The sequence below is a fragment of the Nomascus leucogenys genome, chromosome 16 (genome assembly GCF_006542625.1).
Source record: "Nomascus leucogenys isolate Asia chromosome 16, Asia_NLE_v1, whole genome shotgun sequence".
Lineage (NCBI taxonomy): Eukaryota > Metazoa > Chordata > Mammalia > Primates > Hylobatidae > Nomascus > Nomascus leucogenys.
In genome coordinates, this window is record NC_044396.1 from 75984914 (window position 1) to 76273271 (window position 288358).

General features: G+C 42.0%; 3 protein-coding genes and 2 pseudogenes across 3 annotated transcripts; 4 read left to right on the forward strand and 1 right to left on the reverse strand.

The window, feature by feature from the left end:
- The first annotated feature begins 32750 nt into the window (after nucleotides 1–32750).
- Nucleotides 32751–195648, forward strand: FER1L6 (fer-1 like family member 6). Its single transcript, XM_030795069.1, has 40 exons — nucleotides 32751–32827; nucleotides 40208–40328; nucleotides 42969–43023; nucleotides 43121–43252; nucleotides 46992–47054; nucleotides 50365–50443; nucleotides 52059–52215; nucleotides 52803–52989; nucleotides 54319–54511; nucleotides 57343–57689; nucleotides 62955–63063; nucleotides 80764–80944; nucleotides 87102–87222; nucleotides 90286–90386; nucleotides 94777–94867; nucleotides 98678–98797; nucleotides 100571–100723; nucleotides 112403–112580; nucleotides 115818–115942; nucleotides 121775–121909; nucleotides 125559–125708; nucleotides 136276–136386; nucleotides 136641–136802; nucleotides 137961–138141; nucleotides 140461–140687; nucleotides 142553–142675; nucleotides 143899–143938; nucleotides 145537–145652; nucleotides 146628–146759; nucleotides 147668–147793; nucleotides 152318–152445; nucleotides 158384–158554; nucleotides 167488–167648; nucleotides 170942–171084; nucleotides 173312–173400; nucleotides 173825–173923; nucleotides 177098–177339; nucleotides 179158–179321; nucleotides 194427–194527; nucleotides 195196–195648. The coding sequence occupies exons 1-40, from the start codon at nucleotides 32752–32754 to the stop codon at nucleotides 195377–195379; spliced, it is 5574 nt and encodes a 1857-aa protein (XP_030650929.1). The 5' UTR covers nucleotide 32751; the 3' UTR covers nucleotides 195380–195648.
- Nucleotides 90486–92867, reverse strand: LOC101178978 (putative uncharacterized protein FER1L6-AS1). Its single transcript, XM_004090804.2, is given in 3 exon segments — nucleotides 90486–90560; nucleotides 91132–91323; nucleotides 92718–92867. Coding segments are annotated over 3 exon segments (417 nt in total).
- A 22301-nt stretch (nucleotides 195649–217949) lies between the features above and the next one.
- On the forward strand, nucleotides 217950–219087 carry LOC115830646 (annotated as a pseudogene).
- Nucleotides 219088–219196: 109 nt separating this feature from the next.
- LOC100606171 (neuropilin and tolloid-like protein 2) lies at nucleotides 219197–219562 on the forward strand. The gene has a single exon (XM_030795304.1). The coding sequence runs from the start codon at nucleotides 219197–219199 to the stop codon at nucleotides 219560–219562; it is 366 nt and encodes a 121-aa protein (XP_030651164.1).
- An 8457-nt stretch (nucleotides 219563–228019) lies between these two features.
- Nucleotides 228020–228850, forward strand: LOC100581982 (annotated as a pseudogene).
- The last annotated feature ends 59508 nt before the right edge of the window (nucleotides 228851–288358 follow it).

The window sequence follows — 288358 nt, forward strand, 5'->3', positions numbered from 1 at the left end:
AGGATTTGGACTCAAAGTATGTAATCCAAAGCCCCACTTTCCTCCCTCCCACTAAATCTCATTGCCTGGCCCTGGCTTTGGAGAACTCAATAGCTGAGATTTATACAGCCCCCCACACCCCCATTCTGTCTTGCCTCCTCTGCTCTCAGTCTAGCCACATCTTTCCCTGTACTATGGAGGGGCTGTTGCTCACCGCATTTCTGCCGAATGAGCTGCTATGCAGCGTGGTGATAATGACAGAGGAAAAGTTATCTGAGCCAGAGACCCAAGCAGGTGTTTTGGACCAACCCCCTCCAAGGGTTCCAAAGGTGGAGAGAAAATGTCTGAATCGGACAGCAAGTTGCTGATTCACAGCTGTGATCCTGTAGGGAAAGGAAACAAACTCCATTTTCTAGGTGATGGGACAGAGGCACAGAGAGGTGAATGAAGCAACTTCGTCAATGTCACCTACAGAATGAGATACAATGCACGGCCATTGGCTTTGATGCCCTTGCTTTTTCCACGTATTCTGTTGAACTATATGAAATTACCATCTGAATGGGTCAAAAACAGTTGACTGTAAGCAACTTCATATGTTTCAACTCAATGTCATGCTGCTTCCCCAGGGCACTGCAAAATTCTGCAAGTACTCCCGAGTTCTCAGAAAAAGTTATGCATAAGAGTAGCCAATTTATTTTAGGTTATTTTTAAAATCAGTAATTTAAGCATAGTGATGATGATGGTGATGATGTTGATGACAATATCAATAATAGCAGCTAACTGTTAAGGAACCCTTAACATATGCTGGCCCTGTGCTAAGCCCATGCATTATTTCATTTAATCCTCCCAACTGCCTGTAAGGCAGAGTCTATCATCACCTCATTTTTACAGATGAGGAAGCTAACTAACCCCATCTGTACTAAAAATACAAAAATTAGCTGGGCATGGTGGCACGTGGCTTTAATCCCAGCTACTCGGGAGGCCAAGGCAGGAGAATTGCTTGAACTGGGACCCGGGAGGCGGCTGCAGTGAGCCGAGATCATGCCCCTTGCACTCCAGCCTGGGCTACAGATGGAGACTCCATCTAAGACAAAAAAAAAAAAAAAAAAAAAGTGAAAATCTGGCTGGGCATGGTGGCTCAAGCTTGTAATCCCAGCACTTTGGGGAGGCCAAGGCAGGTGGATCGTCAGAAGTTCAAGACCAGCCTGACCAACATGGTGAACCCCATCTCTACTAAATATGTAGGTGGGTGCCTGTAGTCCCAGCTACTCCAGAGGCTGAGGCAGGAGAATTGCTTGAACCTGGGAGGCAGAGGTTGCAGTGAACTGAGATCGAGCCACTGCACTCCAGCCTGGGTGACAGGAGACTCCGTCTCAAAAAAAAAAAAGTATATGGCCAGGTGCGGTGGCTCACGCCTGTAATCCCAGCCCTCTGAGAGGCTGAGGTGGATCATCCGAGGTCAGGAGTTCAAGAACAACCTGGCCGACATGGTAAAAGCCAGTCTCTACTAAAAATATAAAAGATTAGCTGGGCATGGTGGCAGATGCCTGTAATCCCAGCTACTTGGGAGGCTGAGGCAGGAGAATCGCTTGAACCTGGGAGGCAGAGGCTGCAGTGAGCCGAGATCATACTTCAGCCTGGGTAACGAGACTGAAACTCCATCTCAAAAAAAAAAAAAAGAATGTGAAAATAGTGAATTGGAATATTCAGTTAATCAGGGCACACTCTGTCTCAACCAGGCTTCCATGAGAGGATTAAGCCCTGGCACTCAGAGGCATCCATTGTATGTAATACATTTTCTCTGCTATGTATTTAGAATGCTACTAGTTATGTGCTATTCCTGGGAGAATTGAGAAAAAAACCCACACAAATCATTTTCTGTGGTTTTAATGAGGTGCACTGAACAAGAAAGGCTGCTAGATGGTGCAAGCAGCCACACTTTCCTCTTCACTTGGTTGCGTCCTGTTCACCTCCCTGTTCTCTCTTGGTCACTGTCAAAACCAAGAGGACAGTGTAATGTTAATAGAATGCTTCCCTGGTTGTTCGTGTTTGCTCACTTATTTGTTTATCTAAGATAAACTTGTGACCTTGATCCAGATGTATTTCAAATTCAATGGGCTATCTAAAATTCAATTTCCTAGAAGTGAAATCTCTAAATTTTTGATTGTCCATCTGATTACAATATTTGTTATTAATAAATTGTATTCTTGTATTAAGGTACTGACAAATTAGAATGTTGATTTATCGATATGTAATGGGCACTGAAAACAGTGGCTTCAATAGATAGAAATGGACTTCTCTCTCACGGAATAGTTAGGAGGGAGAGAGTCTAGGGTCCAAGTGGCAGCTCTGCTCTATGAGGGAACCCAGGGACCCAGCCTCTGCCTCCCTGTAGCTCTGAAATCCTGACAGTGTTTCACTCATCTGTGAGGCCCAGGATGGTTTGCTGAATTATCCACATTCCAAGTAGCAGGATAGAAGAAAATTTTCGCAGAATGCAACATGACACCTGTCTTTGAGGACAGAGCTGGAAGTTACAGCATCATATTGACCAACATCCTATCAGTTAAAAATGATCACACGGCCATATCAGCTATAAGGCACCAGGCTGCAATGGATGCTAGGAAAGGTAATTTTGTAATTTTGGTGGCTGTGTGCTCAGCTGAAAATTGGCAATTCTGTGAAACTGGCATTACCATGAAATGGAAGGAAGAAAGCATAGCAGGAGGCAACATTCAAAAACAGAGATAAACAATGAGATAAAGTGTACATAAATAGAAGTTTCAATATTTCCTTCCTGCACTGCCATGGACGGTCTTGCCCAGACCCCAGAGTGTGCCTACCCTTCGTTGGAGACCATTGCCCTCTGGGGTTGTTTGGACTTTTCCAGACACATTTGAATGGTCCTTCTGAAAATAACAGAATGCTTTGCTTACAAACATCAGCTCCGTGTACAGCTACATTATTTGCAGGGCCCAGTCCAAAAGAAAACATGGGACTCCTTGTTTGACAACGATTATGAATTTCAAGATGATAAGAGCAGAGCAATAAAGCAAGCATGGGGCTTGTCTATGCATGGAGCCCAGTGCACAAGTGGCACATCTGTGAAACCGGCCCTGCTCACTTCTTATTGGAAGATGGCAGAAAAGGCGTTAAAGTTCTCACTGACTTCTTATAATGGCTATATAAATTATGGCAGTCAACATTTATAAAACAATGCAGGGTAAATTAACACTCAGAATGGGACTGGATATTCGAATTTGGTGACGTGGTGGCAGCTGTCCCCTAGTGCATGCTTTAGGAGTGCTTCTCAGACTTGGGATGCTGGGCATACATTCCTGGAAGTTCAAGACAATCTGTGTTGTGATGTCATATTGAGTGTTCTTTGCATGACCGCCTTCTGAGGGTAGGTTAGTATTATGTTTAAGAATCCTGGTGGCTTACTTTCCTCTGGATTCTGGGATAAAGACTATGTCCACGTGGCCTGGAAATAGGTGGCCCATGCAGTTTCCCCGGGCCGGATTATCTGGCTCCCGTGCACAAGGACCTGAGTGTGCACAGGGAAAAGGTTGGCCTGGGGCCAGCTCTGGGAGTTCATCACCGGGAAGGCTAGAGTGGGCAGCATGTAAGTTCAGGTTATGGTGGGGGAGGCAAACCTTGTCTAACATTAGGCCAAGGTTGTATACAACAAATACAGGGATCAATCAGAAACTCAGGAGACCTGGAAGACTTTAGGGGGTAGAATATATAATAAGGCAATGGCACAAAATATAAACTATGAATAGCCACAGCTCAGGCCCACAGTCTCTTATTCACAATTCCAAAATCCACACAGCTCTGAAAACGGAAAGTTTTCTCTCAGTGTGGCACAAACTCTTTTGTTGTACTACCTGATGTGAAGCTATTTATTGTCTAAGTAATATATATTCTAAGTAATATATCTATTTGCTATAGAAATATTGCATTTTACTATGAAATATTATCTTAGACTCTAATGGAAGATTACTTAATACTCTCTCTCTCCTAAAATCAGAAAGATTGTAAATTTCATAACATATTGGGCTCCCAAAGATTTGGGGTAAAAGAGGTGGTCTTGTAATACATATGATTTATTGCACATTTATTATGTGCCAGGCACTATTCTAAGCACTTTACAAGTATCAATTTAGTTAATACTCATGATACTCTATGAGATAGAGTTGGCTGAACATTGGCCCTAGTAAGAACACTGGAGCCCAGAGAAATTTTGTAATTTGCCCAGGGTCATAGATAGTCAGCAGGCAGGAAAAAAAAAAAAAAAAAAAGCAAGTCTCTTGGGAGCCTAGTTTTATGGCCTAGAAGTGAGTCAGATAGCTCAACAAGAATCAATGACCAATCTCATTTTGGGAAGAAAACTATTCAAACTCATGATTTGGCTGAAGTGATTCAGCAAGTCAGTAATAATAGCAAATGCAGTTGCTAGGTAAGGCAAGAGGCTTCATGAAAGAAATTTTCTTTCTACTATCCAGGTTTCTAATGAAGCTGCTCAACAACAGCAGAATCTGTGCTGACCCTTTGGGAAAACCGTGGGACATTTGAGTGGCCAGGATACATTGATAGAATTCACAATTTTGTATTTAAATATCCAAGGAGCAGCTCAGTTTTTATTTGTTAAATTGGATTTTTGGCTTGTCAAATTTTGTAACAATTATCCTAAGTTTTGAAAACCTTTACATTGGTTTTTTGTAGGAGCACTATTTGTTTTAGTAGAAATCTCACTTTAATGTTTTTCTTAGAAGTTGTACTTCTAGTTAATAGCTGGGTGGGCAGGCTGGTATTATCTTACTTTATTGACGTTCACATTATGTAAGACAGAATGCCAAACCCTGACTAAATAAAAATAGATCACATTTATTGCTTCTTCTTAATGTTCTAAACTTATCTTGGTTAGAGAGCTGAATTGGTTTAGTTTGACAAGATTTGTTCTTTATGAAGCTTTACTGAATCCCTTCTTGCAACTTTATGTTATCACAGTGTTTATTGTCTGGTGATTTCTTTTCATGGTTTTTTCTTCTTTCCAGAAATGGATGCAATGTGCATATCATGAATAATGGATGATTTTGTTTATATAATTGTTATAAATGATTGTAAGAGTTAGGAATGTTAATTTCTTTATCAGCAGGAATATAAGAAGGTTTCATTGATTTGTAAATTATCTTTGAATGGCATTTGGAAAAAAATCTTCTCATATTTTCCTTACAAAATCTTAATAAATGCTTACCTTTGCATACAAAAGTAACAGATGAATATTCTAATATGTTAAACTTTTTTGGAGCAAAAATGATACTTACATGAACTAATATTACTGTAGTCTGATGGCGAATTATTGAAGTTTTTTATTGGTAGAATGGACCATTGTTTTTCTTTTTGGCTGCTCTGCACCTTTAAATTTCCTTTCCAGTTTGTAGATTCTTCCCAAGGTAAAAGCCATAAACTTGCTCCTAGCTTCCCTTGCAGCTAGAATGCAGGCATGTGACACAGGCTCCACCAACCAGATGGCTTACATTTGAGATTTTGAATGTAAAGCTAGTGGCACAAATAAACAGAGTATAACCATTCTGCTGTGGGGAAGGGCAAATAGGCTTGTTTTCTTAGGGGAGTAGCAGAGGCTCTGCAGCATCCTCCAGTTCCCAGTGGGGTGGATGAGTAGTGTCTGTGTCCAGAGGTGGGGTTTCCCCAGGGCTATCTGTGGTGAGGTGAGCACTGCTCCTGGCTTTATAATCTTCAAGCCTGGTTCTCTGTGCCTCCTTGAAAATCTGAAAATGGTTTCATAGCCTTTAACACATTCTTTTTCTATTTAATCAAGCCAGAGAGGGTTTCTGTGGTTTGCAATTAAGAAATCCAATGGATACAACTGGAATCTGAGCATAATTACAAGGAAATAGGATTCTTTCATACGTATCTCCTTTCACTGTTGGAAGTTATCAGTAGAACAGGGTTATTTGCCAGGTCATTCTTAACGGAGTCATCATTTACTTAAACTGATATACTGTTGAGAATAGCCTTCTAGAGAAAGTGAGGCACACCCAGGTAAGGTGTTTTTAAGGGAAATGGGGGTGACCTAATTATCAGTGAAATAGGTGTTACTATGAGCTTGGAACTCACCAATGTGAACTGGTGAGTTTGGAACTCACCAATGGCCTTGGGAATGAGGTCTCCTGAGGATTAAAAGATGAGCTATAAAGAAGTCCTGACTAGAGGTCCTCTAGAATGTTCCAGGTTCTTGGCTTGAGAGGTATTAAGGGATGGTTGGAATGAAGAATACGGTCTTACTTGAGGCCCGTTATGTGATTCTTTGATTCATTCATTTAACACATGTTTTATTGAGTGGCTACTCTGCCCCATGCACATGCATGAGACGCAGCAGTGAACTGGGCAGGGCTTGTCTTTGATGCTCTGCAGTTTCAAAGTGTTTTCACATTTAGGTGGGGAAAGGAGAACAGCCTTTATAACTGTTTGTAGACATTAAAAATTGGAGAGGTTCAATAATTTATCCACAGAGACATAGACAGTAAGTAGTAGAATTGAGAATTAACTTCAGCTCTTTTGGTTCCAGAATCCTATTTTCTTTCCAGGACACTAGCACCTCTTAGCTGCTAGAGCTCACGCTTAATGTTTCTTCCTTTTTCTAGGGAGAAAGTCTGCATCAAGGAAGAATTAACTTGGTCAATACAGAGGCGGGTCTCCTCTTTCTGGGGCTGGTGGTCTTTCTGTTGCCCTCCAATTCTACTACTCTATGCTGACTCTGTCATTTATATCCTGATTGGAGACACAGTATTGAGGGCTGCCCTTGATGGGTAACACACAAGGAAGGGAAGACATCAGGGTACATCTTTGGCATGAGGGGTCAGTACTACCAAATAAAGTCAAGTGTGAGAACTGGGGAGAGAGGAAGCACATGAAAGCACATGAAAATTTATTTCATTTTTTTCCCCTAGGGCTGTAGCATTCTAAGAGACATGTGTTCCACCCTTAGTGATACCACAATCTAGTGGGCAAGATAAGTATGTACATGACTGAGTCATTCCTAGCCTCAGGTCTGCGGCTCTTGTACATTTTCCTGCTAGATGGCACTGGTTTTTTTTTTTTTTAGAATTGAAATTTTTATTGAGATAATTGTAAATTATTGAGAAATGTAGATAACATGCAGTTGTAAAAAACAATACAGACAGGTCCCATGTACCTTTTAACCAGTTTTCCCCAAAGGTAACATAGAAAAATATCACAACTAGGATATTGACATTGATAGAATCCACTGATCTTATTCAGATTTCCCCAGTTTGACCTGTACTCATGGATGTGTGTGGATGTGAATGTGTGTATTTAGTTCTATGTAATTTTATCACATTAGTTTGTGTATCCATCACCACAATCAAGATACAGAATAGCTTCATTGCCACAAGGATCCCACATGTTGTCCATCTCTATTTTTTATAACCACACCTTCCTCCCTCCCTGACATTTTTTTTGTCTCATGTGTTATTGGTGCCTATAAAGATACTTAATAAATTTGTGTTATATGAATAAATGAATTAACAGTGCCATAAGATATACACACAAACACATGCATAGTGGATTTGGAGGGCAGGGGACGGAGCCATTCATTTGAGCTGGGCCTTAGAAGGAGAAGAGGCAGGACTTAATGGTGAGCACTATGGACACTCATGACTTGGACGGGCGAGCACAGTGACTAATCTCCTGTGCTCAGGGAGGGAGTGCCTGGGTTCAAATTCCATTTCTACCACGTTTTGTATGAGTGGCCCCAGAAAAGTGGCTTAACTTGCTCAGGTTCCTCATCTTTAAAATAGGGATGACCCTAGTACCTGCTTCAGGGATTGCTGTGGGATGGAATGGGCTGGTGCATGTACAACACTGAGCAGAGTACCTGGCACGTGGTAGGACTTAAAAAGCAGATGTTGCTGTTCATGGTCTTGGTCTTTGTAGTTTGGGGAGGGCCTCTGATGACTTCAGATGGAGATCACGTCTACACCTCCCTTTGTGAGGAGGCATGGGTTGAATGTCTTCCTGGAGACTCCCATGGCTGACTCCCACCTCCACCCCACTGGAGTTCTACTATTCTTGACAGGTCCTTTCTGCTATGGTTTTGAATATGGTGTTTACAGGATCCATTAATGACTTTGGAAACATCCTTTAGTGATAGGCTTTAGAGTTGTCAAGAGACCCCAAAGCCATGAGGGTAAGAACAGCAAACCTACACCCTTTGAGGCTCTGGAAGCCCTGCCTGCATTTTCCACGGTATCTCTTATTGTATCTCATGAGGAAAATGACATGTTAATGGGAAGTTGTAAATCTGCCCAATAACCAGGGCAGGGTCTTGTGTACCAACAGATGCACTAAAACTGCATGGTCACTGGATGAGTTTTACCCCAGCCTGAGCTTCTTCCACGGAGGCTGGTAGAAGACTGGAAGAATGAGCTCTCTTTCTCTTTCACTTCCTCTTTGTGGGATCAAGGGAGGGGTGTTTACTAGGAATCTCATCTGGGGTTAGTGTATCTGGACCTCTCTTGGTTCCATTGAAATTCACTTGCTATGTACACATTTGTTGTGAGAAAAACAAATCATCTTGGTTTACAAAGACAAAGGGCAGTTAGTAAGTACAGCAGGATATGGGTTAAGAAACCCTCAAAACCGTCTGCCCAGTATCCAGCCCACTGCAGTTGGCCAGTGCAGGAAAGACCTGTTAGTAACTGAACTGCAAAGACAATGTTTTTTTGTTTGTTTTCTCTTTTTCAAGGATGAGATTGAACAGAGCCTGAGCAGTTTTCTTCCATCCCCAATTTCTCTACAAGTGACATCATCAACAAATCGTTATGTGCTATCAAATATTGTTGTCTCTGTTTCTTTTTGTTGCAAATATTAAAATCTCAGCAGTCAAGGCACTTAACACAAAAATATAGGCAGAGAACTCTTTCCCAATTACGGGACACATCCTGCTGGGGGTATAAGCAATAATTTTAGGGAGTACAGTGACATGGAACTAAATATTGAAGTACAAAAGAAAGTTATTTTAAAAATTATCTTCAGTTCTGCTTTTGCAAAAGAAATCTTATCTCTAACAGCTCTAGCTCTCTAAAACTTGCCAATTCTTTTTTGAATAAGGAGAGAATAGGCCTTTTACTCAGAACCATCTCAGTCAACAGCTTCTATTAGAGCTGCAGTTTATTTAACAGTGTCTTTCTTCCCCTACCATATTTATTTTATTTTATTATTATCATTTTTGAGATGGAGTCTCTCTCTGTAGCCCAGGCTGGAGTGCAGTGGCGTGATCTTGACTCACTACAACCTCTCCCTCCTGAGTTCATGTGATTCTCCTGCCTCAGCCTCCCAAGTAGCTGGGATTACAGGCGCACACCACCACACCCAGCTAATTTTTGTGTTTTTAGTAGAGACAGGGTTTAATTATGTTGGCCAGGCTGGTCTCAAACTCCTGACCTCAGGTGATCCACCTGCCTCAGCCTCCCAAAATGCTGGGATTACAGGTGTGAGCCACCATGCCAGGCCCCATATTTATTCTTAAAGTTACTTTCTTTTAAGGCATGTGTTACTCATTTTCTGTTTAAAATAGAACATAAGTTTTAATGTAAATTCATTTGAAAAATAACTGATGAGCTAATTTTAAAAATTAACAACGGTGAAGGAGGGGTTTGGATCTGGTAGTTTCCTGAAGGTGGCATTCAAATTAGCCAAAGCAGGAATGCATTGGTGTAATGGTGCGGGGAGGACTGGGCAAAAGAAGAACTAGTTTCTAGAATTAGATCCTTCGGCAAGTACAATAGGAACCTGGGCAACTTACAGCTTCTCTGGGCTTCTTTTCCTTTATCTGTAATTAGGGTGTTGGAGTATTAAGCACATTCATTGAGCATCTGCATTTGCAAAATATTGTGCTTATGTGTATGAGGCTACTTGTGATGAAAATAGTATAAATTCTACCCTTCAGAAGTTTACAGACAAAAACAATCAGGCCAACCAAACAAGCTATTGCTGTGCTAGTAGAGGAGACAGTCAGGGAAATGGGTCAACTATCAAAGAACAGGATGTGGCTGGGTTCTGGCCCTGGTTCTGCCATTAATGACCTGGTTTTATACCAGCCATTCAACCTCTGTGAGCCCCAGGTTTTTCTTGATTAAATCAGTGCCTTCCACTGACCCACATCTGGTGTGTCCGAGGGTTACTTTTTCTGAGGAAGAGGAGCATCTTTCAGCAAAGGATGTAGGTCTGGCTGTTCCCACCCCATGGCTGGAGGGCTCTGGACAGCTCTAAAGCTCATCACTAAAGGATGTCCCCAAAGTCATTAATGGATCCTGTAAATGCAGTGTTCCAAACCAGAGCAGAAAGTAACATGTCCTGTTGCCCAGATCCTCCTCATCCTTCAAAGCCATGGTTATTTGACATGCCCTTGGAGAATTCTGCTCCCCACCCACTTCCCCCTATAGTCTGATCTTTCTATCATAGCATGTGTGTGTGTGTGTGTGTGTGTGTGTGTGTAGCCTCACACTGGCCTATAAGCTGCCAGATACAGGGATCAGGTTTTCACTTTCCCCCTAGTGCATAACTCAGTGTCTGGCACATAGCAAGCAGCACCCAGCTCCTATGCATATGTGTGCACACACGTGAGTGCATGTGCACACATGCACAGGTCTGAGTGTGTTGGTGATGAAACAAAATGTGGAAAATAATTGAATAAGGCAAGATTTTAGAAAATCAGTTTCTTATTGAGCAACATGAGGAAAAGTATATGAAACAAAAATGGACAGCTCGATAAATGATCAAAGTGAAGTCACGTAACTATCACTCAGATCTAGAACCAAGGCACTGTGGTCATTTCTAGCCTCCCTTTCTCCAAATCCTATCCAGTTTCACCACTTTCCTCGCTTTGCTTTCCAGCTTTTTCTCATGAAGTTTTGTGTTAAAAATTTTCTATTTATTTTGAGAATCTGCAGAAGCATTTCAAGATCGAGTAATAAACACCTGTAGGCATTTTACCTTGATATGGTAGTTAACATTTCACCATCTGCTTTCTGTTTTCTCTATATCCTTGCTTTTTTCTGAACCATTTAGTCATAGACATCATAATGCATAATCACCAAATAATTCATTATTCATCATTTCCTAAGAACAAGGGGATCCTCTTGGCCACCATACTCACTACACTCCACTCAGGAAATTGGTGTAATACTATACTATTGATACTTTTTTTTTGAGACCAAATCTCGCTCTCTCACCCAGGCTGGACTGCAGTGGCGCCATCTCGATCTCAGTTCACTGCAGCCTCCGCCTCCAGGGTTAACTGTTGATACTGTTGATGCAGTACCACTATCTAATATGGTACATGTTCTGATTTCTCCATTTGTTCCAACAGTGTCCTTTATAGGTAAGGGAATTTATGTCTTTGGTCCAGGATCCAAACAAGGATCATGTGTCGCATTTAGTCACAATGTTTCTAGTCTCCTTTAATACAGGGCAGTTCTCCCAGGTTTTTGCTTTTGTCTTCATTAATTTGACATTTTTAGAGTCAGCATTGACATTTTAGAGATTTTAGCAGACTTTTTTTCTCAATTTATATTTGCTTGATTATTCCTTTATAAGTAGATTCAGGTTGAACTTTTTTTTTTCCTAGAGAAGCACTTGGATGGTACATTCTCAATGGATGGCTGGAGGAGGCATGTGATATCAATTGGCTCATTATTGTGGATCAGTGTGATCATTTGATTAAGTGGTACCACCAGACTGCTCCCAACAGCCTTTCATCCAATGGTGTTAGCCTCTGATATGGTTTGGCTCTGCATCGCCACCCAAATCTCATCTCGAATTATAATCCCCACGTGTTGGAGGAGGGGGCCCGGTGGGAGGTGGTTGGATCATGGAGGTGGATTTCCCCCTTGATGTTCTATGATATTGAGTTCTCATGAGATCTGATGGTTTACAAGTGTGTGGCACTTAACCCCTTGCGCTCTCTCTTCCCTGCTCCACCATGGTAAGACGTGCTTGCTTCCCCTTCTACCATGACTGTAAGTTTCCTGAGGCCTTCCAGTCGTGCTTCCTGTTAAGCCTGTAGAACTGTGAGTCAATTAAATCTCTTTTCTTTATAAATTATGCAGTCTCAGGTAGTTCTTTATAGAAAGGACTAATACGGCCTTCACTGGTGATTCTTAGCTAACTAATGATCACTATAAGGATTGTAAAATGGTGACTTAATTTTTTTCTTTTATTTCCTCTATGTAAAAAAGATATTTCTCCTCACCTTTCCTTTCCAACCCCCTTTCCCTTTTTATTATCAGTACGAGCTTATGGATTATCTATTTAACATGTTATAATCCACTCTTACTATTTATCTTGATACTCAAATTGCCTCATATTTTGCCACAGGGAGCCCCTTCTGTTTGTCTATGTTCTTTTGACATTTCTCCATCAGTTTTGGAGCACTTCCTTGGGATAATAAGATATTCCAAGTTTCTGGGATAAGGTATTCCACGTTCATTTTAAGAGAGGAAATTGAACTAAGTGTCTTAAGCTCTGCTGATTAAAATGTTTACAAAAATAGGAATGAGAATCAAAGTGCAAATTCAACACTGGCAAATACCTCTCTGAACTTTGGCAAAAACAGCAGGTTTTTGACTAGCCTTATCCACCACTGAAGTGCCTAGAAATGTATCATAGGATAATCACTGCTGTCTCTGAGGGGCATCTGGGTGCAGACCCTGCTGGTGATCAGGAGATGCATGGGTTCAGGGAAGTGCAAGCTCCTGAACACCTGCTCACCACAGCTCCTGGCAGTATCCATGGTGATGGAAGACAGAAAGCATATGGTAATTAAAACCACAAGTTAAATGATTTTATCCAGTGATTTTTACTCCGCTTCATGAGCAATATGATGAGAGCGATAGACCAACTATAAGATTATGTTTGCCTTGCACTAATTTTAATTTTTGGTGCTGTCATGTCTGTAGAGATGGGAATGCACAGTAAAGGGGACCAACAGAAGGAAAATAGAGAAAGTGATGAGTTTAAAATCCTGCGAACTGGCTAATCCAAAAAAAAAATCAAATCTGAAAATGTTTTTCCAAACCATTTCCCAGGGTTGGGAACTTCTAGATAGTTTGCATTTCACTTGTTTCTCAAACAGCTGTGCAATGTCAGCTGAGGGTGTGGAAAGGAGTGAATAAGCCTGCATATTAGGATGGGAAGAAAAATAACCTCTCGGTCGGATGCATGTCCCCTGGGATCTGATGGTTACTGCAGGAGGAATGCCAACAGCCTAAGTGAACGATCCATACGCTTTTAAAGTGCTCTGAACCCCCCAACCCATTGTTTCAAGCATAGAACCAGAAGATAGACCACATTGCTCAGGGGACAAGTTCAACGAGAAGGCTAAATCCTGGGGATGGTATGCAGAGCAGCTGATTACTCCCTGACAGTGTGGTGTCCTACTTTTTTACCGGATTTTCAGAGTCCTTTATATTATCTGCTGAGTTAATTAAGACGTTGCTCTCAGAGTTTAGAAAGTACATTGACATTTTTAGATAAAAGATAATTGCAGCCTTTTTTTTTGTAAACAGTGCTGAATTTTCTAAGGCAAATTAAGGGTACAGCAACATTTCATTTACTTGGACACAATCACCTGGCATTTTCTGGTCCTCCGGTTGTTAAGAGGGTAACTATTAATACAACAAGCAGATATGTAGCATTCAAGCTGTCAAAAGTCACACTCCAGGGGATATTCGGTAGTTGAGTCAGCAAATACACACACCACTGTTCTTTTTTATCTTGCCCATAGCAGATACAAATCATCTATCCCAGCTTCAAAACTTTCTGAACCAGTTCTCGAGGGAGCCACTGACAATTGATAAAAGCTTATATTTGTTAGATACCTAGGTTAGAGATCAGACGCAATCTATTCTCTCACTCCTTTTACCTGACCATTGTTGGTTAAAATGGTTATCCTCATACAAGGGTCTTAACTGTTAAAGAACATTGTTTCTTTTTTTTCTGATACGGAGTCTCGCATTTGTTGCCCAGACTAGAGTGCAAAGGCATGATGTTGGCCTACTGCAACCTCCGCCTCCTGGGTTCAAGTGATTCTCCTGCCTCAGCCTCCTGAGTAGCTGGGATTACAGGTGCCCACCACCATGCCTGGCTAATTTTTGTATTTTTAGTAGAGACGGAGTTTCACCATGTTGGCCAGGCTGGTCTCGAACTCCAGACGTTAAGGTGGTCAGCCCACCTTGCCCTCCCAGAGTGCTGGGATTACAGGTGTGAGCCGCCATGCCCAGCCTGTTAAAGAACATTTAATAATGCTCACTCTATCCTAATTCACTGAACGAGGGATACAGATGAAGTCAATTAAGAAATAAAAAACCTTTCCATTCATCAAGAAAGGCCTTGTACTAAAATACTTAAATTATTTTATCTAGCTAGATATTATCATAACTTTTATGAAAGGTCACCTCTAAGACTGCTAGTTGGCTTGTGGACCAATTAGCTGGGCCAATGGGTGAGGTCACATAGTACGAGAATGGCCTGATCCCTGAGAAAAGGCCTTTGAAAGTCTAGTCCTACAGGTTTAGGGATGAGCTGAGACCACCTAATAATCTTAACCCTTGATACCCAGGTTGAAAAGAAGATAGGAAGCAGTAACAATCTGTGAGAATTAATTTTTTCATATAAAATTGCTTTTGTTTTCTCATCTAGAATATTAACAACTTTAGAAAAGGAACTTCTTTCTGATTCTTTTGTGTGTACTCATGGCCTAATATAGATAATTGGTCACTAATACAAGATTTATAATATGCTTTTCAACAAATATTTAAATAATAAACTTGCTTCACTTTTTCTATTTTAGCAAAATATATTCTTTTCTGATGTCAAAGTAACTGAGGGACCTTGTTCAAATGTTGCCATATACAGAGATATATAGGAAAGAAAAAAACCCCAAGAGGTGACAGCATAAAACATAGTACTAAGAGATGTTAAGAAACGTCAGTCGTAATCTCTGATCTTGTGCCAGTAACTTTATTGCTCTAGGCCTTATTTCTCCATCTAAAAAGAAATGGGGTAATAGTTCTACTTACCGCCAAGATTATGAAGTCTAATGGCACCTGATCAGTGAAGTGTTTGCTTATTACATTGTAGGTAATCAACAGCAATGAGTTCCTCCATCCTATCATACCAAGAACACTTCCTTTTCATTACTGTGCTTTTCAAGGAGAGAGAAGAAGGAAAACCTGTGGAGGCTCACTTTAAGTCTCTTGACCCTAAGGTGACCCTTGTTTGCTCTTTCAGATAACTCTCACCTAACTATGTTTACACAGGGAATACCTCCTTGGTACATGGGAATGCATATTCCCATTAAGCTTCACACATTTCGAGCTTTTGCATCTGCAGAAAATTTACAGAAAAGCTAAGTCATGACTTGCATCACTGGATTTACTCCCTTTTCATTCAGATGTTGAATCATGAATGGGAGTTGAGGTCTGGTCACTGACTTCTGACATTTGGTGGAACCATTTTTAACATGATCTACTGGGTAATGCCCACAATAATAAGTCCAGTGTTAAAACTTATAGATAACTTAGAATCCATTGCTTGTTTAAAAGCTTATACAGTTTACCTGAGTTTTTTTTTTTTTTTGATGCGTCCTCATTCTGTTACCCAGGCTCGAGTGCAGTGATGCGATCTTGGCTCACTGCAACCTCAGCCTCCCGGGTTTATGCAATTCTTGTGCCTCAGCCTCCTGAGTAGCTGGGACTACAGGTGCCCACTACCACACCCAGCTAATTTTTTGTGTTTTTAGTAAAGATGGGGTTTCGCCCTGTTGCCCAGGCTGGCCTCAAACTCCTGAGCTCAAGCTATCCACCTGCCTTGACCTCCCAAAGTGCTGGGATTACAGGTATAAGCCATGGCGCCCAGCCTTTACCTGTCTCTTGAGATGACACCTATTTCAAATATCAAAAGTATCACATTTTCTAAAAATAGGAACAAAGCTTTAATGTAAAGGATAATTACTTTTCTATTCTTCAAGGGAAGAGTACACTGTTTGAGGGTTGCCTGGGTCACTTGCTTTTTCTGCCTGCTTTTCAGCAATTGTATTGCACATTCATCTGAGCATAGCAAGGGAAGAAAATATCAAACCCTTAGTTTTGAGGCTCTTTAGTAATGCCAAGAGAAGCATAGGTTTGTACTTGCTGGAAGGTGGGGCTTGGCAGCATTTCTCAAATTGTGACCTGTGAAAAACCAACGTTCCAGTCTCCATTGGGGTGAGCTAAATAATACATCTTGTCCATTCAGTTTGGGAACCATGACATTCTGTGGTACTTTTGTATTTTTGATGAATTTTATTACATATTGTTGAGTCTAAGAAGTCCTAGGAAACCAGGTTTACCCCAGTGTTTTCAAAATGCAATTCAAAATGGAGCCTACTTATTAGTGGAAGGTCTATTTGTGAATCCCAAGATCTGGATTAGAGTGCTGTTAGGTCCTCCAAAAAGCACGTTCCAAGATGACATTACTGGAGTGCTGGACATTTATTTGGGGAGCATAAAGGGGAAGGAGCAGGACAAGCAAGAAGGGACTTTAGGCTTTGTGCGTCTGACACCTGTGACAGGGGAGGGAAGGAAAATTGCATAGGAAGAATCTTCTAAGAAAGTTTCCTCCAGGTCGTTGGGGAGTCTTGTGTCCTAAGTCACCCATTAGAGGAGTCCCATGTCTTGCAGGAAGGGGCTTGAGTTTGTTTGCTATGCTTAGCCCATCGGATGCATAGCCTCAATGTGATGCAGTGATTGGCAGGAAGGCTCAGCAGCTGGGGTTGTCAGTCAGTGTGTGCTCCCTGTAGCTGGAGATTGAGTGGCATATTTTCATGACCACCCTTATTTCCAGTTGTACCCCTTGTTAGAATAAGGCACTCAAGGCTTCTGGAACCTAAACAGTTACTGTATCAAATGGGGGACTTGTCCTTTCTTCTTCGCATAGCTACAAATGAAAGCTCTTTGCAATTTATAAAGCATTCCAGAAACACAGAGGACTATTATGATGAGGTGGCTGAAGGCTTTTCAAGTGTATCGGCTGCTAGCATGGCACTGTGCTCTTGACCTCAAGGCATCGTTTTATTCATCATTGCCCTAGATTTCCCACAGGCCAACCACAGTGCTGGGCATCTAATAAGCACTCATCAAATGTTTGTTAAATTATTATAACAACTGTTGTGAGTTCTCCAAGGAAACACCCTGTGACTAAGGCTGTATGTGGCATAACAATTGTAGACACTGAAATGCATTCCCTCTGGCAGGAGGCAGAGCATGGGGGAGGGTAGCGGGGGCTTTGTGTTGATATAATCTGCCCTTGTATCTGGATCATGTGTAGCAGTACATGGTAAGGGTATTATTCCTGGCAGAGGGAAGAGGACTAGGGGAAGAGTTTCACAACTTTTTTTTTTTTTTTTTTTTTTGAGATGGAGTCTTGCTCTGTCACCCAGGTTGGAGTGCAGTGGCGCGATCTCAGCTTACTGCAACCTCCTCCTCCCAGGTTCAAACAGTTTTCCTGCTTCAGCCTTCTGAGTAACTGGGACTACGGGCATGTGCCACCACGCCTGGCTAATTTTTGTATTTTTAGTAGAGACGGGGTTTTGCCGTGTTAGCCAGGCTGGTCTTGAACTCCTGGCCTCAAGCGAACCGCCTACCTCAGCCTCCCAAAGTGCTGGGATTACAGGCGTGAGCCACTGCGCCCAGTCAGAGTTTCACATCTTTTTGCTTTGCAATATTTCTCTTTTGCATCTCTAAAATAATTCTGATGTTAATTGAATTGTAAAGAAAATTCCCAAACTTTATCTTAGATAATTGTAGGGCATCATCCCCTACTCCTGAAGCTTATTTCCCAGAGCTGTTTGCATTGACTGCTTTGAGTTTTACCAACTCATCCTTTCCCTGCTTTGGGAACATCCTAGTCAGGGCTAAATGTTTAAGGAACAAGCACAGGGAAAGGGGGAAAGGAAAGGCATGGAGGAGATTTGTAATGGGGTAATTTCTCACAGGGTTGACTGTAGCTTTTCTGTTTGGCTCTAATCTCCTGATGGGTGGCAGTTTTGTCTGTTTCTTTTTGTACATTTATTTGTACCAGCTCGGTATTTTGTTCAATAAACGTTTGTGGAGTGAACCTAGGAATGAGTTACACATGTCTACTACATGCTGGGTGCTGGGGTGATAAGGGTAAACCAACTCAAGCCCTAATGAAACTTTTTGTCTAATAATGAAAGTGAACAGTAATGGAAAAAAATCACATAAATAAAATTACAAACTATGATGAGTGATGAAAGGAAAAAGCTCCGGGAACCTGGGGAGCTTAGATAGAACCAGGGTACCTGGTTAGTCTGGTGGGGAAAGCACAGAGGTCAGGAAAGACTTTTCTGAGAATGTGATGTTAAGTGGCCCATGAAGGATGGGACAGTGTTAACCAGAGAAAGAGGAATGTGAGGGGCATTTGCATTCCAGCAGAGAGGAGCATGTGCAGAGATCTGGAGGGAAGGAGCATGTTCCAGTCAAGTCACTGAAGGAAGGTGGTGTGGCCAGAGCAAACCACAGGGATACAGTAGGAGAGGAAGCAGAGAGATTTGGGTACAGGGTGGTCCATTTGGTATTTTCCTGTGCTGTGCCATCAATAATCCTTATTACTGGATGTCTACTGTGTAGCCAGATGACTTCTGTTGATATGTGTACTGTATCTGGATCACACACAGCAGCATCATGGTAAGGATATAATTCTGCAGAAAAATAAAAGGAGAAATAAACTTAAGTTCTGGGAAGAGGGGTTTGAACTTTAGAAAGCTTTGGACCCCATGGTGTTATTGAGCTCTGATAAGAGTTGCCATGGGATCTTGTTTTTGTGAAGAATTTAAAGAACAGAGCAGACGAGGGAAGGAGGCTTGGCTACCTTGAAAGGGTACAGCTCTTGCAGTGCCATGATCAGCTGTGTACCCTCAGACCGCCTCATCTTTTAAATAATCACTTCCCGCAGTGGTAACATGTGAGGTTGGAATTCAACGACTCTGACCATCTTTGATTCTGAGTGGAATCAACTCTATCACGATGGAAAATTGGGGGAGGGATGCACTAGGGACCCACTCTGTCTGTGAACCCCTGAGCCCAGGCGCCTTCCTTTGCATGTCTTTTTATGATATGTATGGAGTGGAGGATTGCAGCTCAGTTGGGGATGTTTATGAGGCTGCCTTGGGAGCTACTATTTAACTGCTTAGTCTGCACCTGCAGAACCTTCTCCCCCAACCCCTCCCCACACTTCATGCTGCCTCCCTCCTCAGTGCTCTGCACTTTAGAGGCTCCTACACCATTGCCAGCCCACAGGGGTGGCCTCTCAGCCCTCACTGCCAGGTCCTCTTCTTGTCCCAGCACCATACCTAAAACACAAAGGTGCACGATGGAGAAGGCCCAGCATTTCCTTTTCCATGACGCCATAAAGACGTGCTAGAGGAATGGACAAGGGGCAGTGTATTCCTTTCCTGGGACTGCCTTGGCCATGTGCCACAAACAAGGCTGCTTCAAACAGCATCATCCTCTCACAGTTCTGGAGGCCAGAAGTCTGAAGTCAAAAGTTGGCAGGATCATGAAGATGATGGGGGAGAATCCTTCCTTGGCTCTTCCAGCTTCTGGTGGCTCCTTTGTTCCTTGTCTTGTGGCTGCATCACTCCAATCTCTGCCTCCATCTTCACAGTGTCTTCCTCTCTGCATCTTCTCCTTTTATTATCTTAAAAGGTCACCTGTCATTGGATTTAGGGTCCACTGGGTAATCCAGGAGAGTGTCTTCTCAAGATCCTTAATTACATCTGCAAAGATTCTTTTTGCAAATATGGGCACACTCACAGGTTTCAACATGTGGATATATCTTTAGGGGAACCACCATTCAATTCACTACAGGTGATTTCAGAGGTATTTGACCCATCCAAATGACTTATTTTATTCATTTTTCTCCCTGATAAACGTGACCTTTTTGAAATAGCCTCAGAATACAGGTCCCAAAGTTATGCCATAGAGTGGAGGCAGCAGGCTGGAGGGCTGGAGAGCACAGGCTTCTGGGCCAGGTGGCCTCAGTTCAAATCCCAGCACTTACCGATCTCTCTGTGGCTCAGTTTTGCCATCTGTACATTGAGTACAATAACAATACTGCCTTTGAAGGCTGTTGTGGAGCTTGTATAGGATAACACTTGTAAAGGTAGCTAGAACTTAGCGGAAGTAAAGTGCTCAATAAATGTTAACCATGATAGTGAAATAAACAGTAAAAACATGAGCAGGGGGTGGTGAATATGATTAAAAAACCAAGTATGTCTGGATAGTGGCTGGACCCAGGGCATTGACGCTGCCTGGAGCTAGGGCTCCTCTGAGTCTTGATCAACCTACAATTACCTGCACCTGACTTGAAATAAAACATATTGGCGGCCCCTCCTCTCAAGATTTGCTCTGAGCTTCTGTGTTTGCTGATCAGAGTCGGGCTCTGGCAGCCAACCCGAACAGAGGGCACTCAATTTCAAACAAAGATAGGGAGCTGCCAGGTGCACACACACAGAAAGGACATTCCTGGGAGGTAGCCTGCTGTGCTCCACCGAGCCACTGAATTCCCAAGGGGAGCTTTCCTTCTTCCAAGACAGTGGTGGCTGCTGCCCTTCCTGCTGGGCCGACCTCCTGGGGTCCAGGAAGCTGGTGAGTATGAGTGCTTCTGGGCACAGTCAGGAGCCTTGCTGGTCGAGGTGAGGTCTGTTGCTCTGCTTCTCATTACCGAACTCTGTCCATACCCTTTGCTGCAGCCTGGGCTTCTGGAAGCCCTTGGAAATGCCACTCTTCTGCTTGCCCTTAGAAACCTGGGCCATCAGGAGTTGAGGATGCAGACAGAGGACAAAGGGGCTGGGCTTGGGTGTCAGACTGCTGTGTGGCTCTAGGCAAGTTCCCTAACCTGTCTGAGGTGAGGTGTTCTGCATTTGGTAACTGGGGATTGGATGGTACCCTACTCTGACTAGGTGCTTGGAAAATGGTGGCTGTGATTAATATCTGGGAGGTAATATAGAGTAGAAATCTGATGGTTCAGGGTTTTACTGAAGCCTTGAGACCTTAGGCAGTTTACTTAACCCTTAGACTATAATTTTCTTATCTGAAAAAGAGATTAAATACCCCATTCAGATGGCTGATGGAAGGATTAAGTGGAAAAAAGGGTATATAGAGCCTTTAGCCCAATGCATGGCTCATTCTACATGCTCAATGAATGGTAGCTATGATGACTGTCCCAGAGCAATCTGAATAATGATAATAAAATTAATGAATATATTTGTTAGATATATTTAACAAATATATTCATCTTATTATATATATTATATATTTAATATATATTTAATACATAAATTCATCCCTTTTATTATCGAATATATAATGAACAACTGTATATTGGCTCAATCCCAGTGTGGTGTAGAAGGAGAAGCATTCAGTCAATAACAAGAAGACCCAGCTCTGCCCTCAGCTTGGCCAGTTCATAGCTGGGTGACTGAGCAAGTTGTCTAACCTCTCAGAGCCTCAGTTTTCTTGTCTTCAAATAAGAATAGTAACTATTTTCTTTTATATGCCAGGAGGTAAGTTATATATATATAAATAAATACACACACAAACACGTACACACACTCTCAATCCTTAGCACTCTATGAGGTAGGTACTATTTGATACCCATCTTACAGATGAGGAAGTACAAGCATAGAGAAGTTATGCATTTTGCTCTAGGTCACACATACTATATGAGGTAGAGGGTAACAAGACCTGGGGCTGTGTCTCACCCAGTATGCTGTGAAAATACTGCCAGCCTCCTTTCCCTCATAGGGCTTCTGCTAGGGTTCCATATGTGGCAAAGTGGTTGGAGGAGTGTAAAGCGTTGTATGAATAAGACCTGTAGGAACAATTTATCTACTCAGGGTCTTGGCTCCAACCTTCTCCTGGTTTTACATGTGTGACACATGTCTCTGTAAGTTGAGCTTTTAAGCAGGTACAGGGAGTGTTGCGTCATGTTTATGTGTAAGTTCAATATATGGATTTCTCCATTTCTGACTTTGCTACCATCATACATTGCAGATCAGTGAAGCTTTCCTCATTGTGCAGTTGGTGAGTTTATCATCTTCAGTAGCAAATCTTTATTGTGTTCCCTGAGTTCAAGGCCTGAGACCAGGCATAACTTTAGACCCCCTTTCGTGTTTCCAAGTTGAGACTGAGAGGAGTGGACTGGGAAATCCCTGTATATTTGGGACTCAATACATCTTGACCCTGAGCTGAGGCTGAAATCCCAAGGATAGTGACTCCTGGAGAAGTTGACAGGACTGAACTCCTCCTCCTGTTCAAGAGGCTCAACTTCAGCTTCTGCAAAAGTAATTTATGAAGAACCTGAACAGAGCCTGTGCAGTGAGGGAGAGAAGGTCTGATGGGATTCTGTTGTTTCTGGGGCCCTGTAAATCTCACACAAAAGGCTCACTGAAGATAAGTTGTTTTATAAAGCCTCTCCAAAATGCCTTCAAAGTTATGTTTGATTGCATGGGTTGACAGATGAGCCTTCAGGTTTATTTTTTTCTATGCAGGACATCAATGAAAGCTGAAGAAATAAATTTCTGGCAGAGACTTTTTTTTAAAGTCATGTCTGAGGTATGGATGATTGGAAGCTGTTTGTGAGCAATTGCATTGAGTTGCCTCATCATATTGCAAGTTTTAACTGATTAAAAGAGCTTCATTTGACTGTGCTAATTAAGGCTTTTATTCTTGGAACTAATCAGCTTGAGTGAAGTAAATTTTTCCTCCTCTTGGTTATAGAAGGTATTAAAGAACTGAAACATGCAAAGAAAGATCCTTTGCGGGTCATATTTGAAATAACGTAGTCATTCATTTTCAACATTGAACTGCTTTTGCTTTTAACAGATATGAACTTCCTTTCATATGTCTTTAGTATATACAGAAAAATAATTAGGCTATCACTTTTAACCCCTTGGAACATTTTATGTAATATATAGGAGTTCTGAAGTAAAACTCTGTTGGGAAGAAAAGTCAATTTTTGACTGAATGGGATTCAAAGCGTATCTGTTATCAGAGGTCACCTGGCCTAGGTTTAGAGAGGAAGCGTTGTAGGGGGTTGATGCTTGCTAAGGTCTTAGCATTCCTAGTGGCTAAACACAGGATAAATGAACATCCAGAGGTACTAGCTCTTCCAATGAACAGATTTATGACCTTGAACTGGTTCTTTCTTTTCTCTGGACTGGACCTCAATTTTGCTATCTGTTTAATGAACAGGTTGGTTTTTTGTTTGTTTGTTTTGTTTGTTTTTGAGATGGAGTCTCACTTTGTCGCACAAGCTGGAATGCAGTGGGGCGATCTTGGCTCACTGCAACCTCTGCCTCCTGGGTTCAAGTGATTCTCCTGCCTCAGCCTCCTGAGTAGCTGGGATTATAGGCATACACCACCACACCCAGCTAATTTTTTTGTATTTTTAGTAAAGACAGGGTTTTGCCATGTTGGCCAGGCTGGTCTCAAACTCCTGACCTCAAGCGATCTGCCTGCCTTGGCCTCCCAAAGTGCTGGGATTACAGGTGTGAGCCACGGTGCCCAGGCTGAACAGGTTGGTTTTGATTAGTGGTTTTCAAACTTTAAAACTTAAGTTTATTCACATATTATTCAAACTCCTTAATATGTAAAACATAAAAATGGATCCCCTCAGGTACAAGAGGAGGAGTGGTGGCCACACTGGGCCACCCGGTTACATACTCAATCTTCCCTCTCTTCCTCCCACATCTGAACCCTTGTTGCAGACACCTGGGCTTGATTATGATACTCTCTCCCAATTCAAACAACTGAAACTTTTCCAACTCCTACTTGAGCTCAACCTTTTTTCTCTAGTCATTCTGCACAAAGACAGACAAGGAAATGACTTTATTATTTCATCTCTTCTTGATCAAAATGGCAGAGTGTACCAGGGCCTAATGCAGTGCTTGGAACACAACAAGGCTCTGTGTACTTTTTTTTGAATGACTATAAGGGACTGGTGGTAGAGAAATAGCCAACCAATAAACGGTATTTAGGGGCCAGGTGCTGTAATCCCAGCACTTTGGGAGGCCGAGGCGGGCAGATCACCAGGTCAGGAGATAGAGACCATCCTGGCTAACATGTTGAAACCCCGTCTCTACTAAAAATACAAAAAATTAGCCAGGTGTGGTGGCACGTGCCCGTAGTCCTAGCTGTTTGGGAGGCTGAGGCAGGAGAATCACTTGAACCTGGGAGGTGGAGGGCAACAGAGCAAGACTCAGTCTCAAAAAAAAAAAAAAAAAAAAAAAAGGTAGGTATGATGTAGAGAAAGAAAAAAGAGGATGCATTAGAAAAGGAAGTGATTTTAAGAAATGGATGGAGACTGAGGCTGGGTGACAGCCAGAGCTGCTGCTCTATTAACAGAGTACAAATTGTTTTTCAGGCTCCAGAGTAAACAATTTCCTTTTTCTCCCCAGCTCTGAGATGAATATTAGGATTATTCTCTTTTGCCTGTGTTCTCAGTCTTGGAATGATTTTTTAACTCTTTTCTTGTTGTATGATACATTTTTAAATAGGACCAAAGAACTTCTATTGAATTCTTGTGGAGCTTTCTATCTGTAGACTCCATCTGTCCATTCATCTATCCATAATTCAACGTTCATTGAGTCCTGCTATGTGCCAGGCACGGTGCTAGATACTGAGGGTGCATACATAAACTAGACATGATTGTTGCCTTCAAAAGCTCAGCATCTAATAAAGGAGAAGGATGTTTTTTCAAGTAACTGTAATGATCTATGTGATAAGCATGTAATAGAGATAAGAACAAAGTGCTAGTAGAGTCCAGAGGAATGAGTGACTTGTTGCTCCATTGCAAAACTGGAGAACACATCACATCAAAGGAGGCAGTTGAGCTGGGCCTAGGAGAAAGATTTGGGTGTAGGTAGAGATCGGAGAAGTCCCCTTCAATGGAAGGCCTATGGTGAGCAATGGTTCATGGACAAGAGAGTGTGATGATTTTAGGAGGAGCTGTCCATCAGGCTGGAGTACATGGTTTGAGGATCAAGTGCTGTGTTGGTGAACTGTGGCTATAGTGTGGAGAACCCTAAGAGACATTCATAATAGGTTGAGCTGGTTTTCAAATTTAATTAACGTGTAGGATATAACACTTCAGTGTTTGCAAACAGTATGTTGTCTCTATTATTTCATTTGATATCCATGATTGTCCTGTAAGACAGACATAACTTATCCTCCATTTTACAAATGAAGAAACCGAGGCACAGTGAGGTTAAGGATTTACTCAAGGTTGCATAATTAGCATGTGGCTGAGCTGACTCTCAAAGCCAGGGCTTTCAGTCTGAAAATCTATGCTTTTTAAAAATTAAATCTTGAAGCATAACATATAAACATAAAAAGCCATACCCACAAATCCTAAGTGTATGAATTAAAAATTTTTGCAAAGCAAATATAGTAAATAATCTCCAAATCAAATTGGGGAAGTTTGACCTCTTTCTAATGTTGCACTTTCCAATCTACAAGCATGGAATATTCATTCATTCATCTTATTTTGTAATTTCCAGAGTATAGGTCTTATTTATATTTCTTAGACTTATTCCTGAGTTTTTGAATTTTTGATGCTATTATAAAATCTTTTATTTCTAATTTTAATTTGTGATTATTTGTTTTTGTATAAAGAGGTACAACTGACTTTTATATATTGCCTTTGTGTCTAGGTATCCTGCTAAATTCAGTTAGTAATTCAACTAGACAGACACTATTGAATTGGTCAAGGCCTTCAGTGCAGTGTTAAATAGAAGGGAAATAGCGGGCATCCTGTCTTTTTTTTTTTTTAAATATCAGAGGACATCTTACATGGTGATATGATATGATATGATATGATATTGGTATGATACTGACTCAAGGACTTTTGCAAATATTGTTTGTCAGATTCAGAAAATTCTCTGTTCCTCTGATTTGCAAAGATGGCTGTGGAATAGAGTTTAGGTTTCAGGAGGGAGAAAACAGAAGCATAAAGTCCAGTGAAGTCTGCACTAGCACCGGAAGCCATGTGGACACAGAGGAGGGAATGCATGGGAGAGATGTCCTGGGTTACTCTGTTTCCCCAGTCGCTCTTACTTGATCATTGCTCATCTCAGGAAAGCTTCAAAAGAAAAAGGAACACTAAAAGTTGCCAGGATTCTCCTTCTCTGAAGTCCCAAGTTGTGTTCTTGAAGATATTAACAGATATTCAATGATAAAGGTGTGGTGGTCAAATCCATTTGGAAAAGTCTGAATACAACAGCACCCTCTTGGAGAGTCACAATGCACAAGGCTCTGACAATCCTGCAGCGAAGGTAGTAATTTAATTTAGTTTAACATAGCACCCATTCTCCTATTTCCAATGTCCACAGCATCAAAAAAAATAAATGAGGTTCAGAGGAATTTCATAGATCCTCTCTTAGTAAGTTTAGGAAGTTTAATGATTCCCATTTGTAATAAAATCTGTTATGAGTCAGTGTATTGGTGTTCCTGAGGTTATAACCATACCCTTCTCTCTACCCTAGACATTCAAAACCATTGAGAAAGAAACCTAGACATCAAATAGGGATCAAAATATTACCTCAGTTGCTGGTGAAGCTCAATTGGAGGAAGCTGTTTGGACTAGGGTCCAGATTGATTTTCAAATACTTCCCTCTGAATCATATGGACTTGCCCACTCAGCTGCAGGGAGGAGAAGCTCTGCTCAGTGGTTACTTCCATTTGCACAGCAGAGCAGAAAGAATACAAATGTTCTGTGGGCAGGTAGACCCAAAGGAAGAAAGACCACATGGGAATAAGAGCTTTGGACCTTAGCCCTTCCCAAGTGAGGAATGTAAACCTAATGCCATACTCTAATAATTCCACCAAAAGATAATCAAGCAATATATGGGAGGAAGAAGGTTTGAGGAGTGAAGAAAAAGCAGAAAGCCTAAAAGAGATGGGAGCTTGAAGATTCATTTATGCTGGGACAAAGGGAGAAAGAGCTGCTTGTTTCAAGTGCTGAGAAGTGGTCTGTAGTCTATTTTTGGCTTAAAGGTTGATTTCTTGATGTTTAGGAGAGTGGAGAGCAGGGCTTTAATTAGCCTGGATATAAAGAAGATGGAATAGGAAAGATGAACCATTTTCTTCGGGGCCCAGGCAAGAGGAAGTCTTAGGCTGCGATGGGGGCATCTAGTAGTCCTATCTGTACTGCATGGATGACTTGACTTGCCAATATTTGTTTCTCTATTTTCCTTGCACTCAGCCCAGTCATGGGTGATGTGCTGATGCTTAGCTGTAGAAGGCAAGGAGCAGGAGAAGATGGAGGCCAGTGACCCCAGGCTGAAAAAGATTCCCCAACCCTTGGAAGATTGTTTCTATCGTGGGCACCGTTGGCATGCTCCAGGGTGGGCAGAAAGCATGCAAGAAAAATGCCTCCATTTTCCTGGGGCAGTCCTACAGCCTTGCCCTCTGCCATTTTGCCCTTGAACACTTAGCAAATTTCTCTGAAGGGCTATGAGAGGCTGGCTTAACAGGGATGGGCTTTACACAGTGGGGCTCTGAATTATTCCTGAGTCATTCTTGGTTCAGAGAAGCCACAGGAAGAGAAATTAATTAGCATCCTTGGAGGTGTATTTCCTAGACTCGGCTGACTCTTGCAGGTGAAATATTAAGATTCTCAATCATTGTTTGTTGAGTTGTGATATTTGAATCTCATTATAATGGTTGAGGGACTATAATGTACAAAATGAGGGGCTAACACGGAAACATCCACCTACTATCACAATGAGATAAAGGATTCCAAAACACAGTATGCAAGAATGAACTGCTTCCTGTGAGACCGGGAGCCACGGCCCATCCATTCAGGCCGTTAGCCTTGCTTGAGACATTTTTGATCTGGAAGAGGATTGTTCTTTTTCTCCTGAACCTGAGCATTCTCTTCCTCCAAGGCTGAGCTAATCCTGTGCATAAGTAGAGAAGGTAGCCAATTTTGTGGGCTAACTGTAGGGGTTCAGGTTGAGTGGAAAGGAAGTAGAGGTGGATTATAAAGTGCAGCCTATGCAAATGTATCTACTAAAGGCTCTGAATTTAATACATTTAATCATTCCTTTTGGTTAAGAATTATTTTAAATTTCCTTTAGATCTCTTTTGGTTAAGAATTATTTTAAATTTCCTTTAGATTTCTCTTTGAGAGGATAGCTCATTGGTACTGTCTACTTAACCACAAGGGTTTGTAAACCTGTTGCACATTAGAATCACCAGGGGAGCTTAAAAACCACTGAGCCTTTGTCCCATCACTGACCAATGACATCACACTCTCGGGGATGGGATCTGGTCAAGTGTGGGGCACAGTTTTAGAAAGCTACCCCCATATGGATTAGATGTGTAGCCGAAGTTGGGGCATCATTGCCTTAAGGAAATAAAACATTGAACAGGTAAGTTTTGATGAGAAGATCATGGAGAGAGAGAACTTACAGAGGCATGGCAAGGCAGAGTGTCACATGGGTTTATATTTTAACAATTTCTATTGAATTCTGCAACACAACTGCTTCTATGTGTAGTGGTTTGCCGTTAATGAATATATCCCAGTCTTAGAAAGATGAGGACCCAGATAGGACATCCTAAAGAAGGTATTTCCCAGCAGGCTACTGGGAATTTACCCAAAGGCTTTATAGATAACCTTTGAATGGTGGAAAAATTTTGTGATTTTGTTTTGTTTTTAAGCTAGACCTCATTACATACAAATTTATTCTAAATTAGCAACGTGTGGAGCTTTTAATAGTTCAGCGTGAGGGATCAATAAGGTCATCTGTGTAACATCCTAGTGAGAAAAAGCAGAAGTAACCTTATGGCCACTTCCTGAACAAGAGGAACAGAAGAGGAGCCTGGAGCTCGGAGAAGTCCCAGGGCCAGCTCGAGTGACATAGTTAGAAAGTAGCCTACTTGAGACCCATACTCAAGCAGTCCAGCCCCTCTTTCTTGTGCCAGGCTGGCTGCCTCCCTGCAGTGCGGGCCTTGTGGTTAAACACTGAGTGATGCCACCTGAACAGATGTGCTGAGCAAATCTAACACGTGCCTCATTTAATGCTCTTATTGTTTGGATACAGATATCGGAGTCGCAGTAGCTTTCACCCTGAGGAGACCAGGTTGGTATGAGGGTTCCTGTGTACCTCTTGCCTTATCTTGGGGATGACCCTGGGAGGATATTATGATCCTAAACCAGAAAGCCCCATACTTTTTGTGAAGTGGGAGGGTTCTCATGCTGGAATTCTCTGCAGAGTAGAGGTGGTTGGGGACGTGGTGGCAGCTGCCTTAGTGACTTACCAGGTAAGTCTTCCTGATTTGATGGTTGATCCCGATACATTGTCTGGAAACCCCTGAAATCCCCTTATTTGTCAGCAAGCATAATATCATCTTCCTCATGGTATGCTGTGGGGATCCTAAAAGACAATGTGTGTAAAATGATGTTCCTGGCACATAGTGAGTGAGTGCTTTATACAGGTGTAAAAAAAATTGTAAACTCACATTTCCTTGTTATCAATATTGTGACACTTTGTAGCATGCTTTACACTTGAAAAACATTGTTTTCTATTTTAATATCACCCTTTGAATTGGGTAAGAAATGTCCTTGTGTCACATGGGAAGAAATATGCATCTGAGTTAAGTATCCAACCCCAAATTCTAGAGCTAACAATGAATTCAGGCAGGTGCCCGAGCTGAGCCCTGTGTCACGGGTTCATTCTCTACTGCCCAATCTGCCAGTGGCACCATCGTTCTGGGCTGGTGAGCCATGCCTCCTCTTACTGCTCCATGTCACAAGGCTGTGGAGAAGAAATCAATTTTCATCAAGAAACCTTTTCATGCTGGGAGTCATGCTGGGTGTGCCCTTGATGACTGACTCACAGTTTCAGGCAAACAACCTTGTATGTTTGTGATACTAACATCAGCGCACCCAAGAGGGCCGCGCTGGTTGTAAATCCTTCGGGCATTGCTGGAAGTTTATTTGGTTTACCCTTCACGAGGCCTGAGCTGTGCCTAGACCACTGCTTCTCAACACTGGGTCTGCCCTAGAGTAATTAAAGATCTCTGAAGGTGGTTCGAGACATCAGTATTTTTATAAACTTCCTTAGGTGACTCCAATGGGCAGCAGGGTCCAGAGCTCTTGGCTTCAGAAGGGCAGGGGTGCCTGTCTCTACGAGGTGGGGCATCTCGTCCTCTTCCCTGGTCTGTGACAGCATCTTCAGCCATGCCCAATGCCTCAGGCGCTGGCTTCCCCTACGGGAGAACTCAGAACCCTGAGGCCACCCATTACGAGGATGCCAGCTCCCGAAAGGAACCTTATGTCTCCCTCGGCAGATACTGTCTTTTATTATTAGCAACTCCCTATTTATGGATGGAAGTCATTTAGCTGCTTCAAGCAGTCTCCAGAGCCCAATGGCCACATTCCCAGGAACATCAGATTCTGCCTCTTTGAACTGCTCATGGCAGGGGGCACCTGGGGACCACAAATGCCAATTCGGGGTTGGGAAGGTACTAGCTTTAGGTCCCCGGTTTGGGAACGACCCTTTGAAAACAGAATAGTGAAAACTATTATTGGAAGTCCTCCTTGTGTATGTTCTTCAGAGATTCCTGGGAGACTTAGGATGATGTTCTCATCAGAGGATGATGGCAAATCAAAGGCGGACAATGCTACCTCCAAGAAGGGCACTTATTTAGCACTTTCTATATCCCAGACACCGTCTTAGGTGCTTTGCTCTGTTAAATCATTTTATTCTCACAATAATCCTGTAGAGTAGTTATTTCCATTATACACAGGAGGAAACTGAGGCTCAGGGAGGTACTGGACTTGCCCAAGGAGTTAGGGGTCCTGTCCACATCTGGGTGCTTTCAGAGTCCATTCTTTCCATTCTAACGTATCTCAGGGTCTCAAAGGACCCCTGAATTCCCCTAGGCCAGTCCCCCCTTCTGATGCTTGTCTTCTCTACAACATCCTTTAACAGTGATGCTCAGGCCTCTGCTTGCACGTCTCCAGGAACGGGAACTTCATTTCCTCGCAAAGTAGTTCACTCCACTGTTCAAACAGCACTGATGTGGGGGCTCCTTAATTCCTTATCTGAATTAAAAAAAGCAGGACATACATAGAATAAGTGAACAAATAAGTGAATAGAATAAGTGAATGAGTCAAGTGAACATCTATCTCCTAGAGCCTTCCACTCACTGGTCTTAATCCTACCCTTAGGACAATAAGAATAATTAAGGTTTATTGAGCAAATAGTATGTTCCAGGTACTGTGCTAAATACTTTCTGTTTATTATCTCATTTCACACATGAGGACCCTGAAGTTTAGAGAGACTAAGTGACCTGTTCAAAGTTGCAGAGATAGTGCTGGGATTAGAATTGAGGCAGTCCGACTGTGGAGGCTGATCTTAACCACTGCACTCCACACATCCTAAGTCCTAAACATATAAGCTAAATGGGAGACTGATTGTTCCAGTGCTTTTCATGTTCCAGGCCCACAGATGTTCACTGAATGGGGTTTGAATCTTTGCTGCCATCTCCTCCCTTCACCTCCAAATGTTCACTTCCCCTCCTCTCTCCAAGGCTGGCCAGCCTGCCTGCGTCAAGGCCAGGACTTTCCTCCAGCCCAGTTTCATCCATCTGTGCCCCAGAGCCCTGTTCTCAGCAGTTCCCCAGCTCAGAAAGGGGTTCTGTAGGAGTCTGGCAGAGCATTAGGAATGCTCTTGTCTGTCAGAGACCACGGACTGGGGAGATTCCTGTGATGAGATGGAGGCTTACGGGCGTGGTGGCGGGCCCCTGTAATCCCAGCTACTTGGGAGGCTGAGGCAGGAGGATTGCTTGAACCTGGGAGGTGGAGGTGGCAGTGAGCTGAGATCGTGCCACTGTGCTCCAGCCTGGGGAACAGAGCAAGACTCCATCTGGGGGTTGCAGGGGGTGGGGAGAGAAGGAGGCTTGGAAAATGGCTTCCTGCTCATGGCTGACAATAACAGCAGTGGACCTTTTGGGCATGTGCCATGTGCCAGCTGAGCTGTGCGCTTATGGAAGGACCTCAGTAAGTTCCAGGCCTTCTTGACCTTGGTCTCGAGAGCCCAGGTCTGGTGATGGTGTTCACTCTGCTGAAGGGAACGGACAGGCTCTGGCTGCCCAGTGGTTAGACCCTGGGCTTTGAAATCAGGCAAGCCTGGGACCCAGTGGTAGCTCTGAGATGTTCAGAACTGTGTGACCTTAGAAACAATTGCCCGGCCTCTCTGGGCCTTGGCTCCTCATCTGTAAGATGAGCAGGAGAGGGTTGCTGTGGTGATTAAATGATGTGACTGCTTTTTTATGCCTAGCAGAGTGCCTGGTGAGCCAGGAGAAATAGAAATTTCAGCTAGTGTTGTTAGTATTTAGTTTGCCTCACCTACATGCAATTCCAGGTGGACCTCATGATTCCAATTCGGGTGGGAGTTTTGTGGTTCTGCAAAAGCAGAGCTCCCTGGAGAGCTTGCTGGGTGCCCCAACACTTGTCTTTTGCCCCCATTCTGGGTGGATGAGGAGGCTGATGGGCTTCATGAAGCTTCGTGTGTTTATGTGTCTACCTTCTCCTAACACATCTGAATGACTCAAAGTTTTTATTATTCTTTTTTTTCTTCTTTTCAGAAAGGGGATGTTTGGGCTGAAGCTTAAGAAGAAGAAAAATAAGGCAGAGAAGGGGTTAATCCTAGCCAACAAGGCTGCAAAAGGTGAGGCTAGGGGTGGGGTGCTGACAACTGGGGCCTGAGAGTCTCGCAGAGTGGACCCCTCCTTGGCTGAAAATGCAGTTCCCTCTCAATGGGAGTGAGGGGGAGTGTGTGTGCTGCCCCCTGACCCTTTAGGTCCTGCCAGTCACAGGTGTAGGCCCAAGACAACCCCCAAGGCCCTTGGTCATCTGGGCCAAAGAGGTGAGTGGGCATGGAAGGGGTCCCCGTGAGAAAGCAGCAGCAGGGTTCAAACTCTGTTTCTGTTCTTATTTGTCCTGTGACATGAGTGGCTCTGAGTCTCAGCTTCTCCTTCATCTAATGTTATGATGTGGGTTGCTGGGCTGATCTCACACAGCTGTGGGGAAGATCGAGCAAGATTTTGAAAATAAGAGGATCACAGTTACTGTGGGGGAGGCTTCACACACAGCATCTCATTGAATCCCTCCGCCATCTTCCCAGTAGCTATTGTCACCCTAGTTTTACAAGTGAGTTTACAGAGATGCAGAGAGAGTAAATAAAGTGTGGAAGAGACGCTGCAGAATTTGCAAGGCCCAGTGAAAAATAAAAATGCACAGCAGTTGTTAAGAAGTTATTAAAAGTGTCAAGATGGTGACCGCAGAGCTTAAGCCAAGTGCAGTGAGGTTCTTCTGAGCTTAGGGTCCTGTATAGCTGCACAGACTGCATATCCATGAAGCTGGCTGGCCCTGAGCATGGGAGGTACGCAGCCAGGAAGCAACAGCATTGGGATGTAAATCCAGGCTGCTCACTTTCTGCTGTTAGAATGGGATACTTCCTTCTCCAAAAGGGTGAAGTCTTGAGTTACGGGGTGAACTGCATCAGCAGAGGCCAGGACTGGGTAGATCCTCAGTGTTTATTGAATCCAATTGGATCAATGGTTTCCAAGTGGACAGATGGGGTGGTCCTCTGGAGACTTCTACTGCATAGCCTTGATTAAAAACCAGCTCAAGGCTAGTTTTCTGGACCATTCCTAAGCCAAAATGGTAATGTGGGTCTTGTTAATCTTCACCCCTCTTTTCTCCTGGGGGCCCTGCTTCACTGCCATCTACTGCAGATGTCCTGTAGCCATATGTTGTACCTAACTTCACTCCTTGCCCTTAGGTAGAACCTATCCTTACAGTAGAAAAGTGTGGAAACTCATTTACACCCAGGTATTGATAATGATTAAGAGCCTTGGATAGAAAATGAGGGACATTGCATTTTCAGTGGGGACAAGGCTTAAAGCTTAAAAGTCCTTGCAGATTCAATGAAACTTCCAGGGAGTGGGTGGAAAAGGCTTTGGGGTTATTCCTGGTGTCTTTGAAACTGTAACACTGGGGTAGGCCCTGTGACACAGAGTTGAATAAGGCATAGTCCTTTCCCTCTAGGACCTTATGAACACTAGTATTTATGACATATTTAGTAAGTCTCTGTGGCTTTTTCTTAACATACATTGTTCATGACTCTGAAAAGTAGATTCTGTTGCCCCCATTTTATAACAGAGGTTCAGAGAAGGTGGGTGGTTTGCCCCTAGTCACACAGCTAGTAAATGGAGAAGCTGGCTCCCGATCCCAGGTGAGTCTTATATCAGAGCCTAAGTTTCCTACCCCATGGGCGGCCTCCAGTTAAGAGCCCTCCCTGAGAAGCTGGCGGATACCTAGGGCAGTCGACCACAGGCATTTCAGAGGAGTTTGCTCCTGTGGCTCATTCTAGAGTCTGCAGCCCACAAAGCAAACAGGGCAGGGAGGAATCAGGCCCCTCCTAGAAAGTAAACAGTATCCATCCTGCTGTCCAGAGGCCAGCCCTGTGGGAGACTGAAAAAACAAAGCCCACAGAACAGAGACTTTGGTCTTGCCTTCTTGGCCTGGCCTGGAAAGTTAGGGCTGTTTGGGGTTAAATGTTTGGAAACTTTCTAAGTCTCTTGCTTTTTTATCTGTGTATTTTGAGGCATCGTAGTTACATCTTAAATTCTTAAAATTCTCTTTACCCTACCCTAACCTAGCCATTAGTTACATAACAAATAGTTATTGGGTACCTCCCACAATCATCCATTTGCCCATTTATTCAAAATGTATTAGAGGAATGTCTTAAGTGTCAGCCCTGGGCTAAATTCTGGGACTCTAATGGCAAAGACTGGACCGTCCGAGGGGAGGACAGCTCTGTGCAGGACTCTTCTGTTTGCCCCTCCGGATCTATTCTCCACCCTTAGCCAGCTCCTCTCTGTCCTCTATGGAGGCATGGCCCAGGTCTCTTACCCTCTGCCTTTCGGGCTGGCTCTGGCCAATGGGGTGCTCCAGCAGGAGGCATGGGAGGGAGGAGCATGGGTCAGGCTCCAGGTGACCCTGTCCCTCACCTACAGGAGGGTCACTGCTCCTCGTCGGGAGGCTGACCCCACCAGACTTACTTTCCTTCGGGGTTCCAGTAACTGCTGTCTCTCTGCTAATTTTGGGGGGTGCCTAGGAGTGGCAACAGCTTGGCTGTTGTGAGCCCCAGATGATGACAAGACCTTTTGTGGTATTCCTACATAAACATCTTTGTAAAACATCCTCAAATCATCTTACTCTGATTGTACCATCTGTTACCTATTGGGACTATGACTGAGGTAACTAATGGCATTGCAAGTTGAGTAAAGTGCTATTTAAAAAAACAACCCCAAACAGACAGTGGGCTGAAATGGAGACTGCTGGGGAATCTCTTCATGCAGTCAGAGAAGAATTCTCTGGGGAGGTAACATTTAAGCTACAACTTCAAGGATGAGAGGGAGCCCACTGGGCAATGGGCAGGGAGGAGAGCAGTGCAGAGGGAGGGATGACTGTGAAAAATTCCAAGCAGCAGAGAGCTCATGAGATTAGACGGAACTGAAAGGGGCCCTTGTGGATAGAGCACATGAAGTGGGTGAGAGGGCCAGGCAGGCAGAAAGTGTGGGCAGAACCAGATGGAACAGGTCTCTAATTGCAGATTGTGTATGGACTTCAGATTTATTCTAAGTGCAATGGAAAGCCATTAAGGGGTTTTAAGAAAAGTGACACGGTCTGGTTTTTATAAGGTCACCCTGGATGCTCCATGGTGAGCAGACTGAAGAGAACAAAGTTGTAACTCAACAAATTAGTGAATGAGTGCTGTAGGAGCTTTAGCTGACCGCCTTTCTACCTCAAGGTCTGTCTCACCCTCCAGAATGTACAGAATGTACGCCCCTAGAGGGAGGTGTACTTGATTTGCTAATTCCTGCATCCTCAGCATCTACCCTAGCACCTTTTCTCGCATATATAACGTGTCTTTGAATGTTCACTGGAAGCTTGAAACTTGACAGCAAGGCCCCAGCCTGAAGGCCCTTGCAGTCAAGGAGGGGAGCAGGTATTTTATCTTGCTGCTTCAAGGAGCACAGCCAGGCACTGGCATTCCTTCTGGCAGCTCTGTAGTGCTGGGCTTGTCTTTATTTCCTGAGTGAACGGGTAATAAAAGCAGACTTCTATTCATGAAGAGATCCTCTCTGTAGCTGCTGAGTGCCTACAAGGCCTGGCCTACGTGCATGAGCTCCCTGGACACAGCTGTGTTTCTTCGGATGCAGTACTGTTGTGTGTGGTTTGCTGTTTAAAATCAGAGAACCAAAATGCATCAAAGCTGGAAGGTACCTTAGAAAGTATTAAATTGATGGGTTTAAAAGGTGAGTCCCCTGGATCCCTGGGATTCTGAACCATGGCTTCAGGAGTGTCTGAAGGTGGTGGCTATGAGAGTCTACAGGAGGCCCCTGTCCCTATTCCACTCCATGGAACATAAAACAGTGTGATATAAACAGGCTTGTGTTATATACTGAAGTTCCATATCAAGTTACATTTGTAAAAGGATTCTGTTGCTTTAACAAATTTTAAAACCACTTTTCTTGCCCAATTCTTTTGTCTTATGGGCAAGGAAAAAAATGCCAAGAAATTCTGGGTGGTTTGTTCAAGTCATCCAACTGGGAATGCATAGACTTGAATGTCTACCATGGACCCTGTATAAAGCTAGGGGCTTTATATAGTTTGTTTAATTTTCCTAACCTGTTGGGAGTAAATGATGTTAACTTTGCCTCGTTTTACAAATGAGGAAAACGGAGCTGAGAGAAGTAACTTCTCTGAATCAAAGAATGAGAAAGTGGAAGGACTGGAATTTGAACCCAAATCTTTTGGATTCAGGTCTTTGAGCTACATCATGCAGAGTCTCTCGGTTTATTAGGAAGGCCCAGCCACTCTTGTTTTTGCCGAAAATCTGGTTGAGAAGCGGTTCTCAGGCTTTGCTGTACACTAGGATCATCTGGGGAATTTCAACAATCTCGACATCCAGCAACATTCCAGATAAATTAGAATCTAGGGTGGATAGGAAAATATTCTAAGGAGTATGTTTATTATCTATTCATTTAAGTTTCCTAAATGCGTGTGTACTGTTTCATAGGGCTTCCCAGGAAACCGATCCTTCCTAGACTCGTGTGTCACAAACTACCATTAACTCAGTAACTTAGAAGAAGGCAGATGTATTCTCTCTCAGTTATGGAGGCCAGATGCTGGAAATCAGTATCACTGGGCCAAAATCACAGGCCCCACTCCTTCCAGAGAATCTGTTGGTCACCAATTCTAGCTTCTGGTTGTGGCAGCATCTGTCTAATCTCTGCCTCCATGGTCACATTGCCACCTTTTTTTTTTTCTATGCAAAATCTCCCTTAAGGATACATGTGATTGCAATTAAGGTTCACCTGGATCACCTCATCTCAAACTCAATGTAATCACATCAGCAAAGACCTTTTTCCTAAATAAGGTAACATTTACAGGCTTCAGAGATTAGGACTGGATATCTTTTCTGAATATCATACATTGCTACTCAAAATTGACCTGCAGATGGCAGGAATAACCTCATCTGGCATCTAGCTGTTAGAAATGCAGAATTTATCTGGGCACGGTGGCTCATGCCTGCGATCCCAGCACTTTGGGAGGCTAAGGTGGGAGATTTGCTTGAGCCCAGGAGTTTGAGACAGCCCGTGTAACATAATGAGACCCCCTCATCTCTACAAAAAAATATTAACAAGAAAAAATTCACCGGGTGTGGTGGAGTGTGCTTGTAGTCCCAGCTACTCAGGAGGCTGAGGTGGGAGGATCCTTGAGCCTGGGAATTCAAAACTGCAGTGAGCTGAGATCTTGCCACTGCATTCCAGCTCCAGCCTGGGCAATAAGTAAGACCCTGTCTCCAAAAAAATTAAAAAGAAACGTACAATCTTGGGCCCCACCCAGACCTACTGAATCAGAATCTGCATTTTAACAGCTTCCTAGGTGATGCTTACGCATACTAGATTTTGCTAATGAGGCTCAGAGAATAAATGATGCATCTGAAGTTCCATTGCAGCAAGGTCATGACTTGAAACATGTCTTTTGTTAACTTAAATCATACAATTTATAAATTAAGAAGGTAGACTTTATTTTTTATGAAGGGTTACAGCCTGCCAGGTGCCCATTTGATGGTCTGGGAAGCATAGCCTCCCACAGAGTGCAGAGACAGACACTTCCAGAAAGGGAAGAGTACGACAGGAATTCAAATTGAAACGGTTGGCCAGATGTACATATTTACAGGTTACAGGAGGAGCTATGAATATTCAAGAAGGTAGTCTCGATGCATGTGTTCTGAACACACGTGCGTGTTATATATGACCCAAATTTACCTTGGGGTGGAGACTTAATATTTAAATGTATTAGAATTAGGCTGTATGTGTAAAAAGATCTTTTTAAGAAACAAAAGCACTCAAGTGTGCAGACTCTTTAAGCAGCCAGAACCAGTCTATAGTTTGTGTTTTTTTTGTTTGTTTTGAAATGGAGTCTCAGTGTCTCGCTCTGTCTCCCTAGGCTGGAGGGCAGTGGTACAATGTCGGCTCACTGCAACCTCCACCTACCGGGTTCAAGCGATTTTTCTGCCTCAGCCTCCCGAGTAGCTGGGACTACAGGTGCCCACCACCATGCCCGGCTAATTTTTTTTTTTTTGAGACGGAGTCTCTCTGTCACCCAGGCTGGAGTGCAGTGGTGCGATCTCGGCTCACTGCAGGCTCCACCCCCCAGGGTTCACGCCATTCTCCTGCCTCAGCCTCCCGAGTAGCTGGGACTACAGGTGCCCGCCACCTTGCCCGGCTAATTCGTTTTGTATTTTTAGTAGATATGGGGTTTCACCGTGTTAGCCAGAATGGTCTCGATCTCTTGACCTCATGATCCACGTGCCTCGGCCTTCCAAAGTGCTGGGATTATAGGCGTGAGCCACTGTGCCTGGCCTGTCTGTGGTCTTTTTATCAGGAGAAAGTCACTGAAGTCAGTCTCTTGTGTAATTAAAGCTGTAGTTATAGCTTGTAGAACAGGGGCTGGGAGTCAGTTATTCAGTGTCTGTCAGTGGTGGGCAAGCAGTAAATCGTTTATTGCTTATCTTGAGGCTGGTGCTTGTGCAGCTGCTAGAGAAAAAAGCCTGTGGCAGTTAGAGCATAGTTTTTTGTTTGTTTGTTTGTTTGTTTGTTTTTAAGTATAGGAGTGCATGACTTAACTTTTGCCTGTCATGACTTTAGGCCCTGTTTATAATTTGGTATCTTATTGCCACAGAGTCCATTTTGTCAGTCTTATCTCTATTTTAACATTAATGCTGGTCAGTTGTTGTGTCTAAACCACAAAAAGGAAGTATAATAAGGTATGCCTGATCTCCTTTCTCATCATTGCCAAAAACTCAGGTTTTAATTTTTGTTTTTTTATTGTTTTTTGGGATGGAGTTTCATTCTTTTGCTCAGGCTAGCGTGAAGTGGCGCGATCTCAGCTCACTGCAACATCTGCTCCCCTGGGTTCAAGCGATTCTCCTGCCTTAGCCTCCCAAGTAGCTAGAGTTACAGGTGTCTGCCACGACACCCGGCTAATTTTTGTATTTTTAGTAGAAAGGGTGTTTCACCATGTTGGCCAGGCTGGTCTCGAACTCCTGTCCTCAGGTGATCCACTTGCCTCAGCTTCCCAAAGTGCTGGGCTTACAGGTGTGAGCCACCGCGCCTGGCCAGAAACTCAGTTTTTAAGATTTTTCTGGGGTCCCCTTGGGTGGGGGAGGGGGTTGCTTAGGATTTTATTTTTAGTTTACACTTTAGATTCATAATCCAATTTTTCTTTTCACAGTCCTGTCCACATAAATCTGTTCTTTTTTGGAAACAGAAGAGGCATAGTTTTAGAAAAATGAAGGATGTATCTGGCATTTCTGCCAATAAGATGTTAAGTTTTATGCTGGCAGAGTATGCCTTCTAGTCTCTTTGTACCACTTATGGTGCCTGCCACAGGGCTGGCATAAGGCAGAGGCTCGATTGCCACCACGTGTCAATTTCACAGGATTTTCTTCCTTTGTTTGCTTCTCCAGATAGTCAAGGTGACACTGAAGCACCACAGGAGGAGCCTTCTCACCAGGAAGGACCAAGAGGAGATTTGGTCCATGATGATGCTTCTATCTTTCCTGTCCCCTCAGCTCCTCCAAAGAGAAGGTACAGTATGGATGCAGGTGGTCAACACACATTTGCTGAGCATCTCCTATGTGCCAAGCACCTCTGCAGGTGCTCGGAGAAGAGAGTAAGACATAGTCACTGTCTACAGGCAAGCAAGGTCTAAGGCAGGAAGACTGTGTTAGCTCAGTTTTCTCTACGGCAGTGCTGGCCTCTTGATACTGTTCAGCCTTCATCAGGCCAGGATCATGGTTCTACAAACTTCTGGTCTTAAATCTCCTGAGAGAAGGTGCTCATGTCGCTCACAGTTCAGGGATGACAGCAGGAGCTGTCTCTTACCTGCTCTTTGATTCATCAAGGTGCTCATTATCTTAGCTTCTTGTCTGTCTCAAATCAGAAAGTTGTTCTTATGCTACCCAACAAAAAGTCAAAACAAGCTGGCCTTCTGCATGCATTTCACTGCATCAGTTAGCAATAATGTGTAACAGCCCCCAGATCTGTGGCTTAATATAATAAGCAGTTATTATTGCTAATGAATTAGTTGGATAGTTTTGCTGATCCCAGATAGTTGCAGATGCATCATTCATGTTTCTGTAGTCATTTGGCAGCTCTGCTGACTAGTTTAGGAGTTGGCTGGTGGTAGCCTGGCTTAGTACTGCTTCAGCTGAGACCGGCTGTTCTCTGCATGATACCAGATCCTCCATCAGGCTAGTCTGAGCTTGTTCCAATGGTAGCAATGGCAGGGTTCTAAGAGAGTGGAAGTACAGAATTTCTCTTGAAGCGTAGGCTTCGAACTGGCAAAAGTCGTTTCTGCTGCCTTCTGTTGGCCGATACAAGTTACCAGCCCAGCCCACATAAGAGTAGGAAGAGACTAAAAGTTACAGGGCAACAAGTTTGGATACAGAGAAGCCAATGACTGGGGCTAACAATGCTTTCAGTCTACCATATTTGTTTATGTCAGTTTCTTACTTGTGATAATTCCTCATGCCCTTCCCTTTCTTTTCCACTCAAAGTTATTACTATCAATAAAACAAATTAGTGCTTCCCCATGTGGCTGATCCTGAGTTGTTGTTTCTGGGTTGTGACAGGATGGCAGGGTGCATATATATGGGTTAGAGGGCAGTGGGAATTAGAGAAGGCGATAACTCAGAAATTGACACTCAAAAGAAGACATGAAATGTGTACACACCTACTCACTGCAATATCTCCTTCCTTCCTTTGCTGCACCCTGACAACCACCACGTCTCTACCCTAGTCTCTGAATAGGGATTTCAATCATCTTTTAATACTCAAGATATTTCTTCCCATTCATTTTACCGGGGTGATAGCATTAAGTGGAGGAAGGCAGGAGAAAGAGAAGGAAGGAATAACAGCCTTTTTCTTTTTCCTTGGTCAGAACATTCTCCAGCAATTGAAATTCTATCCACCCACCAATGCTCAATTCAAATCCAACCTCTGCAGTGAAATCTTTGTTGTGTACTCTGGTCCTCAGGAATTTTTTCTCAACAGCTCTTCTGTCATATTTTCTTTACCCTATGACACATTTTACACTTGCCTACTAGTTCTTTTTAAATATATTTCTGTCTCCTCTCCCATGGATGATAGATTGTTACTTCTCAAGGACCAGGAAGATGGCTTATTCATTTTTGTTTTTCCCCTGAATCTAGCACTGGGCTTTCACATAATAAATAATCAGTGCAAATTTGCCACCTTATTGATGAACCAATTAAGTGATATTTACCCTTTCTTACACTCATTGTCTCCTTGAGTCCTCAGAGTAACCCTATGTGGTAGGAATTCTTATTTTTACTTTCAGTTGCAGAAATTAAAACTAAAGTCCAAAACTGGGGAGAACAAATATTCTCACTCAGATCAGTCTGACTCCAACGCCCTGAGATTTTTACTAACTTAATCTGTTCTCTATTGGACTTGATTATAATCAGCAGAAATGGGATGAAGTCAAATGCAACATGGTATTGTTAGTAACCAAGGGGACAAAATGCAAGAGGAACTCAAGCTCAGTTCATTTCCCACTGATTTCAGCTTCTATGACAACAGGAATTCTTCATCTCTTTCTGTTGTTACCCATCTCTAAATGCCCAGGTGTTGCACATCTGTTTTCAATTACTTGTGACAGTCCAGATAAATGAAATCCCCTGCAATGTGAAATTTCATGGAGATGGTATCTTTAGTCATTCCTTTCCATTTTTTCCTTTACCAATTCTTTCAAAAGCAATTATGATTATATCTATTAGACATGGCAGAGTGGTCCTGTGTATGGAATCAGGCAGGAGACTGGGAGTTCCTTATTTAGACCCAGCTCTGCCACTGATTTGCTGAGGTATCTCAGTTTCTCATTTTGTTTAAAATTTTAAAAAATACTGATAATAATATAAAAAGAGCTGACATTTATTCTTGCCAGCTACTGAGTTAAACCTTTATATGAATTATATCATTTAATTCTAGCAATCATCTCAAAAATGCTATTATAAGCTCCATTTTTAGGATGAAAAATCTCAGAGGTCAAGTCATTTGTCGGCTTATACTTATCTCCCCCAGAGATGTAGAGAGAATATATAATAATATTAAATGAAAGGACTTAGAAATACTTGGGAGAATATTATCATGACTTATGGATATTCTTCCTTGATGAAACAAATATATTAAACTTTCTTTTAATAGATCAAAACTGTTGACTAAGATCCATGATGGGGAGGTCAGATCCCAAAATTATCAAGTAAGTGACTGGCTCTTCCTGCCCAGCCTCCCCCAGTGCTTCCTGTGTGCATGGATGGTGGTGTCCGGAATGGTGTCCACACTGCTTTGTGTTGCAGATTGCCATAACCATCACCGAGGCTCGCCAGCTGGTGGGTGAGAACATTGACCCAGTTGTGACCATTGAGATTGGGGATGAGAAGAAGCAAAGCACAGTGAAGGAAGGAACCAACAGCCCATTTTATAATGAAGTAAGTCATGGAGGTCACCCACAGCTTTTGCATTAAGATTCTCTTCACCACCATTCTGCAGGATCCTTTGGTCAAACAGAAGAGCTGTGCCCCTCCTGTCTCCCTCCCAGGCCCCCAGTTAAGCCCATGGCAAACTCACTGATTCTTCTTAAAAACACAGCCCCCTAAAGCTTTTCACAAAAGGGTCGTGGAAAAGAAAGGGAAGGAATTCCTCCTGATTTTAAATTCACTGCTACATTTTCAACACACATTTTCTTATTTCTTATCAGCTCATTTTCATCCATTATAAGCCCTGGGTTTATAGTCAATACATTGATTGAATGTCAGTTAGGGAGAAGATACACATTCTTTTTCCTGGCAGAGACATTGGAAACTTAATTATTGTTTTTGAAATAGGCATACTACCTTGGAAAGTAAAAGTTACATTTTTCTAAGCTGTGTAGAAATTGTAAAGAAAAATCTCAGAGAAGTTTCTAAATATCATACATGCTAAATTCTCTTTTTAAAATAAAAATATAGGCCGGGTGTGGTGGCTCACGCCTGTAATCTCAGCACTTTGGGAGGCCGAGGCGGGCGGATCACGAGCTCAGGAGATCAAGACCATCCTGGCTAACACGGTGAAACCCCGTCTCTACTAAAAATACAAAAAAATTAGCCAGGCGTGGTGGCGAGTGCCTGTAGTCCCAGCTCCTTGGGAGGCTGAGGCAGGAGAATGGTGTGAACCTGGGAGGCGGAGCATGCAGTGAGCCGAGATTGTGCCACTGCACTCCAACCTGGGTGACAGAGCGAGACTCCACCTCAAAAAAAAAAAAAAAAAAATTACATGGTGAAAAAATATGGCAAAAGAGACAAAAAGTATAACGATATAGAGTAATGTGTTTCCCTCTGCTCTTTGATCCCCAATGCCCTAGCTCTCCTTGGAAGCATTCACTCTCACTAGGCATTTGTATATCCTTCCAGAGATATTCCAAGCGTGTACCAGAATACAAGGAAATATTGTACCCAAATGGTAGCATTCTATACACACTGTTCTGGACTCTTCACTAAACAATATATCTTGAAAATAAATCCCTATGGGAGGTACTGCTCATTCCCATTTTGCCTTCCTGGCTGAAGAGTTTTTTATTGCCTTGATATACCATAATATACTAAACCAGTCAGTCTCTCATGAATGAACATGAAATGCTTTTAACCTTTTGCTACTACTTATAATAGTATAACTGGGTCACAAGGTATATGCATTTAAAATTTCCATGTCGCTAATTGCCTTCCAAAGAGGTAACAATTTATACTCAAATGAACAGTGCACAGGAGCATTTGGTTACTTGTAGGCTCTTTGACACAATGAATTATTTCAAAAAATGCAGGACACTTTTAATTCTTATTATCTTGGCTGGATGCGGTGGCTCACACCTGTAATCCCAGCACTTTGGAAGGCTGAGGCAGGTGGATCACGAGGTCAGGAGTTTGAGACCAGCCTGACCAACATAGTGAAACCCTATCTCTACTAAAAATACAAAAAATAGCCAGGTATGGTGGTGCGTGCCTGTAATCCCATCTACTCAGGAGGCTGAGGCAGGAGAATTGCTTGAACCTGGGAGGTGGAGATTGCAGTGAGCTGAGATTGCACCACTGCACTCCAGCCTGGGCAACAAAGCAAGACATTGTCTCAAAAAAAATCTTATTATCTTAATGGGAGTGGTCATTTAAAAGGAAGGCAGGGAGAGCATGGATAATGAAATCAACAGAAAATACCCAAATCCCATTGGAGCTAATGACTCCTTTCCTCTTCATCATTTGTGCCTCTGAGCCTTTGACTATAAGTGAAATGTCAGTAGATTTTCCCTTCTTGTTCCACTTTCTACCCCCAGAAGAGCTTTTGGCATGGATGTCATATGAGATAATATACGAAAATGCTTTAAAACTGCAAAGCTCTACAGATTTATTAATTATAGTAATTATGCATACAAGTCCTGGATCTAAATGACGTTAAACTAGGCCCAAGTGTAACTGGTAGAAAAATCACGTAGAAACACAAAAGTTGACCTAAAAACCTTTGTTACAACTCTTGACCTAAGTATTCAAGCCCAAAGTTCATCAGATGCTGAAGGAACCCATTAATTGGAGCTGGGGAATATTTCCCAGCTAGAAGAATATGTGTTGGCCTGGAGGTCTCGGAAGCCTATGTGAGGCAGTTGAGTCTGAAACACATGAAACCCATCAGAAGGTAATAACTATCGCAGCTCATTTGTCCATCCAAAGGAAGCCACGGCATCTGGTGTATTCAGAGAATGAAGAATGTTGTGTAAGTGAATTTTCCATATACATTTTGAACACCAGGACTCTGAAAAAGTTTAAGCATATATATGAGAAATTTCCTGAAATGTTGTATGTATTGTCTTCTTAAACAGAAGACACTGAACAGAATGGAATCTTTGGTTGATCTCTAAGGACCACCATTTTGAGGACGTCTTATAATGTATGATGACATTTTTCAGTTCCCACATTTTGCTTTTTCTGTTTTGCCCTTTGAAAGCAGGCCATCAACACTTGGTCAGTTCTTCCTTTCCTACTGCGGCTGTGTCCATCTCTAAGGGGCCATTCTTCCACTCTAGAGCTCAAAAAAGAAAATCCAGGAAACAGCTTCCCAGGCCTGCCTTCCTGGTTCCCCTCAGTTCCCAAAACACACAAACCAGGACAAAACACCACTTCAGTTTTCTGCATCTTATAATCGTACAACCTCGAGTTTGGGAGGATCTTGACTCAAGAGTCAGATGGTGAAATATCTAATACTTGATCCCCTTGTGATAATGTCAAGAGAACTGAGGTTTGGTCCCAGACCCAACAATAACTAGCAATAGGAATCTGGGTAGCATCTTTTAAATTCTTTAGTCTTCAGTCTTATCTGTAAAACATGGGGCTAGTCTAGATAATTTCTCCAGCTCCAAAATTCAATCATGGTCTTAATATTAAAAATCCTCATGTCCATAGTTTCTTTGTATCCTCTCCCTGGTAAATCCTGGTAATTTCACAGGGATGTTTGAAACTGAAAAATCCTGGGAAAAGTAGATTTTAGTCAAGTCCACTCCACTGAAAACCATACTGAAATACCATTTTCACGCATAATTATAAACAAAAAAATGAACTGACACTATCAAGGGTTGGTAAGATTATAGAGAGATGGCTATTTTCTTGTTGCCAGTGAGAATATAAAATTCCCATTTGGGAAACAAATTTATACTATCTATTCAAAAGTTACATGCACTTAATCTATGACACAACAATTCCACTTCTCATGTTCATTTTAGAGAATTACTCACACATATCCTATGCAAGAATGTGATTGATGGCATTCGTTTTGTTCGAGACAAGCCTGGGCAACCTAGTGAGACCCTGTCTCTACAAAAAATTCAAAAAATAAAAAAATTAGCCAGTTGTGGTGGTATAGGCGTGTAGTCCCAGCTACTCAGGAGGCTGAGGCAGGAGGATTACTTGAACCCTGGGAGGTTGAGGCTGCAGTGAGCCATAATTGCGCTGCTGCACTCCAACCTAGCTGACAGAACAAAACCCTATCTCAAAAAAAAAAAAAATTGACAATTGACAATCAATTGATGATGTATATAAATATATATTAATGCAGCAGTTGGTTAGAATGATAAAGATCTAAATCCACTCCAAGAACAGGATTCTTAGGTGCAAGCCTGGGGTTGATGGCCAGAATGAACTTTTTGTTTTGCAGTACTTTGTCTTCGACTTCATTGGGCCCCAAGTGCATCTTTTTGACAAGATCATCAAAATCTCAGTAAGTATAGCATTGGTGGTAATAGTTGTGGATAGGTGAGAGAGATTCTGGGCATTGGGGACTCTCTGGGACAACTCAGCATACTTAGAGGGGAATAGATTCAGGAGGGCAAGTGTCAGTTGGTGAGTCTAACCAACAGGCAGAACTTGAAATCACCAGTATGGAGGAGCCTGGGAAGAAAAACCACCTCAAGACGATCTATGCTTCTTGGAAGCAAGTGGTAAGCTATGGTAAAGCTATTACTGACTGAATCGTGTAGCTTACTAGTGTGGGAATGTGAGATACGTGCTTCAAGTGACATTTTAATGCATTGCCAGTTTTAGTTGGTTTTTTAAAATCAAGCAAATGTTGGTGTTTCTCTCTTGGGCTGGTATCTACACTAATGATCATTAATCACATCTCCTCCTCCTCCTAGTTGGGTAATGAATAAAGAAATAGGAACAAGAATCAGGAAAAAAGTATCAATCTCATCAGTGGTAATGCTGGATCAGAGGATGTGATTTGGACTAAGTGGTGGCCATTGGGATTTTCAAAAGTTGCCTCTGAGTGTAGACCTCAGGACCTGCCCTTGGGAAATTGAGTCTGCTGCATAGACTCTTCCTCAGCCCTGCCAGGGGAAGTGCAGAGACAGAGCTTCCTGCTCTAAGGGCCCAATCCAACTTTGCCCACCACATGGAGGACAGGAATGGGAAGGGGAAGTGCCCATGTTGAAGCCAGACTGATCCAAATGAGAGAGAAGTCAGGCCAAATGGGATTGTTACAAACTTTGCACCACTCAGCAAAGGGACAGAGACCAGTGGATGACAGACTGCATCTACCTTACCAGCCTGAGAGATCACCACGGCTTCTCCCAAGGTGGTGAAGGATGGCTGGAGAGTAAGCTTCTCTCTTCCAAACAGTTCGAAGAGGACACAATTCCTCCTTCGTGTGTCAGTGTAGGAAGTCTGGAGAATAAAGGAGTGATTTCTTCAACAGTCACACCAGCTCTAATCAGAATTGTGAGGATGACAAAACTTGTTTTGAAGATTTTCTTCCCTGTCTTTGTCACTGACTCATTATAATATCTAAACAGATATATAAAATATGTTCCCTTTAACCACAGCTGACTGTCAGCAAAGTCCTGCATTATGGCCTAGGTAATAGTGGAATTATGACATTACCCTTCCCAGGAGACTTTAAGAATGTGACTCTTGAAGAATGAGAAGTCACCCAGAGCCAAACAATCTTAAGGTTTGAATTTCAGGCATGATGACAAGTGGTGCAGGTGATATTTCAGGACCTGGGACAATGCCCAGGACTTTGTTCCATTGCTCAAGCAACCATCTGTTTGTGGAATCAGCTCCATAGGAGGCTTCTAAGGACTGTCTGATGAACAATCACTAGATTTTTATATTGTGCCATAGACTAGGGTCAGGACTGTTTGTGGGACATGTGGACTTCTAGACAGAGGATCAAAGCTACTATTGCCTATCTCTGTTTCTCTAACTTGGAAGAAGAAAAGACTTTAGCGTCCCTAAAAGACTCTTAGAGACAAAAGATTTTAAAATGAAATCTTTCCTTGAGAGGGGAATGTTGAACACAACTTTTCTCTTAGTCCATGAACTGAAAGTCAGTATGCCCAGAATATATACGACATGGGATAAGAAGTGGGGGAGTGCTGTAAGCAGATGCTATTGGGACAGCCAGCCTGTAATACACCCTGGTTGTGCCAAAGACAGTCTTCCCTTCTCAGTGGCCAAGGCATGCAGGGCTCCCAGTATTCTGTGTGTGAGACGTCCCCAGAGTCCTGGTGATTTAACACTTGCCAGGATTGCCTGGTACCCAACCACTGGATGGATGACTTTAAGAGGTGTCCTGTGTTATTTAAAGATTTGTTTGGGGCTCTTGCATTTCATCTTGCCCACAGGGACTCTCAACCTGAGAGGACAACTTGAAACTGGTTTGTGTTCTTTCTCAGGCCTTTGGAAAAACACATGAGCAACTGCAAGCATGGTGGGTTTTGGAGTGAGCATTATGTGAGCGTCCTTCAGTAGCTCCTCTACTCGAGCCAGGCTGCCTGTACTTCACCTTGGTTCTCTGACACCCATGGAAAGTTTAGGTTAGGGAGAGAGAGTGGAAAGAGAAATGAGGAGGGCTGTCATTTCTTGACGTCAATTGAATTTCTTTTGCTTCAGCAAAAAGGAGCTGTTTGGAAGCTGCAAAAGCCTTCTGTTCATCTGCATTCAATTAGTCAATCATTCATTAATTCACTGAATGTTTATTGAATATTGTGAACAAGGCCATGTGATGGGTGGATGACAGGAGGAAACTGTCCTTGACTTAAGGAGCTTATAGGATTTTATAGTTAGAAGGAAGCTCAGAGGACATCTTGTATAACTTCCAACTGGTGCAAGAATCCTTCTCTTCCTTTACTACATGGAGTTCTTGGGGGCATAACTTGATTATTTGCAGTGATAGGGAGGTCGCTACCTCTAGGAAAGCTCATTCCATTGCTGGGAAGTTCTGACAGTTACAAACATTGTTCTTATATTGAGCGGAAATCTTTCATCCTGTTATTTGGGAACTGTAGAGGGGAACTTACTCTCTCTTCTGCATGATGGCATTTACATGATTTAAAGACACTTCAGTTGCCATTGCCCTTTCTCCACACCTGCCAGTTTTCTCTTTTATGGGTGAAAGATTGAACTTTTCTCTTGGTTCTTCAGCAGTTTCTCGTATGTTGTGGCTTTTCAACCTGGCACCAGCTCTGCACCTTCCTTTAGAACTTCCTCATCCTGAGAGCATTAGCATGAAAATGGGCTGCTGTAACCAAGCCAGGCCCTCATCAGACAGAATATTGAGGGTGATCACCTCCTTTGTTCTCACCGTTGTACGTGCCTAAAATGATTCAAGGCAATATGTGATGAGTTATCTGAGAAAGTTGTGAGCAAAGTTGCAGGAGTTTAGGGGAGAAAAGGAACACTTTCAGTTTGGGGGGACTGCGTGGCGGAGGTGACATGTTCTAGGTACTGAAAGATAGGGAAAATTTCAGCAGGAAGAGATGGGTGTTGAAGGGTAAGCTGTTCTCAGGTTTATTTTGGTTAAAGGAAGCTTGCAGGCACTGAGAGTTGTCAGGCATCCTTCTATGGAAGATTAGCTAAAATCCTGCTAAGAGCAAGAGGTGAAGGTGAGAGGCTTCTGGAGGTCCTTTACAGCCTTGTGGTTTGATGGCCAAACTCCACTGTGCTCCAGACAGGGTCAAAGCTAGACGAGGGTCAAGGCCTCTTATCCTCAAGGTAAATCTGCCATGCTCCCTGCTCTCTCTCCTCAGGTCTTTCACCACAAGCTGATAGGAAGTGTATTGATTGGCTCTTTCAAAGTAGACCTGGGGACCGTGTACAACCAACCTGGTAAGAAAACATCACCTCCCCATCTGAATCTCACTTGTCTTTGGTTTATAGCACCTGGAGGTCATCCCATTCATTCACTCACCTGTGTGACCATTCATTCAATAACACTGAGCACCAGTTATACAAAGTTGAATGAGACATAACTCTTGCCCTCAAATGTTTTACAGTCTCATGATAAAATTATTTTATATGTCTACTTCTGGGGAGTATTTTTTCTCACACAAATTCTGTCCAATTGAGATATGGACAGGAGAGGCAATGGAATATAGGAGCTAAGAATACAGACTCTGGAGTCAGATTGCCTGGGTTCAAATCCCACTCTATTTCCTAGCTGTGCAACCTTGGGCAAATGACTTAACTTCTCTGGGCCTCAGTTTCCTCATCTGTAGAAATGAGGATAACTTACTACTTCCTTCATAGGTTTGTTGGAGGATTGAGTAAGTTAATACACACAAAATGCTTAGTAAAGAGTCTCACTCATAATAATGACTACAGCATTTTGTATCCTTATACAAAGGATTTGCTGTACTTATTATTATCCCTGATTTGTAGGAAAGAGAAACGCAGAGAAGCAACGTAATTTGTTCAAGGTCAAGAGCAAATAAGTAAAAGAGCCAGCACAGATCTTTTTATGAAAGGCCCCCTATCTTCAACAGGGATTCCAACTCCTGTGACTGCAGGGGCCAGACAGGAAGCATAGCTGCGTGCAGCAGCCTGAGTGTGAGGCATAAAGGAACAGTGGAGTCTGGGAAAGGAGACAGGAAGGCTTGTGCTCCATATGCAAGGGCAGTGGCTACTTAGCGCCTTTGGTATTTACTGTCATGTAGAAGTGTGAAGCCAGTGGCCGGGCGCAGTGGCTCACACTTGTAATCCCGGCACTTTGGGAGGTTGAGGCGGGTGGGTCACTTGAGGTCAGGACTTCAAGACCAGCCTGGCCAATATGGTGAAACCCCGTCTCTACTAAAAATACAAAAATTAGCTGGGCGTGATGGTGCGCACCTGTAGTCCCAGCTACTTGGAAGACTGAGGCAGGAGAATGGCTTGAACAAAGGAGGCAGAGGTTGCAGTGAGCCGAGATCATGCCATTGCTCTCCAGCCTGGGCATTGCAGTGAGACTCTGTCTCAAAAAAAAAAAAAAAAAAAAAAAAGAAATGTGAAGCCAGTATTGCCAGAACTTACCATTTTTAAAGAAAAGCCAGAAGTCTAGATTATGTAAGCCATCTTGGAAGTTTTGACTCACAGTGAGGCCAAACAAAAAGACCTAGGAGCCACATTTACGTCCTGTGGGTAAATAATACGTATGTGACTTCTACACTTCATTAATGTCCCCCTATTCCATCAAAGACAGAACCTTGTCTCAGTGATTTCTACTAGGTTGATGCCTTCCCAAGAATCTATGGTAAATTGGGGGAAAAGATGGAGAACTGGTAGGAAGCAAAGGGAGAGGAGGGAAAGGAAGAGGGAAGCAGCATGAGGTTTGGAAATAACTGAGATGATTTACCACCCAGAGCAACAGAGGGAGGAGAGCCTGGGAGGCCTTGGCGCATGGGAGATAAAGGGGTGGGGCTGCTGGGCCCATCTGTGAAGGATGTGAGCTGTCAGGGTGCTTTCACAGGTCATCAGTTCTGCGACAAGTGGGCCCTGCTCACAGACCCTGGTGACATCAGGACTGGCACCAAGGGATACCTGAAATGTGACATCAGCGTGATGGGAAAAGGCGACGTCTTGAAGACCAGCCCTAAAACTTCTGACACCGAGGAGCAAATAGAAAAGTAAGACAGGTCCATCCTGGGCTGTGCATAGAAATGATATGTCCAATTTTAATCTTTTTTCCCTCCCTCACCACTTTTCTTATGGATACATGAGAACCGTGCTTGTTCTCAGCTTGGCCACCTGGCATTCTGCTCTATGAGACACCAAGATGTGTCCTATCAAGGTATGACTCTCCTCCGGGAGGTCAGGTTCTAGGGCAAGAACTGTCTGTCTTCCTATAATAACTCATAATAGACAAGCTATTCCTAAGCTTATCCAATTTTTCTGAATGTAGCTGAGTTTTCTTTGAAGGAATTATAATTTCAATCACTGGTTTGTGATGTGGGAAGACTTAAAAGCACCTCTTTTAAGGTTCAGAGTGGGAGACAGTATTTATCCTATCCTAGGACCTGAATGAGTTTGCATTCACTCTATTCATACCATTCTCTGTCATTTACACTATGAAGAAAACTCATTTCAGCAATGAATCTTACTCTTTTCAGATTTGTCTTATATTGGGATCTTTCTGCCTCCAAATTGCTCCTGGCTTTTCTCTCTGCTTCTTCAATTGAGAGAGCTTTTTCATTTGTTTTTGTCTCCCTCTAAGGAACCTTTTGATCCCCGATGGGTTTCCATCAGAGAGACCCTGGGCCAGATTCTATGTGAGACTCTACAAAGCAGAAGGGTTGCCCAAAATGAATTCAAGCATCATGGCGAACGTCACCAAGGCATTTGTGGGTGACAGTAAGGACCTGGTGGATCCCTTTGTGGAGGTCTCCTTTGCTGGGCAGATGGTGAGGAACCATTGTCACTAATACTGCCTGGCCTGGGCCAGGGCCCTGCTCTCTATCCAAGATATGTTTAATCAAATCAAATTAATAAAAATTAGGAAGTGCCTTGAAAGCAAAAGCTTTGTCACAAAAAGGCAATGGGGCCAGGCGAGGTGGCTCACACCTGTAATTCCAGCACTTTGGCAGGCTGAGGCGGTGAATCACTTGAGGCCAGGAGCTCAAAACCAGTCTGGCCAACATGGCGAAGCCCTGTCTCAACCAGAAACGCACAAAAAATTAGCTGGGCATGGTGGTGCATCCCTGTAATCCCAGCTACTGGGTGGCTAAGGCATAAGAATTGCTTGAACTTGAGAGGCGGAGGTTGCAGTGAGCAGAGATTGTACCACTGTGCTCCAGCCTGGGTGACAGAGCAAGACTCTGTCTTTAAAAAAAAAAAAAAGAAAAGGCAACGAGATGTGGCAGGGAAATAGGGGAGGGTTACTCACTCACTTTTCATTGGAGGAAATGGAAAGGAGCTATGGGTGGATTGTGGTTTAGGACACAGGCAGACAGGCATCCTTCCTCACCCCTGGCTACTTCTCTGAGCTGTTTATTCAGTCCCCAGGTCCGGTAGAATTTCCACCCACCTCCTGACCTGTTCCACAATCTCCCCAGGTAGTCCCTGTCTTAGAATTTCCATCCACCTCCTGACCTGTTCCACAATCCCCCCAGGTAGTCCTTGTCTTATGTAAGCCTGGACATCACTTTTCCCTGCTCAGGAGCCATTGGAAGTGTCAGGGCCTGTGTACATGGTCAGAGATTAAAGCTGGTTGGCTGGATTTTGAAGCTCCAACTCACGCACATGTTATCTCTGCCATTAAAATACAGACCTACCCTGATTGTGTCCCCTTGGCAGGGGTGAACACTGAAGTATTTTTGACTTGGGCTGAACTTGGAGATCATATAAGACATCACCTCCACTTTATGACAAGGAAATTGAGGGCCAGACTGGAAGAGTGATTCACACAAGATCATACTTCTACGAAATATGAGCTCATGGTGTAACTACATCCACTGTATTCCTGGAGATGCACAGAACTCCCATTCCCCAATATGCTGATCAGAACTTCCTGAGGGCAGGGCTGTGACATGGCTTTGTCCCAGATACCTGGCACAGTGTCCAGCATAGAGCAGGTCATCAGTCACGTTCGCTGAGTATAACTGATTTTCGCGGGTGTCAGAAGCAGGTTTGTTATCTTTGAAAACTCGCTTTATACTTCCAGCTGGTTTGAAGAGTTTTCTGCAGTCAGTCACTCCCTTCCATGACTCATGTCCTCCTGGCTGTGTTTTTAGGGGCGAACCACAGTGCAGAAGAACTGCGCTGATCCTGTGTGGCATGAACAGGTGATCTTCAAGGAAATGTTCCCTCCCTTGTGTCGGAGGGTGAAAATCCAGGTGTGGGATGAAGGCAGCATGAATGACGTAGCACTGGCAACCCATTTCATTGACCTGAAGAAAATCTCCAATGAACAGGATGGAGACAAAGGTAAAGTCCCACCCCTCTGACTTGAAAAATGTCTCAAAATGCTTGCTTTAGAGCCCTCATCTTTAAAAGGGGTGGGCTAGAGCAGCAGTCCCCAGCCTTTTTGGCACCAGATACCAGTTTTATGGAAGACTATTTTTCCATGAATGGGTAGGGGGATGGTTTTGGGATGAAACTGTTCCACTTCAGATCATCAGGCATTAGGAGCCTCCTCATAAGGAGCACGCAACCTAGGTCCCTTGTATGTGCAGTTCACAGTATGGTTTGTACTCCTATGAGAATCTATTGCCACCGCTAATCTGACAGGTGGATCTAGGTGGTAATGCTGACTTGCCTGCTGCTCATCTCTTGCGGCCCAGTTCCTAACAGGATGGGTACTGGTCCATGGCTCTGGGGGGACAGGGGCCCCTGGGTTAGAGCACCTTCCAGGTATTAGGCACTTTCCATGCTACTGTAGGGTCTGTGGTTTGAGTTGGTTCAGGGCAATGGATGAAGCCAGGCTCTGGGAGCCAGGAGGTTTGCTCCTGGTCCCAGGTCTTCCACAAACACTGCTATGTGTCCTTGAAGAAGTCAGTCTTCCCATAATTGAAAAATGAGACATTTAGAGTAAATCAGATTGGTAAACTAAGGTCTATGGGCCAAATATGGCCTACTACATATTTTAGTATGGCCCACAAGATAAATGGTACCAACAAAAATTTTGTCTTCAACCCATTGATGGGAGCCTGAGAGTGCAGGAATAGCAGTGAGGTGCACTGACTGTGCACACTGTGAGCCAGGGTGGGAGCTGAGAGCCCCAGCTAATCCACCGAGCCAGCCAGGCAGAGGTCAGGTAAAAGAATTTTCACTCAGTATATGGCTCTTTATTTGCAAAACCCAAATTAGTAGATAATTCTCTGAAAAGCCCAACAAACCTTCCCTTCTTTAAATTCCCAGGCAATCTTTCTCTGTGCTACAAATTTATATTAATTGGCATATTTTTTGCATACATACATGCACATGCATGTGTATCTACATACATATAATCACACATACATATACAAATATATACACTAATAAATATATCACATACCATCTGTATATGAAGTTAATGTAATTTAATTTTTTACTTGATTAGACTAAAGGCATGTCAAGAGCAGTGAACAAGATTTACACATTTTTATGTCCCTAACAGATACCATAGAGAGGCCTCAGTAAATAAATACCTTTGACTAAATCTTTACATTATGGAAGTGTTTGCCACAAGATTGCTATATGCAGAAAGCACCCTCGGCCCATCTATACAATTCTCAGCTAGATGTAAACATGTTTTACTTACAGCCTTTTAGGAACATCTTGATGGCATTCAGGAAGATATATGTCAGTGATTTAAAATATAGACATCAGGACCATAAAATCTTTCTATCCTTTTTAATACAATATTCTTATATTTAAGTCTACTCAAGGGAGGGCTAGAATCCAGGCTATGGGAGAAGGGGATAGGAAATGTGTAGGCATAAAACTATTGATAATAGTTTCCACATATGGAAACATCTACTTGTCCACACTGGGGGATTGTTAAGCAGATTATGATATATTTGCTTTTTCATAATAATAGCCTATATTCTTAGCACTTCCTAAGGGCCTGCGTGAAGCACTCAATTGATAGTTTCTTTTAATTTTGAGAAATAAAATGCCATATACTGAGTGGAAATTCTTTTACCTGACCTCTACCTGGCTGGCTCAGTGGATTAGCTGGGGCTCAAAATTAAAGATGTGACAGGTACTATTAACATCTCCCTTTTAGAGGTGAGGAAACTGAAACACGGGGAAGTTTAAAAACTGCCCAAGGTCACACAGCTTGAACATGACAGAGCTGAGATTTGAACTCAGGCCTCAGAGCCACCAGGCTGTACTGCCTGTCATCGAGAGGTTGCCATAGACACTGCATTTTCTCAGACACTATGTATTAAGAAGGGAAAATACATCAGCAGTAAGTTCAAATCACCAGGTCTTTTAAATTCTATGTTCAGAACGTATCTTGAAACATTTACCTGTCTCAGTCTCCACTACCTTCTCCCTGGTTCAAGACGCTGGTCTTCAGTTTTGATGATGAAGTGGTCCTCGAACCAGTTAGCCCACATGCATTCTTCTAACCCTTCATATAACAGCCATAGTGATCTTAAGACATATGATTATGTCACATCTTTGCTTAAATCCCTTTGAAACATTTCTGTAGTTTTTAGGATAAGGGCCAAAATTTTTATCAAGGCCCCAAGACCCACCTACCTCTTCAAACTCTCGCACAGAGTTCATCTCTAGCTCCAAGCTCCTTTCTAACTGGCACATGCTGCTCCCTCTAGCCAGAACACACACTCTCTCTCTTCTCTGCCTGCCTAACTCCCCTCTATGTTACGTCAGCCTGTTACTTTTTCTTGCAACACAAAGTGTATTTCCTCCATCGTGTTTGCACTGTAAATATTTATGTTTAATGTTTGTACCTGCTTTGTTCTCCAGCAGGCTCTGTTTAGTATCTAGCATGGTACCTGGCACTAAACATAGAGCCTACTGGAGAACATGGGGGAATCAATAAACATTTGATGAATACGTGAACAGAACAGAATGCAGATTGGCATTTATGGTATTAGTACAACTGTGAACAAGTGTAAACATGAATGCAAAAAAGACCAGAAAGAAATACGGCAAGATGGCAATCGTAGTTGTCTTTTGGTGATGGGATATCCTGTCAATATTTTCTTTTGTCTTTCTTGGATATTCTACATTTTGAAATGAATGTGTGCAACTTTTATAAAGCAAAAACATAATGAGATAACTAAAACCTGGGGTCTCTCTAGGCTTTCTTCCCACCTTTGGGCCTGCCTGGATTAACCTGTATGGCTCGCCCAGGAACCACAGTCTGATGGATGACTACCAGGAAATGAACGAAGGCTTTGGGGAAGGTGTGTCATTCAGGGGCAGAATCTTGGTAGAAATTGCTGTGGAAATCCTCTCAGGAGGGGCACAGGAATCTAAATTTTCCAAGGCCCTGAAGGAGCTCAAGTTGCCTTCCAAGGACAAAGACTCCAAATCTTCCAAAGGTAAAGAGAAGGCTGACAAAACTGAAGACGGAAAATCCCAACAGGCTTCAAACAAAACTAACTCAACTGAGGTGGAGGTGGAATCATTCGATGTCCCCCCTGAGGTAGGTCTGGGCACTGCTTTATGGTACTTTACCTGTGAGGTGAACCAGAGCAGTGACTGCCCCTGTCACAGGTTTCTGAAGGTATTGTCAGAATATGTCTTATTCCCCCTGAAAAATTTGTGTTGGCCCAGCCTTGTGTTCTGAGGCTGATCCTCTGCCCCCTCTTGCACACTTCACAGCCATCTGCCTATGATAAATTCCTTTGAATCCCCCACTCCCCCAAATACAATTCCCATGGAAACGCAAGTAAAGAGAAATAAAAGTGCTCCGGAGGAGTTGGTGGGAGTGGGTGGTACGGGATTGATTAAACTCTATCTGTGGCCTAATTTTGTTTAGTTGTGTTAGCTTGGAGTAAGCTCCGGATGGGAGATAATTTTGGATGAGGAATGAAGAGGAGGAAGAGTAGGTGACGAGCTGGGATATAAGAAATTGAGAAACCTACACCCCTACCCCAAACCTGTTCGGGAAATCACAACTTTAGGGAATGCTTATTACTTACCATGAAGCATGTTAGCACTTTCCCAGCCTGGTTCTGTCTTATGGGAAAGAGATATGAGACTCTAAGAGGAATACAAATGGTGAATATTCTCTCTACTGTTTAGTTTATCAATGGTAATTTGCAGTTAAGCAAATGAAAGAGCTTCATGTTTTGTCAGTAGCGGAGGTGGGTAGATTCCAGCTCCCAGCTTGGCTAATTCTGCCTCTAGATGTATGCTTCTTGGTCAACTAGGCAATAATTTCGGGTAGGGAAGGGAGGTGATGCTCGAAATCCCAGAGGTGTTCATTTCTAGGAGAGACTAGAGAGTCCAAAGGAGTATAGCAGAAGGTCACCTTAGCCTTGGAAGAGGCATTTGTTTCGGTTGCTGGGATCTAATAAATCTTAAGAAACCGTGTAGGGGAAAGGTTGGAGCACAGGGCTGGAAATCTTGGGGTGGGTTGTAGTTATGGCTCCGACACTAACACCTCTCTGTGTTTTAGTTTACCATCAACAAAATGAGATAGTTAATAGTTACCCTGCCATAGGCATCTTTGGGGGTTAAATGAGGAAATGCATGTAAAATGGTTAGCAGAGTTCTTAGCACATACACAGGAAGCAGGCAATGCGTTTGTTGTTGTTGTTGTCGTCAGTGTCGCCATGGTTTTCTCCCACCACCAGGAAGCAGCTATTCAGAGCTTTCCAATCTGTTTGTGACTTTGGAAATTTAGTGGACCTCCCCAGTTCTCTCCTCTGAGTTCACATACTGTATTGGGAAATATTATCTGAAAACGTGTGCGCCAGTTTGTTGTGGTTAGAACTTATATTATCTATATGGGATTGTGTTTAGGGGTGTTTCTTAAGAATACATGCCAACTTTGGAGACTTAACTTTGAATTTCACCAGAAGCTGTGGGTGGCTTAGTAGCTACCTAAGCTGATATCTCCATCTATCCCTGCAGTCGTTTTTCCTGCTGTGGGTTGAAGCTGTCTATTCTTTTCTAAACAAGGATTGCCAAGTAGAAAGAGGCTAGAAAAATATTTTCTTAATCCAAGTCGAAATATCTTTAAGATATTTTGATGAAGACACTTGAAGTAGATTCTATCAGAAAGCAAGGGAAGTTGGGAACTTATGTGGGGTAGAAAGTACATTTGTCTACAGGCTGTGGGGGGTGTATCTTGGCTATTGTGTAGTAGGTAATAGAGAGGTAAAATTCAGACACTATTTAAACCCTTATTTCCCCTCCCTCCTCTCTTCGTCTTGTCTTCTGTTTGTGGCCAGTATCTTGCTGGGTTTATTAGTTATCTACGGCTGCATGATAACATATCTCAAAACTTGGCAGCTTAAAACAACAAACATTTATTTTCTCTATAGATGAGGAATTTGGGAATAGCATAGCTCAGTGATTCTGCCTCTCATGAAGGATCATGAAGTTTCCATCAAGGGCGAGGGCAGGGGCTGTCATGATCTGAAGGTTTGACTGTGGCTGGAGAACCCACTCGGAAGATGGCTCCTCACATGGCAGGAGACTGTGATTCTTTGTTGGCTGTTGGCAGGAGGCCTCATCCTCATTCTGTGGATTCTCCTACAGACTGCTTGAAGATCCTGTGACATGGCAGCTGGCCTTCCCCAGATCCAAGAGGGAGCAAGGCTGAAACTGTCTTTCATGACCTGGCCACAGAGGTCACACATTGACATATCTGCTATGTTCTGTTTGTTAGAAATGAATCATTTAGTCCAGCCTATCCTCAAAGGGAGGAGAATTAGGTTTCACTTTTGAGGGGAAGATTAGCAAAGAATTTGTGGATATATTTTAAAGCCATCACACTGGGCTTCAACCTTCCTCACACCTGAACAGCTCTTTGCTCACCCTCATCAACATGATGATGCCCTTTCTTGCAGCATCTTCTTTTTCAACTGTTCTCAAGCTCCAATCTCCCCTCTCCCCAGCTGCAGCCATACCTTCATTGCCCATCTGGACAGCTGAGAGATCCCATGATGCTGGCTTTGTCAACTCACCCCCATTACCCCTCAAAGCTTATCTCCCCTGTGTCAAATTTTCACAGATCATAGCCAATCTAAAAATGGGTTCATTTTTAAAATTCTGTGAACATACCGACTAGCTTCTTATTTAAATGTCATCCTCGATATTGGTAAGAATAAAAATAGAGCCTAAGTCCATGGAGTTTATGATATAGAAGGAGAGGTATGAAATATAAATGTAACAGGAAGTAGAAAGTGGTAAGGGCTTTAAGGAGGTACAGATAAAGTGCTATTATTTTCTGGAGTGAGTGAAGTATAATTATTAAAATGTTAAGCCCCCAAGTAAGATAGCTGGATGTAAATTGTGGCAGTATGGTGCAGTGGTTACTGCTTGGCCTCTGGAGAAACATTGCCTGCATTTGAACCTGAGTAAGTGACTTAACCTCCCTATGCTTATTTCCAAGAATAACCTCTTGCTTCTCAGCCTCTTATTAAGGATTTGATAAATGAATATATGAAAATATGCTCAGAACAGAGCCTCATACATAGTGCTCAATAAATCTTAGTTATGCTTAATAATTTTGGGCAGAGATTTAATCTCACTGGACTGCAGTGTCATCGTCTGTGAATGAGTAAAGTAGAAGTGCCTCTTTCCTGGTGTAGTTGTGAGAATTACAGGATATAATGTGGGCAAAGTTCTTAATACCATATCTGACACATAGTAAGAGGTCAGTAAACATTACCTGTCATCATTTTACCAGCTTGAGGAGCCGAGATGTGCTTCTAGAATGGAAAGACATTTGAGTTAAACCTTGTAGGACAAGTGGAATGAAGACATCAATTCTGCCCTGCTGAAATACTTATTTCGACTGCCATTTATGGTGATATGTGCAGGCTTTTTACTAGGTGCTCAACTTGAATGATATCATTTCTGCCCCCTCTCCTCCCTGAAAGCCCAATGATGGTGGTTATTTCACAGGTGAGGAACATGACACCCAGAGAATAGACATGATTTGCTTAAAGTCAATCAGCCTGGGAGTGGAAGGGTTGAGATTTGAAGAAGGATTTGTTTGTCTGGCTTTGGATCCTGAAATTCCTCTCTCGGCTACATGGCCTACATTCCCTCCAGGTCTCTTAGTAGTTCCTTGTTTTGTGGTTTTTATTTTTAGTGACAGGATCTTGCTATGTTACCCAGGCTGGCCTCAAACTCCTGGGCTCAAACGATCTTCCCACCAGAGCCTTCCGAGTAGCTGATGCTATAGGCCACCACACCCAGCTTCTCTCCGTGGTTTTTAACCTCCTCCTAGAGAGTAAACTCAGCCTCAGGAAGGTGAGATAGGAGGCTAGTTAATAGTCAGTGGATAGAGTGGTAGGAGGAGGGTATGTTCGTTGACTAAGATCCAGCACTGAGCCTCACCCTGTTCGACATTTTCTGGTCACAAGGAACATTTCCTAGGAAGACTGGCACCACAGTAGCTTCTGTATGAAAGAAGGGGTTATCCTTCACCTAATGATATGGAAACCCTTTGGCTCTCTGAGGCACCTGTCTAGGACTCTCAGCTCAATGGAGCTCTTGATCCCTGGGGCCACAATTGCTTTATTTCCTTAGATTGTCCTTATGGCTGTTTCTGCAGAGTTCAATCAATCCAATTGCAAAACCAGGAAGCACAGAATGTATGGGTCCAGTCGACTCAGCCTCTTAGCTCAGAAATGTAATGCTGTGTCAGTGGGTCCAGCAACATCTGCTCCCTGAAGCATCAGCCTTTTCCTTGTCAACAAGAGTCATTTGCAAATAATTGTGTATTCCCTTGTGATGACTCCTGTCTTATGACTTGTTATAGTCTAGTCTTCCAGACTGTGGGCTCCTTGAGAAGGCAGCCTTGTTGGAAACCAGGCCTTGAGTCTTGGCTGACTTTAATTTGCTGTGTGAGACCTTGGGAAGCTGCTTAGTATCTCTGAGCATTAGTTTATTCAGGTATAAGGTGGAGGTTGGAGTAGATGAACTCTAAGGTCCTTTTTAATATGAAGGCACCTGTGATTCTGGGACCTGTGTACCCTTCACAGCAGCAACCACAGTGCAGGTAGCCCACCCTAGATACACATGATTGGCCAATGCTTGTACATGTGACTAATCTGCTGTTTCTTTTTATATGGGCTTGCTTATCTGGTGAAGTAAAGTTTGATTCTGGTCAGCGTTAATGCATTGGGTTAATACATGTTTGAGTTCAAAGAGCACTGGGTCTATGGTGAGTATACTTGGGAAAGTTACTTGACAACCTCAAGCCTTAGTTCCCTCAGTTTCCTTATTTGTTAAATGGGGATGATCCAAATTTTGACCTCTTAAGGTTGCAAGGAGAAACAAATAGCATAATTTATCTGACTACCCTGTGTAAGCCATAAAGTTATGCTCAAATCTAAGGATTTTATCCTGTAATTCTGTTTCTTGTCTTTGATATTCTGTTTTCTAAAACCCCAATCTCCAAAAGGTAATTCCAAACCCGTGTTTCACCAGCAGCATCCTAGACAGATATGCACACCAAGTTTACTTGTTAAAAGGATTTTTGTTTTAAGGTAGAAGCTCAGAAGGTTGAGACTGCATCATTCTAGATGAATGACTAAATTTGGATCTGCAGTTTGCACATCCTGATTCGTACATCTCTGATTTTGGGGGAAACACTGTGCCATTTCAGGCTGAAACAGAGACCCAAATGTTTATAAATTATGCTGGATGAGGCCAGCATCACAAAGCAGCTTCCTAATGAGAGAAAAAGCCAGTTCTGCCTAATAATTTTGTTTTCTTTCTGTAGATTGTACCAGAAAAAAATGAGGAATTTTTACTCTTTGGAGCATTTTTTGAAGCTACCATGATTGACCGGAAGATTGGAGATAAACCCATCAGCTTTGAAGTTTCTATTGGTAAGTACAGATAAGCACAGTGCCAGGCACACAGCATGGATTTAGTATCTATTTCTTGAATAAAAGAGTTAGTGCCTTACATGAAGATAATAGCACTCTGGTGGAGGTTTGCATCTCAGAATGAGATGAACAATTCCTTGTCTACTCTACTGTCAATATATAAAGGATAGACTTATTTTCTTTTAAATTTAAATTTGAAGTTTTGTGGGTACATAGTAGGTATATATATTTATGGGGTACATGAGATTTTGATGTAGGTATACAATATGTAATAATCCCACTGGGGTATATAGGGGATCTATCACCTCAAGCATTTATCCTTTCTTTGGTTACCAACAATCCAATTACACTCTTTTAGTTACTTAAAAATGTACAATAAGTTGTTGACTGTACTCACCTGTTGTGCTATCAAATACTAGATCTTATTCATTCTATTGAACTATATTTTTGTACCCATTAACCATCTGCACTTCTCCCCTGCCTCCCACTACCCTTCCCAGCCTTTGGTAACCGTCGTTTCACTCTCTATCTCAATGAGTTTGTTTTAATTTTTAGCTTCTCCAGATAAGTGAGAACATGTGAAGTTTGTCTTTCTGTGCCTGGCTTGTTTCACTTAACATGATAACCTCCAGTTCCATCCATGTTGCTGCAAATGACAGGTTCTCATTCTTTTTCATGGATGAATAGTACTCCTTTGTGCGTATGTATCACATTTTCTTTATCCATTCATCTGTTGATGGACATTTAGGTTGCTTCCAAATCTTAGCTATTGTAAATAGTGCTGTAACGGACATGGGAGTGCAGATATCTCTTCGATATACTGACTTCCTTTCTTTTGGATATACACCCAACAGTGGGATTGCTGGCTCATATGGTAGTTCTATTTTTAGTTTTCTGAGGAACCATCCAACTGTTCTCCATAGTGGTTGTACTAATTTGCATTCCCACCAACAGTGCATGGGGGTTCGCTTTTCTCCACATCCTCACCAGCATTTGTTATTAGCCTGTTATTTGGAGACAAGCCATTTTAACTGGGGTGAAATGATATATCATTGAAGTTTGATTTATGTTTCTCTGATGGTTAATGATGCTAAGCGCCTTTTCATATGCTTGTTTGCCATTTGGATGTCTTTTTTTTGAGAAATGGCTATTCAGATCTTTCACCTATTTTAAAATCAGATTATTGGATTTTTTTCCCATACAGTCGTTAGAGCTCCTTATATATTCTGGTTGTTAATCCCTTGTCAGATAGATAGGATGCAGATATTTTCTCCTGTTCTGTGGATTGTCTCCTCACTTTATGAACTGTTTCCTTTGATGTACATCAGCTTTTTAACTCAATGTGATCCCATTTGTCCATTTTTGTTTTGGTTACATATGCTTGTGGTGTATTACTCAATAAATCTTTGCCCAGATCAATGCCCTGGAGAGTTTTCCCAATGTTTTCTTGTAGTAGCTTATAGTTTGAGGACTTAGATTTAAGTCTTTAATCCATTTTGATTTGGTTTTTGTATATGGTGGGACATAGGGGTCTGGTTTCATTCTTCTTTATATGGCCATCCAGTTTGCCCAGCACCATTTATTGAAGAGACTGTCCTTTTCCCAACATATGTTCTTGATACTTTTGTAAAAAATAAGTTCACTGGCCAGGTGCGGTGGCTCATGGCTGTAATCCCAGCACTTTGGGAGGCCGAGGCAGGCGGATCACGAGGTCGGGAGTTCCAGACCATGGTGAAACCCTGTCTCTACTAAAAATACAAAAATTAGCCAGGCGTGGTGGTGTGTGCCTGTAATCCCAGCTACTCGGGAGGCTGAGGCAGGAGAATCACTTGAACCCAGGAGGCAGAGGTTGCAGTGGGCTGAGATTGCACCACTGCACTCCAGCCTGGGTGACAGAATGCAACTCAAAAAAAACAGGCAGAATGTCTCAAAAAAAAAAAAAGAGTTCACTATAGATGAATAGATTTATTTCTGGGTTTTCTATTCTGTTCCATTGTCCATGTGTTTGTTGTTATGCCAGTACCACACTGTTGTGGTTACTATAGCTCTGTAACATAATTTGAAATCAGGTAATATGACTCTTCCAGTTTTGTTCTTTTTGCTTAGAATAGCTTTGGCTATTCTGCGTCTCTTGTGGTTCCATGTAAATTTTAGGATTTTTTTCTATTTCTATGAAGAATGTCATTGGTATTTTGACAGAGATTGCATTGAATCTGTAGATTGCTTTGGGTAGTGTGGATGTTTTAACAATACTGATTCTTTCAATCCATGAACATGGAATATGTCTCTATTTTTTTGTGTCTTCTTCAATTTCTTTCACCAGTGTTTTATAGTTTTCGTCGTGGAGATCTTTCACTTCTTGGATTAAGTTTATTCCTAGGTATTTTACTTTATTTGCGGCTATTGTAAATGGGATTACTTTATTTATTTATTTATTTATTTATTTATTTATTTATTTATTTATTGAGACGGAGTCTCACTCTGTCGCCCAGGCTGGAGTGCAGTGGCACAATCTTGGCTCACTGCAAGCTCCACCTCCCGGGTTCACGCTATTCTGCCTCAGCCTCTCTGAGTAGCTGGGACTACAAGCGCCCACCACCACGCCCGGCTAATTTTTTTGTATTTTTAGTAGAGATGGGGTTTCACCGTGGTCTCGATCTCCTGACCTTGTGATCCGCCCGCCTTGGCCTCCCAAAGTGCTGGGATTACAAGCGTGAGCCACTGCGCCCGGCTGGGATTACTTTCTTGATTTCCTTTTCACATTGTTCACTGTTGGCATATAGAAATGCTACTAATTTTTAAACGTTGATTTTGCATCCTGCAACTTTACTGAATTTGTTTATCAGTTCTAACAGGTTTTTGGTGGAATATTTAGGTTTTTCCAAATATAATATCATATCATCTGCAAACAAGGATTATTTGACTACTTCATTTCCTATTTGGATGCCCTTTATTTCTTTCTCTTGTCGGATTTCTGTCTCTAGGACTCCCAGTATTATGTTGAGTAACAGGGATGAAAGTGGGCATCTTTTTCTTGTTCCAGATCTTAAAGGAAAGGCTTTCAGTTTTTTTTCCATTTGATGTGAAACTAGCTGTGGGTCCGTCATATATTGCTTTTATTGTATTGAGGTATGTTCCTTCTGTACTCAGTGTTTTGAGAGTTTTTTAATCACGAAGGGATGTTAAATTTTATCAAATGCTTTTTCAACGTAAACTGGAATGATCATATGGTTTTTGTCCATTCTGTTGATGTGATGTATCATATTGATTTGTGTACGTTGAACTATCTTTGCATCTTTGGTATAAATCCCACTTGGTCATGCTGAATGATATTTTTAATGTGTTGTAGAATTTTGTTTGTTAGTATTTTGTTGAGGATTTTTGCATCAGTATTGATCAGGGATATTGGCCTGTAATTTTCTTTTTTGTGTCTTTGTATGGTTTTGGTTTCAGAGTAATACTGGCCTTGTAGAATGGGTTTGGAAGTATTCCTTCCTCTTCCATTTTTTGTATTGGAATTCTTTTTAAAAATATTTTTAAAATATCAGTAGCTTTTGTAATACAAATAGTTTTTGGTAACATGGATGAATTGTATTCATCCATGGTGAAGTCCATGGTGAACTCTAGGATTTTAGTGCACCTGTCACCCAAGTAGAGTACATTGTACCCAGTATATAGTTTTTTATCCTTCATCCTCTCGTACCCTCTTCCTTCTGAGTCTCCAAAGTCCATTATACCACTCTGTATGACTTTTCATACCCATAGCTTAGCTCCTGCTTATAAGTGAGAACATATGGTATTTGGTTTTCCATTCCTGAGTTACTTCACTTAGAATAATGACCTCCAGCTCCATCTAAGTTGCTGCAAAAGACATTATTTTATTCTTTTTTATGGCTAAGTAGTATTCCATGGTGTTTATATACCACATTTTCTTTATCTACTCGTTAGTCAATGGGCATTAAGGTTAGTTCCATATCTTTGCAATTGTGAATTGTGCTGCAACAAACATAAACATGCAGGGGTCTTTATGATATAATGACCTTTTATCCTTTGGGTAGATAACCAGTAGTAGGATTGCTGGATTGAATGGTAGATCTACTTTTATTTCTTTAAGAAATCACCGGTTGGGCATGGTGGCTCACGCCTGTAATCCCAGCACTTTGGGAGGCCGAGGTGGGCAGATCACGAGGTCAGGAGATCAAGACCATCCTGGCTAACATGGTGAAACCCTGTCTCTACTAAAAATACAAAAAATTAGCTGGGCATGGTGGTGGGTGCCTGTAGTCCCAGCTACTTGGGAGGCTGAGGCAGGAGAATGGTGTGAACCCAGGAGGCGGAGCTCGCAGTGAGCTGAGATAGCGCCACTGCACTCCAGCCTGCGAGACTCTGCCTCAAAAAAAAAAATAAATAAAATAAAAAGAAATCACCATAGGGTTTTCCATAGAGATTGTACTGATTTACATTCCCACCAGCAGTCTGTAAGCATTCCCTTTTCACCACATTTACGCCAACATCTATTGTTTTTTGACTTTTTAATAATGGCCCTTCTGGCTGGGGTAGGATGGTATCTCATTGTGGTTTTAATTTGCATTTCCCTAATCATTAGTGATGTTGAGCATTTTTTTCATATGTTTATTGGCTATTTGTATATCTTCTTTTGAGAAATGTCTATTTATGTCGTTTGCCAACCTTTTGATGAGATTTGCTTTCTTCTGGCTGATTTGTTTGAGTTCCTGGTATTCTGGATATTAGTCCTTTGTTGGATGCATAGTTTGCAAAGGTTTTCTCCCATTCTGTGGGTTGTCTGTTTACTCTGATTATTTCTTTTGCTGTGTGGAAGCTTTTTAGTTTAATTAGGTCCCACTTATTTATGTTTGTTGTTGTTGTGTTTGCTTTTGGGGTCTTAGTTATAAATTCTTTTCTTAGGACTGTGTCCTGAATAGATTTTTCTATGTTTTCTTCTAGGATTTTTGTGATTTCTGGACTTAGATTAAGTCCTTGATCCATCTTGAATTGATTTTTATATATGATACAGATCCAGTTTCATTCTTCTACATGCAGCTATCCAGTTTTCCTAGCACCATTTGTTAAATAGGGTGTTCTTTCTCCAAATTATGTTTTTGTATGCTTTGTCAAAATTCAGTTGGTTGTAAGTATTGGCTTTATTTCTGGGTTCTCTATTCTGTTCCATTGGTCTATCTATCTGCTTTTATACCAATACCATGCTGTTTTAGTAACTATATCCTTGCAGTATATGTGATGCTTCCAGATTTGTTCTTTTTGCTCAGGATTGCTTTGGCTATTTGTGCTCTTTTTTGGTTTTATGTGAATTTTAGGATTGTTTCTAATTCTGTGAAAAATGATGTTGGTGTTTTGATAGGAACTGCATTGAATTTGTAGATTGCTTTGATAAGTATGGTCATTTTCACAACACTGATTTTTCTAATCCATGAGCTTGGGATGTGCTTCCATTTGTGTCATCTGTGATTTCTTTCAGCAGTGTTTTGTAGTTCTCCTTGCAGAGATATTTCACCTCCTTTGTTAAGTATATTCCTAGTTTTTTTTTTCTTTTTTGCAGCTATCGTAAAAGGGATTGAGTTCTTGATTTGATTCTCAACTTGGAAGTTGTTGGTATATAGAAGTGCTACTGATGTGTGTACATTGATTTTGTAACCTGAGACTTTGATGAATTCGTTTATCAAGTCTAGGAGTCTTTAGGGTTTTCTAGGTATATCATCATAGCATTAGCAAACTGCAATAGTTTGACTTCTTTTCCAATTTGAATGCCCTTTATTTCTTTCTCTTGCCTGAATGCTCTGGTTAGGACTTCCAGTATTAAGTTGCATAGAAGTGGTGAAAGTGGGCATCCTTGTCTTGTTCCATTTCTTAGGGGAAATGCTTTCAACTTTTCCCCATTCAATATAATGTTGGCTGAGGGTTTTTCATATAGGGCTTTTATTATTTTGAGGTATGTCCCTTCCATGCCTACTTTTTTGAGGGTTTTTTTAAAATCATAAAATGAATCTGTATTTTATTGAATGCTTTTGCTGCATCTTTTGAGATGATCATATGGTTTTTAATTCTGCTTATGTGATGTATCACTTACATTGACTTTCATATGTTAAACCATCCCTGCATCTCTGGAATGTAACACACTTGATCATGGTGTATTTTCTTTTTGATGTGCTGTTGGATTTGGTTTGCTAGTGTTTTGTTGAAGATTTTTGCACCTGTGTTTATCAGGGATATTGGTCTGTAGTTTTCTCTTTTTGTTATGTCTTCTCCTGGTTTTGGAATCAGGGTGATATTGGCTTCATAGAATGAGTTAGAAAGAACTCCCTCTTTCTCAATCTTTTGGAATAGTTTCAGTAGAATTGGTACTAACTCTTTTATGAATGTCTAGTAGAATTCAGCTGTGAATCCATCTGGCCCTAGGATTTTTTTGTTGTTGGCAATTTTTTTTACACTGCTGACTCAATCTCACTGCTTGTTATTGGTCTCTTCAGGGTTTCTATTTCTTCTTTTCTTAATCTAGGAATGTTGTATGTTTCCAGGAATTTATCCATTTCCTCTAGATTTTCTAGTTTGTGTGCATAGAAATGTTCATAGTAGTCTTGAATGATCTTTTGTATTTTTGTTGTATCAGTGGTAATGTCTCCATTTTAATTTTTAATTGAGATTATTTGCATCTTCCATCTTCTTTTTTCTTGGTTAATATAGATAATGGTCTATTGATTTTGCTTTTTTTTTTTAAAGAACCAATTTTTTGTTTCGTTGATCTTGTATATTTTTGGTTTCAATTTCATTTAGTTTTGCTTTGATCTTTGTTATTTCTTTTCTTCTGCTAGCTCTTTGAGTTTTGTTTTTTTCCTATTTTTCTAGTTCCTTGAGGTGCAACATTGGGTTGTCAATTTGTGATCTATCAGACTTTTTGATGTAGGCATTTAGTGCTTTCTCTTAGCACTGCTTCTGATGTATCCCAGAAGTTTTGATAAGTTGTGTCACTATTATCATTTATTTCAAAGAATTTTTAAATTTCCATTTGATTTCATTGTTAAACCAAAAATCATTCAGGAGCAGACTAATTTCCATGTATTTTTAGTTGTGAGGATTCCTTTTGGAATTGATATCTAGTTTTATTCTGTGATCTGAGAAGATACTTGATATGATTTCAATTTTTAAAAAGTTTGAGATTTGTTTTGTGTCCTATCATATTGTCTATCTTGGAGAATGTTCCCTGTGATGATAAGAAGAATGTATATTTTGCTTGATGATTATATCCCTTGATGATGTCCTTTTTGCAATGAATCTCCCAGGAGTTCTTTGAGCTTCTTGTATTTGGATATCTAAATCTCTAACAAGGCCAGTGAAATTTTCCTCAATTATTTTTCAAATAAGTTTTTCAAACTTTTTGCTTTCTCTTCTCCCTCAGGAACACGAATTATTTTTAGGTTTCACCATAATCCTATATTTCTTGGAGACTTTGTTCATTTCCTTCAATTCTTTTTTGTTTTTGTCTGATTGGGTTAATTTGAAAGCCTTGTCTTTGAGCTCTGAAATACTTTCTTCTGCTTGGTCTAGTCTACTGTTGAAACTTTCCACTGTATTTTGTAATTCCCTTAATGTGTCCTTCATTTCCAGAAGTGGATTGGTTTTTCTTTATCTATCTCCTTAGAACAATTTTCATTCATATTCTAAATTGTTTTTAAAATTTCTTTATGTTGTTTTTCACCTTTCTTTTATATTTCCTTGATTAGCTTGATGAATCTTTTGAATTCTTTATCTAGTATTTCAAAGTTTCATCTTGGTTTGGATCCATTGCTGGAGAGCTAGTACGATCTTTTGGGGGTATTGCATTTACCCAGCTGCTTTAGCCACAACCGGTTACTATTCACGGACACCTCTTCTAATGGCCTGAACCTGAACTCTTCAACCCAGTACATAAAATACTGGGAAAAAAAGTTAATTTAAAAACGCACACCACAGAGGAATGAGATAGGCTTCAACAGACCTCTGCCATTTCAGCCCCGTAGGAGACAGTGAACTTGCTTACACACCGAGCACATGGCTACTACAACCAGCATCTGAGAAAACCGTAATACAAAGACTGTCTATAACCAAGGAACTCATACAGAGTCTTCACCATTAAAGCCACCAGAGCTGACTTAGCCTACAAGAAACAATTATTATTAAAGTGTAGTTCTTAGGGGTTAAAAAACAATTTAAAGAAACACAGTCAAGTCAAAATTAAATCCAAGAATAATTAGAGGAAATAGTCTACCCAAATGAGAAGGAACCAGAAAAATAATTCTGGTGATATGACAAAAGAAGTTTCTGCAAAGGATCCAGTGAGGTGGTCTGTCCTCAAGTCTCCCAGCAGTGACTACCAGTACCAGTTCTAATGAAGGTGGTCAGGGGAGTGATGTAGACTTTGTGAGATTCTCTGGTTATAAATAGCCCTAGTGTGTTGGCTTTCTCAAATGCCAGTTGTAGTAGTAATGAACTGATCATGTAGGCAGACTTAGGACCTCCTGTTTATCCAGGGTGCTCAGCAATGCTGTTAGTTAAGGCCATGCACAAGTTTTCTCCTTCCTGGATGCTGTTATTCTACCTGAAGGTGCTGTAATAGACTGTGTCGGTTGGCCTCCAGCCAGGAGGTGGTGCTTGCAAAAAGGTATCAGCTGCAGTAGTGGTGGTGGGATTTGTGCTCGCCTTATGTTGCCCAGAGGAGGTACTCTGGTGTCTCAGGCAATGGGTGGTACCACAGAGCTTCCAAATTTTGTCCTTTGTGTTACATTACCAGTGTGGGTGGAGGCTCAAAGACAGGTGGGGTCTGGGTCTGGGTCTGTCAAGCCCACGCTTTGGCTCTTCACATGCAGGGCAAGCAGCAGCTCCAATGGGGAGTTAGGGAAACAGTTCTCAGACCACTGGGGCAATGTTTCAAGGAAGAGCACAGCTGCCTTTTCTGTACAGAAGAGTCCAGAGAAGGAGTAGGGGGTAGGGTGCAGCAGTAGGCCCCACCCAGCTCCCACACATTGGCAAGACAGATCTTTCACCCACGGTATTCCACCAGCAGCAGCTAGCTAAGTTCCAGGCAGTCTGCGCTCAGAACTTACAACTGCCCCAGGTCATAAGCCTTCCCTGGGAGAGACAGCAACTGCAGCTTGCAGGCCACACACCTCCCAGTTCATCCACAAAACCCAGGGTCCCAGCTCTAGCACTTGTGGCTGCAACACGTTTCCCAGTTGTCCCCCAGTTCTGGCCAAGGGAGTTTGTCCCCACTTGAGATTATTTTGTACCTCTCAGTTGGGGGCTTCTGTAAACCTGCAACCATCACCTGAGTTAGCTGGCAGGCTTCTACAAGGTCCCCTGTGAGGTAGGATCAGGAATGGCTTCCCTCCATCTGTACTGGAGATTGGGAATGTATGCATAACTATTCCGGTGGCTGCTTCTACTTTTATATTTCTCTTTGCTCCCTAAATAAGTTAGCACTTGATAGGGTTAAGGTATTCCTCCATGGCCTGGATTGTGAGATTCTCTGGTGGGAGTGTATATCCCAGAGGCAATTTATCCCTTTCTCACAGTCTGGGGACTTAAAATATTCTGCCCGGCTCACAGTTTAGGCTGCAGCCCACTGCTTCTTTCAGAGGGTCTGTAGTTTCTTTCAGTTTTCCTATTAAGTTTCTGCATTGTTTCTTAAAAAAAAAAAAGCTCACAGTGTGAATCTCTACACACTATTTTGTTTTTCCAAGTGGGAAAGTCATGGTAACCATGCCTTCAGTCCACCATCTTGAAAAAACTTGTGTTAGTTCTTCTTGAAATGTTTGGTGAATTTCAGAACTGAAGCCATGGGGTCCTGGACTTTTCTTTGTGAGGAGGCTTTTTATTATGATTTTGATCACATTACTTATTACTGGCAGTTCAGGTTTTGCATTTCTTTATGATTCAATCTTGGTAGGTTGTTTATGTCTAAGAATTTATCCATTTCTTCTAGGTTTTCCAATGTATTGGCACATAGTTGTTCATAGCAGTCTCTAATGATCCTTTGAATTTTTGTGGTATGTGTTGTAATGTCTCCTTTTTTATCTCTGATTTTATTTATTTGGATCTTCTCTTTTTTTTTTTAGTCTGGCTATAGGATTTTCAATTTTATCTTTTCAAAAAACCAATTTTTCATTTTGTTGATCTTTTGTATTGTTTTTATGTTGTTGTTTCGATTTCATTTAGTCCTGCTCTGCTCTGTATTTCTTTCCTTATACTAATTTTGAGTTTGTTTGCTCTTGCTTTTTCAATTCTTTAAGATGCATCATTAGGTTGTTTATTTGATGTTTTTCTAGTTTTTTGATGTAGGTGCTTATTGCTATAAACATTCCTCTTAGTACTGCTTTTGCTGTATCTTATGGGTTTTGGTATGTTGTGTTTCCATTATTTGTTTCAAGAAATTTTTAAATTTCCTTCTTAATTCTTTATTGACCCACTGGCCATTCAGGAATATATTGTTTATATGTGCTCATATAATTTCCAAAATTTCTCACGTTATTGATTTCTAGTCTTATTCCATTGTAATCAGAGGATATACTTGATATAATTTTAATTGTTTTGAATTTTTAAAGACTTGTTTTGTGGCCTAACATATGGTCTGTCCTTGAGAATGATCCATGTGCTGAGAAGAATGTGTATTCTATAGCCATTAGAAGAAATGTCCTACAAATATCTATTACGTCCATTTGTTCCATGGTGCAGATTAAGTCCAATGTTTTTCTGTTGATTTTCTGTCTGGATGATTTTTCCAATGCTGAAAGTAGGGTGTTGAAGTCCCCAGCTATTATTGTGTTGCAGTCTATCTTTCTCTTTAGCTCTAATAATAATTCCTTTATAAATCTGGGTGCTTCAGCATTGGGTGCCTGTGTATTTTCAATTGTTATATCCTCCTGCTGAAATGACTCCTTGGTCTCTTTTCATAATTTTTATCTTGAAATCTACTTTATGTGATATAATTATAGCTACTCCTGTTTTTTGTTTGTTTCCATTTACATGGAATATCCTTTTTCATTTTTTTCAGTCTCTGTGTGTATTTATAAGTGAAGTGTGTTTATCGTAGGCAGCAGATCATTAGACCTTGTGTTTTTATTTATTCTGCCACTGTATATTTTTTGATTAGAGAGTTTATCCAGTTACATTCGATTTTATTATTGATATATAAGGACTTCTGCTATTTTGTTATTTGTTTTCTGGTTGTTTCATGGTCTTCCTTTTCTTCCTTCCTGTCTTTCTTTTAGTGAAGGCAATTTTCTCTGGCATGTTTTAATTTTTTGCTTTTAATTTTTTGTGCACCTGTTGTATGTTTCTTGATTTGAGGTTATCATGAGGCTTGAAATACGATCTTGTAACCCATGTTTTAAATTTATGATAACACCGATTGTATAAAGAAGCAAAAAAAGCAAAGAGAAAATGAATAAAAACTCTACACTTTAATTTCATCCACTCACTTTTAAGTATTTGTTGTATACTGTCCATGTCTTAAAGTTGTTGTAGTTATTTGTTTTTGATAGGTTCATCTTTTAGTTTTCTACTAAAGATACAAGTAATTTAGACACCACAATTACAGTGTTATAATATTCTATGTTTCTTTGTGTACTTACTATTACCAGTGAGTTTTGTACCTTCAGATGATTTCTTACTGCTCATTAACATCTTTTTCTTTCAAATTGAAAAACTTCCTTTAGCATGTCTTTTAGGATAGGTCTAGTGTTGATGAAATCTCTCAGCTTTTGTTTGTGAAAGTCTTCATTTCTCCTTCATGTTTAAAGAATATTTTTGCTAAATATAGTATTTTAGGATAAAAGGGTTTTTGTTGTTGTTTAGCACTTTAAATATGGCATGTCACTCTCTCCTGGCCTGTAAGATTTCCACTGAGAAGTCTCCTGACACAGATGTATTGGAGCTTCTTTGTATGTTCTTTCTTTTCTCTTGCTACTTTTAGGTTCTTTATCCTTGAGCTTTGGGACTTTGATTATTAAATGTCTTGAGGTAGTCTTCTTTGGATTAAATCTTCTTGGTGTTCTATAACCTTGTATTTGAATATTGAAATCTTTCTCTAGGGTTGGGAAGCTCTCTGTTATTATTATCCCTTTGGATAAACTTTCTACCCTGATCTCTGTCTCTCTACCTCCTCTTTGAGGCCAATAATTCTTAAATTTGCCCTTTAGAGGCGATTTTCTAGATCTTATAGGCATGTTTTATTCTTTTCTATTCTTTTTTTCTTTTGCTTCCTCTGTGTATTTTCAAATAGGCTGTCTTCAAGCTCACTAATTCTTTCTTCTGCTTAATTCTGCTGTTAAGAGACTCTGATGTATTCTTCAGTATGTTGGTTGCATTTTTTAGCTCCAGAATTTCTGCTTGATTCTTTCTAATTATTCAATCTCTTTGTTAAATTTGTCTGGTAGTATTCTGAATTGCTTCTGTGTTATCCTGAATTTTACTGAGTTTCCTCTATATAGCTATTTTGATTTCTCTGAAAGCTCACATATCTCTGCCTTTCTGGAATTGGTCATTAGTGCCTTATTTAGTTTGCCTGGTGAGCTCATGTTTTCCTGGATGGTCTTGATGCTTGTGGATGTTATTTGGCGTCTGGGTATTGAAGAGTTAGGTATTTATTGTAGTCTTTGTAGTCTGGGCTCGTTTGCACCCATCCTTCTTAGGAAGGCTTTCTAGATATTTGAAGGGACTTGGGAGTTGTGATCTAATTCTTCGGTTACTGCAGTTGCATCTGAATTAGGGGGAACTCCAAGCCTAGTAACACTGTGGCTCTTGCAGAGCTGTAGAGGTACTGCCTTGGTGATCTTGGGTAAGATCCAAAAGAATTCTGTTGATTAATAGGCAGAGACACTTGTTCTTAGTTTCCCTCAAAAAGAGGGAAACTCTCTCTCTCTCTCTCTCTCTCTCTCTCTCTCTCTCTGTACTGAGTTGCCTGGAGCTGGGGGAGGGGTGACACAAGCACTTCTGTTGCTACCACCACTGGGACTGGGCTAGGTCAGACTCAAAGCCAGCACATCCCTGGGTCTCACCTAAGGCCCACGGTGACCACTGTCTAGCTACTGCCTGTGTTCATTCAAGGACCAAGGGCTGTACATCAGCAGGTGGTTAATCCAGCCAGGTGCCTGCCCTTTGCTTCAGGGCAATGAGTTCACCCCTGGCCCCAGGTGGGTCCAGAGATGTCATCTGGGAGCCAGGACTTGGAATCTAAAACCTTAGAAATCTACCTGGTTTTCTATTCTACTGTGGATGAGCTGGCATCCAAGTTGCAAGACAATGTTCTTTCCACTCTTCTCTCCTTTTCTCAAGCAGCGGAGTCTCTCCCCATGACCACCACCACCCTAGGCCCACAGCGAGTACTGCCTGGCGATTACCAATGTTCACTCAAGGCCCAAGGGCTCTTTAGTCTGCTTATGATGAATCCAGGCTTAGGTCCCTCCCCTTGTGACAATGGGCTCCTCTCTGGCCCAAGGCAGGTCCAGAAATGCTGTCTAGGAGAGTGAAGGCCTGAAATCAGGGGCCCCAAGAGCCTGCTTGGTGTTCTACCTCATTGTGGCCAAGCTGGTATCTAAGCTGTGAGACAAAGTCCCTTTTATTCTTTCCTCTCCTTTCCTCAAACAGAAGGGGTTTCTGCCTATAGTTAACACAGCTGGGAATGTGTTGGGTCACACCTGAAGCCAGCATGGTGCTGAGTCTCACCCAAGGACCGTGGTGAGTACTGCCTTGCTACCACTGCTGATTATTCAAGGCCCAAGGGGTCTTTAGTCTTCAGATGATTAATTCTGCTAGGACTGGGTTCTTCCTTTCAAGGCAGAGGGTTTCCTTCTGTTCCAAGGTGTGTTTAGAAATGTCATCTGGGGGCCAGGCACGGTGGCTCACACCTGTAATCCCAGCACTTTGGGAGGCCGAGGCAGGTGGATCACTTGAGGTCAGGAGTTTGAGACCAGCCTGGCCAACATGGTGAAACCCTGTCTCTACTAAAAATACAAAATTAGCCAGGTGTCAGAAATTAGCCAGGTGTGGTGGCGTGTGGCTGCAATGCCAGCTGTTCGGGAGGCTGAGGCAGGAGAATTGCCTGAAACCAGGAGGCGGAGGTTTCAGTCAGCTGAGATCAAGCCACTACACTCTAGCCTGGGCCACAGAGCAAGACTCCATCTCAAAAAAAAAAAAAATGTCATCTGTGGGCTAGGGCCTGAAACGTGGATCTTACAACTCTGCATGGTGCTAATTCTGAGCTGGTATCCAAGTTGAAAGACAAGGTCGTCTTTAATCTCCTCTCTCCCTTCCTCAAGCAGAGGGAAGGAGTCCCTCCTAGAGCTGTGAAGTGTTGGGGGAAGAGTGAAAATTCCTTGGCTGCCTCAGCTTATGTCTCACTATGGCATGTGCACCCCAAGTCCACTGTCTCTGAGCCCAGCATAGCACCAGGACTTTTCCAGAAATTGCAGTCCTTGTGGCCTAGACTACCTTTCAAGTTTATTTAGGACCCCAGAGCACCTCAGCCTGCAGTGGCAAAGCTTGCTGGAACTTAGGATGGACTATTTGCTTCTGACTAAGTCTTGTCTAGATGCTCCCTTCTTGGGCGATGGCTGAGTTCTGCTTGGTGTTGCTTTCCACTGTGACAAGGCAGCACTGAGTTGCAATGCAAAATCCCACAATCACTACATTTTTTTCATCCCCAAGTGCTCAGATTTTTTTTCCACACCATTTGGCCACTGCTAGGGGATGGGGAAGAATGAATCACCTATAGGCAATTCAAGACTGTTTTTCCTACCTTCTTCAGTGCTTCTTTCCGTAATATGATGTTAAAACCAGGTACTGTGATCACTCACCTGATTTTTGGTTCTTATGGAGGTGCTTATTTTGTATGAATCGTTGTTTAATTTGGTCTTTCTGTGGGGGGTGATCACTTCGGGGTTCTATTTGGCCATCTTGCTCCACCTCCTCTCTAGATTTATTTTCATACTTCACAAAAGTGTTTAACACTGTAGGTTTAGATTCGGACATACTTGGATTCCTAATCCTGGTTCCATTACCCAGAGTTCACTTAATGTCTCTGAGTCTCAGTTTCTTCATCTGTGAAATGAATTCCTCATAGAGTTGTTGCAAAAGTTTAAGGAGTTAAGGCATACAAAGTTCCATGCATACAGTAGATGTTATTATGTAACTCTCCAAATCTTCTTGGGCTATTGTGCAACTGGGAAAGCCATTCCCAGAAAGAGCATTCCATCACAGAAGGTCATGATTTATATTCAGAAAGCTCTCTTTCAACAGAGCAGAAAAAAATAGAGATGAAATACAGCCCTTTTAAGCCATACAGCTGGAAGCCTAACAAAGAATCTCCTGTCTGCATGATCAGAAAATGGAGATATATTTTGGGAACATGTATCTTTATAGAGAGGGCAGAGGGACCCAGGAGAGTTCACTCTGAGAAGAGAGGTTTGGGTGGGGACTGAGGGAGACCTGGCAGCTGGCTTCAAGCATCAAAGGACCAGAGAAGAGGAAGGAGACTTATGATGTGGGGCTCTAGGATGGGTCTAAGAACACATGGACATACGTGAAAAAATGGGATGATCTGGCGTCTATCCAAGGAAGAACTTGCCCATAGGCAATAAATTCCCTTAGTGGACTGGGATCCACAGTGAGGTAGTGAGCTGCATATGGGAGTGTCACCACCTCTGACCTTCTCTCCAATAGCCTGTTCTCTGGCCCTGCCCTTCATTCTTCTCATTGACTCTTACTATAATATCTTCCTTTTGACTCATGAAGATACCCAATCCTTTCTTCTGTTTCACTTTCATCTCTGTCCATCTCAGACTACAAGGTTCATCCGTTTAGCCACACTCTTTCCAGTTGTCTCAATTCTCTTCCCTGTTGTGCTATTAAAAACCCCATCTAATTATCCTGCTTCTCTGCTCTCATGCTCTGTGTTTATGATTGATTTACCACAAATTCAATAGTTTCAGCCATAATGGATATCCAGAGAGGCCAAATAACCACCTCAGCTTATATAGCTGGTGAATTTTAAAAAGAGGACTCAAACAAGGCCTGCTAACTCTAAGTCTCCTTTTTTTTCTAGGATGTTATTATGCCCCTCTCAGGTATTTTATTATTATTCCTAAGGTAAGAATAATGGAGAAGGGAAGAAAAGAATCAATTGGAATGAACTGGGAGAAAGACTCTTATGGACACAGAAACACATTAAGGTCACTGATTCACTAAATATGAATCAAGACCCTCCCTGCATTTGTTCCATGACCAGTAGAGACACAAAAATTAGCAAGATACTATTTTCATTCTCAAGACATTTGCAGACATCTAAGTAAATTATTTGAAAACAAGATGGTAGAGGAATGATGGGAATATGATGTGACATTAGGGACCTGTTTAGGTTAGGTTCCCAGAAATGAAACTTGGGAAGATTCTCATACATGTGAGGTTTGGGTGGCATGCTCTCTGGAGAAGCGGGTGACGGAGCATAGGGCAGGTCTCTGAGGACAGGGAGACCAGCCACAGCCTGATCCTGTGAGGCACTCTCAAGCGAGTGGCATCACAGACTTGGCCCCAGTTTGAGGCAAGTGGGCTGGGCTTTTATTTCCCCACACCAAGCTGTGAGTGGCTTCAGGCACAAGAAGGGGGCCTTATAATCTTCTGTGGAGAGGCAGACTCCACTAGTAGAAGGCAATTTTCCACGGAAGGTGGCTGTTGTAAGCTATTAGCAGCAATCTCAGTATCTGGCGTTTGGGGGCTCCTTCCTGGTAAAGAGGATCTGGGTGGGGCACCACCAATGACTACTGCAGGGAGACAGAGTAGTGACAACTGGCCCGCCTGGAGAGGAGGCAGGGGTCAGGGAAGGAGAAGTTAGGAAGGCTTCCCAAGTTAAGGGGTCCTTGTGATTATGCGCTTTTGATCCTGAACGTTTCTTGATTTGAACAGTCAACCAACTCTGTAATACGGCTAGCTTTGGAGCTCCTTCCAAAAGAGAGGAATGTTCATCTAAATCTTTTAAAGCATTTGAAATTAGATTACAAAATGGAAAGATCAATGACACCAATATGGCTGCAGTGAATATCTATTCCTATACAAAGATATTTGTAGCACAAAAGCTGCCCTATTTGTAGGGGAAAAAATGATGTTTTCCTTCCTTCTCTCCCTACTCTGCTTGTCCTCTCTCCCTCCCTCCCTCCCTCTTAAACATGATTTTGTCTTTGGGGATTTAGACAAGAAGTCTTCTCTTAGAGAAGAAGCAGGTTTGGAAAAGTGTTCATGATATTTTATTTATGAAATAGGCAGGTTACAAAATGACATATATATGATTCTTTACCAACATCTCTATAGTGCAAGGTTCTCAGGGACAGTGCAAGGTTATACACTATAATGTTTAAAATGGTTATAACAGTTTTGTGATTTCTAATGACTCTTTTTTTAGTTGATTGTATTTTCTAATTTGTCATTTGTGTAATTATTACAAAAGAGAAAATAAGATGGCTAGAGATGATAGCTCATCGTCATTGTCAGTCTTGTTGGTCTGATCATTGCTCTATCAACCTTCATAATGAGAGCTTACCTTATTGCCATGGGAGAACATGAGCTTGGATCCTTTATGCCAAGCAGACTGATTCTGGTTACCATCACCTGACCCCTTTCCCCTTGCTACTGCCTCTGCAGGTAATTTTGGAAACCTGATTGATGGAGGGTCCCATCATGGGAGTAAGAAGTCAGCTGAATCAGCTGAAGAAGACCTCCTTCCATTGCTTCACGAAGGACAAGGGGATGTGGCCCATGATGTTCCCATTCCTATGGCCTCCACCACTCACCCAGAGAAGCCACTGGTGACGGAAGGGAACAGGTAGGAGACATAGCCTGGGAGAACAGCCAAGGATTTTGGTGGTGGGATTTTGTACAATTTCTAGGACTGTTTTCTTCAGTTCTTCACTAAAATCAGAAATGTATTTTTTTTTTTTTTTTTTTTTTTGAGAGGGAGTCTTGCTTGGTCACCAGGCTGGAGTGCAGTGGCGTGATCTCAGCTCACTGCAACCTCTGCCTCCCGGGTTCAAGTGATTCTCCTGTCTCAGCCTCCCAAGTATCTGGGACTACAGGCACACACCACCATGCCCAGCTAATTTTTGTATTTTTAGTAGAGCTGGGGTTTCACCATGTTGGCCAGGATGGTCTCGATCTCCTGATCTCATGATCCTCCTGCCTCAGCCTCCCAAAGTGCTGGGATTACAGGCACGAGCCACCATGCCTGTCCAGAAACATAATTTTTTAATCTAAGCTATGAGAACAAGGTGCAAATAGGAGCAAGATGGTAAGTGCCACTCAACTGAATCTTTAGCAACATGACAATCCTCCAGATAACACATCTAGGTAATTCATTTAAGGGCAGGGCAATGATGATGATGATGATCATATCTGAAGCACCCTTTATTCTGTAACTGAAGCAAAATAAGGTAGGAAGGTCAGAACTTACAATTTCGATCCAAACCCTCTTATTATATTCATCTGAGTTCTGTGCTATTATGTAAATTCAATTTGATGGAATTATTGAATACATCATTTCTTATTTTTGACACAGTCATTTGCAAAACTGAAAGACTCAAAAAAAAAACAATTGTCAGGCACCAGAAAAGATAATTTCAGAAAACAGCTGGGGGCACTTACATGTACTGTCACTGATCTCCTTTAATCCATGCAAATTTTCAACCTGCAAATAGAAGTAAAATTATAGAATTTTTTAAAAGAAAGTGGTGTCAAGCACCGATCAAACGAGAAGGGATAGTGTAGTGAGAGTCTTTTATTGCCAGATCTTGAAATATGTATGATCTTATTGGATTCTCATAATAGGATGTTTCTTCCCACATTTTGCATGAGGAGAGAATGAAGATGTTGCATGGCCCTGACAAGGCTACATCTCTATGCTCCTCAGTCCCTCTGCTCCTTTCAATCTAGACACTCTCTGGGGACTAAACCATGACCACTCTCAGGATAACAGGGACTCCCAAATCTATTTTCCTAGACAGCCCTCTTTCCTGAGCAGCAGATCTAAGCACTTCTGCTTGGATGTCCCACAGATTACTCACCAGGCTCATTGTCTTCACAGACAACTTTTCTTCCTTCCCTATTTTTCCTGTCTCATAGACTGAGCCCACCATTCTGAGTCCTCCAAGCCACAGACAAGAAAATTGTCAACTCATGCCTGTAATCCCAGCACTTTGGGAGGCCGAGACAGGCGGATCGCAAGGTCAGGAGTTCAAGACCAGCCTGGCCAACATAATGAAACTCTGTCTCTACTAAAAATAGAAAAAATTAGCAGGGCGTGGTGGTAGATGCCTGTAATCCCAGCTACTCAGGAGGCTGAGGCAGGAGAATTGCTTGAACCCGGGAGGTGGAGGTTGCAGTGAGTGGAGATTGCACCACTGCGCTCCAGCCTGGGCGACAGTGGAAGACGCCGTCTCAAAAAAAAAAAAAAAAAATTGTCAACTGTTCTCTTTTCCTTCCTACCTGCATCTGCTCAGTGATGAAGCCAGTCAATACAGTTCTTAAGTATTTCTCATATCTATTGCCATTTAAAAATTCTGGCCATTGGCAGCCTGAATTACTAGAAGGCAACAACAGCAACAACACCTCCTACCTGGCTTGGATCTTATTCAAGACCTTCGCTAAACTATGAGAACCAGTTACTCTCCTGATTCACATCACTCATTGACTCCCTGTGGCTTTCAGGATTAATTCCAGAGGCCATAGCTTATGGATTTGATCCCAGTCTACTTCTCCACGTTTGTTTCTGGCCACTCCACAAACTCTTTCTTCTATTCCAAACTACAGTGCCCCATGGCAGTATCCCAATATGTCCTGCTGTGTGCTGTTTCTGGACCTTTGAACACACTGTTCCTTATGCCCGGCAATAATCTCCCTCCTCAGAACTGCTAGGTTTGAGACAAAGCCCAATTCCCTTCCCTGAATCCCCAGTCTGATTTGGACTTTGTCCTCACCTCCCCTAAGCACTGATTGAAGACTTTTTTACCTGTCTCTCTCCTCTGTTAAACTGGGAGCATGTTGAGGCCAGGGACTATGCCTTATTCACAGGCATATCTGTTCATCTCTGTGACCAGTGAACGGCAGTAGGTGCTCATAAGTGTTTTTGAATAAGTTAAGGAATTACTATAACTGGATTGGGTACAGAGTACTGTGGGAACAGAGTCAGGTGAGTAATCCCAGTGGGGAGGAGGTAAGGAGTTGGGAAAAGTCACAGAAAGAGTAACATCCTAAAGGAAGAGAATGTGCTTAAGGGATTGAGGGAAAGCATTTAGGACAAAGCAGAAAGGAGTCCATTGAAATAGTCTTAGCTGTTTGTCCTTTTGTTTTTGAGCATTCCCTGAATTTTCTAAACCCTGTCCTTCCATGGGCCTTCCAAGAATCACCTTCTTTGGGGTATTTTTTTGGTTTGCTGAAAGCCATACTTGTTTATCTGTCGTTCTTCACAACACCAGAGAGAACCCCAAATTCCTCTTTAAACTTTATTCTCAAAACTGAGGCCATCAGTGAGTGAACAGCGGGATCTGCAGTTCTGGGGGACTGTTCTGAGACTACTCAGAGGTACTCTGCATCTTTGCACTGGGGCTAGGCAGTGAAGACATTCTCTACCTTGATGGATTAGCCATTGTTGACTATTGGTGGGGGTTTCAGGGGAAGATGGTAAGGGAAGGGTCTAGGAGGAGATGAGAAGTCTCAAAGCATCCTTGGATGCACCTCATATCAGTGCTGTCCTGCTGGCTCAAGGAGATCAAAATAAGTCATGCTGGTATTTTTTTGGTACAGTTGGGCTTTCTATACATTCTTCAGTCACCATATTGAGGCTCTGTCTATATAGTGGCAAGCCAGGGAGGCAGCAGCTGATTTGGAAAATTCTATGTCTATAAACAACCCCTATACATGTGTGCACATATATGTGTGCATGTACACATATATATGAACACACACTATTTGTTGCCCCCATTAAAATGTCACCTTGGATTTGTTCTGGGCTTTCCAGTTTTGCAAAGCACATGCATTCACATGCAGCTTATTTACTAGGCTGGAGCTCCGGAATGGGACTAGAGAATAAGATATCCAATGACAGGTCATCATGTGATGACCCAAAGTCACAAGGCTGGTCAGCCATTTAGACTGGCAGTCTCCTCTTTCCACAAACAGCACAGCACCTTGCCATCTGCTGCCCTCCAGCTGCACTGCAGTTTGCCTAAGAAGCCACAGCATCCTTGTCTATGTAGACACACTAAGACTAGGAGGTTCCTGAGAACCAAAGAGACAAAGGTCTTGAACATCATTAGCACAAAATGACCCAAACCAAAGAAACCTTGAGACAAAGCAAAATTTGGGGTGGGAATTTATCTATCTGCAGGATTCTTAGTGCAATAATTTTTAAAGAGATAAAATAGAGCAGTTTGGTTTCTAAACTTGTTTTTGTTCTCCTGCTATGATAACAACCTCAGTTTCTGCCAAAAACTTACGTGGCTTCTCTTCTGAGTAAACACCTGCGGGTCTGTTTTCTGCAGAACAGACCATGGGGCACCTTCACTAATTTTACTGTCTCCTTCAGAGGAAATTTGTGTGGAAGAGCTAAAAAGAATAACCATCCACTCTTTCAGGCTGAAGTTCTCTTTAGCTTTTTGGAATGAAAACAAAGGTCGGTTGGTCTCTCTCTCTCCCCCCTATTTTCTAGAGGCTTCTTCCTCCATATGCCATCCTGTCACACCAATTCCATGGACTTTAGCCTTCTACGGTTCTCTTCACACAGTCCCAGGTGTTTGGGAAAAAATTACATGGGGTTTGGGGGAAAACCTGGTCAGAAAAATAGCTGTCATTAGGCAGGGAACTTCTTCAACTTTTTGATATATTTCTCCCCACTTAGCTACCTCCACACCCATCCCCTTCCTTCTTGGAATTAAAATCTATAAATTAACTGCTGCTTTTCTGTCATCTCTCTCACACTGTTAACTGCCTCTTATCAGCATGCTCACATTTCCAACTGCCATCTTTAAATATTCCTTCTGGCTCCACGGCTTCCCCTTTTAGCTACTTTGCTATCCCTCCTGTCCTTTTTAGCCAAGCAGGTAATCTACTAGCATTAATTCCTGGCAACAAAAAATATCAGATGAATGGATGGAAGAAAAGGATGGAAGAAAAGTGGATGGAGGGAAAGGTGGTTAGATGGGCAAGCCATGAAATGCCAAAGTTTAGTATGGGACACATGCCTTTACCCTCATTGATAGTATGATTATTTTTTTACATTTCTCTAGCAATTTCAGCTTATATAATGCACTTACATCTGTTATCTTTTCTAAAATTGCTTTTTTCCATAGGTTTTGGGGGAACACATGGTATTTGGTTACATGAGTACATTCTTTAGTAGTGATTTGTAAGATTTTGGTGCACCCATCATCTGAGCAGTATACACTGAACCCAATTTGTGGTCTTTTGTCCCTCCCTCCCTTGCCACCCTTTCCCCTCCAAGTCCCCAAAGTCCACTGTATCCTTCTTATGCCTTTGCATCCTCATAGCTTAGCTCCCATTTATGAATGAGAGCATATGATGTTTGGTTTTCCATTCCTGAGTTGTGTCACTTAGAATCATAGTCTCCAGTCACATCCAGGTTGCTGCAAATGCCATTAATTCATTCCTTTTTATGGCTGAGTACTATTCCATCATATATACACACACACACCACAGTTTCTTTATCCACTCATTGACTGATGGGCAGTTGGGCTGGTTCCACATTTTTCCAATTGTAAATTGTGTTGCTCTAAACATGCATGTGCATATCTTTTTTGTATAATGACTTCTTTTCCTCTGGGTAGATACCCAGTAGTGGAATTGCTGGATCAAATGGTAGTTCTACTTTTAGTTCTTTAAGACCTGAAACTATAAAAATTCTAGAAGATAACACTGGAAAAACGCTTCTAGACACTGGCTTAGGCAAAGATTGTATGACCAAGAACCCGCAAGCAAATGCAACAAAAACAGAGATAAATAGGTGGGATTTAATTAAACTAAAGAGCTTTTGCACAGCAAAAGTAACAGCAGAGTAAATAGACAACCCACAGAGTGGGAGAAAATCTTCACAATCTATACATCTGATGAAGGACTAATATCTATAATTTACAAGGAACTCAAATTAGCAAGAAAAAAAATCTCATCAAAAAGTGGGCTAAGGACATGAAGAGACAATTCTCAAAAGAAGATATACAAATGACCAACAGACATGAAAAAATGCTCAACATCACTAATGATCAGGGAAATGCAAATCAAAGCCACAATGCTCAAAATGCACAAATGATCAAAATGCACAAATGCAAATCAAAAGCACAATGCTCAAAATGCACAAAGCCACCTTACTCCTGCAAGAATGGCCATTATCAAAAAATCAAAAAATAATAGATGTTGGCATGAATGCAGTGGAAAGGGAACACTTCTACACTGCTGTTGTGAATGTAGACTGGTACAACCACTATGGAATACATTTATTATCTTGGCTTTCACACATGCTTGGCACATAGAGACTAAAAGGGGAAAGTTACTTTTCTTCCTGTTTTCCCTCTCTCATTTAAAACCATCCTCCCTCTGCACTCCAGCCTGGGTGATGGAGCAAGACCTTGCCTTTTAAAAATAAATTACTTACTTAATTAAATTAATTAAATAAAAATAAAGCCGTCCTTCTTGAAAAAGGCCTGCCTAAAAAAATCCCACCCTGTAGTGATCATTTTTAAGCTGTATTCTGGTTCTGATGGTAGCTGTTAATACCTCTCCATTGTAGCCATCTAACTGTTCATTGTTCATTGCTCACAGGTCCCCAATTATAGACTAATGATGGTGTTAAAAGTTTGATAGTTTTGTCACCATGCCTCCGAAGTCCTGCCCAGAACATACAAAACATTAACATGTGACTTGGGTTGCCTGGAAAACACTGATTACCAGCTAACTTCCAGACCTAATTGTTTTCACAGGAATTACAACTATTTGCCATTTGAGGCTAAGAAGCCCTGTGTCTATTTCATCAGCTCTTGGGGAGACCAGACCTTCAGGCTGCACTGGTCCAACATGCTGGAGAAACTGGCAGACTTCCTGGTAGGTGACTCTGACAGGTGATAGATTAGAGAATTGGGAAAGTGGTGGGGGAAGGGATTTTTAAAATCCACCTAGTAGAGGATGTTGACCTCAGTTTAAATACAAATAAATTGAGGATGCTGCATTTGGAGGGCGCATGGATCCTACCATGCAAATCTAGGGGAATGAGACCACATTTTGCAAAATCCCTGGACTTGAATCAAACTACCTGAATTCAAATCCCTGCTCTGCTTCTGGCTGTTATAGGATCTAGGTATGGGCTGTTTTTCTAATCTCCAGAGGGCAGGAGTTGACAACTTTCTCACAAAATTGATAGATCCTGGCTTCAACTAACAAAAAATCCTAAGTCCCAGGCATGGTGGCAACTGCCTACAAGATCAGGCCCTGCCTAACTCTATAGCCCTATCTTTCCTAAGTTCTTCCTCCCTTACTTTGTTCCAACTACACCGGTCTCCTTTGAATATGTTGAAAAAACCAAGTTCCTTTAAGCCTCGCAGGCACCACCATGACTTTTCCTCTGTTACTTTTCCCCTCTCCAGTCTTCTTATAACCTAGCCAAATTCCAGGGCTCAGTTTCAAACTTCCTCAGGGAAGAGTCTGACACCTTCTACCCACTTATCTTCTTACATAACACCCTGTTTTGTTTTGTTTTGTTTTTGAGAAGGGGTCTTGCTTTGTCACTCAGGCTGGAATGCAGTGACACAATCAAAGCTCACTGCAGCCTTGACCTTCTGGGCTCAAGTAATCCTCCTGCCTCAGCCTCCCATGTAGCTGGGACCACAGGCATGTACTACCACCCCTGGCTAATTTTTAAAATATTTTGTAGAGATGGAATCTCACTGTGTTGCCCAGGCTGGCCTGGAACTCCTAGGCAATCCTCCCACCTCAGCATCCCAAGTAGTTGGAACTACAGGTGCACGCATGCCACCATGCCTGACTTTTTTTTTTTTTTTTTTGTAGAGACAAGATCTCACTATGTTACCCAGGCTGGTCTGGAATTCCTGGGCTTAAGCAATCCTCCTGCCTCAGCCCCCAAATTGCTGGGGTGATAGGCATGAGCCATTGTGCCTGGCCAACACCCTGTTCTTTTCCTTTGGACCTCTTATCTTACTTTACAATATATTTGTGTGTTTATTTGTTCAATAACTATTTGCCACTGTTTCTATAGCATTTAGCATAATCCCTGGCACCTGACAGGGACTAAATAATTACTCAGGGAATTGAATGTCTGAAAGTATTTTATACTGTAAACAGTGCCAATCAATATCCAGTCAATGCTAGGTTTTCCCACCTGAGCCCGAGGAGGGCGAGAAAGCTGGGACCTCTGTTTCTCTGACATCTTGCACCTCCCCTTTATAAATTCTTCTCTCCTACTCCCATGTGCCCACTACTCCGTCCCACATGCCTTACCAGATCATCCTTGTCTTGACCCTCCTGTTCCATTAAAACCTATGCTAAGTCAAGAACAAATTTCTCTGTCCCATTTGCTTTATAATCCTTGTCTCTCAGTGTGTAAAACAAAGTATTGTCTCTGACCATGGGGATTCCAGGCAACACAGAGATAAACTCTGAAAGTGGTCAGGAGGCCTAGTCTGGGATCACAGCACATGGAGGTCACAGACTGTCTTGGTTGAGCTGGTCTTACTTCTCTTCAGACAGAACAGATCGTTTATCTCCAAGAGTCCTGACAAAGCAAAGCAGAATTTTTTCCTAGAGGCGATAGTGACATTCATTTCTAATTCCTTTCTCAGTGTTGGTATCCCTGCCATGCTTGGCATATCATGGCTAACCACCATGAGAGACATGACTGAATGTTTAGTAACTACCAAGTACTGTTTGAAGATATTCACACTCCCTATAGTGTTGTAGGTGGGTTCTGTTATTATTCCATTCCACAGATAAGGAAATTGGGCATAAATGGATTAATTCACTTGTAAGTGATAGAGCCTGGATTTGAACCAAGGCAATCTGACTCCGGAGCCCAAATCCTAAACTATGCCACAATGCTTCCTATTCTTATAGTGAAGGCGTAAAGAGGGGAACATATGTCCCCAGGCACCAGACTTTGGGATATGGTAGAGAATATAGTTTCGTAAATTCTAGCAAACGACTAGTAACACATATACTTCTCCTTAGGTGCCATTTTCCTCCAGGCCACTAAATAGGATTCTAGAATTTAGGCCCAAAGGAAAAGTGTGATTATTAAGTATACAAGCATAGGGCCATTGCCATATACAATCCGTCCCATTACGTGGCCCAAAACTCATGTAATCAGAAGAATGGGGAACCCTTTAATTTCAGGGATTATTCAATATGATTATATCCCTATGTAAAAAATTGATTTGAACATTACTTTTGAAGTTTTGGGTAATTGTATCTAATTACTCTACATTGTTAGCTATTTCCCACGTTATTAGGTTTCCCCAGAGGGTAGATTCTAAATAAATGGTACCATTAGGGAATGGAACTATAACAGAAACAATGAGTTTGAACAGTATGGGAGAAGACTTGTATGTGGACCAATTCCACTTACTAAAAGAAAAGTTCAAAGTTAGAATGCAGCAGCATTTTCCAATTCAAGTACAAGAAAACTAGTCCCACATGCTCTGCAGCCCTTTTGAATGAAACCCTGCAAAGCCTGCTTTTCTCTGTTATTTGACCTCCTTAGGATGATTTTATATTTTGGCACAGACACAGATTATTAAATGAATGATGTGCAAGTGGGCTTGGATGCATCAGAAGTGAGTTTGGAAAAGAACCTTGTTTGCAATGAGCTGTCTGACAATCAAAATATTTACTTAAAGATAAGCTAATGACTGTGTCTTGCAAATGCCTGCAGATCTATTATTGAAATGAGAGTCAGCACATTGGCTTGATACTATACAAAAATAAATCTCAAACCTCAAATACAAAAAAAAAAAAAAAAAAAAAAAACTAGATAAATCTTCCTTCATTTCCAAAACAAAACAAATAGCTGTTATTTCTAGTACATTACAATTAGTATCTCTACTACCAATCTCATTCCCACAGCCTCATCTCTCCACCTCTGTGGTTTGTTTTCAGGAAGAAAGTATAGAAGAAGTGAGAGAATTGATCAAGATTTCACAGGAGGCACCTGAAGAGAAAATGAAAACAGCACTCAGTGACTTCATCAGTCAGAGCAGGTACTGGGAGAGACAGCCGGCATAGGCGGAGCTGAGCTTTTGTGGACTCAGCTTTTAATTACCTTGAGAAAAGTAGTCAAATGCATTCAAATGGGTGTTTTAGAGTGCTGTATTCATCTTAATTTTGTTCAGTAATTTCACTCGTGCTTGTGGACTAACTACTGCTTCTTGACACTTAAACAACTCAAGCATAAATCAAAGGTGGGAAAAAGCAAAGGAAAAGACTTACTGCAGAGACTGTAGGAAACAAGAAAAATGCTAGTCGTGTTAGTGCACCAACATGGTGCTGTGCATGTGGCAGACACTTGGCAACTATTTGACACTTAGATGGTCAGAAGACTAAGCTATTAATATATAAAATACTATTGTAGGGCTGAGGGAAAACATCTCTTCTCTGAAGGCTCACTGAAAATCAACTATTTTCAGTGAAATATACTATTCAGTGAGCCTGAATAGTATATTTCAATATACTATTGTGGGGCCAAGGGAAAACCTTCCCTCCCCTCTCTGAAGGCTCACTGAAAATCAACTGACAGAAAGAAGATTAATAGGAGAAAAGGCATGCAAATGTATTAACGTGCACAGGGGAGAATCACAGAGTGATTACCCGGTGCAGTACAGAAGCTTATATATAACCTATAACCTTCTTCAGAGGGGACGGGGGAGATGGAGAATGTAGACAGTTCTTTTGAGGGACAGTAAATCACTAGGAAGAATGAATGGACCAGGGAGATGGGAGGCCGACCTTAGAGGAAGGTTAGGGATGAAGCTGCACAGGAACACAGGTTGTCTTATTTTTTATACGAAGTCCCCCAGGTAATCTCTTGGAGCTGTCCTTAGAATAGATGAAAAGTCTTTCTGGGCAGATGATCATTCCAGTCTCTTCTCTGTTGGTTGATCTTTCCTGGTTATTTGATGAGATCTCTAGGGAGGGAATCTTAAGACAATCACATTTAAGCTTTCTTAGTCTGATAGGAAAATTTAAAGAGTCTCTGTTGGTGCTTTGGAAAAGAGAGTCAGAGAGACAGGGAGACATGGAAAAGGTCAGAGAAAAACCCTGGTTCTGAGGCTTATTTCTGAGGCCTTGCAATTTTCAAAGCACTCAGCCTGATGAAGCACCATATTTTGGGGAACTGTTTTCTGTGTCCCAACACTACGTAATGAAATTTTTATACAACATATTGAGTATCAATTAGTAACCCTTATTCTAGAGGGCAGACAATATAATAAAAGATAAAAAATAGGGTACATAGTTAGTTATTTTTATTGAGAAACAAATTTCCCCAAAAGTCAGTGGCTTAACACCATAGTTATTATCTCACTGTTTCTGTGGGTCAGGGGTCCAGGTGTGGCTCAGCTGGGTCCTTTGGGTCAGAGTTTCTCCCTGGCTGCAGTCATATCAAGGTTCCAATGGGATGGATTCACTTCCAAGATCACTCACGTGGTTATTTGCAGAATTCAGTTTTTCATGGGCCATTGGGCTGAGGACTTCAATTTCTCACTAGCTATTGGTTGGAGGCCACCCTCAATGCTTTGCCATGTGAGCCTCTCTAAACTGCCTCTCATGACAGAGCAGCTGGCTTCATTAGAGCCAGCAAGCACAAAGAGTCAGAACATCCCAGCAAGACAGAAGTCAGAGTCTCCCATGCCTAGTCTTGGAAGTGACAGCCCATCACTCTTGACTGTTCTGTTAGAAGCAAGTCACTAGGCCCAGCCCACCTTCAAAGGGAGGGGATTACACAGTGGCATGAAGTGCAGGAGGTAGGACTCACTGGAGCCATCTTAGAGGCTGCTGACCCTTTAAGGAAACAACTTGGACTAACCCTTGAAATTAAGTAGGTTAAGATTTGAGCAAATATGAAAACTTGTCATAATGGAACTAATGGAAAAGGAGTGGAAATTCATCTGATGAAAGGCAGGGAGTAGCTAAATTCTGGTGTTCAGCTTTTTAAGTTCTGCCTCCCCAGTCTCTCAACTACTCAACAATTTTTACTTCACAAAAAAAGGAAAGAAAAGAAATAGTTTTTGTTTCTTGTTTTTCATTATAAAAGCTGTATATATATATATATATATGCTACTCCTGCTGTGAGCTGTTTAGTGCCACCTGCAATTCCCTTTAAGCATTTTAAAAAGCTTCACAATCCATACTTTTAGAAACTGTTTATGAGCAAATTAATAGCTCAATAACTTCTCTATGTTAGGGGTTTACTTGGGACGATAGTTAATCATTCCCCCTTTTTCAAGTTTACAACCAACCGAAAAAAATATTAGGATAAGACAGAGATAAAAATGTTAGTTTTATATTTGGAAAAGTTAGGTTTGAGAAAGCACCTTGAACCCGAGGTCAAGGCAAGCTTCCTGTTCCCCTGAACTGTTCATGGCCAAGCAGCTCTCCAGGGCTTCTCCCTCCATCTCACCCTTGCCGCTCACAGGGAGAGGGCACTTGCCATGTGACACGTGAAGGTAAGGGAGAGTGTCCATAGCCAGCAGACAGGCTGGGTCTGAAAGATGAAGAATGAACAGAAACATGTGCCGTGGTCATTTACCCCAATGTTAACGAGGAAACAAATTATTTCTCCCTGTGGGGAAAGGAAAGGGATCAGAAGTGATTATGTCTACCTGCACTGATCCATTCTGGAGAGTGAAATGGAATTCCTTCTGCCACAAGAAAAGGCAGGAATTGGGGCAACAAGATTCCCTCCTCAAAATATAATCCTTTTTGTTCTTTTTAAAAAATTCAAAGAAAATGTAATGTTACTAGTGTGTCCAAGGAGGGTTTCTGGTGAGGCTTCCAACTGCCCGTGGGTAGAGCTTGGTGTGGGACTTTGGGCTGGGTGGTGTGGCATCTTAGACTTTCCTTTTTGTTTCCTTTATAATTGATTTTTTTCATCAGAAGTGCTCATCACTGAAATGATCATGCTTATCATTTAAAAAAATACATATACCCAGTAGGAAAGCTCTTCTCAATTCTCTCTCCAATCCTACTCTCCAGTGAGAAGAGTTTGACTTGTCCTCCTGGACTTTTTTCTGTGCGTTTGGAAACATACTCCCTCATGTACACACTCATAAAGTGCCATATTTCTTTTTTTTTTTTTTTTTTTGAGACGGAGTCTCGCTCTGTCGCCCAGGCTGGAGTGCAGTGGCGCAATCTCGGGTCACTGCAAGCTCCGCCTCCCAGGTTCCCGCCATTCTCCTGCCTCAGCCTCTCCGAGTAGCTGGGACTACAGGTGCCCGCCACCACCCGGCTAATTTTTTTGTATTTTTAGTAGAGATGGGGTTTCACCGTGGTCTTGATCTCCTGACCTCGTGATCCGCCCGCCTCGGCCTCCCAAAGTGCTGGGATTACAAGCGTGAGCCACCACGCCCGGCAAAATACCATATTTCTTCACAAATAATATCACACATTTGCTCAGCCGGTTGCCTTTTCATTCAGCAAAATATCACAGGCATCTTTCTACAGGTGCACATAATAGATATCTTGAATATTCAATTGCATATATGTGCCATGATATATTTAACTAGTCCCTAATGATATTTAAGTTGTTCCCACTTATTTTGCTACTATGAACAGTGCTACAATACATATGATTGTGTAAACATAATCTTGTCAAATTGTTCAATTATTTTTGAAGGGTAAGAATTCTAGTGTAATTTAGTTTAATTTTGAATCAAATTTAAATTTTGATAGGTGCTATCAAATAGCCTCTAAAACACTGTAAGAATTTATACCCACCTTCAATAGAGTAGAAGAGTGACTATCTCCCAACATGTTCGCCAACCTTGAATTTCATTTTTATAGGTAAAATGTTATTAATTTTAATTAGCATTTAAGTTATCACTAGTGAAGGCAATATCTTTTTTCCCCAAGCGTTTAGCCCATTTACATTTTTCTTCTTGAATTGCAGTCACAATCTTTACTATTTTCCTATTTAACACATTTTTAACTTCATCTCCAAAAAATGTTACTACGCAGTCTTTCCTATTATTTTTAAACGGTGGGGACACATCTAAGTATTGAATCTAAAATATTTGTTTTACATACAACTTTCAGCAAACTTTTGGTGTGTGTCAAATTTGTAAGATGAAGGAAAACAGTATTTTGTCGGTTTTGTTATGAATTTTTATAGCAATCACAATGGATTGTACTGAAAGAAAGTGGAAAAAAATATCTGTTCCCCAAAACTAATGTTGGGTCCGGGCATCATTTCCAGTTCTCATTTTGTCTCTTGGAAAAGTTAATACATAGTTGCTTAATCCTAAATTAAAAATACTGGTTTTATGGCTTCAAAAGCTTTCCAGTGTATTGCAGAAACAATATTCGCAAACCTCTGGAATTATATAAATGGATTTTCACTAAGTAGGTTTCAAAATTGTTATTCTTGTCTTATAGTGCTTTTATCTCTGAAGCAGAAAAAAAGCCCAAGATGTTGAACCAAACCACTTTAGATAAGAAGCGACTTACGCTCTGTTGGCAGGAGCTGGTATGTGAAAATCTATTTATACTTTGTGGACAGAGTTAAAAATAAACCTCACGGATGAGGCATGGGTCACGGACCAAATGAGGATAAGGTTTAAAGGTCATACATTTTTGGGATGCAGAGACAAGAGTGAAAAGGGAATATTAAGTTGGAAAGAAATGAACATTTATTGAAGGTTTATAAGGATGAGCTAGAAGCCCACTGGTCCTACTTCCTACTCTGATGGAGAATAGGTGACCTCTTGCTCATTTTCTTGACCTTCATATTTTGTTAAAGGCGGTAGACTCGCTTGACCCTCTGACTCACTAGTCAAGAGATCAAAAGAAATAACTATGCTCCTTGACTTCAGGTTCCTCTTATTGAGAATTGTGTTAAAATTTATAAGCGCTTCTTGAGAGCAGGTCAGTAGTTGTTACCCCTCTGTGTCCTGGGAACCTGCATGTGCTAGGTGCCTAATGTTGCCCAGTTCTTCTTCAGTGACTGGTGACTAGAATTGCCAGACCAAGTCAGGCCCTGGATTATCTCCATTGGAAATGTCAGTCCCAGCAAGGGCACCAAGGGACATTTCATGTGAGGCCAGGATAATTCTGCAAAGAAAAATTACTCAGTGCTTGACTTCTCAGGGACATTTTAAAGTATGAGGGGGCCTCAGAGAGATTAAATGATTTTTTCTAAAGATCACAGCTAGTTACCTGTAATCCAAAAACTAAAACCCAGGTCTCCTAACTCCTCATCCATCCTTCTTCCCAGAATGCTTCTTTTCTGTCCTCTGGAACATTTCAGGGAGGCTAGATTCCCACCATCAATAAGATCTTCTTCCTATGCTGGCTTTTCTCAGCACCTCTGGCTGAAGTGCTATCTCTGCAGCTTCCCTCTACTTCATGTTTTCTGCAGAGTTCTGTCCTCACATTGTCTGACAGCCCTTGGCCTGATCATTTCAATATCTTTTTTTAGTGGCCTAGGTCTCCCTCCTCATCCTTAGACCTGCATTTCCAGCCTCCTAGTGGCCATCTCCATGCTTATCTCATATGACTCCAAACTCTGTGTATCCTACTGAGCCCATCACCTTATCTCAACTTGTTCCATATCCTGCATTGGCACCGCCAGCTAGACTTACTGCTCAAACAAGGCTAAGCTTCAACATTGGCTCTTTATCTCTCACCTTAAGTAGTCATTTGAATACTAGGTGCTGTAGATTCTGCCTCTTAATGACTCTGGAACGAACTCCACTTCTTCATCTTCAGAGTCACTGTCTAAACTGAGTTTCTTAGCATCTCTGTTCTAGAGTATGGCAAAAGTCTTCCTCTAATCCATTTTCTGTATTACAACCAGCATGTTCTTTTTAAAACGCAAGCCTGATTAGATCATTGTTGTTTAAAAAAAATCACTGGGTTATCTCAATCATTCATAGGATAAAATCTAAATCTCTTTTGCATGATACATTGGGGTATTTACTATCTGGTCCCAACCTAGCATCCCAACCTTATCCGTCTTTAGTTCATTCCCATGTATCTATGCTCTGACAATTTTGAATCCTCGATGATTATGTATATTCACATGTAACTGTTCCCTCTGTCTTCTTACTCTCTGACAAATTCTATTCACATTTTAAAATTCAGCTCAAATGTCATATTCTCCAGGTAACCAGCTTTGCCCCTGTCTAATACCACAGTGCTTCATACATTTTAATTATGTGCATGTATTATTTTCACCTCACCAAACTGTCAATGTCTCAGGGAAATAAAGCATTATTTCTTCTCCCTGTCCCAGACCTGGGCTCCAAGCATAGTGCCTGGTGTACAACATTAGCAGAGGCTTCCTATGTGCCACACACTCCTCTAGATGCTGGGAACAAAGCTAGAAGAACTCGGTGCTTGTCCTTGAGGAATTTCTAGATTGAGTAGTTCATTCATTCCATAAACATTTATTTAACACCTATGTGCCAGGAGCTCTGTTAGACACTGAGCATACAGTAAGGACAAGACAGAGGAGGCCCTTGTCCTACTGAAGTTTACACATCAATGTTTAAGACAGAAGATAGACAGGTAAACAGAAAATACATAAAAATTATTACAGATTGTGATTCAAAAGGAAATTCTAAGAAGCCACAGGGATCAGGAAAACATGGGGAAATGTAATACAGTGGTGACATTTAAGTTGAGGCCTGAAAGATGAGAAGAAACCAGCCATGTAGAGTCTAGGAAGAGCATTTGAGCAAGAGGAAACACCAAGCATACCAGCTAATATGGTTTGGCTGTGTCCCCACCCAAATCTCATCTTGAACTCTCACGTGTTGTGGGAGGCATCTGCTGGGAGGTAATTGCATTGTAGGGGCAGGTCTTCCCATGCTGTTTTCATGATAGTGAATAAGTCTCATGAGATCTGATGGTTTATATAGGGTAGTTTCCCTGCACAATCTCTCTTTATTTGCCTGCTGCCATCCATGTAAGACGTGACTTGCTCCTCCTTGCCTTCCCCATGATTCTCCCCATGAGTCCTCCCCAGCCATGTAGAACTGTGAGTTCTCCGTTAAACCTCTTTCCTTTATAAATTACCCATTCTTGGATATGTCTTTATTAGTAGCATGAGAACAGACTAATACACCAGCTTTAGGATGGACAAAGTTTGTCATGTTCTAGGGATTCTGAGGACCAGTGTGCCTGAGGCACAGTGAGCGAGGAAGGAATATTACAAGATGAAGCAGACAGTGGCATGGCCAACTCCCACAGGGCCTTAGAAGTCACTGAAATATTTTTTTTTCCTAAGCACATAAATGTGAGCTGAACAAATGAATCAAAATAAACACTTTTGGGTTTTCCAACCACTTATACTGAGCTTTCTGGCAGCATTTCTCATACAATGTCTTCTTGGTCTGAAAGCAGCCACCACACCTCTGGGAAGAGGTGGTGAGAGTGGTGGTTAAGCATGTAGACTCTGGATGCAGCTGGGGCCAGCTCTGGGTCTGCCATTCAGTAGCTGCATTACTGCTTCCTCAGCTGTAAAATGGGAAAAATAGAACCTACCTCATAAGGCTGTTATGAGGAGTAACAAAGGATTAATACAGTGGTTAGAATGTTGCCTGGCACAGAGGAACAGCTCAGTACACCTTAAGCTGCTATTATCATAGTAGTTGTTGTTAAGTATCAGAAAGCCTGTGTATTAGTCTGTTCTCACACTGCTAATAAAGACATACCCAAGACTGGGTAATTATAAAGGAAAGAGATTTAATTGATGCACAGTTCCACATGGCTAGGAGGCCATGGTGGCCTCCAGTCATGGTGGAAGGCAAGGAGGGGCAAGTCACATCTTACATGGTGGCAGGCAAGAGAAGTGCCAAGCAAAAGGGGGAAAAGCTTCTTATAAAACCATCAGATCTCATGAGAACCTTACTCACTATCACAACAGCATGAGGGTAAATACCTCCATGATTAAAGTACCTCCCACTGGGTCCCTCCCATGATATGTGGGGATTATGGGAATTACAATTCAAGATGAAATTTGGGTGGGACACAGCCAAACCATATCAGCTTGGATTCAGGTGCTGGTTAATAAGCCATGTGACCTTGATAAGCCTGTGGCCTTTCTGGGCTTCAGCTTCTCATCTGTCAAGCAGAGGTGAAAAGATATTACTGCCTCCATAATCCTGTGAAATTTCCACCAAGGAGGCAGCGTGCACGGTGGCAGACCCTGGAACAGTCCACGTGAGTGACTCAGTGTGGAGCTCACCAGGACCTTCAGGTCTCTTCAGCAACAGGACGCTGCTTGTTGTCCAGATCTCTTGAAAGACCCACACTGACTCTTGTCTTGTTTTAGGAAGCAATGTGCAAGGAGGCCAAGGGGATCATTCAGCAGCAGAAGAAAAAGTTATCTGTTGATGAAATGATTCATGAAGCCCAAAACTTTGTGGAAAAAATCCGCTTTCTTGTTGATGAGGTAACTGACTGTAAAGGCAAACCTCATTTGGAAGGTTAGACTGAATGTCTTCCAGGGAGGTTTGAATGGTTGGTACGGGTGAAATATGAATCAATGTTTTTCTCCCCAGCCCTAGTGGGCTACGCAGGCACTCCTAGTTTAGAGAAGAGATTTTTAAATTAAACCAAACAAGTACAGCTTTATTGATTTTTTTTTTCACAAAGCCTGAACATTCGTCAAAATAAAAGGCACATTCGCTAATGGGCTCAAGTGAAGTCAACATAAGCACAGGAACTTTGATAGGTTTTCAACTATAAAAGGATTTAAATTCGTGCCCAGTAAAGGGCACGGCAGCTTCTGATTTTAAAGTTAGTTGTAAACAGTGTCTTCTGGTGACTTCTAGAATGACCTGTTTAAAAACAGCCCTCATATTTGCATCTGTCAGATACTGACACTCGTTCTTGAAGCCTGCAAATGTGTAGAAACTTCTAAAACAGAGTTTTACGTGGGAAGATTTCAGGGAGAGAGATTTACTGCTTCTGTTTTTCTTGACAGTTGTAGTTCTTGTTGCAAATCAGTCATTCCCTGGAGGCATATTACTCAGTGAGACAGGCAGTCAGCAGACACAGGAATTTGAATAAGCACTCAGAAGAGAGAAGGGATGTCCTCTTCAGGGATTAGTTATAACTGATCACTAGGGATTGGAAAGACAGAGCATCTGCTTCCAGTCCAGGAATGTCAAACCCTTGTTTATAACAATATACTTCCTTTTTGTTTTGAGAGTTTTGTTTGTTCAGAAATGTGCATTTCAAACATCCATAACATAATGGGCCACTTGGCATGGAATTCCACTGTTCCTATCTTGATTAATTCAACTTTAAAGTCTAATTTCCTGTGCAATTCAGCTGAGTTCCTGCTGAATAACCACTTAAAATGGAACTAAAATATTTTGCAATCATATTATAGGTACACAGTTCCTTGTAGAAATACTTGCCTAAGAGCAAGTGTAAGGAAGGTCATTCAAAGATATTCATAGATTTTTGTTTTTGTTGTTTCATTTGAATATTCTGGAAATGTTATCCGACTCTGAGGAGTGCTTAAAACTAAATCACTGTAACAAGATTGGAAAAGAAATCCATGGGAAGTTGTGCAAAAGTGTTTGTCCTGCAGATGAGAAAAGTAGGCTACCAAAGATGCCAAATCACAGGTCCAACTTGCATGTTCTCATATGAGCAATTTGGCACATGGGTTTGTAGGCACTTTATTTATTTACTTATTTTTTTGAGACGGAGTCTTGCTCTGTCTCCCAGGCTGGAGTGCAGTGGCATGATCTCGGCTCACTGCAACCTCCTCCGCCTCCTGGGTTCAAGCGATTCTTCTGCCTCAGCCTCCTAAGTAGCTGAAACTATAGGCGAGTGCCACTACGCCCGGCTCATATTTGTATTTTTAGTAGAGACGTGGTTTCACCATATTGGCCAGGATGATCTCGAACTCCTGACCTCATGATCCACGCGCCTTGGCCTCCCAAAGTGCTGGGATTACAGGCATGAGCCGCTGCGCCTGGCTGTATGCACTTTTAGTTCATGACCTAAGTAAGGCTTTCTCTTCTCTAGGAAACTGCACTTAATTTGCTTGATGGCATAGATGTTTCAGTGCCTAGATGGTGTCAGTCACAGCGTTTGTTTTGTCGAAGAGGGAATATTTCAGGACAGCAGAACTCTGCAAGTGCCTTTGTTCAATACCAACCTTTCAAATCCCAGTCCTATTCAATCCCAACTCCCTCTGTTCCCACAGCCCCAGCACACTATCCCTGACGTTTTCATCTGGATGCTCAGCAACAACAGGAGAGTGGCCTATGCCCGCATCGCCTCCAAAGACCTCCTCTATTCCCCTGTCGCGGGGCAGATGGGCAAACACTGCGGCAAGATCAAAACTCACTTCCTCAAAGTAAGTGTGCAGTATTTTAACTAAAAGAAGGGAGATTTCTGTTTCTCTAGGGTGGCTCAGACTTTGTAGTGTGTGTCCATGGCTCTGACCGTTCCCCAGTGCTTTCAAAGTAGGAGGACAACTAGAACACCTTGGTGCCTCTTGGTTCAAATTGCAATTCAGTAGACCACTTTTAGGTGGAATTTTTTCAATTTTTTTAACTGTTACATCACCGGATACACATAAGTTTCTTTTTTAATCTAATGGGTTACTTTAATTTTTACCTCTTTGATTACTAGTGTTAATAACAATGAACCTTAAGGTTTTTTTTTTTTTTTTTTTTTTTTTTTTTCGAGACAGTGTCTTGCACTGTCGCCTGGGCTGGAGTGCAGTGGCACAACCTCGGCTCACTGCAACCTCCCCCTCCCGGATTCAAGTGATTCTCCTGCCTCAGCCTCCCAAGTAGCTGGGATTAACAGATGCCCTCCACCATGCCTAGCTAATTTTTTGTATTTTTAGTAGAGACGGGGTTTCACTATGTTGGCCAGGCTGGTCTCAAACTCCTGACCTTGTGATCTGCCTGCCTCGGCCTCCCAAAGTGCTGGGATTACAAGCGTGAGCCACCGTACCTGGCCAATTTTTTTTTTAAATTTCAGTAGCTTTAGGGTTACAAATGGTTTGTGATTACCTGGATAAGTTGAATAGTGGTGAAATCCAGAATTTCAGTGTAACTGTCACCTGGGTAGTGTACAATGTATGAATAGGTAGTTTTTTGTCCCTCATCCCCATCCCACCCTCCCCCTTTCTGAGCTTTCAGTGTCCATTATACCACTCTGTATGACTTTTCATGTCCATAGCTTAGTTCCTGCTTATAAGTGAGAACATACAGTATTTGGTTTTCCATTCTTGAGTTACTTCACTAAGTAATGGCCTCCAGCTCCATTCGATTTGCTGCAAAAGACATTATTTCATTCTTTTTTATGGCTGAGTTGTATTTCATGGTGTATATATATCACATTTTCTTAATCCAGTCATCAGGTGATGGACACTTAGGTTGTTGATTCCATAACTTTGCAATTTTGAATTGTGCTACAATAAACATATACATGCTGGTGTCTTTTTGATCTTTTTCTTTGGGTAGATACCCAGTAGTGGGTAGTGGGATTGCTGGGTTGAATGGTAGGTCTACTTTTAGTTCTTTGAGAAATCTCCATGCTGTTTTCCATAGCAGTTGTGCTAATTTACAGTCCCATCAGCAGTATAAAAGCATTCCTTTTTAGCTGCATCCATGCCAACATCTATTGTTTTTTGACTTTTTAATAATGGCCATTCTGGCTGGGGTAAGGTGGTATCTCAGTCATTGTTTTAATCTGCATTTCCCTGATGATTAGTGATGTTGAGCATTATTTTCATATGTTTGTTGGCCATTTGTATATCTTCTTTGGGGAGATGTCTATTCATGTCTTTTATCCACTTTTTAATGGAATTATTTATTTTGTTCATGTTGATTTGTTTGAGTTCCTTGTAGATTCTCGATATTAGTCCTTTATGGAATGCATAATTTGCAAATCTTTTCTCCCATTCTGTAGGTTTCTGTTTACTCTGATGATTCTTTGGCTGTGCTGAAGCTTTTTAGTTTGATTAGGTACCATTGATTTTTGTTTTTGTTGCATTTGTTTTTGGTGTCTCAGTCATAAATTCTTTGCCAGAAGAGTTTTTTCTAAGTTTCCTTCTAGAGTTTTTATGGTTTCAGTTCTCAGATTTAAGTCTTTAATCCATCTTGAGTTAATTTTTTGTATATGGTGAGAAATAGAGATCCAGGTTCATTCTTCTGCATGTGGCTATCTCGTTTTCCCAGTACCATTTATTGATAAGGCATCCTTTCTCCAATTTGTGTTTTTGTATGCTTTGCTGAAGATCAGTTGGTTATAAATATTTGACTTCATTTCTAGGTTCTCTATTCTATTCCACTCGCCTATATATCTACTTTTATACCAGTACCATGTTGTTTTGGTAACTATAGCCTTGTATAATTTGAAGTCAGGTAATGTGATGCCTCCAGATTTGTTCTTTTTCCTTAGGATTGCTTTGGCAATTTGGGCTCTTTTTTGGCTCCATATGAATTTTAGGATAGTTTTTTCTAATTCTGTAAAAAATGACATTGGTATTTTGATAGGAAGGGCATTGAATCTGTTGATTGTTTGTGGCAGTATGCTTATTTTCATGATATTGATTCTTCCAATCCATGAGCATGGGAGGTATTTGCATTTGTTTGTGTCATCTATGTTTTCTTAAAATGAATATTTTTCTATCAGTTTCCTCACTACCTTTTCACTTGTGTAATTTGTTTATGGCATCTTCTCACATGAGTTAATCTATATTTTAAAATAGCTTCAAAGAAAATTGGAAGAAGGACAGAACAGCTAGTTCAGGATTCCTTGTGACCTTAAATTGTAAAAATATAAAATTTTCAACTTGAGGGTCCCACACCCTTCATCAAGACAGAGTCCCCAGATGCCTTCTGGGTGGGCCCTTATAGACATGGATCTCTGGACGGATTCTACTGTCTCTAACTCAAGATTTGAGCTTTGCTTGGAGGCCCTGGGTATTTTACCTCCACTACAAATATATTTTTATCCCAGGAGGTAGAAATGAATGAATAAGAGGAAAATGTGTCCAAAGCCTTTACCCCCACCAGCAACTGGCAAGAGTACAAGTTGACTGATTAACTTTTCCTAACTCATGGCTGACTGTCCTCCTAATATCAGTTCTGGTTTCTTGCTATAACATAATTATTCCTTTACTAACTCAGGGAGGGTGAAAAGGCTCAAAATCATGCCATAGAGATGGAGGAACAGGTAAAGAGATAGTAGTTCTTAGCTCAGGAGATTTGACAGCATGAGACAGTAGTTTCAATGTTTGTAGGGCTAGTATATAGATGGAGGGGAAGTGTAGGAGAGAAAGAGAGATCCAGCAGGTAAAATCAGGCCCTACAAAGACATTACAGGGAAATAGTTTCCTAAATGGAAGTCCATAATGCATTCCTCATCCTTAGAGGTGTTAGCACACCCTAGGCAACTATTTGACATAAACATGGCAGCAGGCAGCTAAATTAAATAGCCTCTAAGTGCTGACCAACCTCAAGAGTTTACTATAGATGTGACTGTTAAATGTTGCAGACAGAAGGCCCCTATTATTAAGCATGAGACTCAGTGTGGGATAATGGTTTAAAGCATGGACTTTGAAATAAGGTGAATTTGGGCTGGAATTTGTATTAGATCACTAGGGCTACTTACAAAGTGGCATAAACTGACTGGCTTAAACAACAGAGATGTATTATCTCATGGTTCTGAAGGTTAGAAGTCCTAGGTCAGGGTGTTGGCAGGGCCATGATCCCTTGAAGGTGTTAGGGAAGAACATGTTCCAGGCCTCTCTTCTGGCTTCTGGTTGGTTCCATGGCTTTTACTAGAATGGCGCCAATCTCCATATGACATTGTTCCTCTGTGTCTGTCCCTTCATATGACATTATTTTTATGACTCCAGTCATATGGGATTAGGGACCTACCCTACTCCAGTACAATGTCATTTTAACTTAACTAATTATATCTGCATTGACCCTATTTCCAAATAAGGTCATATTTTGGGTGTTGGGGATTAGAACTTCAACATAAAAATTTTGTGGGACCACAATTCAACCCATAACAGAATTCCAGGGCCAATATATACTAGTTGTATGACCTTGGGCAATTTAACATTCTTCAACCTTCAAATGGATAAAGAATGTTCATCCTATTTTTCATTCATTAAATGGAGATTATGGTGAGGAACAAGTGAATAAATGCAAGTAAAGAACACGTGGTTGTGCCTCACAGAGTAATCACTCAATAAATGCTGGCATTCAAACAACTAGACATCCACATTCCCAGAGGACATTGCTGTAATTTTGTCCCCCTCATGTCCAGTGAGTTGTTTGAGGCTCTCTGTGTTATTTTCTGTCATGTATGTAAAATGATTTTGTTTTAGAGACAGCACCTTACTCTATTGCCAAGTCTGGAGTGCAGTGGTAAAATCACAGCTCACTGCAGCCTTGAACTCCTAGGCTCAAGCAATCCTCCCACCTTAGCCTCCTGAATAGCTAGGTCTGCAGGCATGTGCCACCACATCTGGCTAATTTTTATTTCTCATAGAGATGGGATCTTACTATGTAACCCAGGGTTATCTCAAACTCCTGGCCTCAAGTGATTCCTCTGCCTTCCTTGGCCTCCCAAAGCACTGAGATTACAGACAAGAGCCATTGTTCCTGGCCTAAAATGGCTTTTAAACCCACTCCAGTAAAACTATAACTGAAAAACAAAGTTTTTCACCCAAGTCATTCACCACAATTATCAAGAATTTTCTTTAACTTTCTCCATTCAAAGAATGCTAAGGAGGCAAGAAATATTTATCTTAAAAATAGCAAATCACTTCAGAAGGCCCTGTGCTAAAAATACTAGAAAGGTGGTATAAAGTTACTCACTTCTAAATATTTTGAGTATCCTGGCACTATTTAAAATTAGAACAAAGAACAGCTGTCAAAGTCAGAGGTTAGAAGAGTTGAGAATGCAGAACTTTTGCCCTGGAGCATTCATCATCTGAATATTATCTTCATCTGTAAGCCTTAGCTTATTTCTTTATTTGTATTTTCCTTTTGCCATTGGAATTGCTCTGGGCAGTAGCTTTCTGGATCTTGTTGAATCCAGTTATATAAACTTGATAAAATATCTTGATAAGATGATTCAACGAGGCCATTTTCATTTCTGTTTTGATTTTCACTCCTGACTTTAAGTCCCCTCTCACCCGCCATCTCTCTTTATGCCCCTTTCTCTTCACTGAATGGGCAAGACCAGAAAAAGCAAAGGCTGCACCAGGGACACTGAGTATTCCCTCATCTGCCACTCACTCCAGTTTTTTAGCTGGGAAATAGGAAGTGAAGGTGGGTGGGGGAGGGGAACATGGAATGTAAATCTCTAAACTCTCTAAGCTAAAGTTTCCTCAAGCTTTATTCTGTGGAGCTGCTGTTCTTTGAGTGACTCTGTAAATGTTCCATGTTCAAATGCTTTTAAGAAGTTGCAGTTGTAACCTTGGAAACTCTTGCAGTGTCACAGTGCCCACTCACCAGTGGAAGTTTCCAAGAAGTCCTGCAGTTGGGAAACATCTTTAACTTTTTTATATTTGATTATTTTACTTAAAGTTCCAGGATACATGTACACAATGTGCAGGTTTGTTACATAGGTTAACGTGTGCCATGGTGCTTTGCTGCACCTATCAACCTGTCATCTAGGTTTTAAGCCCTGCATGCATTAGGTATTTGTCCTAATGGTTTCCCTCCTCTTGTCCCCCACCCCCCGACAGGCCCCGGTGTGTGATGTTCCTGTTCATGTGTTCTCATTGTTCAACTCCCACTTATGAATGAGAACATGCAGCGTTTGGTTTTCTGTTCCTGTGTTAGTTTGCTGAGAATGATGGCTTCCAGCTTCATCCATGCGCTGCAAAGGATATGATCTCATTCTTTTTTATGGCTGCATAGTAGTCCATGATGTATATGTGCCACATTTTCTTTATCCAGTCTATCATTGATGGGCATTTGGGTTGGTTCTGTGTCTTTGCTATTGTGAACAGTGCCACAGTAAACATATGTGTGCATGTGTCTTTATAGTAGAATGATTTATAATCTTTTGGGTATATAGCCAGTAGTGGGATTGCTGGGTCAGATGGTATTTCTGGTTCTAGATCCTTGAGGAATCGCCACACTGTCTTCCACAATGGTTGAGCTAATTTACACTTCCACCAACAGTGTTCCTATTTCTCCACAGCCTTGCCAGCATCTGTTGTTTCTTGACTTTTTTACAATTGCCTTTCTGACTGGTGCAAGATGGTATCTCACTGTGGTTTTTGATTTGCATTTCTCTGAAGATCAGTGATGTTGAGCTTTTTTCATATTTGTTGGCTGTATAAATGTTGTCTTTTCAGAAGTGTCTGTTTATGTCATTTGTCCACTTTTTAATGGGTTTTTTTTTCTTTGTAAATTTGTTTAAGTTCTTTGTAAATTCTGGATATTAGACCTTTGTCAGATGGGTAGAATGCAAAAATTTTATCCCATTCTGTAGATTGCCCATTTGCTCTGATGATAGTTTCTTTTGCTTTGCAGAAGCTCTTTAGTTTAATTAGATCTCATTTGTCAATTTCTGCTTTTGTTGCAGTAGCTTTTGGCAATTTCATCATAAAATATTTGCTCATGCCTATGACCTGAATAGTATCGCCTAGGTTTTCTTCTAGGATTTTTGTGGTTTGGGGTTTTACATTTAAGTCTTTAATCCATCCTGAGTTAATTTTTGTATAAGGTTTAAGGAAGGAGTCCAGTTTCAGTTTTTGGCATATGGCTAGCCAGTTTTCCCAGCACCATTTATTAAATAGGGAATTCTTTCCCATTGTTTATTTTTGTCAGGTTTGTCAAAGATCAGATGGTTGTAGATGTGTGGCATTATTTCTGAGGTCTCTATTCTGTTCCATTGGTCTATATGTCTCTTTTGGTACCAGTACCATGTGAAACATCTTTAACTTTTTAGGCCCACATTTGTCAAGCTTATGCATCCAGAATAGCTATTTGTAAGTTTTAGGAAACTTCTCTTCCTGGGAACTATTAATACAGAGGAAACAAAGTGCCTCATCTGTAGTCACACGGCTAAGTAATGATTGATCAGTAACAGCAATGAAGGTTTTGCGGTCCCAGATTGCATGATCTTTCTTTTTCTCTAATTTAAACATATTCACGATGCTACTAAAAATGATGGAACAGAATTTGCAGAACTCCGCCCAACTCACCACTCAAAAGTTCACGATCCTCTCCTTTTAATCTTATCCCCACTGTGCTCCTGATGGCTGGAAATGTGGAAATGGAAATTCATCACCAAAAGGAAACCCTTCCTAAGGAAGGAGCTAGATGCTCTCAGAGCCCAGAGGGTGGCGCTCAACCTTCCTCTTCTCCTGGAGTTAGCTCTGTGTTGAGTCCACTCCTCACTCCCATCGCAATCCCTATCCTACCTTCTCTCCACAACAGGGAGTCCATCTCCTGTTCTCCAGGTTGCAGCGTTCCATCTAGCTTTTCCTAGGATGCAGCAGGAAGTGATGGCTAAATAGCACCTTTCTCTGTCCTGCCACAGAGTAAAACCTCTACCACATAAACAAACCTCACTCTCACTGATACTGACCAACTCCAACACAGTTCATGTGAGTTAGTACCTCTCTCTCTCCTTCTCTCACTTGCCAAGACTTCCTCTTCCTTTTGAGCCAGCTGTCTTGCGCCAGGACCCCGTGGGAGGTGGGGGAGGCACAGGGGAGACTGAGCCTTTAGCATTCTGTCTCATGCAATATTTATATATGGATGATCACAGCTTTTTGATGCATTTTTTCATTCTTAATTGTTTTTCTCTGTTGTGTTTTCTTTTTTCCTACCTTTCCATGCTATTCTCAGAGGGAAATACCTTGCTGTGGTTGGTGAGGCTTCAGGGGCACATGAGAGAGGAAGGAGAGTGGGGAAGCAGGTGTAGGAGCCAAGGGAGAGCTTTCCCTTGGCCCTCTGAAGCTTCCCTGAAAAATCAATTCACAAAAGGTAGATTAATAGGAGAAAAGTCATACAAATTTATTATATATATTAAATATACACATTAATATAAGGGAGCCTTTAGAAGGAAGATCCCAAAATAGGGAGAAATCATCCATTTTTATGCTTAGGTTCTACAAAGTATGGACAGACATGTAGAAATACAATTCAATAAAAAGGGTATAATCTAATGCTAGTGGACTGAGTGGGGAAACAGCAAGGCCTGTCTGCCTAGCTGTTTCTTGGCCTCTCTGTAGCATTCTTTCCTTCTGGATGTGGAGTAGAACCCTCTCTGGAATGGGCTACAGTTAGACAAGGTAGGTCAGATAATTTCTTTATGGCCAAATTTTATATAGAAAGGCAGAGGGAAAGTTAGAGTCATATTTTTAGGTTTTATAGCTGGCTTTGGGGAAAGGGGGTTCTGGTTTCCGTGACCTGCACTAGGGAAGAGAGATTCTAGTTTCTATGGCTAACCTGGGGGTGAATGGGACTGAGAGATAAGAGGGCAGGAGAAGGTCAGAGAAACACTTTTGCTTCTGAGGACTTCATTTGGGGGTATTGTTTTCTGAGCCCCAGTTGAGGGAAGGCAGGGGCAGACATGCAACCAGGCTGAAAGTACACATGAAATTAAAAATGGGATTCTGTTCCTGAAAGCACCTGGGAAGGTGCCCAATAATGTTGAATGAATCCAACTTAGATACTTAAGTGAGACACTCTGCATTATCTTGCCAGCAATTCCAATTTGCGTATATTTTTTAAAAAATGTACAAGCTGCTAACTTTAGGAGTGCAGCAATGGTCTTTGTGGAACACTTTCACAAGACGTTAGCTGAGTCTTTGGTTTTAACCATGAGTTTAAACACCCACGTATTGTTTAGTAGCAGTAGAAATGAATGACATTTTTTGTCATTGTTTTGTTTTACTTTAAGAAACACAAGGCCAGCCTGGCATGATGGCTCACGCCTGTAATTCCAGCACTTTGGGAGGCCGAGGCGGGTAGATCACCTGAGGTCAGGAGCTCAAGACCAGCCTGGCCAACATGGTGAAACCCCATCTCTACTAAAAATCCAAAAATTAGCCGGGTGTGGTGGCATATGTCTGCAATCCCAGGTACTTGGGAGGCTGAGGCATGAGAATTACTTGAACCCAGGAGGCAGAGGCTGCGGTGAGCTGAGATTGCACCACTGCACTCTAGCCTGGGTGACAGCAAGACTGTCTCAAAAAAAAAAGAAAAGAAACACAGGCCCAGGCTCAGTGGCTCTTGCCTGTAATCCTAGCACTGTGGGAGGCCGAAGGAGGCAGATTGCTTTAGTCCAGGAGTTTGAGATGACCCTAGGCAACATGGTTAAACCCCATCTTTACCCCCCAAAAAATCAATAAATACAAAAACTATCCGGGTGTGGTGGTGCCTGCTCATGGTCCAAGCTACTGGAGAGGCTGAGGTGGGAGGATGGCTTGAGCCTAGGAGGCAGAGTTTGTAGTGAGCTGAGATTGCAGCACATCACTCCAGCTTGGGTGACACAGCGCGACTCTATGGGGGCAGGGTGGGAGGGGGATAAAAAGAAAAGACAACCCTGCAGAATCTCAGATTTGCTTTGCTTAGGGCAATGTAGCACACTAAGTTAAGAGCATTTCTGCACAAATACTTAAAACTGAGATCTGTAGACCAGCAGGATTAGCATCCATCAGGAGAAATCAGATTCTCAAATTGTCCCAGAGACCAGCTGAATTTCAGTGTGCATTTTAACCAAATACCCTGGCAATCCATGTACTCATAGCAGTGTATGAGGAGCACTGGCTAAGAGTCTGGGCTCTAACCCTGAAAACCTATGATTTGGTGATAGCTTGCAGGCAATAGAATATTCTGTGTGAGGAGAGAAACATTAGACCAGGGCCTAGAATGATATAAGTGCTCAATATGTGTTAAATATTATTATTGTTAGAAAAATAAATAAAGGATATTCACTCAACATATATTTACCACATGCTTCCTGGGTGCCAAGAACTCTTTTAGGCACTGGGGACACAGCAGTGAAGCAACAGACAAAAGTTCCTTTCTTTATGAATTGATGTCTTAGTGATATCTACAAATGGCAGAGGGATTGCTTTTATTATAGGAAAATAATCTTAGGCTTTCGATACATATTAATTTTATTTTACAAATGTATTCCTCAATACATTTTGGCTATTAGAGAAGTGATAAGTTGAGGATTATTTGTCTTATTATAATTTTGTAAATTACAGGTTGTAGAGTGGTTGCCTTTACCAACAACAAAATAAACTTACTTGATTTTTTTTTTTTTGAGCTCAACAAATACTGGCATCCTACTGCTTAAAGAATACAGTCCCAGCTCCTCCACATACTGAGCAGGATTCTTCAGTTTCATCTGTGTCATTCTCTGTCTAGCTCTCATGCTAACTGGTTGTGACTTCTTCTTTCCTGAAAGCTCTTAGCATCATTCCTGGCACAGAGTAAGCACTTGCTAAATATTAGCTCATATTACCCAAATCTTTGTTCACACACTTTCCTCTCTTTCTGGGATCCAACTCCAACGTGCCATTAAAGCCCAGCTAAATATTTGAATCTTGAAGGATGGAAATCACTGCTGCTACTTCTCTGCTTCCTCAGCACTTTCTCTCTTTGCATTTGAGTAGGTGAAGGTAAGTGGCCAAGTGGAGTGGCCTCTTTGTGAGCCCTGGAGGGAGGGCCAGGACTGAGTCTTCTGGCCCCACTCCCTCAGCAAGGGCCTAGCGGCACTGGCAGTAGTTGCTAAGCTGAGTTGCTCAAAATCCATTTGTGGAACCCGCAGAGCACAATAGAAAGGCAAACAGCCGTGCTCAATTTTGGATTCAGAGACTCTCCATGGGGTCCTTGGAAATTGTCAGAGCAAGTTGTGGCCTTTCATAATAGGATTTTGTGACTCTCAATGGAAAGGAAGTGATGTTAAAAAAAAAAAAGAAGAAAATTACTGACAGGAAATTCTAAGAAACACCAGGAAGAGGAACTTAGAAGAAGAGTTGACATTTTGAAAGGTAGCAGTTAAGTGCCGTAGGTTACTCTCAGAATGATGGCCTTGCTGGCAACAGCCAAGACTGGGGCCTGGGACTCCTTAGAGGGGTAAGGGAGTACCCTTATCCTGGTGACTGAGAAATAAAGGAGCCACACTGCCTATATTTTGTCTTTAGATTCTGAGAATACATGCACCCCTATGCAGGCATATACACACATATACATAAGTACATGCACACACAGGCATATGTACACACGTACATGTGGACATGCACACACTCCCTGTGCATACTCATACTACCCACACTCATACAGACATAAACATAGAAATTAAAGCAAACATAAATAAAAATACAAATCTGAGCACATTCCAAAGAGAGAGAACAGAGCAGTAAGGGAATCTGAGACCACACTGCATGAGGAAGGGGTGAAGGTGTTTAGCCAGGAAGAAAGCGCATGGTAGGCCAGGTAGATTCTTCTAAGCCATAGAGTCCTGACTTATGGAAGAAGTACTAGGATTCTTCTAAATGAAGCAAAGAGGTAAAAAGTCAGGTTGGAACTCCAGACAGTTGGAAGTTCCAGGAAGAAGATTTCAGCTCAGAGTGATAGTCAGGCTATGGGGTTCAGAGTCTAGAGTCTAAATTTGGAATCATCTCTTTTATTTTTGACTTTCGTCTCTGTCACTTAAAAACTGAGCCATCACAGGCAACTTACTTTATCTCTCTGAACCTGTGTTTCCCCATTTATCAAATGATGGCAATAAACACACCTACTACCTATTAAGTTTAAGTGACCCACGACTTGGAAGAGCTTATCACAGTGCAGGTTTAAGCTTTAGGTCCCACTAAACCTGGATCTTCCTCTAGAGATATGGAGTTGTGCATCAAGGCAATTGGGGCCATTGCCTTTATTTCGATTTAAGAGGAGCTCTTGAGAACTGCTCTCTGAACATACTTCCAGGTGTGTCTCCAGGAAGGACCTCTTTTCTCAAAAGGGGAGGCCTATAATTATCTCTTACTAACAAGTCAGTCTTTTTTGTAACCTTTCTCCAGCCTCCCGGGAAACGACCGGCTGGTTGGTCTGTGCAAGCAAAAGTCGACGTGTACCTGTGGCTGGGCTCCATCAAGCATGCCAGTGCCATTTTGGACAACTTGCCAGTAGGCTATGAAGCAGAAATGCCCTCCAAAGGGGCTGGCACCAGTCACCCCCCATCTAACCTGCTCTACCAAGGTAGGGTCCCCACTGGGCAAAGAGGGTCATTTGAGGTCTCAGGTGGGCTTCTGAAAAGATAATAAGGAGGGCAGCATGCATGAGTTTTTTGCACATTATTTTAGGGCCAACTTATTGGCCTTCTTAAGTACAGTTTCTAAGTGTTCTACCTTACCTTCCAATGTCCCATCTAAAAAGAGTAAAATTATTAAACACACGTGGAATAAACACTTATGTTTCTCTGTTAATAGAGAGGAAGTAGTCTGAGTTTCTTTGTAGGCAGATTATGTAGGTTGAGTTGGCATTTTAAGCAAAAAATGTCAGAATGTCAATAAGTTATTGTGCTTACATGATCTGTGGAATTAAGGCAGATTTTAATTTTATGTGGCATTGGAGTTTCGACACATTAACAGCAGATATTCACATTTCCTAGTAGTAACCCAGTGGAGACTGGTATCAGTAGGTTCACTCATATTTCTCCAGCTTGGTTCTTGGCTCGGCTGCTTTTAAAATTCAGCATGCTTTATGGAATCCTTTTTCTATGTAGTTATTTTCTGTAAGTGCCAACATGTTTATGTTTTGATACATTTTTGAATTTTATTATAAATATTCATTACAATTGCATTTTGCTTTCTGCTTCCAAATTACTTCCATTTATGTTATCTCTTGCTGCTGAGTTCAGATAAAGCAGCCTGCAGTTTTACCTTCATTTCTGCTGAAGTTGAGTTTTGGGTTGAGCCAGTGTTGGAAACACTGGAGAATTGTCTGTAGAGTCAGGTCTCCTCTGTGGCCCAAGGCTCCTCTGATGTTGGTTGAACCTAGACTGCCAGTGGAATCGAAGTTGCTCAATAGTCAGAGAATACAAGGTTCTGGAAAGACATATCCAATGGTTCAGCTCATGGTTTCTGTGCCCGATATAAATGCGTAAGAGCACTGTCTTTGGAAAATGCATAATACCACATTCCAAGCATTGTGCCTTACACTTTATGCATAAGATCTCATTGATTTCTCAAATCAACCCTGGGAAGACTCTTCATCTTACAGATGAAGAAAGTTATGTAGCAAAGATGCTTAGAAATTGCCCAAGATCACACAGCTAGTAAATGATGGCGAAAAAATGTCTCCAAACCCTGCTTTCTTTCTACTGTCTTCCACCATACCTTGAGAGAGTTTTCATCTTTGGGTAAAAAACATCCACATTAACTTGATAGGAAAAAATAGGAAGCTCGCTTGGCTTCCTATTTTTATGGACTATCTCTAGAGACCCAAGGACCTGGATGTTATTGCTATCCCAGCTACTAACAATTCTGAGAAGAGGAAAGACTTTTCCCAATGCTTTCTGATCCTCTGCAGTGTTTCATAGAGTGACCTAATAAGTTTTCCTGCTGTGCACTGGCATTGATGGCTTTGGCTGCCATCCACACCTACTGGAAAATTTTGTGTTCCAGAAAATACCTGTTCAGCAAATAATTAGTTTGCACCTATATACGTAAGGCATGGTGGAAAAACTAGTGGGCGACATAGAGATGAGTGAGAGGTGATTCTGGCCCTCAAGTGGGGATAACAGACAAATCTCTCAAAACCACAAGTAAAAAGCAAGCCATAGCACAAGAGGTGTACACAGTAAAGTGTGAGGAGGGTGACTAGATTAGTCCCAGGAACATAGCTAGTAAGACTCAAGGTTTCAGAAAAATGAAAACTTACACTGAGTAAATGGTGCTCCCTGGTGTTGTGCAGTGCACAGCTTGTGTGGCTGCCATTGGGAGGTCTGCTAAAATTACAGGGTTAACCATTTCAAGGGCAGCTGATGAACATTTTCATCGGATGAACCATTTCCAAGTTCACTGTCAGCTGAGAAATTTGCCAAACTATGTAGCATGCTAAGGAACACATGGGCCATCTCTAGAAACACTCCTGTCGGGAAATCCCTGTGCCATCTGCTGAACATTCCATCATTTACTGTTGCCATTTTAAGGGGCTCCCTTGCCAGCAGGGCCCAGCCTGTCATGTGAGGGTTTATTGGTGTATGTGGCAGTGGGGACAGAGGGACAGTGGGGACAGACTTAGAATTGAGTCCAAAGGAATCACTTCTCTGGTTCTCCCTGCCTTGACAGAGTGTGGAGAACTTTCACTGCAAATACCTGGACTTAACTGGGAAGTGTGCAGAGCTCAAGTTTCCAAATGCTTTGCAGGATTAGAGTGGGTCTGATATGGTTGCTGTGTTCTCAGGCTCCATATTGGTCCGCATGCAGCCAGACAGTGGCATGGGGTGGAGGGTAGAGGGACAGAAACGTGTGTGAGCCTCAAGACAATCAAGGAGATGTCTTTGGCACCCCCTGCCTTTCCTGTCCCTCCTCACCCTGCCAATCAGGGGTCAAGGCCTGTAGCACCCAGGGCTGCCAGATCCCTCCCACCTCCTCATTTCCATCCCCTCTCCAAGGGCAGGGACTGTCTTAGTTACCACAGAATCCTCAGGGATCAAGACTATACACAGTAGGTGCTCAGAATGACCCTGGCTGGCTGAATGGAAAATAAGTGAATGGATGACTTGAGACATATATTGTGTTTATGGAAGTGAAAACTATGTGGAACAGCCCCTTTCACACACACACATGCACACACCCACACATGCCCACATGCACACACGCACACACACCCACATGCCCACATGCACACACACGCACACACCCACATGCACACACGCACACACACCCACATGCCCACATGCACACACACACACCCACACATGCCCACATGCACACACATACACACACACCCACACATGCCCACGTGCACACACATGCACACACTCATGCCTGTATAAACAGGAGAATTACTGGGGAGTAAAACGTGGTATTTTAGAAAGAGAAGAGGATTTTAGAATCAGAAATAAAATCGATGCTCTGGTCATGGGTTAATTGTGCAAACTTTTGAAAGTCTTTTAACCTGGTTGTGGGCCATTTTTCCTCATCTATAAAGTGGAGAGCATGCTATTTCACATGGTTTTAGTGAAGAATAAGACACATAACCTGGTGAAAGCACCAAGGAAGATGCCTGGGTTCAAAGTACCCCATAAATATCACCTCTTCCCTTTCTTCAGGGCTTCTATTCCTGTCTCAGAGGAGGGTGGATGTGGTTGGTGGTCTCCTTTTGTCTGTCTGTGGATACATAGATGGACATCACACGCAGACACACATGTGCACACACTGTTCTTGAAAAGCCCACTAACACCTGCCCCCTTGCATGATTCGTCCACAGAACAGCATGTTTTTCAGCTGAGAGCTCACATGTACCAAGCCCGGGGACTCATCGCGGCTGACAGCAATGGACTTTCAGACCCTTTTGCCAAAGTCACGTTCCTTTCTCACTGCCAGACAACAAAGGTAACCAGGGTAACCAAGACAGCCTGCTTCTTTCCTGCAGACTGCAACTGATCCACAGAAGACCCCAGGAAAGAAACAACGGGGGCATGTTGCAAATACCTGCATCTTTGGGTGTGTAGATGTTTCAGACTGAAAAGCGAATATGTGCCCAAAAGGACTGGTGTGGGGAAGGTCTATCGTTTCGGTGTGATTCATTGTCCTAGGGCAAAGGATGCAAGTCCCTGAGGCGAAGGAAGGCTGGGAGAAAGAGAGGAGTGAGGAGGAGAAGGCTAAAGTGCCAGGCACAAGGCCAAGTGCAGTGGGGAAGGAGCAAATGAGGAAACAGCACAGATCAACCTGCATGAGGTTTATGATCCAATCGTTATGAAGGGGTCTCAGAGGGGAGAAACATTTGCCAGTTTTGTGGTCGAGATGCTCTAGACTTTGCACTCACCAGCTGGGGAGCTTTGCATGCTTTTAACATCTCTGTGCTTCATAGTCCCCCTCCTCTGGAAAATACTACTTCATAATGGATGTTGTGAGTATTAAGGGAGATGGGTTGTCTTAATCCATTTAGCATTGCTTATAACAGAATACCTGAAACTGGGTAATTTCTAAAGAAAAGGAATTTATTTTTTACGGTTATGGAGGCTGGAGGTCCAAGGTTGAGGAGCTGTATCTGGTGAGGGCCTTCTTGCTGGTGAGACCCTGCAGGTTTCGAGGCAGCACAGGGCATCACGTGGCAAGGGGGTGGAGCATGCTAATATGCTCGCTCAGGCCTCTCTTCCTCTTCTTCTGAAGCCACCAGTTCCCCTCCCATGACAAACTATTAATCCATAGATGAATCCATTTGTGAAGGCAGATCCCTCATGACCCAAACACCTCTTAAAGGCCCCACCTCTCAATACTGTGACATTAGGGATTAAATTTCCACATGAGTTTTGGAAAAGACAAATATGCAAACCATAGTATGGGTCTGTGCCTGTTTCCTTTGTCTTTCTCTCTTTCCTGTACAATGAGTGTGTGTATAGGAAATGTGTGTAAATAAAAGGTGAAAGGATTCCTAATCAGCAAAAATCCAGTAGGATGCTTTTCTCATTAGATTCTATTCTCTAAAGATTTATTCTGTTCTCTGATTTGTAGTTTGAAAAGAAGAAAACTCAGTAAAGAATTGCCCATCTCAGGAAGTTAAGCACCATGGGTTAGTTAGCACACAGAGTGCCCTAAGGTTACTTTCTAGCTCATCTCCTCTCTGGCTGCATGTCTTTGGGCAAGTAACACAACTCACTAAACCTCAGGTTTGTCATTTTAAAATGGGACTGTCATGAAGAAGCAGATAGTTAAGTTTATAAAATGATTGACAAATGCTGGCCATGACATTGGCTGATGTTGAGAGGGCTAACATTGTTCTCCAGGGCAAAGCCCATGACCTGGATGATAGAGTAGACTACATTTTGATTTATGACTCGCACACTGACAACGTGACGTGAACCAGCCTCACATTCATTGAACCAATGCCTGTCGGGTGCTGGCTTTTTGCCAGGCCACATGCTGGGCTTTGGAGGATGAGAGGAACCAGACTCTGCTCCAGTGTAATATGCAATCCAGGCATGGATGCAAGCCTCGTGACACACGATTCACTACACTATGACAAGCCTCAGGGTGAAGGCTTGTCATACACCCTGCATGTGTATGACTTGTGACTGAAATACAGAGTCCTACAAGAGCCAGGTAGAGAAAGGGTTAGTTCTACTGGGGAGAGAGGTCAGGAGACACCTCAGAAGGAAGGTGACTTCATCCTCTTTCAGTGACTGAGCATAAAAATGAGAAGACAACAGATTACTTTCTCTTTCCTGTGTTTTGAGAGTTAGTATGGAGCATGGTGATGTTGAGTACAGACTCTGGAGCTGCACGGCCTGGGTCAAAATCCATGCTCTTCCATTTATCAGCTGTGTGACTCGAAACAAACCTCTCTTTGTGCCTCAGTTTCTTTGTCTGTGAAATAGGGATGATAACCTTGTACATTCCTTCCAGAGGATAAAATACCCAGGACGGTACCTTGCTGAAAACTAAGGCCTATGTGACTGCTTGTTGTTGTTGTAATTGAGGCTTCCTTCCTACAGCAAGGGAGTTCTCATAGGATGGACCCCTGGAGCCCTCCTCCACCTGCCACAACACTGTGGAATTCCAGGGCCTGAGTGAAGTACAGGATTTGGATGAAATCCTTGGTCTGCTGTGTAATTATCCTTGTATTTTGTATCTCCATACAGCATCTTCATTTGATTTACATCCATATCTCAAAGGAATAGATGGCTTTTGTTTACCAAATAATTATTTGAAAGGGAAAATAGGTTCTGTTGAGTTCTGGACTTTGTCTCCATAATTTTAAGCCAAGTACCTCATTTTTGTTAATAATAATAGCTGCTATTTACTAAAAGCTCCCCACGTGCTGGGCACAAAGCTAAGCATTTTATATGCATCATTTGCTACATCTCACTGCAGCCCAAAGCTGGATGTTATCAGTGTCTTCATTCTGCAGATGAGGAAGGTAAGGCTTGGAAATGATATAGCTAGAAGATGGTGGAGCCAAGATGGAAACCCAGGTTTGTCCAATTCCAGAGTCACTTTGCTTAACCACTCCCTTTCCATTTTCTTAAGAAAGGGTACCAATTTCCCTCTCCTGTTTCACTTCTGTGCTAACACAGAGGGACTTGTCTGCAGGTGACATGCCCCCTTTATGTATTTTTAATGATGAGGAAAGCTGAACCTGGGCCCCTGCAGTCACAGCCGAGTGCCACCATTCAGCTGGTAGCACTCACCTGACCTCAGGGGGCTCAGGGAGAAAAAGCCTCCGAAGGCTGGTCCTGAAAACCAGTGCTTTATAAAGTGACATAATGGAATGAAATATTTCAAAGAGGGGAATCCAGTCATTCCCAACATCACTGGGGATATGGGACATAGAAATCTTGCGACTGAAATACAAAGGGAAAGAGAGAAAGCTCCCGCAGAGAAAGGCTTCCGGGATGAAAGAGGGAAACAGACTAAGTGGCTAAGATGGAGCATTAGAGGAGAAGGGGAGGAAATGTTAGAGGGTGGAGCATGGAACCTGCTATTTCCAACAAACAGATTGGGGCTTAGTCTTGAGGACATGGACGGTCTCTTACCCCAGTGCACCAAGGCTGCCATGTGGCAGGCGTTCAGTAAATGTTTACTCATTTATAAAAGAATACGGGCTGGGATCGGGTAGGATGGGTAACAAGCAATTATTGAGCATCTGATGTGTGCCAAGCACTTAATATTCTTGGACAATGGTCAGAACTCCGCAGGGTAGGTGCTAACCCCATTTAAATGAGGAAAACTAAGGTTTGGAGGGTTAATCTTCAACATGCCCAAGTCCAACATAGGGTAGGTAATGAAACTAGAATTGCACTCCAGAGTTATCTGATTCTAAAGGTATACTCTGTCCATGATAGCTGGCTCCCTCATCAAAATGTTAGCTAAGTGCTACCATAACTTCCAAATAATGTCATTTAACTCAGTTATAATGCATAACTCTTTAAGAAAGCCCTTAAGAAATGAGGCGAATCATAGGCACCTTTGCAGAGTATTTTATCCTCTGGAAGGAGTGTACAAGGTTATCATCCCTATTTCACAGATAAAGAAATTGAGGCACAAAGAGAGGTTTGTTTAAAGTCACACAGCTGATAAATGAAAGAACGTGAGAACGTGGATTTCGACCCAGGCCGTGCAGCTCCAGAGTCTATACTCTTCATACCACGCTCCATACTAACTCTCAAAACACAGGAAAGAGAAAGTAGTCTGTTGTCTTCTCATTTTTATGCTCAGTCACTGAATGAGGACGAAGTTACCTTCCTTCTGAGGTAGGTAGGAGAATATGTTTTTGTTTGGGTGAATCTTTTAGTACCTCCTGAAGGTGGTCATGCAGTCCTTTTACTCATGGGAGCAACTCCAAGGACAGGTCAATACACACTTAGTCGTGCAAATAGCTGTTGAGCATCTGTTATGCACAGAGTGCTGTGTTAGTGTCTAATACTGTGCCCAGCACATTGTAGGTCCTGAATCCTACATTTATATGATGAATGAGTGAATGAACAAATGCTGGCCTCTAGAATCTTATCAAGTGGTATTTACAGCCCAGTACCAAAGAAGATACCAAAATATTTCTATAGGAAAGATGCTGTGAAGATCATAAATTGCTTTGGTATTACGCTGTCAAGTGCATGCTACAAGACAGATCACATTTCTATTTTGAAAAGCATCATAAAAACACGGTTCTTTGTGATGTCACTGACACAGGGTAACTTTGCATTGCAGCTTTTTTAACTTCTGTTATTGATTGAAGCCATTCTTTTCCTATTGGAAAAGTTAGATTTTCTCTGAAACATTTAAAATCTTGTGTGTCAGACACAAAGTACCCTAAAAGTGAAAAAGCAAGAAGAGAAGGGAATTGTGAAAATGCACAATATTTTTATGACCCACATAAAGAAAAGCAATAAAAATATTCCTTTGTGACCACAGGGCAAATGACTTAATGCTGTGACTAGAAATGACTCGATGTAAAATGCTGAGGTGACAGTTGATATGAGTTTTGGAGTCCAGGCCAGGTCTCTCTCCAGACTTCCCTCCTAGATTGAACAGTGACAGACAAAGGCACAGTTCAGAAACTTACCCTGGACCCAGCGGCTGCTGTGATACATTCACCTATGAAATCACTCATTTGCCTGGAAGAGAAAGAAATGTGGTTTTGAACTCTTTCCAGGACTAGGCTCCTGCATTAATGGAACAGCTTCTGCCCAGGTGCGGAGTCCACTTGCCCTGCAAACAACTCCAGTATTCAGCTGTGTGAAATTGACAGGTTTCCAAACATCCAATTAACTAGAGAAGAAAATGCAAGACCAAATATGCCCTCCCTTCTGAGGTCACCACTTAAATGGCCTACGAGGGGGCTGTGAGCCACTTCTAGGCAAGATGCTCATGGTCTGAGGGCAATTATGCAGATTATTATCCTCTGTATCCTTTGACTTCTCCATCTGTATAATGGGTATAGTCTACTATCAGTATAAGAAAGATGTCATACAAAATGGTGAGGGTGGTTTTGAAAACCTTGACCTATTTAATTCAGTCAATAACCACAAAACAGTAGAATTCCACATAAGGAATATTAGGTCAAATACCCAACTTTGGGATATTTGATGACAAAATTTTATTTGCTCCTAAGTCAAGAATCATGTAATCTTCCCAATCCTCAGTGTTCTCATTCATAAAATGGAGATAATATTAGCATCTACGTGGTGAGAGTGGATGAGGTTAGCAGCCTGCCTGGGCTTTGCTGCCAGATGGTCCAGGTGGAATCTCAGTTCTGCCACTTGCTGGCTCTGGACAAGTGAGCCTCAGTTCCCTGATCTGGAAAATGTGTGTAAATAACTGAACCCACCTCCCAGAATTATTGTGAGGGTTGAATGAGACAGTGCATGTGAAATTCAGTGCCCAGCACACCATAAATGCTCAAAAAAGTGGCTAGTGTTATCATTGGCACTACTGTGAGGACTGAGCTGAAAGTGTGTATGCAAAGAGGGTGTTAAACATTGTAGGGGCTCTGCTCATGAAACTTAAGAATGTATGCTCCTCCGCGGTCGGGAGTCTTTGTGTTTCCTAGCATTGTTTAGTACATAGTAGCTGCTCAGTTTACATAGTCACTTGAATATTGAATGGATGAGCAATCACAATGATGATGTGTTCTCTTTCCCCTGTGTAAGTATTTGATGAATGAACCTTAGAGCCTCTACAACTCAGTTGAATGATCTTTTGCTTTTCTTTGGTCCCTCCTTCCAGATAATCTCCCAGACCCTCTCTCCGACCTGGAACCAGATGCTGCTGTTCAATGATTTGGTGCTGCATGGAGATGTGAAGGAGCTGGCAGAGTCCCCGCCCTTAGTGGTGGTGGAGCTGTATGACAGCGATGCTGTGGTGAGTGTCCCCCTGGGCCAGCACTGACCACACCTCATAAAAAATGCCACGTTGAACTCACTCACTTTATTTTAAAGTAAATAAAGTCCTGACGCTGTGAGTGGTGAGAACACTAGATGTACCTAGAGGCAAACTTGACCTCTGAAAACAGTTCACAGAACCAAAAAGATTAGTGATGATCATTTGCTTTACGAAAATAGTTTTTCACTGATTTCCATTGAAGTGGCAATTAAAATTGGATCTGGTTTACAGAACGTCAGTCTACACACTTCTTCGGGAATGTGATACTTGTATAAATCAACCTGCAACTGTACCCAGCCTCCAGCTAATTCCAGGTCCTATTGTTGTTTAATAAAAATGTCCATGCCTTTTGGAAACAGGAGGTTTTTACTGATCTCACCTGGCTGAAAAGAAATGGATGGGTATTTTCTCAGACTTTCCGTGTTTCTTTCTCTCTTGCTTGTTGCTTCTACGCCCTGCACAACACATTCATCTCTATCCCTTTTATGATGTGAACCAAACCTCTTGCTCTCCAAAGATGTTTGTGTGCTGAACCCTTGGATAGAGCCAAAAGCTTACTGAAGGATTTAACTTACACAAATATTCTTTTCTTAAATTAGGTAGTCTAAAATGAAAGGAAAGGGTTTGTTTCTTTATTTAATGTCTCTACCTCTGCATGAGGTTGCAGAAACACAAATATATTAAGTAAAACAGTAGTTCCAGGAAGCCTGCCTAACGCTTCCCCACCTCCTCGCAGTACTCCTGACAACCCCTGTCTTTGGGCCAAAGCCAGGAGGGAATCAAGAAGTGAGCATCACAGAAGGGGAGCGGAGACCATGGAGACCATGAAGTTCCCATCTTGCTTTCTAGAGGAAGAAACAGACACAGAAAGCTCAAATACCTTCTTTAAAGTCAGTTGGTTGGAGGCTGAACCAGGTCCCCTGTGCCCACTTCTGCCTGTACAGGTGGTGGAGGCTAGTGTAGCAGTCTCTCCCCTATACATCCACATTCTAGCCCTCCAAGCCACTCCCTCCCTCTGGGCCCCATTCCCCTATCTATAAATTGGGGATAGATGTATATATTTATGGAAGAGGATTTCTACTATTTAGCATGTAGTACAGATGTTCTGTAGGGAAGACCACAAAACTACTTTTTCAATTTTGTTCTCAAGAACATGCTTTCAATTGTTAGTGTTTATTTTCTATGCAGAAAACAGTAATAGCAGTAGAGTGTCTTTGAACACTCTACTAGGAAAAATCAGGTGACAGCAAACATTCCAAAGGATCTGCAGGGCAGGGCACCATCGTGGTTGGGAGCACGAACTTCGGAGCCAGGCAGCCTTCAATTTGAGCTCTGAGAGCTACTTTCTAGCTCTATGCCCTTGGGCCAGCTGCCCAACCTCTGAATGCCTCACACCTAAAAAAGAGTTAAAAATAATACCTTTCCATAGGATCATGAGGACTAAAGGAATGTTGTATAGGCTTTGCATAGTGACTGGTATATAAGTGCCCAATACATAGTAATGATGAAGATGATTGATATGTTTAAGTGATGGGGGACTAGTCCTGCCCTGTTTTTCTTGGTAGTAAAAAAGGATATTAAAATATTTTTGTATGTATGTATATAGGCCATAGTCCTGTTACACTAACCTGCTGGGCTGGCTGTGTTTCCCTTTGCTGCCCCATTGCTTTCCATTTCCCTTCCAGATCTCCATTCAGCAATGGCTTTTCCTGGCCCAACCCTAAGCCAAGCCCTTTACGGAGAAATTCAGCTGACATTATTGACTCTAAAGGGAAAAAGAAATGTGGGAGAGAAAGGAATATGAAAATATGCACTTTGCTCCCAGAGAAATACATGTAGACATGGAAAAACTTTTGTTCACCCTTGTGTGCTGCAGCTAAACAGGGCCCAAAATATGGTGATGCTCACATTAATGGAATCAGAATCTGCTGGACCCATGCCTCCAGTCTAGAACCTTACTTCATTTTCCAGTGGCCTCATAAGTATCTGCTGGTTCTGGAATAAATGAATTTATATTTGGAAAATTGGTTGCTTGGGCTATGTTTACTCTTTTGTTTCCAGGGCTAATTTGAATTAACCATTCCCAGCTGGGTTAATGAAAAAATTGTTAGGCAGATCACTGATTTCCTAGCCAGCTGCCCTAACTCCACCCATCCCCAAAACGGGACTGTCTCCACTAGTGGACACCAGCAGGCAGTTTTGTTTTCAAGTGTGGTTGAACAAAAGCCCGGTTTCCACCTCAACCAAGTTTCCTTCTACAGCTGGGGTTGCACATGTTGCTTCAAAAGTCCAGAGACAATGAAGCAGCGTGACTCCTAAAACCCAGCCTCAGCCAAAAAGAGCAAGGGCACTGGCCTTGGATGGCAGAGGTCATTTATCCAACAGCTTTCACTCAACCAGCATGCATTGAGTATCTGCCCTGTGCCAGAGGACACAGCAGTGAATAGTGCAGGCAACTCTGCCCACAAGGAGCTTATATTCTAGCAGTTCTTGAGACAAATAGCACAGCAGAATGACTGTGCAGCCCCATGCTGCCTCTGGAGGAATGTGCACACAGTCTTGCAAAAGAGGCAGGAAGCAGAGCCATCGCATCGCATAGTTCTTATAGAAACATATGGCTTACATACATACATACAAACAAAAATATTTTAATATCCTTTTTTACTGCCAAGAAAAATAGGGCAGGACTGCACCATCACTTAGACATATCGATCATCTTCATCATTACTATGTATTGGGCACTTATATACCAGTCCCTATGCAAAGCCTATACAACATTCCTTTAGTCCTCATGATCCTGTGGAAGGGTATTACTTTTAAATGCTTTTTAGGTGTGAGGCATTCAGAGGTTGAGCAGCTGGCCCAAGGGCATAGAACTAGACAGCGACAGATGTGAGAGCTCAAACTGAAGGCTGCCTGGCTCCAAAGCTCGTGCTCCCGACCACAGTGATGCCCTGCCCTGCAGATCCTTTGGAATGTTTGCTGCCACCTGATTTTTCCTTTTCCCCTTCCAGTCTTCCCTGGATAATTATTTTAACTATATCCTACTGAGCTCAATATATGAGGAGAGAGATAGCCCCCAAGATAGCTCTGGGCCAGAAAGCCCCTAGGATGACCACCCCCGCCACCTTTTTTTTTTTTTTTTTTTTTTGAGACGTCTCTCTCTGTCACCAGGCTGGAATGCAGTGGTGCAATCTCGGCTTAGTGCAACCTCCATATCCCGGGTTTAAGCGATTCTCCTGCCTCAGCCTCCTGAGTAGCTGGGACTACAGGTGTGCACCACCATGCCCAACTAATTTTTGTATTTTTAGTAGAGACGGGGTTTCACCATGTTGGCCAGGATGGGCTTGATCTCTTGACCTCATGATACACCTGCCTCGGCCTTCTAAAGTGCTGGGATTACAGGCCTGAGCTACCGCACCCAGCCAGGATGACCCTTTTAGGAGCATGAGTGGAACCCACTGCTCCCCAGACCTGTGGAAATGGGCAAGAGGAGCTTGGCAGGAGAAGAGAGTGAGACGCGGATGCTGATGGTTTTGTGGAGGTTATTTGTAAAACTGCATTGATGTGGATCAGAACCAGGTAATAAATGATCAGGAAATACAAACTCATTTCTTTTCTTCTTTAGGGGAAGCCAGAATATTTGGGTGCCACAGTCGCTGCTCCTGTTGTGAAGCTGGCTGACCAGGACTATGAGCCCCCCAGGTTATGCTATCACCCCATCTTTTGTGGGAATCTCTCTGGAGGGGATCTCCTTGCTGTATTTGAACTGCTCCAGGTGAGTGAACCAGATGTGGCACCAGATCTATCAGGTCTACCTGGCTAGAGAAGTGGCCTCACCACAAGTGCCACTTCAGTGAAGCTGTGCCTGGTCCCTCTCTGCAATCCCACATCTGAATGTGTCTCCTGGGGACCTGAGAGGTGCACTTAAGAACTGAGGTGACTTGGACTATTCCCAGATCCCCTGAGTTTATAAGTCAGAATCTCAGGATGAAGGATTCTTGTGGGTTTGGCCAACGATGCTTGAGCAGCCTCGTATGCAAGTTCCTGAGCTCCATGCAGGCCACGAAAGGATACAAAACAGAGGGGAAGCAAACATATGTGGGCACTTACCATGTGTCCGGTGTGGTGATTGTTGTCTCGTATACCTTTCATCACACTAAAGCTCCCTCTGTCCTGCTGAGGTAGGTATTATGATTCCCATTTTACAGATAGTAAATTTAGGATTAAAGTGATTGACTGACTTATCACACAGCTGGGTGAACTGAGTTGACCTTAGACCTTTAAGGCCTTTTGCTTCTTACACTATACGGTTTTGCAAAGACAAAGAGCTCTTAGTCCTTCACACTAAGACCAAGGGGGATTTATGAACGTGTGTCTGGGGAGACTTTTTCAGAAAGCAGAAGCAGGTATTGGGAAGAGAAGCTGAGTCCCTGAAGTCCAGCAGTCTAGGAGAGGAACACATAGGATGTGGAGAGAACCTGGAAAAGAAGTGAGCAGGTTGAGGGGCCTGTATCAGAGATTTCTCCCCTTGGCCTCCTACTCACTGAGGCACCAAGAGGCGCCTGGTGGTACTTCGCCTTTTAGTCAGATCAACACCTCTGTCTTAGGCTGCTTAGGCTGCTATTATATAATAGAATTCTATAGACTGGGTAGTTTAAACAATAAGTGTTTATTTATCACAGTTCTGGAGGCTGAGAAGTCCAAGATCAAGGTGTCAGCAGACCTGGCATGACTGGTGTCTTCATGTGACCAAGAGAGAGAGAAGTTATCTCTCTTATGTCTCTTCTTATCAGGGCATGAATCCCACTCATGAGCATTTTGCCCTCATGACCTCATTACTTCCGAAAGGCCCCACTTCCAAATACCATCACATTGGGGTTGGTATTTTAACATATGAATTTTGGAGAGTCATATTCAGTTCATAACAATGTCTACATAGGTAAGCCTAGTTTTCAGCAATTCCAATTTAAAAACAAAACAAAAAACATCAAATAAAGCCAAAACTCAATTAGTATAGAAACCAGAAGGCAAACATTCCTAACACAAAGAGAATGAATTAAGAATGAAGGTGCTAGAGCTAGCATCCTCACTGGGATTTTAGACTTTCAATGGGATTAATGCCCGGATAAGAAGAGACAAAAGAGAGATAACTTCTCTCTCTCTTGGTCGCATGAAGATACCAGTCATGCCAGGTCTGCTGACACCTTGATCTTGGACTTCCCAGCCTCCAGAACTGTAATAAATAAACATTTATTGTTTAAACTACCCAGTCTATAGAATTCTATTATATAATAGCAGCCTAAGCAACCTAAGACAGAGGTGTTGATCTGACTAAAAGGTAAAGTACTACCAGGCGCCTCCTGGTGCCTCAGTGAGCAGGAGGCCAAGGGGAGAAATCTCTGATACAGGCCCCTCAACCTCATAGTAGAAATCTCAGTTTCACCATTTATTAGTGTGTGGCCTTGCGTAAGCTACTTAATCTGGGTTTCGCCTGCAAAATGGGGATTATAGTGAATCTGTCTAAAGTGCCTGGCATGGAATAAACACTCCACAAACAGCTATTTAAGCTGATAATGATGCCTTAGAATATTAAAGCAAGATGTCTAATTCTACCATGTATTTCAGGTAAAGGAACCGAGCTGGATAGAAAGGTAATTACTTGCTCAATATGGCAGGTGAGAGCCTAGAATCCAGAGAGTTCCACCAGAGCTAGGGATTCTGGGGAGCATAATGAGGAAGGGAGCAGCTTTGGGGTTAGACACACTTGTATTCAAACCCAGACCCTGCCCAGGTCTACAGCCTTGGGGGTTGCACACGGCTACAGTGATGAGTTCTTAAGCTCATCAAAGACTTTGAGTGTGGTCTAGTTTTTGCTCCATGTAAGGGAGAACATTTTGAGGATGGAATGGCTGCCTTGGAGAAGGAGTGAGCTCTCTGTTAGGGGAGCTGAGGCTGGGTGAGAGTTCTTGGAGGAATGGATTAGCAGGAATTCAAGCATTGGCTCTAGTTCCACCATGACTGCAGCCTAGGAGGGTAGGGCTAGAAAAATCTTTGTCTTACAAATCTTAAAGCCAAATGGGATTCTAATAGAACCAGATCTAGTCAAATAGATTTGTGTTGCACAGTAAAATGGACTATCAGAACTGAATGTAAACTTCAAAACTGTTGGTCCAGTCTTAAGTGAAAATCCTGGTGATTTTAGACTGTCAATGAGTGATTTTAGGTCAAAACCAGCATTGAATAGTGTTGGATTGATAGGAAGGGAGTTTTGCCATGGTTTGTCCTTCTAATTACTTCTAGAAGAAAGCCACTTTTGATGTTCATGTGTCTCGAATATCTCTCAACTTGAAACCTCCCTTTTTAATAAGAGATAGCTCAGGTTTCAGGCACAGTCCCTTCCCAAGGAGATCAGTGACACCTATGGGAACATTTTCCAAAGTCTGCCTCTTGGAACACCAGTCCCTCCAAATACAGTAAAGAGAAAGTTTAAGAAATGCTTCACATTGGCCAGGCGTGATGGCTCACACCTGTAATCCCAGCACTTTGGGAGGCCAAGGAGCACGGATCACCTGAAGTGAGGAGTTGGAGAGAGCCTGACCAACATGGAGAAACCCCATCTCTACTAAAAATACAAAAAGTAGCCAGGCGTGGTGGCACACGTCTGTAATCCCAGCTACTCCGGAGGCTGAGGCACCTGAATCACTAGAACCCAGGAGGCAGAAGTTGCCGTGAGCCAAGATCATGTCATTGTGCTCCAGCCTGGGCGACAGAGCAAGACTCTGTCTCAAAAAAAAAAAAGCATCACATTGCATATTCCAAGAACACTATTTTGTTTCATTGGTTTTCTTCTTAAAGTGACTTTCCATTTCTGTCAAGTAGTACTTGTTTTACCTTGCAAGATGAAGTTTCCTTTTTTTAAAATAAAAGTGTCTAATAAAAGAAAATGTTGTGGGATGTACAAGTGGTAAAGGTGGTCATGGAATGGCTGACTTGGGAAAATGAGATCTAGTCCAGCACTCCCATTTTGCATGTGAGAAAGCTGAGGCTCAATGCTAACTGAATTGGATTCAGTCAACTCTCTTTTCACTACACAATGCTGTCCTAATAAGTGCTCTGGGTCTGAGACCCTGCATCTGCCAATGAAGGCTGGACTGGTGGATCCCCAAATGCTCTCTGTGGGCTCAGCTGTCTGGGTTCTGTAGCCCCACCTCTCATCCTCCCTCCTGAGGCTGAGAGCATTTCTCAAGCTTTCTTGTCACTGTATTTGGAGTGAGCTGAGCCCTGAGCTAGGCACACTGGTGAGAGACCCTGCTGCTTCCTGACAGCCGACTTAATAAAGTAAACACTGTCAGAGGTAAGTAGCCTGAGATACAATTCATTAGGATTTCATTAGGACTTCTTCTCATTTGATCACTTGTTCAAAAAGTAATTTGATCACCAGCATGACTGTCTTAGCATGTGGATCTCATTCACGCCGAGAAGACAGGGGCTGGAAAATGCCTTCATTTGTTACCAGCTGTTCTCAGTTTTCATTTGTGGATGTCTGGCATCAGTCTCTCTATCTCCATTACTGAGACTGCCCTTGCTCAGAAGGATTTAGAGGTGGGGAGGATCACTTGAGCTCAGGAATTCGAGACTAGCCTCAGCAACATAGTGGGATCCCCGTCTCTACAAAACATAAAAATTCAGCTGGGTGTGATGGCACTCGCTCGTGGTGCCAGCTACTCAGGAGGCGGAGGTGGGAGGATTACTTGAGCCTGGGAGGTCGAGGCTGCAGTGAGATCATGATCACACCACTGCACTCCAGCCTGGGCAGGAGAGCAAGAGACCCCATCTCAGAAACACGTGAGGGATGTAATACCTTTGTTCTCCTATGCACCAGACTGAATTCACTATTTTCATTTCCCTCCTCTATCCAAGTTCGCTGCCCCCTGTCCTCCCAATCCTGACTCATAGCCCCGTTGTTCTCCCAGACACTCCAGCTTGAAAATTCAGTAAGCCTTAATTCTTTACACCATGTCTTTATCCATAGCCAGGCCTGCCCCGGGTATTGTTGAATTGTTCCCATCCCCTGTTCCCATGGGTTCTTTTGGTGCTCATCTGAATGTTACATTGGCCTCCTTGCTGGGCTACTGGCTTCCTTTACTTTTCCTGTTCACTCCATCCTCCACATTCCTTCCAGAACACTAGTTGGTATTACCACCCTTCTCTCCAGAAATCTTCAGTGGCTCTCACTTCTTACCACCAGGAACATTTCTCAAAGTCTGGTTTATTTTGGAACATCACTCCCTCCAAATACAGTGACAAGAAAGCTTGAGAAATGCTTTATATCACATCTCTCTTGGGGATCCGAAATGCCATGGTAATTGGGGATCTGAAATGCCAGTTACCATGGTAAAGAAACTGAGAAGTCCCGCAACAAAGAACTTTTTTTAACTTCTTTTTCAAAACTTGATATTTCCCAAATGTATTTGACCACAAAACATTTTTCCATGATAAGTGTTAATATTCCCTGAAGAGGAAATCTGCCCTATAGGAGACTGTCACATTTCTGTAGCCTGGCTGTTAAGCTGTCCTGAAATTTGTCCTCAGACTACTTTTGTAGCCTCACATTTTAGCTGCATGTTAACTGGGCAACCATGCAACTAACTGGGCAACCATGCAACTAACTGGGCAAAGAGCCTTTAGATGCGGAGGGAAGAGCAAATTCCAGACCCTGAAGCCTCACTATGCCTGGCATGCTCAGGGAGGTCAATGTGGCTGGAATGGACAAATGACAGGAAGCAGGAAGGAGATGAGGCCAGTGGGAAAAGATCACATGGGGCCTGGTAAGGACTTTGGCTTTTATTCTGGGAGAGATGGGAAGCCAAGAGAGGACTCTCGGCACAATGACTTATGTTGCAACGTGAAGATGCTGGATCCAGTGTATTCCAAAGGGGCCAGGAGAGAAGCAGAAAGGCCCATTGGGAGACTCTTGAAGTTACTCAGATTGGAGATAAAGGCACCTTGAATCAATGTAGCCATGGAAAGGAAAAGAGGTAGGCTCTGCATATATCTTAAAGGTAGAGTCTTTTGGATCGGTTGATGAGATTTGACATGTGAGGTTTATCTCTCCACATCACACAGAAAAGCCCACAATATTTTACACATCATAGACTCACAGTAAAATATTTTGTCTGAGCCTGGTGGTTCACGCCTGTAATCCTAGCACTTCAGGAAGCTGAGGCAGGAGGATCGTTTGAGCCCAGGAGTTTAAGACCAGCCTGGGCAATATGGCGAGACCCCATCTCTACAAAAAATAAAAAATTAGCTGGGCGTGGTGGTGGAGGCTGCAGTGAACTATGATCATGCTACTGCACTCCAGCATGGGTGACAGAGCAAGACCCTGTCTCGAAAAAAAAAAAAATGCATCTATTTACTCATTGAATGAACAAACATTCATAGAATTCTGTGTGTGGGCCAGATTTCAACTGTCGGGCCATTCCCCGGGCCCCTCACAGCAATGTCCCCTTCTGCAATCTCAGAACTGTCTGTTGTTATTCACACTTTGGCCTTCTTTTCCATTCTCCATACTTAGAACACTTGTTTCCCCTACTTTTATAATGTTTCTCTTGTTTTCAGAACCCTCTCTCTCCTATTACAGTTTTCCTCTCCTTTGCTGCTTGAATGTTCTCCTTCTGGAAATTCCACCTCCCTTTCTTAGAATGTTTTGCTTCTTGTGTTGGTTTGCTATTGCTGCTGTAACAAATGACCACAGACATGGTGGCTTAAGACAACCCAATTTGTTGTCTTACAGTTCTGCAGGTCAGATGTTTGAAAGGGTCCCTCATCGGGGCATCAGCATGTCTGTGTTCCTTCTGGAGGATCTAGGGGGAAATCTGTTTCCTTGTCTATTCTGGTTTCTGGGGATGGCCTGCATCCCTTGGCTGGTGGCCCTTCCTTTACCTTCAAGCCAGCCAGATAGCTTCTTCAAGTCTCTCTCTCTCATTGTCTCTTTCTCCCCCCAACCTCCCATCTACTTCCATTATCACATCTCTTCCTACTCTGACTCTCCTGCTGCTGTCTCATAAGGACCCTCAAGAATACATGGAGCCCACCCAGATAATCTAGGATAAAGTCCTCATTCCAAGATCCTTAATTTAATCACATCTGCCACATCCGTTTTTGCCATTTAAGGTAACATTTATAGGTTCTGAGGATTAGGATATGAACATCTTTGGGAGTCATTATTCTGCCCAACACACTTCCCAATTCCTAGAAATATCTCAGCCTTCCTACAGGCTTAGTGCACTACACACCCCCAGAAGGGGCCACTGCTATTTGGTCTATGTTGCTGGCACCCCGTACAGTTGTGCAGTGTGCAGCCTCCGTGGATTTATGTGTTAACTCTGCCTGCTTAGAATCCATTCTTCCTTTTCATTCAACTTTCTAGGACTCTTTCTCTTACCATCATGTGAATGTTCTCTAATTTTTTCTTTTGTTTTTAATCTTCTTTGTCTATGTGGTACAGATTTAACCTAAGTTCTACTGGCTTAAAAAATGAGATATTCTTCTCTGATGCTTGGCACTCATTAAGTCTTCTCATTAAAGGTCTGAGTTAGATGATTTAATTAGCTTCAGACAGCATCTCCGTGTGATCTTTCTCCCTGTTTTAAAGGTAGAGTGTCATTAACTGATTATTGACCTGCTAATGAAGACTTTGCAGAAGGCATCCACCCTAAAATAGGCTTAGTGAGGGGTCAGGGAGGGAAAGCAGGCTGATCCTTACATATTATTAAGAACTTCTGGGCCAGGCACAGTGGCTCACACCTGTAATCAGCACCGTTGAGAGGCAGAGGCGGGTGGATCACCTGAGGTCGGGAGTTCGAGACCAGCCTGGCTAACATGGTGATATCCCGTCTCTACTAAAACTACAAAATTAGCTGGGTGCAGTGGCACACAATTGTAATCCCAGCTACTCAGGAGGCTGAGGCAGGAGAATTGCTTGAACCCGGGAGGTGGAGGTTGCAGTGAGCAGGGATCGCACCACTGCACTCCAGCCTGGGTGACAGAGTGAGACTGTCTCAAAAACAAAGAAACAAACAAAAAAAAACTTTCAGTAGAGACCCTGCTCAAGCCCTCAAGACGATCTCCTCAAGTCACCAACTTTATCCCGGAGCTCACACTTACCCCTTCTGGTGGTTCTGGCTTTGCCATAATCTCACTATTTGATGTTGGGCCCATTAAATTTCCTCTTAGGTTGTTTTGTTTTGTTTTGTTTGCCTGGGTTGCACACAATTTTCTTTCAGCAAGCTGAAGATATTATTCCATTGTTTGGGCTGTGCTTTCTCTTTTGAGAGGTTGGTTGTCGTTCTTATTGTTGCTCCTTAAAAAGTGATCTTTATTTTTTTTCCCTCATCTGATTGTTTTTAAGGTATTTTTCTTTATTTTTGGTTTTTAGCAGTTTTACTATGTTGTAATAAAGCACAGTTTTGTTTTTATCTTGTTGGATTTTATAGAGCTTTTAAAACCCTGGCTTGATGTTTTAAATTAGTTTTGGAAAATTGTCAGCCTTTATCTATTCAAAGATTGCTTCTGTCCTGTTCTATTCCTCCTCTTTTCTCTTCTCTCCCTTTCCTCCTCTCCTTGCCTCACCTCTTTTTTGCCTGTCATCTGTGACTCCAATTACATGTATATTAGACCTTTTAATTAGATACTCTGTGCCTCTTCTTTTATGCATTGTCTATCATTTTGTCTCTCTGAGCTTTATTTTATCCATAATATGGCTTATCTTCCAGCTCATTTCTACTGCCTCTTTTTCAAAACCTATTCACTAAGTTCTTTCCAGTGACTAAATTTTCAGCCATAGAATTTCCATTTCTTTTTTTATTATGGATTTCATTTATCTATTGAAATTTTTTATCTGGTTTCTTATTGAACAGATTAAGCATTGTTATTTTAAAGTTCGTGTCTGATTACCACATTATCTGAATCCTCTGAGTCTTTCTTCGCTTAGTTTCTCTTGTTAATCTCATTGTCTTATCTCTGTGCATGCCATATTTTATTGCATGCTAGACATTTCTACATAAAAATATGTAGTGAGCTAGTAAGTGTTGGAGCCCAAGTAACCACTGTACTAAAGATAATAGAAATATAAATTATGGGCTGAAGGAGACAGAAAGGAGAAAGGCTTCTGAGCATCAGTGATTTTTCAGATGGGCAGGGCTGGGACTAGGGTCATGCATGACCCTAAGAGTGAGTGCCTCCTTAACTTTTGTACCCTTTGTGCCACACTGGTTCACGCTTGTCCTGGACCTGAAGCTGGACCTACTTTGAGGTCCTGATATTTTACTTCTGTGGGGATATTAGAGCAGTCTGGCTTTCAGACCAACTACCCATCCTGCTCACCACCATTTCTTACTATTTTGTCTTTATAACAATCACTTGTTTTTCCCAGGCCTAGGTGCTGAGTAACTGCATATCATATGGTTTTATAGGCCAGCAAGCAACCCATGTCACTGGGAAAAGCTTAATCTTGGCTGGTAGCAAAGTCATTTAATTTCCAATGTTATAGGATTCTTTTATTATTATTATTATACTTTAATTTTTAGGGTATATGTGCACAATGTGCAGGTTTGTTACATATGTATACATGTGCCATATTGGTGTGCTGCACCCGTTAACTCGTCATTTAGCATTAGGTATATCTCCTAATGCTACAGGATTCTTTAAGGGCTGTGTTGAGCTCTTAACAGCATTTTTCAGGCACTTACAAAGCACAACTTCTTTGGCTATTTCCCAAGATACTTCAGCAGCCCCAGGATAAAACATATAATGCTTTTTAAAAAGCACATCTAGAGGCAGCCCCTCCTATGCCACCATCACAGCTGTTTTGTGGCTTTCCCTTTAAAGCCTGGGGGGCTATTAACTTTCCCAGTGAGGTGATGCTCGCAGGCTAAATTGCTCACCTCTTCACTGCCAGGCAGTATTGGGCATTGCCATCCTCATTATTTACCAGCTTCTTGATTTGGGCTGCAGGTGTATCCTGCAGCTTCATTACCTTAAGCCTATTTCACATTTGCAGTGTCTTCTCTTCTTTTTCTGAGCTTTCTTGTAATTAGCTTAACTGCATCTGCAGTTGCTAACTAGAATATGTCTGTGAAAACGGAATGGTGATATATTTGCATTTTGCAGATTTTGATGCACAATTAGGCTTTTTCTAGCATACGGAGCGTGTGGACTAATATGTCAGTCAACCAGTAAACATTTATCAAGAACTCACTGTACATGGAGGGGCTTGGAGAATGAAGTAAATAAAGACTTCCTATTGGCCAAGTCCCTGTAAATTGCTCAGGCAGACAAACAGCCCCAGTAAGGAGAACCACCTGCTCCAAAGCAATGTTTAATAGAACATCTGATTCCCAAGGAGCTTGATGGGTCATCTGGCCCAATATCTGAGGCTCAGAGAGGGAAATTTACTTGTGCAGGGTCACACAGCAGAGCCTTATTTCTGGACTCGGTCCTCTAATTTCTGCACGAAATCTGCATAGAGGACATACTGCATTCAAAAGGCATCGAATGGTAGAAGCAGCTGGGATCGGGTCAGAAAAAGCTTCTTTTATTTTTTGTTTTCTTTGGGGAAACCTTCTTGAAAGATGTATGTGTCGAACCAGGTTTTGAGGGCAGTGTGGGATGGCCTACACAGTGAAAAAGACCCTTTTCTCAGTAGAACTCTGTAAGTCCTTTGTGTGAAATTTCAGCAAAGCTGAAATTGTCCTGAAGTTTCATTAACCCCAAGTGCACAAGAAGTGACAGGTTTTCATCTGCCTTCAGAACATTTCATTTTCTGCTTCACTCATTAAGATGTAGTCTCTGTTGGATTAAATGTACATCCTTTTTTGTGGTAGTAGTATTAGTATTTGTAGTAGTAGTAATGCATAATGGCTTTTCTGGAGATCTTGACAAGTCCGAAGGGAGTGGGGACCATTAAGACTCAAACGTTTGGAAAATGATAGAAGCTCCTTCTCCACTACCCTGCTGTAGTTCTTTGGTAATTTTATTAAGTTGTAAAGACCATCTTCCGTATTTGTTTTTCTCTCTCCCCTCTATACTGTGAGCTCTGTGTTATCAGCCTTGTGGTACATCTTAAGTGCTCGCTAAATATTGGTTACCCTTGTAAATGACTGCATTTATCAATTAATAAATAATTAAATTTGGTAAAATGCATGGTCCTTGTATTTCAAGCTGGAAACATTACTTTAGTTGGCAAAACAGTGAACATCGTACTGATGAGGTGGTTGTGTGGCAATGTTGCCTTCCCTGTGTCTCTCCAGCGTGTAACTCATACTTGCCTTGTGTGGTAGGTCCCTTCTTCTGGGCTGCAAGGCCTCCCACCCGTTGAGCCACCAGACATCACCCAGATCTACCCGGTTCCTGCCAACATTCGGCCGGTGCTGAGCAAATACCGAGTGGAGGTACGGGTCAGGGGAGGAGCTGAGTTGTTCTTTGGGACTCAAGGGCAGGGGCCCCGCCTGAATTGTAGAAATGGTATGGAATGGGCGGGGGACCTAGAGAAAAAGAATGAGCCCTCAAAAAGCTGTGCAGGTGTTTCCTGGAGGAACACAGCGTGGTTCTCAGGGAGCAGGTCTGACTTTTCCACACAGAGCCAGGGCAGGCGTGGGGCTCCTCCGTGGATCTGTGGTGACGGCTCTGCTGGTCTTCTCCTCAGGTTCTCTTCTGGGGAGTTCGGGAAATGAAGAAGGTGCAGCTCCTGTCTGTGGATCGGCCCCAGGCTCTCATTGAGTGTGGAGGACAAGGTGTGAAGTCCTGTGTGATCCAGAGCTACAAGAACAACCCGAACTTCAGCATCCAGGCAGACGCTTTTGAAGTGGTGCGAGCTTCTCACTCTCCCGACCTGGCTCATTCCTCTTTTTTGCACAGATGAGATGTTTTAGGGTTTCAGATGTCCACTACCTGCGAGAAAGAATCAATTTAGTGAAAAGCCAGAATTTCAGAATGAGATAAAATAGACTTTTGTTGTTGTTGTTTTGAAACTTTTCCAGTGTGGATCATATGGCAATCAAAGCAGGTTGACAAACTTTTTCCTAGAGCAGTGGTTCCCAAAGTGTGGTCCCCAATTCATCAGCATCAGCATCACCTGAGAAGTTGTTAGAAATGCTCATTCTCAGGCCCGGCTGTTCTGAGTTAGAAACTATTGCAGGGAGGGCCAGATGTCTCTGGTTTAACAAGGTTTCCAGGTGATTCTGATATATGATAAAATTTGAGAACCACTGGCCTAGAAAACACTGTAATAAAATTTATTTTAATGGCTACATTTTTTAAAAAGTATTTATACTTAGAATGTCAGGAGTTTACACGTGAATTTATGCTTCTGAAGTGATTTCTTTTGACATCTGTGCTTTTATTTATTTCAATATTTCAGCGTACCTTTTTGTGCTTTGATTTGAAACTAATTGCAAAGAAAAAATTGCTTTGTGCAACCCAGCCTGCTTCACTGGACATATATCTCCAGTTAGCAAAGCCTACGATGGAAGAATGTGCATGGTGTTTGCAAACCTTTTGTATCAGGCTGCATTGAGTCTCGGGGGCCACCAGGGAAAACAGGTGGCTGGGGCACTGTCCCTTCACTCTCAGCTCTGTATGAAATGGCTCGACTTTCATCTCTTTTATATAATGGGCCTGGATAAGCTGTCATTGGAGATGAGGGTTCTGCTGGCAGATAATGACAAAATAAAGAGGTCTGAAAATGACTGTCAGAGAGAGTGTAGAGGTGAGAGATTTTTGTAATTTAAACCTGGGACAAATTGTTACTAAGGCAGACTTCCTATTTGGGTGAATTACTCCCTGGCTTGGGAAGACACTGCTCCAGAGTTTCGGCAATCTGCAGGACTGGCCAGGAGGGACAGAAAAGCAAGGCAGAGACAAGGGAGGCTGGATGCCCAGCTGGCTTTGGGTCTGCCCATGGAAGGGTCACCAGGGCTCAAGCAGCCAGGCCTAGCCCCTTCTTCATCTCAGCCTCTCTCTGCAGGAACTGCCTGAGAACGAGCTTCTGCACCCACCACTGAGCATCTGCGTGGTGGACTGGAGAGCTTTTGGGAGGAGTACCCTTGTGGGCACCTACACCATCAACTACTTGAAGCAGTTTTTGTGTAAACTCAGAGAGCCCCTTGCCCCCATCACACAGGTGGATGAAACACAGCTTGAGCATGGTGAGAAGCTGCTCCTAGATTTTGTAGCTGTAACTATGAAGTCATGGTGCCTGCAGGGTGCCTGCTGTGGGATTGGCTCAAAGAGGATGCTCCACAGCTAAGTGGCTGGGTGGATCTTTCTGATGAGCTTGTTCCTGCAGGGGCCTCTGCCTTCTTTGGCTGCCACACTCTTACTTTGACTCACACTGGGTCAGGAACTCTAACATGCCTTCCTTGAATATGACTTACGCTCCTTCCTGCCTCCATGCTGACATTTTACTTGGCTCTGTGCTTGATGTTGTTTTAGTTTGTTCCATTTCGGATCTCAGGTGCACAAAGTTGAGTTCATTGCACGCCTCAGTTCCATGCTCTACAATCATCACTGGTCTATTTGGAGATTCTCTCATTCTATCCACTATCCTCCTTATTCCTTATCTGTAATCCCAGTGCCCTCCCCACTGCAGGCCCTACGCCATCATCCTTGTCAAATTTAAGTCGATTTAATCTACCTAAATAATATGATGCTATAATTTTCATTTGTTTTCCTATTCTTTTCACTCAATTCTCTGTTTTAAGCTCTATCCATATTGCTGTGTGTACATTAGCCTGTTGCTGTTACTCGCTGCATCTACAACACTTTACTTTTCCTTTCCTCTCATATTAGACTCATTGGCTACCTCAACTCCCCTTTCCATGATCAGTGCTGCAATGAATATCCCTGTGTGTGTTCCGTGAGGGAAGATGCTATGTGGGAATTTCTCTGGAATGTACAGCCAGGAATGAGATCACTAGGTCCCAGGAAATACGCACATGTATTTTCATTAATTAGCGCCAGGGGGCACTCCAGAGAGCTACACTGATCTACACCAGTCTACATCAGTCTATACTGCCAGTTCTGCATTTGGAACCCCATTTTTCTCCTCTTCAGCAGCCCCTGCTATTATCCAACTTTCTAGATTTTTGTTTTGCTTTGGTTTGGTTTTAGTTTTTTGCTACTCTGTGGACATAAATTAGTATCTAATTTTTATTTTTAACTTGAATTTCTCTGCTTGCTACTGTTTGCACACGCTTCATACCCTTGCTGCCATATTAATCTTCCTTCTGTGATGCCAGTTCATGTCCTTTGCCCATACTTTATGTGCTTTAATTTTCTTTTTGATTCACAAATTCTTTATATTTTCTAGATGTTAAAATCCTGTAGATTGCAGATATTGTTCATATCTTTTCCTAGTACGATAACTACTAACCTTGTCTATAATTCCTATCTATGAGCAGAAATCCTTAATTGAGATATACTCAGACCCCTCCATGTTTTAAACTTTATAGTTTATATTTTTAGTCTTCAGAAACCTTTTCTCACCCCTCGGTCACAAAGATATTATCTTATATTTTCTTCTGCTAGCTTTACAATTTTAGCTTTCTCATTTAGATCTTTAATCATCTTCATTTATATATGATTTTAAGTGGAGATTCAGCTGCATTTTTCTCCATATAGAGCACCATTTTTCCCCCAAAGGGTCTGCTAACCTATCACTCATTTTCCCAATGATTTGTACTGCCATCTTTCTCATAATCAAGTTGTCATACATCCCCTGTCCATTTCTAAGATTTCTAGTCTGTCTCACTGGTTTCTTTATCTCTATGCCCAGTATGGAGTAGATACCCATAAGAGTTTGTCGGGTTGGATTTGCTGTTGGAAAGTCAGCAAATGGGGAGAGAGAAACTCTGGAGTTTGTGGCAGCCATGGGGGTACCCAACTGGGAAATGTTCCTGAGTACTGACTCCTACAGCATAAAACGGAGAGATGAGGACCATTGGCAGTGAAGGACGGCGTTATAACCTTTATATGGCATCAGCAGCCCAGTTAAGAATCTCATGAACTCTGGACATACCCCTGCTCCCTGCCAAGCACATGTACTTATGTGCCCAGAGTTCTGCCTACAGTTGGGGGCTTCATGTTTCTCTGGAGCTCCAAAGGCTCCCCAGATTAACACACAGCAGGGGGACAATCCCCCTAGACACAGAATCTGCACCCTAAACCTTGATTTTCATAATCCCAATGACCACGATTGATTAAAATTACTTTGAGGGATCAATAACAAATACAACCACTTATTGATGACCTATTATGTGCCATATGCCTTACGTCATGGTCTCATTTCATCCTCCCAGTGAGATGGGTATTTTTACTGTCGTTTTATACATAAGAAAATGAGGCTCAGAAATATTAGCAACCTGACATATTTGAATCCGGATCTGTCTGATTCCTAGTATTAGGTCCCTGAAACGACCACCCTGTGATGCAGCCCAGTTCCCTGACCTGATGTGCTTTCATTTCAGAGATTTCAGATTCACTAACAGCCACCGAGTCCTCTGGAGCCCACAGCTCCTCCCAGGATCCCCCAGCAGATCACATTTATGTGGATGTTGAGCCACCTCCCACAGTGGTGCCCGACTCTGCCCAGGCCCAGCCGGCCATCCTGGTTGATGTCCCTGACTCATCCCCGATGCTGGAGCCTGAACACACACCTGTAGCCCAGGAGCCACCAAAAGATGGAAAACCTAAGGTCAGACTAAAATCCCTCTCCATATTTACAAGGCTCATTGGAGTTTGCATTGGAGGCCTCAGACAATATGAAGTTGCTTGCAGTGTGACCATGGGCAAGCAGCTTCACATTTCTGAGTATCAGTTCATCCTTTGTAAAATGAGGATACTGATACCCACTTCACAGCTTTGTTATAGGATCAGAAAGTTAATGTGCATGAAATTAAAGTGCTGGTCAAATGTGACAGTAATATTTAATTGAACGAAAACTCTTCTTAATTCATTAGCTTGGAAAGGCCATGGGTTTCTTCCTCCAAGTGTGTCCCACAAATATTTAGGTCCTACTTTGTACAAGATCATATGGGACCAAGAAGATGCATCTTTTGGATTCTAAAGAGGAGTAAAATAGTGACAGTTCTGGAAGGAGAAATTGACAAGTACACAAAGAACCATGAAACAAGGATATAGTTAATCTTTCTAAATTACATATTTGAGTGAAAAATCTTGGTGTATCAATTGAGTTAAAAGAGAAGGCCATTTTAAGAATGTCTTAAGGGGGCGGGCATGGTGGCTCACACCTGTAATCCTAGCACTTTGGGAGGCCAAGGTGAGCAGATCACTCGAGGCCAGGAGTTCAAGACCAGCCTGGCCAACATGCCGAAACTCCATCTCTACTAAAAAAAAAAAAAAAAAAATACAAAAAAATTAGCCAGGTGTGGTGGCACTCACCTGTAATCCCAGCTACTCCAGAGGCTGAGGCAGGAGAATCACTTGAGCCTGGGAGGTGGTGGCTGCAGTGAGCTGAGATCATGCCATTGCATTCCAGCCTGGACAACAGAGCGAGAAAATAAACAAAAAACAAAAAACAAAAAAAACTCTTAAGGAACAGCTTGCCCAGCAAATGGTAAAGGCTGAAGTAAAAAGAAGAGTGGAAAAGGGAGATAGATGCATGGACATTTGCACAGGCTGCTCTAATTTCATCCATGGTCAGCGACCCTCTGTGACGCCTTACCAGGTCTGCTGCATTCCCCTAGCATTGCACCTGTGACTTTCTGTTGACTTCTCGGACTCAGTGTTCATCATTCAGTGTTCATCTCAGATTCATCATAAAATTGTGAGCCTCAGCAGAGAAGAGATAATTTTTCAACATCTCTATATCCCCTGCACTCGATAGAGTGCCTGGGTCATACTACGACTCAAGAGATGACTTGGCGAGTGAATAGATGAATGCATGATGAGTGCTGCATCCATAGGCTCCAGCAGGACACCTGTCTTCTCCCACGAATGCCACCTTTCTGCCACACATCTATCACTCCCTCTCCTGCCACCCCATCAATTATGTGATAGAAGTCATTTACTTGTACCCATTCAAATCAGAAATGACACCAAAGAATTGCCTAAATTATGTACTTAATCCTCAGAACAGTGGTGGGTATTATTGTCCCTAGTTGAGGAAACAGAGTTAAGACATTTATATTAATTGCTTAATGATTTATAACCCAGGTCTCTATGAAGCTAATGCCTTTTCTGCTATACTGCATTGCATCATATAGTCTAGTTCTCATTTGTTGCATGCCTAGCTCCTGTACTGTATCCAGTGTAGGATTGTGTCTAATTCTCCACACATCCTTAATGTCAAAAACAGTATCTCACATATGCTCAATAAATGCTAAATAAAAAATGAATGAATGAATGAATGAATGAATGAATGGATTCTTGAACTTTCATTTGTGGAAGTGATACAGAGAGCTGGTACCACAAAACCAGTGGATACCTCTGTGTGTTTTCCAGTGGACACCTAAATGTTTTCTTCCTCACAAGCCAGTTGACCACCAGGTGCAGCCAAATGAGGTTGAACTAATAACCCATTCCCTCATCCCTTGCCAGGATCCCAGGAAGCCTTCCCGGAGGTCCACTAAGAGGAGAAAGAGGACCATAGCGGATGAATCTGCTGAAAACGTGATTGACTGGTGGTCTAAGTATTATGCCTCCCTGAAGAAAGCCCAGAAGGTAGAGTCTCCCCTACCTATGGGAGTCAAGAGACTCATTGAGAAAACACAGCACCATCTCCCACCCTGAGTCCTACATAACCTCCTTTTAAATGCCACTATACATAGACCCTATTCAGGTGTGGTTCTGTTAACTGCAGAAGGGGAAAAAGCCTGGAAGAACCAGAGATCCTGAATTACAAAATTCCCACTTTTTGGCTGGAGCTGGCCCTAGGACACAAGCACTGCTGTAAACACTGGAAGGATGTTCAGTCTAGCATGGCATCTGGAGGATCTGCCCCCCCAGCCAGACTCACGGGGGTCCAGCAGGGAGAAATAGGGTCTCTGGACAGGTGGGCATCAATGATTGGGGCCTCAGGAGATACCCCAGTCTAAGGGCCCCAGGTCTCCAGCAGGATTCTAAGTTCACATGGGAAATTATCAAAGGCAGAGGTCTTGGCCTTAGCGGATGGTATTATAAGTGGGTTTACATAGCAAGAGCAGGGCCTCATGTCCATGGAATGTGACAGATCTAGTTATAAAGCTGGAGAGCCAGTGGGGAGTAGGCCTGGAGAGTCCGGCAAAAGCTCGGCAACTGGATATGGTAAGATTTCTCACCCCTAAGTACGAAAGGGAAGAAGAATTACTCCGATGTTATATTTAATTGAATGCGCTTCTGATCCTTTAGTTTGGAAAGGCATGGTTGCATCTAGGACTATTTCTCAAATATTGATATATACCAAAAAAGCAAATGTTAGTCCCTGCCTCCAACCTCCCTCCTTTTGCTGCAATGGACACTATCACTTACTGTGAGAACTCAGCCCTTTCCCCTTTCTCTGCTAACCTCCCCAACCTATGGTACCATCCCAAAGACCAGACACGCCAACAGACACAACTCATGGTGCAGATGAGGGAGATGCTCCAGGGAGGTGGAAAAATATTGGGGAGATAGTTTGCTTGCCTCGTGGCTGAGAAGGTACTGCATATAAGGGACAAAGATGTCTATAGCTTGATCACACTTTTCTTGGATGTGCGGATACCTCTTTTCTAGGATAGGGCATCCTATTGGGCTTAACCTTCAGATCTTTACAGTGAGGCTTCATTTTGGGGGACTGCTTAGAGACTGTTTGAATACTCTTAAAATAGTGTCTCTGGGAATGCAGAGGGCTGAGATAATTGTTAGCAGTTGGAATTAATAAATCAAGTATTGCAGTGTCAATAATATTGTCTCCTCCTCTTTCAAAGGCAAAGGAGAGAAATCCCAAGGAAAAAAAAGGCAATACAGGTAAGCAGCTATTCTGGGGACATTTATCCATGGAATAGGGCCATTGTTACGAGAAAATTGTAAAATGGAAGCCACAGGAGGTGTGTTAGAGCTCAACTCCCTCCTTTCCTGAGTTTAGAAACAATCTCAGGAAGATGACAGCACTTTAAAATGTGGTCATGTAGCTCTTGGTGCTGGGCTGGAACCAGATCTCAGTTCTTTTGAATTCATTTCGGTGCTGGAATGGACCCTTTGGCTCAAGTTCCTATGTTGACAGTCTTAATGTAGAAACCATAGAATAAAAATAGAAGCAATCTGGATGACTGGCAAAAATCAACATGATAAACTTTATTAGAGGTGAGTGTAAAGACCTGGATTTGGGTTCCAAAACTCAGTCTACAGGATTGGATAGATCTTGTTTGGCAGATCCTGTTAGGCCTCAGATTTCAAATGACCACAAACTCAATTCAAGCCAACAGTAGGTCTCAGCCTAAATACAACTGTAACACTAAGCAGCCAATGTTGTTTCATTTGACGGTGATAGAAGTGGAAAAACCAGAGCCAGGCTCTGTTCCTCAGACCACCCCTAATTAACACATGTAATTCTAAGACCAACCCCATGTCATAGGAAATAGTGTCTTCACCCTGCAAATGATGAAACAGAGGTACAAAGAGGTCAAGTAAGTTGTTCAACATTACACAGCTAGAAAATAGCAGAGCTAGAGTCCGTATCAGGTGGTTTCTCCCCTGCAGAGCCTGCTGCTAAAAAATTACTGAGTAATCCCACTAACAATTTTACACAAGACCCTTAGGATATTTGAGCCTCATATTGAACTAGATGTATCTCAAGTCCCTTAACGGATCTGAGAGAGTGTGATGCCAAAAAGCTTTGGAGTCAGTCCAAGTTCTGAGTCTGTTCTTGGCTAGTTGCGTGAATGGGCAAATTATTTATTCTCTCTGTGCCTAGTTTAATGAGTTCTTACGTGTACTGTAACACATTGGCCCTTAGAATATGGCCATTGCCCTATTCCTATTGCCCAGCCCTAGGGGATGCACTGACATTGGATTTATATGTGCATGGGGTGCCCTGCCGTCAAACACTGTACAGACTGTATGTAACAATCCTATGGCAAAAAGTTACTATTTCTTTTTAAAAAGAAGGGTCACAAGTTACTATTTCTTTTTTTTTTTTTTTTTTTTTTTTTGAGACGGAGTCTTGGAGTCTTGCTCTGTCGCCCAGGCTGGAGTGCAGTGGTGCCATCTCAGCTCACTGCAAGCTCCGCCTCCCGGGTTCATGCCATTCTCCTGCCTCAGCCTCCCAAGTAGCTGGGACTACAGGCACCCGCTACCATGCCTGGCTAATTTTTTGTATCTTTAGTAGAGACGGGGTTTCACCGTGTTAGCCAGGATGGTCTTGATCTCCTGATCTCGTGATCCGCCCGCCTTGGCCTCCCAAAGTGCTGGGATTACAGGCGTGAGCCACCGTGCCCGGCCACAAGTCACTATTTCTGAAGGGTCACAACTAGGGCATGTCAGAGCAAAAGGAAAGAAGGAGCTTGGCTTCATTCCTTCTCATCTCAACCGCCATGAGAAATCCAATTTCTGCTGAATATCCACAGAGGCAAAGCCAGATGAGGTAGTGGTAGATATAGAAGATGGCCCAAAGAAGAAGAAAGACAAAATGCTCAAGAAGAAACCCAAAGATGATGGAATCCCCAACCTGGCCGTCTTGCAGGTACGTGGGGACACAGGCATCTCTGCCATGGATGGGAAGGGATGCTCAGCAATGAGGTTCTGTTAGTGCTTTGGTCAACCCTACTCATGCCTTTTTTTTTACTATTTTGTCTTCATTATCACCAATGTAGAGAAGTAAACTTTGATGTGCATTTAAGCTAAGACAGGAAGCTTATTCATTTTCCATTTTCCATACCCTCATATTGAGAAGGGGCGTAACTTAAATTGTTTAATGTGGACCTTACAAAGTAATATACAGCATTTAAGCTCCCCTTGGCTCATCTCTAGGTGCTTGTCATCATCATGCAAATGTGTACACACTGAAGGTAGTAAGAGATTTAACTCCAACTAAAGTCAGCTCCATTAGGCCAGTTTTAACATTAGTTAGAGGGTATTAGCTAGAGGTATATTGACGGCTATGAAAATTTGAAGGGTGAAAATTATAGATAACCAATTTGGATAAGCAATTTATATAGGAAAGTTGAATAAGTAAATTATACTACCAAACATAAAACTCAATTTTGCATTTCCAAAGCTTATATATAAACTTCATGTCTATATGCATTACAATAAAAACAAATCTTCCATCACCTTATATGTGTTAAGAATTAGATATTTAATGAACATTATTGATTTGAATCTCCTCAAAGTATTATAGTCTATATCCAACAACCAATGGCATCAACTAGCTCTAAAAGTTTTGTTGTATCTATACTTATACATTACAATTTTTAAAATTTACCTATACTTTTTGGAATTTAAAAGTTCATCAAATCATTTCATAAAATTCATATGTATTTTCAGGAGTGCTGAGCCAATCCCTGTTCCTTATCTTGCTGCAGATAAATTACCAATGGCCTCAGATTTTCCCAAGGAGCATATATCAAGGCTGGTTTTGGAGAATCTTGGCATTTCTCATTAAATCAATCCTGAGCTTTTCTTCCTCTTAGCACAATCTTCTCCCTTTTCCCTAAAGATATATGATGGTGATCTTGAGAGTGAATTCAACAATTTTGAAGACTGGGTGAAAACTTTTGAGCTCTTCAGAGGCAAGTCTACGGAAGATGACCATGGTCTTGATGGAGACCGAGTCATAGGAAAATTTAAGGCAGGTTCCATTGTTAATCCTTACATTTGGCTCTCCATAAACGTCAGGTATGACTCAATTCTGTTAATGGAATTGTGGTGTGGGATGTGTGTAGTGAAAATCCTTAATTTTTACTCAAGGCCCTCTCTAGAACTCCACAAAACCTAGCCCCAGTCTTTTAAGATATTTTTGGTTTGTGACCAGTGGATTGGAGCTCAGTCTGGTGAAAAATAAGGAGACAGAGTCATTACCTGAAAGGAACACTGAACTTTACTTTGTTCTCTCCACCCCTGGCCTACCAAATATGTGATTTATGCAAGCCTACCAGTTGGACGATTAAACTAATCAAGCAACACAAGCCCTTCATCTGGCAGACTTACAGTGTGAACATCACAAAGTAGTAGCCAGCATTCACTATAAACATACTACAAGCTGGGCCCTTTCTATGCGGCATGCTGTGTTGGAAATAGCACAGGCATTACAGTTTGCCCATCTGGATTCAAATCCTAGTTATAGTATTAACCAGCTGTGTGATCTGGAACAAAGTGCTTCACCTGCCTAAGCCTCAGTTGCTATGTCTGGAAATAGGAATACTGTAATCAGGATTGAATGAATGAGATAATGGGGGAAGCACTAGCATAGCACCCCACATGTAAAAGGCACTTCGTGTCCCATCTGTTCTGTTCCTCATATAACAGTCCTGTGAGGGGGGTGTTAATGTACAACGCCAATTCACTGGTGTACCATGAAGAAGCTCAGATGCAAGCAGGCTACATAAATTGCCCCAGGACACCCAACTGGCAAGTTTAGCCCAACCCAGGTCCTGCAGATTCCCAGGCTGTGCTCATTTTCCCAGCACTGTGCTCTCTGTGGGTTTTGGTGGGACATATGACCATCTCATTTCAATGGGTTGTGTTTTGTGGTTCCAGGGCTCCTTCTGCATCTACAAAAGCCCCCAGGAATCTAGCTCTGAGGACAGCGGGCAGCTGAGAATCCAGCAAGGGATTCCGCCCAATCACCCTGTCACAGTGCTGATCAGAGTATACATTGTCGCGGTGAGCCATCCTTTTTTGCTCTGAGAGGGTGTATTTATCTGCTCAGGCTGCCATAACAAAATATATGGCAGACTGGGAGGCTTAAACAACAGAAATTTACTTTCCCACAGTTCTGAATGCCATAAGTCTATAATCAAGTTGCTACCAGGGTTGGTGTCTTGTGAGGCCTCTCTTGCTGGCTTGTGGATGGCTGCCTTCTTGCTGAGTCCTCACACGGCCTTTCCTCTGTGCATGTGTATATAGGGAGAGAGCGAGCTCTGATATCTCCTCCTCTTCCTATAAAGACACTAGCCCTGTCATATTAGAGCAGCACCACTATGACCTCATTTAACCTTAATTACCTCCCTAAAGCTGTGTCTCCAACTACAGTCACCTTAGGAGTTAGGGGTTCAACATATGGGGGTATGAAGTTAGGCTGGCAAAACAGACATGCTATGGCTTTTCTGAGCATATAGGACTGTTCTGTGTAGTTTTATCTGCTCCCTGTGGTTGCCTATGGCAGGAGAGGGAACCAAATAGGAGGGAAGCAGGAAACTACAGGAAAGACAGTTTGGGGGAAGGACCAAGGCAGAACAGGGCAGCAATTATTGTGAAATTCTCCTCTCACAGCCATGCCTCTGCACTACTGCAGTAGGACATTTCACTTTGAATGTATTTCCAAGAAAGATGTTAACTCCTATAAGCTTCCCTCTTTCTGATAATGACAGCACAAAACTTTGATTATGAAACTTTTTGGCCTCATTAGCAGAAGCTCAGGGCCAAATTTAATGCTCGATCAAAGCAACTGTATGAACCCCAATGGTTCATGGATTTGCTTTAATCTCCTGACCTTGGATGTGGTTTTTGTAATTGTATTTTATTATAATGCTCTTATTTTATATCAACCATTTGCTTCCATTGCCTACATTCTTTCAAAGAAACATAAATGTAACATAAAATAAAAATGAATTATCCTTTAATGCTAAGGGAGAGATAAATGTTCTTCCACATGCAGTTCTCAGGTTTCCTTCATCATCCTCTGTATCATCACCACAACCACCACGTGCCAGGGATGTCGTGATGAAAAGAACATAGTCTCTGTCTTCAGGGAAGTCACAGTGTAGCTGGAAAGATGAGAAGAACTTAGTCGCTGACAATGTTGGGTAGTCAACATGAAACACCACCCTCAGGATGCTTTAGACTAACCTTTTTAAAATTTTGTTCAGGTCACTTGTTTTGGGAGAAATAGGTATTCCTTAGGAAACAGAACTATGTTCAAATAAATTTGAGAAATAGCGCGTATTTCCTTCTCCAGCCTTTGAGATTCACAAAGCTCATTAGCACATTCAAGGCTCTGAGAATTTCAGAAGCAAATAAACCTATTTAGTAATTTTGAACAGCATTTTCTAAACTTTTGCCTCATGCCTTTTTCCCCCCTACAGAAAATCTTACAGAGCTAAAGTTCTCTAAGATACAGTTTGGGGAATCCAGAAATAGTATGAACAGTAGGAAGGAGAGGGAAGAATTTCTGTGAACTACAGAGATTGGAGAAAGATCCATCTCCTTATTCATGTATTCATTCAGAAAATATCTACTGCACACCTTTTATGTGTTTAGTATCTTCTAGGCAAAGGCCAGATAAACAGATCAGGTTTCTGTCCAGGAGGTAGCATGGGGGAGCGAGGCCTTTGGCTGGAACTTGACAACAGGAGGGACTTGAACAAACAGGGAGTCAGAAGATGGCAGTCCTAGGTAAATTCACTACAGTTATGGACAGTCGATACTTTTCATTGATATTTCTAGCAGTCTGATTATGTGTGGTTTGCTCTCATACTAATAATTAATTAAATGAATTCTCAAACCTTTTAATTAAAAGAACACTAACAAGTAAAAAAAATACTACTTAAAACTCGCATAAAAGAAAGAAATCAAATTTCCCCACCTCTTTTTTTCCTCACTTAACAAGATAGATTGGCCATTTTTTTCTAGATTAGTATGTACAGGTCTTCATTCCTTTTAGCATTTTCTTGAATAAATGTATTCATTTATTCAACAAATATTAAGACCCTGTTCTATGTCCTAGAGGTAAAGTAATGAACAAGATAAACAGTGCCCTTGCTGTCACGGAGATTACATACTAGTTGAGAGTGATGTGGGAATTAGGAAGATATAAAAATAAACAAAGGTAACAGATGAATTAACAGGAGTTGTGTCAGATAACTGCTTTGTAAATAATTAAAATTGGCTGATGTGACAAGAAGAAATGGGAAGGACTGTTTTGCATTGTGTTTCTTCCCAAGTAATCAACAAATAGGTTGCTTACAATTTTTGGCTATTAAGCAGTGTTCTAGTGAATATCCTTGAACATACAGCTTTATAGGCTCACACTATTCTATCTACAGCATAGAGTCCTAAATGTGGAATTGTTTCTCAGCTTTCATTGCTGCAGAGTTTCTCCACCTTTTTGATAACATTTCTTACCATCCTCCTACTCTGGCCTTTCCCTAGAAAGTATTTGCTTTTGACAGTTTAAGGCTTAGGTTGTCTAGAATCAGACTTTACTCTCAGAAACAGATGATTCAGCTGGTCAGTGCTAAATGCAAGAGTCATAGGGTCATGGATTCAGAGACCATTAGCTCTGGGAAGAGCCTTCAGGTCCACCCCATGATTTTACAGATAGATCTCAGACGACATGACTTGCCCAATATCACACACTACTTAGAAATGTAGTCAGGCCAGGTGCGGTGGCTCATGCCTGTAATCCCAGCAGTTTGGGAGGCCAAGGTGGGCAGATTGCTTGAGCTCAGGAGTTTGAGACCAGCCTGGGCAACATGGTGAAACCCCATCTCTGATACAAAAATTAGTGGGGTGTGGTGGCTCATGCCTGTAGTTTCAGCTACTTGGGAGGCTGAGGTGGGAGGATCACTTGAGTCTGGGAGGCATAAGTTGCAGTGAGCTAAGACTGCGCCACTGTATTCCAGCGTAGGTGACAGAGCAAGATACTGTCTAAAAAAAGAAATATAGTCATATGTCTTTTAACTATGGGAATACGTTCTGAGAAATGTGTTGTTAGGCTGTTTCAGTGCTGTGCAAGTGTCAGACTGTATTTACACAAACCTAGATGGTATGGCCTCCTACACGATAGTATAGCCTATTGCACTCCTATGCTATCAACCTGTATAGCACATTACTGTATAGACTACTGTAGGCAATTGTAACACAATGGTATTTGTGTATCTAAACGTAGAAAAGGTACAGTAAAAATACAGTATAAAAGATTTGAAAAAATGGTACACCTGTCTAGGGCACTTACCATGAATGGAGCTTGCCAGACTGGAAGATTCTCTGGGTGACTCACTGAGTGGTGAGTGAATGTGAAGGCCTAGGATGTTACTGTCTGCTACTGTAGAGTTTAGAAACACTGTACACTTAGGCTACACTACATTTATAACACATATTTTTCCTTATTCAGTAATAAATTAGCTTACTATAACTTTTTTACTTTATAAACTTTTAAGTTTTTTTAACTTTTGACTCTGGTCAAGACAACATTTAGCTTAAAACATGAACACATTGTTCAGCTGTACGCAAATATGTTCTTGATATCCTTAGTCGACAAGCTTTTTTCTATTTTAAAATTGTTTTTTATTTTTATTTTTTAAACTTTGTTGTTAAAAACTAAGACAAACAAACACACACACATTAGCCTAGGCCTACACAGGGTCAGGATCGTCAATATCCCTGTCTTCTACCACCACATCTTGTCCCATTGGAAGGTCTTCCAGGGCAATAACACGCATGGAGCTGTCATCGTTTATAGTAACACCTTTTTCTGGATGCCTTCTGATGGACCTTGAGGATGTTTTACAGTTAACTTTTTTAATAAATAGAAAAAGTACACTCTAAAGATTAAATAGTAAATACATAAGCCAGTAACATCATTATTTATTGTCATTGTCAGTATTATGTACTGTACATGATTATATACTTTTATATGACTGTTAGCACAGTAGGTTTGTTTATAGCATCACCACAGACATGCAAGTAATGTGTTTGTTGCACTACAAGGCTGCAACAGATATGTCACTAGATCATAGGAATTTTTCAGCTCCATTATAATTTTATAGGACTGCCATCGTACATATGGTCAGTCCTTGACCAAGACATCATTAAGCGGTGCGCGACTGTAGAACAAGAACTCAAACTCATGCCTTCTGCCTCCTGGTCCACCATTTTTCTCATTTTTCTGTACCAAGAGCTTCTTTCCACTGAGGAGATGACTCCAGAGAAAGTTGAACTTGGGCAAAGCCAATTATTTTTCTTTTTAACAGCAAAATGTAGATGGTAAAGTAGTGGCTCTTAACCTTGGCTGCACACTACAATTATCTAGGGAGTTTTTCAAAAGCCCAAAGCCCTGGCCCATTAAATCAGACTATCTAGAGACAGAAGTCAGGCATTAGCATTTTTGAAAGCACCAAGGTAATCCCAGTGTACAACCAATGTTGAGAGCTATTGAACCAAAGACATTTTCTTTTTCCTTTCCAGGCATTTAATCTTAGTCCAGCTGATCCAGATGGCAAATCAGATCCCTACATTGTGATCAAGCTTGGCAAGACAGAAATCAAAGACCGGGATAAATACATCCCCAAACAACTGAACCCAGTATTTGGAAGGTCAGTGGCCATCTGGGCTGTGTTTTATTGTCCTTTCTGCATTTGCTCCTGCTGTGTTTCTGTGGGGATGGTGTGTGTATGTTTGTGTTCCTGGGTGAAATGGTGCCAGGAGGTTAAATACTGGCTTCTGCTCTTGGTAATAACCAACCTAACCTACGTCCACGGAGCAGGGTTGAATTCTTTCATGGTCCCCTGAGGAATTTGGTGGTACTTGGTGATCTTCTTACCCATAGCTTTCTTTACTATATATTTTTTTCTTTTTCTTTTTTTGTGAACTTAAGTAGAGAAATATATACGCACGGCTTTCTAATTACAATTTTCTGGATTTCAGATTTAATAGTCGTTGGATTCAGCCTCATGCTTTTGAACAGAGCAGAGATTTCCTTTTTATAAACAAGGCAGCCAAGGTCTAGGGAGGTTAAGAAACATATTCATGTTCAGATGACACAATTGAAGGATAATGGGCCAGAAGTTTAGTCTTCTGTCTCCTACTAAAGGGATTTTTCCATCATATTATTTTGTGGCTCATTTCAGGTGACCCCTGAGGTCAAAAAGTTGGAACTTTGTCCTCAAGTTGTGCTTTGTTTTCCTGTAAAGTGTTAAAAGCTATTGCATTTGTGTAAGGGGACTAGGCATTCGCCAACTCACAGCAACCCTGCATGCTCACTGATCCTCCAATATGATGTGCTAAGCATTGATGGTTCCCTGTTTGAGTCTGTGCACATGTCTATCATTCACTCTGGAATCAGGGTGGCCTGGGTTTCACTCTGCTACATACAAGCTCTACAACCTTATGCAGATGGCTTAACCTCTCTGTACCTAGTTTTCCTGACCTGCAAAGCAGCAACAGTACACCTGACTCTCAGATTCCATTAGAAGATTAAATGTGTAAAGCACCTAGCACATCACATTGCCTGTGGCAGCACACGATTGACACTCAGAACACATTAGTTCCCTTGCTCCCCACCTTGGTAATTATTGTAGCAATGGATACATCTTTAGTGTGTTTAATTTCTTTTTGCTTGAGTAAGCAGGAATATGGGATTAAAAATCTCCATTGGCCCCATTTAAATTCATTTACACATCTGTGATCACTTTGGAGCCTCTGACATTTAATCAGCACTAGCCTCTTACATTTTATTGCTCCTGAGGAAATGAGGGCAATAAATGATCTTGCCTTTCCAGATTAATGAGAATGACAGTACTGGGGAAACTTACCCTTGCTTCCCTCATCCAGAGATGACCTTTATCATCACCTGCCACTTATGTAACTAGTGCTTCAGTGTGACAATCACTTGGCAGGCACTTTTTATGAGCTACTTTCACCACAGTGCCATGAACTAGACTTGTTTTACTACCCGTGCTATATGGCCATGGCAAACAAGAGAAGAGGATGATGAAGTCAGTGTTCCCTCCTGCCTCTGACATTGCAGCACCTCATCCAAAAGCCCTCCAGATGTAGATGTTTTGTTGGATATGTGTTTAATTTTTACTTAGGAACAAAAGTTTCCAGCACAATCCCACAGTGTTCCAGCAGGAAGAGTAGAGGGCTCTTGTGCCTGACCCGGGGTCTGCGGAATCCTTCCTCATAACTTCAGTATCGGTGTGAGGGTGTCACAGCCTCCAACCCCTGGTGCTCTGGTATCTTGTGTTGCTTTTCTTCGTAGCCCCTGACATGGATTAGATGTTTATGGGTTTATTGGCCATCTCCCATCTCCCCACTAGAATGTAAGAAGTATTTGAGCAGGGACTTAGTCTAGTCTGGTTAACGCCACATCCCCAGCACCTAGGACAGGGCCTGGCACACAGCAGGTGCTCAATATGTATTTGTGGATGAACAGATGGATGGATGGATGAGTGGGTGGGTGGCTAGATGGATAAAATGCCAGTCAGTTGTCAGTGGGATTTAATGAGGCCCTATCTCTGCATCATCTTGATATATGGTGCATGTCTGTAGGCTTTGAAAGTTTCTTCCTCATGGCTCTTACGGTTTCCTAGAATGTTTCCCATTGTCTCCACCACCTTGATAATTAACCATAAAGCAAAATGATGAGATCCTAATGGGTTAATAAACCAGCTATACCTCCCCTTACTCATTCACATCTGTAGGACTTTGTCCTTGCTGTGCCCTCACCATGACATGCTTTTCCTTTTCTTGTCCACCTGCAGAACTTCATTTATTCCTCACAATTACTGGGAATCCACCATGTGTCAGGCACCGTGCTAAGTGCTGGGACACAGTGAGGACCAAGCCACAGTCTGTACCTTCAAGGTGCCCATGAATATGGAGAGAACATCAAATAAATGTGTGATTACAGTTGGCTGCTGCAAGTCCTATGAAGACCCTAGGAAGGCATAAGACCCTCTTGGGAGTGTTGAGGGGGTAGGAAGGGAGGGGTGTTCTTTGCCCTGCAAAGTCCAGAGTGTAGGGAGGATGTGATGTGGCAGGAACTATGGGTATCAATCAGGGTTCCACCATAGGAAGGGACCTAGCAGAGGAGAGAGAGAGAGAATTTCCCAGGGCTTCCTTAACAAAGTACCATAAACTGGGTGGCTGAAACAACAGAAATTCATTCTCACAGTTTGGGATACTGAAAGTGTGATGTTCTGGGCTGCTTCCTTCTGTGGGCTGCAAGGGAGCCTCTATTCCCTGCCTCCCTCCCAGCTTCTGGTGATCTGCTGGCAATCCCTGGTGCTCCCTGGCTGGTAGATGCATTGCTCCAATATCAGCCTTCATCTCCACATGGCCTGCTCCCTGCGTCTCTCCACATCATCTTCCCTCTGTGCACATCTGTCTCTGTGCCAAGTTTTCCTCTTTACAAGGACACCAGTCATACTGCATTAGAGCCCATCCTAATGACCTCATTATAGCTTGATTACCTCTATTAAGACCTCACTTCCAAATATGGTCAGATTTTGAGGTGCTGGATCTGGAGCTTCAACTTATCTTTTGGTGGAGACACAATTCAACCCATAACAATATATACCGCTTTTGCTCTTTATTATGAGATTATTGTTTTTGCTCTTAAGCATTTTCAACTGGTTAAAGCCTACTTAGTTATCAAGGAGAATCTTCTTCAATTAAACTCAACTAATTGTGGACGTTAATTACATCTACAAAATGCCACCATAGCAACACCTGGATTAGTGTTTGATTGAATAACTGGAGACTATAGTCAAGTAGACACATGAAACTGACCGTCACCCTGTGAGTAGATTGCAAATGTTTTTTCTTTCCAATCAGGTCATCATTTTGGTGACAGACTATGTGCCACCTACTGGAGAGGTATAAAGGGTGCATGACCCTGTTTCCATGGAACCTACACCCTTATGGAGCAGGCAGGGAATACAAAAAAAGAAAAATCAGGCAGATATAAAATTGCCTGTATGATGAGTGCTATAAGGGAGAGGTACAGGGGCCTTTGAGTCTGTATAATCGGAGAGCTTGACCTGGTTGGGAAAATGGCTAAGATTAGAAGTTCTGCAGATCTGGAGCAGGGAGAACTCCCATCTGCACTCAAGGCTCAGCCAAAGAGTCATCTCTGTGAAACCTTCTGTTATCACCCCTCCCCAGACAGGTGTACTAGTAACACCCTGCCCATAACTCTGTTGGAGCTCCTGCCACCTGATTTAGCCATATTCTTATTTGCCTTCCCCACTGGAAAGAAATTGTTTTACTTATCTCTTAAAAATCGCAGTGCCTGGCTCATAGTAGACACACAATAAATGCTGAATGAACGAATGAATAAATTAAAGAATGAATGAATGACCAAATGAACAATGGAACATTGTTCCTCTGAAGCTCAGAGGCTCTTCATGCTTTCACCGTCTCAGTTTTGGCCCATTTCATGATGCATTCTGTTTTCCCAAACCACCCTTGCATCTAGGGATAGTACCTCATTGACACAAGTTGGCATAAGGCTAATTTTTCCCTGGGTGACTGGAAGTTCAACCATAGTGGGCTGTTTTTGGTAACTTTTTTTTCAAGACGGAGTTTTGCTCTTGTCGCCCAGGCTGGAGTGCAGTGGCATGATCTTGGCTCACTGCAACCTCCACCTACCGGGTTCAAGCTGTTCTCCTGCCTCAGCCTCCCAAGTAGCTGGGACTACAGGTGCCTGCCACCATGCCAGGCTAATTTTTGTATTTTTAGTAGAGACAGGGTTTCACCATGTTGGCCAGGCTTGTCTCGAACTCCTGGCCTCAAGCGATCCACCTGCCTCCCAAAGTGCTAGGATTATAGGCGTGAGCCACCGCTCCCGGCCCTGTTTTTGGTAACTTTTATTGACAGCTCCGTTTAAAATTTAGGTGAGATTAATATATGGACCCACAGCTTGGGGAGATGGGCCAGGGTGATTAAGTCTTCTGTCATGGTTGCCAGCAGCAGTTAAGTCCTTAATAAGTCCTTCCAGTGACAGTAATGGTGACGGCTCAGGGGCACGTGGCTGGAGGCTTCCTTGTGATGCACCTGCAGAGTATCAATTACAGTTTAGAATGTAAATCTTGGAGCTCAGGCAGGAAATACTATGCCTTCAGATGGAAGACGTATGGATTTCTTTGCCACACAACCATATCCCTGGCCTGCTACAGCCACTTCTGTCAATTACAGTCACTGCAGCTGTCCAGCGTCTCTGCTTTTTTCTCTCTGAGGAGGGTTAATTGGCTTGGGCATGCTGCAGTTGCTGTGCCTGCTTCACTGGGGAGTAAGTGTCAGGGCTAAGTGGATCTGACCATGAGGGCAGCAGCCCAGACAGCCCTGTGGACATGCAGGGAAATAATGGGCTCGCATTCTCCTTCCTCCCCCTCCTCTTTGTCCATCGCTCCCAGCCCAGCTCATCCTGTACCAGAGCAGACAGTCTACACAGCTGGAGAATACTGCTGTGTCCTTGATTTTGTTTCCAGGAAGCCATTTCCCTATAACTCAAGAGTTTTGCTTAACATTTAATTTTCAAGTACCAGTCCCGATGCAGTAGCATTGGGTAATTTATCGTTACAGAAAATTGGACAGCATTAATGTTCCTTGAGACACCTTGCGTTGGTGTGGTTTCATGGAAGGAGCACCGAGTTAGGAATTAGGAACCTGGAACTTAGATTGGCCTGATTGATGATCTTGGGCAAGTTTCTAGTGTTCTCTAGATTTCAATTTCCTTATCTGTAAAATGAAGGGATTGGATATGGTGATTTCTGAGATCTCTTACAGTTCACAGAAACATTTATTTTGTGTGCACTTTCTGCAGGTCAAGTGTAGGCTCCAGCAATGCAGAGACCAAAAAAAAAAAAAGGGCAGGTCCCTATTCTCAAGGGGCTCCTAGTCTTGTAGAGACAACACTTTGGTCTTGCAATTCTATGTTTTTATAATTTTTCATCCTTGATAAAGTTTTCATTTAAAATACATGTAGCTAGTACTTGTGATGAAGCAACAATGGAGGGGAAGGGGAATGGCAATATATTTGGCACCAGTTGAATGCTTGAAAGTAAAATATGTGTTTTATAGAAACACTACTGCATTTAAACCCCACGCTAAATTGTAAAGAAGACATATATACTCATTTATAATATGGAGGCTAAGAGGAATTAAATAACTTTCCCAAAGTTTTACAATCAGGAAGTTGCAGATTCAAAACCAAAATTAAAAATCAGTCCTGTTTGAAACCAAAATCCAAAGTTTTTCCTCTCCATCATGCTGTCACCCTAGTTGAAGACTACAAGATATGGCCCATGAAAAGTGGAGATTATTGGCTATTTGAAATTGATAACAAAATTGAAAATTGTTTGTACTGCAATGAAAAATTAAACCAAACAAATATCTGCTAAGTATTAACTGAGTTGCTGAGTGTTTAATGAGTTCGCATGAATAGCGGGCTAGCTAAAAATGAAGCTGGGAATGGTTCCCTGTGTCACCAAATGTTACTGACTCTTGAAGTCTCTGCTTGGACTGCAGGTCATTTGAGATCCAAGCCACATTCCCGAAAGAGTCCCTGCTCTCCATCCTGATCTATGACCATGACATGATTGGCACAGATGACCTTATTGGTGAGACCAAGATCGACCTGGAGAACCGCTTCTACAGCAAACACCGAGCCATCTGTGGCTTGCAGAGCCAGTATGAGATGTAAGTTCTTTCTCCCCGGGAGACACTTGGTATTCTGAAGCTGTTGTAGGCTTCAGGGCTCCAGATTCTGCATCCCAGTTGTCCATCTCTAGGAAGGCCAGACCAGGCTCAGCTTTAATGTCTCAAATGGGCTCCACATCAGCAGAGCTGGCTTGGGGAGACTCTTTCAGTGCATTTGAGAATCATCGTGACTGGGGAGGCAGCTCTGACTGAGAACCAAGGGCAGATTCTTCAAGAGTCAAGAGCTAAATGTATGTGTTCACTCAGTCAGAGATGTGCCTTGAAATAGGGTTCCCCTGGTGGAGAATAATGCTAGAAGAAGAATATTAATATAATATAAATGCCAGTGTCCAAGCTAATTATAACACTCATGTACTTTTGATAACAAAGCACTTTATATGGAATATCTCATTGAGTTTTCTGAACCACCCTTTGAGGTGTTATCCACATTTTACAAATGAAGAACTGACCCAACTTTCACTCTTTTTTCAAATGTATTTTTAATTTTTGTGGGTACATAGATGTGTACATGTGTGTATATATATATATAAAATATATATACACATATGGGGTATATGACATATGTATGCATGTACACATATATATGGGGTATATGACATATTTTGATACAGGAGTATAATGCAGAATAATCATATCAGGGTAAATGAGATATCCATCACCTCAAATATTTATTCTTTCTTTATATTATAAACATCCAATTATACTCTCTTAGTTATTTTAAAATAGACAGTAAATTATTGACTATAGTTGCCCTGTTGTGCTATCAGATACTATGTCTTATTCTATCTAAATATATTTTTGTACTCATTAACCATCATCCACTCTCTATCTCCATGAGTTCAAGTGTTTAAGTGAGAACATGCAAAGTTTGTCTTTCTGTGCCTGGTTTATTTTACTTAACCTAATGTCTTTAATTCATTTTGATTTTATTTTTGCATATGGTGAGACATAGGGATCTACTTTCATTCTTCTGCATATGGATATCCAGTTTTCCCAGCACCATTTATTGAACAGACTCTCCTTTCTCCGATATATCTTTTTGGCATCTTTGTTGAAAATGAGTTCACTGTAGATGAATAGATTTATTTCTGGGTTCTCTATTCTGATCCGTTTATTTATGTGTTTGTTGTTATGCCAGTACCATGCATGCTCTTCTGGTTACTATAGCTCTGTAGCATAATTTGAAATCAGGTAATATGATTCCTCCACTTTTGTTCTTTTTGCTTAGAATAGCTTTGGCTATTCTGTGTCTTTTGTGGTTCCATGTAAATTTTAGGATTTTTTTGTTCTATTTCTATGACGAACGTCATTGGTACTTTGATAGAGATTTCACTGGATCTGTAGATTGCTTTGGGTAGTATGGACATTTTAACAATATTGATTCTTCCAATCCATGAACATGGAATATGTCTCTGGTTTTTTGTATGCTCTTCAATTTCTTGCACCAATGTTTTACAGTTTTCATTGTAGAGATTTTTTCTGTCTCAAAGTTTATTCCTGGGTATTTTATTTGTAGCTATTGTAAATGGGATTACTTTCTTGATTTCTTTTTCACATTGTTCACTGTTGGCATATAGAAATGCTACTGATTTTTGTACCTTGATTTTGTATCCTGCAACTTTACTGAATTTATCCATTCTAATGGTTTTCTTGTGAAATCTTTAGTTTTTGTTTTTTTTCAAATATAAGATCACATTATCTACCCACAAGGATAACTTCTTCCTTTCTAATTTGGATGCCCTTTTTTTCTTTGTCTTATCTGATTGTTCTAGCTAGGACTTCCAGTTCTATGTTGAATAACAGTGGTGAAAGTAGGCATCCTTGTTTTGTTTCAGATCTTAGAGGAAAGCCTTTCAGTTTTCCCGATTCAGTATGATCCTAGCTGTGGGTCTGTCGTGTATGTTTTTTATTGTGTTGAGCTATGTCCCTTCTATACTCACTTTTTTGAGGGTTTCTTAAATTATGAAGGAATGTTGAATTTCATCAAATGCTTTTTAAGTGTCAATTGAAATGATCATATGGTTTGTGTCCTTCATTCTGTTGATAATGATGTATCACACTGACTGATTGTGCATGTCAAATGATCATTACATCCCTGGAATAAATTCCACTTGATCATAATGAATGATCATTTTAACATGATGTTGAATTTGGTTTGCTAGTATTTTGTTGAAAATTTTTCTTGAACATTTTTGCATCAGTGTTCATCAGGGATCTTGGCCTATAGTTTTCATTTTGTGATGTGTCTTTGACTGGTTTTGGTTTTGGGGTAATACTGGCATTGTAAAATGACTTCAGAAGTATATCCTTTTTCTCTGTTTTTCAGATTGGTATTAGTTCTTTAAATGTTTGGTAAAAATCAGCAGTGAAGCCTTGGATCCTGGGCTTTTCTTTGCTAGGAGACTTTTTATTACAGCTTCAATTTCATTACTTGATATTGATCTATTCAGGTTTTGAACTTCTTCATGGTTCAATCTTGATAGGTTGTATGTTTCTAGGAATTTATTTTTTCTAGGTTTTCCAATTTATTTGCTAATTTCCAAATTTTCTAATTTATTTCTAACATATCATTAGTGGCCTCTAATAATCATTTGAATTTCTGCAGTATTGGTTGTAATGTCTCCTTTTTCATCTGTAATTTTATTTATTTAGGAGTTCTCCCATTTTTCCTAGCCTAGCTAAAGAGTTGCCAATTTTGTTTTTTTTGAAAAACCAACTTTTCATTTTGTTAATCTTTTCATTTTTATCATTTCAATTTCATTTATTTATGCTCTGATCTTTATTATCTCTTTTTCTACTAATTTTGGGTTTGGTTTACTCTTGATTTTCTAATTCATTAAGATACATTGTTACATTATTTATTTGAAGTTTTTCTACTTTTTTGATGTGGGTGCTTATTGCTATAAACTTTCTTCTTAGTACTACTTTCATTGTGTCCCATAAGTGTTGGTACATTATGTTTCCATTTTCATTTGTTTCAAGAAATTTTTAAATTTCTTTCTTGATTTCTTCATTGTCTCACTGGCCATTCAGGAGCATATTGTTTAATTTCCATGTGTTTGTATAGTTTCCAAAATTCTGTTGTTATTGATTTTGAGTTTTATTCCATTGTGGTCAGAGAAGATACTTGATATAATTTCAATTTAAAAAAATTTTAAAGACTTGTTTTGTGGCCTAATGTGTGGTCTATCCTTGAGAATGTTCCATGTGCTGAGGAGAAGAATGTGTATTCTGCAGCTGTTGCATGAAATGTTCTGTAAACATCTATCAGGTCCATTTGGTCTATAGGGCCAATTATGTCCAATGTTTCTTGGTTGGTGTCCTGTCTGGATGACCTGCCCAGTGCTGAAAGTTGGGTGTTGAAATCTCCAGCTATTATTGTATTGGGGTGTATCTCTCTCTTCAGCTCTTTGCTTTATATATCTGGGTGCTCCACGGTTGGGTGTGTGTGTGTGTATGCAACTGTTATATCCTATTGCTGAATTGACCCCTTTATCATTATATAATGACCTTCTTCGCCTCTTTTTATAGTTCTTGTCTTGAAACCTATGTTGTCTTATAATCAGTATACCTACTCCTGTTTTTTTATATTCCATTTGCATGTTATGTCTTTTTTTAATCCTTTATTTTTAGTCTATGTGTATTTTTATAGGTAAAGTATGTCTTTTGTAGGCAATGGATTATTGGGTCTTGTGTTTTTATCCATGCAGACGCTCTGTGTCTTTTGATTGGAGAGATTAGTCCATTTATATTCAATGTTATTGTTAAGTAAGGACTTCTTCCATTTTAAAATTTGTTTTGATTGTTTTTGCTGTCTAGTCTTCCTTCTTGTCTTCCTTTTAGTGAAGGTGATTTTCTCTGGTTGTATGTTTTAATTTCTTGCTTTTTTATTTTTTGTGTATCTGTTGTATGTTTTCTTATTTGAAGTTACCATGAGGCTTGAAAATAATATAGCGCATGGTTTTAAGCTGATAATACTAACTGCATAAACAAAAATAACAAGCAAAAATAAAACTGATGAAAACTCTGTATTTTAACTTCATCTCCCTGCTTTTTAACTTTTTGTTGTTTCTACTTATATCTTATTATACTGTGTCTTGGAAAGTTGTTGTAGTTATTTTTCGTTGGTTCATATGTTCATCTTTCCACTTAAGATATGAATAACTAATATACCACACTTAGTGTTATAACATTCTGTGTTTTTCTGTGTACTTACTGTTACCAGTGAGCTTCCCACCTTCACATAATTTCTTATTGATCATTAACATCCTTTTTCTCTCAGATTAAAAAACTTCTTTTAGCATTTCTTATAGGACAGGTCTGGTGTTGATGAAATCCTTCAGAGTTTGTCTGGGAAAGTCTTTATTTCTCCTTCATATTTAAAGAATACTTTTCCTAGATATACTATTCTAAGCTAAAAGTTTTTTTTCCTTCAGTACTTTAAATGTGTCATGCTACTCTCTCCTGGCCTATAAGGTTTCCACTGAGAAGTCTGCTGCCAGACATATTGGAACTCCTTTGTATGTTGTTTGTTTCTTTTCTCTTGCTGCTTTTGGGATCCCTAATTTATCCTCGACCTTTGGGAGTTTGATTATTAAATGTCTTGAGGTAGTCTTATTTGGATTAAATCTGCTTGGTGTTCTATAACCTTCTTGTACTTGAATATTGATATCTTTCCCTTGGTTTGTTATTATCCCTTTGAATAAACTTTCTACTCTGATCTCTCTCTCTCTCTCTACCTCCTCTTTAAGGCCAGTAACTCTTAGACTTGCCTCTTGAAGGCTATTTCCTAGATCTTGTAGGCATGCTTCATTCTTTTCCATTCCCTCCGACTGTGTATTTTCAAATAGTTCTATCTTCAAGCTCACAAATTCTTCTGCTTGATTAATTCTGCTGTTAAGAGACTCTGGTGCATTCTTTAGTATGTCTGTTGCATTTTTCAGTTCTATAATTTGTTCGATTCCTTTTAATCACTTTAATCTCTGTTAAATTTATCCGATAGGATTCTGAATTCCTTCTTTGTGTTATCTTGAATTTTGTTAAACTTCCTTAATTCAACTATTTTGAATTCTCTGTCTGAAAGGAAACATATCTCTGACTCTCCTGGATTGGTCACTGGTGCCTTATTTAGTTCTTTTCGTGAGATCATGTTTTCCTGGATGGCCCTGATGCTTGTGGATATTCATCAGTGTCTGGGCATTGAAGAGTTAGGTATTTATTGTAGTCTTTGCAGTCTGGGCTTGTTTGTACCCATCCTTTTTGGGAAGGCTTTCCAAATATTTGAAGGGACTTGGGTATTATAATCTAAATATTTGGTCATTGCAGCCATATCTGCATTAGGGGACACTCTAAGCACAGTAATACTGTGGCTCCTGCAGACTTGTAGAGATATTGCCTGGATGGTCTTGGGTAAGATCCAGGAGAATTCCCGGGATTACAGGGAGAGACTCTTGTTCTCCTCTCTTTTCCCCAAACAAATGGGGTTTATCTTTCTCCCCTGGAGCTAGGGGAGGGGAGACACACACACCCATGTGGCCATGAACACAGCACTAGGTCTTGCCCAAGGCCTGCAGTGACCGCTGCCTGGCTACCACCTATGTTCACTCAAAGCCCAGGGGCTCTTCAGTCAATGGGTGGCAAACCCAGCCAGGCTTCTGTCCTGCCCCCCAGGCCCCTAGCCCCAGATGGGTCTGGAGATGCCATCTGGGAGCCAAGGGCTGAAGTTAGGAACCTTAGGAATCTACCTGCTGCTCTATTCTACTGTGGCTGAACTGGCACCCAAACCACAAGATAAAATCCTTCCCTTTTCCTCAAGCAGAGGGGTCTCTCCCCATGGCCACCACTGCCCCAGGCCCATGGTGAGTACTGCCTGGCTACTGCCAACGTTCACTTGTGGTGAATGCTGCCTGGCTTGTGTCTCTCCTTTCAGGGCAGTGGGCTGCCCTCTGGCTTAGGGCAGGTCCAAAAATGCCATCTGGGGCCAAGGCCTAGAATCAGGGTCCCCAGGAGCCCACTTGGTTCTCTACCCCATGATGTCTGGGCTGGTGCCCAAGCTGCAAGACAAAGTCCCCGTTGCTCTTCCCTGTCCTTTTGTCAAGCAGAAGCAATCTCTTTCTATCACTACCATAGCTGAAAATGTGCTGGGTCACACCTGAAGCCAGCACTGCTCTGAGTTTTACCCAAGGCCCATGGCAAGTACTACCTGGCTCTCACTGCTGATTATTCAAAACCCAAGGGCTCTTTAGTCAGCAGGAAATAAATCCTGCTAGTTCTGGGTCCTTCCCCTCAAGGCATCAGGTTCCCTTCTGGCCCAGTTTATGTCTAGAAATGTCTGGGAGCTGGGGCTTGGAATGGAGGCCTCAAGACTCTGCCTTGTGCTGTATTTACTGTAGCTGAGCTGGTATTCAAGGTGCAAGACAAAATCCTCTGGTCTTCCTCTCCTCAAGCAGAAGGAAGGAGTCTCTCCTGGGCCTGTGAGCTGTGCTGCCTGGGATTAGGGGAGAGGTGGTGCGAGCACTCCCATGGCCGCCCCAGCTGGTATCTCACTACATCATGTGCACCCCAAGTCCACTGGCTCCAAGCTCAGCATAGCAGTAGGATTTGCACAGGAATTTCAGTCCCTGTGGCCAGGACTGTCTTTCATGTTTATTTAGGACCCCAGAGTGCTTTAGCCCATGGTGGCGGAGCTTGCTGAAACTCAACTCAGGTTCCAACAGCTGGGATGGACAATTTGCCTGTAGCTAGGGCTGGTCTAAATGCTTCTTCCATGGGCACCAGCTGAGTTCTGAGTTGTGTCTGGTGTTTCTTTCTGCTGTGACAGGGTAGCACTGAGTTCCAATCCAAAGTCCCACAATTATTGTGCTCTTCCTTCCCTAAGTGCACAGATCCTCTCTCCGTGCCACAGGGCCACTGCCAGGGGATGGGGGAGGAGTGGATAGGCAATTCAAGACTGTCTTTCATACCCTCTTTAGTGCCTCTTTGCTTAATATCATGTTAAAACCAGGTACTGTGATTGCCCACCTGATCTTGTGTGTATAGTTTCAATTTGGTGTTCCTCTGTCTCCCTCCCCCAAACTCTCACTTTTTACAAATATTTTGAATGCTGGTTAATTTTAAAATATAGACTACCGCTTTATTTGTTTTAAAAGCATATTGTATCTGATAGCTTTAAAAAATTAAGAGTATGGCATAATTTAAAAAATATTTTTATTAAAAGACACACTCATTGAAATTAGAAAACACAGAAAGTACAAAATAACTCTCAAATTATTCCACTCATGTAAAAATTATTGTGTAGTATTTCATTTTCAATATGTTCCATGCTATTTTCTCCCTAACTGGACTCTACTATTCATGCAGCTTTGTAACCTGCTTGTTGTACTTACCCTTATATCCCAAGCATTTTATGTCATTAGATATTCTTTATAATCTTTATTTCAATATATCTATAGTATTCAATCATAGGCATTATAAGATGGTAAAACCAATTTGCCTTCCTGAAGCCACTGCAAACCTCTCTGATAATTCACTTAATATTTATGCATCAAGGTGGACTGCTCCATTAACAAGAATGCACATTTTGGGACTTTTAATACATATGCCCCAATGGCCCTCCAGAGGGTTGTGCCAATTTACACTGTAACAGACTCTGAGTGCCTATATCCTTCTTGGAATGATTTCATACAGTCTCTCTTTCTGTAGAGAGCCCGTTTAGTTTTCAGGCTCTAGTGGAACCATATGCCTCTTGGGGGATTTACACAGCTTTCCAAGTGCCTGAGAGAATTCCATTCAGACAGTGATTAGCTGTTCTCACTCTGAAATTGGGGAAGGAAACCACAGGCAAATGGTACATCTTTTGTTGGGAAGAATTTCCTGGCTGACCTGCCAGGGAGCAGTATAGTTCTTTGGGGACTTGCAACCTTTATTCACTGAAAAGTTTTTAAAACAAGACAAGCATGCCTATTTCTGGGAAGGCCTGTGTGTGGCTCTGGAACTGGCTTGGATGACCTTTTCAGGATTCTCTGGCATAATGTGGGAAAACTACTTGATAGCTCCATTTTATAAGCCATGTTGATTTGTTTAAATTCTGATGAACCTGGTGTCCCAATGAGCAGAGACATCAAGCTTATCTTGGTCCTGGCTTGTAGGGAGTGCTGCACTGCAAGTTAATAATTTTAACCAAACAGCTAGTTTTTAAGGAAAGAATAGGTTGGGGAGATTTAAAAACTTATCACTGATTAGAGAAACAACACATCAAGACTCTATCTGTGACATGGATATATACTATGATTTTGGCGGGGTGGTGGGGTAGAGAGAAGGGAGGGACGAAGCAGAGACCTTGAAAGGATGAGTTAGGCTTTTCTCTTGGAATAAGCAGCAGCCGAGTGGCTGTTCTGCTAGGGACTTAATAAAACTAAACAAATATAACCTGCAAAGAAATGCATAGAGACAGAAAGGATACTGATGATTGCCAAGGCCTCTGGGGGGTGGGAAAGAGGAGTTAGTTACTGCTTTCTGGGTACAGGGTTTTCTTTTGGGATGATGAAACTTTTTGGAACTAGATAGAGGTGATAGTTGTACCTCATTGTGAATATCCTAAATGCTACTAAATTGATCAACTTTTAAATGGTTAATTTTGTTATGTGAATTTCACTTCAATTTAAAAAAAAAAAGAAAAGTACATTACTTAAAAAAACAAAAACAAAAAAAGCTACCTTCAAAGGATTTTTCCGTTAAGCTACTCAGAAGTCTCACCTTTCAGGCAAGCTGTGTTTGGCCAGAAAAGAGAGAAAACAAAACCCCTAGCCCCAGGTACGTAGAATAGCAAGTGAAATCTGAAAGAAACTGCACAGATCATACTGGGTGATTCTTTCAGTGGGGACCTCAAAGTGTGTTCTCCCTCCACTTTTCAGAGAAGGATACAATGCCTGGAGAGACACGTCCAAACCCACCGAAATCCTCACCAAGCTCTGCAAAGACAACAAGCTGGATGGACCCTACTTCCGCCCTGGGAAAATACAGATAGGAAACCAAGTCTTTTCCGGAAAAACTGTCTTCACTGAAGAGGACACTGGTAACTCCCTGCAAAATATCCTGCTGGTGTTGCTCTTCTTTTGAAAATCCTGATTCTAGTGATATCTGTGGCTATGGGACATCTAATTATAAAAGTAATATGGCTGGGCATGGTGGCTCACGTCTGTAATCCCAGCACTATGGGAGGCCGAGGTGGGCAGATCACTTGAGGTGAGGAGTTCAAGACCAGCCTGGCCAACATGGTGAAACCCCCATCTCTACTAAAAATACAAAAATTAGCCATGCGTGGTGGTGGGTACCTGTAATCCCAGCTACTGGGGAGGCTGAGGCACAAGAATCACTTGCACTCAGGAGGTGGAAGTTGCAGTGACCAGAGATTGTGCCAGAGATTGTGCCACTGCACTCCAGCCTGGACAACACAGCAGGACTCAGTCTAAAAAACAAACAAACAAACAAAAAGTAATGCATGCTTATAGTAGAAAGTGTGGAAAAGTAAGGAGAATAATGAATATCACTCATAATCCCCAAGTTCAGATACAACCATGCTGCTTGCTGGCATATTTTCTTGCACTTGTCTGTGACTTGAGAATATATCACATTTTTACAGAATTATAAATATACATATAGTTTTGTGCCCAGCTCTTAAAATTTCCAATAGATTATAATGATTCTCCTTTGTTCTTTGAAATGATCAGTGATGATATGCCTTTTTATGGCTATGCCATTTACTTACATTATATTCTTTTTCTTTTTGTAGTGACAATGCTATAATGAACTTCCTTACACATTTTTTTTGTGTTTCTGATATTTCTATAGTATAGGTCACAGAAGTAAAATTATTGTGTCAGAAGGTGGGCCAATAGTCTTGAAGTGAATATTATATAGCATAAATAACTGAACACAACCCAAATTACCCCCATAAATGTTATACCAATAACTATCCTATTTTAACACCAAGTCGTAGATTTTCCACATGAACATCATGGGACATAACACAAAGATCCCAGAGAGGCTTCCATACATTTAGGGTGAGGGAAAAAAATCACATTTAATTTAATGATACAGAAGAATTCTCATACTGTCACACTGTGTTAGTCTGTTCTTGCATTGCTATGAAGAAATGCCTGAGACTGTGTAATTTATAAAGAAAAGGGGTTTAATTGGCTCATGGTTCTGCAGGCTCTATAGGAAGCATGGTAGCATCTGCTTGGCTTCTGGGGAGGCCTCAGGAAACTTGCAGTCTTGGTGGAAGGCAAACAGGGAGCCAGCACGGCACTCACATGGCCAGAGCAGGATGAAGAGAGAAAGTAGGGAAGTGCTACACTTTTTTTTTTTTTGAGATGGAGTCTCATTCTGTCGCCCAGGCTGGAGTGTGGTGGCATGATCTAGGCTCACTGCAACCTCCACCTCCCGGGTAGCTGGGATTACAGGCATGTGCCACCACATCTGACTAATTTTTGTATTTTTAGTAGAGTTGGGGTTTCACCATGTTGGCCAGGCTGGTCTTGAACTCCTGACCTCAGGTGATCTGCCCACATTGGCCTTCCAAAGTGCTGGGATTACAGGTGTGAGCCACCACGCCTGGCAGTGCTACACATTTTTAAACAGTCAGATCTTGTGAGAAGTCTATCACAAGAACAGCACTAGCGGGATTGTGCTAAACCATCTGTGAGAAACCACCCCCATGATCCAGTCACCTTCCCACCAGCCCCTATCTCCAACACTGGGGATTACAGTTTGACATAAGATTTAGGCAGGGACACAGACCAAAACCATATCACGCGCTCATGCCTTTGATGCTTTAAAGTGTCCTATGTATGGTTCAGTACTTTTGATGCAATGAGCCCAGTTAAGGGCATGAGATCACTGCATCAAAAGTACTGAGCCATACATAGGATGGTTTGACACTATGTTGACCCCTACCACTTTGATACCAAGATTTCCTTTACCTTGTTATTTCAAGCCCAGAAACTCATTGAAGGTTCTTATATGCAGATTATTGATATTTAGATAGGACATTAATGATATATTGAGAAAAATATTTATTCACAATATACTCTATTAAGCCAACTTAGTTCTTTGGTCAATATTCTACATGAGTAAACAATTACCACTTTTTTGCCCACTAGAAGTCTGAAATTATGTTCATAAGATTAACAAAGATTTATTCATTGATTTCTTGTTTGTCTCTATCAACTTTTACTGATTGTAATTACTGGGAAATTTTTTGTGGCCCCTTTATTAATTTTTGTGGGTACATAATAGGTATTTATATTTATGGGATAAAACATTTTTATACAGGCATGCAATGTATAATTACAATCATACCATGCAAAATGGGGCATTGTGGCCCCATTTTTTTAAAGACAAGTTCAATTTTCCTATATCATATTAGGCCATTCTAAACTTTGTCAATATTTTATTCAACAATTTTTGTCTTGTTTTGTGCGTATCATTTCCACCTGTAGTTTTTATCATGAATAACCTTCTTTGATAGAATGGCAGATGAGAGGACATTTCCTGTGGGTGGGTGTTGGTAGGAGAGAAATCTAAAGCAACCGTGAGAAAACAAAAGACATCTCTACGGATGGACGTTGTGCCCATTTCACCACCTCGCTTAGGGCCACCCTGATTTTCCACGTCCTGTCACAGTATGTTAGCAAACAGTTTTGCACCTCCAAAAATGCACCCTCTCCAGTACCTTGAAGCCGTGTTTATGATCGGTAGATCTTTAGGAGGTGGGTGGAGCCTCTACTCCAGGACTAAGACTGCTCTCTGGGTCCTCTTGTGAACTAGTCTCATTTCCCTCTCTCTAAACTTTCCATCTCTTTCCCCTTCCCTTCTATCTCCACCTCTTTCCATCCTTACTTTTTTCTTTTTCTGTCTGTTTTTCTTTCCCTATTCCTTAGTACATTCATTTATTTATTTATTTTGAGACAGAGTCCCTGCTCTGTCACCCAGGCCGGAGTGCAGTGGCGCGATCTCAGCTCACTGCAACCTCTGCCTCCCAGGTTCAAGCGATTCTCCTGCCTCAGCCTCCTGAGTAGCTGGGATTACAGGCACCCGCCACCAGGCCTGGCGAATTTTTTGTATTTTTAGTAGAGACAGGGTTTCGCCATTTTGGCCAGGCTGTTCTTGAACTCCTGACCTCAAGTGATCCACCCACCTTGGCCTCCCAAAGTGCTGGGATTACAGGTATGAACCACTGCACCCAGCCCCTTGGTACATTTTAAAAAGCCTGTAAGTGTTTAAAAATGCCTGTGGCAGCCCATCACTGTCTCCTCCTAGCAGGAACACACATCTGACAAGTTTCTTTGTCTTTCTTTCCTGCAGATGAGACAGTGGAGTCTTATGAACACCTGGCCCTCAAGGTTTTACACTCTTGGGAGGATATCCCGGAAGTCGGGTGTAGGCTGGTTCCCGAACACATAGAAACTCGGCCACTGTACCACAAGGATAAGCCAGGAATGGAGCAGGTAGTGGGCAAGACTTTTCTGGCCCTAAAAGTTAATCTTGTGTACTGTAGAGTAATGGTTTTCATCCGGGAACAATTTTGACCTTCCCTCAGGTACATTTAGCAATGTCTGGAATCATTTTGTGTTGTCACAAGTAGGTGGGGTTGCTACTGGCATATAGTGGGTAGAGGCCAAGGATTAAACATCCTAGAAAACACAGGACAGCTTCCCTCCAACAGGGAATTATCCAGCCTAAAATGTCAATAATGCTGAATTTGAGAAGCCCTGCCCTGGAGTCAGTGTTCAACTTAGTACTGCTTTTTATGATTTGAGTTACCAAACTCTTTTGGAAGAATATTGGACATTTGAAAAACTTAACCCACTGGGTATTCCCAGGACTTTGTCCAAAATCTATCTGTAACCACATAGCCTAGTAATAACACACACAAACACACAATTTTCCCAGAGAAGCAATAGGTGGTAGGTTACCTTAAAGAACTGGCAAGAAGATGCTGTGTGGAAAAAATACTTAGAGAGCTGGGCTAGGTGTCAGAAGGGAAGACAAGAGAAACTTTGTGAAGAGCCTTCCGTGTACTAGGACCTTTACGTAAATTATCTCAACTATTTAGGATGACCATAGAATTGTTTATCCAAACTGGGGCCATTTGGGAGTGAACGAGGGCACTGTTAATAATCAAGCTGGTACAAGGAACACACGCCAGGATTTTCCTAAACAGGGGAGTGAGTGATACCTTTCTCTTATTCCTTAATGCAGCCTCATGATGGGCTTATTATGATCCTCACTTTTACAATGAGGAAATTGAGGTTCAGAGAGCTCAATTAATTTGCTCTGAATTACTCAGTTGGGGAGTAATAGAGGTAAGTAGTAGTAGAGATGGGGTTTAGCCCAGGCAATGTGCATCCCTGGCCCATGCCAGGTTCACACCCCAAGCCAGCTTCTGTCCCAGCTCTGGACTCACTGTGTGACGGGCAAATCATGTGAGTTTGATTATAACGGGTCAGGAACACTCACCCTGCTATCCCAGAGTTACTGGGATATAGACCTAGTGATTGCATGTGTGGAGGAGCGTGTTGAGAGGGTAAACCATTATCAGATGTAGAAGCTTATGATTGTTTCCTGAAATTCACTGCCAGGTGTTTGAAATCATCTGGTTACTAGGATCCTTCATTTGGCTGGTCAGATGTGGCTTTTTGATTAAGGGTGAATATTAATGTGTCTTTAGAAAATAAATCATCCCACTTTTCTCTGTTCAATTTGTTTTCTTCCCAAATGCTAAACCTTTACTTACATTTTCTCTTCCTCTGAAGAGCCATTGTTTTCTAGCCAAAGCCCCTTCCTCATCCAAATCCTGCATCTTCTTCATGCTCTGGTGGAGCCCCACCTCATTCTTATAAAATCCACTCCTGCCCCATCATCCCTTCCTCCCTTCTTGCCTGAGCTGACAGCATTCTTAGAGTGTATACAACAGAGCTGAGCATGGAATCCACAGGGCTTCTCCTCACATGGGCTCTTAAATCTCATATCTCTTATACCAGGGTAAAATCTGATGTATGGAGTTCAAGGCAATGGATGGGAGGCTCTGTTCTGCCACTTAGCCACAGAACTTCAGATAAACTTTGTTGACTTCTCTGAGCTTAGTTTCTTTATGTATAGAACAGAATCCTGGCTGGGGTGAACATTAACAGAGATAATGTGAAGGTACATTGAAGCATGATATTTGTGACAGATGGGATTATCATCTTTTTAATCCTTAGGAGTTTGCTGGGGTCAACATACAAGGGTTGAATCCAGACTCTGCTACATATTGTCTATTAAGCATGGGCAAAATGTTTTTCCTCTGTCAAACAGGAATAATAACATCTACCTGGTGGGGATGTTGCAAGAGTTCATAAGATAATGTGTGTGAAGTGTATAGATAGTATTATGTCTACCCCCTAGTCGATGCTCAATAAAGGTTTGCTCACCCTTCACCTACTCTTAATTTATGCTCTAATTCCTAAATATATATATACGTATATACACACACATATATATGTGTGTGTATATATATATATATATATATATACTTTTTTGTCAACAGATATGCTAAATAGACATCTATAAAACTACCAAGCTATACTTAACACCTATTTCTACTAAAGGGATCTTATAAAACCATGAATTATCAATTACCCATGTCCCACAACCCCCTCCCAAAGCTAAAGAAGATATTTTTTTCTTAACAAGGGCCGCCTGCAGATGTGGGTGGACATGTTTCCCAAGGATATGCCTCAACCTGGACCTCCTGTTGACATCTCTCCAAGGCAACCCAAAGGGTATGTCAGCTGTAGCCCCAGCTTTAGGGGAAGAGACCAGGGTAGCGAATGAAAGAATCATGACATTTTATCTGGTGTCTGACGGGTTACCTGATCATCATACCTCACTATCCACCTGGCAGTTTTGCAGGAGCTGGTGGTGGCCCCTGTCTTAAGGGAGGGGCTTCTGAGTTTCCAGTTCTTCATCTGAAAAATGCTGGTTAATAGAAGGAAGACCTGCTTAGAGGAATTCATGTCCTTGATGGTTCTAAGGTCTCCAGCTGGGATACTTGGTTCTGACAGAACCAAGCCCCTAAGTGTTGATATTCCTGAACTTGGCAAACTTTAGGAAACTTATAGACCAAAGGCAATGCTAGAACCACACAGACACCAACTGACTCAGCTTTCAAGGTCATCGACCTAATGCTTCCTTCTCCCATCCCAGATATGAATTAAGAGTGACCATCTGGAACACTGAAGATGTCATTTTAGAGGATGAGAATATCTTCACAGGCCAAAAATCAAGTGATATTTATGTGAAAGGGTAAGGTTATCAACAAACTCCAACCTCCCTTTTCCTTCCCTCCTCACCTTTTCAAACCCTAACCAAATCTATGCCTCATGGAGGATATTAAACCCACAGCCCACAAAAGGAGCCATCTTACTTTGTTAGATAAGGCCACTTTCTTTGTCTAATATTTCTTATTTGGTCATTTTGCTAAAAATTATTAGCTTATAAAAATATTTTTATGAGGAAATCTTATTACATATACATCTTTCAGTTAAACGTTGGATACCTAAACTTATTCAGTGACATTTGTCATACATCTACCTTTAAACAGAAGGAAGCAGAGTGATGTGGTGCTGTTAATGAAAGATTAATATGTTGAGCAGAGTGTAAAGCTAATGTGAAAGCTAAAATTTAGAACTTCCTGTTTGCTAGTGGTATTGATTAAAAAAAGATACAACTTAAGACCCAGGGAAGCATTTTATATCTCTATATCTCTTTTACATCTTGGCTCTGCTTCCTTTTGGCCACTAGTCAGGGAAGGGGATGAGGTGGTACGGCATCAGAAAAAAGGTGATTTAAATCTGCACCTTAACTAAAACCTATCTCCGCCTTATGCTAATATCTCTTTGCCTTACCAAAACAGGAAGCATTCTGTCTCCAGAATGTACGTTATCAATGATTTGCAGACATACCGTATCCGGTGGTTCAAAATTCTCATTTTTTTCACAATAAAAATATAGAAGTGAGTTAAAGTTTTACAAAGCAGGAGTAATAGAAGGAGCATGACACAAAATGAATAAGCTTTTAACAAGCAGACTTAAGAGCCTCTGAAATTGCTGTCTCATCACCAGTTTAGGAAAGATTAATGTATCCTGTAAATAGGTATTTTACCATGGCTTAAAATACGGAAGGATTCTGGGAGAGTTCGGGTTGAGACTTCCAGAAGCTGACCTTCTGGAAAATGTGATGAAGGCGATGTTTGTTCACTCTCTGTCTCCTTCCCTCCCACTTGCTTCTCAGCCACCTCCAGTCTGGCTTTCTCCCCAATATGCCACCAAAGCAGGTCTCACCAAAGTGACAGTGCTCTCCATTTTGCTAAATCTAATGGTCTTATGTTTTTAAAAATAAATCCTTATCTTATTGCATTTGTCTGAGGAGCATTTGTCACATCTAAGCATCTCTTCTTTTTGAAACACCTTCTTGCCTTAACTTCTGTAGCAACACATGTATCTGTTTTTTCTCTTATCCTCTTGATCACTTCTTGTCCATGTCCTTCGAAAGCTCATTTTCTGCCGTCTAACAGTTAAATAGCTCGTAGCATTGTCCTGGGCCAACTTCTCATCTCCCACTATCAACTAACACTTCACTTGAATCAAGTAGTTCAAATAACCAATGGCTTCAGTTGTCACCTTTTAATTTCCATTCTTGACAACTCCTGTTCCCAATGTGTAGATTCCTCAAAGGCAGCACCTCAAACTGAACAAGTCTAAAACAAAAACAATCCTACAACACCGTTTCTTCTCTATGGTTTCTTATCTCAGTGACTGGCACCATCACCCATTGGGCTGAGAACCCCAAATCTACACACCCTTTGCTCACTGACTTCCCCATTCCTAATGTGCTGTCAGAGCTTGTCCATTTCACCTCCCAAGTGGCCATCAGCACTGTTCATCCTCTCCATCTCTGCCACATCCCACCATTGTCTTTTCCTCCATCATCTCTTGCTGGGTGGGACCACAGCAATACCAATGCCATCCAAACTGGCCTCTCCATGTTCATTCTTGCCCTCCAGTAGTTTGTTCTCTATGTTTAAACATGAGCTATCTTTTCAAAACACAATCTGATCATGTCAGTCCTGTCTTAAAACCCTTCGATGACATCTCATTTTCTCTGAACAGAGATTCAAATCCTTAATACATCCTAAAATATCCCAAATAACTAGCCCCTGCCTCTCTCTCTCCAGCCTCATTTCATAGCACATGCCCCCTTGCTCTCTGCAAGAAAGAACTAAGAAATTTCTTCTTCCACAGGGCCTTTGCACACCTGTCTAGTGACTTCTGCCACTCACTCATATCCCTCTCTCCCCTTTCCCCTACGACTATAACTCCATGAAGCAAGGACCATCTCTGTTTGCTCCCTAACACTCCCCTGGCGTCAAGCTCTCTCATTGTCTCAGAACAGACCCACAAATGTATTGGTTGAGTGAGCACCATCTTTAGCTAAATAATTGGGCCCATACCCTGAGTGGTGACACTCCTCTGTGAAGAGAAAGGCCTTCACTCCCCTCCTCCCTGCCCTGGGAAGGAAGGATGTCTGCTTTCAGAAAGCACACGGTTTGAAATTATCGACTAGTTTGAATAAAAAGTACTTATTTTCTCAATTAATTCACCATCGACCAAGTAGTAGGGATAAATGTACTAATTGTAACTTACATTATGCTGGGGATGGAGGAGGAAGACCAGGTAATACTAAGACGAAAGAACATGATAGATAATTTGGAATGTCCAAGGTACATTTAGGCATCATCTCATGTGATTATTCAGAACAACCCTATAAACTAGGTGCTATAATTGCTTCCAGTGTACAGATGAAACAAAGGCACAGGGTGGTTAGATAACTTACCTATGGCTGCACAGTAAGTGGTACAGTCAGAGGTGGAATCCAGATGGGTGCAGGCAGCCCTCCCACCCTCCATGCCATGCCAATCCAGGCCTGCTGGGCTTTCTAGGCCTAGAACCAGGGAGGAGGGGACCAATTATAGTCTGATGGCACAGGTCTGATAACACAAGTCTATACCAGCCCAATTTCAGAGTCCTCAGTATAGTGGGTAATCTTGTTCTAACACTCAAGTATAGAGGTGGCATCCCTTACAAAGAGGGTTCCCAGGGTGACAGAGATTCAGATTACACTTTCACTTCATATTTCCTGAATTTTCTATCTTGATTGCATGGGGCTTCAGATTTACACAAGCAATTGAAGACCATTCCCCAACTCTGCCTTGGAATGAGCCATTTTTCTGTTATGGCAGACCCTCTGACCCCTATTTTATTCTTTCAAGTTAAAATGGAAACTTCCAACTGAATCTAATTATAATAATTTTTAAACTATGATCTGTGACCACATTGAAATGCACTAAATCACTTATGATTATACTGATGCCTGGAGAATGTACTCTGAGTGTTTAAATTCTTTTGAATCTTTTTTCAGGTGGCTAAAGGGTTTGGAGGATGACAAGCAGGAGACAGACGTGCACTACAACTCCCTGACTGGAGAGGGCAACTTCAACTGGCGCTTCCTGTTTCCGTTTCAGTATCTCCCAGCTGAGAAGCAAATGGTCATTACCAAGAGGGAGAACATCTTCTCTTTAGAGAAGATGGAGTGTAAGACTCCCGCTGTGTTGGTGCTGCAGGTTTGGGATTTTGAAAGACTGTCCTCAGATGACTTCCTGGGTAAGCCAGTGGCTTCATCAAGCACATATTAATGTTAAAGGTTTCGTCCCAGCTTTTGGAGAGCTTGGTCTGATTTAGTTACAAGACTAATAATTTCAGCACTATCTATGATAGCAAAAACTTGGAAACATCCCAAATAGCCATTAATAGGGATTGGTTAAATGAGTGATGGTGCATCCATATGATGGACCACTACATATTCCAAAAGACTTAAGTTGATCTTTGCGCTATCACTAAAAAGTCATTAAACTTTGAGCTAATTACTGGTCTGCTCTGTGCGTCAGTTGTAAAATGAGGGTAGTAATATTACATACTTCAGAGAGAGGGGCAGAGCTGTAAATGTTGTAACACAAAGAGCACTCTGTAGTGCCTCACACATAGTAAGCACGTGTAAGCCAAAATGTATCTGAGACAAGTCTCAATTTAGAAGTTTATTTTGCCAAGAATAAGGACACGCCTGTCATATAACCTCAGGAGGTCTTGATGACATGTGTCCAAAGTGGTCAGGCCTCAACTTGGTTTTATACATTTTAGGGAGATATAAGACATCAATCAATACATGTAAGATGTATGTTGGTTTGGTCTGGAAAGGCGGGACAACTGGAAGTGGGGGCTTCCAGTTCATAGGCAGATTCAAAGATTTTCCAATTGGAAATTGGTTACTGTCTAAAAACCTGGAATCAATAGAAAGGAATGTCTAGGTTATGATAAGGGGTTGTGAAGACCAAGGTTTTTTCATGCATATGAAGCCTCAAGGTAACAGGCTTTAGAGAAGATAGATTATCAGACTTGAAGAGTCTGTTCTATGAGTCTTAACGTCTTTGTTGATGTTAACAGTAATGAGGCATGTCTGACTCCCCCTTCCCATCAATGGCCTGAACTCGCTTTTCAGGTTAATTTTAGAACGCTTTTGGCGGAGAGGAGGAGTCCATTCAGATGGTCGGGGGGCTTAAAATTTTATTTTTGGCTTACACATTCAAGTGATATTCCCATATTTTTAATGTTAGCAGGACTATCTAATGAATTGGGAAGTTGTACAGGATGCATTAAGTGAAAAGAGAAAAATCTCATTTCTATAAACCACATTTATATGTATAGGAGAAAGGGATAGTCATAGACAGAGAGAGGGCTAAGCACCAATACACAGTTTTAGGGATGAAATTATGAAAAATTTTTCCATTCTCATGTTTTTGCCCACGTATATATGCTCTGAATTTTCCATATTTAACAAATGTTAATTTATAATAGGAAAAAATGGTTAAAGAGATATAGAACTCATGGCAATCTCTTACTCTGCCTTATGTTCCCTCATTGGAAAAACAGTGTTGGGAACCCACTAAATTCACTTCCTGTCCTGGAGAGTAGATACAAAGACAATAAGACTAGTCTCTGACCTCGAGGGGTTGAGTGGATGCCAAGAGGGAGGTGAAGTGGGGTGAGGAGGCTCTCGTGGGGTTGTCAGTGCTAAAGCAGGGGAAGGCTAAAGCCAATAATCCAGGCTCAGGGAGCAGAGGAGGTGCTCAGCAGTGAAGCTACCTGCAGCTGAGGCTTGCAAGTTAAGTATTGTTAACTTAAGAGTTAAAACAAGCTCTTCCTTTGTCTTTTACCTGCTACCATGTGATTAATCTTTTGATGGCACCAAACGTGGCTCAGTCCTATTTGTACTCCCCATACCTACCACATAGTTGTGATCAAATGTGGTACTGATTGAATGAGTAGGAAGTGAAGGGTGAACGAATGAATGAGGATGGTGATTGAGAAGCTCTTCTGTTACTTTTAGAAAATGCTTCCCTAACAGTTAGGGTCATCTCTCCACAGGTACCCTGGAAATGAACCTCAACAGTTTCCCTCGAGCAGCTAAGTCTGCCAAAGGCTGTGATCTTGCCAAGTTTGAAAATGCAAGTGAGGAGACCAAGATCTCTATATTCCAGCAAAAACGTGTGCGTGGCTGGTGGCCTTTTTCTAAAAGCAAAGAACTCACAGTAAGTGACAGCTACAGGAGGTGGAGGAGATGGGGGAAGTTGGGGGGGATCATGCTCTTCCAATGAGTCATTTTGTGAACTTCAAGTAAAATGCCTTGAAATGACATGAGCCCTTCATGTAGAGGTTCTACTAAGATGCAAGAATTTTTAAAGCTTTATAAATGCAAGAAGACTTAGCTGTCTATGTTGAGGTGATTTTCTATCCTTTTGGCCTGAACTTACGCCCCTGGCATTAATTTTTTTCAACATTTCTTAAGATTATGCATAAAGTCCTGAGTAATGTAAAATTTCAATGCAATTACTTTATGCCTTCATCCTCAAATGTAAGACATGATTTAAAAAGTGATCCATCCTTTCAAAAGAAGGTGATGGCAGGAGAAGCCATTTATCCCTTTTCCCGAATTGTCCACTTCCTGCCAATGCATGTCAGACTGTGTGGCATGTGTTTGGAGGAATTTTTGACCTTTCACAAATATTAGGAAGACAGTTTCTTCTTCCTGTTCTTTCAACTCCCTCACTGATCCTCTGTAAGGCATCAGGGATGACTTAGTGAGGTTGGAAAATGGTACTGAGACTGATAGCAGGGTCTTTTTTCTGCTGCTAGCCCCCCCTTGGGATGAGTGCATTCTGCCCTCTGTTTCTAGTGCCTTGTGGCAAAAGCACACCTAGGACAGGATTTTTCTGGTAGCAGGTCTGGATAGAGACCCATTTCTCTTTCTGTCTCTGCTCTGAGGATCCAGTGGGTGTGAGGCAGGGATTCCCCTTGTACCTCACTGGGTAAATGGGAGCTGCTGGTCTGACCTCATGGTGTCTAGTTTTATTGTATTTTCTGAGGTTCGTCTGTTCTATCCATTCTTAATTGGATCCCCTTGATTGGTGAGGTTGCTGGAGAGGCTCCAGCCTGTTTCATTCCCCCTCAAGTACTTAATGAGGGTTTAGTACATGCCAGCCTCTGGGCTTGGTTCTGGGCAATCAATATTTGTTGCAAGCATGAATGAAACCAGAAATGAATGAGTCATGGCCTCTGCTGTCAGCCAGCTCAGAGTCCAGTGAGAGGGACAAACAGTTCAACATCCAATCATTTGTGGAATAACCAAGGTGTGAAATGCAGGGAAGGAATGGAGAGGTGGGAGGGATGCAATTGTCCTGATGGAGTTGAGGGTTCAAACAGGACAAAGGACAATGAAAAGGCATTTTATAGATGAAAAAGAGCAGATATCTACTCCAAGTGAAAGAACCATGATGAATACGGTATGAAGGCATAAAGTGGCTCCTGGTAGAAGGCTAACAACCCTCTGATCAAAATTCCTGAACACAGTACAAGGTTGACAAATGGGGATTGCCAGGCCCAGAAGTCCAAACTCTTATCCTTTGACATCATTCTAATTTCTGTATATTCATAAGCAGTAAATTTAGATGCATGATCGTATAATAGCAGTCATCTATTATATTTTATATCCCTTTAGATTTTGAGATATATGTACAGACTCTTGTTATTTAATCCTAATTACTCTTCATTTTCCATGTCATTTACTTATTTCTTCATTTCATCCAACAAATATTTACTGAGCTTCTATTAAATGATAGGCCCTGGGAATAAGACATGAGTAATACAGACAAGGTCTCTGTCATCACAGAGCTTACAGTCTAAAGTCAAGTTCAGATATGCAGACATATACATGCAAAACCACAGCTAGCTACTCACGCATACTCCAAGAAAGCAATGACTTAGAACAAAAGCTGGGCAGAAGACAAAACACTGAATCAAAGCTTATCCAATGCAGGGATTTCCATTCACTATGATGGAAGGGGAAGGCCTTTCTGTGCCTGTGAAATTAAGTTGAAACTTGATGAATGAAATGTAGTGAGCCACGGGAGGAAAAGCATTTCCCACAGAGCAAATTCCACAGACGAATGGCCTGAGGTGGGAATGAGTTCAGTGCTTTGGACAAACTAAAATCCCAGTGAACAAAAACCTCCCATAACTGGCGTGTGATGCGTGAGGGCAGTGCTGGTGAAGTGGAGAGGACACAAGAGCCTGATCACACAAGCCTCGAGACTGGTGAAAAGCTTGGACTTCATTCTCAAAAGAAAGCCATTGCATGGTCTCCAGCAGGGAGGGGATCTGCCTCACCTAGGAAACACATCCCCTTAATGCTGTGTGGACAATGGTCAGAAGAGGGTCAAAATTGGAGAGAGAGGACTAGGCAGAGATGTAAGAAAAAAGAGTAAAACTGTGCTGAAATAGGAACTCAGAGAGGAGGCTCTTTGGAGAAGGGCACTTGGTTAACTGTGTCAAATGCTCCTGAGAGTTTAAGAAGCCACAAAGATGTGCCCATTGGACTTAATGGCATGGAGGTTCCTGGTGACCTTTTAAAAAGTAGCATTGTGAATGTCCATAGCAGCATTATTCATACTAGCCCCAAAGCAGAAACACTCAAATGTCCATCAGCTGATGAGTCAATTTTTAAAATGCAGTATATCCATACAATGGAATATTATTCAGTCATGAAAAGGAATGAAATACTGATACGTGCACCAACATGGATGAACCTTGCAAAGATTATGCTAAGTGAAAGAAGCCTGTCATGAAAGACCACATACTGGTCTGATTTCATTTATGTGAAATGCTCAGAATAGGCAAATCCATAGAAAATAGATGAGTAGTTGCCAGGGGCTGGGGTAGGGTGGAAGGGGAATGGGGAGCAACTGGTATGGAGTTTCTTTTTGGGGTGATTAAAAAAAAGTACTGCCATCACCACTATTTGATTTCAGAACAATTTTGTGAACATATTAAAATCTATGTAATTGTTGTATAATTTAAAAGAGTGAACTTGATGAAACCCCATCTCTACTAAAAATACAAAAAATTAACTGGGTGTGGTGGCAGGTGCCTGTAGTCCCAGCTACACTGCACTCCAGCCTGGGCGACAGAGTGAGACTCTGTCCCAAACAAAAAAAAAAAAAAAAAAAGAGTGAACGTTATGATATGTGAATTATATCTCAATTTTTTAAAAGCAATGTTAGTGGAATGGTGAAGACAGAAGTAGATGAATGTGGATGGTCCAGTGAATGAGAAGCAGGTTAGTGTAGACTCTCTAGAAACCTCCACAGTTTCATCTCTCACTGCTCCCCTCTCAACCATCCTGAACCCTTCCCGGACTCTTGCTTGTCTGGTCTGTGGACTGGTCCTTCTGCCTAGATTGCCTTAGCCTCTTTCTCTGAGAAAACTCCTAGTCCTTAAATATTTGGAGATTCTTTTTAGCAGTTGCCCCTCTGAGAAGCCTTCTTGGGTATCCTCAGCCTGGGTGGGCTCGCCTTCTACTTCCCTACATGTATCTCTTGACACACTGATTTGAACTTGTCCGTGGACTTCATGGTTCTTCTACTGTCAGCAATTTGAGTCCAAAAAGTATGTTTTTGCTTTCTGTTCCCTTAATTTTCAGTGTCTAATGTGGTACGTAGCACATAATACGCAAATATTTATTGAATGAATCAATTAATTCAAGAATAATTAATTGACCCTACTATAAGAGATTATAAGGTTTTCTTCTGTTTACTCAGTGTACTGAGCACATAGGAAGTGCTCAGTAAATGTTCTTTGAAAATGGACACATTAGTACACATTGATTTATATGATTATCTAAGTGTCAGCTTACAACCCAGAGAGGAATAAAGAAATGATAGAAGACAGGTAGATTTTAATGGCAAGGGGATCAAAAGATTTAGACAGATTACACAGTGGCAAATGGATAAACATTTGGGCTGTGGCATTCTGTCTTCCTAGACTGCATTAAGATCCGTAGAAGCATTTGAGCGTATGATCTGAGCCCCACCTGCTAGGTACCAGAGTAGTGGCAATTTCCATGATTTTTCACCTTCTTTCCATGCTGTCCTTGCCTTGCCAGAGCCTAGGTATGTCAGGTTATTATAGTGATTTAAATTCATTGGTTGAATAGTTTCGTAATGACTGGGCCTTAAGTGAGACATTTATGTGGGAAATTTACTGTCTGGTTTGAGTGACTCAATGCAGAGTTTTTCTGCTTTTGCGCTTTGGACAGTCCATTTGAAGATCCCTCTTTGTCTTTGGTCTCATGAGGGAAAACCTAACAGAGCCACTAAGGCCAGATCACCTCTTATAGTCCTATCATGAAAGAGAAGCCTTTTTTATGAGGACATGTACATTTTATAATTTAAGATCCCACAGAGGACTTCTGTGCATTAAAAAATGCATGTCTGTGTTAAAAAGTTTCAAAAGCTTTCCAGCTTGTCCTAGGGATTGTGATCAGTAATAATGAGAGGGGTGGATTCCACCCTAGAATGGCCCCAGGGCAGCAGATAAGCAATGCATTCAAGGCTAACTGAGGCCAAGCACAGTGTCACCCACCTGTAGTCTCAGCTACTTGGGATGTTGAGGTAAGAGGATCCCTGGAGCCCAGGAGCTCAAGTCTACCCTGGGCAACATAGACCTTGTTTGTAATAATAACAAATACTGACTCCTGGATTCCATCCTTTAAGAAATAAGAAAAACCATCTTGGGTTCAAAGCCTGGATCCATTATTTACCAGCTATCTTAACTTTACCATGAGCCTCAGCTTTCTTAGCTGTAAAGATTGAGAAAATTAAAGTATGCACCTCATGAGCTGTCATTACCCTGAAATGAGATAGAATCTGTGTGCCCAGAACATACTAAGTGTTCAATAAATGTCAGATTTTCGCTTGAGCCATTACTCAGCAATAAACTGTTTTGACCATTTCCTGCTCCCACCTCCTTCTGGGCCCCAAGATGAGGGAAAAGCCTCAAACTCAAAATACCTAAGTATCTTAGTCAATATTAACATCTAATCCTTAGGGGTTACACTTTTGGTAAATATAAGAAAAAAGAAGGGGCTGGGTGTGGTGGCTCATACCTGTAATCCCAGCACTTTGGAGTAGGAGGACGTTCTTGAGCCTGAGAGTTTGAGACCAGCCTGGGCAACACAGTGAGACCCCGTCTCTACAAAAAATTTTAAAATTTGCCAGGCATGGTGGTATCTACCTCTAGTCCCAGCTACTCAGGAGGCTGAGGAAATAGGATCCCTTGAACCCAGGAGTTCAAGGTTGCAGTGAGCTATGATCACTCCTTTGCATTCCAGCCTGGGCAACATAGGGAGTTCCTGTCTCTATAGAGAAAAAGAAAGGGGAAAGAATAGAACCTCTAGCAACGTACTCTTAACTACTTTATAAATGATTCTCCTGATGAATTGGCCATGATGAATTTTCACAGGAGATTGTTTTAAAGATTTGAAATGGCTACGTTGTCTCATGCTGAGAAAAAATTCAGGATATGGACACCTGTGGATGGGTTAAGGAGTGAAAAGTTTAATAGAAGAAAGGAGAGGAGCTCCTTGAGAGAGAGAGAGAGATACATGTCCAAAAAAGTGGTGAGGTGGTGGACTGCAGCAGATTTTATAGGCAGGCTGGAGAAGGCAGTGTCTGATTTACATAGGGTTCACAGATTGGTTCAATCAGGTATGACGTTTACATAGGGCCCAGGAAAGGCTGGTTGCCCCACCCTAATCGTATTATGCAAATAGGCTTTCCAGTTGATCGATACCAGCTTACCTGTTCTTTACATGTGGCTGACAGAAGGGAAGATGGAGCTGCCATCTTGAACATGTCTAGTCCCTAGTCCCTCCCAGCATTCACCCATGAAAGCTCCCAGCTTGCTTGTCTATGTCTTCAGTTCGACTTTACAGGCTGCTCTTTGTTAGAAAATGATTTGGGGGTGCTTTTCGTTAAAGAGAAAGGCCTGGCTGGGCGTGGTGGCTCACGCCTGTAATCCCAGCATTTTGAGAGGCCAAGGCAGGCAGATCACGAGGTCAGGAGATCAAGACCATCCTGGCTAACACGGTGAAACCCTGTCTTTACTAAAAATACAAACAATTAGCCGGGCGTGGTGGTGGGCGCCTGTAGTCCCAGCTACTCGGGAGGCTGAGGCAGGAGAATGGCGTGAACCTGGGAGTCAGAGCTTGGCAGTGAGCCGAGATCGCGCCACTGAACTCCAGCCTGGGCGACAGAGCAAGACTCTGTCTCAAAAAAAAAAAAAAGGAGGCCTTACTGAAGACTCCCATACCCTTACTACCTGCCTAAGTGATTTCTTCTTAACTCCTATATCACTTTCTGTAGCAAGGATAGGGGTTTCTAATTAAATGCTCTTCATTTCTATCAATGTAGTTTTCTCCTGAGTCTAGATGATCATGTTGCTCCTTCAGCAGTTCATTTTTCAACAGTTACAGAGAGCCTCTCCTGGGCAGGGCTTTGGTAGGATATCCTGAATACAGACATGAATAGGACGCAGCTCTTGCCCCCAAGAAGCTGCTGTCTTGAGGGGAAGACAGACGAGAGAAGCAACCATCAGAACAGTCAGAACAGCTCTGACTGTGGTAGTAACAAGTGTTGCTAATATGAACTGACTACCAGAACCAGTTCTGAAAGACTGAACATACAAACAGCAGTGGTCAGACCACACGTGACAATAAAGCTACAACCTCTGCAGCAATCAGCCCCAAACCGTCAGAGCTTGGGCAATGACTGCAAGCTTCCCTAATTGGCGCCCCTCCTTCCAAATATGTTCCCCTAACTAATCACATATGACGGCCCCCTACTTAGCCTGCTTCCAGTTTCCCCACACGAGCACCTTTCAGTCAGAACACATCCGATGACTTCCCTTTTCTTGTATCTTCCTCTCTACCTAAGTGATGGTAGCTCTAAATAAATAGCCTCTGTTTGTTCTTGGTGATCTTTGGTGATTTCCACAGCACTAAACACTGAATGTATACTAATTCATTTATCTGCTAAAACCCCCTAAAAATATACATAATCAGTCCCAATTTTATAGATAAGGAAGCTGAGGCACAGAGAGCTTAAGTAGCTTGCCTCATATCACACAGCTAGTCAGGAAGGATGAGATTCAAACACAAGCAGTTCACTTCTACACTCTTGAGTCCTAGCCACTGTGCCATACTTCCTTTTCTGTCAAAGAGCCATAGAAACAGAAGGAACATCCAAACTGTCCTGGGGTTACCAGCAATCTTCACCACAGAGGTGAAGTCTGAGGTGATATTTTTTGGGGAAATACAATTTAAAACAAAGTCTCCCAACTAAAAAGCTGGTAAGGTTTTATCATTGAGTAGTCACTAAAAACAACCTGTTAAGAGATTGCAAAGACAGAAATTTCATCCTTTTATATAGCTGAGCAGCAATCACCCATTACATACATATTTTCAGGAGAAAATATGACTAGTTCTCAAATAAGAGGAATTCACAGCACCATTTGTCACACATTGTTCTAGATTCACATGGTCATTGAAGTGACCATTTATGTTACTTGATTAGTTTTACCCAAAGGAAAAGCAAACTTCTCAAATCTTTATGCCACCTGCCAGAAATTTTTTAAACATATTTATTTTTAAAGCTGTTATCAGTGCCCCCCCACCCCAGCGTGTCATTTAATCAGCCTTCTCAAATCTTTATGACAGGAGATAGTTGTGCAACTTGGAGCAAAGTGCTCACCAAAGTTAGCCTTCTACCTTCCCACAGAAACTAGGGTATAGGGTGTTATTCTCTTGATGTTTACATTTGAAGGAGATGGTTCTCAGATCCTTGAAAAAGACATTCCCGGGTGTTAAAGACAAAAGACCTGTCAGCTTTCAAAACAATTTATATACATTACAAAGAGAAGAGAAAGTACTTACTACTTTTCTAAAGTAAATGCGCTAAGAGAAAAGAAAAGGGGGAAAGAAATCTCTTCCCATTTTCAACAGGGAGAACTAAGCCTCTCATTTTTAAATTTTATTTGCCCTTACACCTCCTAAAGGGAAAATAAGAATTGACTTCATTTTCATGCATACTAGTGGCCCATGGTCAGAGCCTTGGCTGAGCAGCATGGAACCTGGTCCTGAAAGCCCTGCTTTGGCCTGCAGAAGGGATGTATTCCAGCTACCCTTGTCCTCTTATTCTCTTGTTAAAGGAAAGGGGTCCCAGTCCAGACCCCAAGAGAGGGCTCTTGGATCTTGGGCAAGAAGGAATTCAGGGTGAGTCTGTAAAGAGAAAGCAAGTTTATTAAGAAAGTGAAGGAATAAAAGAATGGCTACTCCAGAGACCGAGCAGCCCCGAGGAGGGCTGCTAGTTGCCCATTTTTGTGGTTAGTTCTTGATGATATGCCAAACAAGGGGTGGATTCATGCCTTCGCTTTTTAGACCATATAGGGTAACTTCCTGACATTACTGTGGCATTTGTAAACTATCACGGTGTTCGCTGGTGGGAGTGTAGCAGTGAGGATGACCAGAGGTCACTCTCTTCCTCTGGTCGTTGGTTTTGCTGGGTTTTGGCTGGCTTCTTCACTGCAACCTGTTTTATCAGCAAGGTCTTTATGACCTGTATCTTGTGCTGACCCCCTATCTCATCCTGTGACTTAGAATGCCTTAACCGTCCGGAATGCAGCCCAGTAGGTCTCAGCTCCATTGTACCCAGCTCCTATTCAAGATGGAGCTGCTCCGGTTCAAATGCCTCTGACACTCCCCCTTAAGTAACCAATAACCTTATTAAGAAAATAACTTTCTCCTAATGGGGTAGCAAGTTAGGTGGTCCAGAGTAAATGGTGTAATGGAAAACTCCTGCCATTCCTGGGGGCACTTCTGTTTCCATGTGTGTAAAATCACTAGGTTAGACTGGGTGCCTCCAATACACATATCCAGCCTAAACATTCTCTAATCCCAACTCCGTGTGCACTCTCCTCCCGTTCTTTGAAGCCTGCATTCGAACATACTGTCTGGTTTTAGTTGCTGGCAGGCAAGAGAGGGTTTGTTTATGGCCACTGCCACCTGCCAGATTTATTTTTAAAGCTGCTTATCAGTGGTCCCCAGCAGTATCATTTAGATCACACAGCTTCTAGTGTGGAATGTGGCTGTCCTCATAGTAAATGAAAAACAGCTCCACGGGATTGCTGAGGAATGGGGACCCTTAGGAGAAAGAAAGGGAATATCTGCGACCATGTTCTTCATGAAGCACATTGCACTATGCATTTTATATGCCTTATCCCAAGTCATCCTACTCAGAGCAACCTTTAAAGAAATCATTCTTTTAAGAGATAAAGACAAAAAAATTTATTTTACAAGTTAATCCCACAAATCAACAGGCAGCCAAGGTAAATTCCATCTCCTGTACATCAACAACCAAAACTCAAAGGGAGGTTTCTATGCTTCCAGTTTGGTGTGAAAAACAGCTGTTAGCATCTATTATGGCTACATACTTATTCACTGTTGAATCTTTAGAACATAACATATAAGATAAATTCCTAGCATCCTGAAGTTCACAATTTAGCTGGGGAGGGTGGTAGATAGATCATTTAAATAATATTTAGCAAGATCAGATAGGAGCAGAGGAAGGAGATACTTTTATATAAAGATTATTCTTTAGGGTATATAATGTACATGTATAGGAAATTTGAAAAGCACAAAAAGGTAGAAAAAATAGCACACATATGTATACCATCTAAAGAAAACTCTTGCTAACGGTTTGGTTATTCTTAATATTTTCTCTATGCATCAATTTTACTTCCCTTTACATAATAATCATTCCATACTTAAAATAGTGACTTCTTCATTTTGTTCCACTCAGTTTTCTAATGAGCATTCCCCTACATTATACTAGCAATATTATTAACCCTTTATATTCTCAAAATAAAAATAACAGTTTAATCATTGTGTTTGTCCTCAACATTTATTCATTTAAAAAATTTGAGCATACAGAAAAGTTGAAATGGAACAATGATCAGCCATTGATCCACCACCAAGATTCAACAATTGCTAATATTTTGCCATATTTATTTTGTCAATATATTTGGGTATACTCCATTGATATATGAAGTATATTTGAGTATTCGTATATATATATGCCTATTTTTTGACTGAACAATTTAAGCTGTAGACAGTCTGACACTCTACCCCTAAATACCTCAGCATGCATCTCTCAGGAATATAGACACTCTCCTACATAACCACAATGCTGTCACCACATATAAGTAAGCAATGATTCCCTAATATAATCTGATATCCACACCATATTCATGTCTCCATCTAGAAAAAGAATACCCTATTGTCCCCAAAATATCTTATATAGCTGTTTCCTTTTCAAAACAAGACTCAATCATGGTTTATGTACTGCTTTGCATTATTATATCTCTTTGGTCCAGGTTAAAACAATCTTCTGACATTTTCCCTTCATGTTGACTATTTGATGAGACTAGGCTTGCCTTATCTGGTTGTTTTCTCATCATATTGCTTATCTTATTCTCTATCCTCTGTATTTCCTGTGAAGTGTAAGTTAGATATGACAGCATTTATCAAGTTGTTTCATATGTGATACTGTTTACTCCATAGCGGATCATGCCAGGAGGCACATGCTATCAGATGGTCTCACTATTAGTGATGCTGTGTTTGCTCACTTGACTATGTTGGTAAATACAAGATCTCTTCACTGTAAAGGCACATTTTCCCCTTTGCAGTTAGCAGGCAACTGGTGGGTAACGTGGTGCTGTGGGGAATTCCTGTTCTGCTCTACCCAAAGGCTTTAATAACTACTGGCAATCTTAATTATTTCATTGGTTTTATAAAAATTTTTCTAACCCTTCCTTACATCTGTCTAAGCTATTGATCGATCTATTTACCTACCTACTATCATTTTTTCTCCATTTATTGGTTGGCATTTATCTGTTAAAAAGAGCTTTCTCTCATCAATTGGAAATAAATCAGTCACCCTCCTCCCCTACCCCCCAAAAAGATAGGATAAATACATAATTATATCACTTAATAAACAAATTTTAGAATTCAGCATTGGTATAAGAGTCATCTCTAATGATTTTTCCCTTACTTTTTTTGTTGTTATTGTTATCACTATGGATTTTTAACAAATATGTTGTAAGCTCTATCCACTGAAGAATCTAGAAGTAAAATCACCCAGTAGCAAAGAAGCCTCCGAGCACCTAGATCCTGTTTCTATGTATCAGCTCCTACTAAAACCAACCAACCAAAGAACAAAAAACAGGGATCTTTGGGGAAATGGCTGACTCCAGGTCTGGGGCAGATAAAATCCAAAATGAGTCTGGGACATCTCGGTGGGGCAAATAGGACAATTTGAACATCCAAAAGAATAATGACTGTGCTTTGTACACAAGACTTTTTCTGAGTTTTGAATTATTTCCTTAACTTAGCTACCCAGAAATGGAATTCCTACATTCAGCATATAAGATTATATATGACATACAATAGACACATGTAGTTGTATGCATGTATATATTTGTATACAACTACATGTGTATTTTTGTGGTCATATATCTTATATATGTATATACATGCATGTATGTGATGTAACTATATATACACTTAAATACATGTATACATATATAATATATGCAATGTGTGTGTGTATATATATATATATATTCCTTTTCCTAAAAGATTTTGTCAGCATACTTTCCTCTATTAGCATATGAGAATGCCTCATGTAATTCCAGTCAGGGGTGTGTTTTAATAAGCAATAATCATTGCTGAAGGCATGTCCATTCCAAATGCAATCACTTCTCAGCCTCTGAAGGCATCCCTTCTGTAGGTATGGTGCAGTTTGGCACATTATATATGTGGTATGACAAATCCAGTCTTCTCAAGGATCTTTTCTTATTGTCTCCCATCCACGGATATCATTAGGCTAGTAGATAGTCTCTTGAACTGTCTATTTTTATTAGCTCTGATTTAAAATTACATTTAGAGGATATTATTAGCTTATGACCTCTCCTTGGTGCTGAGCTGAATGCTGATGGTTGAAACAGGACAGGAAACCTCTGTGTGGAACGATACCCAGAGCAGCAGCATTTATCGAAGCTGTCAGTAAACACCTTTCCCCTGCAGCCTTCCCAATGCCCGATAGATGCATTGCGACCATTCTAGCAGGGTGGTAGAGCTGGTGCAAGGTTCTTCATGATGATAACAAATGACGCCTATCTCTAGGACAGAAGTAATTTAATATTCTCTGCCTCCCTTTTCTTTGCATTTCTTTTCCTATAGGAATCTGGGCCTGTGGGACTTTTCTGGTATTTTCTCTATGGGCAGAAGATGTTTTCTGTTAAACTGCATGTTTCTGTTGATGAAATAGTGTTGAAGTTAACAACTACCATAGTTAAAGGCTTTCCTTTAACAGGCCCTAGGCTAAGCACTGCATATGTGTTATTTCATTTATTTTTCGAAGCAACTTTATAGGGTACATGCTGTTAATAGCCTCAGTACAGTGAGACTTAAAGAGGGCAGGTGACTTACCCAAGATCACACAGATAGTAAATTTTAGAGCCTGGTTTCAAATGCAGATCTGTCTATTCACAAGTCCTATTCATTTGACTATTTGCTATATGTGTTGTGCTATGCTATGCCATGCCATGCTATGCTATAATATTAAGCTATCCAAAGCCAGCCCACAGAGATCAAAAGCATATACTAATGCCAGAGCAATGACAGCAATTACGGGGTTCCTCTTGAATATTTCAGAAACAGCACATTTATTCATCGTTAAATAAGTAGCCTACTTTTTTTCTTCCAGAACAAGGTGCCACTTAGACACGTGAAGTAGCAGAGGAATGGAGTTTGGCATCAAAGGACCTTGGTGCAAATCCTGGTTTTGTAATATCAGTTAGCAAATATCACCAAGCCTTGGTTTCCTTGGCTGTAAAGTGATAATAAAAATGCCGTCTACTTTGTCAGATAGCCAAAAAGGGCATGCATGAAGCACCATGCAAGTTATAAAGTGCCAGAGCTGAGTTTATTGTTATTAAGAGTAGAGAACAAAGGGGCAGCTGCGATCCTCTTCCTGTGGCCCTAACTTATTCTCTGTTGATTTCTATTCTCTCTTCCAAGCATTCTGGATCCTAGCAATCAGTTAGCTCCTCTTAAGCTGACTCTACTTCAAATTAGAGGAATTGGATGAAGTTCCTAGTGTATAACACACTGCTCAATGGAGCTTAAGTTACCTGTGAATGATCTCTGGAAATAAGTCTGTTTTGTACATTGGAGAACATTTTTCCATGAGTTTTGGACTTAACTTTGCCTTTCATCAATCCTAGAAGTTAGAGCCAGATAGCCCTAGAAAGCATCTGGCCATTTGACAGATGAGAAAACTGAGACTCAAGAAGACAAATACCATTGGATGGTGATTATGAAGACAATTATGGAAACATGTTAGAGCTAGGCAGGCTCTTATAAAACTTCTAGTCCAATTTTCTGGCAATTAGATGAATAAGTTGGGAGGCAGCCTGCTATAATGGAAAGAGTATGAGCTTTGGTATCATACAGACTTGGGTTCAAATTCCAGTTGGTTGGCTTGTTGCCTGCGTGACCTTGGAAAAGTTATTTGATCTGTGATTTCATTTCTTCATCTACATAAGGGAGACCTACCTTGCTTATTGCTATGATTGATAGACAGATAAATGATAGAATAAACAAACCTGGGACAAAGTGAGTGATCAGTAAGATACATATATCTTACTGTATACATATCTTACTGATATATATATATATGTATAAGATATATATACAGTTAGATATATTATTACTCCACTATTGATGGATATGTAAAGGAAGAATTAAAATCAATAGAGGCTTTATATTTTTTCCCACAGTTTTCAAATATTTTCTGAGTGCCTATATGAGCAAGTCATTGACTATGGGGCTAAGATTTCTCAATGGGAATGAGAGACTACATATATACATGTTTTCATGAAACATTTCTAGGTCATAGGACATTTAATGCTACTCTGAGTTGGGCCAGAGTTCCAGTTCAAAGGATGAATGAGACCATCTAGATTTTAACTCATGATTTAACCTGTAATGAAAGTCCACTGCACTTCTTTAATAATTCAGGCAGGTCTGCCACTCCCTCTCTTCTCCTGTCCCTCAGCCTTACCCCATGTATTCTGTATCTTTCTTATATCTCCCATGATTATATTATAATGGCTGCCAGCAACCAAACCTACTTGTGAAGAAGTCCTGACCTTTTAGGGTGAATGGGTGAGTTAACACAAGACCACTGCCTCAGCAGAATCTTAGACTTCAGTCATGCCTCTGAAGTGAAGTAATGCCCAGTCCATGTGTGATTCAGAGGAAGAGGCTTTATCAGCAATCGTGTGTAATAAAATGCTTCACTCCTACCAGCTCTGCCTCCCTCCTATCATCTTGAATTTCAATGCATAAAACCAAAAGAGGCAGGAGAAATGAGGGTCTCTGTCACCAAGAATAGGAGCTCCAGGAGATCAGAAATTCTGTTTTTCTTAATCATTGTTGAGGCTCTGGTGCCTAGAACAGTGCGTGGCATGCAAAGGATCCCCAAAAGTACTGAATGAATGAGTGAACAGGAGAAAATGTCTCTTAACTTTTGCGGGGGTCCTATCTCATCTTTTGATAAATCAAGACATACATCCCTGACAGAAACTATGGCACAGTGCTCTAAAGAAACACATTACTCACAATTTTCAAATAAAATAGGCCATTTCTTATTGAGGGAACAGGAAGAGGGAGGGAGTGCTATAATAAAAGGATAACCCTAAAATAACTCGTGGGGACAACAAAAAGAATGAAGAATGACAGAAAAAAGCCATTCGGCAAATGTGGGGCCACTGTCACCAATTTCCTCTTGAGAACTGACAGAGAAGACAGACTGTATCAGAATCAAAAGGGTCTGCCACTCAAGTAATTAGTCCCCTTTCTAATTACTGTAATATTTTTTCAGATATCAAGTGTTTACAAGAAGAATAGTACATGTGACTGAGCTTGTGTGTCTGTGTGGACACATGGGACCCTTTCCTTCCACAAATCTTGAAATAACATCATTCCTAGGCTTTTACTGTTCATCATAAAAATGGCTTCTCCCAGGACCAAAAAAAGCAACAATATTTATCAAAAATAAAGCAGCGGGATAATCAAAATACTTCCTGGAATTCTCCAACTTGGTAACACTTCTAGAAGGTTGCCATTGGCTCAGTGGGTCTTTGTGACTAGAAACAAAAGCTTTTGCATCTTTTTGCAGGGCAAGGTTGAAGCTGAGTTCCACCTAGTTACAGCAGAAGAAGCTGAGAAAAATCCTGTTGGAAAAGCCCGAAAGGAGCCAGAGCCCCTGGCCAAGCCCAAGTGAGTGGAGTTGCGAGTGGGAACATCAGAAATGGGAAGGGGCCTTTGCAGTCCTTGCTGGTGTCTGATAGTGGCATTTCTTTAGAGCAGCCCCGTGGGAGAACTGGGAAGCCAGGAGGCAGTCAAGTCAATTGGTGCTTTCCAACCTGTGTAGCTTTTCGAAGAAAAAGCTAGATATAAGAAATATAAGACATAAACTATGCCTTCCAGGAGCTTTCGATCTATTTGGGGAACATAACACATTCATAAAATAGTTGTCAGAGTGTAGAAGACTCTGTAGTTTCAAAAGGGGGTGAGTCAAGCGATGAATGAGTTAGGAACTTGAAGTGAAGGGAATCATTGGGGCCTGAGGCTGTCAGGAAAGACTTCATAGAAAAGGTGGGATTTGAGCTGGCAGGTTGGACAGATGGAGGGTGGTGGGGCCTTGGGCTGGATTCTAACTGGCCTCTTGCTCTCTGCTCCATACCACCCTGTAACCATGATAAAGGAATCCTCATCATACAAATGTCAGGCTGCTCCTGCTTCAGGCGACATGCTCTTCTCCCATTTTCAGGGCTCTCCCTATGGGTCCTCAGAAAGTGGGAGTCAGAAACACTTCCTGGGGTCTTAAGCATTCTGAGTGTTGACAGGATGACCCCCTTTTTGACTTTCTCTTCCTTCCCCCTCAGCCGCCCAGACACCTCCTTTTCCTGGTTCATGAGCCCCTTTAAGTGCCTGTACTACCTCATCTGGAAGAATTACAAAAAGTACATCATCATTGCTTTCATTCTGATCATCCTCATCATCTTCCTGGTCCTTTTCATCTACACCTTGCCAGGAGCCATCAGCCGAAGGATCGTTGTGGGCTCATAGAGAACCACGGAGGACCCAGATCCTCACCATATACTAATCCTCTCTTCCTCATCTGGGAGCATCTAAGAACTTGTCCCATGCATGGCACTGTGCTGAGTGCTAAGGGGACAGATCAACCTGTCTTGGAAGAGATGGAAAAGAAACATTTCCTCCCTGCTCCAACCCCTGCTTCCAAGTTTCAAATTTATAAGGCATGTTTTATCCCTTGGGCAGCATGAAATAAGGCACTTTCACCTCATGGTAATCAACAATGACCTCAAACTGACTTAAATCAATGTTTTCTTTATGTAATTGGTTATATTCTGAGTTTAGTTCTGGGTTGGAGATTTTACTAGAAGTATTTTATTTTAAATAAATTTACTAGAAGTATTTTATTTTAAATAAATTTTTAGGCCAGTTGTGGCGGCTCACGCCTATAATCCCAGCACTTTGGGAGGCTGAGGCAGGTGGATCACTTGAGGCCGGGAGTTCAAGACCAGCCTGGCCAACATAGTGAAACCGCTTCTATACTAAAAATACAAAAATTATCGGGCATGGTGGCACGCACCTGTAATCCCAGCCACTTGGGAGGCTAAGACATGAGACTCTCTTGAACCCGGGAGGCAGAGGTTGCAGGGAGCTGAGATTGTGCCACTGCACTCCACCCTCAGTGACAGAGCAAGACTGTATATCAGAAAAATATAAAAATAAAAATAAAATTTTAGAGCAAACAAACTGAAAATATTATAGCAAATTACTAGATATTGAACCTGTCCCATATATCTTAACCTTGTATAATCCTTATAGTTTGCAGAACATTCACTTAGGCTGTGAAACTGGCTTGCAGACAATGTCACATAAATCATCTAAAATACCTTATTGTTGAAATTTCCATCTAGAGATGAGATGTTGTGGATTTTCTATTAAAGTCACCACTTGTAGAACATATTCAATAGTAGTAGTTGGTTCTGGAGAAACCTATTTTGATTTATGCTCTGTGGCCATTTCCAGATGGGAACTTTATAATATGTTGTAAGATATATGAAATATAATTGTGTGGATGGGTCAGGGCAGCTCCATGCCACCAGTGGGAATTCTCTTTCGTCAGATACACAAGCTCCACCAAGTATGGTGTTCCCATAGACCATGATACACGTGGCCGTCCCTGGCACTATTCAGCACTTAGCTTGACCACCATATGTACCAGGTTTCATCATGAATCTTAAGCACGAATTTTTATTTTATTTGAGACAAAAAGTCTTACTCTTCACCCAGGCTGGAGTATAGTGGCACGATCTCGGCTAACTGCAATCTCCACCTCCTGGGTTCAAGCAATTCTCATGCCTCAGCCTCCTCAGTAACTAGGATTACAGGCACTCGCCACCACACCTGGCTAATTTTTTTTTTTTTGTATTTTTAGTAGAGATGGGGTTTCACCAGGTTGGCCAGGCTAGTCTTGAACTCCTGGCCTCAAGTGATCTGTCCACCTCGGCCTCTTAAAGTGCTAGGATTATAGGCAGGAGCCACCACACCCAGCTGCTTAAGCACAAACTAATTTCGAAACCAGTCTTAGAAATGATATCCTTCCTACGCACTTGTCAAATGGGGTCAGTTTTTCTTGAAAGTAAACCTCTGCTCTTCATCACACAATCTAAATGTGCCACCCTACCTAAGGCAGGGACTTGAAATGAGGGGCAGGTTTTCTCAGATAAAATAAGGAAACAGAAGAATTGGAATATTTAGTCTCAATTCCCATGCACAATTTTCGGCCTCACATGCAAATCAATATAGCAACCATTTCTTTTTTCTATCAGCAAGAGCCATGTGTTGGTATTGGGAGGCTAGGTTGGAATTCCCCTCTTGACACCAGAAACACCAGGGCTACTGTTTTGTCTGATAGCCTAGCCCAGATGTAACTTCTAAAGGGTAACATTTATTTCTACATAGAAAGTCATTTTTAGAATGTTCCTGGTCCATCAAAGACTAAAAGAATGTTCTGTGTGATTCTGGACTTAAGTCTTTTTCACTGAATTCTGGCCCTAGATACTCACTAGTAACCATAATGCCCTGTTTTCCCCAAATGCTGAAATGGAACATTTACTGCATTGGCAATGTTTTCTAGTGGGATTGGTTACACAAACTGTCATCCATTCTTACTGTGCACTATTACACAGCCATAATTAATGATGTAGTTAAAAATATTTGATGGCATAGAATACATACATTGAATACATTGTAAGTAACAAAACATACAGGTTAGAAAGCTGTATGTATAGCATGTTGTAAAAAGAAAATATATATACACACATAGCAAAAAATGTCAGGAAGCATATACCAAAATGCTAATGATTGATTATCTTTAAGTAGTATCATCTTTTTTACTTCTTGTCTTTCTGTTTCTCCTTGTCTTTCTGTTTCTCCTAAAACTTCTAAAATAAAAAGGTATTTTTTTCATGTCAAAAGTTTAATAAACTTATGTGTCCATTTAAAAATATTCATCAAGTGTCTCCTATGTTCTGGGCAGTGGGGATACGGCAGAGATAAGACAAACAAACATGTCACCCTACCTCCATGGATTTTTCACTCCAGTAGCTCCCCAAGATATTTTATCTTCAAATTACGGGTCATCCAAGAAAGGCACCAGATAAGGAATGTATTTCATGGATGAGGTTTAGGAAAAAGTATGAATATACCTCTGGTGATGTTGACAAGGACAACAGCATTATTTTAGAATAAATTTGAAAGTAAGGTATTACGCTTTCTGCTGGATTGTGGACAGGAAAACTCTTGACAAAAATGTACATTTTTCAAATTCATAATAAAAAGCTAAAAGTTGAAAATCCTTCTAAGTTAAACAGAGCTCATTAACTCTCCTTTGATGTCAAAAGACATTCAAATGCTAAAAGCCTGGAGCAGTATTTGAAACACTTTCGGATCAGATGGCGTCTTAAGAAATGTGTGAGAAGAAGTGGAAAGCAATGATAATTTTGGAATCAGCTATGTCTGGTATTCTATACATAGTATATTACGTGCCTGTCCTGCATGTAAAAATTAAATAAAATAATGTTCTGTGTCTAATTGTGCAGCCCTGGTGCTAAAGATACTAGTGTTGTTTTTTTTTTTTTAACCCATTTCCCAAGAAGTTGTCATGAGTTCCTACTTGTGTTCTTAAAAAAGATTAATTTAAATGTATTCATTTGATAGCTTAGAGTTTTCTTACAGTTTAAATCTGCTTCAGAAAGGTTTTATTTATGTATTTTACAACAATTTGAATCTTTTTCCCCCAAACAAAGCAAAACAAAATTAATACCAGCAATAACAACAACAACAACAAACAACCCGCAGGATGGGATATCCAGTTCTGTGCCACCAGAGATTGAAACATTTGGTACCTCTCTTGCTCTTTCCTTTATAAGACACATACATGGAAATTACAAGATCTACTTAACAGCTGGGGCCATTTGGTGCTTATTCATTTAACAGATAATTATTAAGTTCCATCCATTCCAGGTGCTGTAATCAGCACTGGGGGTACAAAAGTAAACAGTTAAAGTCCTTGCTCAAACTCATGGAACACAGAGCTTGATGGAGAGAAGACATAAAACAATCACACGCATAGATCATTACAGACTGATGGACTAAACAGAAACAAAATACTGGAAGCAGAGAAAGAACACCTTACAGGGGGCCTGCACCCAGTCTGGCATCAGAGAGGCATCCTGGGGAAGGGATGGCTTAAGGGAGATGACGGAAGAAGAGATGGAGAGAAGGAAGAGCTCCCAGACAGAAGATGGCATGTGCAAAGGCCCGGTGGTGAGAGGGTGCAAGGCACATAGAGGAGTCTGAAAGACCGCATCATAGTGAGAGGCAGAGGGTCCTGAGATGGAGCTGGAAAGTCATGCAGGAGCCATATCCTTAAGGGTTTGGGTCTTTATTTTAAGGGCAATGGATAGCTATTGAAGAATTTTGAGCAATGGAGAGGTAAACTTAGATTTCCATTCCATATGGAGAACAGAATAGTAGCCCTCCCCACAAGAGGGTGGCTATGTTCACTCAGTAATGGCAATAGAGGAGGGAAGTGGAGGGATCAGAGATTCTATCTTTAAGGCTCCAGGGTGGTCTCGTGGGCAACTTGGATCTAGTGTCAACTCTGTTTCATACAAACTATGTGACCTAAGGCAGCTACCTTCTCATCTCTGATCCACAGTTTCCTAGTCATATGAGGAGGTTCATATATATGGTGAGGAAAAGTCCATGGCATATCCTGGTGCAAGGCTAACATGTTCATGGGTCTGCAGCATGGAGAGTTTGAAGGGGTGGATTGAACTCAGAGCTGGATAGTGAAGGGCTTTGAATGCCATGCTAAAAAGGTTGGATTTATGCAACATAAAGTGGTGAACCCTGGGAGGGTTTAAGCAGAGAAGTGGCAAGAACAGGTCTATGAATTTGACAAGTTGTTCAGCCTTCTGTGCATAACAAATTGTCAGGGACAATTGAGGTGGGAGACATCTTAAGAATCACGAGACATAACCCTGGCAGTCATACAAGAGCCAAAAAGAAATTATTTAGGCAGATAGTGAGGGTACGAGAATTCTCAGTGGAAGTTGCTTTAATAAAAAGCAGCCCCCAAAATAATTTTCTAACAAAAAGCAGCCTAAAAAGTCAAGCTGCAGCCGGGCGCGGTGGCTCACGCCTGTAATCCCAGCACTTTGGGAGGCTGAGGCGGGTGGATCACGAGGTCAGGAGATCGAGACCACGGTGAAACCCCGTCTCTACCAAAAATACAAAAAATTAGCTGGGCACGGTGGCGGGTGCCTGTAGTCCCAGCTGCTACGGAGGCTGAGACAGGAGAATGGCGTGAACCCGTGAGGCGGAGCTTGCAGTGAGCCGAGATTGCGCCACTGCACTCCAGCCTGGGCGACAGAGCGAGACTCCGTCTCAAAAAAAAAAAAAAAAAAAGTCAAGCTGCAAACATAGATAAGCAAGCTGGAAGCTTACACAGGTAAATGCCGGCAGCTATGCCAGTAGAAAAGGACTACCTGGAAGCCAGGTATGTTCAACATGGAGGTTCCCACCTTTTCTTTGTCATCACGTGAGCAGTAAACAAGCAGGCAACATGGCGCCAGCCAGGTAGAGAACCCATTTGCATAATAAAAGATTAGGGTGGAGTAGCCAGCTTCTTTGTGCACTATGTAAATGAAACATCTGGTCCAACCAATCCTCTGTGCCCTATGTAAATCAGACACTGCCTCAAGCTCATCTATAAAACCAACCACATCACACTGGGAACCGGGAGATCCATTCCAAACCTCTTCCCTCTGCACAAGGGAGCTTTTCTCTTTTGCCCATTAAACTTCTTCTCTTAAACGCACTCCTTGTGTGTCTCCATTCTTAATTTCCTTGGTATGAGGCAATGAACCTCGGGTATTATCCCAGACAAACGACGTCAACGCCACTTCAGCAGGATATAAGAACCTATGCCAGGACCATGGCTGCGAGGATGGAAAGGGAAAGCCAGATTCCAGGATGTTGACGTTGCTCCCAGAGGCACCTGCCAGAGAGGACGAGGGAGTTTGGATGCTGGCTCCACGATTTCTACCTGGGCAGGTCACTTAGCCTCCCAGAGTCTCAATTTCCTCATTTGATAAGAAGGAGGTATTACCTGCTTGGCAAACGTTGGTGTAAAGATTGAAGAAAATGTATGGAAAGCGTATAGCAAGAGCCTGGCACAAAGCCAGTCCTCAAAGGTAGTAGCTTAGGTCACAGGTATCACTTCTACAGGCAGAACCAACAGGGTATGGAGCTTAACTGGAAATGCACAGTGAGAAGAAAGGATCAGACCTTTCAGAAATGTTCTGCTACGCAGACTAAGAAACTTTTCAACCAGTAATTATCCTGAATGCATTAGTTTTCTATTGCTTTCTGTAACGGATAACAAACTCAGTCGACTAAAGCAATACAGATTTACTGTCTTACAGTTCTGTGGGTCAGAAGTCCACCATGGGTCTCACTGAGCCAAACTCACGATGCTGGCAGGGCTGCCTTCCCTCTGGCGGCTCTAGGGGAGAGGCTGCTTCCTGGCCTTTTTCAGCTTCTAGAGACGGCCTGCATTCCTGGGCTCCGGGCCCCCTTTCTCCATTTTCAAAGCCAGCAACATTCCAGCATCTCTCTGTGCCTTTCTTCTGTAGTCACATCTAACTCTGACTACACCTGAAAAAGTTCTTGCTTTTTTTTTTTAATGCTTCTAATATTTTAAGTTGTTATTTTATTTATTGATTTTGAGACAGTCTCACTCTGTTGCCCAGGCTGGAGTGCAGTGGTGCGATCTTGGCTCACTGCAACCTCCACATCCCAGGCTCAAGCAATTCTGTCTCAGCCTCCCGGGTAGCTGGAATTACAGGAACCAGCCACCATGCCCAGATAATTTTTGTATTTTTAGTAGAGACGTTGTTTCACCATATTGGCCAGGCTGGTCTCGAACTGCTGACCTCAACTGATCTGCCTGTCTTGGCCTCCCAAAGTGCTGCGATTACAGGCGTGAGCCACCATGTCTGGCTTAAGTTGTTATTTCTTTTAAGGCCCGTGTGATAATATTGCCCCCCACTCTATGATCCAGGATAATTTCCCCCATTACAAGGTCTTTAATCACATTTGCAAAGGGGACACTTTGTCATATAAAGGAACATTCATAAGTTTTAGGATTAGGACATGGGCTTTTTTTTTTTTTTTGGCAGAGGGAGATACTATTCGTCTACCACATTGAATATCTCCCAGGCATGGTAGTTCAGTTCAATTTGGAAGTCAATTCAGGAGAGCTTTGAAAGTTGGTGGGATGATTATGGTATGTGAAAGGGAAGGCTCCACAGACACTTTTCTCTCAGAACAAGATGTTTTCATTTGCTGTTCAACCTCTCAAGTGACAATTATCTCAGAAACAAAAGGGAAGGATCCCTCCTGTCCTTCCCTGGCTGATTAAATCCTGGAAAGCACAGTGGATGAGGTGCTTTCTGAGCAGATGTGACAGGACCCTGCCACTTCTTCCCACATCCCAGCCTCAGGAGAGCCACATAAACCTCTTAAGTTCAGCTTTTCTTCAACGCAGCAGCAGTTTCTTTACATTCTTTGTTCTCCCTAGTTTATAAAGGGCAATTTGAGAAAAGTACATTTTTCTGAAGCATTGTGTGGTTTCTGTATCATTGTACTAGCACAAAGAAAATGGGCTTTGGAAACAGAGAGAATGCCATTGAAACTTAGGCGTAGCCACTTACTAGCTGCATGACCTGGAGGGAGTTATTCAATGGCTCTGAATCTCATGTTCCCGATGCATAAAATGAAGATAACACCCATCTTACAGGATTGTGTGGGCTGGGCATGTGCAGTGGTGGTAATGACTGGGGACAGAAGTAGAGGAACTTTGTTATAAAGTGTCTAGTGTCTTGTCTTCTGTATCATAGGTATTTAAATTAATAATCGCTTACTATCTAAGCAACAAACTAATATTCCTTCAGTGCTCTTATAGATTACAAAGTAATACATACAGTTCCTCATGAATTCTCCCAAGAATCCCATTTTGTAGAGAGGAAACAGCTACAGGAACCTCCAGATCACCTGTTCATTTGGAACAGATCTAAGACCCACGCCCAGGCCTCCTTTCTACTCCTTTGCTCTTTCCTTACTAAGAGGCTGCCTGATGGTTGATTTAAGGTGGGTAGGGTTGCCTCCAGGCAGAAAATTCCTCAGTGATTTTTTGAGGTTCATTCATGAGTTAGGGGTTGATCTGGCACCCCTGAAACATCTCAAATACGTTTTACACAACACTATCATGTTTTGAGCCTCTCTTTTCACTTGAACCACATCATTTGATGGTTAGAGAATGTAATGGGCATCTCTCATTCATGCTACCCTAGACCTTTAAATACTTTGTTTTCCACATTTGACACATCTTCTAGTGAGAATCTCCCCATTCTCAGTGCAGAGAACAAACTGCGGAGTGCAGACACTTAACTGAGCTCCCCACAGCCAGGCATACAACTTGGAAATTAGTTGTGTGAAGAAACAGAAAAAGAAGGAGGTATCGATCACCCCAGACACTGCTAGCTGCATAATAAACATCCATTTCTCCCTCCTCCTTGGTAGTAGAATCCCAGCTGTAGCTGGGGGAGAATGTGCTGAACTAAAAGCACATATTTCCAATCTCTTGCTATTAGGGGTAGCCAAGGCTATGTAAGCAGAGCTCACTGGGGAGGGCTTTTAGGAAATCTCATTAAAGGGAGTTCACTCAGTGGCAGGCTCTGCATGCATTTCTTCTTCCTCTTTCATCTGAATTGTGGTGTGATAGCTGGGGTCACATCGATTGGGCAGTCACCAAGCCATTTCTAGTTGGTGTGTCTCTGGATTTTTCTATGCAAAAGCCAAATAAACCTCTATCTTTCTAAAGCCAAAGTTATTTGGGAGTGTTGGTGTTATACACAGCTGAATCAAATCCCAACTGACACAAAGAAGCTTTCCTTGACCTTACAGAAATGGAGCCACTTTCTTCCAGTACCTTGTCTGAGTTGCTTCACCTCAGATCAATAAAGGACCAGGTAACACTAGGCCCCTTTGTGATGACATTTCTCTTCAAGTTAGAGCTAAAGCCCATGGAGAATTTCATGTCAGGAGGCACCTCTGCATTGGTGGACCAAGTCAAGCAGTTAGAATCTTCAAGTAAAAGTTCTCTCTTATTTCCTGAGCTTCTCTTAAACTTCACCTTTAACTTTTTAAAATTTACTTTTAATTTTGGTATAATATACATAACACACAATTTACCAATTTAACTGTTTTTACAAGTACAGTTTTTTTTCCTTTTTTTTTTTTTTTCCACAGAGAATGGGGTCTCGCTATGCTGCCTGGGCAGGTCTTGAACTCCTGGGCTCAAGCTATCCTCCTGACTCTGCTTCCCTAAGTGCTGGGATTACAGGTGTGACCCACTGTTCTTGGCCATGTACAGTTCTGTGACATTAAGTACATTCACATTGTCATGCAACCATCATCGCCATCTATCTCTAGAACTTTTTCCATATTGTAAGACTGAAACTTTGTACCCATAACCCCCCATTTCTCCCACCCCCTAGCCCCTGGAAACCACCATTCTACTTTCTGTATGAATTCGACTAATACAGTATTTGTTCTTTTGTGACTGGTGTATTTCACTTAGTATACTGTCTTCAAGGTTCATCTATGTTGTAGCATGTGTCAGAATTTCTCTCCTTTTAAAAGCTGAATAAAATAAAAACACCAAATTTTGTTTATCCATTCATGGGCACTTGAATTGCTTTCACCTTTTTGCCATTGTAAATCATGTGGCTATAAACATAGGTATACAAATATCTCCTCCAGACACTGTGTGATAGTCTGTTCTTTCATTACTGTGAAGAAATTCCTGAGACTGGGTAATTTATAAAGAAAAGAAGTGTAGAGGAGTTGGGTCAAGATGGCAGACTAGAAGCAGCTCATGTGTGCTGCTGTCATGGAGAGGAAATGAAAGGGCTAGTGAATGCTGACTCTGCAGGCTGATTATCTGAGAAACACATCAGGATCCATCAAAGCAGCAGGGGAACACAGAGAGCAAAGAGGAGGGAAGCTGGGCTTCCCAGCCTGTCTGGGCTCAGTGCAGAGCTGGAAGAACCTCTCCATCATGGGAAAGGGTGAGTGAGTGAGAGCCTCCTGAGGGATTCACACTCTTCACAGGGATCTATGCAAAAATGGGAATAGGAAAAACCCCCTGGCACCCTAACACAACCTCTCCAACCACGCTTCTAAACTGAGACAGAGAGCTACTTGGATGTTTTGCAGGAGAAACTCTTGAGTCTAAGGGGACCTCTAAAAGTCTTGAGGTCTGCAGCAGACCAGCACTGGTGTCATGGCCCCAATAGAGGCTGCAGTCAGAGTACCTGGGAGCAGTAGGATTGCTCTGCCCATTCTCACCAGACAAGGCTCAGCACCAGCTTCCAGCCCAGCAGACTACTTCTGTGTGAACTCAGCCAGTGGGTGACCCTACCCACTCCTGCCACTGGTAGCCCAGGAGGGCAACACCTGCTAGAGATTCCAGCCCAGTGGTCTCACTTCCACTTGAATTCAGTTGCGGGCACAGCCTCTTCTCATTCCGGGAAGCACCCGGATGGCAGAGTGGGTGGCCTCACCTACCCCTGGTGGCCAGGCAGGCAATGGCTGTTAGGACTTCTAGCCCAATGGTCCCACTTCTGTGTGAACTCAGCTGGCAGGTGCAGCCTCCTGTTGTCCTGGGAAGCACCTGGATGGCAGGATAGGCAACCCCACCCACCCCTGCCATTGGTAGCCAGGTGGGCAAGGGCTGCCAGAGCTTCCAACCAAATGGTCTTGCTTCTGTCTGAATGTAGCCAGCAGATACAGCCTCCTGTTGTTCTGGGAGGCAGCCAAACAGTGGGTTGAGTGACTCCACCTACCTCTACCTCTCATAGCCAGGTGAACCACACCTGCTAGTGCTCCCAGCTCAGGAGTCCTACTTCTGACTGAATTTCCTGAGGGGAACAGCCTCCTGTCATCCCAGAAATACCTAGATGACAGGACAGGCAACTCCAGCTATCCCCATCTATCGTACCCAGACAGGCCACACTCTACAGCTTGCAGCCCACAGTCCCACTTCTGTTTGAACTCTGCAGGTGGGTGCGATGCTGTGTTTCCCTGGGAAGCGCTCGGACAGAAGATTAGGGCTGACCCAGCAGGCATACAGCCTGTCTGCCAATTGTAGCCTCTACTTGAGGGAGCCGCATGGACCAGAACCCCCAACAAAAGAAACATGACACTAATTGGAGGGGCTCCAAGACTCAGCAGTGGACTAGACTCAAAGCCAATTGACTGAACCCACCTTATACCACAATCAAACCCCCAAAGGCATCAAAGAAGATTAAAAAAAAAAACCCATACAAAGGACAGCAACTTCAAAGACAGAAGCATCAGCCCATGCAGGTAAGAAAGAACCAGTGCAAGAACTTTGGCAACTCAAAAAGCCATAGTGTCTTCTTGCCTCCAAACAGCAGTAGTTCCCCAGCAATGGTTCTTAACCAGGTTGAAATGGCTGAAATGTCAGAAATTGAAGAAGATGGATAGGAAGGAAGATCGATATTCAGGAGAAAGTAAAAAACCAGTCCAAGGAATCTAAAGAATACAATAAAACAATACAGGAGATAAAAGACAAAATGGCCATTTTAAGAAAGAACAACTTGAATTACTAGAGCTGAAAAATTCAGTTCAAGAACTTCATCATACAGTTGCAAGTATTAACAGCAGATTTGACCAAGCTGAAGAAAGAATCTCAGAGCTCGAAGATCAGTTCTCCAAAATAACTCAGTCAGACAAATGTAAGGGAAAACCAATAAAGAAGAATAAACAAATCCTCCTAGATATATGGGATTACATAAAGAGACCAAATCTATGATTCATTGGTATCCCTGAAAAAGAGGGTGAGAAAGCAAGGAACTTGGAAAACATATTTGAGGATAGCATCCATGAAAACGTCCCTAACCTTGCTAGAGAGGCCAACATTCAGGAAATGCAGAAAACCCCTGTGAGATACTATACAAGATGACCATCCCCAAGACACATGGTCATCAGATTATTCAAGGTTGAAGTGAAAGAAAAAAATATTAAAGGAAGCTAGAGAGAAGGGACAAGTCACCTACAGGGGAAATCCCATCGAGCTAACAGCAGACCTTTCAGCAGAAATCCTACAAGCCAGATGAGATTAGAGGCCTATATTCAGCATTGTTAAAGAAAAGAAATTCCAACCAAAAATTTCATATCTGGCCAAACTAGGCTTCATAAGAAAAGGTGAAATAAGATCCTTCTCAGACAAGCAAATACTAAGAGAATTTGTTACCACCAGATTTGTCTTACAAGAGGTCCTTAAGGGAGTTCTAAATATGGAAAGCAAAGATTGTTACTGGCTACCAAGAAAACACACTTAAGTACATAGACCATTGACACTATAACGCAACCACACAAGCAAGTTGATATAATAACCAGCTAACAACATGATGACAGAATAAAACCTGTACATATCAATATTAACCTTGACTGTAAACAAGCTATTAATAAATGCCCCAATTAAAAGGCATAGAGTAGCAAGTTGGATAAAGAAGCAAGACCCAACTGTATGCTATATACAAGAGACTCACCTCACATGCAACACAACCCACAGGCTCAAGGTAAAGGGATGGAGAAAGATGCACCAAGCAAACAGAAAACAGAAAAAAGAAAAAAGCAGGAGTTGCTATTCTAATTTCAGACCAAACAGATTTTAAACCAACAATGATCAAAAAAGACAAAGACATTACATAGTGGTGAAGGGTTCAATTCAACAAGACCACATAACTATGCTAACTATATATGCACCCAACACAGGAGCCCCTATATTCATAGAGCAAATTCTTAGAGATGTACAAAGAAACCTAAAGAACCATACAATAGTAGTGAGAGACTTCAACCCGTCACTGAGAGTATTTGACAGATCGTTGAGGCATCAAACAAAGATTCAGGACCTGAACTCAACATCTGACCAAATGGGCCTAACAGACATCTACAGAACTCTTCACCCAAAACCAACAGAATATACATTCTTCTCATCTGCATATAGAACACACTCTAAAATTGACCACACATCAGCCATAGAACAATTTCAGAAAATTCAAAAAAACCCAAAATCATACCGAACACTCTCAGACCACAGCACAATAAAAATAGAAATCAATACTAAGAAAATCACATAGAACCATACAATTTCATGGAAAGTAAACAACCTGCTCCCAAATGACTTTTGGTTAAACAATGAAATTAAGGTAGAAATCAGGAAATTCTTTGAAACTAATGAGAACAAAGATAAAACATACCAGAATCTCTAGGACATAGCTAAGGCAATGTTAAGAGGGATGTTTGTAACGTTAAATGCCCACATCAAAAAGTTAGAAAGATCTCAAATTAACAACCAACATTTCACCTAAAGGAACTAGAAAAACAAGAGCAAAACACCCCTGAAACTGTGAGAAGACAATAAGTAACCAAAATTAGAGCTGAACTATAGAAAACTGAGACATGAAAAACCATATAAAAGATCAACAAATCCAGGACTTTGTTTTTTGAAAGAATAAATAAGATTTATAGACCACTAGCTAGACTAATAAAGAAAGTCAAGATCTAAATAAACATAATCAGAAATGACAAAGGGGACATTGCAACCAACCCCACAAAAATACAAAAAAACTGAGACTACTATAAATACCTCTATGCATACAAACTAGAAAACCTGGAAAAAATGGATAAATTCCCAGAAACATATAATCTCTCAATACTGAAGCAGGAAGAAATTGAATTATTGTACAGACCAATGAGTTCCAAAATGGAATCAGTAATGAAAAGCCTACCAACCAGAAAAAGTCCAGGACCAGACGGATTCACAAATTTTACCAGATGTATAAACAAGACCTGGTACCATTTCTACTAAAACTATTCCAAAAAATTGGGAAGGGACTCCTTCCTAACACATTTCATGAGGCCAGCATCATCTTGATACCCAAACCTGGCAGAGACACAACAAAAAAAGAAAACTTCAGGCCCATACCCCTAATGAACATAGATGCAAAAATTCTCAGCAAAATACTAGCAAACTGAATCCAGCAGCATATCAAAAAGCTAACCCACCACAATAAAATAACCTTTATCCCTGGAATGCAAGGTTGGTCCAATACATGCAAATATTATAAATATAATTCATATAAATCAATAAATATAATTATAATCAATAAATATAATTCATCACATAAACAGATCTAAAAATAAATACAATTCATCACATAAACAGATCTAAAAACAAAAACCACATGATCATATCAATAGATGCAGGAAAAGCTTAAATAAAATTCAACATCCCTGTATGCTAAAAACATTCAAACTAGGCATTGAAGGAACATACCTCAAATAAGAGCCATTTATGAAAAATTCACAGCCAAAATCATACCCTGGGGAAAAGCTGGAAGCATTCCCCTTGAGAACTAGAATAAGACAAGGATTTCCACTCTCACAACTCCTATTCAACGTAGTACTGGAAGTCCTAGCCAGAGCAATCAGACAAGAGGAAGAAATAAAAGTCATCCAAATAGGAAGAGAGGAAGTCAAACTATCTCTGTTTGCAGATGACATGATTCTTACTTAGAATACCCCATAGTTTCTGCCCCAAAGCTCCTAGATTTAATAAGTTCAGCTAGGTTTTAGGATACAAAGTCAACATACAAAAATTAGTAACATATCTATATACCAACAACATTCAAGCTGATAGCCAGATCAAGAATGCAATCTCATTCACAATAGCCACAAAAAGAATAAAATACCTTGGAATACAGCTAACCAGGGAGGGTGAAAGATATCTGCAATGAGAATTATAAAATACTGCTCAAAGAAATCAGAGATGACACAAACAAATGGAAAAATATTTCACGCTCATGGACAGGAAGAAGCAATATTGTAAGAATGGCCATATGGTCCACAGCAATATACAGATTCAGTGCTATTCCTATCAAACTACCAGTGACATTCTTTACAGAGTTAGAAAAATAATCTTGAAATTCATATGGAACCAAAAAAGAGCTTGTATTCAAGGGAATCCTAAGCAAAAAGAACATAGCTAGAGGCATCACATTACCTGACTTCAAACTATACTACAAGCCTACAGTAACCAAACAGCATGATACTGGTACAAAAAACAGATACATGGACCAATGAAGCAGAATATAGAGTCCAGAAATAAAGCCACACACCTACAACCATTTGATCCTTAACAAAGTTGACAATAATATGCAACAGGGAAAAGATTCTCTATTCAATGAATGGTGCTGGGATAACTGGCTAGACATATGCAGCAGACTGAAGTTGGACTCCTTCCTTACAACATATACAAAAATCAACTCAAGATGAATCAAAGACTTAAATGTAAAACCTACAACTATAAAAACCCTGCAAGATAACCTAGAATATATCATTCTGGACATAGGCCTTGGCAAAGATTTTATGACAAAGATGCCAAAGCAATTGCAACAAAAACAACAATTGACAAATGGGACCTAATCAAACTAAGGAGTTTCTGCTTAGTTTCCTTTTACTCTGTTGAAAGGAAACTATCAACAGAGTAAACAGACAACATACAGAATGAGAGAAAATATTTGCAAACCATGCATCTGACAAAGGGCTAATACCCAGAATCTATTAGGAACTTAAATTTACAAGAGAAAAACAACCCCATTAAAAAGTGGACATAGGACATGAACAGAAACTTCAAAAGAAGACATACACAAGGCCAACAAGCATATGAAAAATAATGCTGAACGTCATTAACCATTACAGAACTGCAAATCAAAACCACAGTGAGATACTATCTCACACCAGCCAGACTGGCAATTATGAAAAAGGCAAAAAATGACAGACATTGGCATGGTTGCAAAGAAAAGGGATGCTTATACACTGCTGGTGAAAATGTAAGTTAGTTCAGCCATTGTGGAAAGTAGTGTGACGATTTCTCATAGAACTTAAAGCAGAAGTACCATATGACCCAGCAATCCCGTAATTGGGTATATACTCAAAGGAATATAAGTCATTCTATCATAAAGACACATGTATGCGTATGTTCATTGCAGCACTATTCACAATAGCAAAAACATGGAATCAACATTAATGCCCATCAATTGTAGACTGGATAAAGAAAATGTGGTACACATACACCACGGAATACTATGCAGCCATTAAAAAAATGTGATCACGTCATTTGCAGCAACATGGATGGAGCTGGAATCCATTATCGTAAGTGAACTAGCACAGGAACAGAAAACCAAATACTGCATGTTCTCATTTATAAGTGGGAGCTAAATATTGAATACACATGGACACTAAGAAGGGAATAACAGACACTAGGGCCTACTTGAGGGTGGGAGGAGGGAGAGAATTTAAAAAACTACCTATTGGGTATTATGCTTATTACTAGGGTGATGAGATAATCTGTACACAAAACCCTTGTGACACACAATTTACCTGTATAACAAATCTGCACGTTTCCCTGAACCTAAAAAAAATTTTAAAAATCCAACCCCACTGGAAACAAGAAAAAAAAAAACATAAAGAGGTTTAATTAGCTCATGGTTCTGTGGGCTACACCTGAAGTATGGGGCTAGCATGTTCTTAGCTTCTGTGAGTCCTTGAGCTGCCTACAATCATGGCAGAAGGTGAAGCAGGAGCAGGCATCTCACATGGCAAGAAAAGGAGCAAGAGAGAATGATGGGGACGATGTCACACACTTTCAACCAACCAGATCTCAGGAGAACTCACTATCTTGAAGACAGCACTAAGCCATGAGGGATCCGCCCCTATGACCCAAACTCCTCCCACCAGACCCCACCTCCAATATTGGGGATTACATTTCAACATGAGATTTAGAGGGGACAACATCCCATCTGTTATAACCTTGCTTTCAATTCCTTTGGGTATGTTTCCAGAAGTGTATTTGCTGAGCCATATGGTAATTCGATTTTTAACTTTTTGAGAAACTATCATACTGTTTTCCATAGTGGCTACACTACTTTATATTCCAACCAGCAGTGCTCCAATCCAGAAGAATTGGAAAATCCAATTTTTCCAATCCTCACCAATACTTGTTATTTTCTGAGTTTTTTTTTTGATACAGCTTTTTCAGTGGGTGGTGGGTGTGAAGTGCTATCTTGTGGTTTTGAATTTGCTTTGCCTAATGGTTAGTGACGTTGAGTGTCTTTTCATGTGCTTATTGGCCATTTGTATATCTTCTTCGGATAAATGCCTGTTTGTCTTTTGTCTATTTTTTAGTCAGATTTTTGTTGTTGCTGCTGTTGAGTTTGGGAGTTTCCTGTATATTCTGGATATTAATCCCTCATCAGACATGTGATTTGCAAATATTTTCTCTCATTCCATGGTTGCCTGTTTACTCTGTTGATAGTCCTTTCATACACCAATTTAAAATTTTCATGAACTCCAATTTGTCTATTTCTTCTTTTGTGGCTTGGGCCTTCAGTGTCATATCCAAAAAATCATTACCAAATCTAATGTCATGAAGCTTTTCTCCTAAGTTTTCTTCTAAGAGTTTTATAGTTTTAGCTGCTATGTTTAGGTCTTCTATTTTGAGTTAATTTTTGTATAGAGTGTTTGATAAGAGCCCAACTTCATTCCTTTGCTTTTGACTATCCATTTTTTTCCCAGCACCGTTTGTTAATACCCTGTTTTTCTGTACTTCATTAATAAATAATACTAATATTGTCAGATCTTTATTGCAGCAGGTATACTAGATAATTTCTAGGTAATTTCCTATGGGAGATCTTCTATAATTTTAATCTCTGTGATGTCTATAGTCAAAATAAGCTAGGATATACTGTAGTAACAAACCATACTGTAGTAATAAACCCCCCCCCCCACCCACAGAATCTTACAGGTTTATCCTTTTCTTAGCAGTTTTTTATTTCTTACTCAGAGATTTGGCTCTGAGTCTGAGCAACATTCCACATGTTGGTTGGGACTCTAGGCTGTTATGATCATATGGACCCTCCCTATCAACACTAATTCCACAATTCCTGGGTCAGGGAAAATAGAGTGATGAGACTACATCACTATTAAATCCTTCTACTTGGAAGACTTGGCACTTCCACTTACATTTTATTGGCCAGAACAAGTTAGATGGACCAACTTCAAGTGAGCAGGGAACTACAGTGACCCCTGTGCTCAGAGCAAAAGAGAACCAGATGTTGGTGAATAACAGTAATGCTTTCTACATGTGGCTATAATTATTCCCAATGTACAGATCAAGAAATTAGGGCTCCACAGCTAATTATAAGAAAGTTCTATTTGTATTAAAACCATCTTCTCTCTTTGTTCCCAATAGCTATTGTATTATAACTGGAAATAGACTATTTTCTCCCTAAAGAACTATCCAATTTTCTGCCTGCGCTAGTCTTTGTGATGTTTATGGTGATTTAACAATACTGCTTGCTAACTGTAAGCCAACTGATTTTCAAGAAAATAACAAAAATCAGATTGTGGTGAATCTTTCTTATGGTTTTTCTGAGTCACTTACTGCTCCTAAGAGCCCACCTGGGGCTGTCAGGAAATACTCAAGGGGCTTTTTTCTTCCTTTGGCATTCAGGAAGCTCAGCTAGAGCCTTAGGAATTAGAATCCAGGCATGTAGAGGTAACAAAGGTGACCACTAAATAGAAATAAATTTGCAATGATGTAAATTTTAAAAATAAGCATTAGAGGTACATGACACTCTGCTCATGTTAATCCTCTACACCAGGAGGGGCTTCCTTTCTTTCTTCTGAACCCTAAAACACCTTGTTTGATCTCTCCTATAATCCAGAACACATTTTATCTGGCTCTAGAATTCATGCTTATCATGTCTTATTCACCTCTGTATACTGAGTTTCCTTAGACTTCATCAACTAGTGGGTAGAAATGAGATTACAGTGACAGTAACAACCCCATTTCATAGACTCTTATGACCCAATGTGTTCTATAGATTTCAGCTACTTAAAAAGTCCTATTCTCTCACTCAGGGAGTAAAACATTGCTTTTAAATAAAACCTTAAGCCAGGCCTGGGGTAGTTCACCCAACATCATTTCACCTCCAGATACAGCAGTGGGAATAGGTATGTGGGCAGAAGCACAGACTGGGGTGACAAGTGTTGGCCAGTGACAGACAGTAAGAAGTATGCTGGCTGGGGCTTTGAAAAGCTCTGGTTTCTCTGACATGAGGAGTAGTCCAGCTCTTGCTTGCCCTTTGTCCCGTCCCTTGATTCCTGCCTGGAATATAGATGTGATGTGTGGAGGTGCAGCAGCCTTCTTTCTGCATGAGGACTGAAGCCAAGGTCAATGACAGCACATCAAGAAGTATGAGAAAGCTTTAGCTCTGCACTGCTTCATTCAGACTTCTAGTTACATGGAAAAAAAAAAAACTTCTAACTTGTTAGTCCGGTTTTTTGTGGCTTGCAGCCAACAGCAATCCTAACTTTACAGAATGCCAAAGCACACACCTACAAAAATACAGAAGAGATCAAATTGCTTTTAAAGGAAAATATCCTCATTTGAGTCAAAATAGTAGACAAGAGGCAGAGACTGGCCAGATTCAGGAGCTGAGGCAGGATAGAAGTCTACAAAAATAGAGATTGCAGTAGCCTGCATTTAAGAACCTTCCCCCCCTCCCAGCACATCAGCACCACTCATACATATGTATCTGATTTATGCAGAGGCAGGGCAGAGGCAGGCACAAGAATGACACAAAAGCCTCATAAAAACTCCTAAATAATTCAACAACTAGGTCATTTGGTGAATGGGCTTTTAGTAAATTAGCTTTCAGCAGATTGATTTTCAGCAAAGTGACTTAAAGCCTGTGTTTTCAGCTGGAACCGTTGCCATTTCGCAAGGCTGTCACACTTTCTACAATAGCTAAGCACTCCTCTGTGCCAGAGCCAGGCTGCAGCCCAGCTAGGGTGACAATGCCTCTCTCCACACTCATGGTGTGCTCCAGGAGGGCCCTGGGAGAGGCCTACTTCATCCCATGATCCGGAAGAGATTTCAAGTGGAACAGCTCTTTGACATTCCCACGCTCCCTGGAGGATTCAGGCATAGACAATCACTGGGGTTGGGCACAGAGACAAACCCATGGGGACGCCAGAGCTTTACTCACACCCAGCCTTCCCTGCTGGGGACTGACCCTTTGATACTGGTGAAGCTTTTGGTGCCCGCCCTCCCTTCTTTTTATTTTTCTAAGACTGAGTCTCTCTGTCTTCCAGACTGGTGTGCAGTGGCGTGATCTTGTCTCACTGCAACCTCCACCTCCTGGGTTCAAGTGATTCTCTTGCCTCAGCCTCCTGAGTAGCTGAGACTACAGGTGCCTGTCACCACGCCCAGCTAATTTTTTGTATTTGTAGTAGAGATGGGGTTTCACCATGTTGGCCAGGCTGGTCTCGAACTCCTGACCTCAAGCAATCACCCACCTTGGCCTCCCAAAGTGCTGGGATTACAGGTATGAGCCATCGCACCTGGCCCCCTCCTTGTTTTTAGAAACACCCCCCAGGTGTGACTACTGCTGCTGATTGGAAGACCATTATTGAGAGATTCTCCTATACCATGCTGCCTTGTGTATGAGTTTAGTAGGACTGCCACAGCAAAATACCACAGACTTGGGGGCTTAAACAACAGATATACATCCTCACAGCTCTGGAGGCTGAAGTCCAAGATCAAGGTATTGTCAGGGTTGGTTTCTCCTGAGGCCTCTCTCCTTAGCTGGTAGATGGTCATCTTCTCTCTGTGTCTTTACACCATCTTCCCTCTATGCGTCTTTGTGGCCAAATCTCTTTTTATAAGGACAGCAGTCAGACTGGACAGGGCCCACCCTAACAACCCGACTTTAACTTAATTTCCTATTTAAAAGCTCCATCTCCAAATACAGTCACATCCTCAGATATGGGGGTTAGGGCTTCAAAGCATGAACTTTTTTGGGGGAGACACAAGCCTATAACAGGCATACAGTAGGCCCTCAAAGCAAATTTTAAATTACTCCAGTGATCTTACCCCAAAATTGTCCAAAGTCTGCCTTCTCTGCTTTATATGTATCAAAGCAACTGTCCATTGAAGGTTTGACCTCTCAAGTGAGTTGAGAGGAGTAAACAGACTAGTCATGCTAATGCAAGCATTCTGCTCCATATGACAGAATTACTTTTCACTGTAAAGTAAATCAGTCAGGATTCTGGTGTTTGCCTCATTCAGGTGTGCTCTTTACTCAGCTTGAGACAGTCTAGAAGGTCTCATCACCTGAGCACTGACAATTGTGCATCTCTGGGCTTTCTGAGGCAAGAATCAGGTCCTGGGATGTGGTGGATGACGGTGGTACCACTGGTGCAGTCTTCCTTGGCACAGTCCCCTCTTCCCTAATTATTCCTATTTTACAGATGGTCAGAGAGGTTAGGTAAATTTTACAAAGTCACACAGCTAATAAGTGGTGGACAGCCACATTCTCTCTGATGACAAAGCCCAAGATTTGTCACTGTCTTGACGTTCTTTCTTCTATGACTAGATATGCAAAAACAAGTGGCAACTGACTTTTCAATTCCCTGGTGTTGTCTGTGTCATTCCTTATGGGGAAATGTTGCTTTGGAAAAAAACGAAGGATAATGGCAAGGGTGACATCCAAGCAGCCTAACTGACAAGATAGTGCTGTGGAACTGTGGTTGAACTTCAGCTCAAATCACTCTCATCAGATTGGGGTTCTGGCTCACAGACTCCCAGCATTGGCAGCCCTATTTTGGCACTTGCCTGGATCTTTTAAACCAGGGACTGCAAAAAAGAATGTATCAGGAACAAGCACACAGGAAGGAGGAAGGGCCAGGCCCAGTGACTCACACCTGTAATCGCAGAGCTTTGGGAGGCTTAAGGCAGGAGGATCGCTTGAGGCCAGGAAGTTTGAGAGCAGTCTGAGCAGCATTTTAAGACCCCATCTCTACAAAAAGATAAAATAAAATAAATAGCCAGGGGTGGTGGTGTGAGCACTTGTAGTCCCAGCTATTTAGGAGGCTGAGGCAGGAGGATTGCTTGAGCCTATGAATTTGAGACTGCAGTGAGCTATGATTGCACCACTGCACTGTGGCCTGGGCAACTGAGTGAGACTCTGACTCTATTTTAAAAAAAAAGAAAAAAGAAAAAAAAGAAAAAGGAAGGTCAGGAGTGTGTCCTCCCCAGGGTCAAATCCTACCAAAGCTGCTTTTTCGACTTCCCCTAGGCCTCCTGTCTCCACCTGTAACACCAGGTTTCTGCCTCTTTCCAAGTTTAGTATTATTTTCCTGCTTTGTATCATAACCCCTGCAAGGACTACAGCATGTGAGCCCATAAGGAGAGGCCATGCACAGTGATTAAGAACAAGCCACTAACATCGCAGAACTGGATTTAAATCTAAGTTCAAACATTTAACCTTCCTTCTCAGATAGAAAGATGGGGGTAATAGCCCCAAACTTGTAGGTGAACCATGAAGAATGTGATAATAAAGTTAAATTCTTGGCATATAGTGAGGGCTCAATAAAGGATATTAAAACCTAAGACCTGTGGCTTGGGTCTTGCATGACAATCTTCTGGAAACCGACAGCTATTTTCAGAAGCTTAAGACACATTGTTTCCTCTCTCCCTTCCTCTTTTAAGGCTGTAAGACATCAGTAGGCAGGGTTTGAGTTACAGCTTAGCTACGAATTGGCCATATGACCTTGTACAAATGACTCACGTGTTAAGGATTCAGTTTCTTTATCTGAAATATAGTGGTAACACTTCAGTGATCCCACTCAGCGCATCCGCACTCCTCTGCCCCGCCCCAGGCCGTATGTGGGACCAGGTGCCGCAGAGCAGGAGGTGGCGCCTATGGCGGCGGGGGGGATGGGGGGGTGTCCGTAGGGGCGGGAGGTGGCGCCCCTCCGGCATGGCAGGCCGCAGGACCTGAGCCCTGCCCTGCGGGGAGGCAGCTGCTAGCCAGCGATGGGAACGGAGCAGCGCCACCGCAGCCTCAGCCCCTCGCGAAGCGCCCGGCAGTTAGGGAACATGGCCCTGGAGGGGCTCTGCTTGGCCCTCAAAGATGGACAAAATGTTGGAATCAAGCACATTCCTGCAATCCAGTGTGATATTTGGGTTCAAACCAGCAATGAGGTCATTTTGCTTCACCAAATTATCCTGTCTTATATCCACCAAACAAAGAGTGTATCTACATTTTGGAAGCTGCTCCATGTGAAAGAATCGAGCTTTGATGAACATTATTATATAGAGCCATCATTTGAGTGTCAGTTTGATCCCTTGGAAGTTCCAGATGGGCCATTTGCTTTCTCTCCCCTTATAGATCATTATTGAGGCATGAAAAACCCTCCATTAATCAGATCAACAGGGAGATTCACGTGGATTAAGTTTAGTTCTGATGAAAAGAACTAATATTCATTTATTCCAGATCCAGACTTTACTTACCTAGGAGATTGTGGGTTTGAGCTCTCGGGAGCCGATGGAATAGTGCGCTCTAGTCAGGTACAACAAGAAGAGAAAACAAAACCTGGCCAAGCTGTTGATTGCATCGGGACCATGAAAGCCACTCCGAAAGCTAGGATTTGAGGTTCCTAGATTATCCAATGGAGCACTCAAATGAATCCAAGAGAGACTTTGTTGCAGTCTATGACGAAAGCAGTTCTATTGAAAACCTGAAGGCCAAGTTTTGCGGCACTGTGGCCAGTGATGGAATGCTTAAAACAGAAACAGGAGTAATACAAATGTGGGCAGATGAAGGTGGTCGGCTTAGCTCAAATTCTCTTTACTTCCTTTGTTGAGCATAACACATACTGTTTATCCACCCACCCATCAGTAGGCATCTTGTCTGTTCCCACCTTCTGGCTATTGTGCGTAATGCTGCTGTGAACTTTGGTGTGCAAGTAACTGAGTTCCTGCTTTCCATTCTTTGGAGTATATAGCTAAAAGTAAAATTGCTGGATCATCAGCTGCCTGCACAGGCGGCACTGTCTTTTGCCATAGCAACATGTGCATCAACAATCCTTTAGTCTGTAATGGTGTCCAAAATTGTGTATACCCTTGGGATGAAAATCATTGTAAAGAAAAGAGAAAAGGCAGGACTATTTGAACAAATCACTGAAACTCATGGGACCATTATTGGCATTATTTCAGAGATTGTCTTGGTCCTTCTCATTATTTCTGTTTTAGTACAAGTGAAACAGCCTCAAGAAAAGGTCATGGCTTGCAAAACTGCTTTTCATAAAACCGGGTTCCAAGAAATGTTTGATCCTCCTTATTATGAACTGTTTTCGCTAAGGGACAAAGACATTTCTGCAGATCTGGCAGACTTGTCAGAAGAATTGAACAACTACCAGAAGACGCGGCGCTCCTCCACCGCCTCCCAGTGCATCCATGACCACCACTGTGGGTCGCTGACCTCCAGCGTCAAACAAAGCAGGACCAACTTCAGTTCCATGGAACTTCCTTTCCGAAATGACTTTGCACAACCACAGCCAATGAAAACATTTAATAGCACCTTCAAGAAAAGTAGTTACACTTTGAGACAGGGACACAAGTGCCCTGAACAGTCCCTAGAAGATTGAGTAATGGAGGAGAGTCCCTGCGAAATTTACGTCAGGGAACAAGAAGATTCTGCATAAGCATTCATATCCATTGAATTCTAATCTTCTGCTAAAGGTGACAAGAATTCTTAAGTGTGTATGTAAGCAGCCTCCAGGGCACCATACTGTTTCCAGCAGCCAACCCTTTTCTCCCGCCACAACTACAAAGACCTTGATTTACCATTAACCTATTGTATGGTGATGTTTTTATTCCCTCAGGCAGTCTATATATGTTAAATCAATCAAGGAACTTACTCTATTCAGTGGAAACAATAATCATCATCTATCGCTTGGTGTCATAAAGCACCACCAGTTAAAGAGCATTGGAAGAGGTGGTTGGATGGAGCCAGGCTTGGGCTGCCTATTAGTTGTAGCAAGGGGAATACTGCTCTTGACTGATACACCTCTGTCAATATTCTGATCCGACAATAAACTTTAAAAAAAGACATAGTAGTAACACCTATTATTTAATAGGCCACATTCCCTGATGAGTGTATTAACACATTATATAATTTAATCTTCCTAACCCTGTGAGAAGGGCATTTTCCCCAATTTAGATGAGAGGTTTAGTACCTGGCCAAGGTTACTCTGCTGGGGACTCACTGGGTCAAAATTTGAACCCTGAACAGCTAGGCTTCACAGCTGATGCTCTTTTGCCTGCATCAGCCTCCTGCCCATGGCTGTCCCTCCCATAGGACTTTGGTGTGAGCACAGAGATTGTGGCTGTGAAACTGCTTTCTGTGTTGTAGAGAGACAGAACAAATTCCAGTCATTGTGTGATCTAACATGCTGGCTCCATATCTACCCTCCCTTTGGGGCCCATCTCTTAACCCACAAGAACCCCAGTGAAAGGAATCAGTCGAGAAACCTATTGCTCTGTCCCTGAACAGCTTCCCCCTCTAAATCTGAGATGGTTGTCTTGGGAACCAAGCACATTCCTTGCTCTCTGCTCTGAGTATGGGCCGGCTGGTAGGGCTGCCAGAGATGGGCTTCTGCTGGTTTCTCAGGTGCTGTTGGCCTTGGTGGTTTAGAATGCTTGAAGATTGGGCAGGAATCAAGAGATGTGGGGTAGTTTTAAAAAAAAAAAAGATCTCAGAAATTTGGGTAGAGACCAAAACCAGTCAGGAAGACCATCCAACTCGACCTTGACTCTGAAGTTCCCAAGCAGAGAAGGAGACAGGATGGAACGTGGAAGATCAGAAAGAGGCAGAAGAGACAAAGTGAAGGTGGGCGTCAGAATGCAGCAAAACTCCTACTCAGAGAATATCAGTGCCAGGCTCTTAGAGGAGGGTGGGGTCCTTGGGCATAGGCAGAAGGAGCTGCCAAGACACTAAATTCACCCAGATGGGCAGGCTCAATTCGTCATTGCTGTTTGTACCACCCCTGAGGGAAGGAACCTCAGGACAGGCAGTTTTGATGGGAAGCATGGTTAGGGCTTGAAGAGTTCCTTAAGGGCTGGTGCGAGGTGTCTAGATAAAGTGTGGGAAAAGGGAGGATGGTGGAGCTATAGAGGCAAAAGCGAGCAGAGGGAAGATAGTACACTAGCACGCCTGCTCCATGACTGCCAAAGCTGGTTCCAGTGAGAGGCCTCATCTTTGTTTGACCTTGATTCAGCCTTCACTGAGCCAGAGCCACCAACTCAAGTCGTACCCTGCCCTTAGGAAATCCACCAACTTGTTGCAAGAATCACAAGCCATTACTACCCAGATTCACTGATTTTCTAATCAGTCTCCCGAGCAAAGAAAAATTTCTCTCATATGTTTCAATTCACAATATACAAAGCACTCGGCTCATGTCTGATAATACTACAATGAGCTACATTACACTAGAAGTCAACCTAGCATCCACATCAAAAACCCTTAGTTTTCTCATTGCTTTAAAGGGATCTGCACATCAAGGCGCTTGTGTGTTGGAGATGGGACTACAAATACCCATTCCCCCTGCCTCTAGGTTGTAATCAGTGGGCAATGGACACGATGAGCCAAACGGGGACCAGAGAACTTATTTTCTCAATAACAGCAAGGACCCTACCACTCTCAAGGTCATGGTTTTCTAGTAAACTGTCTCCCTCCCCTGCCCTGAATGGAAGGTAGATGGACGAGCATAATAGGACTAACTTATTAACCAATCTACTGCTTTGCCTTTTTGCTTTAAGTGCTGCTAAGGCAGGCAGGGAATGGTGTGCTCACGAGGCTCACTGTGCCTGGGCCCAGACCCAACAGGAAGCAAGAGCCCTGAGATGAATGAGCAGTGACCTTAGCACATTAACCTTGCTCAGCAGAGCAACATGGCCACCAAGTGCCAGCCTCCCACCAGCTCTCCAGGACCGAATCAGTCTAGCTTTCTGCTGATGCGGTGGGAGGAGGAGATAGAGGTAAACCTGCCATCCCAGTTTGCCTAGAACTGAGGTGTTCCCAAGATGTAAGGTTTTTCATGCGAAAACCAGAAAGTCCCTAGCAAATCAGGATGCACTGGTCACTACCTTCCTTAAGCCTTGGTAATGTGTCCCTCCAAAGAGAGAACAGGGTATGAAGAGAAGAAACGAAGGGCTTCTTCCTGAAGTGGCTTTAGTAGCAACCCTAGGCTGATGAGAACTTGGGTAATTAGTGGATTGTGTGTGGGTGTTGGGATGAAATTTTAGATGTAAATACAATACCACCTTAATATTACTGCTGTCTGTGTGGTGGGACTACAGGTGATTTTTACTTTCTTTATGGTTACTGTTTTTTCCAAACTTTCTATGATAAACATCTGTAGCATGGTAATCAGAAAAAAGAACTCAACTGTTTTGAAACAATAGGAATAAAAAAGAGAAGACCAGTCATTTAAATAATAAAACCCATTTTTAAAATGTGATCCTTTGATCACTTTCTCCTGTACCCCAGATGGAGGTGAGAGGCAAAGTTATATTTATTAACCAGTACAGAACAACTAGTAAGAAAAATGAAAAATGGATTCCAAATTTACCCTGTGTAGCCTTTGGATACACAGTGGTAGCATTGCAATTTTCCAGAAGTATCTATTTCACCACTCTTTCCTTCTTTATCATAATCAACAGGGACTATTTAGTCTTGATTCTCCCCAAACCCACACTACATTATCCTCTTCCTCTCCAGGTACTTTCATCGAATTATAATTGTGATTTAATGTTATGCCCTTGATTTAAATAGCGTTACTTTTTGAGCAAGCATGGCTGAAAATACAATTTTCTCTATTGTTTTCAGACCCCTTTCAAGGAATTAATGTTGGAGACTGAGATGACAAATTCTTATTCCCCTTGCCTCCAGGTTGTTACCAGTTGGTAATGACACAGGGGCTAAGCAGGGACCAGATAATTCATTTTCTCCATAGCAGCAAGGATGTTATCACTCTCATGGTTGTGGTTTTCTAGTAAACTCTCTCCTTCCCCTGCCCTGAATGGAAGGTAGATTAATTTGTTCCATTACCTGCCTAACTGAAGAGAAAATCTAAAGAGACAGACTCTTGGTCCTGATTCAGCACCTTCCTGAATGTATGGTTTTAAATGTTCCCAAGACTCAGCTTCTTTGTCCCAAAGGCGGAACTGGGTGACACATTTTCTCCAAGTTTCGGAGTGCCCCTGGCAGGCTCAGTCAAAAACAGTGAGCATAGAAGCACTCTGTATGCTATAGGATGTTATACAAAGATTTTAAAGTATTTATCAAGGGATTGATCATTTTGCCTTAGGCGCCAGGAAACAGAAACCAAATCAACCAGAAAACACAAACACTTATTCATTCATCCCTCCATCCAAAACGCATTTCCTTCTCAGATGAATAAGACAATCTAACCTGGGACTGAGCCCAAGGCACAGTACACAGTGATGCTGCCGGCTTCCAGACCAACTTCCACCCACTCCTCTTAGTTCCGGGCTCTGGGTCCCTAGGAGACAAGTCTGATCACCACTATGTTTGAAAAGCAAAGCTTTAAACCACTTCTCCACTGCTAACTGATAGAAAGTCACATTTTTTCTTCACTTTTACCCAAAGGGAAAAATAAACACTTTAAAAATGACAAAAGTCCTTCAGGCAGAAAACTGGACTCAGAGCTAGAAAAGCCAGACAGTAAATACCTGAACTAGCTGGCAGGAAAGATCTCTAAAGAGTTCCTTCAGGGCATCTCCCAGAAAGAATGAAAATAAACCTTTTGAAAACCAAGCAAGTAGGTCTCATGCCCTTCATATACATTTATTGCAAACTTTCTTTCAAGCTCTGTCTTGGTGCAAAGAAATCATTAAACACATAGACATACGCTCAGCCAGAGGAGCCTCCACTTCTAGAGTACTGAGGCTGAGGGAAGATAAGGATGACTCACTTCCCCACGGACCAAGTCCGATTCCCAAGTAAGCAACATCTCGTATAATGTGGGTGGCTGCTGGAAAGCCATCTGGATCCCCAAATAATGCCTCTTATCTCAGCCCCTCCTTGTCCCACTCCAACCTACCTTACAAATGTCTGAAACTCAACCCCCTTGTGATTTCACTCGTTTAGGTTAAGATACATCCCTGTTATACCACCCACTCCAGGTGTTAGCAAAAGTGAGCAGAATTTGGCAAGCCAAGCTTCAGGCATTTGCAGGAGCAAAGGAGTTAGTAATGAGTCATTGAGAATGGAAAACTCCTCCCTTAGATGTCTGTGGAGAGCATGCTGCAGCCTAGGAGTTCTCAAACTTCAGCCTGCCTCAGGATCTCCTAGAAGGCTTGTTAAAACACAGACTTGGCTAGATATGGAGTTTCATGTTCAAAGATACATATCCTTAGCACTTTGAGGCTGGTTCTTCATTGTCTCATGGCATCTGATGTGGCTCCTGAGAAGTTGATGGCACTGATTGTGCCCCTTTGGAGGTAATCTGCTTTTCCTCTATGGTAGCTGTTAGGTTTCCCTTTCGGGGCTTATTCTGAAGCAGCGCTACATTGTGCCCAGGTTTCATTTTGTTTTGTTTTTGATTTTTTTTTTAATTCCATTTCACAGATTTTTTTTGTTCTGAGAGCTCAAGTCTTTCTTCAGTTCTGGGAATTTCTCAGGCAGTAAATTTTCCCATGTCATCTTTCCAGCACCTTATTTTATCTTTTTTAACCCCTATTCAAGGTAGGTTGTATCTTCTTGCTCTGTCCCCTCTACTTATCTTTACTTTCATCTTTTCTACCTCTTTATCTTTTAATAATTAACCTTAGAGTTTACAGATTTACTCTTCTATAATCTTCAGAATGCTGCACTTGTTAAAATAACAAATTAACTGCTTGTTCTTGCTTCATAATCACTGTCCTTGTTCAAAAATCAATGAATTTTATTCATTCTTTTATCTCATATAGACTATTAAATATATTCATTTAAGTGTCTGTCCCTAATATACACACTGCTGATGGTTTACTGTTTTCTTTCTCTGTTTCTGGCCTATAGAGATGCCCCTATATTATTTTAGAAGCCTGTAAAATATTAGTAACATAGTTATTTCTATGTGCTTTTGAAATAATGCCATTTATCCCACGCTCAACCCATCATTTTGGGAGCATCATTATATACTCTTAATCCTTTTCAGTTCCCAGCTGCTGCCTCCAGCATCCTCCAACCAAAGTATCTCCTAAAGCCCAGAGATCACTTTGCAAAATACATATGGCTGTCCCTTAGAGAAACCTCACAGTTCCCATCTCTGTTATCTCTCTGTATTCAGGAAGCATAGTGGGCAAATTGGTGGTCTAGATGCTTTTTTATTCTCTGAGTTCAATCTAATATAAAAAGGAGGAGAGAAAATAAAGCCATTTATTCAGGCTCCTGTCTGAGGTGAATAACAGTATCTATTTCTCACTTCTCACCCACACTGTAACATTTATCCCAGGAAAATCAAATCCATAGCTTACCAACTGATCTATGTTCCATGGGGCAGACTCAGTTTCATTCACAGCTGTATCCCTTGTACCTAACATGGCTCTAACCTATAGATCGAACGAACCACCTTAAGGAGGGAGCAAAATATGTTTTATTAAATCTATTTCTTAGTTGAGCAAACTGAGGGTCAGCATCATAGCCAAATATTACAGGAACTAGGACTAGGACCCAGAATTTCTTGACCCAATTCAACACATCCCAGGAGAACCAATACAACTTCTGTTGATGATTTGTTGACTAACCATTCCTCAAAGGCATGAACTGCATCTTATTCATCTATGTGCCCATATGAACACTCAGAAGCTATTCAATAAGACGCTTGTTAGAGTATTATAATTAAATTACTAACATTAATTTTCCATTTGTTTCTCGATATTTTTGCATTCATGGAACATCCTGGAACCTAATGATGACATTAAGAACCCTCTCCCCAGAAAAATGCACATCTGTATATACACATGACACACCAAATTTTGCATCAATTTCAAAGGTCCTTCAAACTTCTAAAGCTGGGTAAGATCTTAAAATTTCCTTTCAAAGTCTTGAAATTTTAGGGCTTATAAGAGGCCTTAAACATTACTGATTTCAATTTCCTTATTTTATACATGTGGAAACTGAGGGCTAGAGATAGGAAGTTACTGGTAGATTGATCCTAGAGTACATGCAAGGAAGGCCTGGGATATCTACTGTTTGGAAACCCTCAGAATTAACTGGGTAAAGAGACCCTCCACCTCCCTTGGACATGGACTTTGCTCAGAACTGCTCTCCCTACCCTCACCTTCCTGAGCTTCCCATTGGCAGAAGTGACCTATCCAAAGTCTGACAGCCAGAAGCCCTGAGACTAGGACCCAGGTCTTCTAGCTCCCAGCCCGTTGCCCTTTCCACGACAAACTTGATCTCCCAAAGTTTTTCTACATCTTCTCCCTCTCAGCCAGCTTCTCCCACCTCATCCTTCCTTCTGGGTTCTGCTTTCATTGGGTGCTTTCTTACATGACATTCCCCCTTTTTTTATTAAAAAGGAATCAAAATCTCAGTTCATCGAGTGAAAAACAGATTAGGATGCTTGAAACCAAATTTACTTGTATATTTCCAATGCAATGCTCCCTAAACCAAACTCTTTACAAATAAATAAATAAATAAATCATGACATGTCACTTATTCCAATCCTGAGGAAACAACAATGTAAATAAGACAAAGTGATGGGACTGGATAACAGGTGTCATTTAAAATCATGTCCTGAAAATGTCACTAGAGGGTTGGGTAAATCTCTGTTAAGCTAAAATAAGTTAAATGCAAATAAATAATATTTAGGGAGAAATATGGGCACAAAGCAAAATTAAGTTTTGCTCTTGATAGCACGCTGTGATTACATCAAATGAATTGACCCTTCCCGATAATAAAAATTGTTAACTGCATCGGAACTTTAATTACATAATCACTAATAATGCAGGTTAATTCCATAGAATTAAAAAACTATCAAACAACTACCAAAACAAAATTATTTTTGGAGTTAATCCATGCAGGATCCCAAAAAACATACAAAAGACCAAATGTTTCTGAGTGGCCAGTGTTGGAACTCAGGTCTCAGGGCAGGGCAATGACTTATCCAAGTTATATAGCAGTTAAGTTATACAGGCTACGTTACCAGATGAGGTCATGACATCTGTGAATTGTTTTTTCTGTAAATAATAACATATGATAATGATGAGTTTTGCTTCCAGCAATACTGACTAGGTTGTTTTGGACCAACCATCCTGCTGAAGATGATTAAAAAAAAAACCTAAACAAAATACGAAGAATGCCCATGAAAGCATTAGAAAGTTACCGAGGCAAAGAGCTTACAGGACAAGATCCAGTAAAGCCAGGAAGTGCAGCTCCTCTACAGCTCAATTTGGCTGCTGATTCCAAAAGCAAAAGCTGAGCTTCCGGGAAGCTGAGTAGGGTTTTGGGGATTCTCACAGGACTAGAGAGAAATAAAATAAGGCTCACAGCTCTCCAAAAAGGAGCAGCTTGGGAAAATATTCAAGACTGTTAGTTGGAAAATATGAAGGGCTGATACTTAGGTGTAACAGCAACTAGGAACTAGAACATCCCTCCCAAGGACTGAGGCTTCTAATAATTTCATCCCTGATTTGATTAAGATGATCCTCTCTTTGCTTAGTTTTGGAAGGTCCAACAGTCAAACAAAAAACAAATGTGACAAAGAGAAAACAAACTGCAAAACATTAAACTCAGCCATGTGAATAATTATATTAAATAAAAATGGACAAAACAACACTGTAATTAAAAGGCAGATATTGTCAAGCTAGATTTAAAAGGCAAGATCCAAGTATATGCTGTCTCTAACAGATGCGCTTTAAACACAAGAGCACAGATAATTTGAAAGCAAAAGGATAGAAAAAATTTTATGAAAAAATAAGCAGAAGAGAACTATTGTGTTTCTATTAAGATCAAAGTAGGGAGCGGAACCAATGCCTGGCTGGGGGAGCTGCCACTGAGGTGTCCCTGGCCAGCGTCCTTCCACCCACTTGCAAGCATGGGGAACATCTTCATCAACTTCTTAAAGGACTTTTTTGGCACAAAAGAAGTGCCCATTGGCTGGGCGTGGTGGCTCACGCCTGTAATCCTAGCACTTTGGGAGGCTGAGGTGGGCGGATCACAAGGTCAGCAGATCGAGACCATCTTGGCTAACATGGTGAAACCCCATCTCTACTAAAACACAAAAAATTAGCCGGGCGTGGTGGTGGGCGCCTGTGGTCCCAGCTACTTGGGAGGCTGAGGCAGGAGAATGCTGTGAACCCAGGAGGCGGAGTTTGCAGTGAGCGAAGATTGCGGCACTGCACTCCAGCCTGGGCGACAGAGCGAGACTACGTCTAAAAAAAAAAAAAAAAAAAAAAAAGAAGTGCCCATTATCATGGTGGGCCTGGATGCTCCAAGGAAGACGCCAATCCTGTACAAGCTGAAGTTGGGTGAGATTATGACCACCGTCCCCACCTTAGACTTCAGCGTGGAGAACGCGGAGTACAAGAACATTAGCTTCATCCTGTGGGATGTGGAAGGCCACTACTTCCAGCACACAAAAGGCCTGATCCTCGTGGGGGACTGCAATGACAGAGAGCTCATGGACGAGGCCCAGGAGGGGCTCATGAGGATGCTAGCTGGGGTCAATCTTGGGATGCAGTCCTCCAGGTGTTCACCAACAAGCAGGGCCTCCCCAACACCAAGAACGCAGCTGGGATCACAGACACGTTGGGGCTCACTCCCTACACCATAGGAACTGATACATTCGGGCCACCCACACCATCAGCGGCGACAGACTCTGTGAAGGACTGGACTGCTGTCCCAGCAGCTCCCAAACCAGAAGTGAACACGAACCCCGATCCTCTCACTCCTTCTCTTGCCTTCCACTTTACTCTCATGTAGCAAATGTGTAGTTCATGGTGTGAGTGCCAGAAGCTGCCTCCGTGGTTGGGTCACCATGTGCATCTCACTGTGCTGTAAATGTGGAAGACACAGACTTCGGCCAGTCTTTTTATTTAATGTAAATAGTTTTTATTTCCAATACGGCAGTTTCTGGTACTCCTACCTATGCAATATTACTCAGCTTTTATTGTAAAAAGTGAAATCAACTCACTGTTCAGAGCTGGGGAGGGACGTAGGCCCATGGGCATCTGGCCTCCAGGAGTCACTGTGTGGGGAGAGCAGGGTGTACCCCTGGCTTTTCAGATGTGTTCAGATCCATTTTGGTGGTTGGTTGTTTTTGTTTTGTTTTTTCTTTTCTTCTTTTTCTTTTTTTTTTTTTTTTTTTTGAGATGGAGTCTTACTCTGTCGCCAGGCTGGAGTATAGTGGTACGATCTCAGCTCACTGCAACCTCTGCCTCCTGGGTTCAAGTGATTATCCTGCCTCAGCCTTCTGAGTAGCTGGGACTACAGGCACGAGCCACCACGCCTGGCTAATTTTTGTATTTTTAGTAGAGACAGGGTTTTGCCATGTTGGCCAGGGTGGTCTCAATCTCTTGACCTCGTGATCCACCCTCCTCGGCCTCCCAAAGTGCTGGGATTACAGGTGTGAGCCATCGCGCCTGGCCAGGTGGTTGGTTTTTAACCAGAACTCAGTGCATTTTAAAAAACAGTTAAAAATCCAAGCCAAGAAAACTTGACCAGATGGGAAGGAGAGAGACCTGCCTAGCCTAGGTATGCAGATTGAGTTGCCAGCTCAGTCGTTCCCCTCAGGAATGTGAGGCAGTGGAGTGGCCCACAGTCAGTTCGGCATGGTCACAATAGAGATCCCCACAACTCACTTGTCCATGGGTCACCCTGTGTTCCACAGCCTTGTGCTTGTCCTTGTGCTCCCAAGGTTACTAGGAGCTGGGCTTGGAGCTCATGGCCATCTCACTCTCCCCTAGGCCGACACCCCTACCTGCCCACCTGCTGTGGCCAGCGTGGGGGATGCAGGGCCCCACCGTCCCTTAGACAGCATGAGGCCAAAATGGGCCCTTTGTCCCCAGCATTCACGCTTGCTCAGACATACGAACGAGGTGTCTGGGGCCTCACTGGCCGTAGCACGTGCGAGCTGGGCAGGCTGCCCATCTAAACCCACAGCCCCTCAGGAGCACCCAATCTCCATGTGTGATGTAGCTTGCTCTCTCTCAGCCTGCCGGGGTCTGATCTGCCATTGATAAAGACAACTTCTACTTTGTTCTTTTGTATTTTGATAAACACTGAAGAAGCTGGAGCTGCTAAATTTATCTTAGGGAAAACATTAGAACTGGTCTATTGGGTGTTATGGAACCTCTTACTGCTTTTAAGACATGATTGGTAATCAACAGTTTTGTTATTTGTCTTCTGTTTTCATTTGGACAAATGAGCACTGTAATTATAGCTATAGAATAAAATTGCCTGGGCATGGTGGCTCACTCCTATAATCCCAGCACTGTGGGAGGCAGAGGCAGGTGGATTACTTGAGCCTAGGATTTCAATGCCAGCCTGGGCAATATAGGGAGATCTCGTCTCTACAAAAAAATTAACAAATTGGCTGGGTGTGGGAGCATGTGCCTGTAGTCCCAGCTACTTGGAAGGCTGAGGTGGGAGGTTTGCTTGTGCCGGAGAGGACAAAGCTTCAGTGAGCTATGAGTGTGCCACTGCATCCTAGCCTGGGTGACAGGGTGAAACCTTAATTATTGGAAAAAATGATCAAAGTAGGTATCAAGATAAAGAGTATTACTAGAGATAAAGGGGGACTTTATTTTCTAACTTTTTAAAAACTAATTTTTTTTTTCTTCGAGACAGAGTCTTGCCCTATTGCCCAGGCTGGAGTGCAGTGGCACAATCTCGGCTCCCTGCAACATCCACCTCCCAGGTTCAAGCGATTCTCCTGCCTCAGCCTCCTGAGTAGCTAGGATTACAGGTGTGCACCACCACGCCAGCTAATTTTTTATGTTTTTAGCAGAGACGGGGTTTCACCAAGTTGGCCAGGCTGGTTTTGAACTCCTGACCTCAGGTGATCCAAGTGATTGGATTACAGGTGTGAGCCACTGCACCTGGCCTAAAAATTAATTTTCTAATTCCTAAATACTGAAAGTGTCAATTCACCAAAAATAAAATAAAATAAATAACAATCCAAAGTAAATATGCACACAAATCACAAACATTCATTAAGCAAAAACTGATCAAAACTAAAAGAAAAAATAGAGAAATGACAATAATAGTTGAAAACTGTAACCTCCTCTTTTGGTAGCTAGTGGAAGAATGAGCAACTACTATCAATACTATCAACCAATTTTAATGAATTGACATTTGCATAATTTATACCCAACTGACAACAGCAGAATACAGATTATTTTCTAAGGTATGAGGAATAGTCACCAAGATACACCACATGCTTTTCCATAAAATAAGTCTCAATACATATTAAAAGATTAAAATGTTACAGACTATGCTCTTGGCCAAATTGAAATTGAAATTAATAACAATCAGTCTTCCAGAAAATCCTCCAAGTACTTGGCAATAGGAAACATACTTCCAAACAAGCCATGTGTTAATAGTAAAATTATAAGATGTTTTTGACTGACTGATTTAAAAAACATGTCAAAATGTGTGGGATACAGCTAAAAAGTATCTAGAAGGAAATTTCCAGCTTTAAGTACCGATATAAGAAAAAAGGGAAGCTTTTAAAACGAACGATCTAAATTTCTACCTTAAAAAATTAGGAAAAGAAAACTCAATCTACAAGGAAGGAAATAAAGAGATGATCAGACATCATTGAAATAGAAAGCAATAGAAAAGTGAACGAGGCCAAAAGTAATAAAGAAAATACAGAGAAAACAAAATTGTTAATGTTAGAAATAAAAGAGGGGATGTAAGTTCCCATTCTACAGACAGTAAAAAAGAATAAGGCAATGTAATAAACTACTTTATACCAGTAACTTCAGCTGGACAAATTCTTTGGAAAACACAACTGACTGAAAGCAACAAGAGAAGAAATGGATGACTCAAATACTACTATTAGTTATTTAAGAAATCGAATCGGTAACGAAAAATGTCCCCACAAAGAACAGATGATTTCACTGGTAAATTGCACCAAACATTTAAGGAAGGGAAAACAGCAATCTTACACAGGCTCTTCATTTTATGAGCCTACTTTTTGTCCTGAGAAGGGGTTTGATGATGTCTGGAAGAGTGGCTTATTGTCTGGATAAATGAATCTAGGGGAAGTACCTGAAACAAACAATAAGATTACCTATAACTTTATTTTCCTGAGCAAGAATTTTTTGGAATGATAAAATCATGTTAATGCAGACAGTGCACTGTGATTGCAGGAGGTTTCAGTTCTCAATATAATGTTCTAACACGTTGGACTAATCTCTGGTATGGTTGCCTTGGGGAGAAGTAGAGGATAGTGTTTGGGAAGGGGGACAAAAAGGGCTTCCGGGGAGCTAGAAATATTCCCTTTCTTGACCTCAGTAGTGGTTACACACATATGCTCACTTTGGTATAATTTTTTTTCCCAACTGTTTAGGTTCATGCGGTACATGTATAAGTTTGTTACATGGGTAAGTAAATTGCACATCACTGAGGTTTGGTATGCAAATGACCCTGTCACCCAAGTAGTGAGCATATACCAGGTAGGCAGTTTTTCAACCCTCACTCCCATCCTACCCTCTTCCCTCTAGTAGTCCCCAGTGTCTGCTGTTCCCATCTTTATGTCCATGAGTACACAATATTCAGCTCCCACTTATAAGTGAGAAAATGGGGTATTTGGTTTTTTCTTTCTGCATTAATTTGCTTAGGATAACAGCCTCTAGCTGCATCCACATTGCTGCAAGAGACATAATTTCATTCGTTTTTATGGCTGCATAGTATTCCATGGTGTATATGTACCACATTTTCTTTATCCAGTCCACTGTTGATGGGCATGTAGGTTGATTCCATGTCCTTGCTATTGTAAACAGTGCTGCAATGAAAGATGAGTGCATGTATCTTTTTGGTAGAATGATTTATTTTCCTTTGGGTTTATACCCAGTAATGGGATTGCTGGATTGAATGGCACTTCTGCTTTAAGTTCTTTGAGAAATCTCCAAACTGCTTTCTACATTGGCTGAACTAATTTACATTCCCACCCACAGTTTCTAAGTGTTCCTTTTTGTCTGCAGTCTTGCCAACATCTAGTTTTTTAAAAAAATAATAGCCATCCTGACTGGTGTGAGATGGTAAACTCACTGTGGTTTTGATTTGCGTTTCTATAATGATTAATGATGTTGAGCATTTTTTCATGTATTTGTTGGCCAAATATGTCTTCTTTTGAGAAGTATCTGTTCGTCTTTTGCCCACTTTTTAAAGGGACTGTTTCTTGTTGAATTGTTTAAGTTCCTTATAGATTCTGGATAGACCTTTTTGTCAGATGCATAGTTTGTGAATATTTTCTCCTATTCTGTAGGTTGTCTGTTTACTCTGTTGATAGTATATTTTGCTGTGCAGAAGCTATGTAGTCTAATTAGGTCCTATTTATCAATTTTTGTTTTTGTTGCTATTGCTTTTGATATCTTCATTATAAAATCTTTGCTGGGGCATATGTGCAGAATGTCATTTCCTAGGTTATCTTGCAGGGTTTTTTACAGTTGTAGGTGTTACATTTAAGTCTTTAATCTACCTTAAGATAATTTTTAAATACAGTGAAAGGTAGAGGTTCAGTTTCATTCTTCTGCTAGCCAGCTATCCCAGAACGATTTATGGTATGGGGAGTCCTTTCCTTACTGCTTGGTATTGTCAACTTTGTTGAAGAGCAGATGGTTGTAGGTATGCAAATTTGGGGTTCTCTATTCTGTTCCATTAGTTTATGTGTCTACTTTTGTACCAGTACCATGCCATTTTGGTTTTTGTAGTCTTGTAGTATAGTTTGAAGTCAGGTAGTGTGACGCTTCCAGCTTTGTTCTTCTTGCTTAAAATTGCTTGGCTAGTCAGGCTCTTTTTTGATCCCATATGAATTTTAGAATAGTTTTTTCTAATTCTGTGAAAAATGATGTTGGTGGTCATTTTTCTGATAGAAATAGCTGATAGGAATAGCACTGAATCTATAAATTGCTTTGGGCAGTATGGCCATTTTAATGATTTTATTCTTCTAATCCATGAATGTGGGATGTTTTTCCACTTGTTTGTGTCATGATTTCCTTCAGCAGTGTTTTGTACTTCTCCTTGTACAGATCTTTCACCTCCTTGGTTAGATGTATGCCAAAATATTTTACGTGTGTGTGTGTGGCTATTGTAAATTGGGTTATATCCCTGATTTTGCTCTCAGCTTGAATATTATTGATGTATAGAAATGCTACTGATTTTTATATATTGTTGTATCCTGAAACTTTACTGAGGTCATTTCTCACCTCTAGGAGCCTTTTTGTGGAGTTGTTAGGGTTTTCCAGGTATAGAATTGTATTATCAGTGAAGAGAGAGAATTTGACTTCTTTTCCTACTTGGATGCCTTTTATTTCTTTCTCTTGCCTGATTGCTCTGGCTAGGACTTCTCACTTTGGGATAATTCATCAAGTTCTCACTTAGGATTTGTGTGGCTTTATGTGTATTATACTTTACTAAAAATTTCATTAAATATATTAAACATAATAAATGAGTGGGCTAAAATAATAATAATGGTTGTTAATTTCTAGAGTATTAACAGTCATTACAGCTTTCTGGCCTTACTCACGAGATAAGAAAACAAATTGGATCATTGCAAATATGAAGACAGGATATCAGGAAAAAAAATTCAATTGCCATTTAGTTGATAATTATGCTGTAAAAAGCTTAAGATTACTACTAAATAAAGACAGAAATAGAAAACTTGGCATCTAGCTGATGACTGCAATTATATTTATATACATATATATTTACATATATATGAGAGAGATGTTTAAGAATTAAGTCTGAAAAAGATACAGGAAAATGAATAAAGCTATCATGTTTTCTATTGAATTTAGTAAAATGAGTAAAAACAGTCTGGTTAATATGAAGGGTGAGAGAAAGGGGGCAGTTTTCCTCCCTAAATTCAGTTTATTTCTCATTTCTTCCTTTCTTATGTTTTATTGATATATAACAAACACAAGAGCAATAACATGCACAAATCTTAAGTATACAGCTCAACAAATTTTTACAAAGTAAATATTCCTGTGTAGCCAGCATTCAAATCAAGGTACAGAATATCACCAGTATCTCAGAAACATCCCTTTGTGCCTTCTCCCCTTCCCCTCATGAAGGTAACAACTGGACTTCTATTATCATAGTAAAGTTTGGCTGGTTTTTGAACTTAAAAACATACAGTATGTGCTCTTTTGTGCCTGGATTCTATCGCTCAAAGCTAATCTGTGAGCATACTTCTTATTTTTACTTGCACTGTAAAGGTGGGTCATGATGCTACCAGCAAACAAGGCTCAAGGTGCAATGGCAAGAGCAGGGACTTTGCAAGCAGACTGAGCAGGATTTGGGTTCTAGCTCTGTTACTCTGCCTTGGGATGAATTTTGAATCTCTGAGCTCTTCATCTGATCCTTAGAATGAGAAAATAGTTACATGGCAGGATTGTTGGAAGGATTATAAAGAATAATATCAATAATAAAGTAAACCTTTATCGAATATTTTGCGTGTGTCAAGTGGTTGAGTAAACTCAACGATGTTTTGCTGGCTTTTGTTGTCAGCACAGCTGTTTGTGTGAATCCCAGTCTCTGCTTCTCTCTTCCAAAGTCCAAATTCCAGAAAAGAAATTCAATTGTCTCAGCATGGGTCCCAGGTAGACACCTTTGGAAAAATTATATTACCTAATGGGAAAAGGGAGCCTTGGCATTTATATAGTATTGACCAGGGCACGGGGACCCATGTGTAAGGACTGAGCCTGCGCCTGGAGAGGAGGGACAACTACCTAAGAGCACCTGTTGCACTCTCGGGAGCCTGGCCAGAGAAACGCACAACTCCTGCAACTGGATAAGCACAGTCTAGCAAAGAAAGACCAGAATCCAAAGTCCCTGCATATGTGGAGTATCTGGTTTACATAGAAAACCAGCCCCTGTCACAATGAAGTTTAAGGTACAACAAAAGAGATAACATGTTGACCTAGTAACACACTGGGAAGGTCAATCAGCCTCCAAACTCAAGATAAGAGAGCCTTTCCGTGGTCAATTGGGAACCCTCATCTTCTTGTCTCAACCATGTCCCCAACCTCATGGGATCCTAAAACAACCAAACTCCTTACCAAAAATCAGACAAACCGAACAGTGGCACGTTGAGGTCACTTGAGCAGGTTCTGTATTATTATTCCCACTTTCCAGATGGAAAAGTTCAGTTAAGAATAGCAAAGGCACCTGCCCTGTCTGCATATAGACCCAGGGTGTCTTACACTGTATGACTCCTGCCTGCATAGTTTCCTTCCTTTAAAAGATTGTTTTGAACCAGCTTTGATGTCAGCTGGTCTAACTTGGGTGCCAACTGGATTAAGAAAGGAGGGGTGTGGCCATCAGCAAAGGGGCTCCTGCTTTTCTTTTGCTCTTACATCCAGGCTCCCCTGACCTTTCCAACACTGCTTTACCTGCCTCCCCACGTTGTTGAGATCTGTTATGTCTACCAATGATGAAAAAAGAACGCAGATCATAGAGCAGAACTGCTATTCAGCTTGCAAAAGATGGAAGAAGGCAAAAAGACATACTTAAAGAGGCCCATTTTTTAAAGAGCTGAGTGATTATTTCCTCTCAGAATAAAATTATGGAAATCCATTCACTGCAGGGAGGGGGAAAGATGCCCTTTGGAGAATGAAGCTAAATTTATTTTAGCATTTGCATTTGCAGGACAGAGCTATGCTTGCTAATGCTGATGTGGGGCATGACAAGGTACGCTTTGGGTCATGTGAGACTCAGGCAGATGACATCCCTCCCATCCCCATCCCATCTCCCCATTCTCCCCTCCAACACCCCTTCACGGGCAGCCAACCTTTCATTTGGCTCCCATGAAGAGTCATAAGAGGCAGCCTAATCCAGTGGACAGAGTGAGGAGACAGCCTCTGGAGACTCCTGTTCTGTGAAATGGGAACTATCCATGGTTCCTGTAAGAATTCCAGGTAGTTGTGTACATAAAGCACCTGGCACAGGTAGACTCTCAAGAAGGGTGGTTATTATTGTTAGTGTGGCTCAGCCTCACTCCCTTATTATTCATCTATCCATCCACCCATTTATTCACTCACTCAACAGACTTTCATTCATACCAGGTGCTGGCACATAGAGGAGATGGAACCTCAAAGACAAATAGAATAGGACACAGCCTCTTCCTGAGAGGCTCACTCTCAGTAGGGAAGGCTGAGAGCAGACAGCTAACTCCAGTACAAGCAGTGGGTGGGAAGGTGCTGAGTGGCTGTGCACAGGGAGCTCTGTAGAAGATGCCATTTGTTTTTTGGGGGGAAAGTAAAAGCTTCATGGAGACAGGAATATTCATGCCTGGAAGAGTAGGATTTCATCAGGCAAAGCTGGGGATGGGAAGGAACTTCAGGGCTAGGGTGGCATGGCGGGGCAGTGGGTGGGTGAGAGCAGGCTTGGTTGGGAAGTTGGGCTAGCTCCAGAGCCCCCACTGAAGACAACACAGCAGCAAACCAGGGCATGTCTTTTTCAGATATTAGGGCAAGTGTCGAGTGGTAATTCTCACCCAAGCAATAGAAAATAGAAAAGCAAAATCATGGTTAAGTAGGAAAGGGTGGAAAACTTAGTATAGCTCTTCCAATTTACTTTGGGCATGCTTTTGGCCAGAAGATTGTCATCCATACAAAGTTGAGTGAAACTGATTACAGGTAAACCCTGAGGTTCTAGAAATTGATGGAATCCTGAAAAGTCCTTCTACCTTCCAAGTTGTGTTAATTAAATGAAATGCAAAATTCACTTGGTACTCTTGTTATTTATAAATAAAGCCTGCAGTGAATTATTTTCTAAATCAGGCTCAGCTCTTTATTTCTCTGACTTGCAAGTTTAAATTTTCATGTAGAATGATAGACCCTTGGGATGGAAGGGGCCCAGTGCTATATGCTGTCCTGGGGTGTGCAGGTACGGAGGGAAAACTATACTCTTGTGTAGTTTCATACAAATAAAATACTCCTGGCTTTTGGGGAAAAAAGTTACTTCTACCCTTCAAATAAACTGTCAAAGTGGTCTAAAAGTATCGACAATATCTAAAATAAATGATTATAAAAACTTATTTTTCCTTCTTAAAAATCTGTTTCTTTCTCATTTCTAATCTTTAGCATAACCTTCACTCTTTTTGGTGCAATAACCAAAAGTAGGGTGGCATACTGCATACTTAAAAGACAAAGCTGAATCTGATTTCCAGCTCCACTATTTAATGTCTCTAGCCTTTATTTTCCCATCTATAAAATGGGGAAAATAATCCCCATGTAGTTGGTGGTGCTGTTAACATAACTGGTTATTGAACAAGCGTGACGGTTCATTGGGCTCAAACATGCTTTAGTTTTTACGCTTATGTCCCTTGAAACTTTATTCCTGTGGTGGAGATGAGGATGGAAAGACCATATGGGGAAGGGGGTAGTCTCCCAGTGTCTGTGAATGACAAATGCACCAGCCTGTTCTGCTCAGACTTGGGCAGTTGACAGCCTTTAGGTTGCAAACACAGTCACAATCCAGCAATTTGAAAGTTCATTTCTGGCCAGGCCCAGTGACTCCTGCCTATAATCCTAGCACTTTGGGAGGCCAAAGTGGTAGGATCACTTCAGTCCAGGAGTTCAAGACCAGCCTGTGCAACATAGCAAGACCCTGTCTCTACAAAAAGTAAGAAATAAAAAATTAGCTGAGTGTGGTGGCACGCACCTGTAGTCCCAGCTACTTGGGAGGCTAATGTGGGAAAACTGTTTGAGCCTAGGAGGTCGAGGCTGCAGTGAGCCATGATTGTGCCACTGTACTCCAGCCTTGGGGACTGGGCAAGACTTGGTCTAAAAATATATAAATATATAATAAAAGTAAATAAATGAATAAAAGTCCAATTCCTTTTAATGACCCAAACTCTTAACTTGACTTAGCTTTAAGCCTTCCCACCTCTAAGCTCAGGCCTGCTTTGGTGAATGGGCAGGGGGGAAGAGGAGGTCCGTCTTTCTGCTCCCTACTCTCACTGTTCATTGTCCTCTGACTGGAGCTGCGATTTAGGATCTGCCTGGCTAGGAGGAGAACAATGGAGGAGAGGTAAAAGTATGGAAATAGGACAGTTCTTGCTTAGTGATGACTACACCCTCTGGCCCTGGCTGATGGTCAAGGCTACAGGGAAGACATGGCAAGGTCTAGGTGAATCTCCCAAAGCACTCCTCACTCGGCTTGAGGCAGGAAGGTAGCACCCCCCACTCTCCACCAATCTTCTCTCCACCTATCACGACGTTAAACCAGGGCAAGGAGCCAAAAGACAAAACAGATTCTTCTTCATTGTCGTTGTAAAGCCTGTGTGGGGGAGGTCTTGTTCACCTTCACCATCCTCAAAAAACAGCCTACTGGGCTTAATACCTAGATAATGGGTTGATAGGTGCAGTAAAGCATGATGGCATGTTTACCTATGTAACGAACCTGCATATCCTGCACATGTACCCCAGAACTAAAAATAATAAAGAAAAAAGAATCACTCAAAACAAAACAAAAAACCACAATACTGATGCTTTAGTAGAAAAACAGGCAGTGGCTCACGCCTGTAATCCCAGCACTGTGGGAGGCCGAGGCAAGCCGATCACCTGAGGTCAGGAGCTCGAGACTAGCCCGGCAAACGTGACGAAACCCCTCCTCTACTAAAAATACAAACATTAGCGGGGTATGGTGGTGCATGCCTGTCCTGCCAGCTACTCAGGAGACTGAGGCAGGAGAATCGCTTGAACCCAGGAGGCAGAGGTTACAGTGAGCTGAGATCGTGCCACTGCACTCCAGCCTGGGTGACAGAGCAAGAATCCATCTCAAAAAGAAAAAAGAAGAAAAGAAACTCACTTAAAAAGTCTCCTTTTAGGCTGGGCGCGGTGGCTCATGCTTGTAATCCCAGCACTTTGGGACCCCGAGGCGGGCAGATCACGAGGTCAGGAGATCGAGACCACGGTGAAACCCCGTCTCTACTAAAAATACAAAAAAATTAGCCGGGCGTGGTGGCGGGCGCATGTAGTCCCAGCTACTCGGAGAGGCTGAAGCAGGAGAATGGCGTGAACCCAGGAGGCGGAGCTTGCAGTGAGCCGAGATTGCACCACTGCACTCCAGCCTGGGCGACAGAGCGAGACTCCGTCTCAAAAAAAAAAAAAAAAAAAAGTCTCCTTTTAACATCCTATCACATAAAGATTATAAATAATAATCCTCAAGCGCTTGGCTTATAGTAGGTGCAAATTCCATAAATTACTGATACAGTGTTGTCTTATTAACAATATTTTTCTTCCACCTGGCAGAGGAGAGGGGATTTTCCCAATCCCAGCAGGTGCCTGTTTAAATGCATCAGGATTCTTTTCTAAAAATGTTCTGCAGTCAACACATTTAGATTTCCCAAAACTAGATTTTCCTTAAAGAGGAAACTCGGGGTGGAGCCAAGATGGCCGAATAGGAACAGCTCGGGTCTCCAGCTCCCAGCCCCAGCGACACAGAAGACGGGTGATTTCTGCATTTCTGCTTGAGGTACTGGTTTCATCTCACTAGGGAGTGCCTAACAGTGGGTGCAGGACAGTCGGTGAAGCGCACTGTGCGCAAGCCGAAGCAGGGCGAGACATTGACTCACTCGGGAAGCGCAAGGGGTCAGGGAGTTCCCTTTCCTAGTCAAAGAAAGGGGAAGCAGACGGCACCTGGAATATCGGGTCAGTCCCACCCTAACTGCGCTTTTCCAACAGGCCTGGAAAACGGCACACTAGGAGATTGTGTCCCGCACCTGGCTCGGAGGGTCCTATGCCCACGGAGTCTCGCTAATTGCTAGCACAGCAGTCTGAGATCAAGCTGCGAGGCGGCAGCGAGGCTGGGGGAGGGGCGCCCACCATTGCCCAGGCTTGCTTAGGTAAACAAAGCAGCCAGGAAGCTCGAACTGGGTGGAGCCCACCACAGCTCAAGGAGGCCTGCCTGCCTCTGTAGGCTCCACCTCTGAGGGCAGGGCACAGACAAACAAAAACTCTGCAAGAACTTCCACAGACTTAAATGTCCCTGTCTGACTGACAGCTTTGAAGAGAGTAGTGGTTCTCCCAGCACGCAGCTGGAGATCTGAGAACGGTCAGACTGCCTCCTAAAGTGGGTCCCTCACCCCTGAGCAGCCTAACTGGGAGGCACCCCCCCAGTAGGGACAGACTGACACCTCATTCAACCCGGTACTTCTCTGAGACAAAACTTTCAGAGGAACTATCAGACAGCTGAACTTGTGGTCTCACGAAAATCCGCTGTTCTGCAGCCACCGCTGCTGACACCCAGCCAAACAGGGTCTGGAGTGCACCTCTAGTAAACTCCAACAGACCTGCAGCTGAGGGTCCTGTCTGGTAGAAGGAAAACTAACAAACAGAAAGGACATCCACACCAAAAACCCATCTGTACATCACCATCATCAAAGACAAAAAGTAGATAAAACCACAAAGATGGGGAAAAAACAGACCAAAAAAACTGGAAACTCTAAAAAACAGAGCACCTCTCCTCCTCCAAAGGAACGCAGTTCCTCACCAGCAATAGAACAAAGCTGGATGGAGGATGACTTTGATGAGTTGAGAGAAGAAGTCTTCAGACGATCAAACTACTCTGAGCTACGAGAGGAAATTCAAAACAACAGCAAAGAAGTTAAAAACTTTGAAAAAAAATTAGAAGAATGGATAACTAGAATAACCAATGGAGAGAAGGGCTTCAAGGAGCCAATGGAACTGAAAGCCAAGTTTCGAGAACTACGCGAAGATTGCAGAAGCCTCAGTAGCAGATGCGATCAACTGGAAGAAAGGGTATCGCTGATGGAAGATGAAATGAATGAAATGAAGAGAGAAGGGAAGTTTAGAGAAAAAAGGATAAAAAGAAATGAACAAAGCCTCCAAGAAATTTGGGACTATGTGAAAAGACCAAACCTACGTCTGATTGGTGTACCTGAAAATGATGGGGAGAATGGAACCAAGTTGGAAAACACTCTGCAAGATATTATCCAGGAGAACTTCCCCAATCTAGCAAGGCAGGCCAGCATTCAGATTCAGGAAATACAGAGAACACCACAAAGATACTCCTCGAGAAGGGCAACTCCAAGACACATTATTGTCAGATTCACCAAAGTTGAAATGAAAGAAAAAATGTTAAGGGCAGCCAGAGAGAAAGGTCGGGTTACCCACAAAGGGAAGCCCATCAGACTAACAGCTGATCTCTCAGCAGAAACTCTACAAGCCAGAAGAGAGTGGGGGCCGATATTCAACATTCTTAAAGAAAAGAATTTTCAACCCAGAATCTCCTATCCCGCCAAACTAAGCTTCATAAGTGAAGGAGAAATAAAACACTTTACAGACAAGCAAACGCTGAGTGATTTTGTCACCACCAGGCCTGCCCTAAAAGAGCTCCTGAAGGAAGCACTAAACATGGAAAGGAACAACCGGTACCAGCCACTGCAAAAACATGCCAAATTGTAAAGACCATCGAGACTAGGAAGAAACTATAGCAACTAACGAGCAAAATAACCAACTAACATCATAATGACAGGATCAGATTCACACATAACAATATTAACGTTAAATGTAAATGGGCTAAATGCTCCAATCAAAAGACACAGACTGGCAAACTGGATAAGGAGTCAGGACCCATCAGTGTGCTGTATTCAGGAAACCCATCTCATGTGCAGAGACACACATAGACTCAAAATAAAGGGATGGAGGAAGATCTATCAAGCAACTGGAAAACAAAAAAAGGCAGGGGTTGCAATCCTAGTCTCTGATAAAATAGACTTTAAACCAACAAAGATCAAAAGAGACAAAGAAGGCCATTACATAATGGTAAAGGGATCAATTCATCAAGAAGAGCTAACTATCCTAAATATATATGCACCCAACACAGGAGCACCCAGATTCATAAAGCAAGTCCTGAGTGACCTACAAAGGGACTTAAACTCCCACACAATAATAATGGGAGATTTTAACACCCCACTGTCAGCATTAGACAGATCAACGAGACAGAAAGTTAACAAGGATATCCAGGAATTGAACTCAGCTCTACATAAAGTGGACCTAATAGACATCTACAGAACTCTCCACCCCAAGTCAACAGAATATACATTTTTTTCAGCACCACACCACACCTATTCCAAAATTGACCACATAGTTGGAAGTAAAGCTCTCCTCAGCAAATGTAAAAGAAAAGAAATTATAACAAACTGTCTCTCAGACCACAGTGCAATCAAACTAGAACTCAGGATTAAGAAACTCACTCAAAACCGCTCAACTACATGGAAACTGAACAACCTGCTCCTGAATGACTATTGGGTACATAATGAAATGAAGGCAGAAATAAAGATGTTCTTTGAAACCAACGAGAACAAAGACACAACATACCAGAATCTCTGGGACACATTCAAAGCAGTGTGTAGAGGGAAATTTATAGCACTAAATGCCCACAAGAGAAAGCAGGAAAGATCCAAAATTGACTCCCTAACATCACAATTAAAAGAACTAGAAAAGCAAGAGCAAACACATTCAAAAGCTAGCAGAAGGCTAGAAATAACTAAAATCAGAGCAGAACTGAAGGAAATAGAGACACAAAAAACCCTTCAAAAAATTAATGAATCCAGGAGCTGGTTTTTTGAAAAGATCAACAAAATTGATGGACCGCTAGCAAGACTAATAAAGAAGAAAAGAGAGAAGAATCAAATAGATGCAATAAAAAACGAAAAAGGGGATATCACCACCGATCCCACAGAAATACAATCTACCATCAGAGAATTCTACAAACACCTCTATGCAAATAAACTAGAAAATCTAGAAGAAATGGATAAATTCCTCGACAAATACACCCTCCCAAGACTAAACCAGGAAGAAGTTGAATCTCTGAATAGACCAATAACAGGTTCTGAAATTGTGGCAATAATCAATAGCTTACCAACCAAAAAGAGTCCAGGACCTGATGGATTCACAGCCGAATTCTACCAGAGGTACAAGGAGGAACTGGTACCATTCCTTCTGAAACTATTCCAATCGATAGAAAAAGAGGGAATCCTCCCTAACACATTTTATGAAGCCAGCATCGTCCTGATACCAAAACCTGGCAGAGACATAACCAAAAAAGAGAATTTCAGACCAATATCCTTGATGAACATTGATGCAAAAATCCTCAATAAAATACTGGCAAACCGAATCCAGCAGCACATCAAAAAGCTTATCCAACATGATCAAGTGGGCTTCATCCCTGGGATGCAAGGCTGGTTCAACATACGCAAATCAATAAATGTAATCCAACATATAAACAGAACCAAAGACAAAAACCACATGATTATCTCAATAGATGCAGAAAAGGCCTTTGACAAAATTCAACAACCCTTCATGCTAAAAACTCTCAATAAATTAGGTATTGATGGGACGTATCTCAAAATAATAAGAGCTATCTACGACAAACCCACAGCCAATATCATACTGAATGGGCAAAAACTGGAAGCATTCCCTCTGAAAACTGGCACAAGACAGGGATGCCCTCTCTCACCACTCCTGTTCAACATAGTGCTGGAAGTTCTGGCCAGAGCAATCAGGCAGGAGAAGGAAATAAAAGGTATTCAATTAGGAAAAGAGGAAGTCAAATTGTCCCTGTTTGCAGATGACATGATTGTATATCTAGAAAACCCCATTGTCTCAGCCCAAAATCTCCTTAAGCTGATTAGCAACTTCAGCGAAGTCTCAGGATACAAAATTAATGTACAAAAATCACAAGCATTCTTGTACACCAATAACAGACAAACAGAGAGCTAAATCATGAGTGAACTCCCATTCACAATTGCTTCAAAGAGAATAAAATACCTAGGAATCCAACTTACAAGGGATGTGAAGGACCTCTTCAAGGAGAACTACAAACCACTGCTCAATGAAATAAAAGAGGATACAAACAAATGGAAGAACATTCCATGCTCATGGGTTGGAAGAATCAATATCGTGAAAATGGCCATACTGCCCAAGGTAATTTATAGATTCAATGCCATCCCCATCAAGCTACCAATGACTTTCTTCACAGAATTGGAAAAAACTACTTTAAAGTTCATATGGAACCAAAAAAGAGCCCGCATCGCCAAGTCAATCCTAAGCCAAAAGAACAAAGCTGGAGGCATCACGCTACCTGACTTTAAACTATACTACAAGGCTACAGTAACCAAAACAGCATGGTACTGGTACCACAACAGAGACATAGATCAATGGAACAGAACAGAGCCCTCAGAAATGATGCCACATAGCTACAACTATCTGATCTTTGACAAACCTGACAAAAACAAGAAATGGGGAAAGGATTCCCTATTTAATAAATGGTGCTGGGAAAACTGGCTAGCCATATGTAGAAAGCTGAAACTGGATCCCTTCCTTACACCTTATACAAAAATTAATTCAAGACGGATTAAAGACTTATATGTTAGACCTAAAACCATTAAAATCCTACAAGAAAACCTAGGCAATACCATTCAGGACATAGGCGTGGGCAAGGACTTCATGTCTAAAACACCAAAAGCAATGGCAACAAAAGCCAAAATCGACAAATGGGATCTCATTAAACTAAAGAGCTTCTGCACAGCAAAAGAAACTATCATCAGAATGAACAGGCAACCTACAGAATGGGAGAAAATTTTTGCAACCTACTCATCTGACAAAGGGCTAATATCCAGAATCTATAATGAACTCAAACAAATTTACAAGAAAAAAACAAACAACCCCATCAAAAAGTGGGCAGAGGACATGAACAGACACTTCTCAAAAGAAGACATTTATGCAGCCAGAAAACACATGAAGAAATGCTCATCATCACTGGCCATCAGAGAAATGCAAATCAAAACCACAGTGAGATACCATCTCACACCAGTTAGAATGGCCATCATTAAAAAATCAGGAAACAACAGGTGCTGGAGAGGATGTGGAGAAATAGGAACACTTTTACACTGTTGGTGGGACTGTAAACTAGTTCAACCATTGTGGAAGTCAGTGTGGCGATTCCTCAGGGATCTCGAACTAGAAATACCATTTGACCCAGCCATCCCATTACTGGGTATATACCCAAAGGACTATAAATCATGCTGCTATAAAGACACATGCACACGTATGTTTATTGCGGCACTATTCACAATAGCAAAGAGTTGGAACCAACCCAAATGTCCAACAACGATAGACTGGATTAAGAAAATGTGGCACATATACACCATGGAATACTATGCAGCCATAAAAAATGATGAGTTCGTGTCCTTTGTAGGGACATGGATGAAACTGGAAAACATCATTCTCAGTAAACTATCGCAAGGACAAAAAACCAAACACCGCATGTTCTCACTCATAGGTGGGAATTGAACAATGAGAACTCATGGACACAGGAAGGGGAACATCACACTCCGGGGACTGTTGTGGGGTGGGGGGAGGGGGGAGGGACAGCATTAGGAGATACACCTAATGCTAAATGACGAGTTAATGGGTGCAGGAAATCAACATGGCACATGGATACATATGTAACAAACCTGCACATTGTGCACATGTACCCTAAAACCCTAAAGTATAATAAAAAAAAAAAAAAAAAAAAAAGATTTCCCAAAACTAAATTCTTGTTCATTATTCAACATTTTTAGATCTGCCACAAGTAGAACCACATGATTCAGAACTAAAAACTCCTTTCAAAAAAAAAAAAACATCCTTGGGTTGGCACATCCAGTGGTTGTTGGTGATGTGCCAGAATTAGAATTAAAACAAGAGATTCCAATTTGGGTTTGAGGTTTCTTTAAAAAACAGTGTCACTCTCTCAAGACTGAATGCACTTCTTCTACAGCTCCACGTGAAAGTCTAAAATATGAATTTAAAAATTGGTTCAGAAATCTTACTGAAAATCCATTTCCATCACTTCTTTGAAAAATACGGATGGCATGCTAATTCTGTTTCTACCACCCCTGAGTTTGGCAAAGAAAGATTTGGACTATTTCCCAGACAACCAACTGAATCAAAAAGCACGATCCTTCCAGGAAACCTGAGACTACTAATTACCCAGACTCTGCATTTACCTATATACTATGTACATGTGGTATGTTTGTACCCTGCCCCTCCATTACTTTGTGGGTGCTGAGGTCCCCCTGCTGAGAGCTGAATATTTTGTTTTTCTCCTGGCAATGGCATAGAATCGCAACTGGTCCCAACCCACTGTGATTTTGCCATTCCCACGGAAAACACCTTTTCCAAAGCTGGAGGTAGCTTTGGTGCTTCAGAGGAAACTGAGGAGCAAACGCTTTCTTCTCATCTCAGCATGACCCTTTTGTATATCCACTGAGGGCTTGAGTAATTAAACTACTTGGCTCCAAAACCCTCCTTCCTTTGTTAATTCAACTTCAGTTTCATAGCCCCTTGCTGCACTCCCATTCCCCAGTGGTACTCACTGCTCCTTGTCATGACAGCCATCAGCCTTCTTGGCCTCTGTTGTTTTCACTGCTCTGTCCAGCAATGCCAATGCACCACCAATGCTAGAGACAGCTTACTGAATTCCTACGGAGGCCTCACCTTCCCCTCACTGCCTGTCACTGCAGGCATCAGGCAAAGGCCGGGTGCTCCCTTAAGAAGAATGTTACATATACATGATGTTACCAATGCATCACAGAGTTTGTGCATTGAGAAATGAAAACCTGCTCAATAAGCCTCAGAGAGGTGAATTAATTTATCCCAAGGCACCATGCTCAAAGCCTTCAGACTCAGCCTTCCTGTCTTGATCACAGTTCTATTCATCCTCTGCCTCAAACCATCCTGAACCTCTGAAGAGTGGAGGACATCCTTCTCCATTGGTAGCTTGTGTTTCTCTTGAATTGTTTTTCTCTGGCTATGTGTAGCCATCAGTACTGTTCTAGGGCAACCTCCTAGCTGGACTAGGTGTCCCCACATCCTTCCATCAGAACCCACTCAGAAACTGACCTACATAGAAGAATGTCCCTAATAATGTTGAGTGAAGAAAAATAAAGCGGGCATAAAAAATGTGTGGAGTGGTTCCATCCTATAATTTTATTACTAAATCTTGTCATTTGGTAGGCCTGTGTCCCTGGCTGTGACCTTCACAAGTATCTTAGCTCCCCCTCCTCCCACTACCTTGGGTAAAATAGGAAGGCTTAAGGGGTCTGGGGTCTGGCAAATGCCCTTCCCTCCAGTGGAATAAGGGTCTGGTGAAGTCTTTTCTTTTGCTGGCTAGGTCTTTATTATGGAGGATAATCCGTGAACTTTTCACAAAATGTTTATTTTCCCTTAGCCCTACCGGAGCCACAGGGGAGAATCCCTGGGTCTTCCTCATGAGATGCTGGTAGGGTTCCTGGAAGTATTAAACCCATGAAATGTATCCCCCGCAAGACTGTGGCCCCCAGGAATTTATGGTTCTTAAGCTAGTCCATACTCAGCCTCCAGAAATTAGTCAGTACTATCATTTAACGGTTCCTTTCAGCTTATCATTCCAGACGCGTCTGTTCCAGGTAAACAAATTATTGCTGTGACTCTCTGGATGTAACTATCTCTCCAGATTTGCTTTGTGACCTCAATCTCCTGGTAAATCTGATAAAAGGTATTGATTTTCAGTTTGTTTAGCTTTTTTCTTGTAAGAACTAGAGTGATGACTTCCAAGCTCTTCCATGTTAGAGCTAAGACTGGAAATAATTTATTTTACAAAGAGTTTTATTATTTTAATTAAAAGAAAAGCTTTGAAAAAAAAAATCCCTCATAGTAATCTATCTTTGGTCCTTAAGTAGATGGCTAATATCATCTTACTTTAGCAAGGAGTTACACCCGTAAACCTAACAGGAATTACCAACAGAATCAATCTCTCCCATAAAGAGGCATAGTTGCTACGCCCTGGAGCAGTCCTCTTCCTGCCTTAAATAATAACTTTCTGAATTCACTTGGCAGCTAGTTCCTTTGAACCAGGGCAATCTAGGAGCAAGTGATTCTAGAAATTCAAGAAGTACCACCTCAATCTGCTCCTCCTCTTTCTGCACATCCCGACAGCTATAATGAAAAGCACAGTCCTCCCTAATACAAGCATAATCATGGTTTCCTTTCCAGAGACCCATGGATGAGAAAACTTAGTGACAAATACACACTGAGGTATACGCAATTGATAGTGGTTATCTTTCTGAAAGCACTCTCTTCTATGTGAAAAGAAGAGCTATGTGGGCACAGAGGACCATAAACGGAATGATTCATTCATGCTGGGAGAGAAAGCTGTGGAAATGTGCAAAGCCTTTTTCTCCAGCCCCACCCTGCTGCTACCTCTGAAGACTTCACTCCTCTCTCTCCCTGAGATAAACTCAGCCAAGGCCAGCAAAATAGTACAGGCTTCACCACAGCGCACAGAGAAAGGGGGTTTAGCAGCACAGAAATTGTACCTGCTGTGAGACTTGGTAGTTGCTGTGAAGAATCAAACTTCTTCGTGCTTTTTAGTTTTGGTATCCTTAACTATAAAGTACAAACAAAACCTCCTACTTGGCCTTTTCTGACACCATCCTGCTGGGGCTGTTGGGGCACCTGTATTGAATCTGGTTAGTGTGGAACTCTAGGCTCCTCACCTGGACTTTGCTGATGAGGCTGGATTTGCAGTTTATTTTGTGTTGTTCAGCTGAAGTAGAGGAGTTATTGTCTAAGTTTTCTGTCTTGCTAGGCTGCCGCTGTCTGGATAGAGCAGGTTTCTCTTGGGGCTTTTAATGTCTCTGCCCAATGATCTTTCCAAATTGCTGTCTTTATCAGCTCAACTCTGAGATAAAACAAAGGCAAAACAAACAAAGCCAAACAAAATAACAAAAAGAGGGACTCATCATGGTGTTATTCTTTGGGTCCTGAGTTCCTCTCCAGCCTGCCATCTCTCTACCTTCCAGGGTCTTCTAATATTTGTTTTATATATTATGTCCAGGGTATTTGGTTATACTCAATGGGAAAAACAGAAACACATCTCCATTTTCCCGGAAGCAAAACTCTGCCATCTTGTTTTACAACCTGCTTTCAGTGGAATGCCTTTTCATGCAAATTAATATAGCTCGTATTATCATTTTAACAGTTGTACATCATTCCATTACACTGATATGCATTGCTTTGACTAAATCAGTTATCTGATTAGATGTACAGAGTCCTCCCTACCCCCAACAGATTTCTTCTACTAACACTGAAGTGAATATCTAAGTAGCTAAATATTTGTCATATTCTTAATTATTTCCTTAGGCTAAGTTTCTGGACACAACGCTACTGGATATGTACATTTTAAAGCTTCTAAAAAAAATGCAACCAATTGCTCTTCAGAGATCCAGAAAAATTATAGCAAATTATGCTATACCAGCAGACCTCTGTGCCTTCAATATTATTATCATTATTATTAAAAATCCAGCGAGGTAATAGTGGCATATCACTTTTCAAAAATTACCATTATTTTGTTACTTGTGAGACTCATTTTGAGGGCAATTAATTATATTAGTATTAAATTCCTAAGAAGTAAGAGGGACAGTGGGAAAAGCTAAAAATGGAGGCTTGAAAGAGTCTCCCCCATGTAGACGAGAGACATGGTAGGTGTGATACATCATTGCAATGTGGCAGACAGTGGCCAGGGCCTGGGGTACCAGGTGAAATCAGAGGCAGAGGATGGGGGAGTTGGAAGAGCAGCTCTTATCTAACACCAGGTTTCTTCTGTCATTCAATAGCTCATTTAATTTTTCTGGAATTCTTGGGCTTGTTTCCTAAAGAAGCATCTGTCACCCATCAGAAATTGATAGTTTTTAATCAAAGTGAATATTGAAAGCATTATTTGTTGTTTCATTAACTACTGGTCTTATGTAGATACAGGAATACAAGCACATGCATGCATGCGCACAAACACACATGTGCTTAGCCCTGGCCTCATTTATTCCTGGTCTTCTGTTCCATGCCACAATTAGCGCCAAATTATAATGAGCTCATGTCACAACTGGGCTGCAATGACAGTCAGAGTGAGTGCAGGATGACAGGGGTTGAGCCTGGTTAGGAGAGAGAGGGCTTTCTTCACAGCATTTCTCAGCACCCTCTTAGATTTCACCACCAACTATCTTGCTGCACAACAAGCTAACAAAAACAACAGTGACTTGCATTTGTTTCCAAAGCATTTCAGTCCAGTTCCCTGAAGTCAGGAACTCTCCAGGTGCCCTATTCCCTAATTCTGAACTAGTGACCACCCTATATTATTGCTTTATTTCATATTGGCTGAACTGGAATACATTGAATTATACTTCATCACGTTGAGTTGTCTAAACTCTCAAAATAAAGGGGATCCTTAGTAGCGATGATGGGCATCTCAGGATAACCAGTACCCAATCCCTTAAACATGCACTTGTTGCTTCAGGATATTTCATCTGAAATTATTAGATTTCCTCAGAACATGTTGTGTCAGATATGCTAAAGGCTAATCTGATATTTTGGATTACATAAAACATGAGACTTCACACCAAAAGGGACTCATTCCTTGAAGTACTATTGTAGATTTGGGTCCTACAAACAGAAAATTTCATAATTTTTTGTCCAATTCTCATCAGTAAAAGGAAAAAGGTGCATTTAAAATTGTGTACATTTAGTTATATAATTTATTCCTGACAGCAGAATACTTCCATTTTGACTAGATATTAATGAAAACCAAATATACCACTTACAAGTTTATACATTTAATGGCTAGAATAATTTTACCCAGAGTAACTTCTGGTTGCTCCTGGCCTTGTTTCAAACTATTTCTCCCTCACCGTTCACACACCTACAGTGCCAAGCACAGGAAGATGTATGCATAGAGTAATGGAACCTCCAGCTCTGCCACTGTGTTGCTGCAGCTGAGCTGCCACAGTGAAGACTTGGAGGGGTTTCTGGAAATCAGCATGACCTCCTGGTCACATCGGGTGCCCAGGTGCAATGCGAGCTCACATTTCCTGATTCCTGCATCCACAAGGTCAGCTACTCTCTGGCTCTTCCACCTGTGACTGGTACAACCTGAAGTTGCCCAGCCCCAGGACTGGGTGTATTCATTTCTGGAAGAGAGGTATGGAGCCCCACACCCCATTCTCCAACCTAGAATTTTCCAGGGACAGCTCTGCACTTGGGGTTCTTGATCACTTTTCAGCTGGCACTTTCAAAATTGGCACTGAATCCCATCTGGTTTCTTGGACTGCACTATAATGGTTAGAATCCAGATGCAAAGGAAAGAGATTCTTCATCCCATGACCACCTCCCCTACCAGCTTTTGATCATTTTATAGATGAAAACACTACAGTTCAGAGGAATCTGGCTCACATTGGCACAACCAGCAAATGTCAACAGAGAGACTGGGCATACACATTTGCCATCATGGCCCCCAAACCTCTCAACCCCTTGTCTACCCTTGGGTAATGTTTCACATTATGAGCCCTGCCATTCCCAAAACTCACAATCCTAGATTGCTTTACAGGTCACTGCACACGTGACTTAGTTCACACCAGTTAGATTCACACAAGATCTGATGAGAAATCAATGATCTAAGGAGGCGCCCTCACGCTGGGAAAGCAAGTATACTAGCAGAGGTATCCACTTTTGTGGGCACTGCAATGGTGGATACTCTGGGGCTGGTCCCAGTGATGCTTGTGCCAGGGTAGTGATAATGGTGATGGTGGCAGTGCCACAGCAGCTCCCATGGCATCTATCCTGACTATATCACTTCAGAGCTCTCTGAGCTTCCTCAGATTGGGACCTACTGAATATCTTTAAATAAATCCCTCTATTGCTTGAAATAGCAAGGGTTTATTTTGTTGTTTGCAAAAGAAAGCCTGCCCAATGCTAACTGGAGCTCAGAATTTCAGATTACCAGAGGCCAGACACGGTGTCTCACACCTGTAATCCCAGCACTTTGGGAGGCTGAGGCAGGCGGATCACGAGGTCAGGAGTTCGAGACCAGCCTGGCTAACATGGCGAAACCCCATCTCTATTAAAAAAAATACAAAAATTAGCCAGGAGTGGTGGCAGGTGCCTGTAATCCCAGCTACTCGGGAGGCTCAGGCAGGAGAATCGCTTGAACCTGGGAGATGGAGGTTGCAGTGAGCCGAGATCATGCCAGTGCACTCCAGCCTGGGCAACAGAGTGAGACTCTGCCTCAAAAAAAAAAAAAAAAAAAAAAAGATTCAGATTCCCAAACTCAGAACTCGTTTCCCCTGCCACGCTCAGGATTAGCTTTAAACCCACAGCTTCCTTTCCTCCAGATGAGTAACTGAAGATAAAAAACTGAGGACACCGGGAAAGAGAACTTGGGACTCTGGGACTCAGTCCAAATGGACAGCCTTGGATAGGGTGACACAGAGGAAAACTGAGGTCACTGCACCCCACTAGGGAAAGCAGAGGGAGAGGCAGGAAGCAAAAGAATTATTAAAAAAGGAGAAGAGAACTCAGATTTACTGAGTAATGGCTTCGTGCCAGGCACAATATTAGGCACTTTATAAACAGCAAGTTAAAAAAAAAAGTATATAAGATAGATATTCCCAGCCTTTCTCATGTTCCCATTTTGTAAGGAAGATTTTATGTTTGAGCTCCTGTGCTCCTGAGCTCTTTTTGTGAAAACAGGGTTAACAAATAAACAGAAGAGATGTCTCAGAGTTAAAGAAGAGCTACAGAAAGAAGAAATAGGGGATCACAGAGAGGCCCTATGAGGCAGGGCAGCAGAAATGAGAAACTGCAGGGAGAGATACCAGGATGCATGGGACTTTGGGGAGCGGGATAATTTAAGAGGGCTTAAGAAGACTTGCTTACACCACTTGGGGTAATACCACTACCACCCTTGCCTCCTCTTCAAGAAGCTTCAGAGTGTCCAACATTCCAGCTGGGGCAACAAGCAAGACCCCATCTCTACAAAAAATACAATAATTAGCTGGGTGTGGCAGCATGATCTGTAGTCCCCACTACTCCAGAAGCTTAGGCGGGAGAATCGCTTGTGCCCAGGAATTCGAGGCCGCAGTGAATCACACCTGGATGATAGAGCGAGACCCTGCCTTAAAAGAAAAAAAAAAGAAAGTCTAACATGAGTTTTGATGTGGATTTATTTTCTGGGAAGTGTCACCCTGCTGGGGCCAGCCTTAAGTAAAGCACAAATGCATTCTCAAATTTGACCTCCTTTACCTCCCCCTGAGATGACCAGTACTATAACCACCATCTCGCAGCTTAAGAATCTGAGGCTTTGAGAGATTTTCATGATGCACCCAAAGTCACACAGCTCTCTAAAGATTAAGACCATGATTTGAAACCAGGCTGAAAAGATTCCAGCACCCTTGCCTAGAGGAAGGTACAGGTGCCATAAATTGACCTACTTCACAATCTGCCCATTCACTCACCCTGGGTGAGCACACATGGATTTGAGAATTCCTGAGCTGATAGAGTTCTGCCAATCAGATTTTTCTTAAAATAGCTTTGAAAAAAAAAAAAAGTGATAAAGTCCCATACAATTATTCCAAAGATGTAAGGATAGAACCTCCAAGACTATAATCAAGAGCTAAGCTGGATAAGTTATTCAGAAAATACAAATTAATTCAACTGAAAGGCTAAAACAGCTGTGCAAATACCCAGTGGGCCTTCCTATAATGCATCTCATTTCTGGAGGCAATTAAGTTAATATACACTTTTTAAAAGTTTAAATGCAATTATCAAATGGTTGTTTATATCCACACAGGCCAGAAAATGATGACATGGGAGGAAATTTCCCATTGTGTCATAATTTCAGCCTAATGTGCTACTACAGAGGCTTGGGAGGAATTAATTGCTCTGTAGCATGTAAGAGCTTTACAGAAGTTACTTTTCTCACCACACCCCTGAAGGGTTGATGCTATTAGTCACATCTTACAGATGACTCGACGGAGCTTGGAAATGTTCAATGATTTGCTCGGTCATGCAGCTTCTGGTTTTAATCAGACCATAGGTCCTGGTGTGTCTGGGACAGTCCCAGTTTATACTGTTATCTCATAATCATTATTAAGAGCACCACTGTTCATCTTGCAAATGGTTGCCTTTTAGGTGGTAAATTATAAGGTCATCCTAGTTGTCAGGGACATCTCCAGCGTGAACACAGGCTGCACCAACTCTACCGCCCATGCTTATGGTCTCTGTGTGCCGCAGCCCTGCACAGGAATTTCCATCAAACAGGGCCTGACCATGGGGGGACCCTTACTCAGTAGCTCTAGGAATCACTAACAAACACCCTCCATGTGCTCCTGCTGCTGCTGCTGAGGACTTTTTTTTTTTTTTTTTTGAGATGGAGTCTTGCTCTGTCGCCCAGGTTACAGTGCAGTGGCGTGATCTCAGCTCACTGCAACCTCTGCCTCCTGGGTTCAAGCGATTCTCCTGCCTCGGCCTCCCCAGTAGCTGGGATTACAGGCATCCACCATCAGGCCCAGCTAATGCTTGTATTTTTAGTAGAGATAGGGTTTCACCATGTTGGCCAGGCTGGTCTCAAACTCTTGACGTTGTGATCTGCCTGCCTAGGCCTCCCAAAGTGCTGGGATTACAGGCATGAGCCATCGCACCCAGCCTGGAGGACCATGTTTTGAGACACTCTCCTATGCCGTGTTGCCTTGAATATTAGTTCACTAGGGCTGCCATAACAATGTACCACAGACTGTGGGGCTTAAACACCAGAGATTTATTTTCTCACAGCTCTGGAGGTAGGAAAGTCCAGAGCAAGGTGTCGCCAGGGCTGGCTTCTTCTGAGGCCTCTGATCTTGGCTTTTAGATGGCCATCTTCCTCCCGTGTCCTCACATGGTGTCTTCCCTCAGTGCATGTCTGTGCCCACATTTCTTTTCTTATAAGGACACCAATCATATTGGATTAAGGCCTCATTTTAACTTAGTTACGGGCCTTAAGGCCCTATCTCCAAATATCACATTCTGAGGTACCAGGAACTAGGGCTTCAATGTATGAATTTGGGGAGGACACCTAACATTTCAATAGGTGGAGGAAGTAGTAATGGAGGGAAATTGTAAAATCCTCTTTTCTGAGGATCTTTAAAAGTAAGCAAAGTCTCATCTGTGAGGAATGATGTCATTGTGAACCAGGTACAAAATGAAACCTAACAAATTCCATCAGTGCTGCTTGTTTAGAACTGACCAAATGTAATGAAAGAACAGAACTAAAGACAAAAAAACACATGATTATCTCAATCGATGCAGAAAAGGCTTTCAATAAAATTCAATACCCCTTCATGTTAAAAACTCTCAAACCAGGTAATGAAGGAACATACTTCAAAATAATAAGAGCCATCTGTGACAAACCCACAGCCAACATCATAGTAAATGGGCCAAAGCGGGAAGAATTCCCCTTGAAAACTGGCACAAGACAAAGATGCCCTCTCTCACCACTCCTATTCAACATAGTATTGGGAGTCCTGGCTAGAGCAATCAGGCAAGAGAAAGAAATAAAGGGCATCCAAATAGGAAGAGAGGAAGTCAAATTATCCCTGTTTGAGGCAACATGATCCTATATCCAGAAAACCCTATAGTCTCAGTCCAAAAGCTCATTAAGCTGATAAACAACTTCAGAAAGTCTCAGGATACAAAATCAACATACAAAAAATCACTAACATTCCTATACCCCAACAATAGTTAAGCCAAGAGCCAAATCAGGAATGCCATCCCGTTCACCATTGCCACAAAAATAATAAAATACCTAGGAATACAGCTAACAAGGGAGGTGAAAGATCTCTGCAAGGAGAACTACAAAACATTACTCAAAGAAATCAGAGACGACACAAACAAATGGAAAAACATTCCATGCTCATGGATAGAAAGAATCAATATCATGACAATGGCCATACTGCACAAAGCAATGTATCAATTCTATGCTATTCCTATCAAACTACCAGTGACATTCTTCACAGAACTAGAAAAAACTACTTTAAAATTCATATGGAACCAAAAAAGAGCCTGAATAGCCAAGACAATCCTAAGCAAAAAGAACAAAGCTGGAGGCATCATGCTACCTAACTTCAAACTGTACTACAGGATGGTACTGGTACAAAAACAGACACATAGACCAATGGAACAGAATAGAGAGCCCAGAAATAAGGCTGCATATCTACAATTATCTGTTCTTTGACAAAGTTTTAAAGTGTTAACAGTTATTTGGAAATTAGCAAGGAATGCATGTTCATTATAAAAACATAAGCAAAAATAAAAATGTATGCATTGTACAAATCAATCTTTTTTCTTTTAAAACAGGGTCTTGCTCTGTCACCCAGGCTAGAGTACAGTGCTGTGATCATGGCTCACTGTAGCTCCCACCTCCTGGGCTCAAGCGATCCTCCTACCTTAGCCTCCTGAGTAGCTGAGACTACAGGCATGAATTACCACATCTGGCTAATTTATTTTTATTCTTGTAGAGGCAGGGGTCTCACTATGTTGCCCCTTACCTTGAACTCCTGGGCTCAAGCAACTCTTCCATTTTGGCTTCCCAAAGTGCTGGGAATATAGAGGTGAGACACCACACCCAGCCGCAAATCAATCTTAAAAGATTATACTCCATGTGATTATTTTTAATATTCTATTAAACTTAATATTTTATTAATATTTAATTTAGAATTCCATTTAGCATTAAATTATTCTCTATGTGTGATTATATTTACTATTCCATATCAACTTCCATAGGATAAATAACTAGTTTATATTTTTAACTAGGTATATATTTTACAAAAATAGCATCATACTCTGCCCTAAGTTTTGTGTCTTTGAGTATGCCTGTCATGTCTAATGTTAAGTCATGTTGTTCTTTTCACATTTCTGCTGGTGCCAAGGCATTCTATTTGTGTGGATGTACAATCTGCCCCCCATATCTGAGGGTTCTGTATCTAAGGAATCAATACTGGAAAATATTAAAAAAACAAACAACAAAAAATAACAATGCAACAATAAAAATACAAATTTTAAAATATAGTATAACAACTATTTACATAGCATTTACATTGAATTATGTATTACAAGTAATCTAGAGATGATTTAAAGTATGGGAGACTGTGTGTAGTAGGTTATATGCAAATATTGTGCCATTTTATATAAAGGACCTGAGCATCCTCAGATTTTCGCTTCTGTTGGGGGGTCCTGGAACCAATTCCCTCCATGAATACCAAGGGACAGATGACTATACCATAATTTAAATGATCCTATATTGGTTGGCTTTTATATTGTTTATAGTTTCTAACCAATATAATCACTATTATAAATACTATGATATAAAGACCTTTACATATATTAATTTGCTCACTTGGCTGAATACTTCTGTATTAGTCCGTTTTCACATTGCTATAAAGAGTACCACCTAACACTGGGTAATGATAAAGGAAAAAGGTTTAATTGACTCACAGTTCCACAGGCTTAACAGGAAGCAGGGTAGGGGGCTTCAGGAAACTTACAATCACAGCGGAAGGTGAAGGAGAAGCGAGCATGTCTCACGTAGCAGCAGGCAAGAGCAAGCGGGGGAAACTGCCATTTATAAAACCATCATATCTCGTGAGAATTCACTCACTATCACGAGAACAGCATGCGGGAACCGCCCCTGTGATTCAACCACCTTCCAACAGGTCCCTTCCTGGACACCTGGGGATTATAATTGGGATTACAATTCAAGATGGGTTGTAGGTGGGAACACAGAACCAAACCATTCAACTTCCATGGGCTAAATGCCAAATTACTAAATCCAAGAATTACTACGCCATTACTAAGGCGCAGGGTAAATGCCCCTGATAGTAATAATTTAAGCATACCATTAGAACAAACCTGTATGGCAGACGCACCTGAATGTGTGTTTCAAGCTAGGGAATCCAGGAGTGGCCAACCCGGAGATTCATTCCTCGTTTATGAGAAACATCTGAGCCCCCGTCCCGTCCCATTGAACATGGGCCATAAGGAAGGATTGAGGCCCTGAGTTTTTTGTGTTTTTTGGGGGGGTCCGGGCGAGGGGTGGGGGGTACCTGAAAGTTGCCAGGTGGAGGTCCTTAAGGGGAAGATGTTAACTGAAAATGCTATATAAACTACACGCTGTTTGCAGGCGGTTGTGTTTTTCCTGCCCAGCCTGCCACCACTGGCTTGGATATAAGGTGGATATCTTGTCCAGCCCAGTGCCACTGGACTCTCTCCTCTGTATATAAGCCCCTAATAAAACCCTATGTCTTGTTTGCTGGGTTTCTGGCCTCTTGAACCTGGTGTCTTCCCTACTGAGGTTAATAAAGGTTCAGCACAGCAAAAGATATCATGTAAATACCTTTAAGGATTTTGGCCTGAATTGCAAAATTGCTCTCCCAAAAGGCTGTAGCACTCTTCTCCTACAAGTAGTATATAAGACTCTGTTTCTCCATACCTCCCCCAAGGCTAGCTATTATTCTTGTAATCTTTGCCAATCTGATAAAAAAATTGATTTGATTTTTTTGTAAGACTTTGATTACTAATTAAGGATGGACATGTTGGCTTCTTGTTGAGCACTTAGTTATCTCAGCACACAGGAAATTTCTTTTCTTTTTAAATCAAACACAGGATTTGAGGTATAACACCTGGTATAACAGAAAACTGGTTGGGCACGGTGGCTCTCGTCTGTAATTCCAGCACTTTGGGAGGCTGAGAGGGGAGGATCACCTGAGGTCAGGAGTTTGAGACAAGCCTGGCCAACGTGGCAAAACCCTGTCTCTACTCAAAATACAAAAATTAGCCTGGCGTGGTGGCACACACCTGTAATCCCAGCTATTTGGGAGGCTGAGGCACGAGAATCACTTGAACCCTGGAGGCAGATGTTGCAGTGAGCTGAGATCGCACCATTGCACTCTAGCCTGGGCGACAGAGAGAGACTCCATCTAAAGATAAACAAATAAATAAATAACAGACAATGGTTCCCTCTCATTCTCCCCAATTGATTACAGGACCTAGCAATGTCCTGTAGAGTAAATTCTCCTCCCAGCCTGCCTACGTGACAGCCTGTTACTCAAGCTGAGCAGGCGGCCCACCTCTCAATACTGCTGCCCAATCCCAGCTGCTCTTTGAAATAGCAACTTGTCTGTAATGGGTAATTTTCAACCCTGGCTGCCTATCACCTGGACTAAACATTCTTATTCTTTAATTTAAATTTTTTTTTCTTTTAACAGTCCATGATATATTACTCACATTTTTTAAAAACACAGAGGGAGATTCAGTTAAAAGTCTCCCTATTATCTGTGGCCCCCCATCTGCCCCACTCCCCTCCCTATAAGCAATTGATATTATTAATTTCTCATGGATCCTTCCAGAGATATAAACAGATATTTAAAAATGCTCTTTTGGGGGACCCATGCCAGAATTTCTGAATCAATTTCTGGGATGAAGAATCTGGAAACCTGAATTTTTAAAAAAACCCACAGTATTGTTGAATTATCGTCAGGGTTTAGAGCAACTTCTTGAGTATATCATTCATTTATGCATTCAACCCACATTTATTGGGCATGTGCTTTTATGTGCCAGACACTGTGCTGGGTGCCAGGGTGAATCAAACAAAATTGCCAGTCTCATGCAGCTTTGATTATAGTGCAGGGAGAAAGCAGAAAAAACAAACTGTAATTATTGAAAATTGAGAAGTTCTATGATGAAAACTAAAGCAGGATAATGGAAAGTCTTCCAATTGCTTTGATCACAACTTGAATGTCCTTCTTTCTCATTTAACCTTTCTTACCCTCTCCACTGGAGAGCAGGTGAGAGATAGAAAGAAAAAAAGGCAACATTTTTCAGGAAATTGGATTATTCCCAGAGCCCAAATTCAGAATGAGTTTGAAGCTGGTGCCCAGAGTTCTTCCCATGTGGTATTTATTTCTCTTCATTAGCGCTGATTGTTGAATTCTTCATAATGGCTTAGAAATAACGTTAAGAAATGGCAATTTGCTCATTACTCTGAAATAGAATGTCAAATTTCTTCTTTCTCTTCTACAATTCAGTAAAGCCTAGGCTAAAGCATTGTAGGTGCTCCGGGAAGCCCACCTGGCATCTGAGAACTTGTGGGGAGCAGAGGGTGTCTCTTTCAGAGTCAGGATAGCACCTAGTGTCTCCCAGGGGGAAAGGCAGCAGGAGGTCCACTTGCCACTGACACTTGAAAGATTCAATTCTACAAAAGACTAACGTTATCAACATGTGCCAGGCACTGTGTGGTAGGTACCATTATTATCCCACTTAAAAATAAGGAGGAGGCTGGGTGCCGTGGCCCTTACCTGTAATCCTAGCACTTTGGGAGGCCGAGACAGGTAGATCACTTGAGGTCAGCAGTTCGAGACCAGCCTGGGCAACATGGTGAAAGCCCCATCTCTACTAAAAATACAAAAATTAGCCAGGTGTGGTGGTGGGGGCCTGTAATCCCAGCTACTCAGGAAGCTGAGGCAGGAGAATCTCTTGAACCCGGGAGGCGGAGATTGTAGTGAGCCGAGATCGTGCCACTGCACTCCAGCCTGGGTGACAGATTGAGATTCTGTCTCAAAAAAGAACAAAACAAACAAACAAAAAATTAGGAAACTCAGAGTTAAGCAGCTTATCCAAATCATGCTGCATTCAGACCTAGGTTTGCTAGGATTGCTGACATCAGTTTGATATATCCCTACTACCCCTCAAAGTGTTGCCCGGAAACTTAAATGAGACAATCTATCCATTACGTTCTCCAGAATGGAAGCTGCCTTGTGTTTTGTTTGTTTGTTTGTTTTTTGTTTCTTTGTTTTTTTGTTTTGTTTTGTTTTTGAGACGGAGTCTAGCTCTATCGCCCAGGCTGGAGTGCAGTGGCGTGATCTTGGCTCACTGCAAGCTCCATCTCCCAGGTTCACACCATTCTCCTGCCTCAGCCTCCCGAGTAGCTGGGACTACAGGTGCCCGCCACTACGCCCGGCTAATTTTTTTTTGTATTTTTAGTAGAGATGGGGTTTCACCATGTTAGCCAGGATGGTCTCGATCTCCCGACCTCGTGATCCAGCCGCCTCGGCCTCCCAAAGTGCTGGGCCTTGTTGTTTTTAACTGGCTAGACTCACCTAAATCTGACAGCTACAGACTCACACCCACCGTTTTTTTTTTTTTTTTGGAACCAAACTGATGAGAAGAAAGGAGGCAGAGGAGCATAAAACCATGTGGTAAAGCCTGGAATTAGCCTGCCTGTTGCAAGCTGGGGCCCAGAGTGCCCCATCTGATACCCGTGGGCCACACCGTGAGAAGTTCCTGAGTCAGCTTCCATTGTTAGTGCTCAGAAACTTGCTCATTTTCTCCTCCATATAACCATGAGTCACAGGAGGACTTACTCCTGTTACTATAGCGTCAGGCACAGAATGTGGAATGAATGAAGACATGACAGAATGAGCTGCCTCCCCTTCCCAGCTGCCTCTTTCAGGCTGGACCCAATCTGTGTGTCTTCATCTGCTATTCATTTTGCATTTATCCTTGCTAGATCCTATCCTGGACACTTCGGGTATATTTTCACACTTAATTCTCACACCAGTCACTGGGATAGGAGATATTAGCCCACTTTACAGATGAGGAAAGTGAGGCCTACAGTGCTTATGTGACGTCTGCACTGTTTGGAAACAGCTGGGGTAATTCCGGCAGCCCCAGTTCTGCTCCCTCCTCTTCCTTCCCCATCAGCCTTCCCTAAGGCCTCAGCAGACCTACAACCCAAATCCAATCTCTCCTCTTTAGCTGTGTCCCACTGTTACAGTTGCTGGTTTCTTCAAAGGGTTGTTTTTGTTTTGGTTTGTTTTAGAGATGGGATCTTGTTATATGGCTCAGACTGAACTCTTGAGTTCAAGCCAATTCTCCCACCTCTTCCTCCTGAATAGCTGGAACTACAGGCATGCACCACCATATCTGGCTGGGGTGGTTTCTTTCAGGATCTTAATTCCTAATAACCAATAGATTTTAAACTGGCAGTGTCCCCAGGGCTGCTATTGGGCAATAAGCTTTTGCACTAACTCTATTTTGCATATTTAATGTGCAGACAAATCACATGGGGATAATGTTGAAATATAGGTTCTGATGCATTGGACTGGAGCAGGATCCCAGATTCTGCATTTCTAGTACACTCCCAGGTGAGGAGAAGCTGCCTGTCTGTGGACCACACTTGAGTAGAGACAAGGCACTAATTCTCATTAGGCCCTGGCCCAGAAACAAATGTGTTCTGTTCCTCATTGTTAAAAGTTAAATTGTGTCCCTCCAAAAAGGTTATGTTGAAGTCCTAACCTTCAGGAATCAGAATGGGACCTTATTTGGAAATAAAGTATTTCCAATGTAATTAGCTAAATTGAAATAAGGTCATCCTGGAGTAGTGTGGGCCCCTAATTAATTGAATAACACTGGTGTCCTTTAAAGAAGACCTCATGTGAAGACAGACACTGGGAGAACACCATGCAAAGATAGAGGCAGAGATTGGAGTGAAGCATCTACAAGAAAAGGAACATCAAGGACTGGCAGCTGCCACTAGAAACTGAAAGAGAGGGCTAGAAGACTCTCCCACAGGGAATCAACCCTACCAACACCTTGATGTTGGTCTTCTGGCCTCTAGAACCATGAGACAGTGTCTTTCTACTGTTTTAAGCCACCCAGTTGGTGGTACTTTGTTACGACAGCCACAGGAAACCAATACACATGTGAGCCCTAAGAAAATAAAAATTAGCCAAGAATGAGAAAGTAAAAATCTGCCTAAGGGATTGCAGAGATTTTGTCAAAGAATACAAAAGTTTCAGTTACACAGGAGGAATAAGTTTAAGAGATCTATTGTACAATATGGTGACTACAGTTAAGAACAATGTATTTCATACTTGAAAATTGTGAAGAAAGTAGATTTTAAGTGTCCTTGTCACAAATAAATGGCATGGGGTTAATGCATGTGCTAATTAGTTCAATTTAGCCATTCCACAATGTGTACGTATTTTGAAACATGTTGTACACCATAAATATGTATAATTTTTGTCAATTTTAAAATGAGATTTGTGGGAATAAAAAGATACATGTTAAAAATTAAATATAAATTTAAAAATTCTGCCTAGCCATTCATCAGACTAAACACAGATCAGGCAGAATAAGGCAATTAAGACAACAGAAAAAGATAAGACAGAGAAGAATGCCAGCACAGATACAGTCAACAGCTGTGTGGATAGGAGACACTATTTCTCCCCAGGGGCCACAACATGTCATAGCAAAGCCTTCTCTGTGACTGTTACTTTCTTACTCACTGAGGGACTTTGTGCTCTAAAATCATGGACTATTAGAAACATCACCATCTGAAATCATTTCAGTAAGAATGAGATAGCCCACTCTGGCCTGGAGGATCCAAGTCACTTTGACACAAGAAAGCAGCATGGATTTCCAACTCCATTACAGAGTTTCCGATAAGGAGTTTCTAGACACAACATTTCATGTCTACCTTCACTTGGTAGTTTCCAAGGAAACAGCAGCCTGCCTCCACTTTGCTGTTCAGAACTGATGGTCCCTTTATACACAGCCTTGATTCATTTTGTGCTTGTAAAACCTCCGCTTCATTTCAGCTCTCCCTGACCTCCATACTTTCCCCAAATCCTAGGATAACTCCATCTTCCTTTGTTTGGTGAGACTCTCCGTGATTCTGTGGTGTGTGATCTCCCTCATTACAATGTGTCAATAAATCTGATTCTGTCAGACTACGTGGTTGTCCCTGATGGTCTTAGGCTGGTTGGGCTGGGACACACTAATTTGATTTCCAGGGCTTACTATGTAGTAATGGCATCTTACAGCCGGGAATATCAGAAGGACCAGCTGTTAATGAGCTTGGAATTCTACCTCTTAGTTCTTTTCTTCTGATCCCACCTTTTTTCTCCTTTTCACTTCCATCTGAACCTTTATTTTCCTTAGATTCATTTCTAGTCCGAAATCACTGCATCTTCCATCCCTCCATTCTAGGAAAAGTCATGGAGTGACCGAATTTAAGATCTGCCAGTCACTGGCAGCTTACTTACAATTTCTAATCGTCAGTTTCAATGTGTGTAGAATGGGAATCATAGTACTCAACTCAGCAGGTGGTTGGAAAGATTAAATGAGATAATCCACAAATAGCGCTTAGCGTGAGGCCTAGTGCATAGCGTGCATCCTATATTAGCTGTCATTATGTTGTTGTTAACATAGGACAGGCCCACAGGAACTGGCTCTGCCCTCTTTTATGCTCTTTTCTTCTACTCCCATGGTAAGACATTTGTCCCCCTTCCAGAGAGAAGACAAGCTCCACCCCTCAGAGAGTCCTCCCACCCCTCAGAGAGTCCCCGCACCCATCAGCCCTGCCTGAAAATGACCCAGCAGAATTTCTCCAAGTAAGATTCAGGGACTGGGGGCAGTGGCTCACACCTGTAATCCCAGCACTTTGGGAGGCCGAGGCAGGAGGATCACCTGAGGTCAGGAGTTCGAGACCAGCCCCTGGCCAACATGGTGAAACCCCATCTCTACTAAAAATACAAAAATTAGCCAGGCATGGTGGTGCATGCCTGTAGTCTCAGCTACTCAGCAGGCTGAGGAAGGAGAATTGCTTGAACCCAGGAGGCGGAGGTTGCAGTGAGCTGATATCATGCCACTGCACTCCAGGCTGGGCAACAGAGAGAGACTCCATCTCAAAAAAAAAAAAAAAAAAAAAAAAAAAAGATTCTGCAATCACCTACATTAGCATCAAATGACAGAACTTGTCAAAAATGTACATTTCTGGACCATGGAGTCAAATCCTCTAGGTCCAAGATGAAAATAAATAGTAAGGGCCCTTGGGAACAAGGCTGGAAGGGTCTTTGAGACCAAATTACCAGGACAGATAACACTCATCACCCACCATTGTCCATTCCTTCACTCAAAAAATATGGCACGAGCCCATCCTGAGCACAGCACTGTGCATGACTCAGACACACAAGGAGGTCAAGATAAGAGGGCCCTTATCCTAATGGGGTTTATAGTCCAGTGGAGAAGAGAGAGCAATAAGCAGTCAAAATACAGGGGCTGGGTGCAGAGTGCACGGAGAAGAAATGCGCAGGACTGTGAGAGACAGATGAGGGGCACTCAACTCATGTGGTATGAGGGGGTCACAAGGCTTCCTGGAGTAAGTAGCATCTGACCAGAGCCCTGCATTCTGAGCATTACCCAGACGGAGGTGGGGAGAGCATTCCAGGCAGAGGGAGCGGTCTATGAAAAAGCTAGGGAGAAAGAACAGGTTTGAAGAATTGCACATGGCTTTGCATGAGGACCACGGAGTGCTAGGGATAAGGGAGGTGAGCCTCGCAGCTGCCCAGCAAGCAGCACCAGATGGGGAAAAGGCTTGCAGACCAAATCACATAATGACCTGGGCTTTAGTCTATAGAGAAGCTTAAAATGGGGGTGGGGGTGATGTGTAAATCTGATTTACATTTTCAAAAGATCACCCTGGATACTGTAGAAAATGAATTAGAGGGGAGCAAGGACGAGTGCCTTTAGAAGGCTATTGCATGGTAGAGGGGAGAGATGGTGGATTGCGCTACAGTAATACCAGTGAGGATGAGAAGAATGCATAGATTTCAGAGCATTTGGAAGCTCTAGCCAACAGGACTTGATTATTAATGAGAGGTGCGGAGTGTGTGTGTGTGTGCACGTGTGTGTGTGTGTGTGTGTATGTGTGTGGTGTTTGGGTGGGGTGGTGCTAGCTGCAAGGGCATGAAGCCTGAGTTTATAAAGGGAGTGTCTGCTGTCACAGGGGTTCTGGGGAAAGGGCTGTAGCTCTGCTCCCCTTCGTGCCATGCCTTGCTCCCACCAACAGCTGCTTCTTTCTACCTGGACAACAGATGCCTGAACATCCTAGGACCTATCCTCTTTTTAGAGATTATAAGGTTGTGTTGTAATAATCCATCGTGTGTCTGCCTTCTGTGATTGAGCTGTGAATTTCTTACGGCAGGGACTGGGGCTGGGAGAAGTACTGACATAGCACTCACTAAGTTCAGTCTTCAGACCGCTAAATTGGGGGTTAGGACTGAACATGTAAATTCTGGGTCCCCAACTCCAGACTTCTAGAATCAGATTCACTTGAAGTAGGGCCCAGGAATCTGCCTGTTAATCAACACCCCAGGTCTATCTGAAGCTTAAGAAGTTTAAGATTGTGCTTGTTACAAGCCAAGAAAGATTCCTTTGGACTATAAAGGGAGATCCCTTGGACTCTAAAGTCAAGAGGATATACAGTAAAGAGGAGAAGCTCTGGAGTCAGCCTGAGACCTAGATCAGATCTTCACTGAACCTCAGTGCTCCCATCTCTAGACCGGGGTACTATGCCCACTCCTCAAGGATAAGTGGGCTACTGTAATCCGTGAAGCACAGGATGTGGCACAAGGCACCCACTCAATGAACACTGGTTGAATAAACTTGCAAAAGACGGTGACCACAGCACGCAAGCAGATTTGTTTGCATTTTCATCTCAGATTTCTTTTGCTACTTCCTAGTCACTAAACACCAGTTTGACTTGAACAGCAGTTACATGCTAATGACAAAAAGCAGTGGAGTGCTGGTTCTCAGAAACCTGAGAATCCACTGGCTCTGTTAAAATGAAATTCTACTGAGTTGACCACAAGGACATTTCCTTGTCCCCAGAAAAAGACTCACCTAAATTAAGTTGCAGTGCAACCTCTTCCAAATGTTGCTCAGACTGAGGAGTGCTTTCATATTATTCCTTTATCCAACTCTCTTTCCATCTGGCCTCTTTGTAAAATTATTCCTCCATTGTTTCAGAATTAAAATGACACCTTCTTAGAATTCTAGCATGCTACTTCTCAGTGGAAAGTGTGGTATATCAGAGGCAGTGGGCTTGGGAGTCCGTTGGGAGGCCTGATTTGGAAGGCCAGCTCCAGCAGTTACAAGCCGAGCAACCCTGAGCAAGTCACGTAACTCTTGTAAGCCTTGATGATAATCTCTGTAAAGTGGGTATGACAATTCCCACATTATAGGGCTATTATGAGGATTAAGTCATCCTTGCCCAGCCCTTAGAATGAAGGTTAGCACAGAGTAAGCACGTAGGTTGGCTGTTTTCAGATGTATTCAGCGGCAGATATGTGGCTGGTCCCTGAATCTCTCGGCTTTGTAGTCTTATATGCTCTTTAGCTCCACTCAGTGAGGCCTGTCTCTCTGTCTCTCTTAGGTCCAGTTTCCTTGTTCAATTCATAATCAAACCTACCTCAAAAAAAAGAAGAGAAGAAAATTTTCCCCACTAGAGTGTTATTAAAGTGTCACCCTCAAATAATGAAATTCAGAAAATATGATGAAGTATTGAGTTTATTTCAGCACAAAGCTTGAGGATAGCCACTTGGGAAACAGACTCCAAAGGAATGGGGTCAGTGCTCCAAAGTGGAGAAGTTAAGGTTTCACTTATAAGGCAGAAACAGAGAAGTGTAGTGGGGTTACAATATTTTCCATGCAAGGTCAGTACATAGGACAGTGATTTGATTGGTTACAGCTTGTTGCATGCCAAGGAAGTTTCCTTTAACATTCCATAAGGAGGGGTAATGGCCTGGAAAGGTCTTAACTCTGGCACCATTCGGTCCTTCCGAATCATTTACAGGAAAAAGCAGAAGTTGCAGCTGCATGATATATGACTCAGGTCACATGGCCGCATTGCTCTCAAGGCTCAACGTAATTTAAAGTTCCACCAGATTTAGGTTTGAATTATTTAATTTCACAACAGAAAGTAGCTTTTCCTCTGACCTTTTCTGGCAGAATTCATGGTTTCCTAAATTCCAGCCCAAAACTTATCTAAATCCTTCCAAACATATCTCCATGAATCAGCCAAATTCCTCAATAGGAAGGAAGCTTTTAAAAATAAAAATTAGACCAATTGACTGGGCATAATGAATAATAGAAGTGATAGAAGGAAGTTATAATACTCATCCTTCCACTCCTAATTTCTGCCCAGGGTTCACGGCAAAGCAGCTTTGTGGCCCAGGCATTTTGTAAAATGGCTGTGGCTAGTGGCAGAAGGCACTTCGTGGCTCCTGCTGGACTAGGACTAGGCTGTCCTGAGTATCTGCAATTAAAATCAGAGCACTTGGGTAGAGTCTGAAGTCTGTCTCAACAGGAGTACAGTATGCCAGCTATAGCTGCTCCCTTCTCTGGGGCTCATCTCCTTAGAACAGTGGTTCTCAAACTTTGCTGCATGTTGGAATCCCCACGTTGGAAGATGGGGAGTTTTGAAAAATCTTAATGCCCAGGCCAATTACTTAAAGAGGATACAAACAAATGGAAGAACATTCCATGCTCATGGGTTGGAAGAATCAATATCGTGAAAATGGTCATACTGCCCAAGGTAATTTATAGATTCAATGCCATCCCCATCAAGCTACCAATGACTTTCTTCACAGAATTGGAAAAAACTACTTTAAAGTTCATACGGAACCAAAAAAGAGCCCGCATCGCCAAGTCAATCCTAAGCCAAAAGAACAAAGCTGGAGGCATCACGCTACCTGACTTCAAACTATACTACAAGGCTACAGTAACAAAAACAGCATGGTACTGGTACCAAAACAGAGATATAGATCAATGGAGCAGAACAGAGCCCTCAGAAATAATGCTGCATATCTACAACTATCTGATCTTTGACAAACCTGACAAAAACAAGCAATGGGGAAAGGATTCCCTATTTAATAAATGGTGCTGGGAAAACTGGCTAGCCATATGTAGAAAGCTGAAACTGGATCCCTTCCTTACACCTTATACAAAAATTAATTCAAGAGGGATTAAAGACTTACATGTTAGACCTAAAACCATAGAAACCCTAGAAGAAAACCTAGGCATTACCATTCAGGACATAGGCATGGGCAAGGACTTCATGTCTAAAACACCAAAAGCAATGGCAACAAAAGCCAAAATTGACAAATGGGATCTAATTAAACTCAAGAGCTTCTGCACAGCAAAAGAAACTACCATCAGAGTGAACAGGCAACCTACAGAATGGGAGAAAATTTTTGCAACCTACTCATCTGACAAAGGGCTAATATCCAGAATCTACAATGAACTCAAACAAATTTACAAGAAAAAAACAAACAACCCCATCAAAAAGTGGGCAAAGGACATGGACAGACACTTCTCAAAAGAAGACATTTATGCAGCCAAAAACACATGAAAAAATGCTCATCATCACCGGCCATCAGAGAAACGCAGATCAAAACCACAATGAGATACCATCTCACACCAGTTAGAATGGCCATCATTAAAAAGTCAGGAAACAACAGGTGCTGGAGAGGATGTGGAGAAATAGGAACACTTTTACACTGTTGGTGGGACTGTAAACTAGTTCAACCATTGTGGAAGTCAGTGTGGCCATTCCTCAGGGATCTAGAACTAGAAATACCATTTGACCCAGCCATCCCATTACTGGGTATATACCCAAAGGACTATAAATCATGCTGCTATAAAGACACATGCACACATATGTTTATTGTGGCACTATTCACAATAGCAAAGAGTTGGAACCAACCCAAATGTCCAACAATGATAGACTGGATTAAGAAAATGTGGCACATATACACCATGGAATACTATGCAGCCATAAAAAATGATGAGTTCATGTCCTTTGTAGGGACATGGATGAAGCTGGAAACCATCATTCTCAGCAAACTATCGCAAGGACGAAAAACCAAACACCGCATGTTCTCACTCATAGGTGGGAATTGAACAATGAGAACACATGGACACAGGAAGGGGAACATCACACTCCAGGGACTGTTGTGGGGTGGGGGGAGCGGGGAGAGATAGCATTAGGAGATACACCTAATGCTAAATGATGAGTTAATGGGTGCAGCACACCAATATGGCACATGTATACATATGTAACAAACCTGCACATTGTGCACATGTACCCTAAAACTTAAAGTATAATAATAATAAAATTTAAAAAGCGCCACAGCACTCCAGCCTGGGCGACAGAGCGAGACTCCATCTCAAAACAAAAAAAAAAAAGAAAAAAGAAAAAAAAGAATTTCTGACTCAGCGGGGGAGAGGGTGGGGTGGGGATATGTAGGACTCAAGCATCAGTAATAGTGTCTCAAACTTTAATGTGCATATGAATTACTTTGTTAAAAATTGTTTCAACGTTGAATACAGATTCAGATTCAATAGGTCTGGGTTGAGGAAAGCGATTCTACATTTCCAACAAGCTCCCAGGTGAGTCTTCACTGCTGGTCTAAGGAGCAGCATTTGGGTAGCAAAGTCTTAGATAGTTCCTCCTCCTACCACATCCTGTACATCAAAATTAGTGCCTGACCCTCACCGGTCCATTGTCCAAGGTTGTAACATCAGAGATGAAGGCCTTTTCATTAGTTCATTTATTTCCAGGACCCAGTCTGAGGAAAGTGAGCTAATTATTATGGATTTATCTGCATTATCTTGTTTAAGGAGAAGACACTTAGAAAAATGGGAATTGAAATTTGTTCTTGCCATCAGATCTTGCTGAGCAATAAAACACCATTATCCTTATACTCATTATTACAGAACTTTCCATTTTGAGCTTCTCCTTTCCTCCAGCTCCCAGCTCCTGTAATAATATTCTTTAAGGACTTGCCCACATGGAGCAAAGCCAAACGGTATAATGGTTCAGGACAGGTCACTAAGGGCCAAATGGTGTGTGCTTAAATTCTGGCCCTACCACTTACTGGCTGTGTGAACACGGACAATTTATTTAACCCCTCTGTGACTCAGCTTTCCCATCTGCAAATTGGAAGTTATAGTAAGTAAATGAATATATCTACAAATAAGGGCTAAATTCTGTCACTAGAACCTTATATGAATTAACTCTCTTAGTCCTTATAATAATTTTACTAGGTTAACTTATCATCTCCATTTTGTAGATTGGTTGAGGATTTTGCTTGAGGTCACACAGCCAGGATTTGAGACCAGGTGGCCTGGCTCCAATACTCATCCTGTTAACTACCAAGATGGACTGTCTGTCACATGTAGCAGCTAGAACTATGACAGTGGCCTGCTAACTCTCAGGAAGGGGCTCCAGGATGGGGTCGTACTTCAATTGTCTGCCATAGTCAGCGACAATCCCTCAATCCCACAGTCCCCCTGCAGTCTCACATAAGGCCCTAACACCTACACAGCCAGCGTGCAAAGAACATGCTCCACCACCCACCTTCCATGGGCTGACAACTGGACCATCTCAGGCAAGGTCTTTTGCATCAGTTCAATTCAACGAATCATCCACATGGCTGTTCACTTTCAGAGCACATTCTAAACACTGCTCTGAGTCAGCCTCCTGTGCTCAGTTTTGGAGGTGCTCAGATGAATTCAAACAAGCCCCTGCTTTAGGGAGCTCAGAGGGGCCTCGGGGAGGAGACAGATGTGTGAGCGATGCTTATGGTAACTCTCAGGAAGTGTTTAAAAGGGGAAATGAGGCCAGGTGTCGCGGCTAACGCCTAAAATCCCAGCATTTTGTGAGACCGAGGTAGGCGGATTACCTGAGGTCAGGAGTTTGAGACCAGCCTGGCCCACATGGTGAAACCCTGTCTCTACTAAAAATACAAAATAATAATAATAATGAGCTGGGCGTGGTGGCACATGCCTGTAGTCCCAGCTACTCAGGAGGCTGAGGCAGGAGAATCGCTTGAACCCCAGAGGCAGAGGTTGCAGTGAGCTGAAATCGCACTACTGCACTCCAGTCTGGGTGACAGAGTGAGACTCTGTCTCAAAAAAAATAAAAAATAAAATAAAAATAAAAAGGGGTAATGAGCAAAGAGAGAAAAGCTCTGGCTGGGGACATCAGGGAATGCTTTTAAGAGGTAACATATAAGCTCAAGAATTATCAGGCAAATTAATGAATTAATCAGTTCACTGATAACACTGTGCCTTGGTGCTAAAGATACAAGAGTATACTGGATACTTTCTGTTTCCTCCTCCAGATCTGTTGACTACTTCTCCTGCCTGCTCTGTGCCCCCAGGAAGCTGACCCAGATGGACTACATTAGTAGGCTGCTTTGCCCTCTGACTTCAGGTTGTGTATGGCCAGGGAGAGGCATCAAGAGGAGATTAGCAGGTGGAAGAAGAATGAGGTTGGGTATTTATTCCCTAGAGCATGGCTCTACAGGGTTGCCTACGGTTGATTGCATTCCTCCACCCAAGGCGTTGGCTCCTGTTGGGTGCCCCTCTCTACAGCTCTTCCTTAGAGTTCTAGATTCCTTCACTTGTCCTTTCAGACCTATAAGGAGGCTTCCTGCAGGGATTAAAAATTCCCCAGATGGAGTAAGAAAAAAAGCCATTACTTATTTATTCAATCAATGCATATTTATTGAACATTCAGATATCAGACCCATTTGAATGAAATGCTGAGCTTGGAAGTTTTAAAAATGGTGGGAAAAGGGGGAAGGAATAAGTCAGAAACAGAGGGGTCATCAACAAGGACAGGTGAGGGTTAAGAGCTTCATGGACATTTGTTTGTTCACCTTTCCCCCCTCCCCCTTCTTTCCTGTTTGAGTACATTCCATGTGGATCAGGTGGAACCAAGCACCCTTCACCCTATTCCCACCCTATCCCCAAAGAGATAGGCAAATGATCCAGGCTCATCTAATCAGAATACAGCATTCTCCAGGCTACAGAGATGAGTTTAAAGACCCATGCAAGGCCAGTCGGAGTCCTTCAACAAGATCTGATAAAGGGATACTGGCAGACAGGGGAAGCCAGTATTTAATAACACCAGGTACCAGGTACTATTTTCCAAAGCATCGTTGGATATTTCTTCACAATGTCTTTTCAAAGTGGATGTTTACTATCGTCATTTTACAAATGAGAAGACTAAGACTTAGGGAGGTTAAACATCTTGCCCAAAAACACAGAGCTAGAAAATGGCAGAGCCAGGATTCCACAGTCCAAACATTGCCTTTACTCTGTTGTTCAGAATACAATCATCGCCACCAAAGATACACCATTGAGTAATGTGACAATTACTTTCCTTAAATTCAAATCAAACCAATACCCAGCCGGGGAACTGGGAATGCTCACAGAGAAGAGAAATCCGAAGTGGAGGCAAGTCAAGGCCTTTAAAAATCTAGGTATCAAGGGGAGGACAGGTGGGGAAGCAACATGTCCCTGGATCTAGGGACTGTTGGATGACACAGATTGCTGGCTGGTAGATCACTGGCCAAAGAGTCAGGAGCCTTAAGCCTCATTTTGTGCACTCTGTTCAAATTCCTAGGACATCCTTCTCCAGAGCAGGGATGGAGGAATCAGAGGAGAGAACCAAAGACCATGAAGAGTTTTGAGAAAGGCTGTCCTGATGCTCCCATCATGCTGCTGATGTCAGCCTAAAACATCTTGGTGTGCCAGGAAGTAAGGAAGTCCTTGAAGAATGATGGAAATTTGTCAAAAGAACATAGAAGACAGCTTGAAGAGGCTACTACAGGCCAGTTCTGGGACAATTTGAGCATCACAATAAACAGCAATAGTAGTGAATTATTAAACCATACAGTAAAATAAGAACCTGGCTGGGTGCGATGGCTCACACCTATAATCCACTGAGGCGGGCGGATCACGAGGTAAGGAGATCAAGACCATCCTGGCCAACATGGTGAAAACTCATCTCTACTAAAAATAAAAAAATTAGCCAGGCATGGTGACACGCGCCTGTAGTCCCAGCTACTTGGGAGGCTGAGGCAGGAGAATTTCTTGAACCTGGGAGGCAGAGGCTGCAGTGAGCCGAGATCACACCACTGTACTCCAGCCCCCGCGGCAGAGAAGACTCCATCTCAAAAACAAACAAACAAAAAAACAAAAAACAGAACCCATGAGTCCATACTGATACATGGATAATATGGGAGAAGGAAACTCTATTTCTTAAATTAGAATACCAACGAATAAATGTAGAAGGAATGATGGAAATAGAAAACCATCACTTGGCAACTATCATAATAATAATAATTGATTCAAGCATCCATTGATAACGGATGTTAAAACTAGTGGGTGAAAAATTTAATGATTAAGAAGGTATTTCTATAGCCTCAAAGGCCCTCTGTCAAAAGATAATAATTAATTATAAAGGGGAAAATAGTAACCTTATAGTGAAGAAAATAACATCACCTTAACCAAAGTTAACATCATCAGTAATGGGAGAGATGAACATTGTGTGCCTCCTGAAATCATTCACTAAAATGAGCGCAATGTACTTTTATAATATTCCTGCCAAAAATCCATAACCTGAATCTAATCATCTGAGAAACTCAAGTCACACTGAAGGGCATTATGCTAAATGACTCATACTTTTCAAAAATGTCAATGTCATTAACGACGAAGGAAGAACTAGAACTATTCAAGATGAAAAGAGGTCAAAGAGACATGAAACTGGATACAACACATCATCCAGGACTTACTCTTTCTATAAAGGGGAGTATTGGACAATTGGTGAAAAGATAGACAGAGAGATAGATACCAGATTGGAATATGCATAAGAGCTATACATTAGATAATAGTGTTCTGTCCATTTTAATGTTCATAAATTGATAATTTTACTGTGATTCTGTAAGAGAATAATCCTTGTTTTTAGAAAATACATACTAAAACATGTAGGGGTAAAAGGACACCATGTTTGCAACTTTCAAACATTTTAGAAATAAAATAATGTGTGTGTTTGTGTTTGTGTGTTGTGTGTGTCTAGTGAAAGAGAAATCAAATGAAGAAAAATGCTAATACCTGGGGAATCTGGATAAAGAATATACAAGAATTATTTGTATTATTCTTGCAACTTTGCTACAAGTTTTATATTGGGTCAAAATAAAAAGATTTTTAAAAATAGAAAGTAAGCATTCAGCAGGGGGATCTGATCTAGACCATGCTATCTGGAAAAGCTTCTCAGGGAAAGTAACTTTGAAGCTAATACCCACTGTCATTGTCTTGTGATCGTCCAGTTATGTCCTCCTTTAAAGGCAGGAACTTTGTTGATTCTTCTCACACTGTGTTTTCAGTTCCCAGTACTGTGCCTCATAAGTATTGATTGATTGATTGATTGATTGATTGGTTGGTTGGTTGGTTGGTGGGATGTATAGACAAGACATAATCTCAAACTTCAAGAAATCTATAAGAAAATTCACTAAAAGGCACAAAAAGATAAATTTCACACATCTTAGGAAAAGAATTATAGTTTCTGACCCAACATTTCTATTTTTAAAAAATAATTCCAATATTTTACAAAAATTAGCTGGGCGTGGTGACGGGCATCTGTAATCCCAGCTACTCAGGAGGCTAAGGCAGGAGAATTGCTTGAACCCAGGGCGCGGAGGCTGCAGTGAGCTGAGATTGCGCCACTGCATTCCAGCCTGGGCAACAAGAGCAAAACTCCGTCTCAATAATAATAATAATAATAATTCCAATTTTTGTTTGAGATTCAGTGGGTACATGTACAGGTTTGTTACATGGGTGTATCGTGTGATGCTCAGGCTTGGGGTACAACTGACCTTATCACCCACCCAGGTAGTGAGCATAGTACTCAACAGTTTTTTAATCCTTTCCCTGCTCCTTCCAACCCCCCTCTACTAGTCCCCAGGGTCTATTGTTACCATCTTTATGTCCCTGAGTACATAATGTTTAGCTACCACTTATAAGTAAGAACATGTGGTATTTGGTTTTCTGTTCCTGCATTAATTTGCTTAGAAATTAGCTGCATCCATGTTGCTGCAAAGGACATAATTTCATTCTTTATATGGCTGCATAGTATTCCATGGTGTATATGTGCCACATTTTCTTTACTCAATTCACCACTGATGGGAACTTAAGTTGATTCCATGTCTTCACTATTGTGAATAGTGCTGCAATGAAAATACAAGTGCATGTGTCTTTTGGGTAGAATGGTTTATTTTCTTTTGGATATGTACCCAGTAATGGGATTGCTGGGTCAAATGGTATTAAGAGTTCTGGTATAAGTTCTTTGAGAAATATCCTAACTGCTTTCCACAGTGACTGAAATAATTTACATCCCCACCAACAGTGTTTAAGTGTTTCCTTTTCTCCACAGCCTCACCAGTATCTGTTGTTGTTGTTTTTGACTTTTAAACAATAGCCATTCTTATTGGTGTGAGATGGTATCTCATTGTGGTTTTGATTTGCATTCCTCTGATGATTAGTGATGTTGAGCATTTCTTCATATGTTTGGTGGCCACTTGTATGTCTTCCTTTAAAAAGTGTCTGTTCATGTCTTTTGCCCACTTTTTAATGGGGTTATTTGTTTTTTGCTTGTTGAATTGTTTAGGTTCCTTATAGGTTTTGGATATTAGACCTTTATCAGATGCAGAATTTGCAGATATTTTCTCCCATTCTGTACGTTGTCTTTTACTGTATTGATAGTTTCTTTTCCTGTGCAAAACTCTTTAATTAGGCCCCGCTTGTCAATTTTTGGTTTTATTGCAATTGCTTTTAAGGACTTAGCCACAAATTATTTCCCAATGCCAGTGTTCAGAATGGTGTTTCCTAGGTTTTCTTTTAAGATTCTTATAGTTTGAGGTCTTACATTTGAAATCTTTAATCTGGCCAGGTGCGGTGGCTCACATCTGTAATCCCAGCACTTTGGGAGGCCAAGATGGGCAGATCACCTGAGGTCAGGAGTTCGAGACCAGCCTGACCAACATGGTGAAACCCTGTCTCTACTAAAAATACAAAAATTAGCTGGACACAGTGGCAGGCACCTGTAATCTCAGCTACTCAGGAGGCTGAGGCAGAAGAATTGCTTGAACCCAGGAGGCAGAGGTTGCAGTGAGCCGAGATGGCGCAACTGCACTCCAGCCTGGGTGTCAGGGTGAGACGCAGTCTCAAAAAAATAAAATAAAATAAAATCTTTAATCCATCTTGAGCTAATTTTTGTATATGGTGAAAGTTAGAGATCTACTTTTTATTCTTCTGCATATGGCTAGCCAGCTATCCCAGCACCATTTATGAAATAGAGAGTCCTTTCTCCATTGCTTGTTATTGTTGACTTTGTTGAAGATCATATGGTTGAAGGTATGTGGCTTTATTTCTGGCTTCTCTATTCTGTTTCATTAGTCTATGTGTCTATTTTTGTACCAGTGCCATGTTGTTTTGGTTACCGTAGCTTTGGTACAGTTTAATTTTGGGTAATTTGATGCCTCAGGCTTTGTTCTTTTTGTTTAGGATTGCCTTGGCTATTTGGTTCTTAGTTCCATATGAATTTTAGAACAGTTTATTCTAATTCTGTGAAAAATGACATTGGTAAGTTGATAGGAACAGTGTTGAATCTGTAAATTGCTTTGGGCAGTATGACCATTTTAATGATATTGATTCTTTCAATCTATGAGCATGGAATATTTTTCCATTTGTTTGTGTCATTTATGATTTCTTTCAGCAGTGTTTTGTAGTTCTCTTGCCTTGATGCTCTAGCTAGGACTTCCAATTCTATTTTTTAGAGTCTATCCTAATAATATTTCAAAATATTTGGCTAAAAGAATGCTTATTACAACATTTTTTAAAAGAGCACATATTTTAAGTCAATATGATTTCTAATAGTAACAGCTTGATTAAATAACGTTTGGTCCCTTTATGATGAAATGGTACACAGTCATCAAAATTGCCCCCCAGGCAGATGGAACAGCACGTGAAAAGGCCTGGAGAAGTATCTTCCAGATTCTGAAAGATTTTTAAATTTTAATTTATTAGTTTTGAGATAGAATCTGGCTCTGTCACCCAGGCTCGAGTGAAGTGGTGTGATCTCAGCTCACTGCAACCTCCACCTCCCGGGTTCAAGTGATTCTCCTGCCTCAGCCTCCCAAGTAGCTGTGATTACAGGTGCCCACCACCACGCCTAGCTAATCTTTGTATTTTTAGTGGATACGGGGTTTCACCATGTTGGCCAGGCTGGTCTCGAACTACTGACCTCAGGTGATCCACCTGCCTCAGCCTCCCAAAGTGCCGGGATTACAGACGTGAGCCACCACCCCCGGCCTGAGATTCCAAGGGATTTTAAAAGCCATAATTATAAGTTTAAACTCACTTCTGAGAGCAACCAGGAGCTTTGAGGATTTCAAGCAAAGGAGTAACACTGGCTACAAAACATACATGAGATAGGGCAGAAAGGGGACTGAGCCAGAGAGACTACTTACAAGCTGTTGCCATTGTCCATGTGAGGAACACTGAGCCAAAGGATTGCGGTGGGGTAGAAAGAAGTGGATAAATCCCAGAAGTGTTCGTATTTAGAACTGCTGAAATTTGCTTACCAATTACATGTGGATGCTGAAGATGCATTATACACATTGTCTTTGCTCTGTGTCCCCCCAAATACTTTAAATGCTCCATTAACTCATGGATAGTTTCCATCAATGTTACCCTTGCCTTCCCAGAGCAGAAAGAAAATCTACATTCCCCAGCCTCCCTCACAGCTTGGGGGCAGAAATGAGCCTGATTCAACTAGCCAGATGTACCAGTATGAGAATTCCATCCAGAAGTAACCTATGCAGGGACACAGGCTGGACAGGGGGCATCCATTTTGCTCATACAGGGGACAGCAAAAGCCGTGTGGTTTCTCATCTCAGGGACAACTGCATCGACGTGAATGGGACAAATCTGCATGTGGACCTGGGAGCTTAGCCTAGAGCTCAGATGTCTACCCTTCGAATAATTCTGTGAGTGAGAGGAAAAGAGAGAGAAGAAGAAAAAAGAAGGAAAAATCTTTCTTTCAGAAATGGAAATGGACTCTGTTGTCTGCAACTACAAACTGTGACCAACAAAGAAGTAAAAGGAAGCAACAAAGATATGTGGCTTGGGCTACAGAGGAAAGGTGGGGCCACTAGACATACAGTCAATACCTACCATGATTGTGGTAGGCACTGCCGAGAGGAAGTGTGGTCTGAAGAAGCAGCTATTATATGTTCACTTACACTGTAATGATTATAGAAACGAGACATAGATGCATGAAAGCTTATGTGTGATCACAGGAGCATTTAAATCCAGGTGAAGACAGAAATACTGGGTAGGGCTTGAACCAAATAAAGATGACACCAGAATGAGGTTAGGGCTAGCGAAGGAAGGCATCTGCAGAAGGGTTCCATGTTTTTCTGTGTGTGATTGCTGTATTTGGGAGGGCATTGCTTGGCTCTGATTACCTACAGCTGTCTAAACTAATGGTCATGCTGAGAGCAACATCTATGGTCCTGATTTCAGTGGTGGCAGGAACTAGGAATTAGGAGCTAGGAAACCCAAATCTTTAGAAAATCGCATTTGCTCTCTGAGCTAGTTTTCTCATCTGAAAAATGACCATGTTATTATTATAATCACTGCCATTGTGTGCTGAGCACTAGACTCATATCACAATATCTTCCCCAATCCTCATCCACAGCCCTGGATGTCAGCACTACTGTTACTCCATCTACCAGTGAAAATTGTGGGGCCCAGAGAGGTTAAAAAACCAGCTCCAGGTCACAGGGCTGGTAAGTGACAGAACCAATACATATCCATGTCTGGTTCTTGCTGAAAAGCCTAGCTCATGAGCACTGCCCCCAGTGCCTACCTGCCTAAGAGGGTGGTTAGGTGACAAATAAAGCCACATGTGAGAACAAGTCTTCCATCATTTGTTAAAGCTGAGATGTACAGCCTAAAAACCTGGCTTCAAGTCCTGGCTCTGCCATTTGTTTACTATGCGAATTTAAATAGGTTACTTAATCCCTCTGCCTTTTTTTATTATCCATAAAATGACTGTAATATCGACTATGGCCTTGTCTGCCTGCCAGGGTGAGGATACACATAATAATAATTATAAAACAAGAATGACCGCAAAACCGACATTTATATGATGCTTAAGTTGCCTCAGGCGCTGTTCTAAGTGCTTTTTCAGAAATGTGAGCTGATGCACGTGAATATACGTTTAAAACCAGAAAAGAGTTTTATTATTAACCTGAAGTTTTTATACCCAAACTGAAATATCACAGGCCTGCTGGCTGCTCTGTCTTCTAGGGGACAACCCTCTGGATTCATAAGGGACAAATCTTCAAGAGAAAACTCAGGTTCTGCCCAGTAATGGCCTCTCTCAACACCCACCTCTCCAAACAGCAGTGATAGCTCCAGAGAGAGAATGTGATGGACGCTTTACTCACAAACTTAGGATGTTTATTCCTTTGCTTAAGAGGATTCACAGAGGTCCACTCCCTCCTCAGCAGTGGGCCTTATAGATCTGAAATTTTGTCCATAATGACCTCAAGGCAAAACACAGTAGAATCCACCAGCAATTCTTTCTCTCATTTCGCCAGAAGAGATATGAGGACTCAGGCTTTGAGATGCACTGGGTGAGTGTCCTGAATTTCGGAAGCACTGCAGATAATTCTCCTCCTCCTCTGTCAGCCACTTCAGCTCCCCAGACCTGACTTTTCTTTTTTTGTTGTTTTTTTTTTGTTATTGTTGCTGTTTTTGGTGTGTGTGTGTGTGTGTGTGTGTGTGTGTGTGTGTGTGTGTGATGAAGTCTTGCTCTGTCGCCCAGTCTGGAGTGCGGCGATGCAATCTCGGCTCACTGCAACCTCCGCCTCATGGGTTCAAGTGATTCTCCTACCTCAGCCTCCTAAATAGCTGGGATTACAGGCATGCGCCACCACGCCCAGCTAGTTTTTGTATTTTTAGTAGAGACGGGTTTCACCATGTTGACCAGGCTTGTCTCGAACTCCTGACCTCAGGTGATCTGTCTGCCTCAGCCTCCCAAAGTGCTGGGATTACAGACGTGAGCTACCATGCCAGGCCCAGACTCCCTTTTCTATCTTGCCTCAGAGTACCACAGAATCACAGACAAGTTGTCTTTTCCCTTCCCAGGACAAGAAGACCTGGCCCTAGCGTGCCTCATTATCTTTCTGGAAAAACTACTTTGGAAGGTAGGCGAAAAAGACCTTTCCTCCCCACGGCACAACCAGCTTGCACATCCTCAGCTCATCTATTGTTGAATTCCTTCCTTCAACAGCCTCTCCTCACCCTCAGTCATTTCTGTTCCATCTTTATGATATTCGTGGTATTTCTGTACCACCCCTACTATTATTTACTCAGGAGTTGACTTTCAATCTAGTCACTTTTTATTGTTTTTTGTTGTTACCGTTTTGAGACAGAGTCTTGCTGTGTCACCCAGGCTGGAGTTTAGTGGCACACTCTCCGCTCACTGCAACTGCCGCCTCCCAGGTTCAAGCGATTCTCCTGCCTCAGCCTCCTAAGTAGCTGGGACTATAAGTGTCCACCACCACACCCAGCGAATTTTTTCTATTTTTAGTAGAGTTGGGGTTTCACCATGTTGGCCAGGCTAGGCTCGAACTCCTGAGCTCAAGTGATCTGCCCACCTGGCCAATCTAGTCACTTTTGACTTAAATTCATATTACAAGGACACTTTATATGACTATTATAAATCATAAACCAGAATTGGGAAGATTTTTGCCTGTCCCTGTAACTCTCTGCAGCAACTGAGGGTAACTCAGAATGATTATCAGGAAAGCAGCAATATCATTAGATTCTCACATGCTGCTGCTGCTGCTGCTTGCTGAAAACACTGCCTGAGGGCCTGCTTTCTCTATATATAATTAGAAAGACTGAAAGAAAATAGAATAAAGAATTGTTGCCTCACTCTGATTCGGTGTTGTTTCATGCCATGCCTTCGGATGATCTAAAATCATCCTGAATAGAACCAGGTGTGTTGATGCTATATATTGGAAACAATGGTGTAAAGGGATTAAAGTCTTTCTCTTCTTCAAAGAGATTGACCACAATTTGTTGGGGGGCTATAGAGACCAGCTCCTGTCCCTGACTGCCTCCCTCTGCCAATTCCAACCTCCATCCTTCAATGAGAATGCGAGAGATCTTCCAAAACTGCTCATCGATTGTTGCCAACCTTGCGGTCTCTGAGATCCTTTAAGGGAGAAGTTGTAAGCAACAATGGGCCAACAGCATTTATTCTCCATTATCCATCATCAGGATAAACGACCCAAGGAAAAGACAATACTGTCATATTACTGATCCCACTCGTGTGTACACACACACACACACACACACACACACAACCCCTCTTCTTCTTCTTTTTTTTTTTTTGAGACTGAGTCTCATGCTGGCACCCAGGCTGGAGTACAGTGGTGAGATCTTGGCTCACTGCAACCTCTGCCTCCTGGGTTCAAGCGATTCTCCCGCCTCAGCCTCCCGAGTAGCTGGGATTACAGGCATGCACCACTATGCCCAGCTAATATTGTATTTTTAGTAGAGATGGGGTTTCACCATGTTGTTCAGGCTGGTCTCGAACTCCTGACCTCAAGTGATCCACTCGCCTCAGCCTCCCAAAGTGCTGAGATTACAGGCGTGAGCCACTGTGCTCGGCCCCTTCTTCCTCTTACATTCAGTCTTCAGGGAGGTGCCCGGTGTTTTTCTGATTGCTTCTGTAAAAAGAGCCAAGGGCTCTCCTTTCTGGAAGATGCTTGCTCTCTAGATGAGGCATGGCCTACTCTGGTCTGGGCCTCTGGACACACTCTCTTACCACCCTTCAGCACACCTTTCCTCTCCACCGAGTAGTAAGACACCAAGTGCTTACCTGTGGCTGTGACCTAGGGAAAGGCCCATGGCATCTACCCAGCCTTCCACCACCAGGGTCTACCATCTGAGACTCATGGGGCCTGGACAGAAGACAGTGCTGGTGTGCCCAGGCCAGGGCACTGGGGCACCATGGGACTCAGGCAAAGTCTCAGTGTAATGAAGACCTGCGCTGCCTGGCCTTGTCCTCTGTGCATCCATTTTCTTGTGGCAGCACGGCTCAGGATTTCCAGATCACGCTCTTTCAAATACCATCATCACATCTGGGAAGTGCTGACATATGTAGAGGGAAAAAAATGTCTGGAAGGAAATACACAAAATGTTATCACTGTGGATTTCTATAGGGTAGTGGGTAACTTTAGTTTTTACATTTGAAATGAAGCATTTTATAAATATTTGTTTTCCCTAAGTGGTTTTAAATTTTCTTTTCACTGATCTGTATTTTCCAATTTCACTATAATCAATTTACATTCTTTTGTAGTTGAAAAAGTAATATATATATAGCTACTCCAGTCACAAAATGACATGCAGCCTTCCAGCTAGAGCAGGACCAGTTTAAAAAAGAAAAATTCCTGGTCAAAAATGTCAAACTCTGCAATTTTAATTCCACATTAAGTATTTTCTATCACATATCCATATCTTATAGTTTCTGTAGATCCGTATCTTACAGTTTCTTTACAAAAAGGCCGCACTATATTAACTTATTTTAATCCAGTGCTTTTTGACCTTGGAACCCGTTTTATTAAATAACACCTAAAAATAGCCTATAGAATTGATCGTTCTAGCAAACATGCTTCTGGAAACATTGATCTGGTCCAATTTTGCTTCCCCATTTTCAGCCAATAGAACTAAGGTCCAGAGAGATGAAGGGACTCATTCAGAGAGTCACACAACCATTAAGAAACCAAGTTTGAAGTTGAGCTAAGGTCCTCTCATGCAAGACCACAGTCAAATCCTGCTGGTCATGCACACGCCACTCCCAGGACACAAACACATTGTTGCCTCTGTGAACAGTGTCCCCCAGAGTTGTGCAGGGCACACCAGTGTGGCTGTACCACACTGAATTCACACCATTACCAAGGTTGAACAGATGAATAAAGTATTTTCTGTTATTACTTGAAGAAGCGAAACAATGTCATAGCTAATTGTTGCAATTATCAAAGTAGCTTTTACGAAGGTCCTTGGCCAAGCTTGGTGGCTCACGCCTGTAATCTCAATATTTTAACAGGTCAAGGCGGGAGAGTCACTTGAGCCCAGGAGTTCAAGACCAGCCTGGACAACATAATAAGACCCTATGTCTATAAAAAATATTTTAAAATTAGCGAGGCTTGGTGGCATGTGCCTATAGTCCTAGATACTCAGGAGGCTGAGGCAGGAGGATCACATGAGCCCAGAAGGTTGAGGCTGCAGTGAGCTATGCTAGCGCCATTACACTTTAGCCTTGGCGGTAGACCCTGTCTCCAAAAGAGGAAGAAGGTCCTGAGAAGGCAGATATAGTGGCTTTGCTCTGCCACAAACTTGGGTTCTCGGTGTAGGATGCTGGCTGGCTGACTGAGGTATAGTTTTGAGCATGAGAATACAGTATTTTCTCTCTCTTTTTCTCCTCTTCTTCCTTCCTTCCTCCTTAAAAATAAAAAGATACTGAGTGCCTAAGAAGTGTGCAAAGCATTGTGCTCTAAGACAGACCTCATGGGAGCTATTGTCAAAGCCATTGCTATTAGCACAGGGTTCTCTAACCTGCTGAGGAATTCCATTTTCAGGACAAATTTCGCTGCATTTAATTTTGGCTTTCTTACCCACTGCACCATGTGAGCCCAACCCCCAGTGGTAATTAAAATGACAAGTACATTTCCTTCTCTTCTTCCATCTCACCGTTCCCCATCCCAAACAGACTCAGTACCCCTGGAAAGCATCCACTTTTTTGTCCTACTCTGTCAGCCCAGACATGGAAATCTTTCTTTACTTCTCTGAACCAGAAAGCCAGCCTTGCTTCCTCTTCTGTACTATGTCCAAGCTGTGACTGAGTCCTGCCAAGTCCCCCCGCCACTTCCCTCAAATCCCTCCATCGCTCCTGACATCTGTGTCCTCTACTTCAGTGCAGTCATTGCATCACTGCAACAGCCTCCCCCGACTGGGTCTCCGCTCCCTGCCAAAAATGCCTCGGCCTCTCCTGCCTCCCAGCCTCTGCTCTGTCCACTGGTTATTCACGCCCCTCCTCCCTCCTGCCCACAGCTCCTTCCCATCCTTTAGCCTTCGGTTTAAGTCGGGATTTCCCTCTACCTCCTTCCTCTTTATTTTCAAAAATGATTGCTAGAGTTTAGGTTGGTGCAAAAGTCATTGCGGTTTTTGCCATTAAAAGTGGTTGTGAGGCCGGGTGCGGTGGCTCATGCCTGTAATCCCAGCACTTTGGGAGGCCGAGGCGGGCAGATCACCTGAGGTTAGAAGTTTGAGACCAGCCTGACCAACGTGGTGAAACCCCATCTCTACTAAAAATACAAAAAAATTAGCCGGGAATGGTGGCGGGTGCCTGTAATCCCAGCTACTTGGGAGGCTGAGGCAGGAAAATTGCTTGAACCCAGAAGGTGGAGGCTGCAGCGAGCCGAGACCATGCCAGCCTGGTCAACAATAATGAAACTGCAACTCCAAAAAAAAAAAAAAAAAAGTGGTTGCAAAAGCCACAGTTACTTCTGCACCAACCTAATACATTTTTCTTTGTGACTGTGTGCTTAATCCTGTGAACTACCTGAAGGCCTAGACAGCATCTCTCGATCGGCCTCTATAACCCCAGGGCATGATACCACTTCCTGCTTCTGCTTCACTCCTGCTGCTGTGCTTTGAGCAAGCTGTTTAACTTCTCTTACTGTTTGAAATATCAAAAGGGGCTGCTGAGCCCTACCTCACTGGTTGTTTAGAGAATTAAGTCAGGCAGTTTGCAAAGTGCCTAAAAAATGCTTGGTCCATAGTAGGTAGGAATGCCAGTTCCCTTCCCTCTCTTCTTGGTGGGGGCTATATTATTATTAGATGGGACCCTTAATGGTAAGCAACAGACACTGAATTTGAGCAAAAACACAAAAAGGGAAGTGAGTAGCTGGTGTTTGTAAACTGCAGAAGTACAGTAGAGAGTAAGACCAGGGACTCAAAGGCCCTCAACTATCTGCTTTTCTCTCCCTCTTGCACTGAGAGTGCGTGTGTGTGTGTGTGGTGTGTGTGTGTGTGTGTGTGTGTGTGTCTTATCTCTGCTTCTTTCTGGCTATCACTTTTATTTTCTTAACTGCCCACTCTTTTTTTTTTTAAAGACAGAGTCTCGGCCGGGCGCGGTGGCTCATGCTTGTAATCCCAGCACTTTGGGAGGCCGAGGCGGGCGGATCACGAGGTCAGGAGATCGAGACCACGGTGAAACCCCGTCTCTACTAAAAATACAAAAAAATTAGCCAGGTGTGGTGGCGGGCGCCTGTAGTCCCAGCTACTCGGAGTGGCTGAGGCAGGAGAATGACGTGAACCCGGGAGGTGGAGCTTGCAGTGAGCCGAGACTGCGCCACTGCACTCCAGCCTGGGCGACAGAGCAAGACTCCGTCTCAAAAAAAAAAAAAAAAGGCAGAGTCTCTGTTGCCCAGGGTGGAGTGCAGTGGTACAATCTCGGCTCACTGCAAATTCTGCCTCCCAGGTTCAAGCAATTCTCCTGCCTCAGCCTCCGGAGTAGGTGGGATTACAGGTGCGCACCACCATGCCTGGCTAATTTTTGTATTGTTAGTAGAGACGGGGTTTCACCATCTTGACCAGGCTGGTCTTGAACTCCTGACCTCAGGTGACTCACTCGCCTTAGCCTCCCAAAGTGTTAGGATTACAGGCATGAGCCACTGCACCTGGCCTCAACTGCTGATCTTTCTAAGGCAGGAGACTGGTCTCTACAGCACTTGGCCTTCCCTTATAGCTTCACTTTCCAAGAAAAAAAGAAAAAAAAAAAACAACAACCCCTATTTCCCAAGCTCCATTTACAGGAATCCCAGGAAAGAACTCTGATTGCCCTGACTGTGGTCATTAGCCATTCTCCTATCACTAGGGTCAGAGGAGTGCAGACAGAGAGCGCTTGTTCAGAGGGGGATGGGCTGAGGAACAATACTGCTTAAAGAAGGTGGATGGCCGGGCACGGTGGCTCACGCTTGTAATCCCAGCAGTTTGGGAGGCCGAGGCGGGCGGATCACGAGGTCAGGAGATCGAGACCACGGTGAAACCCCGACTCTACTAAAAATACAAAAAAAAAAAAAATTAGCCGGGCGTGGTGGCGGGCGCCTGTAGTCCCAGCTACTCGGAGAGGCTGAGGTAGGAGAATGGCGTGAACCCGGGAGGCGGAGCTTGCAGTGAGCCGAGATTGCGCCCACTGCACTCCAGCCTGGGCGACAGAGCGAGACTCCGTCTCAGAAAAAATAAATAAATAAAATAAAATAAAAATAAAAATAAAAAATAATTAAAAAAAAAAAAAAAAAGAAGGTGGATGCATTTCCACCAAGAAGCGGACGAGTTCCAGGCAGACACCACAATGAACATCCACCAAGAGAAACCTGATTTAACACAACAGTGGATGCCATGGCACTGTGATAATTACAGTTGCTTCTGCAAGCTATTTATATGCCTTCCTCCCTGGTTACATTTCTGGAATCTTGGAAACAGAGACCATGCCTTTGTTATGGTCCTTTCTCCTATGC

Bases quoted from the DNA above. Each gene is read 5' to 3' on its own strand.
- FER1L6 (XM_030795069.1), top strand. From the start codon at position 32,752: ATGTTTGGGCTGAAGCTTAAGAAGAAGAAAAATAAGGCAGAGAAGGGG. The intron at 98,798-100,570 runs GTAACTGACTGT...CTGTTCCCACAG, and splicing joins TCCGCTTTCTTGTTGATGAG to CCCCAGCACACTATCCCTGA. The intron at 140,688-142,552 runs GTCAGACTAAAA...ATCCCTTGCCAG, and splicing joins CAAAAGATGGAAAACCTAAG to GATCCCAGGAAGCCTTCCCG.
- LOC100606171 (XM_030795304.1), top strand. From the start codon at position 219,197: ATGGCTTGCAAAACTGCTTTTCATAAAACCGGGTTCCAAGAAATGTTT.